This window comes from Lathamus discolor, chromosome 3, assembly GCF_037157495.1.
Source record: "Lathamus discolor isolate bLatDis1 chromosome 3, bLatDis1.hap1, whole genome shotgun sequence".
Lineage (NCBI taxonomy): Eukaryota > Metazoa > Chordata > Aves > Psittaciformes > Psittacidae > Lathamus > Lathamus discolor.
Genome location: NC_088886.1, coordinates 136,785,840 through 137,003,555, shown reverse-complemented (window position 1 = coordinate 137,003,555; position 217,716 = coordinate 136,785,840). Strand labels below are relative to the sequence as shown.

Genomic DNA, 217,716 nt, shown 5'->3' with positions numbered 1-217,716 from the left:
CTCTTCTGCAGGCAAGTGAGAGATGCTCTGCCAGGCTAGGGAGAGGGGGGAAAGCTGGGGGGGTTGGTGGGTACCATGGGGTAGGATAGGGCACCCCCAGGTCCAGGCTGACACAGCCCACCCTCCCCTCAGTGTGAAAACAGGGGACACAGCTTGCTTGCTCGCTGGTCACGGCTCCTTTCCTTAGCAGACACGAGGGCTGGGCATCCTGCCAGGATTCACAGCCTTTGAGCCTTCCTCTGCTCGGGAAAAATGCAACATCGTCCCCTAAATGTTCTTCTGGGCACTGGGAGCCGGGGGTCTGCAGGATGCTGGGGTGGGAGCAGCCCCTTCTGCTGCAGGAACGGGCCTGGGCCCTGACTGCTCACCCAGACCCAGGCAGGGACCCAGATACACCTTGGTAAAGAGGGCAGAGGTCCTGTGGAAGCACCCAGGTCCCTGAGCTCATCTCTGGGAGAGCAGCAGAGAACCACGGGGAAACGGGGCCATGTAAAGCTGCCTCAGGGCTTGGTAAAGCCAACACCAGCGTAGGGGAGGGATAGAGAACAAGGAGGCAGGCAGAAGACAGAAGGAGGGATGTGAGCTGGGGCACAAGGGGTGCTGCACCCTGAGGTGCAGCCCAGGCTGTGTGTTCCTTGAAGGTTCCTTGAACCCTTGTGGTTCCTGGGACCACCCATCCATCCTCACCATGATGGAAATCACCCACTCACATCAGCCTAGGCGGGAGGCACGTTCCCTAAGTGGCCCATCTGTCACCCTGTCAGCGGCAGCAGCAGCACTTCCATAAAGGACATCTTCATGGGATTAATGCTGCTCCCAAGCAGTGGAACTGCAGCCAGGAATGGCTCTGAGCCAGGGTGAGAGGGGTTGGGAGATGTGTGCGGGGTCATGCTATCCAAGGGGCTCATTTGTCCCCTGCTTAGGCCATCTCAGCCTTGTTGGGAGTAACTGGGGAAGGGGGCAAGTCTGGGATGCTCCAGTATTGCCCGGAGCACTGGATGCAGAGTCCCGCTGCCAGCAGAGCTGTGCCAGGCCGCCACCAGCATTGTCCAGACCCTGGCTGGACCAAGCAGAAAACCCCAGGCTCAACACAAAACCCAAGACAATCCCCAAATGCTCCCATCCACAGAAGCAAGAAGAGCCTGGAACGGAGGCAGGAGCCCTGAGGTCTGCATCCCAACAGGCTGGGGTAGAAGGATGCAGAGCGCTCTCCCCAACACAGGAGCCCTGCAAGCCCTCTGCAAACATCCTGCTGCAGCTGCTACAGGGGGACAGGGAGAGGGAAAGATGCGATTTAACACTTCATTAGGTAGCTACAAGGCATCGATCTGCCCTACCAGCCTGCATGTTGTCTAATTGCGTATCTCCGTTCTTATTAATTCTATTGGAAAAGCAGGGAGCAAGACTCAGGAGTCTGATCCTATCTTTAGGAAATTTCAAACAGAGATGTAATTACCAACTACTCTAAATCATGGGGCTTTATCCACTGTTAACAGTATTTTAAAGCCATGGTCATCAATAGCAAGTCCTCAGGATGCACTCTCAACAGATGCCATTAATCTTATTTTGACTGCAATCGCCTGGTGCCTCTGGGCTCAGATTTACACTTGGCAGTAAGGGACAGCTCTGTTTCTCCAGCAAAGCAGGCCCCTGGGCAGCCTCACACTGGGACATGGGATGCAGCATGGGATGCTTCTAGAACCAGCCCCAGTGGGCAGAGACCGGAGCCTCTTAGCCCAGCATCACCCTTGCAAAAATGCCAGCGAGCAGCAGTGTTAGATGGGGGTGAGCAGCTCGGCACCAGGTCTTTTCCCCACCCAGGTCCCACACAGCCCCCAGGCCGGAGGAGGGATGCTCGTGGCCATGCAAGCAGCTGCAGGGAGCTCCAGGCAGGGCAAACGGCCTCACTGAGGTGCAAACCACAGTATTTACTACATCCACAAAGGAAATGGAGCTGGGTGGCAGGAGACTTGGACAAGCCCCATGCAGCCCAGTGGTCCTGAGGGAGGACACAGGAACAGCAGAGCGGCAGGTCCTTCTGGGGAGGACACGCATAGGGGAGGACTGCTCCCATCTCCATTAACCCACCCTGCAGAGACACAAGAAGGTGGGAGCCACTGTGAGACTCAGACCTGGGGGGGAATTTCAGCTGCAGAAAACCTTGCAGATCTAAGGAGGAACAGATGCCTGCAAGCTGCTAGGAGAGCCGTGCAAGTGGGAATGCTGCAGGGGAAAGGGAACCTCCTTTGTCAAATACAAACCAGCAGGTGGGAGAAATCTGGATGCACAGGAGGGAGACTTCACATCACTCTGCGTGTCCCTGAAAGCCGGTCACCTGCCTCTGCCAATGCCTCCAGCAAGGAGGCATGGCCACACTGCTGCGGGGCCTGCGGGGGCTCTGTGCCCACCCTGACTGTTTCTCTGCTTCTTTTGTGTGAAGAAAAGCACTTGGTTTAGAAAGCAAAGACTGCTCTGGAGCACACTTGGACTCCGGAGGTACCCTGAGTCTCACAAACCCTCCCAGTACTATAAAGCATCTCTCGTAAACGTTGTGTGCTCAGTGCCTGTGGGATCAGCTTTTATTTAAAGAGGAACCAGATATTATTTCCATCCTTAACTTGCACCACACCGGATGCCACACCAGGGGCCCTTTCAGCAGCTCAGGTCTGCTATGAATACAGGTGTGCACCCCTGTCAGGAGCGAGTTTGTGCTGCGGACATGGGTCTTGCTCTGCCCAAGCTCACCTCCATGGGAGTGGATGTCCATGCTGCGACCCTGGTGTCAGCACATTGCTCTTTGGTCTCCATCCCATCCCACTGGCCTGGCAATGACCATAAACAGGATGAAAGCAGGGGACAGCATGGTGCAGACCGATGCTGCTGGAGCATCACTTGCCACAGGCTGGGGGAGCAACTGGCTTGGAGCTGCTGGGCAGGGAACAGCCACAGCTGCCATAGTACAGCTCACCCAGTACACTGCGGGGAGGGCGCTGGTTGAACCCTGGAGCAGGGGAGCTCCAGCTAATTAGTCATTAATTACTTCAGAGAGGAAACGAGCAAAAGCCAACCTGTGCATACCTGTGGCACAGTGACCCGTGGGCCCCGGGACCTGGCCAGGCTGCACATCACTGAGGAATAGTTGAGGGTTCACCCATCAAGCAGAGCTGAAGAACCAGCCCAGCCCAGTGTGTGTCCATCTCCCTGCAGCCTCTCCAGCCCCTCCATGCCCTCACAGGACTCCCGGGAGCTCCTCGGCTCTGGCAGCAGCCTGGCAGGGCTCTGGGCTGCGCTGCAGTGAGCGGTGAGCCCGGCTCATTTAATCTATTCAATTGGATTCAATTTCCAGCCGCATGATTCAATTAGCCCTGGGGGGACAGCACAGGAGAGCAGGGGCTGTGGAGAATGGCCTGGCCTTGGCTCCAGCACGGAGGCACAGCAGCTGCTCCCGCAACAGGAGCAAATCAAGCAAGTCCCCCAAGGGTGCTGCTTGTCCCATTCATTTGGGGTCACTCTTCTGCTTGATCAGTGTCCCCCTGAGCTCACCCACACTGGGCTGCAGTGGGGACCAGGGCTCTGGCTGGCACAAAGGACTCTCAGCAGCCCTAGGGAATGCCAGGTCCCACAAGCCTTGCAACAAGCCCTTCTCCAGCCTCCTGGCCCAGACTTTCATTCATCATTTCCTTTTCTGCCCACCCTCCCGCTGAGAGAATCAGCAAAGGCATGAATTAATTTCCAGCAGGGGAAAAGCACATCTTATCCTGGACCCTTTGGATGTCTGCAGCTCCCAACGCTGGGCTTTACCCCTTTCCTCTCAGGTTACTGCAATGGCTCATCTGCCAAAAAAACCCCATCACCTCCACAGGAACCAACTTCCAACCAGTACATCCCTGCTCATCCCAACAAGTACCAAACAAGGAAACAGCCCAGAAAACAGGAGATGAGAATAAATATCCAGGAGGCATTGGTGCTGACACCGAGATGGAGAGCTGCTTGCGAGTGCCAAGAGCCAGCTGTAAATCTTCCTGCAGACTGCTGGCTGTGCAGCAGCCCCAGCACACACGATGGCAGCCGTGACTTGGCAGGGCACTGGCATCTCCCTCTGCCTGGCGGGAGGAAGCATGGGGAGGCAGATGGAGCATGCTGGGCCTGACCCCCCGCACAAGTGCTGTGTTGATAGCTCTCCCCAGGACACCAAGCTTCTTTTCCTGATACCCACCGTGCAACAGCCTGGCAGGATCCTAGAGCTGGAGAAGAGCATCGATACTTCAGGCAGGCAGAGAAAAGTGCCCCAACAGGAACCAGGACATGCGCATGTGGAGGGCAGCTCAACCCTAGAGACATATCCTCCACGTCACATGGATGGGATGACAGCACGTAACAGCCATGCTTAGCAAGGGGATGAAGAGGCTTACAAACCAGAGTAGGGTGAGGTTACACCTTACTTTGTGTACATGATACCCAGGGGTACTACCTGCTTCGGACACCCCAAACCATCACATGGAGCTGACACCCCCCTACCAGCCTCCCTTCAGTACTCTGTGCCTCTTCTGACAAGCTACAACCCAGGCAGGGGAAACTCAGTTCCTGTGAAGCAGCCTCTTCTCAAGTCTGCTTGAAAAATGGGACCTGCAAGAGCTGAGGAAAAAGATACCCAAAATCACAGTGGCACTTACAAATCAATTTTCAGTGACTCCCCCCAAAGTTTCGCTCAAACTCAATTTTTCTCCTGCAGAATTTGGTCATTATTTTGTAAAATATTTGTCTCCTGGCAGCAGCTGCCTAATTTAAAGGCAGCAATCTCATCTCTCCCCACACTCCCCAAGCCTCAAAACCAGCTCTTCCAATAATAGACTGAGTTATGAATTAGATAGAATAAAATACACTCAACTGCTCAGATCAGATATGGGAAAGTTTGGGGCCACCAGTCACATCCTGAGGCTGAATGTTAAAGTTAAATGACTTTCTGCCTAGTTCAAACTGGCTCCCAGACACAAGCACCAGTACGGTGTTAAACAAAACAGGGAAATCTGCAGCAGAATCTGTGAGCAAGAGCTGATGACACCAGCAGGAGAGAGCATCACATTGTGCACAGGAAGATCTCTGCATCCCTTGCTCATGGACTCTCAGCCTTGTCTGCTTTCCCTACCGGCAGCCCCAGAGGCATGCTGACTGCTGCTGGTACCTGCAGCCTGGATCAAGGAGGGGGCACTGCTGAGTGCACCGCAACCCGACTGTGCAGGAAGAGCCCGAGGGCAAGTGACTGCCTTGCTGCAGCCACATGTCACCAAATGGTGACAGGGCCACCCCCGTAACACCCCGTCCCCTCTGTGAAGGACAAACGCTGCACACTCTGGATAGGCAGGGCTCTGCTATTTATTGAGCTCTAGGTTTGTATGTACATCCACTTACAGTGCTTGGTTCGGTGACAGCGTCACAAGAGGATGTGTGTCAGTGTCTTCCCCAGCTCAGCCTTGGGTGAGGGCTGACCCCATGAGAGCAGCTTCCAGTCATGGCCTGGGATTCTCAGGTCATCCTAGCAAGGGCACCCTGGGGGGGATGAGATCTTCTATAGCTGAGCCCAGAGCAAAAAGCTGAAAATCCCAGAGGTTGCGGAGGCAGAGGCAGACTCATTCCCAACTCTGTCACATATCTGCTGAGCCTCAGCCTAATGGGATAGGCAAAAAGGAGGCACATGGACAGCTGGGTGGACAGCAGCGATGTTGGGGCTGCACCTCAGGGAAGCAACTCAAGCCTCCTTTAGATGAAATTCCCTGTCCCCAGAGGCAAGATCATCTAGCAAGGGCTCCCCACATCTACAGACGAGTGCCATGTGCTGCAAGCCATCGCTGTTGTTTCTTTATTGGAGAAGCTGACTCCTTCTCTGTGCCCTGTCCTGTTCTCAAGCCAAGTGATTTTATGGAGTCTGCTTGCTTGCCCAAGCCCTGTCCCTTTGGTATGTACACATTTCTACACACTTGCATGGCAGAAAGCAAATTAAGTGTCTGGCTTAGCTGATAAAAACCAGACAATTCCCTGCTGAGGCAAAGTATCTCCTGTCAGGAGAAGCTGGTGCTCCCAAGGAAAACATACTGTCTTCACCGGGTGCTGCGCTCAGCGGGTGGCCAAGGACACAGCTTTCGGTTTCCCATGCTCATGGCAGGTAGAGATGAAACATGAATGCAATTAACACGTTAGCATGAAGAAGCCTTGCCTAAAAATGGTAGTAAATGAGCATGACGTTCACACTGCTCACACTAACCTAACAAGGCTAAGTGGGACTAGGCACTTCTTTTGCAAACAAAACTCTATTATCTAGGGAAAAACAAAAGTGGATCTGGGATGTAAGTAACTTCTCTGCTTCTGTCTACCAAGTCAGGCCAGATCCTAACATCACTGCTGGGAGCTGAAAATGCAGGAGCAGGGAATGGGTGTTTATGCTGCGTATTCCTGAGTTGGCAGCCAGACACAGCACTCAGAACAGGCTCCGCTGGCCCTGGGCACCTCTGAAACACTGGCTCTGGAGCAGAAAGGCCTGCCTGGGCCCCAGAGCATCATGCCAGAGCTCTTCCTTAGGAAGTCCTCAGCAGACTGTTGCTGAAAGTTGCTTGGTGAAGACAGGAGGGCAAGCGAGAAAATGAAGAAACTTCTTCTCCAGCTGCATTTTAATCGTGTGCTACACACAAGGGAAAAATGGGGACTTCTTAGTTCATGAAGGTCACCAGGCACTCGCAAACATGTGCAAGGCAGACGGTCCAGTGAGGAAGGGAAGGATTGTCACAATGCAGTCTCTGATGGGCAGTAAGGAGAGTGGGGAGAGGGAGTCAGCCTGTCCTCTGCCCCTTGAAAATGGAATATCCCAAAATGTCCCTCAGCCTTAGAAAACAGCAGAGATGAACTGGGCTACTGGAAGCAACAGCGACCCCAAGCAGAGCTGGTCTCCGGTTACAACAGGACCCTGTAAACCAACAGCCTTGGAGGCAAAATTTCTCCTTCTCCAATAATCCAATGGCTTAGTTCAAGTGACACCATAAGGAACCAGCAATAAGCAGGGCCTGCTCCTTGGGGAAACTGTTTTATACCCCAAAGCCATTCCCAGTGGGCTTTGATGTGCATTGCAGGAGGGCAGGCTAACTCAGGCTGACAGAAAAGAACAGCCCTCACCTGGGATCAGGAAGCTTTCCCCATAGAGCAGGCAAGTGATCTCAATGCAGAACTGTCTCACACAGCTGGACTGACTGGCTTTATTATTTTGGTTGTGAGCTCTCCCCAGCTCTGCTACAAAGCTTTCCAGTGCATCTTCCCTGAGGCTGTGGAGGGAATCCCTATTGCTACGTCACAGGAATGGCTGCCCATTCCCATTGCACCTTATAGAATTGCTTCCTCCTCCTCCTCAACATGCCCATCACTCTCTTCAGCCCCGTCCTGTTGAAACGTATGCCTTTGGGAACAAACACACAGCAGCAAGGCTCTCCCCTAAAAGAAATGCAGTCCCTTCTGCAGGCGCAAGGCAAGGGGCGACTGGCTGCAGATCTGTAGCGTCCCTGCCCAAACAGGCCCATCTCTGGTCAGCCCCGCGCAGTGGCAGCGTCCCCACTTCAAGAGATCGTAGAGAACTCCTTCAGCAGCAGTTCCTGGCTCAGCGTGTTGAAAGCCAGGTTCTTCCTCACGTTGATGCTGATGGACCGAACCTGGCAGAGACAAAACGAGATGTTTTAGCCAAGGGATTCCTCCTGGCTCCCCACAAGCATGGCAACTTTGATGCTGTTGACCTCTAGGTTCAGCATGAAACTGTTCTGCATGCTGTTACAGCCCCAGAGAACTTGCTGCATCCAACTCCCACTGCAACTCCAGCTTAGTAAGAAATCCCTGAGGATCCTGGAATAACAGAAATGCCTATAATGACATCCCAGCAAATTCCAAATGAGAGAGGGATGGGAGAGGATGCTCTGTTTGGATACATAAGCAATGATAGCTTCCTGCTGTGGGGCAAAGCGATGGGGAAAGTGAGCATTTCCAGGTTGCAGCTGGAAGAGCATTTTCTACCAGAGCCCACTGGTTCTGCTCCAGAACCTGCAGATCCAAAGATACAGAGTCAAGGAAAGGACAGAGGCCATGCTACGATGCTGTAAACACAAATTACCACCAAGGCTGGCAGAAACCCATGGGTCCAGGGCCAGCTGTATTTTGTGCTGAGTGCCTTACACTTGAAGCTGGCTCACTGGCTGTCTCTGAATAAGTGACAACTTTATCTCTCAGTGATGCCCAGACTTCTGGTCACCTGCAGAGTCTGTGAAGAGCAGCTGGACAGCCCTGTTGTGCAGCAGCTTCCCTTCCCTTCCCCCGTCATGCCTGCAGACTCACTGGCTGAACACACAGGCCCCAGACCGGGCTCAGTCCCAGCGGCACTCGGCAACAAGAAGACAAAGTCAAACATCATCTGTGTCAGCGACTGTGTGCAGCAGTGACAGAAAGCAAAACTGACACAAGCTCATCCAAACAACGGGATTACAGTTCCCAGAGACTTGGAGCCTGTGATAATAAGGTTGTTGCTGACCTGGTTAGTGTTTTGTGCTTTTCAAAAGCACTGAGGGATGAATTATATAGAAGCAGAATGAGGAATCCAACAGTGGGGGCTGGGAAGCAAGTTAGCACTTGCTGCACTGGTGAGAAAAAAAGAGGGAAGGTTAGAAAGCTCCCCAAAAGACAGGAATTGTACGAGTGGGAAGGAAATCAAGACATGAAAGGTTAACAGGGATACCTGTGAAATGAACCCCAGTGAACCCCACTGCACAGACCTCAGCAGCTCAAGCAAGCCAGCAAAGATGTCTACACTTAAAGAACACTTAAGTTTCACGGTGTCTCCAGAAACAACAAACTCTCCTTCATCAGGATGCTTGGCAGAGACCCCATGTGTCTTTGTTTCCCTGGAGCACCCTCACCTCTCTTCTCTAGACGTCTTTTGACTTACTCCATACTGACATAGTTTGGGATCACGTCTTGTAGGATAACCCACTTTAACATAGATTATAGCAAGTTGTCTCCAGAACACTGGTTTGCACTGGACCGTCTCCCTCTCAGGAAACAGGAGCCCCACTAGCAGGATTTGGTCTCAGTCCTACTGAATGCTCTCCACTCCAGTGCTCAGCAATCCAGCTCCAGAAGGGAACAACATGGCTAAACAGATGAGAGACCTCTGCCCTAGGGAGTGTGACTGCCTGTAGAAAAGGGGCAGATGCTACGTGCAGTGTAAGCCAGCATTGTTATTCTATGAGCATTTCTATGGGCCCCAGCAACAGAAAGGACAAGCAGAAATGAGCTCCTGGCCTTATGAACGGCTGCCAGGGACCAGGCACCAGCGGTAGAAGATGCCCAACTTGTCTATACATCAAGGTGTCCTACATGGCAGCAGTCTCTACAAGTCCAGAAAGGGAGGCTGGAGTGGCGCATGATGAAAACATAGGACTTAGTGAAATTGTAGCCGTGGGCTAGACAGAGCACCAGAAATTAAGCTTGTTTAGTTTGCAAAGAGACAGTTTAGGAAGAACAGAGCAAACACTCTCCAATATGTAAAATGAGGTCAGAAAGAGAACAGTGAGTAATATTTTTCTGGCTCCCTAGGGACGGGGCAAGAAACACTCAAGACAAAGAAGATTTACACTGGAAAAGAGGAAATACTTTTAAACCTATGGGCTGTGAAGCAGTTGAGTAGATCACCTGGGGAGCTGTTTTCACTTGAAGACAGCTTCAGGTTTCAGGAGGAGCTTAGACACAAACTTTGGTCAAGAGCAGTCTAGTTGGCTTCAATTTGCTTTAACACAAGCTGGGGGAACACTTCTACCAATCTCTGCCCAGCATTACCTCTGCTGTGAGAAAGCAACAGCTCTGAACCAACCAGCTTAAAAGGTAAGAATAGCACAAATTAGAGTTAAATCAAGTTATCTCTGGCACCAGGGCTCAGGTCAGGAAGCCAGAGCTCATCTCCCTTTTGGGATTGGAAGACCAGACAGCGACACAGGGAGGTGTCAGCTTGTAACAAGGATAAACTTCAGAAGCTTCCTGCAGTCTGGCTGAGCTGCTCCATCCATGAGGCTACACCCCAGGACTCCTCCTAGCTCCTGGTGCAGAGGGCAGCCCAGGCCTGGCTGCCAGCCTGGAAGCTACCAGAACCCTCTAGAGTGGCTTACACAAGCAGACAAAAACAGCCTTGGAAAGTAAGCTCAGAGCTTTGACAGCCATTCTGCAAGGAAGTAAAAGCAGAGCACGTGTACTCTCTTGCTTCTGCATGGAGCACGCCGGAGCACAGTAGTGGCAGGAGAGCCTTTAGAATTGCTTTCTCCCTAGTAGGAGCTTCGATCACATTTAACACACAAACTTGGCAGAAATGGGAAATGCACGAAGTGCTGACGTCACCTAAAGAACAACAAGCAAATGAAAGAATGGATGTAGTGGTAGCATTAACCATGTGAGGAAAACAGTATTCAGTTCTAGTTTCATGTCATTATAGCTGGACGGGAGCAACACTGTACAGACACTCTTACTTCACAGCAAGTCCCATCAATTAAACCTGTTTCAAATCAACAAGCAGCTCTTAAGAAATTTGTACAATGGGAGGAAGGTTTACACTGACTACTACATCTAATTAGAAGTCAAATTAGTGTAATTTCCCCTGCAGAAATCAACCCCTAATCAGGCTATTTTGAGACTCTGCTGACACCCATCCAACTGCAAAGACAGTGAATGTTTTAGAAAGATGCTGAATCTCTTTCCACACATTCCTCCAGCTGCAATGTGAGGGTCCAAAAGCTCACATCCAAACCATTCATTCTATCAAAGCAGTACAGACCTCAAATGCCATCCCTGAGGGTTCAAAGGAAAAGAAATAAAGTGTTAGAAAACTTCCTAACTTCCTTCCTTTAGCCCCTCAAAGGCAGCACAACAGGCCAGAAAACCCAGTTGATAAAACACTCCACACATCACCTTCCACTACAATGTGGCTGCAGTATCACAGGCCTTTGAAAGCTTCTTTGAAAAGGGAATGTGAGAAGAAAGCAGAGTTTTCTTTGGGATTAGCAAGAAAGAGCAGCACTGAGGCAAAGCCAGAGAAGCGAAGCAGTGCATTAGCAGAGGATGTCAAAGGAGTGAGAACGAGGTTTTTAAGCATAAAGGAGTCAAGAGAATGGCTTGGGGAAGTTTCTGCTCACCCACTTAATGGGAGCACAGAGAGATGAAAAGGCAGCCGAAAAGGAAAATGGCTCCTGCGTGTCATTCCCCACCAAGAAGGATTTGCTTTAATGCAATCACACAGACACAGGTAATAAAAGCAGTCAGAATCTGGAAGCAATTATTTGCAAACAGATCCTGTTCAGGAAGACCTGATGGGACCAGCATGAGTTTGGAAACCATGCTGGAAACCTGTAGTTCACCACCAGACCTGCTCTTTTTGCAGAGCCTGTGAAGAAAACTGCAGCAGCTTCACTCTGACACCTCCACGAAATCCTGCGAACCTCAGCTGTTAAACACAATGCATTGGGCAGGGGGATATTATCCAACATCAGACCAGCAATAGAAGACAAAGTAAAGATTAAAAAGCCTTGCAAAAAGGAAGTCAACTACACGGTTTGAAGAGGATATAGAGAGGACAGGGCAGACTAGGTCCTTTTAGATGAGTTGTTCAAACAATTAATAGAGCCATCAGTTACTGTGCACCTAGAGGAAAAAACAGCATGGAGGACAGAAGGCCATCTGGGTTTGTTGAAGACAAATCATAGCATATCAGGTTGATTTCCTGCTGCGTTGGGGGAACAGCTTAATGGAATGCAGGGGATTTTCTATAGCTGTGAGTAAAGAACATTTAATAGGGTCCCAATTCTCAGGGCATCTAGAGAAATGTGGATTAAACAGATTCACAACTGGGTCAAATCAGCACATTTAGACAGTAATTATTCAGGCTTTCATATGCTCTTGAGGAGAGGGTCTCAGGGGTATCTGAATGGGCAATATTCAGAAGGGAGGTGAGGAGGGGTTGGTTAATCTAAACAGATTCTTAAATGATACATAATTGGGATTTTGGGAAAAAAAAACCTAAATAAATCATTGGGCTAGGAAGAAAATAATTTTAGCTGAAGTGTTTTGTAGCTGTGATGATCTTACGACTGAGAATGTCATTTTAATCAATTGGCATGATCAGCCTGAGCTTCTGCTAGGCCAAGTGGAAAGTGGGGCATGCAGGAAGCAAAGCAGTCATGTGGCTGGGGAAGGAGATGCTGGCTGAGGAGGGCAGGAGCCCTTGGGATGGAACAGATGACAACAGAAACACGAACATGTGTTATTTCCAGGGTAACAGTAACGGGGGAAGCCTGTGTCACAGGAAGGCTATGGCCAAATTTCTTTGCATGCATTCCAGATATGGTATCAAACAGCAGGCCAGAGAGATAAAAACAAGCACAAGAGCACAGAAAAATGGCATGAAAGTGATTGCAAGTGTTTTTGCTTGCATTCTACCCAATGGCAGTGCTGAAATGACCCAAAACATTAAAAAGCATTCTGTAGAAGGAAGCAAAACCAATTCAGGCATCCTTGCTCTGGAGCAGAGTAGACAGAGGGAGGCATAACATTCCCAAACTCATGCAGACTCGTGACAGAGTGGGCAGGCATCAATTACTCATCAATCAGCAAGGTCAGAGATAGGAGAGAGAATCAGCTCTCAAACTGGTGAAGAAAGCTGCCAGAGCTGGAGATCTCTCCCTTTGCTGAAGCCATAATGATTCAAAAGTGAAGAAAACCAGGCTCCCCTCAGATACCAGCCACTACAAAAGCTGCCTCCCTGGTGATGCAGCTCTTGGACAAGAAAGTTGTGTCAGGGTAATCTGGAGCAGGCTGAGCAAGCTGGTTTGCTAAAGAATATAACTACCAACCCAAACTATTCAGATTCAATTTTGTCTTCACTATATTATTTTTTGGGGGCTTCCTACCATCAGTCTTCTCCTCTGGCAAAGGAGACAGTTGTAGGGAATGCCTTTGCTTTCTTTGCTTGGGAACCCTATTTTGTGAGTGATGAAGAAAAGCAATGAGCAGGCTTATGTTTCACCAGCATCGTATATTCTGCTCAGTCCCATACTTTGTGGTCCCCCTAACAAAATCAAAAAGGTGAAGTTGCTTTGTGTGATAAACCCAAGGTGGGAGCTGTTAGCTTCTCCACCATGCAAATTTACCACCACAATGCACAGTGGATCTCCATGGCAGAAGGACAAAGACTGACTGACTGGTTGCTGGCCTGAGCAGTCTGAGGGTTCCTCCCCAGCCATGTATGGTGGGAAAGGGAGCTGCAGGGCACTTCCAAACCTGTTGAGACATGCAGTGCCTGTTCAGATCCTATTCCTGTTCCATCTTTGGAGGCAGCCCAATGGAGTAACAGGGCTGCCACTGCGTAGGCTGTAAGCAAAGGCTTTGGAAAGGGGTTGTTGACTCTGGAGAACCAAGGCATCTTACCAGCTCTTTGAAGAATGCAGCCTCTTTATGCTGCTCTGAGTAGCGCTCGTACTGGTCCAGTCCGTCCTGCAGTTTCAGGGTCAGTGTGTCATAGTTGGACCGCACCACTTCCAAAACCTGCCAGAGACAGCCAAATACAGCACAGAAGTCAGCATCCACAGACACCTCAGCATAGGAGGAGCAAGGCTGAGGTAGATCACAGCTCTGGCACATGTATCTGCAACACACATGGCTTTAACAGCCAATATTTAGCTCATGGCTAACAACACAGAGGCGGGCGCTAAAGTCTTCCTAATGCCAGTAAGGAACAGCTCTCAAATTCACAGAACTTCTCCATTCATGAGAACAGTGGATGAGCCTGTATCTGTAACAGCAGCAGTTTTCCAGATACTATTATGTCACAAAGAGAAATAGACATGATCTCATTAAACTAAGAAGCTAATTACCATTTGGACACCCAAATGTAACACAGCAGGCACCATGCAAACACAGGTTTGCCTGACCCCATGGTCTTTCCAGAGCTAGTTTTGCCAGCAAACCCTCCTCTGGCTTTCTCATCACCATTCCACAATCTGCTAAACCACCAGCTTCTACAGCTGTTCAGGTCAGCTTCCACACAGAGCATTGCGCTTCTCTCCTAATAGAAACAAGCTTCTGACAGGCACCAAGATAAGACCATCCATGGTACAGACTCTGGTCTTGGAAACAGATGGAGACAGAAATCCTGGCCTTCCTCCTGCCCAGGAGGTATTTTATTATCTACTTTCACTGCAACCAAAGCACTCCAGCTTCTATTACTGCCTTACTCTGCTCCCAGCACTGGGATATACTTGCAAATTCATAGTTACACATCTCTGTCCTATTGAACTATTTATTTTCCTAACTCAGGAGACCAAAAGGGACTCCCAAAACACCTTTTAGTTTCAAAGCATTGCATGGACAAACACATTTCTCACAGCATTTGTGAGATGGTAAGTCATGATAATCTTCCTACCAGGAACCACACAGCTGAGCATTCCTGGGTAAAACATATGCTTGAAACAATTCTCTTAAACACATGAACTTATTTCTGTTACCATTGCTCTGAGAGCTAAACACAATCTCAGCATTTGAGGCTTGCATTATGGTAGCTTCTGCTCATGAAAAGCCTCAGCCAGGACTACATAGTGTAATGTGCAAAGGAAGAGGACACTGCTCCAAGGCATCTCAACTCAGAAAAGATCCTAAGAAAAGCACTGCAGAGGATTTATTCTGGTCACTGTTGTGACCAGAATAATAAGGAACCCTTTGACTTCTCTTGTCCTCCCAACAATGTAAACACTACCCTCAACTGCCCTTTTAGGCAGCTGGCAGCTCCTGCCTTTTACAGATCCTTGAGCTGTGTCCTTATATCCTTTATTCTGAGAAACCAAGAGCTTCTTAGGGCTCCTTCAAAAGCTTGTTTCCCCCAAACTTTGTGGTAAACAGACACACTCATCCAAATGTTTAGAAGAAGCAGAAGCCACATCAGCATCATCCACATTAGGACTGGGAATAGAAAAGGGTTCCAGAAGTGGGTCCCAGGCGAGATGGTCACACAGTCTCTTTGCAGCCCAGCTCTCCTCCAGCATTGCAGAGGAGAGCTAGAGCTAAGAATCAGCATTTTGCAATGTTATTTAAGAACAGCCTGTCAGCGTCCTGCTGTTCCAAGAGCATGCAGCTTCCTCTCCAGGACTCATTTCCTAATGCTGTTTGTCAGCTCCACTGGCAGAGAGGAGGAACCCCCTGCAATGACAGCCATCTCCAAATTCTTGTTCCTCCATGCAGAAGCTGGGAGAAGTCTCACAGAGCCAAGAGCAATGATGAAAGCAAGCTGCCTGGGTACAGGAATAATTTACTTTGGGATGCAATTACCCACTAGGGATGGAGAGCAACGGTATAATGCACCTTCTCCTGAGCCTTAAAGAATCTAGCAGCATGCATGAACCTCCTGCCAATCTGAGGAAGCCAAACTGACCAAGATTAATAAAATGCAGGGGAGAAACCTTGTTTGAAAGGTGAGGAGTAGAACAGCTGGCTTCATCAGTAGCTCAGAATAGAGACATTTTACCCAGGGCTACTGTAACTCCCTAGGAACCTTCTCTTGGGCTCCTCTTCACTCCTCTGCGCCCCTATATGTACAGCCATGTGTAGTGCTGTACCGGTGTGCCCAGACAATGGATGCACACGTGCTTCTCAGCAAAGAATCGGGATTCCTCCTTGCTAACCCCCAGTACAGATCTCTGCAGGTACTCAACAGAGGCATCCTCAAACCACAGAGAGCATCAGTAAACCCTGAGAGCAGCAGCAAGCTCTGTAAGCAGTCCTTCTGTGTAACCTTAGAAAGGCAGCTACGAACTCAGTTTGATAATCTAGGAGGAGGATGAGGAAGGAAAAAGAGGCCCCAAAGTCTCCACTGTGTTACCCGCTACTTATCATAGTCTCTGCAGTGAACTTCAGCTTATCCCTTTAGCTATGTATTTTCATTGGCTTTCACTCCTTATCTTCTTTAATTATGAAGTAGAACTTAAAAAGAAAGGGTAAGTTAAAAATAAACAGCTTCTCTTCACTGCCTGATAATTTCCCTTTTTTGCTGCTGCTAAGAACAAATGCTACGTGGGATCTGAGAGAAACCCACTCACAGATCATTTCACTTCATACTTTATAATGGATAGGAACTGTTACTGAGATTAGGACCTGCCAACCTTGAGCCGATTTCATCTGCTCTTTAAGATGCAGCTGCAAGACAGAGGAGAGGTTAAAGAGCAGCAGAAGGTATCCAGAGCATCTAACAGGAAGGTTTGAAAAGCATCAGTTTTCTACATAGATGACAAAAAATTCGCATCCTCTGTGTAACAGAAGATTGTGTGTGTTTGCATCCTTCACCCTTCTTACACACTGCTGTGACTTGCTCAGGAAAACTACTGCAGGAAGAATGCCCTTTTGCATTAAACAAAGGAGATCTTTATCTGCACCTTTCTGTCAGACACAAAAGAACTAGAAGAATTTAATTTTGAGATTAAAGCCTTTCTCCTTCAAGGTCTTCTCCGACTTGGTCTTCATACAGGTCTCCATGGGAGATTAGAAAACAAATTCTAAGACGGTGAAGAAAGAGTACCTTTAAAAAAGGGACTTTCAGCTGGACTGGTCCACACAGATTTTAATTGTCACTCTTCTTTTTGTTTGTTTTTAAATCTCACGAGGAGATGAAAGAATATTGCTTTTAGTGTCAGGCAAGGATAGAGCAAAACGGACTGTAGATGATTTCCAAGGAGCTTGATGTGACACTCCTCAGACTGCAAGAACAAACATGCAGGGAAAACTATAGAAAAAAAAAAAAAGCTTTACTGTATCTTCACAGTTGAAAAAAACTAAATGAAAAGTAGTCACAACCTAAAGCTCTTTTTGTAGGTTACGTTAGAGGGATCAGAGCCTTAAAAAAGCAGTATGATAGAAGTGAGTGACTCAGACATGGCCAATAGAAGAAAAGCGAAGGCTGCTGAATTCCTTTCCTGCAGTTAACCGTCTCAGCCCTAGAGGCTACAATTCACTCCTTTACTCCACTGCAACAGACTAGAACTCAGTGGAGCTGCACCACTGTAATTTAAAGGTAATTTGCCATAAAATTAACCCCCTGCCCCACCACTCATTCACTCAGTGCTTTCCAGAAGTTCCAGAGAAACATTATGAATTCAGGTCCCTGCTTACATGTCCCCAAACAAACCTTTCAGGAGCTGCTCTGAACAGCAAGTGCTCTCTATGGCACTTGAATTCCAGCTTCCTCCGGCAGCTACAACTGCCCATGCCCCATAACTCTCCTTCCCCAGTAACACCAACAACTTGTGAGTAGAGGCATCCCTGTGTAACATCACAGGGACATGGCTGCCAGTGGAGGGGGTGATGTGGGGCTCATCTCTCTACAGCATCCCACCCATGCCATGCCATGCCGCTGCACCCAGAGGAACACGATTATTCCACAGTTTTTGGCTCATTACTTTGCTGCATCCACCAGCTTGTCACTCCTTCACAAACTGGATGGACAACCTCTGAAGGGTCAGTGGACTCTTGTGGACACAAGTTCTGAAATCAGGTCCTCCAAAACCAATAGCCCCAAAATTCTGTGCCTTCTAAACAGACCATGTTTTGCTGTATCACTCTATACACAGCCTCCTTCCTTACTGCACTGGAACTGTTCCCTCTGACTGACCCTCAACAGGAGCTGACTTGCTGCACTCCCCCAGGAGAGACCGGATCTTCTAGAAGAGCCTGTCCTTGGGAAACACGGGGATTACATGCAGCAGGCTCCGATCCCCATCCTGCCCAGGAGAATATAGCCACTGAGAGCAGAAAAGCCAGAGAGGGAGCTGCACCAGCAATGAAATCTAATGGGCAACATGCAGAACTACGGCCCATCTATCTGGCAGATATGGAACACTTAATTGCTTAGTAACTTTTCAACCTGCAAAATCTTTCATCATCTGCAACTGCAGCCTGTGCCTTACTAGAACATAAAATTAGAGCGTGCCACCAATTCACACAGCAAAGGACCTGGTGGTGGGTAGGTTCTGGGAAGCATGAATGGGTAGTGACACAAAAATAACAGAAAACCAGGAGCAAGAAGAAAGCGAGGTCTCTACACTGTCTTTTTAATCAATGCAGGAAAGGACAAGAATGCAGTCAGCATCACTGGTACCGCGCTAGAGTCTCTCCATGCCCGTAAGACAGTCATTAGCTACCATGACACAGAAGCAGTTGGAAAAGAACTGACTGAATGATTTCACATCAAGCAAAAGGAAAAAAGCCCACACCCAGCAAACCCCAGGTTAAAATGCACTTGCCTCCCACACCAGCACCCTGCGGCTCACAAGGCTGGGACGGGTAGGCTTTCCAGGTCCGACCTAGCAAGCCCTCACTGGATGGAAAAGCCAGGCACTTCAGTCCCAGCTGTCCCATGCTGGAGGATGGAGCAGCCAGTCCATGGCACATGTGATGCCAGCCCTCTACCAGCACTACTGCATGGACACAGTATAGAGGCAAAGGGCAGTCAGGGACAGAAAAACATGGCCTCTGTCCTCTCTGCAGAGATGGTGGCATGCCTGTCAGTGCCCGTGTACCACACAGGGCACTATGGCAGTCCCACCCCTGAAACCTAGGCAAAGCCCAAGATATGTGGGTTTAGTTTGGACTTGAGTTTTTACAATGAGGGTGGTGAGGCACTGGAACTGGTTTCCCAGAGAGGTTGTGAATGCCCCATTGTTGGAAATACTCAAGGCCAGGTTGGACGAGGCTCTGAGCAACCTGATCTAGTTAAAGATGTCCCTGTTTGTTGCAGGGGGGTTGGATTAGATGGCCTTTAAAGGTCCCTTCCAACCCAAACTATTCTATGACCCTATACCTCACAAGCAAACCCAGCAGTCTTTCCCCTCCACTCAGAGGATGGAGGCGACAGAAGAGACATTAGGGTTTCTGTATTCTAGTAGAAGCCTGACATTCATTTTACACTGGAGTCCTCAAACTGGCTTGTTTACTGCAGGTTTAGTACAAATCTTCCCTTTCTTCTCCACCCCTAATCTCCAGAAGCAACTCACTCCCTCAGTGTTTCTTCTAGGGAACTCAGCTGAATAGCAACACTTCTCATTGTAATGAAAAGGCCGCTGCTACCTGGACTACAAAGAGGCTATTGCCTCTCTGTAATAAAGTGCAAGATAACCGATATAAATTTTACAGTACTATCTTCTAATTAATATGGATTATTTATTTTGTCTAAATGGCATCACACTTCTCAGAGCAACTTAAAAGTTGCTGACATAGGCTGGAATCTTTGCTGGATTTAATCCCCAGAAGTTCCAAAGACAAACGCATAACTAAATAATTAGAAGTTCAATAAAAACACACACTTCCCAACAGACTCTGCCCTGACCAGTCTGCAGGAGCCAAGTTCAGAGAGGATACACTACAACTGCCAGTGCTACACACTGGCTTCAAGAAAAGCACCCACACTAGGACAAGTAGCAGCAACACTACCTTACCTTCGCCACTCTCACGGAGCTAAATGTAGTGTTGATGTTTCAACACCATCTCTCACCCTCAAGCTGATCAAGCCATCAGTATTAATTCCATGTTCATGAATGCTAAGAGGAAGAGGAGGAGGATGTTCCTATGACAGTCTAAAAACTGAGATTCCCAGGATATGCTGTGCATACTGCACTTATCTATGGATCCAGAGGATGCAGAGTGGGTCTGGTGCACATGGTGGGAAAGACAAAGATCTGGGCTTACAACACAAGAGTAGTGACACCACATAAATGCAGAATATGCAGCATGTTGTCATTCCTGCTCCAGTGCCCCCAGTATCCTGCATCAAGCAGCTGCTGTTCGTACTACATGCAGGTGAAGGACCTATGGCCCTCTCTTGCTGCGGGATGAGAGCGTGAGCTGCTCAGACTAAGCCTGTAAAGCAGCCCCCACCAGCTCACACAACTGTCGCTCTCAGAGTAGGAAGCAGCATCCTGTCTGCCTTGAGGGCAGGAAAATTTCCTGGAGAGAGGATTTTTCCAACAGTAAAAAGCTCAGCTAGTTCAGAAGATTAAGTTAAAGCAACCAAGGCCAAATTTCTCTTCTGAGGTATGAAAAAAGACTGCACTGATGCAGAATGCATCACAGGAGGTCTGTTCAGGTCACAGCAGGGAGAAAGGCCAGTAGAGGTGGGCACAGCTGCTCATGAGCCCCAGGATGGCACTGGGCCATGAATACGTGCTCTAGTCCTGACTGTGGAGAAACAAAAGCTGGTGGGACTCTCTTATTCAGTGCCTGGTGCTGAACACAAGGACAAGGCTGAGCAGATCACAGCAATGACGAGTGAGCCAGGAGATAGGGAGAGCAGGTGCCTCACCCTGCTTTCCACTGCTAAGGCAAGTGCAGGGGTCCCTTGCACACAGTTCCCACCACGTTACTCAGAGACTCAACAGTGCTTTCCAGTCTTCCTCTACTCAGCTCACTGAGCATTAGCCAGGACACACAGTGTCTAGGAGCCCAGGACTGAACAGTCTTTGCTCATCAGTTTGTCCTTCATCCTTGCTAGGCACTCCTGTGTTCACTGCACTACCCTGTGCCCAGCCAAACACAAGGAAACACTAACTCTCCACATCCCAAATCCTTCCTGAGGATTGCTTTTATGTGTTTGCTCTTGAATTGTATTGAAATCCAGGCCTTGCCAATTCTCTACAAAAGGCAAAAAGTTTTGATCATACATAAAAATTATTATTATTTTACTTAGCAACAGCAACACCCCCTTTTCCTCACCTCACACACAGCCATTCTGTTGGGCTCAGATGATACACAGTAGCTCAGATGTTTGTTCAATGATCTCACAGAGATCTGTGATCTTTAAAGGAACATGCCTACAGAGTTGACAGTTCCTACCCATGGAGTGGGAGGGTTTGGTTAGTCTTTCTCCTCTGCCCACAGGTGCCTCTTCTGAACATAAGTGATTTATAAGCTCACTCAGAAAATTACTGTCATTCTCTGAACTCTGCTAGCAGAAATGGCATCCTGGTTTGGGACAAGAGCTACCTGCTCCAGAAATGTTTCAAACCTACAATCCATTAGAAGCATAAGGTGTTCAATTCTATTTAATAGTGGGAAGACACTCACTGATCCAACCCACTCATCTGGAAATCACACAAAAACATGCCAAAGCCAAAACTGTTACCCAAGTCCATCCAGAAGCAGCTGTAAATGGCACAATGGGCCAGGCCTTCACAAGATTCAACTATCACTTCAAGAAGCAGAAAGACTGCTAGAAAGGACAAAGGCAAGTAATGAGACAGACATATGGCCACAGAGACCAGCTATGTGCTCAGTTTGCAGGGGACTTGAATTTGTAAGAGGTATAGACAAATAGGAGATATTCATGTGATTGATAACCCTTGACCCTTTTGGTCCTCTCAGTACAAAAAAGATGTGACAGGCTGGAAAGAGTCCAGAGAAGGGCCACAGAGATATCAAGAAGTGGGAAGCCTGCCATAGGAGTAAAGGCTGAGAGAACTGGGTTTGTTCAGCCTAGAGAAAAGAAGTCTCAGGGAAGACCTCATCACGATGTTCAGGTAGAGGGTGGCTTACAAAGAAGATAGATAGTTCCATTTTACAAGGAACCACACAAAGAAGACGAGAAGTGACAGGCACAAGTTACTCCAAAGGAGATTCCAACTGGACACGAGGAAAATTTTTCATGAGAACAGCCAGTGGAATAATCTCTTCGGGGAACTGGTGAACTGGACACTTAAGATTTGGTGGGACAGGGTGCTGGGACATCTCATCTAGGTCATGCTTTGCCTAGAAAGGTTGGACCAGATGGTCCTTGAGGTCCCTTCTGTGATTCTTTGACAACCCTGTGAAGTCATCACTAGAGCTAGGGAATCCTGTGCTAGGAGCATGACAACTTCTGAGCTCTAGGAGTCAGGGAGCTGAAAGTCTGCTCACCTCAACAGAAAGCCTATGCCATGAATAGTTTTACTACAGAGTAATTTCAAGAAGTCATGTCCACACAAATGACAAGTCCCATACATCTTAAATGCACTTTGCTCAACCCGTTTGGATTTGGCACATAGGGAGCAAAACCACACTTAATCCTCACACTCCCTTTTCTCAGGACCAATCCCTGTTTCTGTTTCAAAGATGGTCAGTGCGTTTATACTGATGTGCATATCCCACCTGGCACAAAGAACCTGGCACTCCGTGGGACCCTGAGTGCTATTTCCCAGGCTGCAGGGACAGGCTCTCAAGAGGAAATATAGGAGACGAGGCAATTCTGCGTCATTCAAAGGAGGAAAATGAATTCTGTGGGGTTTTGCCAACAGAATGAACATCCATGTACTGCATAACGCTGGCACTTCCAAAGCCCTGGCAGGGGAAAACAAGTCAAAAGATAATGAAACAAATTCTCTTTAAAATTATCAATTAATAAATAAGCACCATCCAGAGCAGATTTTTAGAACTGGATGGGAGATCTGCCAGCAACTGAATGAGGTCCACTAAGCTTGCCCGGTGTTCAGTTTTGTGAGGAAGGCAGGCAGCACAGGAAGGCCAGGATGATGGCAGGAGCATAAAACCCTGAGATAGATAGATTTGCTATTTTGGAGTTACAGCCCATTTTGGAGTTGTGAACCCTTATCTCCAGCTGGTGGCATTTATGAAAACATTTCTCACTGCTAGGTACGTAAAAGCACTTGCAATTCTGCCAAGCCTTGAAATGCACAGCAGATAGCTATGGACTGGACCGTTAATTTTTTTATTTCCCCATTGTGCTCACAATTAACTTAAGTGCTGAAATATGATGGGCTGCTCCAGGAGAAGCTTTTTATCTACCAGCTGCATTCTAGCACAGCAGTAAATCAGCTGCTGTCACCAGAACACCAGACAAGAGGACAGGAGCATCCTTATGCTCACTGTGCACATCACCTGTTCAGCCTAAATGGCTAACTAGCATTCAGCAAATGAATGCTGTGATTTGTGTACAACCTTTGGTGCAATTCTCCATTTACAGAAGACCCTGTCCTTCTGAACACAGAAGGAAAAAACAATCAGCAGCAGCTCTCCAGCATCAGCTAACTGAACAATGTAAGACCAGCAACCCTGGTGCCCAAAACAAGATAAAAGAGTTAAAAGGCATGAGCTTCTGGCTCCAGCTGAACTGAGAAGCCAGGACATATAAAGCTGTCACAGAAACCAAAGGCAGCTGCAGGAGCCTAAGAACTAATAACTGAAATTTTTAAGAAAATGTTTGAAATAAAATGTTTCTAGGGCCAGCTGCCAGAAAGCATCCTGGCAAACATTGAAACTCAAATACACAGCTTTCAGTTCAGAATGCACTGATGAAGTGACAACAGGATACTGATGTACACCAGAGGAAACTCATTCCTAGAAAAGAAATTCAAATCTGCCCAGAAGACAGCTCAGGAATAAGGCTGTCTAGACTATGGAGTAAGACATGCAACAAAACTCTTTCCGTTCAATCAAACCCTGACAGAAACAAGTGGACTGTTCCAGTCTGAAGAAAGCAAAACCTAATTGTGCCCAGGCGAAAACGCGGAGATCTGTAGAGAATCCAAGAGAGCTTGTGCTCTTCACAGATTTCTGGATATAATGATTAAGACTAATTTAGGAAAAACCCAAACTAAAACATGCAAAACCCACAAAAAAGCCAAACTCACCAGGACTCCAACTGGAATATCAAGATGAATTAAAGGACAACACAGACATTCCAGAAAGCTATGGAGCTCACCACACATTTGATTCCCCCCCGCCTTGTTCTTTTACAGCGACTTAGAAAGCAAACAGCCCCTAGCTCACGACTTTTCTAATGATCAGAAATCTTGTTAAACGCGGTTTGCACAACATGAATAAATTTAATTAAAGGAAGTAGCAAAAGTAACAGCAATATGCTAAAAAACCTGGCCACAAACCAAGTGATGCTATATATTTAAAGTAAGTCAAAACAATATAGGACATGCCAGAGAAACACCCAGCCAGGGCTGGGGGAGGAAGGTATGCATTTGGGGAGGCAGAGCTTAGAAAGCTCAGTTCCGTAGCTCCCACTCATATTTAAGCAATTAAATAGTGCCAATAGAAGATCAGCTATTAATTGTACTGTGGAAGTGATAAAAGGCAATAATTCAGTGGCCTAAGGAGATGCAACAAAGCTGAGAAAGAGGAAATCCAGAGCTCACCTAACTGACCACATGTGGAAAATGAACTCAAGTCTATTTTATGATAGGGAAAACAAGAACTTTTGAATACAAGCAAAAAGTCTGCACAGCCAAGAAATCAGACAAGCAAACAACTGTTTGACTACCTCTACTATTTTGTAGTTCTGAAATAAGGGCACTGAAATCGATATACAAGATTTACAACACGCATTGTCACAGACTTAAACAGTGACAACACAGTACTTCTGCTTTATTTCTGTTCTCTCTCTAATAATTTCTAATTCTCTATTTGTCTTTCTGACTACTGCTGAGCCTTGAGCCAACATTTCTGGGCTTATCACAGTGACTTCAGGAGACCCTTCCTGCATGGCAATATCTAGCAGACTTTCCTAGAGCTTAATAACTCTAAGAGATTAATAAATTCAACCTGCAAAAATGTCTTCTAAAGATACAGTCCAAAAGAAATAGAACATCTATCGCCAGTTGGTTAGCTACAAACAGCTATAGCTACAAATGGCTAGAAAAACTGTAGTAGCTCTACGTTAGCTAATAAGTAAAGGTGGGCAGTGCTTGGAAGTTTGTGTGACTCAGCCCATATAAGGGTTCTAGCTATTAAGGCTTTTAGAAATCTGGAGTTGGAACAGACAGCTATAAGTTGCTGGATGATCCTTATAAACAGAAAATCCTGTAGTGAAAAGGGACCCTCAGTTGCAAAATGGCTGCTCTAAGGCTGCAAATCCAAAAGCGGTGTAAGTCAATCTAAGTGCAGATCATCTAAACTGCAACACAGTCTGGAGTTCCTCCTTCAAAGGCACTTACTGCAAAAGTGTGCAACACTGAAGTTTCTTCATTCTGGACACAGCAATAAGGATTCTGGTGATTGGGTACAGTACTGACATCAGGAGCAACCGAGAAGGTAAGAAGGACCAGTGTCCCTTAGATACTAAGAATGTAGCTGTGCAAGTTAAATTTGTAAGAATTACAACAGTTATGAAATTTCTACCAAGACAATAGGATCAGATCTGTTCCTAAGTGACTCCTCACAAACCCCAGACACACTTTTGGATCCTACTCTAATCTGCATTGCACAGCTGGAGGAAAGAAAAGGACAAAGTCTGTGATGAGGGCAGAAATAAGAGAACCCAAAAATTTCTGATACAACATGTTGAAGGAGTGAAGCTTATTAACATTTTAATTTGCTAAATTATCCCCTTTTGTGCTGTTGGAATGTGTCATTCTTTGTGAACTCCATCTGGGAAATGACCAGAGTTGAAACAAAATGAGACAGTTTATGCTTGGAAGCATTCATGGCCAACATCAAAACTATCTTTTGCCTGTACAAACAGAGCTGCTTAAAGTTGACTGCTAAGTTAATTCAAAAGGAACATTTAAATGGCTATTGGGACAGCTGGAAATACAGAGGCTACTATCCAAGATAATCACTAGCAAGAGCAGGCCTGACGAGATGCTAAACATTGTGGGCCAAGGCACTTCTTGACTGAAATGGAGATGTACAGGATAGCCGGCCAACAGTCAGCAAGGTGAATCCGAGAGGGAGCAGAGACTTGGGCATGGACCACACACAGAAAACAGGTCAGAGGTTTTTGAGAAACCAAATGGTTTGACACTTACCACTGCCCTTCTCAGGGAAAGAAGTCCCTGTGCATTTTCTGAAATAAACAGAGGCACCAAAAGTTGCTGACACTCTGTTACCTCTAGCTGTTTCTCCTTATACCTATGAGAAGTAATCAGGGCCCAAGATAACAGCTACAACTCCCAAGAAAGATTCCTGCCAAGGTTAAGTGGCATCTTCCTATCCAAAGATATTTTTTGAGGTCAAAAAGGGCTTGTGTATCTGGGAACTTAAGTGTTTCCCTCTGCAATGTTTGTTTCTGCTTATATCCTTAAAGCATCAGACCTACCACCTCTTCAGCATCAGCTATCTCACAATTCAGATGCTCCCAGCAACGACCCCAAAACATGACAGGAGACAAGACCCTTTAGAATGTATGGCTGAGAAGAGACTGAAAAGAGGCATTTTACCTCTGTAAGAGTGACACTGTTATCTCCATAGAGATAACAGATGCTGGATGGGCAGGAAGGACGTGACACCAAGTGCAGGTTTATTGCTAATGGGCCAGATAAGATTATCATGTTAGCTGTTTGCCTGCAATTGACAACCAAGCTAAAAACTTGTGCTGGCACTGGACCCCTTTTCTCCAAAGTATGAGGAAAAGAAAACTTAGCTGATATTCCAAAGCGGTTTTAGTTGTTGGATCTTCAAGTTGAGCTAATCAGTATGTAGAGTAGCAAGCTGGAGAACTACTTGTCCAGAACACCTGCCTTCTGAATCAAAAACATGTATCCTTTGCTGTCACAGCTCTAAACTGAACCTGATGTCTATAGAGATGGGATGTATTTGTACATACAGCACTACCAGAGACACTGGCAAAGACCTCATCACTCTCTTGGGATAAGGAGTCAATCATCAAGGCTTCTGCTTTCTCCCTGAAGTTCTCTTTTGTCATATTCCCTGATAAGTACCTGCAGGATCTATAATGGAAATATCACCTCCACAGTAATTTGTACAGTGCTTGGAGGACACCATTGTTCTACAGCCTAAAAATCCCTGTGTGAGGATTTAGTGCTCCCAAGGGCCTCTTGGACATCAAATGTTTTCAAAGCTATTAGCTCTGATGGGTTTTTGAAGAAGGCTCAGAGAAGCCACTTGCTCAGTGTTTCTCATCAGAAAAGGTAGCTCTGACCTGGTAAAATAAAAATTACTGAGAAGGAGGAGGAGGAAGAAAGCCCACACAGCCCACAGGTTCTCTGCAAGCACGGAAATGAGATTTGATTTACTCCGTGATCAATTTCAGCTTGAATTCCTACTGCATAAATTCAGCTTGGCTGCGCAATGTCCCCATTAGAGACTGTCCAAAGCAATAAGAGGTGATCCACAGAATGATCTTTGAAGCAGAAGGTTCAAAGCCTCGGTGAGGTGGGGTTTTTTTAGGATGTTTTTGCATGTGCAACCCACAAAGCTGTGTCTTCCAAGAAGTCAGAGGAAGACAATATAAAAAAGCAATTAGATACAGTGCATACACAGCTCCTCATTGTTGCCAATTAATCAATTCATTTATTTAGTCCACTGGTTAAATTTCCTCTTACTACACAGCAGAGAACAACTCCGGGTCCATGTTTTCTATCATTCACAGGGATTAGATGATGAGCAGAAGTCACCCACTAAAAGGACTTAAGGGCTTCAGTTCAGGGATTAATAACTCAGCTGCTTTTTCTCCAGATCTTAAACCCACTGATTTTTACTGCATCAGATGGCAGTTTTACTTGCACAACCTTTTTTGTTTTTTTAATGGGAATCTTCAACTCTGCTCTTCCAAAAATGCTGCTGCATTTCCCTTTTGATATTATTTTCATGTCTGAATTTTTAAGTGTATTTAAAGAGGATTTCATGCTTGTTTAGCACATTCCTTGAGAAACCGTACCTTATACTAATACGCACAAGTTCAAGCTCTACTTGACTTTTCCTGACTAACCAGACACATCAGTTGAGCAGTCCCATCAGGAATTCAACACCACTAGAAGGCAGTTTGGGTGGGAGCTTTGGACCAGGTCTTTCTGCATTTCCACTCAGTCTCATATTTCAGAGAAGCTCTACAAAGTCTGGAGTTTGCATGCATTTGATCATTTACTAACACCTTTAAAGTGGGATAAACCATAGGGGTCCACTCTCACCCTGGGCTAAAACAGAGTAATTTAGTACTGCACTTATCCTGCGAGAAACCAAGTGACACAAGTCGAAGGGGGGCACATCTCTGTGTTACTCTGCAGACTCTGGTCTTACAGTTCTGAGAATCATTCACAAGGGGGAGTTTCAGTGGAACAGTGCTATGGTTTAACCCAAATTCTTCTGCCACCTTGGGCTGTATGAATTAAAAGCCAAAAGCAAGCCTACAGGCTGAAAAACTCAGGTGTTTTAAAGTTTTGGGGTTTATTGTAAGTCTATAGTAGCCTGAACTGGCCTGACTCAAGACTATATTTCTTCTATATGCCTTTAAGGACTGACCTGTGACTGTGCCTAGAGCTTTTGCTAGGTGCATTTTAAAAACAGTAATAAGTAGAGCTGTTCACTTGGTTTACTGCTTCCAGACTAAAGCTGCCAACTACAATCAGCTCAGAGAGAACAGGAAAGCAGGGCTGGCAGCAGGCACAGGATACATCACAGTAGCAAGCAAAGGTTGTGCACTACGAAAGGTGTCATGGTTCTTCCACCTCATGTCTCTAAAACATGTCAAGGGCACTAATTAAGAGGGTACCCGAGGCACACAAAGGCTATGAAGAAAGATGTCCCTAGTGCCCTGTTAAGGCCCTATCCCAAGATGACTACTGAGGCCTTAGGAGCCTGCTGAACTCCCAGACATGTCTCCAAAACTGTCTAATATTCAGAAAGAATTCAGAGATCACAAGAGCTCTGCAGAACTCAGAAAAGCAGACAGGAAATAAAAATGACCTACTTTACATTCTTCTGTCACATGTTGAAAGTGACAGGATTGTAAAATGCCTGAAGAGGCACATGTAAAGGAATCCTCCAAATATGTGTGCTGTCAGCAGTGTGACGGCACACAGCCCTACCTCCCCAACAGCAGAAACAAGGGCAGGGAAAAGCTCACATCAAATATTGTGTCAGAACAACAATTCAATATCCAGAGAGAAGGGAACATACAGTAGGAGCTATACGGAGTAAGAGATACCTGCAATGAATGCCACTCACCATTACCCCAGCAGGCATTAAAACCTCTGCCAGGGAGGGCACCCAGCATTGGAATAAGCTGTGATCTTAAGTATTTTGTAGATATTTCTGTAGCATCTGTTTTTGTCTTAGTAACAAGAAGCAGGGCAGAAGAACCTGCAGCAGTTTGTGAACATCTGGGTACAACTGTGTACCTTTTAACCCACAACCCTGTTGAGGACTGGAAAGTAAGGGGGGGGGGAATTAGGAGTGCACAGGCAGGTGAATTTTTCCTCCCTTTTCTTAAAGGGGATGCTAGCAAAATAAAATCCTCCTACTTCTCAGATTTGACTCCTGAGATTTCTGCATCATTCTTTTTTAAAACAAAGATCAAGGTCAAACCAACTGGCCATTTTTCTTCAAGCATCTTAACCTGACCTTTTCCAAACTCATCAAAGAAAAAGCTCTCCCTGACAGAGATAAGCTGAGGGTACAAATTTACGACCTCGTGTACAAAAAGCATGGCAGCTTCAATCCAGGTTTCCCAATAGAACACTTACCTCCATCTTCAAACTACGCTTCACTCAAGTGAAGGGTTTCTGGGTGAGGATGAGAGACCAGGCTACGGCTCAAGCTAATAATGTAGCTCACAAGACCATAAGTTTCTCACTTAACTTAATGACTTCCTGATGAGCAACTGGGACAGGAGTGGTCAGTGACCGACTGCGTTATGCCAGAATATCTGGGATGACATTAACTGCCCAGCTCCAATATCACTGAGTCCTAGTTCTGAAACATCAACATACTAGATAGTGACAGACACACTTTAGGACTCAAGCAGTCCTGGAATATTATCCCTTCGGGCACCACTGAGGGTGGAAAGCTCAGCAAGAACTGGATGATGTGGGGAACTGTCATCAGCCAGAGAAATTAAGTTCAGATCATATTAATATTCTCCCCTGCAAAAAGTGTGTCATGCTCATGTATCTGTGAAGTAGGCTGAAATGAGGCATTATAGTACCTTTATTTTTATTCTTCTGAGAAAGGTAGTTTAGCCCAGCAACAGACCTAAGTTTCCTTTCTATGCCTAGAAAGCGACTTGTAGGTGGTACTGTAACTAAATAGGTCCACCACTTAAAATAGAAAAGCACATCTTTATAGTTGAGGTGAGAACTAAGAGTCTGTAGTGAGATGCTTCCATCAAGTCACTGGTTTTCAGGACCCTTAACAACAGGGTAGAAAATTCCCAGAAAAGCAGCCTGGATGCAAAAGAAACCCAAACAAACACCACCTCAGACAATCAGGAAGTCTAAGTTCCAGCATGACTACCTTGGCTCCCTCACAAATCCACATTTCTGTTTCCATCAGCTAGAATATTGCTCCTGCATTTCAAGATGTTCAACAAAAAAAGAGTAGTTCTTCTGAACAAAACACAGCCTTAGAAAGCCTATACTGTAGCTCACAGCTACCTTTTTTCAGAATTGAAAGGGACAAAACACACCTGCAGATACTGCCACAAGATGCTCCATCTAGATCCACATCTATGCTACGTATGTAACGTAAAATGACTGATAAACCTAAGGGTGACAGTGACAGCTATCATTTTATGCAAGCTGGACAAGTGCCTGACTCCAGCAAACACCAACATGACAAAGCTTAGCGAAGGCTAGTGTCTAGGTTTGGGGAAGGGTGTATTTATTTCTAGTGCAGAAGAGGACTGGAAAAGGAGACTCAGTCGTTAGCCAGCTGAGCACACTCTTCCTTTAAACACGTGGAAGGAGAACTGCTGCAGAATGAGACACATCTTGAGGGGTCATCTGTGTGACCTCTATATTCACATACAGATTGATGCATCCTGGGTTTGGAACATTAATTTTCACAGAACTAGAAGGCTGCAAAGCACAGTGCAATGCCGAAGTGCAAAGACTGGTGTCCTGCTTGCAAGAAGAGCAATGGTTTGATTCACAGATGTACTGAAGATACGCAACCAAAGTAGAGTTGATAGCAGCAGCCAAAGAAAAATTCTCACAGTATCACCACTATACTATTGTTTCAGGCTTTCCACTGAATTAACACACTCATAGGGCTCCACGGCTGCTTAGTTTGATCTGCAAAAGATAATACAGACCTTCCTAAAGACAAAGCATCCCAAGAACAAGCTAGCCACATCACGCCAGCTCCCCAGTGCAAAATCTCATTGCCAGAAAGCTACAGTGTCCTTCTTTGTCATCACATTTCTCTGGAAGGAGCTGTCATTGTCTGAGATGCAAACAGTCCATTAGTAGGACTGATTTGTGACAAGTGGGAGAAGCATCCGTAAGAACTTCTCCATCTCTGTGACTTCTACATAGGACCCCAATCCAGCATTTTCTGAGAAGTCATGAAGTGCAAGAGTAAGATTTCAACAGGACCGCGTGTGTTTTTACATCCAACTCAAAAACAAATGCAGGCTGCTGAGGAAAATACACTTGGGAAACCATGATGGGTTTTGTGCACAAATAAGCCCTAAGCACAATATTTCATTAGTGCGATTCTGCACACAGTAGGACTTAGTGGAAAGTATCCAACTAGGAGGCTAAGGCATATGGCAGGGTCTACTGGAAACAACATTATTAGATGCCAGTCTGCAATAAACTACCCCATTCTCTAAATGTTAAGGAGGTTTTCCATCCTTCTTTCTTATTGTCAGATGTCATCCTAACTAACCTGTGCTTTCATGGAAGAGAGAATCTTCCTAGTTTAAACTAACGTTGGTGAAACCGTGACACACCAGTTAACAGTGATGGAAGCAATGGTTGCTGGGTCATACCAGCTTATTTCAGAAATCCCACGTACTTTCAGACAATAGTCCACAACAACTAATCAGCTTCTTGTCTGGGAGCCTGGAATATACTTTCCCTGGTAGCAATTAGTGGTTATTGATGGAGAACATAAATCTGTGGCTTAGAAAAAGCGAAAGAGGAACTCCTACAAACAAGTGCTCAGGTGAAAGCAAACACAGGGCTATGAATTAATATCATTCCACAGGCCTACACTCATGCCAGCTATGAAGCAGATGCTGCTGCTGAAACAGCATGTGCTGCTAGCAATACTTAGCTCCCCAGGAGCTTATTTGTCCCTTAACTGAGCCATGAGGGAATCCAAGCGCCCTCTGACTAAGGCAGTGGAATTGATTTATAGCCCCAGGCATCTGGCTGATGCAGAACCACCTTCCTCAGTTCCAACTCTCTGAACATCCATCCTCCCCTCTTGCTGCCTTTGAATGACACACCTTAGCTCCCTGAGCAATCCCACTGCCTGCCTGAGATCTCCCATCAAGACAGGAAGAGTGACATACATCAGAGATGCTGCCTTCTCTATTAAAAGATTTGCCTTTGAGCTCTGTACTGCGGACAAGGAATTTGAATTTATTGTCTTAACAACAAATGCCAAGGGCTAGAGAACCAAAAAACCAAATCTTCCAGCTGAGTGGAGTTCTGTCCAGGTGTGGCACCTTTCATCTCAGCAGCACTTACTGTCTTGCTCTGGGAGGCTTAGAGACCGCAAAGCTCAATTGGCTTCCCACTTTAAAATCAGAGCAATGACCCAATTTGTCACTTTTGGAAAACAACTGCAGCTCCAGCTAGAGGATCTAGAGAAGGAAGACAGAAAAACATCATCTGCTACAGCAGGATACTACCAGACAGAAGGAACAGTAGCAGTCTCTGAAGGCAGGAGTTTTATCCTAAAGAAGCCCCAGAGGGAGTGTGGCTGTCACTCACTACACAGCCCATCCCCTTATGCAAGAGGAGAATTTGAATCTAGGAATGCCTACTTGCAGACGCATCACAGCAGGCTATAGCCTGCCTGCTTTTAGGACTCCCAGGCAGAGAGCTTAGCTTATTGAGCATAAGGAAGCTTAGGGTGGAGCTCAGGACTGGAGCAACAAAGTACAGTGCTATAAATCCAGCCTTACAGAGGACGATGAAAGAAGCCTGCACGGTATCTACATGCATTATGCACCCGGCAACAGCTAGTGTTTATTGCTCTTGTTCCACAAGGGATTAAAAATCCCCTCTCAATCTGAAGTTTTACAAAATGCAGATTGAATTGTGCGTTCACACAAGCCAGCCATTGGCAGCTCCTCCTTTAATTGTAGATGTGCAAAGTTGTAATTTAATCTTTATAAAAGCAGACTGTTTTGATCCCTCAGTTGCAATCCTCTGAAGAGTCTTCCCAGCCCCATGCAGGCGCTTAGCAGTGATAGGAATCTGTAACACTGCTTTGCACTTCCACAGCAGCTTTCCCCAGCAGATCACACAGCATTTCAAATGCTGCCTGGCTCCCCAAGGGCTCCACACCAGCTGCCCTCAAGGAAACACAGCCAGCTAGGAAGCACTTCAGACCCCAGCCTCCAGCCCCTTCTTCTACCTACTCACAGCCCCTTCTTCTAGCTACTCACAGCCCCTTTTCCAGGTTTAGTTAAGTACCACACATATGACAAATCTGCCAGGCATATGAGAAGTGTTTTGTGAAATACTTTTTGTGTATATTGTGAAAAATACTGGACAAGTGTCCAGTGTCCTGGAACAAACAAGGATAAGCACTGGAACTGGAACACCACCAGCCTCTCTCCACTGTACGAACTGGGAGCTTAGTACAAAGTTAAACCTATGGCTCTTGCTCAGCATGCTCCCAGTTGTGAATCAGGCTGGACTCCTAAGTCACTTCCCCAACTGTTGCCTCTGTAGCCCCAGCACAGAAACTTACCTAGCTGCAGGAGACTCCAGCCAGTTGCAGCCAGCAGCAAGTAGCAGCTCTGGAAGGCAGCTCTTCCAAACCAAATCCCTAGCATTCAGTGGTCACCTGCATTAGAGCAGTGTTCAGGTCCTTATCAGTCCCTGCGGTACTAGCAATAGCCAGACAATGATGTGAAAACAGCCATGAGAGTTGAAAGCAAGCCTTACTTTGAAGGTTAATAGACTTATTTTGTTACCAGTTTGTACTTAAAGGCAGTCCTTAATCTACCCAAGAGGACTTGCCCAGGTAGAAGGAGATGATCCTGCCCCTCTACTCTGCTCTCGTGAAACCTCACTTGGAGTATTGTGTGCAGTTCTGGTGTCCTCAACATCAAAAGGACATGGAACTGTTGGAACAAGACCAGAGGAGGGCCACGAGGATGATCAAGGGACTGGAGCACCTCCCGTATGAAGACAGGCTGAGGAAGTTGGGGCTGTTCAGCCTGGAGAAGAGAAGGCTGCATGGAGACCTCATAGCAGCCTTCCAGTATCTGAAGGGGGGCTATAGGGATGCTGGGGAGGAACTCTTCATTAGGGACTGTAGTGACAGGACAAGGGCTAACAGGTTAAAACTTAAACAGGGGAAGTTTAGATTGGATATAAGGAGGAAGTTCTTTACTGTGAGGGTGTTGAGGCACTGGAATGGGTTGCCCAGGGAGGTTGTGAGTGCTCCATCCCTGGCGGTGTTCAAGGCCAGGTTGGATGAAGCCTTGTGTGGGATGGTTTAGTGTGAGCTGTCCCTGCCCACGGCAGGGGGGTTGGAACTAGATGATCTTAAGGTCCTTTCCAACCCAAACTATTCTATGATTCTATGACTGCTCACAGAACTGGTAAGAAGCAAGACATGCCTTAGCACTTGCAATGAACAAAGGGTGGAAAGACTCCTCTGCTCCAGGAGCAGTTAAGGTGATCCAGAGTTATAATGCCTCTGAGATGTACACACCAACAAACTGCCACTAATGGTACTGGGCAGTCACCTTCATGTCAAGCCTGAAAGAAGCAAATTGAAGGGTTTCTCCCATTTCTCATTGGGGTTTATGAGACTGAATTAGGAATAGGGTTACATCTCTCCAGCAACAGGTATTTTTAAAAACAAAGCCCTTCTTCTGTCCCTCTAATGGCCTACCGCATGTTATACCCCCTCCTCCAGTGATGCACAGTTTAGTGTATTCTGCATGTTAATGAAAGGCACTACACAGCACAAAATCACTGCTCCAAAGCTCCCCTCCAGCTTCAAAGCTCCTTCCAGCATGGCTGATCAGTCCTTGAAGGCTCTTCAGACCCATTCAATCCAACAAACTGCATAAAGCACTCTGAGGCATTAGTAAATTGCAGGGATATTTCCCTGGTAAACAACAACAGCAGCAAAATATCTAAACCAGAGAATGCCCCCATCAGATAGGCAAAACAGCAGCTTGCTGACTCCAGAAGTCTTTTTATATAGATCCTTTTAAACCTGGAATTCCAATTTCACCTGGGGCAGCTCAGCTCTGTGTAGTTAAACGATACAATCTGTTTCAGACCATTAATCATGAGTAGGTGTCTGTAATGAGACCATGAAACCCAACATCCCTGCCTCATTTGCAAAGATATGATGACTTTAAATTAGGGCTTTGCCTTGGCGACCCCTTAGCTGGAGTCTCACATTCCTACTACTGTGCGCAACAGGGCACTAGGAAGCTTGATACTTTCTATCCCACAGCTCGCTACAGAAGCCAAGCAGCATCATGCCAAAACCATTTGAAAGTGTTTCCGGAGCCCTCACAACAGGTTGCATTAATGTAAGAGATTGGGGGAATTTATTGTGCTAGCAAGTAGCACTGATGGTACTTAGCATTTTAAAAAATACCCAACACAAAAGCCAAAAGGCTTTTAACTCTTAACACCACTGCCTGCAGTGCTGAAAAACAGCAAAGCATTTGGTATCTGCCAATGAATTTGCTGCTAGTTATGGAAATCAGAACAAGTTGAATAAACCATGACATCAGTGACTCAGAATACTTTAGGACATCTAAAACCAACGGCACCCTTTTGTGACTTTCTGTGCAAGTCACTGATAGAGCCTCCCTGAGCTGCACTTTGGGTTAGACCTTCAAAGCCTCACCAGGTAACAAAAAGCCATGTGGGCAGAAAGGAACGTTCAGCATTTGAGCTATGACCTCAAGGAAAAGATGACTTTATGAGATTGCCTGACCAAACTGGACTGCAGCTACCAGCAGCACTGGGTTAATGGTTGGACTTGATCTTAGACGTCTTTTCCAACCTGAACGATCCTGTAATTCTACCCAAGTTATAAAGGTATTGCAATGTGGAACAACCCAAGTATTACACTCATCTGTCATTTAATTTCAAAAGTGATACAATTGTCCTGTTTTTCCATCACAGCCTGTTCTGGCTCCCAGCACTTTTCATCTGCAGTTACCAGACTAACACCCACAGTATAGGTGTTCACAGTGGGTTGCCACACCGAATTTAATGCCACCTGCGAACCAGAGGTACCAGTGTCCCCATTGTGGCTAGGAAGAAAGAGGGGCTTCTATCAGAAAAAGCGCATAGATGTTCCTGACTAGCATCATCAGTCCTATGTGTCTGCTATCTCAATTTTAAGGCCCTTAGAGATGAAATCAGAGAGAGAACAAGCGCCAAAGAGAAAATGAATCAAATGAGACCTTAGTGAGCCATTTTGCTAACTGGCACAAGACTTGCTTGGCATGCAAGGCTCCACAAGACATTACTGCTCAGAGATTTCATTAATAGTGGGCTCCTCTCACTTTAGCCTCTCTAGAGTAATTGTGCTATATCACCATTAGGCAGAGAGCTGCCTTCTTACAAATAGCTGCTCTTTCACATCCAGAAAAGGCAGATGTGGGACCCCATCCAGATCACTCATGCTCTGTGTTTTCAGCCTTTTTGTTTGTCTGTGTTTGCCCTCCTGGAGCAGCTCTTGTGTTGCTGTTTTCTCATTGCCTTAACTCTGTTCTCTGCAACTGCTTCTGCTAGAAAAGATGTGGGGAACTTCTCAGATCAGATATGGTACAGAGAAAGTCTACTGCCCCAAATGCATTAAGTACAAGGCAGTCCAGTCATCTGGAGAGTGCAGATAAGCCCATGAATTCATTTCACAGAAGGCTATTTTGCCCTTTGACTTCAAACAGACCAAAACTTATTTGAAGACATGGGAATAATCACTTGCATGAGAAGAGCTAAAACTACATTGGCAGCTAACAGCCAACCCTATCTTTTTAACTATGAAGCATCTTTCAACTCCTTAAAGGATAGGCAGGCATGTGCCAAACATGTTGAGAGGGAGAATACCAGAAAAACACAAATCAAGACTGAAGTCAGATTTAACAAATTAGCAAGTGAGGGAAGATGCCAATAACTGGCTAAGACATTTACTGTTTCATAGTGAAGGATCTACAGCAAGGTCAAAAGAGCTAACAACTAGGAAGGATGAGTTTGCCTTGGCAAGTAGACTCTTTGCAGAATGTCACTGGCAAGGATCCCATGGTGTTGACAGACTGACATGGCTCATCATCAAATCCCTAGCATTTGCTTGTCCCTGGGAATCTCCCACTCTTTGCTCAAGAAAATATGGAAGGAAAAAGGTCTCTTCCCAGTATTCTTGATCTGAACACTGGATAAACCTCACAACAGTAAGCAAGGCAGTTCCATGAAGTCTACAAATACACCTGCCTAGAGCACAGATCCGTATATTGAAACTGTGGTTCCTGGAGATCTTTAGTGCTGAAGATGTACAAACACCTTCAGTGGTAATAACAGTCTATCCTTAAAACAATCCCATGTCCATAATTTTCAAGGGCCTACAAATCCCCTCAGCATCTAATGATGTTAACACTAATGCTTATAAATAAAGAAGCTTATAAATAAAGAAGCAAAAAGCATTGAAATGTCAGACTGAGAATGATAATAAACGGACATTAGTTATGAACAAGGTAATAAAGCCCTCAATAGGATTAGGAAAAGAAAAACAGCACAATCTCTTTCAACTGATTACTTTGCTACTTTTAAGGATATTAAAAATACAAAAAGAAAGTAATAATAATAATAACAATAAAAACATTCCTCTAACACAGGAACAGAATGCCAGGGCAGTCAGGAGGCAGCATAGGAAGTTTGACACAGGCTCAAGAGTGTGCCAAGCTGAGTAGGTTCAAGTGAATTAGAAGCAACTCAGAACAGCTGGAAATTCCCCTTCAGATGGAGCTATGTCAAAGCCATGCCTGCCTGTTTAATAGGAGACCCTCCAATAACACAGAGGCGTATGAGCAGCCATACAACAATCTGGAAGGAAAGCTTCATCAAAAGGGAAGTTTGATCCTCAGAATTATAAAAACAAATGTTTCCAGTAAAGAAATACCAGTGTACTGATATGGTTGAAATAACGCGAAGAAGAGAATGGTCCCAAATGTAGTATTTGTGTGTGGATACACAATTTAAATGTCAGCATTAAATATTTCAATGTGGTATACTTAAAAAAACAACCAGGGCTGTAACGGAGGGTGAATTTTGTGTAGAAAATATTTATGGAGAGAAGGGGAATTAAGTGAACATATATATAAAAACCAATGGCATAGCTGGAAGGAAAAAAGAGACTGCAGCAGCCAAAAGGTAAACTTGACTCCCTACTCCATGCTGAACAGCTAACACAGAATAAAACCAACAAATTCCATTACCCCACAAAAGCCATACACTGGCCTCGATCTTAGCCATTTACCATTACCCCTCATGTACTTACCCTATGGGACAGCTACTGACAGAAGGGAAACCACAGTCCAGCACTCAGACCTCAGCTCAATGACATAACTGAAAGTGGAAGCAAGAAGTCTCCTCCTTGTGCAGTAAATTTCAGAGCACTGACTAAACACCCTCACTGAGAGTCCCTCACCACAGTGACATCTCCCTTATTTCTCTGCAGTTCACCAGGGCCTATTATTGCTTTGTTTTGTTTGATGTTCTCCCTATGTTGAGAGAAAGCATGAAGAGGGAAAAGAAAAAAGAGAAATCTAACTGTCTTTCAAGCTTTCTAATCATCTTCCTCAAAATGCTCCATGCATCAGCACTGATTTCATTATCTGCCTGCTGCTAGAGATTTTATTTAAATAATAACACACAGAGAAGAAAGGATTTAACCTGACCCCCTTGAACTGCTGGGGGATGAATACTACACAGAGCTGACAATGAAAAGCCTGTTTCCTTTCTGAGACTAACCTAAGGACTATGCAAATTCCCCTCTATCCAAGCCCCTAAGGTTTTAAATTGGGCTATCAAAAGCTTTTTCCTTTTTTAGGGGCCTGGGTTGAGGCAATCAGTGTATCATCAATCAATGAGGACTGATAAAATGAACCATCACAAAGCATAGCTGTGGGTAGAATGACTTGCAGAGGCAGAACAATACAGAAAAAATGAGTAAATTAATACCAGTGTTCTTCTATTCAGCTACATCAAGAAGAGAATGAAAAACAGTAGGGTCCACATTTTTCCCCACTGTAGCATTCAACCTGAGACTTTGGGTTATTACATATTACAGCTCAAGTAGGATAATAAGCGAAAAGGTTAGTGGGAAGCATGGAAGGGTATCATTAAGTAATGAGTAAAAATATCAGGAAAAGAAAGAAAAGAAAGAAAAAAAAGAATTCCAGAGCACGATATAGTCAGGACCTTTTAACAGGCACAAGTGTGGGATCCCATCCAGTCGAAGGAGCAATCCAAGATAATTCAAATGACGTCTGTCCTAGACTGTGTACACAATTTTTCCCACAGAAGGAGTTGTGTCTGGGATGTTTCCCACGGCTCGCATGGTATCTCTGGATTTTGACCATCACAGGTTCCTGCAGAGTCATTTACCTCTCTAAGAGTGATTAACATATGATCCTGATATTTTATTTTGGGAAATAGGCCATCTCTTCCCTTCCGGAGACCACAGACAGCAGCCTATTTCCAAAAAGCCACATTTACACATTTATGCAATGCAAGCAGGACGCAAAGAGAGCAAACCAGGCCAAATTAAGAAAGGGAAACCTAACCCCATCACTCTCTTTATTAAAAACCTTCTCTTTTCAAAATCTAAACCAACTGAATTCAATTATCCTAGAACATTTCTACCAACTGTTGCCCGAGTTCTAATTCCCTGATATCACAGAAAACCAAGCCACACCCAACAGTTCTACAATAACTAAAATCACTGCCAAACTCTTCCTGCCCCATTCTAAACACCAGCATCCTCACAGTTCCCAACCACACTTCCTGACAATACCGCATATTTTCATCATTCATAACCATCCTTCTGCATTTGCTGGACCAAGATGGCTGCATGTGACGGTAAAATTGGCTAAAGCAAGCCTCTCTTCTCTTCCTCTAACTACATTTAAACAAGGAACACAAGAATCCTGCCTTCACTCCTTATACTGCTGCCACATCATTAGTCCCAGTGGGCACAAGGTAGCTCTAGTCGACTGTATTCCAGAGGTCAACATGAAAAAAGGTCACCGCATGCCCAGCTTACCTGATCCTCAGAGAGCTGAGATATGTGATTCACGGCAGCGTAAGACTCTATCTTCGGGTTGAAGTGGTTGATGATGGCTCTGAAACAATGGAAGGAAAATTTCAGAGGTCTTGGGAACAGTGCAAGGATGCAGCAGAAATTCCCCACCAGCTTGAGTCAGTGCACATAGAACCACAGTCCTGCAAGAAGTCATTCCTCCCTCTTCACACCGTATCACCTGCTCTGCGGAAGGCAAGCTCCCTGCTGAGAGGCTAATACAGATTCAGTCACAGGCTGACACAAAATTGCAACCAGGGGCACTGCCCTCTGAATGAGTGCTTTCATCCCAACAGATACTGAGCTGTGCTCACTGCTCTGGCAGAGGGAATCACTGCCTGGCTGGGAACAGGCTGCAAATTGTTCAGCGTTCCAGCAAAGTACAGCAAACCTGGCCATTGCTGTCCCATCTTGCTCAGGAACTGCATCTCCTCATCCCTTCCAAAAATCACTGTCACCTGACATTTTGCTCTGTGGAATTTTGTTTTTGATGCATTGTAGGTGATGGTTTATTGCTTTGGATCTCCACTACGTTTAAAATGTAGCTGGCTCTTACTTGTAGTCATCCATCACTGCAGCCATTACTTTGACTTCCCATAAAAACTTTAGCCCTCAGCCCCAATTTAGAGCACTTGAGATAACTTATGTCAGTGTCCCAAACACAGCAGCAAACACTGATCACTCCTACTTCTCTTCCTCATGCTTCCACCAATACTCCCCTTCTAGGTGGATCCAGATGCAGGTGTGTGAAATCTAAAATTGAAAGTAATAACTGGAAAAAGCAAATCAAACTGCAGCTGGAATATTTCCTCAGCCTCTTCTCTGCTTGCCAGGTGCAGATGGGAAGACAAACAGCAAGACAGTAACAACTCCCTGGGCTAGAGTTTGCAACTGGTCTAGTTGGGATATTACTCATGAGACCTACTGCTGAGGTAAATGCTCATCATGGGAACAGCCCATGTCAGTGCTCAGCACAGATGTGCGCTGACTGTGCCTAGAGAACACTTCCTTAGCCAAATTGCAGCACAGCAGCAGTCAGGGCTTTCACTCTCATATTCATCAGCATGAAAATTCCCTCCAGCTCTCTCTGTTGCACTCTAATGGGTTCCCTCCTCCCCATACTTCCCCCTGCAGAAGGGCTTTCAGCTGCTTTTTCCAGACCTCATCACAGCTAAGAGCTGGTGCCTGAGTCCAGGAATAAGTGATATTCAGTAGCGCCAATCAGAGGAAAGAAAACCTTCCTGGAAGCATCCTTATTTCTTTAAATACACAGATAAAGAAAAAACAAACAAAAAACCTAAACCCGAAACCCCCACCAAACCTAAACAGAATCTGCAGATTCACTGCAACATTCCCAGCCACAAACCTCATCAACACACCAGATGCAGTCCACGCACAGGGCATTCATTCTAGCAACTGCTCCTGCAGCATCACTATGTAACTCAGCACACTGGGGCTTCTGCGGTCTCGCCAGCCTTGACAGTTACATCAGTAAAGCAAATTCAGCAGGACCCCTGCCAAACTTCCCATACCACTCCTGCCTCTAGAGGAGGGCAAGCCAGAAGGTAGAGACATGCCCAGGCTCTCCCATTTCAATCCAACCAGAGAAGCAGCTCCTATGAGTCACAATCACACTCTCCATTACCCAGGCTCTTGAACACTGTGGCTTTCAAGTTGCATGTTTCATGCCTGGCTGGAGTTATATTTATGCTCCTACAGGACGCACTGCAAGCTATTGAAAGAAAAGGGAACACAGACTTACAACAACTTAACTTCTGGCTTGACAGAAGGTTTGGCAGCTCAGAGGGGTTCAGTGCACTCACATGGTTCCAACATTTACCAGGGAACAGATTTAGCATTTATTTGTATCCACTGCTGTGAAGCACTTCAACACGGGCTGCCTGCTCACAAGCCCCTGCTCGGATCTGAGCTAGTGGAGCGGCACCTGCAATCACAGCTGGGATTCACCCGGGGAAAGCAAAACCAGCAACCAGCTGCCACTGCAGTAAGAATCAACAGACATTAAGGAAGAGAAAGAATTCAAGTCTCCTTCCTCATTTCCCTAAAGGCAAATGGACAACTCCTCAGTGCCTAGAGGAGGAAGTTCAGCTGTTTAATTTGTTTCAAGATGGCTTTTTCACTATGAAGCATTCATTCCCAACCTGGCTTTTTGCAGAGCTGCTCTGAACCTGTAGGCAGCCTGGGGCAGAAGGGCACAAAGAGTTCAGATTCAATCCTGGCTCTGTGTAACCAGATTCTTACTGGCCAGCAAGGACACACTCTGCACATGGTACAACCCTTCCCCATATATCTGCTACGAGAAATCCTAACCCTACCCCACCTAAGCTGCTGTGCAATAGCAGCACCTTTCTGCACCAACTCCTCCGATATGCCCCTGCTATTTTTCCATCTATCAAAATCCATCTTGTCCCTGGGGTATACTTTTAAGCAACTGGTCTCCTGGGCTACTGAGTAACAGCTGGAATTTCACTTTGTAAAGCTGCGACTCCACAGGCATTTGATCCTAGAGACAAGGGGACGGGAGCTTTTAAGCACAGTCTCCCCCTTATGGACAATATAATAGCGGCTTTGCCATCATTTGTTCACACTCCAGCATGCAATAGATGTGCCTTGGCAATGTTTTATTTTAATACTGTGATTGCCTTGATTATTGGGATATCAGCCAGTACCTGTGTGGAGGGGGAAGGCAGCAGTTAGAGCACTTGGAAAAGCCTTGTGATGTGCCATGCTCTACTGAGATCTTCATATCAATCATAAGAAAACAAAACAAACCCAACCTTGTGTTTGGTATTCATGAAGCACTAGCACCTTCCATGCCTTTGTAAAGCAAGGAGATAGCAAAGCAGCAACTGAAAGATAAAACACCGCAGCTCCCCAACTGGCCTTAGATAGCGTGTACACCTCCATATCTCCACACCTCAAAGTCCCTCTCTGGGGCTAGCTGCCATTTGTCATACAAATTTTCTGGGCATTTTGGGGACTGAGAGATGCTTGGAGAGATTTCACTTCAGCAACACTGCCTCCTCTGACAGATCTGAGGTTCAGCAGTCAGCTGACAAGAGGAGACTGTCACCAGACAAGGGGAGGATGCTGAACAGGCAGAAGGTGAAACAGTGGTTCAGGAATTAAAGAACTGGCTCCCAGTGGCTTGTCTTGAGGTTAATGCTTTGTGCTCTGAGGCAGACAAAAGCAATTCCCATATTCTTTATCCAGAGTCATTTACACACCAGCGATACCAGTGCTCTCAGAAAAACACATCTCCCATCACTTCTTCAGACTACCTACACACCATGATGCCAGAAGCCATGTAGAGACACATATGAATGAAGCTCTCTATCCTCCTTAGGATGAATCACCTTAGGACACTTTCATTTATGTATTTGTTGCATATTTACTGCATTCATTTATTTCTTTGTGAAGAAGAGAATGATTGCAGGAAAAATAGGAACTGTTCCATTCTGATTTAGGAACCAAAGTGCCAATAAATCATTTATTTGTACTAGCTGTATTAATCAGGTTATTATGCAGTGAAAGTGGGTTCCACTGAAACAGGTATTGTACAAACACAGAGTTGCAGAAGGGCTTTGCCCAGAGAGCTGATGATCTCAAGTGCAAGAGAATGAGGAAAGCTCAGAAAAGTGCAGAGGCAACAGAAAATCTAACAGTGCTGTTACTGAGTGTCATGAAAGACTTCAGTTAAAGATAAACCAAGGATAGGAAAAACACAGAGAAAGAATACTGCAGGAAGATGTACAGAGATGGGAAAAAGGAGACAGAAGGGCAGATAGGATCGAGAAAAACAGGTGAAAAGACTGCAGGACAGAGATGTTCACAGCAACAGCACCTGATCCCAGGGCAGTCTGTCCTCTGCAAACTGGAAATCTCTGACCGGTGGAAGTTTCTACTCTGTCTGTTCTTGAGGCTGCAACAATTGGGCAGTACTGAACTGACTGTTATTAGCCCTTTCTTCCTCAGAAACATGTGGGCTGGAAGGTAAGAAGTGGGGAATCTCTATGTGGACCCTATTAGGCTTTTTTTTCTCCCCCCCAAAATGGAAACATCCCGCTGCAGCTCTCATCTTCAGTTGTGGAGAGAGAAGGTACACCTAGAGGCGAGTTGCATTTCCCCCGTCACCATCCTCACTGCAACTGGGCTTGCTTCTGCAGTGGCTCTCCAGCCAGTAGGTGATGTTTAAAAAGCTTTTTCTATAGTCTTTTAAAGCTGCGTGGAGTTACTCCTTGACAAACAGAAACAACCAGTGATGTCCTTCAGAGAAGCCAAAGAACTGATAAGGCAGAGCCTGCTGACAGGAAAGGGCTCCTATGAAAACTGGTATGGCATGCACGGTAATACACGACAACCAATCCCTCAATTTAATTTGCCACTAGTAGTAACATCATATGTGAGAAATGAAACGCACGAGCAACACTGAGCTACTAGTCCCTTAATTATGAGCATCTTCCAGCCCACATGTACCCACTGTGGCAAGAAACACCACCCTGCCCACCTTAACCTCACAGCTGGTCTGGGTCCTGTGTGCAGGGAAACCGAAATCATTATGCTCAGGCAGGCAGCACTTCTTCAGCACGTTTTCTCTGACCTCCAAACTCTCCCCATTAAGATATTGCAGATGAGCTGTCTAATATCCACCCTTGCTTGACAGCAGCAACACTTCCAGAGTCCCACGAGACAACACTGTCCTCTTCTCCTGAGAAGTGAAATGAAGCACTCTGGAGGTGCTGAAAGTAGGCTAAAGGAAGAACCAGAAGGCTCTGAAGCTTATTATAGAGATGGGGATGCTGAGCAATCATTTATTGCATGAACCTGGTATTTGCACCTCTTTACAGGTGCAGCATGCAATGCCTGGCATATAATATTCTTACGGATGCCCAAACAGTTCTTGTACAATAAAAGCAGCACCCCAAGCTCACTTCTTCCTACACCCTGTTACGGTGGAACAGAGAAGCAGCAACACTTGGCTGGTATTTACACCTCGATAGAAAATTAAGGAAATAGAAACTGAGGCTGACCTTATATCCACTACTGGATTCAGTTCATCTTCTGAACTGAATGCTCATGCCAGCACAGTGCACTGGGCAACAGTGAGTACATCTCTGCCTTTATCAAGTAATGCTGAGTGGCAAAAGGCAGCCAGTTCACTTTTGCTCTGCAATAAAAACTGACAGTATCTGAGGCGGACAAATACTCCAGGCACACTCTAAGCTTCTAGTACCATGATGAAGGCTACGAACAGGCAGAAGCAGTAAAGGACATAGTTGTCTTTTGTCACACTCCACTTTACAAAGCTGCTTTACTACAAAAAGGAGAAAAGAGACCTGAGATATAGTGGTTATTGTTCAGGAACAGGAATCAGTAAGTGACCAGTTTCTCTGATCTGCTACAGCAGTTCCCTCTCCCTCTCACATGCCTTAGCTTCTGCCTTTATAAAATGGGAATAAGAACAATCACTCCCACAAAGTGTTTTAAACCAACAAGGCAAGAAGAGCTCAAGTGTTTTACTATGTGGTATGTTGGAAACTGCTCAAGCACAAGGCAGCAAGTAAATTACACATAATACAGAGACCAAAATGGACACAAATCACCTATCCTTTTCCCCTCATTCATGCCATCACAATAGCGATGGCCTGTGTAAAACTCACAGCCATAAACCAGCCTTCTCACAGCAAGCTGTGTCTCAGCAAGCTGCAGTTTGGGGCAAGGATCCTGCTGGCATTGCTCTCTTACGCACTCCCACCCCTCAAGATAATAAAACTCCATCTGTTCAGTGCCTGCAACAATTAGATTGAGTTACTCCACATGTACAGCCCCACCTGGCAGGAGATGAGAGGGTTTAGAGTATTTTATCATGTCCATGAGGCACTGCTATGAAGTACACATACGTGCATACCTAAGCTGTGCGTATCAAAAGCAAGTAAACCCCCTGGAACGGGGCACTAAATTCTGCCTTCTACTGCAGTTTAACTCCATTCTGTTAAATTTCTTCTGCTCCTACACCTTAATGAGCACTGACATTAAGCTGAAAGTCCACAACTCACTGCGGGATGCATATTCCAGACACAATAATAAACCGCAACAGAGAATCCAAAATAAAAGGATATTTCAGTCAAAAGCACTTGCTTTACAGCTCACCGAAAATCCCAGAGTCAGCACTGCTGCAGTTGCACAGAAGAAATAAGCTCGCTACACCTGTTCAATGCTGCCATACTTAAGCCTATTGATTGTGATGACAGGCTTCATGGCAGAGAGAGATACACGGTCTATTTATTTAATAAGGAGAGGACAAAAGAGTGCACATGCGCTAACTGAGCTTCTTGCAGTTCTTGACATTGTTTTACCAAGCCCCATCCTGCAAGGGCAGAAGCAGAGGACGTGCTTTCTGACCCATCTTGCAGCTCTGCAGTGCACCTCTCCATCGCACTGTTTTTTGGATACTAAGCTGGTATCATCATGGCTTTAGGATATGCTGATTTTCTCACAGTTCATGTCCATACATTTAAGCCAAACAAATCAAATACCTCCACCCTCACACCTAAATGACTTGTATTTGGCTTCTTAACTGAGGAAGTCCTCATGGGTGAGCAGTTAAGTCTTTCAGGATAGTTGTACAACTTCAACGGGCACTACAACTCGGGGAATTTATCGACTCACCTATCACCATCCATCACTGGAAACAAGTCTGAAAGGATTTCTATTCCCTTTTCACAGTAAGCAGGCTTCAAAATTTGTAAGTGTATATAACCAATGGGACTGCTAGTTTAACTGATATGAATGACAAAGTAGAAAATACTGCCTAGGCACTGGGAGTGAAAACATCTATTGAAGCACAGGGCACCAACCTGATCCGAGTTCCTGCTCTTCTGCCAATCTGCCATTGACTGTTCTACAACAAAGCTGTGATTTCATAAGGACTTCATTTCTTGTCTTGATCATGTAATTTATGAGAGATCAAATGATGGGTTTTATGGCATACTTCATCGCTCTGAAACACCTGGCTACTAGCGATGAGAGTATGGTGAGAGTACTTTCCCCAAAGTCAAAGCATTAAAAAGCCAGTCATCCATTACTCCTCAGTTCCAGAGAGCAGCAGTTAACTAATACTTGCTTCTCTCTAACTACGAGCAGAACTGTTTGTAGGTGCTGTTTGACAGAATACAGAAACATTCCAGATATAAAGTCTGCTCTCTGGGCTTGGCCTGCTGGGCACTAAAACCTGCAACTCAATCTACCACGTTCAAGATCTGAGAGCTGACCATGATACAGCAGTGTATGGGATTTCAGGGACAACGTGCTTCCACAGCTGTATTGCCAGTCTTGAAATTTCAAGCAACTTCTAAAATGAGAAGCCCTCCTCGGAGGTTTCTTCATAGTGCTTTTAGAAGGTGTCTATTGCCCTAGGGCTGTGGTCATACCTCAATAACTGCACAGACCCATAACTAAGAATTTTAATATGGAACCATATTTTCCAGAGTCTAAACGACCTCTCCTGCAGCACATGCTCCCCAGTTGTCTTACCTCATATATATTCATTTGTCCAGACAAGTTCTTCAGATGTGCCAAACAGAAAATGTAGTCCACAGACCAAACAGGCTGTGGTTCTTTCAGTACCTCAGCACCCTTTGATGCAAACAGCAGGACGCTCTCTAGTACCTACTCTCTAGTAGCCAGGAGTTTTAGCACAATGAAATGTGTCATAAAACACTGCCTCAACACCAAATACAGCACTTCAGCTACAACTGCTTTTAATTCCTCCATGTACAAGGCAACCCGCTCCACAAAACAAACAACAAGGGATGAGGAAACAGCAAATCCAGAAGGTGAGAAAACAAGGAGGAGAAAATAAAAATTTAAAGGGGGGGGAAGCATTTGGCAGTGGTTTACCAGAGAGGTTTGCAGATCCACCCTCTCTAGTTAGGACCTGAAGTAAGGAGCTTCCGGCAAGTATTTATTCGCTGCAAGCATTGTAAGTGGATCATTTACCACTGCTTCACAATTCACATTATGGACTGCCATCCAAATCTCCTGAGACACAAGACATTGCAAAACCTCAAACAGGACCAAAACCTGAAATATTTTAGATTATTTTTATGCCCATTAGTATCTTAATTACCATTTTATCATAGAATGTTTTAGGAAAGCGGGAAGTCTAGCTTATTGGATACTGCATTTAGTGCAGAATGCCATAGGGACTGCACACACCAGCTTCCAAACATACCAAGCAAAGAGAGAAATTTAAGAAGTTTATAAACCAATATCCCCCTGGGACCTTTTAAAGCTCTCTGAGAAAGGCAGTGAGTACAGCTGCTAGTCTAATTAACTTAGAACGCCTGCTATCAAACCCACGTTATCTATAGTGTGCAGAAACTACTCTTGTTACCCCATTTTGTGCCGGTATTGCATGATGCCCTGAACATCCTGTTTACAGATTGTGGCAGCATGACAGAAACCTCTCTCTTTAGGTCACAGCAACCTTATTTTACCAACTCACAGCAAAACCTGTGCCTGTGACAAAAATTCCAGAGTGAAGGAAAGCACTGAAGCATGGGTATTTGTCTAGATTGAACAAGTTACAACAATATACTCTAGTAGTGAAGTAGATAGATATTAAATGACAGTAACAGAAAGGGGGAAGAAACACTGCCTAAGCAAGAGTCAACTATGGTCAAACCTACTTCACAAAGGAAATGAAGTTGAGTCCCACAATGGTATTTAATTAATTACATCAAATGTCAGCTATGGCTGTACCTGCACAGCCATGTAAACCTAAAAGAGTTTACAATCTTAACCTTGCAGACACCACCAGCTACCACGCCAAACATAACACACTATTTACAGTCCAATCTTCTGAAAAGACAAGATGCTGCAAACTTCTCAATATTTTCTCATCAGATAGGTGCAAATGAGAATCACACTTGTTGAGAAATGCCTGACAGAAGCGCCTAAAGCAACATCTTGCCTTCATAATCCGGGACCAAGACTAAAGCATGGACTCTGATGACAGCCACACACACACACACCAAGTGAATACCACATCCTCAACAAAGATGTCATCACACATCATTTGGGACAAGGTGAAGTTGGGTTTCAACGCCAAGGAAAGCTGTAGAGCCAAACAGCACTACAGCTGAATGAATGTTATGCTACTGATTTCATGTCTGAAAGGCGGGAGGATTGGTAGTTAAGATACTGTTTTTTCTGAGACAGGGTGCCTGATTTTATAGCCCAGTGGAGAGCTTCACTTCACCATACGCTATTTCATGCATACCCATCTTCTTTCCTGTTTACCTTCCTTAACCAGACCTGCCTCCCTGAAAAGCAAGATCCCTCCATACCAGTATCTCCAGATCTCACAAATGTCTACTCTCTGTTAAGATCTCTACTCTCAGTACCTAAGAAGCAAGAGATTTATCAGAGCTGAACCGAGTTACTGACAACAGGCAGGTGTTAAATCCATTGTGACTGCACAGTAAAATGCCAAACCCTAAGCCAGCCTGTGAGCATACACTCGTAGTTCATCAGACAACATTGAGGACAAAAGGAGAACTGAGGTCAACTCATCACAGCCACACTGACAAGTGGCAACTTTTTTAATCACCTGCCCACACCAAGGGTTTTCAGAATCACTTCAGTGGTGTTGAGGTGGTTTTGGGTTTTACACAAAATTTTGCACAACCTTATTCTGCACTAAATTTCATGCAGATGTTGACAGAACCCATTCAGCCGAATTGGCCATGGAAGGACAGATTTTGGGGGACAGACTCTCCCACATCACACAGAGAAGGAGAAGATTATTTTCTTTCAAAATGCCCAACTCCTCTCTCGCCCATAATCACACCTGACGTATATCTGCGCTCACCTCTCCCTCAAAGCTTTGGTTTTGTAATTTATACCCACGTTTATTTTTTCTTCTCTGTTCTTTGTATGGGTGTCACTGAAAGGAAGGCCAGTGAAATGCATTTATTTCAAAAGTGAAGTATGGTTCTCTAGCCTAAGAAACAGGTGAGCACCAAACATTTCAAAGTTAATTGCTGATGTTTTCCTATCAATCAAGTTAAAGAAAAAGCCCAACTCCTACAGTGTTCTGTTACTGATGGGTTTTATGCTTTAAAATTTTTGGAGTGTTTTTCAAGGATCTTGCTAAAAAACATAATGTGAACGAAAAAAAAAAAGCCACATTTTTTAATCAGCTACATGCGACATAAAACAGGTGGCAGAGGATCTGCAAGCAGTAAGGAGGCCTGGGCTTTTCTCTATGAAGAAGAGGGCTAAAGATTTGCCTCTCCCTTTTCCTTACAATAGCCAATACACACCTACACACTGGAGAGGTACATCAGTTTTAACAGGGCAGTAACTCTGGACAGTTCAAGCTGACTTCTTTGCAAATCTTAAGCTGCACAACTCTTAAATCAGCATCTCCAATTAAACCTTCCAGACCTTGGCCCAACCTCCATAGGCCAACTTCCAACCCAGACTGTTTTATCACCTCCTTTCCTTTTCAACAGAAACCATCCATGTATTCAGTTGTTGCTACAAGGTTTGCAGACACTCCACAGATGAGAAAGACCAGACAACTTCCCAAGTTCAGCAACCACAGGGCCACACTACAAAATCTTACTCATAATGAAATGAAAATACAGGAAAAAACAAGCAATCTTGATGCAAAGAGCCAAGCATGTTGTAGCTATCTGCAAAATAACTAATACCAAAAAGAAAGTCACACTTGGTTGCATTAATTTCTACAAGCTCTCTTTGATTCATACTGGCTCTAGCAAAACAACCGAAGCATTAATAGGCTGCTGAAATCTTGAATTGTCATTTTACTATTACACTTTCATTGGCAAAAATGCAGTGCTGATTACTTCAAATATTTTATTTTTCCTCAGCTCCTTTTAGCTCTTCCATTCAAAGACTGAAGGCAACACTTCTTCCCTGGTCACTGTAGCAGGCTGATTCCTGTTCCTGCTTCACTGCACCACTCTTCAGTCTGCATGCAAGGGGCCAGGATTTTTTCCTGGTGATGCTTGTGAATGAGCATTAGCAATATCGTCTCAGCACTAGAAACCTTTGAGATAACAGTGCTGCCATATGCCATGAAGGGAAAGCTGCTTGATTTAATCATTTTGGGAAATAGGGAGGAACAGGCATATCTTACCAAAAAAGGCATTCAGGACATACACAGGTCACTATTACAAAGTTTTAAACTGCCAATAATTCTGTGAACAATGCTGCACATTCCCCCACATTTACAGAGGAGAAAAATCTGCATGGCTTCTGTTACCTTGGCCAGCATTCACCCTGAGCATATGCATAATTACTTACTATTGATAAGCACACGCTCAGAAATTTCTGATGATTTAACAAACATCAAACACTGCTCCAGCCCAACCGATACAGCATTTATTGCCAAGTAAAACACTGTAAAAATCTTGCTCCAAAATCTCTAGTCAAACTTGCAGCAAAAGAACATGTTAGTGCAACATAAAGCAATCAGGCTGCTTACTGTTCACCTACCAAACCCCATGCTCCCTTCACCCACACTGCACTTAAGTCATCGTTTTTCTAACTCTATTTAAAAAGCATTCTTTGCCACCAGCTTGCCAGTGCTGTGTAAGCTTGTATGGCAAAATTTCTTTGTATGTTACAAGATTCCTAAAGGAATTAAACTGTGCAAGTCATTAGAGAACTTTGATTACTAATTTAAATAACAGGTCAAATGATTATAGGACTATCAAAGGGATTAACTGCCGCTTCAACAGCTGTGGTGGGTTGACACTGGCTGAACACTAGGTGCCCATCAAAGCCACTCATGCACCCCCCTCCGCAGCTGGACAGGGAAAGGAAAATAAAACGAAAGGCTCATGGGTCGAGATAAGGACAGGGAGAGATCACTCAGCTATTACCATCATGGACTCAACTTGGGGAAACAGTTTATTACCAATGAAAACAGAGAAGGATAATGAGAAATAAAACCAAACTCATCTCCCCCCTCTCCCCTTCTTCCTGGGCTTAACTTTACTCCCAAGTTCTCTACCTCAACAGGGAATAGGGGTTTTGGGCAGTTCATCATACTTTTCTGCTGCTTTTTTCTCCTCATGGGAGGACTCCTCACACTTCCCCTGCTCCAGCACGGGGTCCCTCCCACAGCAGACAGTCCCCCATTAAACTTCTCCAGTGTGAGTCCTTCCCACAGTCTGCAGCTCTTCACAAACTGCTGCCACGTGGGTACCTCCCACAGGTGCATCCTTCAGGAACAGACTGCTCCAGCGTGGGCCCCTTCCATGGGTTGCATCCTTCAGGAACAGACTGCTCCAGCGTGGGTCCCTTCCATGGGGTGCATCCTTCAGGAACAGACTGCTCCAGTGTGGGTCCCCCATGGGGTCACAAGTCCTGCAGCAAACCTCCTCCAGCACGGTCTCCTCTCTCCACGGGGCCACAGGTCCTGCCAGGAGCTGCTCCAGCGTGGGCTTCCCACAGGGTCACAGCCTCCTTCGGGCATCCCCCTGCCCTGGCGTGGGGTTCAACCTGGGCTGCAGCTGGAATCTGCTCCACCACGGACCTCCATGGGCTGCAGGGGCACAGCTGCCTCACCATGGGCTGCAGAAGAACCTCTGCTCTGGCTCCTGGAACACCTCCCTCCTCTGATTCTGCACTGACCTTGGGGTCTGCAGGGCTGCTTCTCTCACATGTTCCAACTCCTCTCTCCAGCTTCCATTGCACAGTTTCCCCCCACTTCTTAAATATGTTATCCCAGAGGTGCTACACACCAGACACATTAGGTGCTCAGGACTAATGGTTCACCTCCCCCTTCTAGCAGGAATCCTCTTGCCATGGCACAGGAAGCTCAGCTCGAGAGCTATGGATCTCTAAGCCTCCAGATGCTGCATCCCTGCATTTGGAGAAGACGTACAACTGCTGTGTACAAAAATGTCACTGCAAGTTCAATGTGGCCATAGGCCCCTGGCAGGAAGGCCAGAGAGGCTGACAGCAGGTCTAAATTTGGGGGGTAATATCCTAAGCTGGCACGCCTTTTGATTGCTCAGTGTTCATCATTCTGTATTAATGAGAGCAAATATACTTGCCCTGACCTTTGCTTCCCATAATCGTAAGAAAGCCTGAAAAATTAATATTCAGGGAACTTCTAAGGCTTCATTCTGCATGGTGATGAACAGGGAGAGACAGCAAGAAACAACCTCTTGCTTTAACACAAGTCATGCAGGAGAGCAGGACTAAACAGGGTGCTTAACCTCCTGAACAGCAATGGCAGATCTCTTGAGTATCAACAAACCTGAACGACTTACTGACCCAAAACATCTCTGCCATTATTCAACAGGCAGAATTAAGAGGTGGCATGAAGAGAGCAACAACAGACCTGTAGCCTTACAGATTCTCTGCAGTTTCAAGCTAATGAAACCTCCAAAACAGGCTGTACTGGGCTTTAGATACTCCTTCAGATCAGCTCTTCATGACCCAGTAATAGAGCTACATCAAGTATTGACAGCCTTTCCTGTTTCCTTAAATGGTTTTTAACATATCAATTATACCATCACTTTTAAGTGGTTTTAGCCATTTCAGGGAAAATGCAGTCAGTCACTTTGCTGCTTAAGGTCACGTCCTCTTCCAGTTCTAGCAGGAGTTAGGATTCACCACAGTGCGCTGCACTGGGGCAGAGTTTGGCACAGTTTACTCTCCCCTGGTGGTGGGCATCGGTAAGATTCAGATTCAGTTCCTGCCTTACCTTGCATTGCTATAGGCAGTGCCAGTCGTGTTCAATGCAGTGGCTGTACGCATGGAGTTGGGGGCCTCTTAGGAGTAACTTAGGCTGTAGACCCTGAAGTTGATAAGCAGGACCTGTTCTGTCAAAGGATGTCTTGGCATCCTGGCCTAAAGACTCAAGCATCCTCAAGACAACAGTGTTTAAGAATGTTGTGAGAATGAAGACCTTGGGCCCACTGTAGAAGAGGATCTGGTTTGAGACCATCTTAAAAATCTGAATGTGCACAAGTCCGTGGGACCCGATGGAATCCATCTGCGGGTCCTGAAGGAGCTGGCGAATGAAGTTGCTAAGCCACTGGCCATCATATTTGAAAAATCATGGCAGTCAGGTGAAGTTCCCGACGACTGGAAAAAGGGAAATATAACCCCCATTTTCAAGAAGGGGAAAATGGAAGACCCGGGGAATTACAGACCAGTCAGTCTCACCTCAGTGTCTGGCAAAATCTTGGAGCACATTCTCCTGGAAGGCATACTAAGGCACATGAAAAACAACAAGGTGCTTGGTGACAGCCAGAAATCCTGCCTGATCAGTTTGGTGGCCTTCTATGATGGGGCTACAGAACTGATGGACAGGGGTAGAGCAGTTGACGTCATCTGTCTGGACTTGTGCAAAGCATTTGACACTGTCCCACACAACATCCTTCTCTCTAAATTGGAGAGACATCAATTTGATGGATGAACCACTCGGTGGATAAAGAACTGGCTGGATGGCTGCACACATAAGAGTTGTGGTCAATGGCTCAATGTCCGGCTGGAGACCAGTAACGAGTGGTGCCCCTCAGGGATTGGTGTTGGGACCGGTCTTGTTCAGCATCTTTGTCGCTGACATGGACAGTGGGATTGAGTGCGCCCTCAGCAAGTTTGACAATGACACCAAGCTGTGTGGTCGGGTTGATATGCTGCAGGGAAGGGATGCCATCCAGAGGGACCTTGACACGCTTGTAAGGTGGGCTGATGCCAACCTTACGAAGTTCAGCCATGACAAGTGCAAGGTCCTGCACCTGGGTCGGAGCAATTCCAGGCACAGCTACAGACTGGGCAAAGAAGAGATTCAGAGCAGCCCTGCAGAGAAGGACTTGGGGGTGCTGGTCAATGAGAAAATGAACATGAGCCAGCTTCAGTGTGCACTCGCAGCCCAGAAAGCCAACCGTATCCTGGGCTGCATCAAAAGGAGCGTGACCAGCAGGTCGAAAGAGGTGATCCTGCCCCTCTACTCTGCTCTTGTGAGACCTCACCTGGAGTATTGAGTACAGTTCTGGTGTCCTCAACATAAAAAGGACATGGAACTGCTGGAACAAGTCCAGAGGAGAGCCAGGAGGATGATCGGGGGACTGGAGCACCTCCCGTATGAAGACAGGCTGAGGAAGTTGGGGCTGTTCAGCCTGGAGAAGAGAAGGCTGCATGAAGACCTCAGAGCAGCCTTCCAGTATCTGAAGGGGGCCTATAGGGATGCTGGGGAGGAACTCTTCATTAGGGAATGTAGTGACAGGACAAGGGGTAACAGGTTAAAACTTAAACAGGGGAAGTTTAAATTGGATATAAGGAGGAAGTTCTTTCCTGTGAGGGTGTTGAGGCACTGGAATCAGTTGCCCAGGGAGGTTGTGAATGCTCCATCCCTGGCGGTGTTCAGGTTGGATGAAGCCTTGTGTGGGATGGTTTAGTGTGAAGTGTCCTTGCCCATGGCAGGGGGTTGGAACTAGGTGATCTTAAGGTCCTTTCAAACCCTAACTATTCTATGATTCTAAGAACACAAATGCTACAATAACAATAATGTATACACATAATAAAAAGAGGGACTTTGCTGAAATAAACAGGGTATTTAATTTCTTGGGTTTGAGGCCAATCCCCAGGATGATTTATTGCTCAGGTCCATTAATTCCACAAACAAAAATGGAAGGCTGAGCAAAACTCATTCAGTAAGAACTTATTTTGTAAGAAACCGACTTAAACAGACCCTCTGAAGCACAGTAGCTTTCTTTTGCTGTTACAACTTAGTATAAAATTCTTGCCATTCTGAAGCAATGGGCAAAATCCCTGTTCCCCTATGAAAACTGAAACATGTATGGCTGAAAATATAAATCACAAACATGACATTTCTATGAGGAGGTTAAGTTAGCAAGTGATTTCTCTACATTTCCTTGCAGCACAGCTCCTCCAGCCTAGCCCACACTGACTGAGCAATGCCATCATGGTAACTGCAAACTGTAGAAAAATGGGAATCTTGCAGCCCACTGACATCTGCTTGAATCTCACCTCTGTCCTGTGGTCTTAACAGCAACAACTCAAAGTCACAGGAGAGTCCTTCTGTTTATTTGCTGCACAGATAAATTTCAGTAGGTCTATTGCTGGTGTACAGAAGAAGAATTCTCTCAATGCAAAAACACAAACTGAAGCATAGGAATCCAGAGTGAATTTGTTAAGTTTTAAATGCAAACCAAGATACTTGATCCCGTCTAAGAGATTCACAAAATACAAGTCAGTAGATCAGCTTATCCAAACTCCTGTGTATCACAGGATGTTGCATTTTTTGCCATTATCCTTGCACTATGTAGTCCCATGCCAGTAGCTAGACTGTGTTTTACAAAGGTATTCTGGTCAGATACCAAGGGGAAAAAAAACAGATCCCTTCTGTCATTTATTACAATGGTTAATTACCTATTAAAAATGGGTACCTAATTTGCAGTTTCTATTTGGTTTCAGTGTCTAGCCTTAGGTTACTTTTCTGCTTTGGCATTCTGTCTTCTCAAAGACGCTCTAACACTCTAAAGAGCATACCTCAGGTTTTGTTTCAAAGAGATTAAGATAGTGAGATCTTGAAAGCATTTTTACTGGCCTCTCATAACTGAGGCTTCTCTGTTATTCCTCCAGTCTTTCAATGTACTTTTTGAAGCAGACACTAGACAAAATTGCAAAATGTATATGATCATAAAATCACTTTCCTGCTCCTGATAATATTTCAAGGGTCAAACAAACCTTTTTAGCTGAACATTTCATGAGGGATCTAGAGTAAAGCTGCCAATCATTACTTCTTGAGTCACTGCTTTTCAAGATACTGCCCCCTTTTGCAGGCTGGCACTTGCTTTTTCATGAACTGCACAGCCTGATGGGTTAAAAAGCAATTCAGATCACACTGCCTTATTTACGCCACGATTTAACCTTTTGTCAGTCTTCCAGTAACTTGCAAAATTTATTGGAAATTATTATGCTCTTTCTGATCACTGAAAAAAACCCTTAATACATAGCACTATTTTCATATTCATCACCTAAGGAAGTGCAACCTCAACATCTTTGCCTTCTGCGGATGCTCCAAGATAAGCGCATCACATATTCTTGGGCTTTACAGCGTTGTTATTGATGCACACTGATAGCTCCAAAAGAAACAACATGAGATTCGTGTGTCCACAGAACTTCAGTAATCTCTGCTATAAAATTAACACACAAAGGTTCTTAAATCCCCCTTCTCTCTTCTGTCTCCAAGTTTTTCAGATGAGCTATACGTATGCTTGTCAGCAAAAAATATTTGGAGAACCAACTGGGAAAATTTAAAGCCAAGTCTGACCTGAAATAATCTCAATTACTTCTGACATCTGCCCCTGCGCTAATGCTCCAGAGCTCTCCAAGTTCTTCTAGGTACCTGGAGTTCCTTTGGTAATGAATGCTCACATATGACCCCAAATTCCTAGAAACTCTTTGCCAATGAGTAACCTGATTCATATGGCTTGTCTGCTTTCGCCAAGACAAAGTACTTGACACTGAACAACTTGAAGCAGAATTACTGTAGTCTGGAATGTGCTATTTGATCACATCAGCAGTTTTGGGGACATCAGTGCAGAAATGTGACAAGAAGACAAGTCTCAGCTCTGAAAGTAGGCTCTATCCATGTCTCCTCTCAATTAACAATGCTAACAGCATGTAAACACATTCTTCATCTTGCAACTGTGATAACTAACAAGTAACTGCCAGGGAAACATTGATTAGGATGTATTTATGAGCATACAAACACATTCCCTCTCCTCTGCAGGAGCCACTATCCATCAGTTGGTCTCTTCAATGCAGAGAAGAACCCAAGCTGCAGACTTGACCACATGACCACTTTGAAGAAAAATCAGTCTTGATATGCTGGATATTTCTTATGGAACAATCTAACAAATACCACATCTTTCTATTTTCTTTACACATAACTGACATAAAAAAAGGAGCAAAAATCCAATTAAATTTCTAAAAACAGGTCACCTCTAAAACTCCCATATACTTTCTACAAGACTGCCAAAGAGTTCTCATACAGATCTGGATGTAGTCCAAGCTGAAATACACTTTGGCACCCTAAAGCCAATGGAATCTCAAAAGGACAAATTATTCATCAATGTCCCCTACTAAAATGCATTCTGCAATGTTGCTAGCACAAAATGGCTGTTTGCTATAAGTGGGCAAAATGATTTATTAGTGTATATATACATATAGCCTCTGAAGCACTGCAGTCCTTCTGACAGAGAGGCATACAAATGAGAGGATTATGCAGATAAATCATGGGCACAGAACTGGATTTTACTGTACTTCCACTGTTTGTATATATATGATTTACAACTAGTTTCAAATGAAGTTCAGTAATATTTTAACATTAAAAGTTCTTGGTTTAGGTATTTGAAAGTGGTAATCAACTTTCTATCTTCTTACTCCTGTATATTGACTAATATGTTAAAGCTAGAATAAGACAATTTACTTTTTGCTTCACAGCTACTGAGAAACTCCTATCCATTATTAGATTAGCTCAGTTCACCTCAGACCAAAATGATTTCCGGGATGTTCCTACAGCACATTTCATCTAGTACATCTGCATTATTTATGGCATTTACACAAGGAAAATTGAAGGCTTTTATAAACTAAGACACAAATCAATACAAGCTCTCAGCAGATGGGGCCTTAGTAGGGTTCCACCACAGCATTGTTCCACACCAAGCAAACTCTTTCAACGGAATAACTGGTAACACAGAAGGAAAGCTTTGCACAGCCAGTCAAGAATTAAAGATACCCTCGACACCAAACCATTCAGTAAGTACTGTACCTGCCTCATTCAGAGGCTAAACAGGGCTAGGTCTGCAATGCAATAGGTTGCCTAAAACACTTCACAACATCAGACTGCAAGCAATACGATAGCTTTGTTTCATTTCCCTCCCCAAGAGAAGATAAAAAGACTGTAACACAGATGGCTTTCCCTGTCAGAGGCACCATGGCCTGGGGAAGAAACGGATGAGAGGCAAATTCAGTTTGGCACTCAGTCAGGTCAGCAGTGTGCTCCAAAGGAGACATTTCTCAGCTTCCATTGCATTGGTGTTTGTTGTAGGAGCACAAACATTGGATGGAACTGGCCTGCAAGACCAGCACTGGGCAGGAGAATCAGCAGCAGCCACAAAGCCTTAGTTCCTCAGTGAGGGAAAGACCCTTGCCACCTCCATTCAGATATAGCCCACAGCTGGGCCAGCATGGGGTGGCAAATGACAGACAGATACATGGCTTCACATCTGCCTGTTTCCAGATTATACTCTTTGAATTCACCTTGGCTGGTCTTCACAAAGAACAGATCATTATTTGAGGCATTTAAGCAGAAATCTGTGGGAGATTAGGATAGATCCATTTGCTCTCCTAACCCATCTAACCTGTGCAGTGAGTATTCCTGATAGGTTGGGTTTTTTATTTAGTGAAATCAAAGTTTTTCTTCAGAGATTTCAGCAAAAGACCCTTTTAAACATCTATTTAGAGAGCAGTACTTGGGGATCTGCAGCAACCAGAAGGAAAAAGGAACGAATGATAAATTACCCAACATAAAACTTCCTTTAGAACAGTAATCTACAACAGAAAAAACAGATTATGTCCCTGTTCAATTCCTTGCTCTACAAAGGCTCAGCAAAGGATTTGTCCCCTTAACCAAATAAAAAACCCTAGGGCCTTTAATTTTTCATTTGTTTAAATCTAAGAAGTCTCAAAAGGTCCCACCAACTCAGCCTTCTTTAGCTGACAAACAAGAGGCTACTGAATTTATAAAGACTGTTATATTTGGATCAGGGCTAACAAGAAAGAAAAAAGGATAGAAAACCCTGCTAGCCTTAATTAAAATCATGCCTTGCTCAGCTGGCATGGGTTTTACTTTTATGAGATTTATGAGTTCATGATCCTGACAGCTCTCCATGAGTTCTTTCTGGAGAAAAAAGGAACAGTGAAGATAAATGACTGAAATCCTAAAGTAAAATCATGAGGGAAGAAGAATTTTCCATGGCTAAATATTCTATTCTCCACCAGTGCTTCAAAAATTACACGCTTCTCTGCCACTTCCAGAACAGAGCAAAAGGCTGCTAAGACTGGAGACCAGCTCATAGGAAAGTACAGTCTCCTTCCTTAGAGTCTTCTAAATTACCACAGATACACAAGCAGCAGGAGAAAGCCACAGAAAGGCTCGGAGGCCTTCCCTTCTGTATACAAAGCTGATGTGGGTTAAAATGTAGTTAAGGGACGCCCTCACATAACAACGAACCCTTACAGACAGCTAACATGGGAATTCAGCCTTCTTAACTTGAACGTAGTGACAGATTTAACAAATCTGTATAACCTGGATGGGTGATTGCAAGTGAAATGTAATTCTTCAGTCTTGAAAGCGGAGGGATGGGGATGCTGGCATGTTGCCTTACCCTTGGTAAAAGCTTTGAAATAAATAGCTGATTCCTGAGAAGCTGCTGACAGATAAAAATTATGTAAACATTAAAAAGTGCCATACTGAGCCAGGTAGCAAAGGTCAGCTCATTGTCTAGAAATGGGAGCTCAGGTAACTGCATAAAAGCAGACAAGAATAAAACAATACTCCCCCAGAAAGAACTCTTACATCCAGCCCCATGCAGCTCAAGATGATATATGAGGCAGAGGCGATACCTGTACGATCAGTAACCCATGATGGAGTTTTCTTCCATTAATTTGTATAATCATTGCTTTAAATCTGCATAACCTTTCAGGTATTCCACATCTTAAGTGAGTTTTGCATGAGGCAGTATCTCTTTGGTTTGAGCTTATCAGATCTTCTGATGCACCGCCATCTTGTAGTTTCTCTTCATCTTTGCTATGACATTTAATGTTTAATTTAATATGTATTATCTCTACCATCTCTCTTCCACCCTGAAAACTCGTGTTACAAAGAACATTTATATACGTGACATCTGTTTCCATACCTTTAGTCATTCTTGCTGCCCCTTTCTGAAACCTTACTAGTTCTGCTACACCTTTCTGAATTTTTAAGCTCCGGATACACAGTAAATGAAAGACTTGCCTTGCCTTTGAGAATCAATTCCTATAGAAGATAATACATTATTTACTGAGGGAGAAGGATTGAGCTGAGAAGCAAATAAACAAAATGATAGAGCTGGGTAAGAGAGAAGCTCCACTTTAGACCCAGAGACTTAAACACCACAAGTAATAGTTTAGTTGGTGCATACTAAATATTTCATCTAGAGTGGTAGAGCAGCATATCAGTAAAGAAAATAAAGAAAATAAAGAAAATCAACAGCTTTACAACAGAGCCACTGTAATGTTGCTGTGGGAACATTAAATTATATGAAAATCCCAGGCTGAGTACTGCAGAAGGCTGTGGGTTATTTAGTGCATACATGTGGGGGGTACTTACGCAAGTAGTTGGGTCCCTAACTGATGAAGGGAGAATGAACTATTATCCTAAAGGATGAAGCAAGTTTTATAAACAGAACTTAAACCAGTTTTTCCTTAAATTTTCCTTAAATTATTTACTCTTGACCTCCTCTGATAATTTTAGCCTGTCACCACAATTCTGGTGCTGTTCAGCTTCTTGTGTTTCCATTTTGTAGGTTTTCAGAAAGAGTCTTGGGTATGGTCAATGAGTAAAGAGACAGCCTCTGAGAACGAGGAAAGCATACATGGTTCTTCCCTCCAAATCTGTCCTGAATCAGCACAGAGAATACTACATAGTTTTCTGTGTGCTATATAGCTATATATATGTGTATATATATATATATATATATATGTATAGCTACGCTATAGCTTTGATTTTCCAGGCGAGTCAAAAAGCAACCATTCTTCCCACTCAGTGAGCTTCACATTTTTCAAAATAAGCAGAAAGCTGAGATTTGGTACCTGTACAAATTCCTGTCTGGGTAAATTTGTCTCCACAGCTTCATTCCTCGCCCTAGACTGCCACATGGTGAACCTGTGCACAGTTAGTATAGTTCCTGTATTTCAGCACCACACCAAAGAAAACAGAAGACTCTCAGAATTTAACCTCTACAGTGAGTGGTATGTCTACAAAGGAAACCCAGACTGTATCTGGAAAAAGGACAGTAAGATTATAAAACAGTGGTCAAAAGAAAAATACAAGCATCCTTCCTGAGGCTAGGAGAAAGCCTCCTGTGCTAAACAATTTAATAATTAAATTGAAGAAGAAAATACCACTGTAATTAACAAAGAACCAGCGTGGCCTAGCTAATCTCATCATGCAGAGATCGAATAAAGTAGCATGCATTTTATGAAGCAATTTAATCTGGCAAGCAATTAATCCTAAGAGCACTAAGTCAAACGAATAGATTTCCCTTTAAGGAGATCACATTCATCATCTGTAATGTATTCTAAACTGCAATTTGTTAGCCAACCCCTGAATTTTACAGAAGGCACTTACTGTCTTCTGTTAGCAGAAAAGCGATCCCTGACTGACAGGAGGGAGTGCCATCAGCCTTTTTGAACCGGCTAGCCTATTAACACTAACAGGTTCCGCATCACTGGTGTGGGAAGCAAATAATTTGCAACAAGCAGCTAGGAGTGTTTACAAGCCTTATACTTAGGAAAACACTACAACAGGATTTACATGAGCCATGTCCTAATCCACTGACCAACCTGATCCGACTCATCTCTGTAATGTCCTGGGGCTGATAACATTATTGATGCGGGAATTTAAAATTAATAAATAAAATACAAATCAACCCTTGCTCATTGAAAACCTCAGCAGACATCTCTTACCTGGGTTCCTCCTGGTGCAAGTCTGGGATTCTGTCTTTCTACATCCTCTCATATTCTCAGCTACAAGATAATCCTTCCCTGACTAGTTTTAAATGCAATGAGATCAGTTTAAATTGCATCATACGATCTACAGTATGATATATAACTACTGTATATACTAACATATCACAAGACTACCCCAGTCCCTCAGTGCTTTTAATGTTAGAAATACTTTCACTTCCAACTTTTATTTATTCATGATACCCCACTCCCCGCCCATTTGTTCACATTACAAACTGCCCCTTAACTTCAAAAGCTGTTCTACATCATTTCTGTTTCCCACTACATTAGTAGTAACCTTTAGTTTTCACATTGCTGGACTGAGCAAAGCATACACCAAGTGTCCTTTAGAAAGAAGTAGTGATTGCTGTTGCTTGTACCTGCACTCGTCCCCATCTGAGTTTAACTTCCTAGAAGATGAATTTGAAGGCCTCCTCTCTTCCTAGGTAAAGCTCTCTGTCGAGTATTTTCCTGTCTTACTGTGTAGAGGGCATTATTGTTCTTCTGCTTGATTGGACAGTTTGAATCATGAAGATTAGTAGGCTGAAAGCAATCAAAGCTCACACCTTGTAGGTGTCCTTGAGCCCAAACTGGCTCCCCTCCAAACACAACACATGCTTTAAAAAAATAAAAAAGTGTTATCAAACATCTAAGCCTTAATAGGGCCCACTCAACTTTACCAAAGGAGTAAAACCACACAAACCACACAAAATTCACTCATGTGAGGCTACGGGCTGTGTGTGAAAAAAACTTGCTAGAGACATACAGCTTCCGCCAGTGCCTTCCTGCCCCACTGCCAGAGTAATGACAGCATGAGACCTATGCCTCGCTGCTTTCAGTCCTCTTCTGCCCTGACGATTTCCCTTTTGGTCCATGGAATATAGCCCTGGATGGCAGGGGGGCCCAAGACTGTTGGTTGATATTCAAGGATCACCTGCTACAAGCTCAGGAGTGCTGCATCCCAACTAGAAGGAAGTGCGGCAAAAGGGCCAGGAGACCTCCTTGGATGGATAAGGAGCTGCTGAGAAAAATTCAAAGGAAAAAAGAGGCTTATAAAAAATGGAAGCAAGGACAGGCGGCCTGGGTAGAGTACAGGGATGTTGTCTGGGAAGCTAGGGACCAGGTTAGGAAGGCTAAGGCCCAGTTAGAATTAAACCTAGCCAGGGAGGTTAAGGATAACAGGAAGGGATTCTACAGGTACGTAGCAAACAAAAAACAGACTAGGGACAACATAGGCCCCCTGAGGAAGCTTTCGGGAGAACTGGCTACACAGGATTTGGAGAAGGCTGAGGTTCTGAATGACTTCTTTGCCTCGGTCTTCACTGGCAAAGGCTCTGACTGCACCACCCAGGTCTTAGAAGGTAGATGCAGGGACTGTGAGAATGAAGACCTTGGGCCCACTGCAGGAGAGGATCTGTTCGAGACCATCTTAAAAATCTGAATGTGCACAAGTCCATGGGACCTGATGGAATCCATCCGCGGGTCCTGAAGGAGCTGGCGAATGAAGTTGCTAAGCCACTGGCCATCATATTTGAAAAATCATGGCAGTCAGGTGAAGTTCCCAACAACTGGAAAAAGGGAAATATAACCCCCATTTTCAAGAAGGGGAAAATGGAAGACCCGGGGAATTACAGACCAGTCAGTCTCACCTCTGTGTCTGGCAAAATCTTGGAGCACATTCTCCTGGAAGGCATGCTAAGGCACATGAAAAACAGCAAGGTGCTTGGTGACAGCCAGCATGGCTTCACTAAGGGGAAATCCTGCCTGACCAATTTGGTGGCCTTCTATGATGGGGCTACAGAACTGATGGACAGGGGTAAAGCAGTTGATGTCATCTGTCTGGACTTGTGCAAAGCGTTTGACACTGTCCCACACAACATCCTTCTCTCTAAATTGGAGAGACATCAATTTGATGGATGGACCACTCGGTGGATAAAGAACTGGCTGGACGGCCGCACACATAAGAGTTGTGGTCAATGGCACGAGGTCCGGCTGGAGACCAGTAACGAGTGGTGTCCCTCAGGGATCGGTGTTGGGACCGGTCTTGTTTAACGTCTTCATCGCTGACATGGACAGTGGGATTGAGTGCGCCCTCAGCAAGTTTGACAATGACACCAAGCTGTGTGGTCCGGTTAATATGCTGGAGGGAAGGGATGCCATCCAGAGGGACCTTGACACGCTTGTAAGGTGGACTGATGCCAACCTTATGAAGTTCAACCATGACAAGTGCAAGGTCCTACACCTGGGTCGGAGCAATCCCAGGCACAGCTACAGACTGGGCAAAGAAGAGATTCAGAGCAGCCCTGCAGAGAAGGACTTGGGGGTGCTGGTCAATGAGAAAATGAACATGAGCCAGCTTCAGTGTGCACTCGCAGCCCAGAAAGCCAACCGTATCCTGGGCTGCATCAAAAGGAGCGTGACCAGCAGGTCGAAGGAGGTGATCCTGCCCCTCTACTCTGCTCTTGTGAGACCTCACCTGGAGTATTGAGTACAGTTCTGGTGTCCTCAACATAAAAAGGACATGGAACTGCTGGAACAAGTCCAGAGCAGGGCCACGAGGATGATCAGGGGACTGGAGCACCTCCCGTATGAAGACAGGCTGAGGAAGTTGGGGCTGTTCAGCCTGGAGAAGAGAAGGCTGTGTGGAGACCTCATAGCAGCCTTCCAGTACCTGAAGGGGGCCTATAGGGATGCTGGGGAGGGACTTCTTGTCAGGGACTGTAGTGACAGGACAAGGGGTAACGGGTTAAAACTTAAACAGGGGAAGTTTAGATTGGATATAAGGAGGAAGTTCTTTCCTGTTAGGGTGGTGAGACACTGGAATCAGTTGCCCAGGGAGGTTGTGAGTGCTCCATCCCTGGCGGTGTTCAAGGCCAGGTTGGATGAAGCCTTGTGTGGGATGGTTTAGTTTGAGGTGTCCTTGCCCATGGCAGGGGGGTAGGAACTAGATGATCTTGAGGTCCTTTCCAACCCAAACTATTCTATGATTCTATGAAATAGTCGTGGAGATAAAGTGCAATTAATATATATGTGTGTATATATATATATATAAGCTACATTCCAGACTAAGTTCAGTTAGTACCATCTCATCCTCAAAGCAGTTAAAACAAAGCTCATAAACTCATATTAAAATGATGACGAGAAAATATTGCTTTATTGCACTGTCAAATAAAAGCATGGGGAAAACTTATAAAAGCAAAATTAATCAAAATACAGATTTCAGTACTCCAGAGGAAAGAGAGCGAATATAAAAAAACAGCAAAAAAACACACAGCTAAAAAGATGGCTACACTGGGGAAAAACTCCTCATGGCTAAGCCTTTAAACTTCTCTGACCTGAACCTAAGTGCACAATACTGTTTCCTGATGCCTATACAGCATCATACTTACAATTAGACTGATAACATATTAAAATGACAGCAAGTGCAGGCACAATTCATTTAACAATTAATCTACCCTAGCTATCATTTTCACTTGTCATTAACTGCCTCTTAAATGCCCTCAATTTCAAATAACCATAGACTCTTCTTCAAAACACACACGCAGGGGAATATGCCATTATAGGCATTACTCAAAGAAGTGCTTTCTGTCCCCATCATCAACCACAGCATTAATCATACTGAGAATAGTTTCTTCTCACAAATGACTGAGTTGTATAGTTGGATCTCATCAGCAGGATTCAATTTACTGGTAAGTTCATAGACAGCAGACAATACAGAGCATCTGCAGCAACACACACTGCGAGTCCCCTAGTTTTTAGCCTTTACTGATACGTCAGAGAAATAAAAGAGACTCCAAGCATCACAAGCTCTCACTGATTTAAGTAAGTGCTCTACTCAACACCCTTAGTTGGAGCCAGAGTTAACATAAAGCACAGTGCACTCAAAGAAAACAAGCTTCCTTGCTTCTTTTATGATTTGACCATGCAGTGAAGAGACTGTTCTCTAAAATCAAACGAGTTAGGTTGGAAAGGATCTGTGGTGGTTATGTGGTCCAATTTCATTCTCAGCATAAGGACAGTTAGGCCACTTTCCTCATGGCTGTGTTCAGGCAAGACTTGAGTAACTCAAAGGATGGGGACTGCACAACCTCCCTGAGCAATCTCTTCCAGTATTGGATCACCCATGGTGAGAAGAATTTGGGAAGAACCCTTCTTACTGCAATCCTACCTACTTTATTTTCCAGACAAACTCAAGATCTTGGAGCAGACTTTTTCTGTGGCTCTTCATTTCTGACAGAAGTTTATGCATGGAAGTCACCAAACAAAGAAAAATCAGTGCTATCCAGTGAGAACTGCACAGTCTGATCCTTCAACAAGGCTCAAAATATCACACAAGGGCTAGCCTCAAAGCAACCACAGCTTTCAAACGGTAATGAACAAAGGAATCAAGAACAACATATGGCAGACCTACTGCTTTCCAAGTTTTGAAGGGAATGTCTGCCTCACAGAAGCTCATCTCAAACGTCCATAAAAAAATTAATGTCAAGTTCAGATTCCAAAGCAAACGGTGTTGCAAAATTATAAGGACATTAAATAATTACAAGAAAGCGTAAGTAGAAGCAATTAACCTTTGATCATGTACACTGCCCTGCTTAACAGGCTCCCTGTTAAGCTTTTTCAGACACCACAAGAAGGACATAATATTAAGTATATCACATTCACACTCCTCTGTCAGCAGCAAGAGCTTTACATTAATTAACACAACACAACCTTCTGGAAGAAGGAGCCAGTTTAAAATTCCTCATCCAAAGTGTGGGCAACATCACAAATCTGTTCAGAATAAAAGGCACTTATCCTGCCTTAAAAGCAGTTACCAGCGACATTTTCTATAGTGGATAGAAGCATTTTTTCACAGTAACCAAAGTCACCATTGAAATTCAGTGTTCTCAAGTTTGAAATCACCCTTCCCTTGGCCACAAAGTTTGCATTACTTCCCATCCTACACAGACTCAAAAACTTTCCATAATCCAACTATTGAGAAGAAAAATGTCACTGTAATTAACACACAAAGCGATGACCTATTAATAACCTGAAGCAGCAAAACGAAAAGCACTTAGGCTTTCAAAGTCTAGCAAAGTCAGGCAAAAGGACTGCCAAGAAGCTTTTAAGGTCATCCCACTTTTGGCCACCCTCTAAATAACACACATTTGAAACCACGCTTTTGTGTCCTATCAAACAGGACTCCGCAGCGCGATGCCTTCAGTCAGCAATCTCCTACACAAGGCTCCCTGACGAGTAGCACCCAAGTTCTCATTTTTGGGCTCATGGCAGTATTGTCTCAAGCCTGGTGCCCAAACTGAATCTTTAGGCAATGGTTATGTTGATATTTCTCTTAACAGCATGAACAGTTTGCAAAAACCACTAATACCAGCAACAAGCAGGAGAGCATGTGCTTAAGCCCCTGCAAAGAGTTAAATCAGTGACAACTGGCGACAGTGGACATAAACTGGTGTAACAGGTCAATGCTGCTGAGAGAGACTGTCGTTTTGTCCAGAGCTGCCTGCTAGCACCACCACTTGTATATCTGTATGCAATGAAGGCTCAAGAACTGACCAAGGCTAAACCACACTGTTTCATTCTTTTTTCTCCTTCCTAGATGGTTTTATCCTGGGCCAGGCCCCCCATATCCTTCTTTCTATGCAGATGCACAATGCAGGGTGCTTCCCATGGAAGTGATGCCAGGAATGAATGGCAGGTGAATCCTCCTGCTCGGCAACACTATCAGTTTATACCAGCTCCAAGCGATCACAGAAGCACAGGCTGAGGAAGCACAGCAGGGCAGTTTTGCCAGAGTAACATCCTTCAACTAAATCCTTACCAGCATGATATCAGAATCCGATACCCATCACAGATGAATTCTTCATAAGATCTCTGTTACCTTAATCTGGCTGGCTTTGGTTGCTGAGAAGTGGGCAAGCACATGGGCATTTCTGACTGCCAATCCTTCCCAGTTAGCATCCCCTTCAGACAGGCAACAGAAATCTGACTTCAAAGCTAAGGGAGAAACAGATGCTTCAGAAACATTACATCATCACTTTCTGTATAACTCTCCTAGGTACGAGAGTTAGACAAAAAATTAGAGACTAAAAAAGGTAATAACAAAAGATTCCATTTTGGGATTTCCAAACAGCCAATTTAATTCGGACCACCTGAAGCTCTGATGTATCTCATGGTCTCAATCAGGACACACAGGTACCAAAAAAGCCCAAAATATTTTCACGTTTGAAAGGAAAAAAATAAAACAGAAATCACAACTCACTCAACCTTCCTTTTTTTCTCCAGGCAGCAGTTTACTTTCACCTCAGCCTTGGCTATAACCACCTGGTATTTACTGATGGCTGTGAAGTTAGCCCCTGTGCCGGTAGGACAAGACAACCTCTCGGCCTTTGGTGGGAAGAGCTCCTAAAAGACAAGCATCTTAACTCTGAAAGCTACGATGTGCATTTCTTCTAATGACTGAAGTTTTACAAACAAGATTCCCTCCTCTCACAGCTCCCAGGGAACTGAGCTCCAGATTATGGCGCAATCTTCAGACAGACTGCAGTTTTGCAGTCATGCTAACAATGTATTATCCTCACTTTCAGTTCAAGATAAGGTAGGTACTTCATTACCTTAATGAGCAGATGTACTTAATGAGCATGTACTTTGTCAATTTTGTCCTAAAGGAAGAATTAAAAGAATAAGGCATTTACATTTCCAGAGCAAACCCAAATTTTAGGCCCCCCACTAGTGTAAGATAATACAAAATACATGTTACTGGATTTTGAAAAGCTTTCTTTTTAAATACACATCCCACAGCCCAGACTTTCAGAGGGAATAATAACACTGGCTGCTGCTGTGAGTAACAGATTTCTTTTAAACAAAAAGAGCAAAACAGCATTACACTACATCATTTTTCAAGGGATAAAGGTGTTATTTAAGCTCACAATAATTTCTACATTGTTTGGGTTATGAAGAAAGCTGCTTAATGTTCTCTCCCCATTAAAGCAAATCTTGACAGCTAGATTTGAGACCAGTGGAGATCAGAGTCCCTTATATTTACCCAAAGAATAAAACCAGCACTGGCAAAATTTTGACAAGCTATAAGGAGGTGTTTCAAACTGTGCTTACAATTCTGTCCCTGTAGGGCCAGTTCTTGGGGCCAAGAGTATCTGGTTGCTTCCTGGCTGCATTAGAGCTACCAACAAAGATGCTGACTGTAAGGTTGAAATCTATGAATTAGAAATGAACTCAGGCCAGCCACAGCACCAGAGAAATAATGAAGATTGTTCTTGTAAACAGGATGAAACAATACAACCATCCAACGCGAGAAACCAGCAGACCTGTGTGGATATTGTGCTGCAACAAAACCCCCAAAATGTTTACAAGACTTCATCCTAGCTTTGCAGCCATTGCTTTAATGTATTACTGAGCTCACACATAACCTGTCTGTGCCCAGCAAGGGGATTTAAGAACAAACTATCTGTGAATGAGTCAAAAAAAAAAACAACCTTCTGACAAATAAACACTATATCCACTTCTGAAATCAACAAAAACCACTCCCAGTGCTAACATATATTCTCCACTATTTTTATGTTTCTACAGAGGAAGGTTATTTGGCAAGCAAAACGAGAAAGAATTTCTTGCCTGGTGCCACACTTCTTCACAGCAGGCAGTGCAAAGTCACTCACATAAATCAAACAGGAGACCATAATCACACCAAGAAGTCTCTTCCACTTTTCTCCTCTGCTGACTGTTTTCCCAAAGCTCCAGACCCTGAATTTCCTAACACAAAAGCTGAATCTATATGCCAAACATTATACCTCCAAAGCTGAATACACAGCTTCCACAAAAAATTGCTAGCAGCTTAACTAACTCCATTTTGTAAGCCCCCATGAATCCAGTAAATGAGATTTGCAGACAGGAATTCCCCTGTTCACAGGGTGGCTGCACTCAATACAGAGTAGATGAAATGTGGGTTGCAATGCCGCAGTAATGGAGGTAACATTTCGCAGCAAACTTTGCCAAGTAGCCTACAGATCCTTGCTAACTTTCCAAAACTTTCTGATCTTAAGGAAGAAATGTTTCCAACAAAATGGCCAGTAAGACAAAGGTTCACAAGTGTGAACAAGGGTAAACAGCAGTGAGACGTTCACCTTACAAGAACCACATGAAAACACTAGCTGAACTTAGGATGAGACTACCAAACAGGGGCTGCGCTGCAGAAGTTTCCTTTCCACCCAGGAAACAATCCTCCCTTGAACAGATGCTTCACCTTACACAGCAGCAGAAATACAAAAGCATATCATTCTGCAAGTTCCCTCTTAAAAGGCCAACATGTTGACTTTGTAACATGAAGACAGGAGATGAAAGCAGCCGATACAATTGCAGACATTGGAAAGAAGCTGAGAAAGTCAGCTAAGCAAGGCTGCCACCCTGGGAATGAATCACTTCAAGTTCATTCCCATCCTATTCCAAAAATCGTTACTTGCTTTGAGGGCGAAATTTTAGAGAGAAAGTGATCCCTGCAGGTGGCTTTCAAGTGCGTTAAAGAAAGCAAGCTGTGACTATGGCACCTAGAGGCATTCGCCATAGAGCTTTGCTCAAAATCGGTATTGGCTGTATAAGCCTTAGGTCACTACAAAAAAAACCCCAAACAAACAAACAAAAAACCAAACAAGAAATCAATCCTTCTACAAACGTACTGGGAAAAAAATAATAAATCATTAAACAGGCTTGACATTGTCAGAGTCCCTTCTCAGGCTGCAGGGCTTGAAATGGAAGTTACTGGCAGAAAGAAGGAAGGTGACCTGGAATGCACCTGACTTGCTGAACCACACTGCAGTGTTGGTGGAATTGGTCCATACAATGCCACTCGACTACAGATTTGCTCTTTGGATGTGGGCCAGGGGCAGAGACAACATTTAATTAAACTACTGATGAATGAAAAAGAATGAAAGAAAATTACAGCAGAATGAAATTGGCTACGGCTCTGTACAAGAAACACACCAAGATGAATCAGCTAGTAAATAAAGAGCAATAACTGAAAACTAACACTGCAGTCTCAAGAAGAAATCAGATCATGTAGAAGAAATGAAATGCTGAAGTTATATGACTAGAGAAAGACCCTAAACATTAATAAAACACTGGGAGCATGGGTAAAGTGCCATGGGAAAATGAAACAACGCACTCTGAGATAGGAGTGCTTCTTCCTTTCTTTTTTATTCTTCTGTTAATATGCTGCTAGTCACAAAGGCCTGGAAGAGAGGACTTTCCCTTTCAATCCACCTGCTTCCTCTGTTCAGGTGCCAGCTAATGCCAGAATCTGTTCACATCAAAATCTGTTGCTCCTAGCAAATGAACTTTCCCTACCAGAATACTGCAAAGGTCAAGTGAAAAAACAAGCAGTGGTAGCAGACGAATGCTGAGCAACCAAGCTCCACTATATAACCACAGTGGTATTTCAGGAACTGTTGTGCTGTGCCACAGTCCCTATGTAACAGAAAAGCATGCAACAATAAACACGTGAAAAGACAAGAAGACTCTATTAAATTTGCTTCTTCAGTGAAGAATAAAGTGATTACTGGTCACTAGAAAAGATCCAAAACCAAGCCAGAATCCACATCTAGAATCCACTTTCAGTTTTTCAACATCATAATTTTTTCAGACTACCACCTGAAAACTGTGATGAACTAATTCTTCAGACAGCCTTTGTAAAGCCTGGAAGTTTTCTTACAGTGTTTTAGTAACAATTTGATCCTTAATCTTGACATCATGTTAGGATTTTAAAGTACCAATAAAATACATTTATGAATTTCTCATTGGTTTTGTCATTTTTTTTTAATTAAAAGAAAAATAATAATTGTCGACTGTCTTGTACTAGCCTGTGATCTGAGCTCAGTCAGACTGATTAGCAGTGACAGCATGTCAGAGGTCATTACCATTAAACACACCTCGGTGAACAACCAAATGGAGTCGTTATTTCACCAGTGGTAGCCCTCACAAGTAGGTTTAAGAACTCCAGGTAACCTACATGGCCTCAGCACCCTCTGCACTCAGCACTGGCTGGCCCAAGCCAAGCAGTTCTGCATGATCCTGCACTGTCCATCAGTCCCAGGGTTATGTACACACCCAGGGTAACACTGCTGACAGGAGCAACGCTTGGGCATTCTTAGCCAACACTTGTGATTTATCTCAGAGAAGTTGAAAGCAAGCAAGTGGTAGGGGCTTTTTTTCCAGCTTGGAAATTATGGCTTTTAGCCATACATTATTGTATTGTCGATAATTCATTATTGTATCGTATTGTAGCCATACATATTGTATTTTCAAAGGCAAGATGTTTGTGTGTGTGCTTTATATAAATCTTTTTTGTAAGTATATACATGATTATGTATATGTATTTTTATATATTTATATATATGGATATACACACAGATATCCATATTTTATACATACGCACATAGATTTTCTTGACCATTTATTTTCATAAACAGGCTTTTTCATTCTCTTACTCATATTGGCAAGAAACATGCACGTGTGTCCATTATGTCTGTATGGAGAGGGAGAGGGTAGGAGGAAAGTATGTGTGCATGTATATACATATAAATACATATTTTGTACACAGTCTCAGCTGACTGTATCGCCTCTTCTCTATACAGAAACCCTTATCTACCATCAGGTGCCCTTGCTGCTTAAATGCCACAGCTACCCATTAACACAGGACGAGGTCAGCAGCATTTAGCTTTTCTTTCCCCGTGAACAGATGCTAAACTCCTTGCAGTAAAGCAGAACAATGCTGAAGGTACTATGTGGACTGCTTGCAACCGCTCACTTTCTGAATGAAGCCTCCTCTTTAGTCAAGGTTTTCAGTAAGTACAGTTCTATGGAATGCTGGTAATTTATCTTGAGCTATAGCTTCAGAGCGGGGACAACAGGCATCCCTCAACGAACTAGCACAGTCCAATTTGGCCTTCTTTCACCTAAGTGAAATCGTAAATGTTCCTTCAGTGTGCTCCTGCCCAGGCTGGCAGCAACCACAGCCATTTTATACACATCCATGTGATGCTTTAAATTCTCCTCCCAAATCCCCAATCTATCCTTTACAACCCCAAAAGCAGCCTTGGGAGAAGCAGCACCTCCTGTACAACCGGAGTATCACACAGGGTGGTTCATGTGGAACAAAAGTAGCTTCAAAACAGACGAGTGAATGAAAGCACCCAAGCAATGATTGCAGTGTATGCTACAACTGCACATAAAACACCTTCAAAAAGAAGAAAATCCTATGACCTAGTTCCATACCCAAAACTTACTCTCTACTTGTGAAAAAGTGTTTCAGAGAGAAAAACAGAATTACTTTAAAAATTATGATGGGACTGAATTTCAGACAATGAGGAAATTCAGTCTATTAATCATTGAGTTAATCTATTTATTCACCTTGAAAAAATCCTGATCAAGAGAAAGTCTATTAAAAGAATACAGGGATTCAGCTGCCACCTTCCTCACTGTGTGAGCAATCAGAAGATGTCCCTTTGAACCCTGTGTTAATGAAATTCTCATTAAATGCAAACCTGCACAATTTTATCTTGAAGAGGCTCGTTAGCTCGAAAAAATTACTTGCCTCAAAATGTGCTTATTTCCTCATAGGTGAGAAGGTGAATTTTCAAACCACTAACTGCTGCAGCTTCTATTTCAACCCCATCAGTGCTGCAGCTGCATCTTGCAGTCCATCATGTCTCAATTATTTACATAAACCACAGATACAAATCCATAGACAGACATTATAATCACTATTATGGGACAGGACAGCAATAGGGATCACTCATTCCGATACAGTATGGAAGATTTCAACTAGATGAGGTTATTATTATTCTGTCTTCTTCAAATTTTTATTTTCTTTAGGTTGGACAGAAATTATGAATCATCTGTAAAAAGGAGATGTATGGAGAGAAGGTAGGAATAGCCTTCCTGTCTCACAATACTCAAAAAGAACATTAGTGACTGCTCTTTTCACTGGAGTAAGGTCTAGAAAAAAATCAGATAATCAGCAACAACCAAAACTCCATCAGACTGCCTAGTGGAGAATACAGTCCAACTGACAAGTACGGTTCACAGGTTAACAGGATACACAAAATGGGATCTCTTTCTGCAGCTGAGTTTAAACAAAGAAGTGTCAAAGATTCTCTAGGTATTACTCATCCTGACTCTATTAAAGCAATTAACCAGATGACCTTGCCAATCCAGCAGCACGGGGTACAAGCAGGATTGTTTTATGTGTCTACAGTTACTCCTATAAAACAAATGCATTGCAGCCCTGAAAAGTTGTTTACAACTCACCACTCCTCCTCAAGCGAAAATACATGTAAGACTGTATGCTAGGATTTAAGACACTTGTTAAAGCTTTCTACATGCATGCACACAGAGATGCTTTTACATTTATAATCTTTTCTACCAAAAGCCTTAGGATAATGAACTGACAGCTTTTATCTATTTAAGTAGCTGTTGGAATGAGATGAAGGTACAAACCAAAGTGTGACTTTGCACAGCACTGTTACCAGAAAAAAGCAGGTAATCCTTGCTCATAACAACTTATCAGAATGATAGAACAAGCTGAGGGAAAAATGCAACAAAGTGAATTTCTCTAAACTCATCCCCTTCATGGCAAAGGCATCTGAATAAGAAATAGTCCAGTAAGACCACTCTAAGGAGAAACCAAAGGGGCATAAACAGACAATGGGGAGCTAAGCCAGGTTCATCCTTATCAACGGATAAAAAAATTACATCTAACAATAATACTGTCATTCATTAATATACTGTGTTTCTCTAATAAAGTCTTCAGCCCTAAATGGTTCATTCTTCTCAAACATCTTCTCTCCCTTTTCTCTTTGGTGATTGGGACTTGCAACATCTCCATGACTCTCTGCAACAGAGCCACAAGCATGTGCGCACAAGGCTCCAGCTTGTCCTCCTGGTCCAACACCAGAAGAAAACATGTGGCCCTAGTGTCAAGTCCTCCTACAGACATTGCTGGAGAAGTGGAGTAGCCAACAGACAAGGTCAAAATGGTCTTTCCAAACAGACTGCAGAAAACTTCAGACTCTGGAAAGCTCGAGGCATTCCTTGAAGAATTAACCTCTTGTCCTTCTGCTGCACGATCTGCAGCTTTCAAATGTCTAAATCCAGTCTTTAGGCCAAAATGGAGTATTGTCACATTATCACAGGCCTTTCATTACAGCTATTTTCACTGTAGGGAATGAATCTTTAGGAAGTTCCAAAGCATGCTGTTGCAAAAAAAAGTAGTAGTCACCATTTTGAAACATCACGCTGTGGATCACCTTCACAAAAGCACAGTACTTTTGGATCTGTCCAGCTTTCAACAACTGGCTGCTCCAAAATCTATTCAGTTAAAGAACCCTTCAAATGTAATATTTTTACCATGAGTAGAAAACAAACTGGTAGAGGAAATTCAAAACACCTACACACTCTCCCTTCCCCCCCCTTTTTTTGAGGGAGAGAGGAGGTAAATCAAACAGATTAGCTTCTCTGAACACCAATCCCTCTCTAAGCCTTGAATCATCTCTAATTTAAACCTCTCCCAATTTCACTAAATGAAAAGCAGTCACTCATGAAAACTTCTTAGGCTAGTGAAAGATGACACGAAATTTCAATGCACATGAGCAGTTGGATGGAGCAGGGGAAAGCTACCGGAAGTCTAGAAGAGAAACGTATTAGAGGCTTCACTGGTTCCAGACGGCACCATGCATGATACAGGCTGTCCAGAGACAGGTATCGCAAACTCTTGGTTGCACAAACCAGAGGTGAGCACAAGCACAAGCACTTTTATTTTTCCTCCCTTCCCAGTTTAGAGATCTCTCCTGGGTATACAGAGAATTCCCAAGGTAGGCACTTTGTGTCACATTAAATGACATTAATTTGGCAACAGCTATCTGTTCTGCTGCTTCACTCCAAATGCATTATCTGCCCACAGGCATCCATTTATGTCTGTTTACAAAAAATAGTAAGAAGGATAGTAGCAAAATAAATCTTCCGGAACCATATGTGACGTTACTAAGCTTACAGACTTACTAAGGGAACCTTTAAGGTGGTTTATAGACAGGTAAGATGTATATCAACTTGAAAGGTGCCCTCAGACAGTTTGTCCTACACAATCTCTTTTGTAGTGAGGATAATGACAAATACTAGCAATGCAGAATACTGAGCTACTCGGTATAGTGTAGACCAAGTGCCTGGGGTGACCAGGGAAATTATGGACAGATAAATACTTGTATCTTTTACGGTTTGTTTACAAGCCAAACAATGAATTTTCTCTTTCAAAATTCTTCTGTTTTCCAATCCATCAGATCCAGGAACCTCCTGCCCAGTACCCAGCTGCTCCATAAGCAAAACCAAGAAATAATGGCTGTCATGAAGGAATAAAGCACAAAAGCACCCCCAGATATTCCTTAGTCTTACAAGTAGAACATAAATTCTGCCCTTAAGCAGGAGGAAGAGGTTTAAGAGAGTACTGAAATGTCCTTAAATAATCAGTTTTAAACACACGCACAAATTTTGCAATGTTAAAAGAGGCCTTGAATCTGCTTATTACAGCTGGCTTATAGTCCCCTTCATAGCTTCATAGAATTGCAACAGAATCACGCAACAGAAATCCACAATTGCTCTGCCAGCACAGCATTGTTCCCTACTATACAACTTCTCCCAAGAATGCTGTGAGGATTAGTTCATTACAGCTTGTACCATGCTTTGAAAGCACTCAGTCTAAAGAAGAGCCAAGAGAATTATTAGAGAGAGGACAATCAAACTCTGGTGATCCTCTCTTTATCCCAGTGGGCCCTGTATGGAGCAGCAATTTAGCCCAACAAAGGGAACAAATTCAAAACTAAATTCAGTACAACAAATGTGAAAGTGTCACGATAAGAACGCAGTCACGCAGGACACAAAAATCTTTAAAATGGTTATTAACTTCCAGTCCTTACCGAATATTGACTAATGCGTGAGTCACCTTGCTTGCAGGCTCTTTCCATTGACCAGCATTGGTAGACAGCCTTAGAACTGAAAGGAAAAGACAATTAACAGTGCTGCCACAGAACTGGCATTTTTCTAATCCAAAATGTCAAAAAATCGCTTTAGCGAGACGACAGTCTGGGAAGCACATCAGAACAAAGGTCATCTTTGAAATCATCTGTGATCCAGGGCTGGAGTGCCCTTCAGTGCCCTTCTGAAAGGTAAGGAGCACAGAAGACGTGAGCAGAACAAAAAAATGGCTGGCAGACAGGAAGCAGAGGGAATAGAAGAGCTTAAGTCCTCCTAACTGCTTTTATCACCACATATTAAAGTTCATTTTCCCCAGAAACGGGGCAGCATCCCAGGTCAAGACCTTTCATTCCACACACCACCACTCTCCTCCAGCTCCTACTATATATGCAAGGTTCCATCTGAGCTGGACTACATCCTGCAATTTAAACCCACCCAGCAGTGATGGATTCTCTACCTCCCCATTTATGTGGAAATGAAGAGAGGAATTACACACCAGCCTAGGGAAAAAACACTCCCTGTAGGAACAAGGGTGTTCTGCAGCACAGATGGTCTCTAACAGACTTTGGAGCAGATCTGAAAACATTCTGCAACAAGAACTTCTAGGGAATCCAATTCTTTTCTGCCAGAGTACCAAAAATATTTATTTAGGTCAGAATATGTAGTGTTTCTATGGTGGCAGTTACCTGCACATCTCATTGCAAGTACCAAAACAGTAACAGAGCCTGTAGCAAATGTTTGGTTAATTTCCATACTGGCGAAATAGAGAGAATTTTCTATTAATTTGTATACAGAGGGTTTTCTGGTGGTTACATTCCACAAGGAAGGTTCACCCTCGACTTAGACATGAAGGAAAAGCACATCACCCAAATTTAGCACCATCTAGAAACACAGATGCTACAAGTGAATTCATAAGCAGAGTGGCTGCATACTCATGCCTATTATCACATGAGAGAAGCCTTCAATCCTGCAGATCTGGATAAAGTTCAGATTCAGGACAAGAAAAATAAATTAATAAACCCCAAAGCAATTAGATTTCATCTTCACTTCTAACTCTGAAAGTTTCAACCACATTAACAGGGAAGTTGAAGGACAGAGTAGCCTTCTCATTTGTGCTACCGAATGTCCCAAGGCTAAGAGACAGAAGGGTGACTGTAGTCCCTGTGAGATGGGATTCACAAGTAAAGGGAAGCTGTCAGGACTCCTAGTTAAACTGTGGCTTTCATTAACTTGAAACAGTGCTACCTTCTCACTTCCTAGTGCTACCATTACATGTCATCTACAGGAAAAAAAAACAATGATGTCAGCTCTGGGTAACATTAGTTTGTCAAACAGTAGGTATTGCACTTGAATATCTGAAGTAATGTATTCAGAGAGGGTTTCCATTAATTCAAAGGGGTTTGCTTGGTGTAGTAGGATGAAAAAATTCATGTAAGAAATGAACTGTTTCAACAGGTCAGATGTGCCTATTGCAACCCAACTAAGCATTTGAGTGTGTTACTCTTCCGTCCCACTTTCCTTCAGCTTCCACACAGGACAGATTTGAAAAATTACTAGCTAGTAAAAGCACCTCATTTTACTAGCTGCAATTCCTGGGAGTAGGAAACGGGTTAGCAAAAAATTTTTCATGCTCTGAGGGCACAGAAATAGCCAAGTGATCCCTTATATAATGGATGAAAACAGTAGAAAGTTGGTACAAAAAGGCAGTTCATTTTTGTTTGCAGTTGCAGGGAGTATTCAGCTAATTTTATTTAGGTGATGACAGTTCTCCCCCATGTCAGAAGAGGGCTGTGGCCAAATGTCTCCCTCCCACTGCCTTTTAACTCCCCTTATATACTTATATTAACTCCTGCTGTTCACTGGGTGATCACACTGAGAAAGGAGCAGGGGGTGAAGAAAGGTCCTTCTAGAAGAAAGCAAATAAAACCTATAGCTGTCTTTGCTTCAGAACTTCAAGCACGCAGGCAGCTACACCAGTGCTATTGCAGGCTCCGTACCAGTGCTGCTGCAGGCTCCTGTGTGTACATTGCCTGATTGTGCCTCCATGCATTACTTGCTCTCCTTTTTGTTCCTCTTTTCCCTGCTGAGCATCACTTGGTGGCATTCCAGCATGCCTCTCTCTTTGAAGGACAGCAGCTTCTCCCTGTTTTGCCAATAGGCACATTCTTGAGTCCAGTGATTCGCTTGTCATTACAAACAGGTTTGTGAGGGCTGTTTTCTTGGTTTGTTTTGGCAATGAGTGTAGGAGATGTGATTTGTCTAGCGCAGCAAGCTTCTTGCTGTAAGTTTCTCAAATTCTCTTCCAAATTCTTGTTTGCACTGAGTTTCTCAGTGCTGGCTGGTTCTGCAGCGTGTACCTGCATTCTGACTTGAAACTGTTGAATGCAACAGATGTAAACCATGCGAAGATGTGTGAAATACCACATTCCCAGTTGTGCCAACAAACTTTTATTTCCAACCACAGTAAGTAGCTGTTAGAGAAGCAATGAGTTTGTTCCCTTTTCTTTTTTCTAAAAAAAAAAAATACACCTTTAACAAGTTTATCCCCCTCTCAATTCTTAATTTACCAAACACATCCTAGTACACAAAACATGTCCACTGCCAAGACATATGAGTAGTAGGTTGATAAAAAACACGTGACACGATCATCCCTCTACCACCACCCTCACTTCCAGTCAACAGTAGTCCTCACCAGTCAGGAGGTACTCACCCATAGAATAAAGGTTGTCAAAATTCTGATGCATCCGAATGATTTCGTAATACAGCTCATCATAGCTGCTGGGAGTGGGAAGAAAGGTGTCTCCGTAAGTGATGAACATGTTGAACAGGTTCACAACCTATACAATGAAGTGAAAAGAAGTTACAACAGGAATATTTACTCAAAATCTATTCTGCAACAAAACCAATTCAAACTACATCCGAAACCATTAAAGAAATACCTCTCAGTTGCATTGCACAGTATTACATCACTTCATTGTTTTATGTATTATTTTCATTATTATGGAGAAGAGACAGAAAAGAAACTTAAATATTATTGTATCTGGGGCCAGGAAAGCACTCTAATGGCCACAGAACAAGAACAAATACTACCTATCTGGAAAATTAAACTAAGCCTGTCCTCACATAGGCTTGTTCATTTCAATGAGCAGACCCTACAGTGAGTCCAAACACTGCCTTCCCAAACATCGAGTGAAACCAACCACGATGATACTCATCCACTTTGTGGTCTTGTTCTGATATGTCTTTCCTAGCCCAGAAATCCTGGATTCTTTCCTAAGAGTCATTCAAAATTAAGTTGTTTACAATAAAAATATTTGCGTTGCCTGTACTCACCATAAGGGCAAGGGTGAAGATGTTGTGCTTGGCCAGCAGCACAGTCTCATTAGACATGAGGAACTTCAACAAGTTGATCAAAGCTAGGAGAAAATTATATGTATTTTTTAAATAAAATTAAAAGCAAAATCATTCTCAGCAAGTCACCTAAATATAGATCTATCTTCATTATCTAGAATAAACCAACCTAAATGCCAGCTGCTCACCTCTCAGAAATACATCAATTTAGCATGGCATTTTTTATTTGTTTGTTTGGGGTTTGTCCTGGCTAAAATACTGTGCTGGACAGGTAAGTGACAGCTATTTCACTGTCCCACATTTATTCTCCTTCACTGACTTCCCAATCAAATCTGCTCAGGCTCAGGGTAAGTCTGTTGTTAGCTTAGACAGTTCAGGGGAGATTTTTCTATCTGCTAGATCCTGAAGTGAGCTTTGGGGTTGGAGACTCCAACTGTCTCATTTCTGCTTCATACATCACCAGCATGATGTACGCACAGTCAGCCCCAAACTGTCACTCTTGTTGATACATGCAGTTAAAAAAACCCAAAGTAACAAGAAAAAAAACCCCCAAACAACCCACAGCATAGCTCTTCTGTAGCTCTGTGTCAATGCTGCTGCAATGTTACAAGGAAGGATGTAGCACTTTATTGTGTCAGTTATCTAGGGCTATGCAGTAGAGATTACAGATCTGGTTCACACTTGTTTAAAAAACAAATATAGCTGTAGCTGCTCAAAATCAGTTAGCAATAGTGGGAATTAACAAAAAGGCTGGCTAAAAGAGCTTTAATCAAACAGATTTTACACAATTGTTTTCCGTCCACTTGATAAAATGGGAAGTTCTTTATCTTGTTTTCACTAGTTCTTGAAAATTTCGAAGAAGGAAAGCTATTTTCTTCTGCATTACTCAGGGCTGCTCTCTGCATTACTCTTCAGCTGCTCAGCACTGAAAGCTGATGCCTGCCTAACAGACTCTTAATGTACTCTGCTCTGAAGTCAACAGATGTCAAGACTTAAAACATCTGAATTAGGTGGCCTGCAAAGTCAAGCTGGAACGCAGACTTTTTTTAAAAGGCTCTTAATTACCTAGTAATTGTTACCTGCATCTAACAGAGTAGCGCCAGGTATTACTCCAGTCTCTTATAACTAGAACTTGTAAATCCATCCTTCCCCCCACCGTTGCACAGCTGTTACGCACTACACAGTAACCCCTGAGAAAACCAGCTCCAGTTTGGGAGAACCCCACAGAATACAGAGAACAGACCATTCATCTACATTCCTATAAAATAAGAAGAGATAAAGCGCAGGGAACAGGAATTAAGTAAGGGCAAAGTTTAGATACACACACCACCTCCCCCCCTTTCAGGATTACAAAATGTTCACAAAAGGTAAAACCAAGCAACCTACAGTAAAAAGGCAGATGTGAAGAGCCTGGTAAGATCTGGAAGGAAACAAAATTGTCAGATTCTGAATACAGCCCTGCAACCACTACCTTCTAATGCTAGAAGTTCACCAGGAGTGTCAAAAGTTTATATATGTCCCCCAAAAGGGAAGCCTATAGCCCTAGTGTGGGTATTTACTCATCGCAGACAGAAGTTACTTCAGTTTCATCTACCAGATGGTGGCTTGATGCTGAACTGCAAACCAGAATGAACAAAAAGTTCTCTGTAAACTCCAGACACACAAGTCATCTTTCAGAGCTATTCCAGGATTTAACAATCATCAGCAGCATCTCTCCCTTCCATGGCAGCAGCCCCCCCTCACGAAGCAAATATATTAACACCTCTTCAATCCAGCCACAGAGCTCCCCATATCATCATCACTTCATCACCACACTGAAACTCCTGGGACCAAAAGCAGAGAGTGGATTCCACAGTAATCCAGCTCTGGAAATACTCTGTCAGATATTTTCCTGTAAACCAGCCATTTCAAAACAAAGAAGTAGCAGGTACAGACAGGCTCTCCACCGGAGCAGAGATCCAGCTAAAAACACGTTGCCAAGGTAACCAAGCCTCCACAGCAAAAAAGTAGTCTCCCGCAGTCAGTGCCTTGGACTGGAGACAGCTATCCTGCATCTCTGCCACAGCAGCTTATTGGCCGTCTCTCTATTTTACAGTTATAAGCATGGGTTTACCTCTTTCCCAGCCACGAAATCCCACACAGCCACATCTCGTGACCAGGCATTGCTGTCCAAAATACAGCAGTTGGGGCTTCTGAGCGCAGAGCGGCAGAGCTCTGGATTTCCTCTAACAAGTGGTATGATGTCCATAGCTTCTCAGTCTCCCCCCAGAACCCTGCTGAAAGGCCTTTGCCTGCAGGTGATCACACAGCATAATGAGAAACTGCTGAACATCCAAACACAGTGAACGTGAAAGCTGCCTGTGATGGAGAGACACTGTTTTTAAAAGAACGAGCATTACCATTGTCTGTCCAGAGCATGAGCACTCCTTGACTGCCAGAGACAAGTACTCTACAACTGCCCACCGCAGTATTTCTCAGATACCATTCTGAACTGTAGAGCACTTGCAATGTTCTAGGCTGGTGATGACACTTAAGGAGAACTTTTGTTCTGTTCCACCCCAACAACAGCTCTTATGTTTGTTCCAATTGTTGTGATGAATTTGCTCATGTTTAATTTTCCTATTCCAGTTAGAAAGGCAGCACAAGATTACCACTGCTTGAAATGAATCGCATCGTGTCATAGCCCACTCACAGCTAATCTAGGCTGTTCCTTCCCTAAGAGATAGGAAGGAGAAGGACACGCTTCATATGAAGAAACAGCTCAGTGCTGGGCTCAAAGATGGTCAGAAGAGCCACAGGTTTAGTCACTGCGTGCACTGCACAGGCAAATTTATCCAACTGTTTGGAAACCACACATTCCTAAAAAATTTGCAGTGCTCCTAATTAGGAAAAACTGTGGAAAATGAACCCTTAAATTAATGGCTACCTGTATCTCTAATTTGCTTGTAAGGCAGACAACATACTGAAAATGAGGACAGCTATGCCCTGGAGTTTTCAGGATTGACAACTTTTACATCCAGCTTCAAATGCCCAGCACCCTTCAGTGACAACTACACTCACAAACCTTTCCAGCAAAGGTCCAACCGGCTGAATGCTCTTCTGCCCCGAGCTCCAACAAAGCACTGCTACTACTATTCCTGAGCAACCTGAAACCCAAGCCAAATGTGTCACTTCTTCCCTGCTGCAACTGACTGTTCACCTCTCATATCCAATCTGCAGGCTGCCCTCTCACAGAAGCCAGGAAATGATCCATGTTTTTTCCCAATAGAAGAGCAGCTCAGTCACTCGGCTGCACAAGCAAACTGTGGCCCTTGTTTGGGCTCAGACGTGTTATCCCAATTATTTGTGCTCCAGGATTTAACAGTGATGGATGTTTTGGGCATGAAATACCCAAAACCAGAACAGCACCATTTTTGCAGTAGCCTCTAGAATCTTTGTTTGGTGTTTTGTTTTTTTTAACTGAAGTTATCCTTGTCATCCCTTCCCAGGACACAGTGACCCTGCTATGATGAGTCTTGAAACATCCACAATACTATAGTGTCACTAGAACTTCTTTAGCAACAAAATCAGGAGGCTGTAACTAAACTAAACTAGTAGCCATCAGTATCTGAATGCAAGCTCCTAATTTTGTGACCTGAGCTGAGCACACTGGCTGTGCCTCTTAAATCATGAGAACACAGCCTTGAACACCTACATTTATAGCCTCAAAACCAAGTAGAAAAGTATGTTGAGTGGACACTTATGCTGGGCATGAAGCCGTATGATTTGCTGTTTGTGAGTGGTGTAAAGCATACAGGTTGGTTTTTAGGCAATTTTCTCTCCCAAGGATTATTATAGCCAAAGGATGAAAAGCGACATCACCAGCTTTTAGATACCCTCCCTGCTTTTAAAACTGAAATGACTGCAGTGAAAGAAGCTCTTAGCTCCTCTGCCACACAGCTGTTTTTGAGGGCAGACATTTTCCTTTATCAGCTCCTGCGGCCAGCCTGCGTGCTGAGGAGCAACAGTATCCCTGCTCAGTTATTTGCTACCCTTCTTCAAGGCAATCCTCTGTGATAAGACTGTGGGCAGCCAACATCTCTTCTTCTCCCAGGAAGGAAGTAATTCCTGCTACAGATGCCCTTCTCTCTCTCCTTCTGTTCCTCCTCCCATAGCAGATTTACCTTCTCTCCCTGTAAGCCTCATTTCAAACAGAAGTATATTCAGCCCCAGCACATTTGGGATTTGAACAGTTTCTGTTCTATTTAGTGTCTCAGTGTTCACTGTATGCATCACGTGTAATGCAACAGGAGCACGGAGGTAGGTTAAGTAGAGGAAAGGGGGGAAAGAAAAGAAGCAGTACCATCCCTTAGGCAAGTCAGAATGTAGCACAAACTCTGCCAAGAGCATCAGAAGGCTCTGATGTGTTATTGCACAACAGAGCAGAAGAGAACAGCCCTGAGACACACATCAATGAAAGCTTGGATTGGCTGAGCACAGTATGGAGGCCTCTGTCACTGCATCAGCTGCACTTACAGGTCAAATATCTTCTAATGGTGCATATAATGGCCCTCAACCAGGGAGCAAAGAAGAAAAAGAGATGTGAGGGCTCCTCATCTGCAGTATAGCATCAGTTAACAGGATCCTGCACTCTACTAAAATCCTGCCATTTTGTACTCTCCAACTCTCAGGGCACACTGGGAAGAGCAGCGTTTTTTCTCATTGCCTCTGGAAGTTACCATTGCACCAACAGTGTATTCTGTGTTCTCCTTTTAGTACTTCAACTGGCAACCCCCTTAAGAGGATCCTCACTGACATGGTTTAAACCCAGTCAGCCACACAGTTTCTACTCCCCCACCCTCTTTCTTTCCTTCCCCTCCCCTTCCCCACTCCAGGAGGGACGGGGAGGAGAATTGAAAGAATGTAACTCCCACGGGTTGAGATAAGAACAGTCCAATAACTACCATATAACACAAACCACTGCTGCCACCACCAATGATAATAATGATAAGGGAAATAACAAGGGAAGAGAATACGATACCACCCACCGAAATGAGCCTGACCGAGAAGAGAGCGTGCCTTTCCGGGTAACACCCAGTTACATCCCCAGGCATGACATGCTGTGGTATGGAATACCTCTTTGGTCAGTTTGGGTCAGGTGCCCTGTCTCTGCTTCCTCCCGGCCTCCCCTCCTCCCTGGCAGAGCATGAGACTCACAAAGTCCTTGGTCAGAGTAAACATTACTGAGCAACAACTGAAAACATCGGTGTTATCAGCTCTGTTCCCAGGCTGAAAGTCAAAACACAGCACTGCACCAGCTAGTAAGAGAGAAAAATTGACTGCTACTGCTGAACCCAGGACACTCACTCACATGGGAATATAGGGCAGCTGATGATACCATTTGGGTAACACTTCAATGCTGCACAGGAATCTTCCACCTAGGAGTGCTGCTACAGCACAGTAACCACCCTGGACCTCTTACAGCTATCCTGTTCACATACACATACTCTCAAGCCAAGGTCCATACCACTCTACCACATGGTTAGCCAGATCTGGTAAGGATTAATGCACTAGACTGTAACGGAAAACAAACTGGATTCAACTCCTCAGGAAGCAGCACTTTGGTCTGTCTGTGCTTCAACTCCTCCTACACAAAAGGGTAAACAGCACCATCCTATCTGCAACAGCACTGAAAGCATATATATAGCAACAGGAACCAAAGGCCCACCTACACTCAGGATTCTGTTTCTAACTGGTCAACACCAAATACCTGTTAAAAAGTAATGGTCAAAACAATGCTTTCTCGTCACGCTCTTCCAGATTCCAAAATTCAGCATGACCCCCTTTTACACAAGGGAAACTACAGCACAGACTGTGGAAATAACACTCTCGCAACATGACAATACCATAACCACAGACCAGTCCACTCTCCTATTCCAGACTGGAAGTCAGAAGGGCTAAGCTAGGATAAGCATATACCCCACTGTGCTGTTATGAGGAAAGACTCCGGAAGAGAGTAAACACCTGTAATAAACGTGATAAATGCTATACCTGAAGATAAACTCAGAAGTAGGGATACAAAAAGCTCAAATACAATGTACTGAGATGACCTGAGTGGTAAGAGGGTGCAGATATGGCCATGTTCAGCACTGGCAGACACTCAGCAGAACAGTGATCAAAACAAACTCAGCAGGAGATGAATATCTACAGATAGGGTTTGACAGAAAAAAGCAACAGAGGTAGCTTTCAGATAGAGCAGTAGGAATATGAAGCGTGTCCAAGAAATAGCTATACTGCTATTACAAACTAATGCACCAGAACTCCCTGCGGCACAAACTATCCCAGCATCCTTGGACAAGTGAATCAATTACTCAGGGACAGCACTTGCAGCTTCCCGTCAATCAGCCAAAGTGCTAGGAAACAAAACTGCTGCACCCTTGCTGCAGTCCCCTCCCAGGGGAGCAGGGGAAGCAATAAAAGCTCTGTCAACATCACTAGTCAACCTGCTTCAGCTTCTTCCCTCTGCTCTGACAGGGAGGGAGCACCCTACTCATAGTTGTAATGATTCACTTGTCTGGACAGCTCCACTATCCGCTGCCTCCCTGCTTGCTGCCACAGGCACTGCCGAACTCCTGCTCCCAGCCACTAAAACTCCGTGGCAGACAGAAGCCAGCAATTGGCAGGCTCCCCATCACCAGCATCTCGTCACTCCCAACAGTTGTTCCCTCTTCTCCCCATGACTCTGAGTATAAGCATGAAGCAGCCTGTATTCTTAATGAGAAACAACAGCTTGCTAGAGGGCTGGAGCACATGCTGGCATAACCCAACGCTTCCAGGATCAGTCGAGTAGGCCACTTCACTTCCAATCCTTTACTTTCTTTACATGCTCCCCATCCCTGGTACTCGCTGTTCCAGCCTAACAGCAGCCAATGGTGTGAAAATTGCAAGCTTAATGGAAATGCTGATTGCTGATGCCAGAGCAGTGCTGCTTGATAGCAATCCAGCAAGCAGTGAGAAACCAAATTTTCCAAATTCAGCTAAAGCTCAAATGAACAATATGCTTTTTTCCTTAAAAAGCATAAATAAAAAATAAAAAACCATACACCCACAAGCTTAATTCCCCTTTAGAGGAAAAGGAGTACTCAGTTTAATTCTATTCTGTCTGACAGTGCAGGTTCACACTGTTGATTAAATAGTAGTCTTGGGAGTTAAGGTTGCACATTTTTGCACTCAGTTTTAAAACAAAAAAGGAGAATTTCAAGAAAGAGCAGAAATATTGTGTGAAAACAAGGAAAGGCAGCAAAGTATGGGATGCAAGAGGGCTGCTTCTTGAAAACAAAAAGGGGTCAGGGCTAAATCACTGCATTCTGCGTCACTGCATGAATGCTGCAACCCCTCTGTGCAAAGGAATGGCTGTGAACAGCTCTGGATGTAGCATTTCTGTCACCAGTAGAACTGTTTCCCACGAGAAATTACCACACGATATCCACTAGGACATCATGATCTGCAAAATGGGCTTAGGGAACCACAATCACACTCTCCCGTGTTAGCTAGTTTTATTTAAGAAGCAATCTGCATGACAGAGCAACATATCCAGATGAGACCAGCCAGGCTGAGAGGCAGGATGACCAAAAGGTTACTAGACTTTTGGCCATCTGAGCAAGGCTCTGTTGATGAATCCCCATTCTGATCCTACCAGTTGATCAGTAACAACCACAAATCTTGTATTACTCTTTTTCTCTCCATGGCCAACAAGAGTCAAACTCTTCATCATTAGTATTAAAATAAAGGGAAGGTAACTAGAATGAAGTAATAGAACCCTAAGAAAGATTTAAGTAAAAGTAGATGCTTCCTAAAAATGCCCCATGCGGGGAATTTAGAACATCCTCTTTCACAAGAAAGCCAGAGGTTTTGCATTTCTTACACTATCTTCTATAGGAAACTCAGGTCATTTTGCCATATGGCTGTGCGCTCTTACCACAAAGTGTTTTAGCTTTGTCTGAAGGAAGTAATGTGGAAAGGTTAACATGAAATTGGACCATCAGTTGAGAATGGCACCAGAAGCCTACAAGCAGATGTTTGTAGTCTTCCTTCTGAGCTTCACACGTCTTCTGCCTGTAAGTAAGCTGTAGAAGATGGGACTGGGGTTTTCTTCAGGTTAACATGGAGTGCTACCAGAAGTACAAATTAAATAAATTGATGAATACCACCCAACAATGCTCTTTACAACTACAAACAAAATTCACTTTATAAAATTATCTTTCCATTTCAAACTTTTCCTAAACTCACTGAAATAGCTAACAGGACTAACAGTTGCACTCCTGTACCAAGCTTATGTCAACAGAGTACCACATGTCCAACCAAGCACCAGCATTCCTATGAGTAAAGCAAATGGGCAACTCTAAGTGCTGCCAGCTCCCACTACCTATTCCATGGCACATAAGTTTCAGCCTTTAGTTTTGCGTGAGAAACTATATTCTTTCCAATAGCTTTTCAGTAATATTCTACCTCCTCAGAAACTTCACAGGAGTCAACAAGCACAAGTGCTTGTGAATCCATTGAGCTTCCTACTAAACAGCTGGCTGATGTTCTCTATTTTCTTTCAATTTGCAAGATAAGGAATACTAAAGGACCTCACTGTTTTTTGCAATCCTAGAGCTAAGCAGCTCTGCCCTCAGGGTGGTAATATGAGACCTGTGAGTCCTGTCTATGTCCTTCTTAGCAAAGAAGGAAGTCATAAGCACAGCTGAAACAGTCAAAATGCCATTCTGAGAAGAAAGTATGTTTTCCTCTTTCAAGCATACAATATATCAGAAGCACTGGGAAAAGGGAAAATATCCAAGATACACACCTGAGCTAGCCACTGGCTCTCATTCCTCAATTTCCCACACCAAAGAATGATCCTAGGAAGGCATTCAAGCAAGAAAATAAGAAAAGGATATTTAGTTCTATCCCTGAGAGTTAAAAATGCTGACTAGCTCCCTTTCTAGATGATGTAATGATTTCTAACCCAAATTTTCTATTCAGTAACACCTCCCAGCCTCCCCAACACTCTAATCCCATACCTCATCCTACCTAGTCCCTCCTATACTCAGGGCCTCCTATTCCTCCCAACACACTATTCACCTCCAATTCCTCTTAGGCTCTACATCCTCCCAGATCGAGATCCCCTATGACTCCAAAGACCTACCCATCCCATCAACTCAGAACTCCCATTCCCATCGCAAGCTGCTCAGCAGCTCACCTTTAACCAGCTTGGAGACTGCTATTGCTACGTCTTCCCTCAGTTCCTGGTGCTCCCAATGAACTACCACTGGGATGTGCAGAGGGAGCCCATCCTTCCCACTTCCAGCCTCATTCCTCAGTGAGTTGGCATCTTCCTTAAAACACCAGCATCACCTTGTACTCAAACAACTCATGAGATCCCAAATCTCCAGCAAGGCATATGGCACATGGCTGGGAGCCATTAGTCACGTGGAGATTCCAGTGTGCAGTTTTGAAAAGTTGGGCCAGCCTCCCACTGTCAAAAGGCATTGAGAAATGAGAGGATAAAAGCAGCAGTAAAACCTGCATTAGGTAGAATGAGTTGACCTACAAAGGTGTTGAAACTCTAGCATTTGTTCTATAGTTCTCTTTACAGTTTATAAGCAGTGCAGTGAAATCAGAAAGCATTTCTGCTGGATGGTATTTGAAAGGCCAAGTCTCACATAACGACTTTTTTTCTTCCCAAAACAGGAAGTTCAAGTAAAACCCTTTAACAGAGACAAACAGATGTTCTTTGTACTCACCCTAGATTTCAATTCCTACTATACACAAGCTCCTGTTCTTCCTACCCTTTCCCTACACATGACCTTTATTAGTTACCTTTGAAGATGATGTGCTGAAGTGACTGCTTTCTTAAACTTGCGACATCCTTCACAGCTGAAAGCCATTTCTTTCTTCATTACTATATGAAAGAATTTTTACTGCATAGAAATTACCACAGCAGCCTTATCTCTACCATCAGCTGGAACATGACTGCTTTCTCTGAACTCTTAAGACTTCAGAAGCATACAGAAGACAGTGTTGCTGGATCTTGAACCTTGGCATTTCTTAAAGCCATAAGTCATTCTGCAAGTTTATAAGAAGGTCAAATTTTAGGTCTTTGATTCTCGTCTCTAAAATCTTTAAGTCGTTTTTCTAACTGGCCAAGCAGCCCTACAGTCTTTCAAACTCTCACTGCATCTCATGATCAGGCATTTTATCAGCGAGCTAAACTGTCTGGTATACCAGTATATGCATGAATCCTGCCTTCACAAGAGCTGCAAGAAGACAAGCTTCCCTTGCCAGGTAGCTGCTGCAGAATGCGACAGTGACAGCGGGATTAGAGATGAAGGGGAGGCGCAACATCATCTGATTCCCAGTCTGTTCAGCAACACAAATCAGAAGGCTGAAGCAGACCTGATCAACAGCTGGAGAATCAGAAATGCTGGAGGTAATATACTATCAGTAATCAATATTTCAGCCACAGAAATAACAAAGCAATCGACTAAACAATACCACCTCAAATATGCACTATGTAAGGGCAAGTGCGTTATACATACTGAAAGTGCGGGGTTTTCCACAGGTCCCTCCCCCCCAAGTATTACTTCTTTATTTTACCATCTTCCACAGAAGAACATTTCACCTCTTTAGCATTCACCCAAAAGGATTCTGAAAGTAATATTATCTTCATGTTATAAATACAGAAACTGACAGAAAGCTCCAAGGAGTCTACAAGAAGGAAAAACCTGTGTTTTGTCCAGTAGCATTGCAAAAGTCTTTGTTAATAATCCTACAATAGAGAAAAATGAGCTTCTTGATAGTGCTACACATTCGAAGCACCTTTAGCAGTTCATTCAGCATCTGCTAGATTAACTAAGCTACAAGATAAGAAACTGTAGCCCACAATAATTTGGAAACAGATCTTCAACGCTTGCTAATGGCAAAGCTCGTTTTTCATCCTACCTTGCATTCAATTGCCCTAATAAATAGCTATTTCACCATTATTCATTATGATACGTAAGATTTCTCACTCTTGCTATTGTAAGTCTATATTAGAATTGCTTTTCTGTTTCTTTAAATATGGCTTTTGCTTAAAGCAAACCATAGCAACTGCAAAGAAGTTACCTGCACCCCCTAAGCTCTGAGTGAATTGCTCAAGCATTACTAATTTTGAGGTGGGAGGAGTTGAAGAAATGAGGTCTTTTTATATAAAAAGCTTAAATGACTCATGAAAACTCTTTTGGCATAGCTTATACATGCTTGATGACAACAAAAACATATATAGCACCTTCCATCACTCAAGGGATGTACAAACTAGTTAGAGTTCAACAAGTATAACCCAAACCCCACCTTTATGGCCAGCAAAATCAAATTCATTTTTCATATGAAAAGGGGAGAAGTTAATGAAAACATTGGTAGTAACATGCTATTTCTGAGAGCAGGGAACTGCTTGAACAGGATCAGTCCCTGACCCCTGAGGGGCACCACTTGCTACCCATCTCCAGCTGGACATTGAGCCATAGACTGCAACTCTCTGCATGCAGCCATTCAGACAATTCCTTATCCACTGGGTGTCCAGCCATCAAATTGATGTCCCTCTAGTTTAGAGACAAGAATGTCAAGCAGGACAGTGTCGAATGCTTTGCACAAGTCCAGGGAGATGATATCAACTGCTCTACCCCATCCATCAGTTCCATAGCCCCATCATAGAAGGCCACCAAATTCGTCAGGCAGGATTTCCCCTTAGTGAAGCCATGCTAGCTGTCACCAAGCACCTCATTTTCATGTGCCTTAGCATGCTTTCCAAGACAACCTGCTCCATGATCCTGCCAGGAACAGAGGTGAGACTGACTGGCGTGTAGTTTCCCAGGTCTTCCATTTTCCCCTTCCTGAAAATCGGGGCTATATTTCCCTTTTTCCAGTTGTCAGGAACTTCACCTGACTGCCATGATTTTTCAAATATGATGGCCAGTGGCTTAGCAACTTCATTCACCAGCTTCTTCAATCATAGAATGGTTTGGGTTGGAAAGGACCTTAAGATAGACCATTTGGTTCCAAACCGCCTGCCATGGGAATCCTCACCTTAGAGGCTCTGTCCAGCCTGGCCTTTAACACTGCCAGGGATGGAGCATTTACCACTTCTTTGGACAACCTGTTCCGGTACCTCACCACCCTCACAGAAACTTCTTCCTTATATCTAACCTGAACTTCCCCTGTTGAAATTTAAACCCATTACCCCTTGTCAAACATGAGAGAATTAACCTAATAAAGAAGCTAAGGCTGGATCACAACCAAAACTCAGCAACAATATTGCTCTCTCAAGCTCAGATGACATAACCAAAAAACTATGAAGTATTTCCAGACTGCACAAGCAGCCTGATATGTGTCCTGAGAGATGCCAAACACCCGGCTTCACTGCTTTTCTCTGCAATCACTGCACCCTAAAACCAAAAAGGAAAATGCAGACACTTTCTCAAAGTGCTGCTGACCATCCATAGTGAAGACAAAGCACCCACAAAGGAAGAGCAGCTATCCACCATATGACACACGAGTGGCTTTCCTTAATTAGAAACTAGCTAACATTAGAATCAGCAAGTGAACAGTAGGCTTTACACACTGCTACTGCTTCCACCTACAGCCTTTATCTCAGTTCCTTCATACCCTATACTGTCTACCTACCCCACAGTATTCCCTTTGTCTTCTCCTACTCTATTTTCTGCCTGAAACAACTTTCCTCCTCTTACATGCCAGATACAATTCTCTTGCTTTCTTGCAATACTTTCTCACACCAGTTCCCTCCAACTCAGCTCTGTTGGGGGGCTTCCATTGCTATTATCCATGCTGCACAACGGGGACATTGCTTCAGTCATCACACACCTTGTCATTCAAGAAGACAAGCGTGGGCTTGAAGACTTTCTGTAAAGCATGCCTGATGGTGCAACTTGGTATCTCAGACCTTACAGTGAATAGCTGCTCCCTTTTAGCTGTTCATCAGCAGTGATAACTAATTCTTCAATCCCAAATAAAAGCCTGAAGGGGAATATGCTCACATTAAGGACAGAAATTAATTCAGAAGTTCCCATGCTCTGGTTTGGAATTGCCTGTCAGATAGATCAAGACCAGAAAAATAGCCTTTTTTCACATCAAAGGCAGCAGCATTCTGGGTAATCAAAGAGCAGCCTTAACAGGGATGAGTTAATTATGAAATACATCTCAAGACAGAGCCAGCAACTAGCATTTAGTCTGCCATATAGAGCACTCCAGAAGTACACACACCTGGAGCAACCAGGATGTGCCCTTTTACAGGTGCACGTACCATACAACCCAGGGCCTTCCAGCCTGCATGAGTCACCTACACCTACTGAAGAATTTCTCTGATCATCTCAACATCCTACAAGAAAAAATAAAAACTTGAAGCATTCTTCCTGTAATTTATTCCTGCTTGAGAGGATCTCCCTAAACACACAAATCTATCGTAAGCATGGAGCTCTTCAGCTACATCAGGGGTGCAGACATTCCAGGTCCTTCACAGAAACCTGACCAATCCAAGTGGGTTTTACTTTACTGCTTTGCTTTCGAAGCATATGCAGTATTTAATACTACAGAGGCAGTTTGTGTTTCTCAGGCACTGTACAAACACCAGCTAATTAGAAACAGCTAACAAGACTATCCCAAGATACTGAATCTCAGTGTGCAGCAAGGATTTGTGTTTTCTCCCCCCTAAAACAGGAAAAAAGATCAGGATTGAAAGATGCTGAAGAGCACACTCTCTGAACTGTGGAAGAGTATCTTCAAGCAAAAGACATTATATTTGAGACTTCAAACCACCAGGTCAGAAAGAGCCAGCTCAGCCAGCCCAAAGATGAATGGATAAAGTTCACTGGTAACTGGTAAGAAGGTATCACACATGCCACCAAATGCAATTTCTATTCACAACAGACTTCGACATTGTACATGCTTGTCTCCTGAACCAGCACTACACTGCAGCCATGCCTCTAGGGGCTCTATTCTAAACAAAACAAATGAAAAGAGATCGTTAATCCCTTAATTAGGGGCACCCACTTCACCTTCTACAGGAATAACTTCAAAAGCCTCAATGGGCCACATGTCACCCAAGGTGAAAATGTAATAAGTGAAAGTGACTCAGATTGTTGGTTCATTTCTCCGCACCTACACCCAACTGTGCAAAGGTACTGAAGGGAAGTACTCAGTGTTAATTGAGAACACCTTCACAAACCACTCATCACTGCCTGTTTCAAAAGTCATCCTCTCTCAGATTTCTGATGGGAGTTGCATTACACTAGCCAAGTCACTGATTCTAGGTCACAAGCACAGCTCCAGGAATACAAAATTAGGAGCATGATCCCTTGAATTTTCATAAACCTTCTTTTAAGCCACAACAGCTAGGGGATTAACTGTACTTTCCCAGCTCAGCTGCTTCAGTGCTTGCAGGATAAGAACAGAAGCACACACCCCATCCACAGAAGCAGCTTGTTAGGTGTCATCATCCATTCTGCTACTCTCTTCCTCTGACCTCCCACACAACAATTGCCTCATAGAACAGTCCTACAAAGCTACGTCCACTAGATTATGAGTCAAACCCCATAATACTTATCTATTTCTGGATACCAATAGCACAAACCAGATTATCTACAACCAAAGCAAAGGTCAGAGTTAAAAGCTTCTCCTCCTTCCCACTGATATTTCTAGGTAGCTCTCTTCAGAAGGAGCTGCACACGCTATTCTATGTGCATCCATCTCTTACAGTAAGTACAAAAACCAGAAAGATCCACCCCCCTTTACTCAAGAGCCTACCTGCTTTCAACTTACAAATATCTCAGAGAGAAACACTACTGCATAAACATTACTCCATTTCTCCAATCAGGTGAAGAGGGATTCAGGTAATGAAACAGGAAACAAAGACATTTGGATACCATGGTGATCATGGCCAGACAAGAAAGTAAATTAGCTACCATTATGATAATAACCTGGCTTTCCAAAAGAGGTAATTTGCATGTAGCAACTAAGAAGCAAAATAAAGATGCTTTAACAGAATTGCTGCTTGCTGTTCAACCCTGTAGCAATGGAACAAGGAGTTACAGTGACCAAACAGCCGCCCTCTCTGGAATTTTCACATTTGGCAGTCTCTGCAGATGTGAAATACCTGACCAGAGCTCCCTCCAAGTGTAATGAAGCCTCACTCTGCATTTCTTCTGGTAGCACAGCAGCTTGTGCACAATCTGAATGCACCGCCTGGAAGAGAGAGGGCAAAGAATTAATTCTACTGCATTTCCCAGCAATTCTACATTGAAGCTGAAAACGTCTGAAATCAGCAGCAGGGAAATAGACAAACTCAAAGCCTATCAGAGGAGCATGGGGCTCATGGTTTTGGGCAACTAAACAGAAGTGACACCCACAAGGAAGAACCAGACAAGATGAGAGAAAGAAGCTTATTAAGCCAGTTCAAGCTCAATGTGGTTGGACCAACTACAAATGCAAGTTTCTTGTTTATATTTAATGAATACTTTCCACTCATTGATGCCTCTACCTGAGGGACTCATAAGCCCCACAAAAGAAGTTACTTAACTTGCAGGCTCCATACGTATGAGGTCCTGCACTCAGATTTTGTAAAATCTGGACACGGTGGAGCTTCTCGGTTTCTTTAGTCCAAATGATGAGGCTAAAGGAAACGACAAACTGCAGGATTTTTAGTTTGGCCATGGTATCCAATTTAATTATATTAAAAAAACAAAAAAAAAAAGAGAGAGAGGGAAAGATTTCTGTCAAATTTTCCAGTCTCCTTAAACAAGTAAGTGAAGTATGAGCTTCGGAATGACCAAGCAATACACCCACATGCTCTGAAATCTCCCAATGTACAGCTACTATACTTGTGAAGACTCAAAATCCTGTAGGTCTCTAAAGCATCCAGTGTTCGTACAAACTCTCAAGTGCACATTCTTCACAAATAACATCAGAACTAAATATACAATATAATGAGTAACTTCTCTAGCAGAGGCTATCATTAAAGACAAGACAGAAAATATATACAAATTTGAATTTGTAGGACCAAACTATTTTTAGTTACTGACATTTCGAAAAAACAGAAGGAAGACTTTAAAAAGAAAAAATCCCTTTTTTGTCCAAATCCTTATTTCTCAAAACATTATCTCATTAATGTCAACATGTCAGTGAAGAGACACCACTGAAAGACACTACACAGACAAATACAGAGAAATTGAATTTTAAAATATTTACATGGAAGTTATTCAAAATTGGGGTGAAGAGTTCAAGATAAGCCTTTCAAAAGTCATAAGAAATAATATGCAGAAGGTACACCTCATTCTTTTCAGACCGTTAGATGATCCCAAAAATACCATGATGGGGTAAGGAAACTAACTTTAGACAAATGAAGGTAAACATTTATAATGTCTGAGCATCGCATTAAGTGCGGCATTTCAAATTGTATTCTCATAAATTCAACCAAGAAAAAGGAGCAAATCAGCTAGGATACAGACAGCTTCAGATCAGGAACAGCAATCGCGCTGGGGGAGACCTGCTATTTCTGATGTTACTGGTACCAGCCAGTGCCAGTACCTTTCCACTTTTGTATTTGTCTGGCTGCAAGACTAAAACTGGCCTCTACAAAAAAGCCCCACAACTACTTGTGGTACTTAACAGAGAGAATCAGGCAATGGCTAAAACCTTTATTTATAATTATAGTAGCCGTTAATGCAAAACACTCTGCAGACATAACACAGCATTGAAACCTCATGGTTGTATACAGTACCAAATGGCTTTCTGAGTGAAATCAAGGCATGGAAGTAAAGGTATGAGAAGGGGCATAACAGTCCTAGTACCCCTGGCTAAAGAGCCAGAGCAGCAGCTACCAGACCATAGACTCCCAGAGCACACTGCTTTAGTTATGAAACTGCTTTTATGGAATTATCCATCCCAGTGGGGTGTCTCTGTTTTTGGCTTTGTGCTGAGGATTCATAATGGACATAATGGACACAAAGCACCCTTGGTCAAAGCAACCTTAGATTTCTCTTTTAAATATTAATATGCCCTCCCTTAAGCAGCTTCATACTGTCACCTTTTAAATGTACTGCAGAGAAGTATGACACTATTTGTGCATTCAGAACACCCACTTTGCCTGCAATAACTGTGTCTGCTATGGGATGGTTTCAGCAGCAGTGTAGTGAAAGGACTGCACAAACATGCCAAAATGAATGGATACAGATGTCCACTGATGGTTGCTGCTGCTCATTATTTTTACTCTCATGGGGTTTCTAGATGTGACCTTACTTTTGAGCCCAAGCATTTTTCATCTTCCTTGTGAAATTCCAATGCGCTACACCCATCTATAGCTAATTCTGTAATTGTCATTAAAAAAACCTCAAACATTTCTCATGAACCCGTAATTGAATTGAACAACCCTTGCAAAGGCACTGCAGCTGCAAGGTTATTTGGGCAAAATCAGAACATACTGAAAAGCTACCTTAAGGGAAAACAGCCTATGTATCTTTATCTCTTCTACAGAATATAGTACTGGTTCAAGCCTTGGGGAAATTCAGTACTGTACAAACAGTCAGGGAAAAGCCAATGATCAGTCTAAATCCTATTTCTGCCCTCCAGGCTAAAGCAGAACAAAGCATTCTAGGGGCCTCATGGGACACATGGAGTACTTACGTATAGCCCTGTCCTCTTCTCTCCCTTTCCCCATTGCTAAATTTTACCCCTTGCTGCCTAGCAAGCTATTTCAGGCTTAAACCTCTCTCCCACTCTCCAGATTGCCTTCCAGGCCTCACATCAGTCAATACTTGGGGTTTTCAAAACTGCCTTTTCAGTTTCTAGACCAAGATTCATTTTCTGGGAAGTGGAGACTCTTGCAATGACTGTGCATTATGAAAGTTCTTTCAGACTGAAAACCTCTTTGTGTTTGATCAAGTAAATCAGGAAATCGGTCTGAAAGGTGGAAACACATTTTGCTTTCAATTTTCTGGCACACAGAGCATTTTAGAAGAAAAGTTGCTACAAGAGTTCATGCTCCCACCATCAGCCACAGAGTGTTGCTTCAGCCAAAAGATTGCTCTATGACTAGAATTCTACCCAAATTCAAACTTCAAATGAAATCACAATGAGTCACCCCACAGACACTTACACATAGAGATCCATAGGAAATTCTTTCATCATGTGTGTTACGATGAATTCCACCATCAAATCTGACAGGAAAGAAAATGATAAGGTAAGCACTGAGCTAGCTACAGTTAACTTCTAGTAGACAACAGGGAAGTCAAACTACCCCATCTATGTACCTCTACCAGACAACAGTTCCGCTTAGATGAAAGAAATGTCACTTGTTTGTTTTGAAGAGCATTAGACATCCTTTAGAATTAAAAAAAAAACCCAACCACTGGAAACTGAGGGTACATAATGTAACTCGCTTTCAGGCACTGCTTCCCCATAAGCTTTCCCCCACTATTAGTCAAAGAATACACCATCAATTCTGATGCTTAGAATTGCTCCTATATTTCAAGCCATGCCACAAATGGAAAATTCCATTGAGAAGCACATTTTAGAAAACTGTCTTTACCAGAAATAACGCACAACTTACAGGTTTACTCAAAGAGAAGGCATTGTAGAGAACACCTATTTTTTCCCTAAAATAAACTCTGAAGCAAGTAAACCTAGTCTGACCTCAACATGGGCTAAATGTCTGCTTAAAGCTCACTCAAGAGAAAAAACTAAAAAAAATAAGGGAGAATGTCTGCCACGTCTTAGAACTCCCAGTGTGAGGCTAAGAGACAAGGAATAGAGAAACACAATTAAAGGGATAAGTTACTATGGTTCATCTAATAACTGCTAACTGAACATGAATGTGTTCTCTGCCCAACACAGCTTCAATGTCACATGTTTAACCTGTGCTAGTGGCAGCAACTGGGAGATGTCACCTCCTAGGGCACTAATAGCCCAGCAATATGACTCAATAGTGACTAAAAGTAGCGTAAGGAAAGAGCACATGAAGTATAGAAAGATTCTTCATGCAGTTGTTGTGTCCTGGCTTCAACAAGCACCTGTTTGAAAATGCTGGAGTCTGAGACTGCTTCCAAATCATCAGGCTTAAGGGTCATCAGGGATCCAGGCTCCATCCATTTCTGCACCCATTTATGCTTCGGGCCTCCACAGCAGTGAGTATCCCAATTTAATCATATGCTGCATGAAAACCTTTCCATTGTGCCTCCATCTCCACAGGCAAAACCAGCCCTAGCTATGAACATTCCTATCAGACTTCTGCTCAGAAAAGACCACATGCCCAGAAAACACATTCACAAATGTGTCCTTTCCAGGGATTTACCCTCATCATATCATCTACAAAGTACTTGTGACTAACTGTTGCCATGATCACCTAAAACACTGAATATATTAGTCAACATCCTGGGCTGCATCAAAAGGAGAATGACCAGCAGGTCAAAGGAGGTGATCCTGCCCCTCTACTCTGCTCTCATGAGACCTCACTTGGAGTATTGTGTGCAGTTCTGGGGTCCTCAACACAAAAAGGACATGGAACTGTTGGAACAAGTCCAGAGGAGGGCCACGAGGATGATCAGGGGACTGGAGCACCTCCCATATGAAGACAGACTGAGAAAGTTAGGGCTGTTCAGCCTGAAGAAGAGAAGGCTGCGTGGAGACCTCATAACAGCCTTCCAGTATCTGAAGGGGGCATATAAGGATGCTGGGGAGGGACTCTTCATTAGGGAGTGTAGTGACAGGACAAGGGGTAATAGGCTAAAACTTACATAGGGGAAGTTTAGATTGGATATAAGGAGGAAGTTCTTTACTGTAAGGGTGGTGAGGCACTGGAATGGGTTGCGCTAGGAATCTGCGAATGCTCCACTCCTGGCAGTGTTCAAGGCCAGGTTGGACAGAGCCTTGGGTGACATGGTTTAGTTTGAGGTGTTCCTGCCCATGGCAGGGGAGCTGGAACTAGATGATCTTAAGGTCCTTTCCAACCCTAAATGTTCTACAATTCTATGATTCTAACAGCCCTCCATATTGTTACTAATTCAGGTAAAAGGGGTCAAGAAGCTTATGCAAAACTTACTGTAAATATATATAGGATTTCTTGCTACAGAGCAGTAATAGATTTAATTTCTCTGTGAGGAGCCACATATAAAGAGGGACAGTCCACTGCTGGAAGTATCTCTAGTATGGAGCTGCCGTTCTTTTAAGTCAATCCACCTCTCCCCTTGATCCACAAATCTCGTATTTCCATTGCAGAATAAAAGGTGCTTCAGGAAGCGCAAACACATGCTCTAACAATACTCACCAAGCACTGCACATACCAGCGGGCGACAGGGCAGGTTTTTATCTGCTGCTTTCTTTCTATGTCTCATTGGCTTCAAACACACAAAGGAGAAGAATTCAGTAGAAGCCTGAAGTGACATTCTGTGTATTACTGTATCTTTTGTGCACATAGTACCATCAGCACAGGCTTCCCTTTGCCTTTTTTTGCCAAATGCTTTTTCATCTATATTAATCCTACAAGCCATGGCTGGAGCAAAATTGTGCCATGTTTTTCAGCATGCTGACTACTGGGTTTTTGTTTCTCCAGCTGCATAACTGAAGGGCACTGTTATATCATGGGGAGGGGTGGGAGTGGTGGAAGAAGAAACACCACCACACACAAAAAAATGTCAGCACACAGAAATTCCTCCCCCTTGGTTAACACAGTGATTTACTCCTGACCCAGAAGTCTGATCTGCATTTTTATCAGCATGTGTAGTACTAAATGGCTTTGGTCTTTATTGTAACAGGCCAGAAAGGCTAACTGAAGGGCAAGTTTGTAGTTAAGTGGAAATAACTAGCATCCGTGCAGTATGCTCACTATAAAGCAAGATGCTTCTTTCTGTCCTGAACAAGGGATACTTTCAAGTGCTGCTGCACTGTCAGATGAGCTGGAACTTGCCAGTATCACAAAGACATCAAGTTAGGATAACCATTGAAATTACTCGTAACTACAGAGCTTCATGAGACAGGTAAAGATACTTCCTCCACAGACACCCATAAGAAAAAGCTCTGGGGAAAAAAAAAATCTTAATCCTTGAAGGTGAATCACCCCACCCAGGATGAAGCATAAGCCAAATCTGAGCACTCGGTGTAGCTCCAGCTGGCAATTATCATATCACATAAGGGCTAATGCTTGCTGAAGATTCAGGCAGAACATTCTCTCTGACACAGATCTCCTTAGAGACCCCATACACAGCTCCTCCCTAGCCACACAGGCCCCTGAATTCACCGACAGGGAAACCAGCTCTTTGTTCTTTGAAGTCATGAAACATTCTGAGAGTAACTTCAAAAATCATTCCCCAACTACTGCATTTCTCACCAGTATTTTCACATGCTTTAGCAATCTAGGTTAGAAATCTCTGACATAGTTTTCAACATACAGGGACTAAAATCCTCTGTGTTCTCACCACAAAGAGAAAATAGACCATCTGGAGGAAAAAACTCACCATCCTGTGTAGGTTTACTCGAAAATTCATGTTGTCATCATGGAGAAAAGCATTAGCATACTGATCCTATTGAAAAATAGCAAGAAAAGGGAGGAGATATGAATAGCCAACCAAGTGCCCAACACCTCCCACTTGCCTCTCAAGTCACATGTGTTTCAGTGCAAGACTCCCAACATAGAGCTATAAGGTTACTAAGCCAGCTGTCACCTCCTCTAGTCCTCACCCATGTCTCCAATCACACAAAAGTGAAACCCTCCTGATCCTAATTCCACTCTAACTGAAGTCTGCACTACTGCTTGTTTTGCTAACAATTTATTTTCTGCTCTCCTCCTTTGCTCATACAAACTCTGGACTGCACACACCACAGTGGCAAGAGTTTAACAAGTGCTGTATAATTCATGAGTTGGATTTCCATGCAGGTTCCTATGACTGCATGGATGAAGGTTTATACTGGCTTTTTGATGGACCCATCATGCCAGAAGTTCCTGCACTACTAGCAGGTAGGTTTATCATCTGCACTACCCCCCAGGCAAAGCTCATTCCAGGACCAGCTCTAAATCAAAGTAATTCCTCCAGATAACGCACAGCCAGGTTTGGTAATAAATATACCCTCCCTTTACTAGCAGAACCAAAACATGTTCTTGCTCTGCAGAAACAGAATCTTATATTACCTATATGTCCACCTGAAGAACTCAAGTACCAAAACAATTTAATTATAAATATTTGAAATGCAGATGATTAACTTCCAGGCTGCACCCTGGAGAAACATTACTTCAAAATCTTTACCTTGGCTATCAGCATTGCTGCTTTTTATTCTTTGTTAAGAATGAAAGTTCTGTACTTGCAAGCAAAATGCAAATGCCACACAAACTCAATCAGCATTCAGGGCATCAATCATTCCATTAGTACACACTTCCCATGAGACAGGGCCACATTCAGACAGGACTACTGAAGTAGCTCTGCAATATTGCTTTCTCACCCTATTACCAGATTTGCTACTTGTCTTGCTTGTAGGGACCTACAGTCATAGAGCTTTCTTTCAGACTCATATCCTTCTTAAACAGATGGAATATGGCATTGCCCATGCTTAGCATGAAGAGCACAGAGCTGAAAGCCATTAGCACATTGCTCATCTAAAAGCCACACCACAGCATCATTCAACAGCTGAAAGAGAAAAGGCTTAGGTTCACTCTTTTCTCTCTTCATCTCTGGGAGTTCAGTAACCCAAATAAAATTCACTTGAAAGTTGGCTCATGTTAACAGTAATGCATCAGGTTTATCAGCCAAATGTTAAGTGCCTGAGGTCCTCACTACCCAGTACCACTGCAGATCTTCAGCTCCTGCTCAACAGGAGCAGGGGATGTGCATGCAGATAGAGCCCTCTTACCATCTGCTGAATGCTTTCAATCAAGAAACCTACCTCTGCTATGCACGTCAGGATAATCAGACACAGCTTGCCACTGTGTAGCCGGTGCTCATCTGCAAAGAAGAAAACACAAGTCCTCCATGAGCCACACAAGCTTAGCAATGCTGTAGAGCGACACTGCAGCAAGAGAAAAGCCCAGCCTTGGAGATTTTTTATACTCGTGCTTCCTCCATGATAGCTAGTAGTGCAACTACTCTCATTAAGCACTCACCCTCTAACCTGACCACTAAATCCCACCAATTTGTCACCAGTCTGTGCAAAGTTTCTGATTTGAACCCCAACAGCACTTTAACTATCAAGCGGGGCTTTCTGTCTCATTCAGCTTTACTTCCACAGATACCCTAAATACTGGAGTTAGTCCCTGTCTTTCTGTCACAGCAGGGACGTACTTTTCCCTCTCTTAGCCAAGACACAGAAAGAAAAAAATCACCATTGCTATAGGTTATGAAACAAGCAGCAAAAGTCCTGGTAGAGGCACAGCATGGTATAGCAGAACAACTCCTAACATGCTCAAAGTCCTGAGCTTTAACCCCAGTACTGAGACACCTCCTTTCCCATGTGCAAAACCTTGACAGAAGGAAGTCTGCAAAGACTTAGCATTTTAAGCCAAAGGAGTTCCACCCTGATCGTTTCTTCATAACTTGTTATTCATCTTACAGCTTCAAGCAACTTTTGCCCTGAATGACAACTGGAGGGCTGAAAGGCTCACAAACAGAGACGGACTAAGGCAGAAGAATGCCATTTTTGCCTGGATTATTTAAAACTCTTCCTTCTTGATTTTAACCTTGAAATATCAAAAAGATACCTACTGTCAGAGTAACTTGGGATGGAAGAAACCTCTGGTGCAACCTGTGCTCAAAGCAGCAACAGCTAGTATCAGGTTGTTCAACGCACTGTCCAATCAAACTCATTTAAAAATCTTTGTTCTAAAAAACAAACAAGTCGCACCACACACACCTCAAAACACAAAAAGGAGGTAGCAACCACAACAACATACAACCAAATTCTGAGGAAGCTTAAAACTGCACATTCCTGAGACCTCCAACAGCTTCACTAAAGGGTAAGACTACCAAACATGCCATCCCAGACACGTGCCTTAGAGTCAAACTGGGAGGAGACAGAAATCAGAAACAGCTAGACCACTCTCCCATAAATCAAAAGACATCATCAGCCAAACTCCTTGCCTCTTTGCAGGTCACTTTCATAGACACTTTGCTAGTTAAGAGTATGTACAGTAATCTACAAAAATAGATGGAATGAGCTGTTCTGTCTAGTTTGATGCCTCTTTGGTTTTCTTTTCTATGCTGCTGAGGGACAGATGTTTACTAACAAGATGTGCCCTGAAGTGTACTGATTTCATCTTGCTGCACTAAGTAAGATGAAGAGGGATTTTGGAATGGGAGAATTAAAAGTCTCTTCTACATTTCCTTACCTCAGCTAAAATGTTTAACTGAAAAGTTTTGTACTCCAGCAAAGCAGGAGTAATGGCCTCAAAGAACTCTGATACACTGGAGTCTTGTTATTTTCCTTTTGTAAGGCCTCCCTGTATATTTTTGTACCACTTCTCTCTCTGGGGATCATACTGTAAAGGCTTCTGTTTCACAACAGGTACTCTGCCTTTAGCCAATGTGTTATGATCGTGCCATTTTTAGCAGTTATGGGGCAGCTGTGCAGGCAGTTACTCACACAGACACTTCATACTTTCACAGCATCTTTCATTAAAGGAACAAAGCATATGACTTCCTATGGGGAGGTATATCAATATGAACCCTGTTTTACAGATGGGAATAAATGATGCAGAGTTTTTGCTTCTCCCAAAGCAGCTGCCTCTGACTGACACAAGAGAGAAAACAAGAGGAGGATCTGGCAAACACTATCTATTAAATTATGCTGAGACAGGACCAGAACTGTCTAGTCCTGGATATGGAACAAACCAGTCTCCCCTCTAAGCGTTCCCACCTGTATCAAGACACATGGAGTAAACTAGAGTTATTCATCCTTCTTCTCTTGTTACTATATTGGTGTGACACAGAGTCACAGAATCATGTAGGTGCGAAGTGACCCTTAAGATCATGGAGTCCAACCGTTAACCTAACGGTGCCAAGTCCACCACTAAACCATGTCCCTAAGTGCCATGTCTATACATCTTTAAAATACCTCCAGGGATGGTAACTCAACCACTTCCCTGGGCAGCCTATTTCATGTTTGGTCTTGCACAAGAATTAAAAGAGGTTTGGCAGGACCCCATTTATCATCAAAATACAAAGACAGGAATATACCCATTTGAGACCCAAACCCACTGGGTTGGAAGGCACACTTTTTCTGAATGCTCAGTCCATGAAGCTCACTGTCTCATTACTACCATGGCAGGAAGGAGATTAAGTACATCAGCCACATGAATTTCAGATGTTTTACAAACTAGAACCAAAGCAAAGAAAGAAACATCAATTCCTGTCTCACACGAGAATAAACTCGTCTCTCACTGGCTTGTTTAGTAAAGAACTTCCTCTATTAAATTTCACTCCATCTGAAACTAATCCCGTTTGGCAGTTCCTGAGGCCCAATGGAGACCCTCCATATTACAGTGACTAATAAGTGCAGAAGTTAAACTGAAAAACATTGTTTCACTAGAGACTTGGATCAGCAAGAGAGACCCTGGGAAAAGCAAATGAGAACAATTAGGGTTCTGGTAAGCCCTCCTCATGTGTGCAATCTATAAAAAATGACTGAGCAAAGACTGATGTGCTTTAGCTTAAAGACAAAAGCAAGAGGAAACATGAAAGCAGACTTCAAATACATGAGGGCTGACACAAAGGAGAAAGAAATAAACCATTCTCGATACCTATCTTGGAGAAGATAACTAGTAAGTAATTTAAATCACAGCGAAGTATTAGAGAGCACACGAAGCTTTCTCACAATAAGAGTAGTTAAGCACTAGAAAGGGTAGTTTAAAAATGATGTGCCACTTTCAGAGTGTCTTCATGCAATGTTAGCAACATTTTGAAAAAAGATATTAGGTAAACCTGATTCTGCCTTGGTTTTGTGGGGTGCACTAAATATTTTCAGTAATTCCTTTTCGGTCCCAATTTGAACTATTCACGTTTACTTAATTAGCTTGCATACTGAACAAGACCACAACAGCCAGGTACAATTTCACTGCAAGTTAGTAGGTACAAGGAAACTCTCCAGCCTGCTCTCTTATTCAGTGCCAAGTGTTCATGAAGTTCAGTAATCCATGTTTCATAGCTCTGCAGCTACCTTCCTATTTTTGTTCAGCTGTTACATCTCAGTTAGCAGCAGCAGTCTGTAATAGGCTGAAATACGGTACAAAGATCACTTGTTATGTTCACACTACGGTCTTGCCCATACAACCACTGGGCAAAACAGCACTCTTGGGTACCTTGAGCAGGAGATGTAGCAATAGTTCAACTCCAGCAAGCTGAAATTAACTCCCACAAAACTATCAGGAGAAACAAAAAGCACAATATGGAAATATATATTCTCAAGCAAATTACTGTCTGTACAGAGTAAGTTACTGGTGTCTTCTTTATAATCAAAGAGCTACCTCTTTAACCAGCAAGTATCAAAGGAAATATTTCCTCCCAGTGCTGAGCTTTGCCTCCCCTGTCAGCTTCTAAATGTTCTTAAAAATACTTCCCCTCTCTGACAGACAGCTCGGAATCAGATATGCTCACACCTCCTTCACAGGGACAGGCTTGGTTATTAGGTACTATTATTACATTCTTTCCAAATTTGACTTCTCTCCTACCAGCATTAGGTCTCTCCTTGTCTCCTAACTCTATCTTGCAATAAGAAATCATTTAATTTTCTCAAAAGGTGGAATCTTCAGTCCTCTAAAGGGACTCTAGTAAATGTCTATTTATGGAGTGACTAGACATGTTCTTATACCCTCTTGACTTCAAGAAGCACCGCTTGCTGCATCCAACAGAATGTATTTACCTTTTGTGTCCTGCATCACAATCGAGCTGTACTTCAAGAAGGTTATCAGCAGGTTGCTGGTTTGCACATCAGCATCCAAAGGCAGCTCTGCAGAGCTTATAACTGGAACAAAGCAGATAACACATGTTTACCCTCCACAAACACAAGAGACAACTATACAGAGAACCAAGGCACAGACACAGATCTCTGATAGGATCAGCTTATTTACAGTCACCTGACCTCCTCCTCCTTCATGACCACCCAGCAAAGACTTTGGTTTGAAGACAGGTACCATTCCCTCAGAGACCATTTCTCCCACTCTAAGTACAGGTTGTGGTACCCAACAAAGTAGTACCCTTCTCTGTCCTCCCCTTCCCACTTCCCCAAGGGAGATCAGCTTGCTAATTTAGCACTCATCAACATTCCCAACCTAGGGAGCTCAAGATATTCACACCAATATCCAATTAATTCTTATAACCAACACATGTTAACATTCACACCATTCTCAGTTTGGCAAGAAATACACCCAGCAAAGACCCTTTTCAGTTTCAGCAATTTTGGAATTTCGGTTCAAAAAGGTCCACATCAATTCTATTCTTCCCTCCCAACAACAGCCTCTCTCTCTTGCAGAAGCAACACACAAGACACTAATCGAATAGCTACTGCATAACCGAAGTGGTAGAAAAGAGAGGTAGAAAAAGCAACCTTATAAAAAAAAAAAAAAAAAAGGGCAGCAAAAGCAATCATAGATTGCACTAGAGAAATCACAACACAGCAGGGAGCAGCAGAAACATACCCGCAGCAGAACAGCAGCTCATTGGCATTTCTCTGGGACACACTCCCTCCTACCACCAGCTGTAATTTTGACACCTTAACACTGGACATCATCTGCCTTAGACTTTACAAGAAGCTGTCTCAATTACTCAGCTAATTGCACAACATGCCTCCTGCTCACTCCCCATGTACCATCTGAAGCCCTGAGTTTATGAGCTGTCAGACCTCCAGCATGTGACCGAGCCACATTTTTACTGATGACTGAGCCTGAGCTGTGTGCAAGGGCCATTCTCAGCCTTCCCATTCAGAAAGGCTTTATAAGAAATACTGGAAGATGACAAAAATGCAGCATGCATTTAACTGAAGATCCTGCCAGGTAAATCTCATATCCTTTAAGATAAATTAGCTCAGACAATATAAAGACAGAAAAGAACCCCAAACAAGACCAAACTGAGCTACTTCAGGAGGACTTCAGTAAAGCATTTAATACAGCTCTGTATGAAAAAATTAGAGAGAAGCAGATACATGGGAACCAGTACAGAAATTTAAAGTACATCAAAGATCTAGCAAAGGAGAAACAATTGGAGAAATTATTAGTCTGGGAAAAAAGGTATTACTTGAATTTCTTAGGTATTAGTTTAGGGAATAATTTTCTTTTTTGTGAGAGACCTAGGCACAAGAAACAGTCGCTTGCTAATGAATCTCCTAATAACAGAAAGTGGCAGACACCTAAACACAGAAAACATCAGACTGCACATAAAGAACAGGATAAAACCAAAGACCATACAATAAATACAAGATGAAATTCAGTAACACAAGCTATAAAGGTCAGGAATTCAGGAGGTTATTTCCATGGGAAGCTGAAAGCTCGTCAGCTGCAAATGGAATGCTGTGATACCATAGCACACTATCAGATCATGAGATGACGACTACCAACACCAAGAGTGTGGTACTACCACATATCCGGAAACGCATTTCCAGCTGAGACAGGAACACTGTAATGCCCAGAGAAGGTGGTGGTGAGGCCTTGTCTCAAACACTGTGCGTAATTATGCTGATCCCATGTTTAAGGAGGATGAACTCATACTTGAGCAACTTTAGAAAAAGCCTATTAAGTTGATTAGAGGAAAAGCATGCCCTTCTATGCAAAATACACAGGCAAGTAGTCCCATGTTTGAAAGAGCTGTGTTCCAAAGCCAGATTAAAACATGATAAATGGGTATAAACTGACATGAAATGCAGGATGGAAAGTTGAAGATTTTTAACCAAGGAACAAGATTTGAAACTGCCTCCCAACAGAAATTATTGTGGAACAAATTTAACAAATAGAAATCAATTTCGAGCATTCTAAGATGATGTGCCTGCAAGCACAAGGCACTAGATTCAAAGAGTCAAGATCTTTTGCAGCTCTACATGTCTGTTCTGACCTGACAACAACACCACTGCTGTGGCTGCCCAGAAGCTCAAACTTGCAGGTTTTCAAGTGCAAGAGGTCAGAGGTGGCTTGAATTACAATTGCCAGATGGCTCTCTCTCTCTCTTCTCAAGCTATAAAGATAGCCCAAAATTAAGCACCTTTGCACTGGAAACCGATCTGCAGACCACTAGGACATCTTAATAACTAAATTATCTCTTTTCCATCTATCCTCAGGAATGTTCAAGGCTTTTCTTACTCTTCAGGAAAGAAAAAGGTATTTATGATGAAATGGGACCTTGCAAGAAGTAAGGAATTACTCACATCTGAGTTTTGTATGTCTAGCTTTGGGACTCTGAGGGAAAGAGATCTGCTCCTGTATGCAAGTGTACTTTGGTTCAGAGACAAGTCTGCTTTAACAAACAACACCCTTCCTTAATGCAAGCCTTATATCTCATAACCATGTAATCAGCCAAGTAAGGCTTATTTACCCCTGGAAGTGGGGCAAGCATAGGCACAGAAGGATGAAGGAGGCAACAGTAAAATAGAGATTCTTTAAACTGAGCACTGAGAGGCTCAGAGCACAGCAGAGGTTCTCATGGAGCTCAGAATTATACAATCACCTTGAATACAAAATTGTAGCCCTTAGAAACAACAGGCCAAATAGATCAGTGTAATCTAGCTGTTCAAATCACATCAAAGAAATCATAACAGGGCTTTTACCTCCTAAAGGCTGCACATCCCCAAGTGTGAGCAATTTTAGTCCATTCAATCTTGAAGCTCTGAGGCTCCTGACACATTGCCCAAACTGTTGGCAAAGTCTATGCAATAAGACTGGAAGCTTTTTCACCCCCAATATTATGAATAGCTCAAAGATGTAGCTACAAGTCTGAAAAACTTATTTATAGCCCCAGTGGGTCCTTCTGGAACTGTTACAATGAATGCAGTGAATGAATATTTAACAACAGTAAGCAAACTGACATTTAGATAACTATGGTGACAGGCACGCTTGATTTACATATTATGGATCAACAGTTTCTAGCAAAAGTCTCTTTTTTTTTTTTTAAATAAAAAGCACTGACTCTGAAGAACACATCACTGCTTGTCCTGGTTCATGCTACAGACCTTCATTTGCTTAAACGCACATGTTAGAACTTTAAAAGGTCTTAATTCACAACATAGGCTAACAGCCAGAGACATTTCAAACCAGAGTAAGAACCCATTTTTAATCCCAGACAGCATTAAAAGCACCTGAAACCCATAGATGGATTTTTCACGTTGCTCTAAGTTGAAAATAGCTCAACTATGCTGTTTTATTTTTTAATGCAGGAAAAAAAAAACAACAAAACAATCTTCTCATTCCAAAGCCAAAAAGCCTCTTGCTAATTTTCAGCCAGAGGCTAATTCTACAGCTGAGTTGCAAGACCTTAGAAAAAGAGGAAAATTCTGACATACCTTTAAAATTACAGCAAGACTAAAGCACCACCAAACTAAATCAATCCAAGGTCTTAAAAACAAAACCCCAAAATTACCACAGAGTAGGGATCAGCAAGGTGACAGCAAATAGAAATAAAGAATGCTCCCCATTGTAATTACTGCATCCTAAGACCAGCTCCTCTCTTAAACGTAATAACCTTACAAGCAGCAAGAAGCCTCAAGCTTTATGAGATTGCTGCCTCTGCTGAAAGCAGGATGGAGTTTTTGTTTTGCTTTTGTTTTTTGGCAAATTAAGAAAAGAGAGTATGAGCAAGCTGTAGATGTAGGTAAGCATAAATTCTGTCAGTTGTATAATATGGTGTGTGGGTGGATACATTTGCAATGAACAGAAGCCCACAAAATGCCCATCCCTTTACATTTTACGCTACATGCACAGGGATAGTTGAGACATGGGAGGCTTTTTAACTGAAGTTTTTGATATTCATGGTAACCAGAGAGAATTCATCCACAAGGAGGATCATCCTTAACTAGGATATCAAATAACCTGAATAGCTGATATAACTGAGTAACCCAGGTTGCTTTTCCCCAATTTCTGAACTGTGCGCTATTCAAACAGACTCTGTGCCTTCATTAAACACTTTCTTCAGATCTAGAGGATACCATTAAGGTACATGACAACAGTAATTTGATTTCCTCCATTAAAGTAGGCTATATCTGTCTATACCTTAAACAAAAGGAGTTTCTTTTTAGACGATTTCAAAATGTATTTATGTGGACACATAACACCTCATTTAGAAGAAAGATCTCAGGGCAAGCAGTCATTTACAAAGCCTATCAGAGAAAAGGCAACAAGAGAGAGGAATACCTCCACATGCCCAGGCTGGATTGAAATCCCACTTAATTCAAAGCTAGGGACAAGGGCATTAATGACAAGCAGGAATCCACTGTGATTCTATGTAAATCTGTTCCAATGACAAATAATCCCAGACAAAGAACCAGACGCTAGAAATATTCGTAAGTAATAGCCTACATAGAAAAACTAACGGGCTGGGTGTATCTTCACGCAGATACTGACTGGGTCAGTACTGTTTTCAGAAGGAATATCAGCATAATTTCATTGAACAATACACAAGGCAAAACAGAAATAAGTTTGAGTCATAATCTTGCTCAAGTTTAGTAAGGCGAGTTGCTCCAGGAGGAGACCACCAAGTCACATCTGCTCCAGACTGACCTTATTAGTTGTCATCTTTCAGAAAACGCTTTGCTAGTTATTTTACAGTTTTTAATTGTTATTCCCCAGGAGATCATGATGCTTCTTACCATCTGAAGAAGGTGGGGTGGTTCCAAGTGGAGTAACAGGTGTTGCTGGAATTGGGCTTGCTGGTGTTGTCATCAGCCCCATTTCAGGATGGCTCTAAGAGAAAACACAAATGCCCAGACATACGCAGGTCAATAGCTTCCCTAGGCACCAGCCATACAGATCACTGCTTGTACTGATCACTACTTGTACTGCTTCATGCTCTGGCACAAGAGGCATGACTAATGAACTCCCAAGAAACTTCAACCTCTCCTCCAAAATACAAAGCTATGCTTCCTTACCTTGGACATCCAACAATTAAACTGTACATCAATTTATATACTCCACAAAACAGAAATACATCAAAGTGATGGCTGTCCCCGGTGTAGAATGGGAAGAGGCATGCAGAAGCCTGCACTGTTTATCGGGCTTCTGTTTTCCCCCAGAACAACTTAAGGGTGTGCATTTGAAATCTTCCCCCCAAGATCTTTTTATGAAAGCAAATTCTCCTCGCTCTTGCCCTCCACCTGTTCATATTCAAAGATGATGGCAATTTATTACTTTCCTGTCTCACAGTGCCCAGGCACTGCAGGAAAAGAGTGCGTAACATAAATAACACTATCATTATTGATCTTCTCGGCTTCCATCAGTCAGTTACTCTCCCCATTTCATCTTTGCTAATAGTTGCCTGCCTAATTACTGCTTTGACTTTACTCTTTGCAAGCTTCCAGATCTATCCACACTGGTGAGACTACAGGCAATCTGCCATCCTATTTTAAGTCTGCCTGCCAAGCAAAGTGTCCATTTCATAGGGCAAGTTTTACATAAATGTATCATCCGCCTTAATATATCATCACGATTTCAAAGTAAAAGAAAAGGATACAGAACTGCTGATCTGATGTTAGTTCCATAGGATTTTTCACAAGTGGATCTCCTCCACATTGTCTTTGAATATCTCATTTTATAACCAAATATAAATGCATGTATTTTAACGGAAGCACAGACACACATGCTACAATTCAAAGACAATTTTAAATCAGTACACATACTCTTTAAACTTTAAAATACAATTTTCCATGGAAAATCTTACATAAAATAGGTTTGCTTACGCACATTTTGCTGTGGTGTTTACCTTTCTTCTCCCCAAACACCAACCATCAGTTGAAAGATACTAGTGCCACCTAGCAGCAAAAACTGAGGACCAACAAGCTGGTAAGTATACCAAAACCTTACCACCAGGCATGAACACAACTGTATCCCTGCTCTTCCTATGTGCCCACACGGCAGCAGGGCACAGTCATTCATTCACTCCCCAGCAATGGACACCAACTTAGACAAAAATATTCATCAGTTTTTATGAGGTTTTTTCAAAGGACAGCATGACCTACCTTGCCCTCTCTTAAATGAGGGATTACAGATAACTCACCGAAGAGCATCAGGCCTCCATTTCAATTAAACACACTCATCAGTGGCTGCTTCATCTATGCCTTTCACAAATAACTAATTTATCCTTTCATTTCTAATTTAAGAGCTTTTACACTGGCTGCTCTTTCCCTCCCTGCTCTTTTCCCTGCCAAAGGCCTTTCCTCCCTCAGGGATATCTTGATCACATATTATGCAGAACTGAAAGAGCAGAAATCTCTCACAAGTGCTAAAAATAAAGAACCTGGGAAAAAAGAGACAAGGAACCTCTGCAAATTAACCACCCATGGAACAGCAGCTTTCCTCAGAGGCAGTAGAACTGCCTATCGGACCTCTTCCATCTCCACTAGTGTCAGGAGTCCCCAAAGGTCTCCTCCATCATGCCACGTTGTCTAGCCTGTGATGTATGGCTGCACTCAGAGGACCTGAAATAACTGGGGAAAGGTGTTAGCTGTTTTGTTGATGCCATTTTTCTCACAGATTACCATCAGTACTTACAAACCAAGACAAAAAGCCTAAACCTGAAAGGTTTTCTAAACACATCAGGCAATCCTTCAGGGGGAAAAATGGCTCATTCCAACATGAGCTTTGCCCTCAAAACTTGACTCATTTTCTGGCAAGGGAGGAAGCATTTCCTAAAATTGTAATAAACCCAGATCCTGGCCTGCTTCCGATCTTCCTACTCATCTACACTTATGATAAGTATGCAGGGGAGGGAGGGGGCAAGAAAACTTATCTTTTCACCAATTCCATTTCTGAGACTCTAATTTCAAAGGCACGCACTTGCAAAGAAATGGACAAACATCACACTGAAACTCACTTGTGCCAGAACTGTGATGAAATTCCGGTTTAAGTGAACAGCTTCATAGAGGGCCAGAAGGATGGCTTCATTTGTTCTGTGGGAAAGACAGACAAAAGCACAGTGAGTTAAGGCTAATACCAGATAAGAATCCCAAGAGCAAAGGTTTCCAGGAGCACAACCCACATGAAAGAAGAAATTATTTTTTTCAACTATTTAAAACTCTGCCTCTGCAACCCAGTCGTTCTGATTATTGGTAGTACTTAGTAATCCATAAAAATAGCTATTTTTAGAGCTCAACTACGGTTTTTCCCTTCCTGCTGGAGGCATCCCTCGTTGCTCAGTGTTTTCCCTTTAAAGCCCTTTATTTTAAGGGCAGAGGGCCATACAGATACAACAAACTCTCATATTTATCTCTTCCCCCCTTGATTTAGAAAAGATTTTGTTGGGGACAAGAGTGCACAAACCACCACTTCCCATCTGCCACGTCCAACATGCCTCCTAAAATCCACAGGTTTGTCAAAGGGTTTTTTAATACACTTCACTAAAAACAATTCAGCTGTGGCTCCTTCTGCTGCACCCTTCTCACTTAAGTAAGAATCCACTATTTGCAGGGGTGTGGTACCATTTTAGTTACAAGAGAAATTGTCCCTCTAGTTTGCTCTGCTGTATTAGAACAGCTCCACGAGTGGACAATGTTGACCGGTGTAGTGAGTTACCATTCATCGTGTAACTGACATCTGCGCACTTACTGGACTGAGATCTTCTCATCAGCATCTGCTATGAACATACTGCCCACCTATGGAAAGAAAGAGTATTGCATAGAAGGAATTCGTGAAAGCTGTTAGACGAGAAGACGCGGATTTAAAACTAAATCGGAAGTGCCCCACAAGAGGTGTTGTCATCCAAGGCACACATGCAACTTACTTTCTAATAATGGTAAAATACAAATGGGAAACAGGATGAACATTTTATTTCACACTACTGTCACAGAACAACGCTTCACCTCTCAAATCACAAGGGGCGGGGGGGAGAGGGGGAGAGAATGGGGAAGAAAAACTGTATTTTGAATCCCAACTCAGATTAGTCTGTGATTCTGCAAGAGGACAACAGAGATTATTTCCTATCTGCCTGCCCCAAAGTGGCAGCGGTTTTACCAGTGTCACTCCTGACAGTTGTCAACAGGAAATTTTGCTGTCAGATCTCAGACTACAGCAAAGCTAAACTGAACAAGGAAAACAGTGGATACTCTTAACAAGGAAGAAATTCACAACTGCCTTTGGAGGGTACCTCTCTGAAAATGTAGACACTGCCCACGGCAGAATCCAAACTTACTTCACTGCTATGGTGGACCCAGGCTTGAGAAACAAAGCAGTAAAGAAAAAGATATCCAAAGCTAGTGATAGACCAGAATTCACCACAAAAATATTCGGCTTCTCTGGTATAGAGTACACCAGCAGGGCAGCAACTAGCTTTTAAAAATAAGTAGCTGTTTAAAAGTGCCCAACAACTGACTGCGATTTTTTTAAGTAAAGTCAACTAGAATGAAGAAGATGAAAGAAAACCATTTCAGTTATCAATGTGTCCTGAGTTTACCAGGAGCCGTTTTGCTCCTTCTTAGTACCTGGTGCAAGCTCTGTGTTTTGACTTCCAGCCTGGGCAGAGAGCTGATAACACCAATTGGTTTTAATTGTTGCTAAGTAATGTTTATTCTGGCCAAGGACTCTGTGAGTCTCATGCTCTGCCGGGGACGAGGGAGGCCGGGAGGAAGCAGAGACAGGACACCTGACCCAAACTAGCCAAAGAGGTGTTCCATACCACAGCACGTCATGCCCGGAGAGTTACCCGGAAGGGCAGGCTCTCTCTCTTCGGGGGTGTCGAACTCGTTCGGCGGTGGTATCGTATTCTCTTGTTATTTTCTCTTATCAATATTATCATTGGCGGTAGCAGCAGTGATTTGTGTTATACCTTAGTTACTGGGCTGTTCTTATCTCAACCCGTGGGAGTTACATTCTCCTGATTCTCCTCCCCATCCCTCCGGGAGTGGGGAGGGTCAGGGGCGGGGGGGTGAGTGGACGACCTGTGTGGATTGGTTTAAACCACAACACAATGCCAGAATAGAGATCTCTTCCTTTGAAAGAGCTCTCCCAGCCAGACAACACCACACTTCTCAGACAGCCATTTCAGCTGTATTTGGTTTGGACTGGACCAATGCATCTCCTCCTCCAGAACCCACACCCCAAGCTCAGCTTTTGGAAACACCCTCCTGCTGAACTTCTGTGAAGGCACCCATTTTAGGAATAGGAAAACACTGCTTCATTGCTTACCATATTAGTTAGGGCTGAGAAGAAACCACTCTGGTGTTCCTCTTCTTTGTCTTTGTATTGCCTGAACAAAAAGGAGTAAGGGTGAAGCCTCAGGGTTAGAAATTGAACTAGGCATTTTTCTCTAACACCCTATGATACAGTCTTATCTGATAAGGATATAGGATGGAGAAGGCTTCAGTATTCACAAGCCCTTTTCAGGAAGTCATAAAAGAGATGCAAAGGGTATTAAAATATTTGTAAAATGTGTAAAGTTTAAGTGGGGCTACTGAAACACGAGACTGAACAATGCCTGTGCTGTTACAGAGGATACATCCACTGAAGGAAAAAGACCAAGTGACTTAAGAAATTTTGTCCTAGACTGGCAAAACAGTAATGAACCACATGAACATGCACAATCAGTAACCACACAACAATTTCACTTCAGTCATCATCCACTACAGACTAAAACAGAGTCAACCACCCTATGGCCAGCAGAAAACATGAGGACCATTATGGTTCATGACATCATGCTGCCTGATCCCACATTCCTGAAGTAAAGGGACTGGAACTGGAGTAAGTGAAGTCAACAAATCGGTTGGGTACCTCAGCTTTAAGCTAAGTTGCTTCACTTGGCATTCAAATAGACTAGCAAAGCTCACATGGCCATTTATTGTGTCTTTCCTACAGGAATCTGATCACACACAATGCAACAAGCAAAGAAAACACCTCTGATTTTTTGGGGAAAGGGGAAAGAAAGAGCTAAGCAAAACAGGCCATAGTCTGAGACAGCTTTTGTCAGAATGAAGCAAGTTGGGTGGGTGAGGCTTTTTCTGCTTTACTCCAATAATTTACTCTGTTAAATACATTTACATGGATTTGCTGATCTTGCAAGTCATCCCCATAACAGCGACCCTTCAAAGGAATTAAAATATTTTGCTGGATACTTTGAGAAACTACCGCACCAAAAAAAAAAAAAAATTAAAAACAAACTAACAAAAAAAAGCAGCCTTGGGCTGCTCAGGTAAAATTGCTTTAAGTTTCCAAATTTTTATGAACCACTTTCTTCTTAGGAAAGCTTACACATTTTGTGCTGTTGCTTATGAAACACAGTCTGGGAACATGCTACCCCAACTGTTGACTTTCTGCTCTTTCTTCAGAAGCAGTTAATGCTTTCCACCATTTGCAAAAGCATACATCCCCTAATCATCTCTGATCTGGCATGTGGATAACCCTGGATACATGTGTTTGGTTTAGATTGTGTTTCAGTTACATCAATTTTCTAATGGACAAGCACTCAGCAAATAACTTACTTTTTCACCTGGGACTAAGATTTTGCTCAAGGTTCATCCAGAGGTAAAATCCATGATAGCAAAAGCATACAATAGTTATCTTCCCCTACAGCAAGGTCTCTCCTGAAGCACATCAGCCCAGCTGGTACAGATGCATTTACACTTGCAATGACAGCAACAACTGAGCTGAAATACATCAAAACATAAGACTACTCCCTGCCTCTCCAGGTGCATCAGGGCTGTCAGGTGATAAGTGCTTTTAACACAAACGTAGTGCAAGTACCATGTACTGAAAAAACAGAGACAGCAAGGTTTTACCTGTTATATTCTGATAAAGCTTGGGCAATTACAAGTCCCATTCCCTAAAAAAAACAAAAGAAGTGTTAAAAAAAGTCTTCACATTACAAGTATCAATGCAGAAAATCACACACTGAACACACTTAGCAGTGTCCCCTCCAAGATAACCTACCATGCTATGAAGGATTTCCCCTGAAGCTGTTTGAACTATTAAGACATGCTATGATATGACAAAGTACCATCCAAAAATCAAGACACCAAAATTTAAAGTTGAATATCTAAGTTCAACAGAGAACATTTACTCTTCTTGTATCTCCAGACAGGGCTTACTCACTCAAGAAGCCTCAATAAAGAAGCAAGAACTTCTGAAGGAAGCTGGTGTCAGAGGAAAGACATCCAAAAGTCTAAAGCAAAGGCCATAAACACTAGTAACCATTTAACTTCTCGCAGACAGCCTCCACCACCCCACAGCTCCTGACCATCCTTTCTGTCAAGCTCATTTAATTAACCGAGAAAAATTGTTCTCGCCCTTTGGTTAGCATGGAGTTTGCTTTTTACTTGGTGCCTAAAGAAGAGTTTTAAAGTCCAGACCTCACAGAGTTCATAGCACGCTGCCACTTTCTATCCAGGTCTGGATACAAAACTTAGTGGCTACCCAAAATACACTGATGACTCCTGACTCAAGCACCAGCTTACACTGAGCTACAAGAATTGGCTTGTGGGCTTGTGTGGAAATGAGATCTCCTTTGGAATAAGCTATCTTGTACCTCTTTGGCACATGACAGCAAATAGTGTATAGATAGTTCGTAAATGTATAATAGATTAATTTCAGCATATTCCTTGCTAGCTAGATTTTTAACCACCCCCACCATTTAACTGATGATCAAAATGTTTGAATCATGAGCTGCCTAACCTATTGCAAGAGTGAAGAATCCCACTATACTGGTGTTCTTTATAGTAGCATTATTCCTAGACCTTCTTTCTACCAGACACTATGACTGCATTCATTACACTAACACCAGCAGCACAGAGGAATCAAGTCAAATACTCACATTGAGTGTGGCCTCATCATCTACAATGGAGAGCTTCACAATGTAGGGATTCACTGACTGCTCAGGGTAGGTGGAGAAAGAAGAAAGAAAGTTGGTTTTAAGTGTAGCCTTCAGGAAAAAAAAATACAATTATCTATCCAAGTTTACCCAACCACCTGGAAAGACTCTCTCTCCTGTCCCACAAAGCAGAATACACATAAAGAAACAGGAGTCACACACGAGGGATGCTATGCCTGGGACACCTCTTTATTGGTCCAGTCAGGCAGTCTCCTGATTTTATTGAGAGGGAGTTTCTGCTCCTCCACTAGCTCATCTGTCAGCTTGAAAGTGGAGCAGCTGTCCTTCAAGGTTGTTATCTGTGACACACACACCGTTAAGCAGCAGTAACAAGCAGTGAAGCTGGGACTGAACATTAGCGTTCTGATATCTCTCTCTGCAACACCTTGCAAAGATTGCTTAAAGGAAAGAGGACCCAGGAAGGCATGACTATGTTGTACTCATCTGCTGCCAGGGTTCGAACTCACCACTTCAACAGTTTACACAACTGAGAGCTACAAGCCTCTGGAAAATACAAATTCCTTCAACTTAACCGAACAAAACACACAGGCTCCATCTATAAAGATAAGTCCTGATAATTTAGGAAGCATTTTAAATTAGCAATTTGCATTTGTTTTTCCTGGTTTATATGAATCAGTGCCAAATCAAAAATGTCTATTTGGAACCAGGACAGAGAAAAGGCTCTATCTATGCAGTAAGTCCAAACTGGATGGCAAGAATAAAACACAAAGCATGTATCAGATGCCCTACAAGTTGCATAGTTACCTGACTGATTTGCCCAGGGCTTGAAAGCAAGTTACAAGTAAGGCTCATCAGGAAACACCACGCTCTCAATTATTTGGTGCTTTGGAAGGATCAGGCTTTCTTTTCGGTTCAGAAAAGAAACGGATGAGAACAGACCAAAGCTCAGGCAGTCTGTCAGCCTGCCTCCAGCAGCACACAGCCCTGTCTGCTGCCTGAGAAAACGAAAACTAACATAGAACCCATCTGTGCATGAAGCATGCAAAGATGTTTCCCTGAGGCTGGAATAGAGGCTCCTATTGAGGAATAATATATGGTCATAGAATCATAGAATGGTGAGGATTGTAAAGGAGCTTAACATCATCTAGTTCCAACCCCACTGCCATGGGCAGGGACACCTCACCCTCTCCGTACAGCCATGCTCCCCTTCAGAAATTAAATACAGTCAGTGTCAGTAAAGCACACACAAGCTTCACAAATTTTTAATCAGAAACAGATTAAAATCTATCCTTGTAAATATGTCATAGTTTTGCTAGTTTCTTTTGCTCACCTTATACAACAAAGAGGAACTTCACACCACAGCTCACGCACAGAAGAAAGGCCAGTCTGTGACTCACAACCAATAAAAGTGATGGACTCATTTCCAGACAATGAGCAGCACGTATATAACAGATTGGAGGCTGCAGGGTTATCCAAAATCCCAGATGTGGAGAATAAGCAAACTGGGAGACACTACATTGACCAGCACTACAAGGCTGACCCAAGGCCTAGTCATACAATCCATCCTACACGCAACCTATGATCAACTCTTCACACTCCCACTGCCCATGACTTTCCAAGATGCATGCTCCATGCCTCCTGCCTCTTGGCAGCAAGATGTCATCAGTGCACAGTTGACAAGGGTCATGAAGCTGGCCTAGACTGCTAGAGATCTCTGCCCTCTATCTTTTCAGTTGCCATTTCCGTATCTGTAGAAGTTTGTTTAATAATTCCTGTCTGAAGTATTCCATTCCCCTGACACATCCTATGCCTCCTCTAGGCTTCCCTAATTCCTTAAGCAGCAGGCAGATGACTAACCACTGCAATTCACACACTGTATTACTCTACATGGGACAAGGCGATTTCTAGTGCCTTTCAGTGTGCAAGTCTGTACTGGTGTGATGAGAATATTTCCTGTGTTGCCCACAGGGTGTGTGGTCTGCTCCTGCCCTCCCCTCAAGGGCAAACAGTTCCAGTTATCTTCTACAAGCATTAGTCTGCAAATCTACAATGAACATCAGCAACCTGCAAGTTGTACAAGCACCCCTAAGTCCGTCCCATACTTCCTGCCGCCTACTTCCCTATCCTAATCCTGCTGATTCAGAGTTCACTTCCCCTCTCACTGGGAATTACAGCAAAAGTTGCAAAGGTCTGAATTACACCCATCGCTCTGCAACATGCAGAAACATGCAACAGCCTTGAAAAGTGGTTGACAAGCATTTTGAAAACTTTAAATGAGTCAATGCAGAGGTTACACAAATGTAAAAGTAATGTCTGCCTCCATGTGCCTCCAGGAAGAACTCAAACACGATTCTCAGCTCTTCAGAGAACACAGGTCCTTCCCTATCACTGACAGCAGATAACGAACAATATAGCATTAAGGTCTTATTCTCAGTAATGAGGTACAGACACAAACCCCTACAACCTGGGAACAGTCAAGATGTCCTCCACAGACTACCCACCATTATCCCATAGAAATGAAGGTGGAAGCTGTGGGGAGATCGTTACCAGGTAATTTTAAAGCAATCCCCAGGTGAGACATGCCATGCAAAGTGAGTATTATATGAGGCAGCACACAGGTCTGGCAGAGGGAATGAGATCTCCTCCATGCCCCCAAATGTATCTCTGCCTCCAACACAAACCTATGGGAATCAAATGTTTTTGATAGGAAAAGAAAGCAGGAAAAAAAAACACCCAAAACCCAAGCTAACCACGTATAATTCCTAGTTAGATGCTTAACTTATCTTCACACATCTGTAACACAAAGGAAGGTCAGAGTCCACTCAAGACTCAAGACTTTTCTATGAAGGCTCATTAAGGATGATTCAGCAGCTTTGCTGTCAGCCCTTCTGAGGCCACCTCCTCTGCAGGCAGGCCATCCTGCAGGGAATTGGAGCTTGAATAATTATGCTTTTTATTAAAGTGATTCATTTAAAACAATTCAAGCTCGGGGCGGGGGGGGGGGGGCGTGTAAATATATAAAAAAGATGCATTTTCTGACTCTTCAAAGCTGAGAAGTGTCTCTTCAGCACCTGTGGTCAACCATACCAAGGAGATAAGTAACCATACATGAAGGACTGTCAGATACACTATACACTGTCAAACACACTATATGCTGTCAGACAAGCACACACAGGGAAAATCCCCTGTTTTGACTAATTCCTTCCAGCTCCGCCTAGCAAAAGGCACAAGCTAGCAGGCTGAACATGAGGCAAAGACATTTCCACCTAGATGTTAAAGGAATCTAACTATTTAAGAGTCACTACCTGATTTTATGTTATACCTTGCTATTCTAGCAGCCACCCCTTAAAACACCGAGAAAATGATCAAATAGTCTTCCTCACAGCATTTTCTCTGGCAGACTTTTGGGTATGCTTAGCTTCACCATTTTCATGACATAGCCAATTATTTAGTTACTCTTCCATGCTTCTCTCACATAGCATCAAGGTAAAAATATTTTCCCTGAAATCAGGACTAGGATTAAAAAAAAGGCATAAAATATAGATGAAGACTTGAATAATTATACACTTGGAATGTAATACAGGAATATGTACGGGGGCCTATAAGGATACTGGGGAAGGACTCTTCATCAGGGACTGTAGTGACAGGACTAGGGGTAATGGGTTAAAACTTAAACAGAGGAAGTTTAGATTGGATATAAGGAGGAAGTTATTTACTGTAAGGGCACTGAGGCACTGGAATGGGTTGCCCAGGGAAGTTGTGAATGCTCCATCCCTGGCGGTGTTCAAGGCCAGGTTGGGCAGAGCCTTGGGTGACGTAGAATCATTGAATAGTTTGGGCTGGAAAGGACTTTAAGATCATCTAGTTCCAACCCCCCTGCCATGGGCAGGGACACCTCACACTAAATCGTGTCACCCAAGGCTTGATTCAACCTGGCCTTGAACACCACCAGGGATAGAGAATTCACAACTTCTTTGGTCAACCCATTCCAGTGCCTCACCACCCTTACAGTAAAGAACTTCCTCCTTATATCCAATCTAAACTTCCCCTGTTTAAGTTTTAACCCGTTACCCCCTTGTCCTGTCACTACAGTCCCTGACGAAGAGTCCCTCCCCAGCATCCCTATAGGCCCCCTTCAGATACTGGAAGGCTGCTATTAGGTCCCCATGCAGCCTTCTCTTCTCCAGGCTGAACAGCCCCAACTTCCTCAGCCTGTCTTCATACGGGAGGTGCTCCAGTCCCCTGATCATCCTCATGGCCCTCCTCTGGACTTGTTCCAACAGTTCCATGTCCTTTTTATGTTGAGGACACCAGAACTGCACACAATACTCCAGGTGAGGTCTCACAAGAGCAGTGAGGTGTCCCTATACTATGTTCTAATATTTTAACTATTAAGTATTCCTTTAAATATTCCATGTGAAGACATGTAAATCATTTTTACTCCTAGAACAGGAGTTAATGAGCAAGCCAAGATCTCGGCTACACTGGTAATGAAAATGTGGACAGATATTCCCCAGGGAATTTGAGAGGATACTACAAAATATCCCAAAATATGAGAGAACATCCTGATAAAAAACACACTGGTATTCACATTAAAGACAGAGACAAACTCATAGCCAACTAATGAATTTTCAGCCTCAGTAGATATTCTTAAGCAGCTGGAAACACAGTTTAGCAACCAACATAGTCCAGAACAAAAGAGAACCTATCAACTGCAGCAGTTAACTAAAAAGAGAACTCCAAAGGATTTAAGGCATGAAAGTAAGCTACAACACACTGACAACCAGGGAACCACCAAACTGACTCTAAGGGCCAAGGAAGAGCAACCGAAAGTAGCAACCTTACTTAAGGACAAAGATTATGACTGCATTACTACAGTCTTTGCTTGTAGCATTGCTTACAAAGGACAGTGTCAGGCAGCTGTCATACAAAACCTTTCTTCACGTTGCTTTCAACCTTGCCAGATGAACTACTCAAGCTAAAATTCCCCTTGCTACACATCTGCCTCACATCAGATTGTACTTTTTAGACATCGGCACAATTTCTTTTGGGTGCCCAGTTTGAAGACATCTAGGACAACGTTCTCCAAAGCACTCAACCCCAACTCAATACTCTGCAGAAAGCTACTGCAAAGAGCAGAGCACAGGTCTTACATACTCGCAGCACTCTACCTTACTAAGGACATGAACTACAGTACACAGGAATCCACAGCTCAGGGACTGGACTACACATCTCTCCACCCTTTGACCAGAAGGTTGCAATCAGACCTCTGATCTTTCCAGTCTGCTCTCATCAGTAATCTTACCCATATCATTCCCAACAGTTTTCCCTCATGGCCATATACCAAAACCAAACTGCATGCTCCTGTCCCAGGCTACCACAGCACAGATTGCTGAACACAATCTGTAATTCATTATTCTGACAACATTCACAGGAATGAGAAATTAACAGGGATTACTTGACTCTAAGCGTAGCTCCTGTCTTTGCCTGCTCTCTAGGTCTATTCATACTTCATAAAACAACAACTATTATAAAACCAGGTGGGTTTTGGAGCCTGCCCCCTCCCATTAATTCTGTTGAGGAAAGGGTATTCCATGACCTTCCCATTTTTTTGCCAATCTAAAGATATTAAGATATTCCTAATTATGAAAAAAAAAAAAATTAGACTGATCATTAAAGGATCATGCTTCATGCAAAGAAAACCCAACAAGTGCTTTTTTGACACCTGATAAGTTTCTTTTTCAAGGTGATGAAAAGAGAAAAAAATTGGAGTTAACACAACCAGTTTAGGAAAAGGAAGATGAATAAAGTTTCTCAGAGAGGAACCAGTCAAAGAGACAGAAACATATTTCTCTTGGAAATACTAGCTGTGATGCTTCAGTTCATTCTTTGGTAACAGCTTCTCCAGGTCTTCTGGGGATCTGTGCTCTTTCAGTCTGCTAGTCAAGTTCTGAATCACAAATTCAATCTGAAGCCAAAGATGACTGACAACCAGATTTACTTTGGAGAGTGTGTATAATCACACAGGCACACACACAAGGGCAAACAGACAAGTTTGGCACAACAGTAACTCTTCCAAAAGGACCTTACTCAGAACTTTTTCCTGAAGGAAATGCAAATCTCCTACATAGTTTCTTTTATGCTTGCACAAAACAAGCTGTATATCATACACATTTGATTATACACATAGAGACAGATACAGTTAGCATAATGTGATTGCACTGCAAAACTTCTGTAGCTCTGTGCTGGATACCCTGATAAATATTATAGCATGTACTGCTAAAAACTGAACTGTAAGCTGCCTTAATAATGCAGAGGTGTGTGTATAACAGAGAGAAGTGATGTTTCTGTTATGCAAAAGAATACCTACCTCATATTTTCTGTAGTTAACCAGCAAGGCAAGAAGGACAACAGCATCATAGCCATGTTCCCTGCGACTAAGTGGGCTGGACAGGATCTGGAATAAATAATCACACTGCTCTGTACAGGCCTGCCTCAAGAAGCTTTCAGTGACTCTCAGTACATGGCCGTGAAATGTATAGCTAAGAGCAAATTATGCCTTAATGAAAGCGGATATTTAATGTTGCTTCCAGTAAGTTCTGCACACAGAAAAGCTTATTTATCACAGAGAGAATTTACATAGGCTTTCTAGGTATATAGGGCAAATACATTTCTTAACAGCACTGGACAGTACCTCAGCACATCACCAACATTACCTGTGCAAGTTTTCTGTGTTCCACTTCTAAGAAGTATAATTTATCAAAGAGTTAGAAAAAACCTCAATATATCCAGAATGGCTTTTGAAACAGAGTTCCTCTGATACAGGATTTCTCTGTGAACTTAGCCCAGAAATCTGTTCCGCTTCTAGTTATGCCTCAAGTGAAAATACTTTAAATGCTCAGTCGTGACTAAAAACAGCAGAGTAAGGAGAGACAGCATTAAAAAAAAAATAAATAAAATCCATAACTGAGCTATGAATGGAAGCAACACATAGTGCCAGCCAGCTATGCTGCACTGAAAAGGCAAATATATCACTGGAACCTCTCACTACAGAATAAAAGCCCCTGCAGTAGAAGGAAGAAGCCTTACCTGTAAAATAGCTTCAAATATGCTGTTAATCATAACATACTCCAGGATGGTGTTCTGGCTGATGTTATCTGTCACCTGAATACAAACACAACTTTTAAAATCTCACCCAAAGCCTTCCATGATGCTGTAGCTGCCTCTGGCACACACCAGGAACAGGTTTTGCTACCAGACAGACACATTTATCCCGAATCTCACACTTAGTCAGCAAGTCAAGGTGTGACTAGCAGTAGAGCTAGACATGAAGTAAAGGAAATCTGTCCTGCCTCCCACCCCTCTGGCAAGAATCATGACCCACTTACTAAGAGCTCCCCCTTTCCTCTACAGATTGCTATTTTACACAGCTGCACAACTGCTACACAGGAGGCAGAGAATGAAAAAACATGATGCATATGCTCCACTGAGCACTTCCTCATCATGAACGGGGCAGTGAAGACCCTCCCCACACTCAATTATCTCTTATCCCAGCCAAAATAGTTCACAGTTGACCATATCCAAGAGATGATGAGTGGCCATTTGTTCCAGCTTCCCCATTCTTCATCTCTTCACCACACTTGTTTACTCCACACTTCCTGTCTTTCCCTCAACCCCTCTCCTCTGCTCCCTTCCCCTTTATCTAAGACTTACTAAATATCCTCTTCCCTAGAAAAAAAATCCCTGTGAATCAAACTGACACCTCATGCTGTGTCTCCCCTTTTGACCCAGTTGGCACCTATCTTATGAGTTGAAAACAATTTGCTAATCTGTATTGGCATCATGTTAGAGCAACGATGTATATTCTGCGCTGACCCATGTTCTCATTCACAATTTCTTTCCCCTTCATAAGCTTCACACTGCAGCATTCTGTTCAAGTTTTGAGGCAGTTCCATCCCTCAAGATGTGGCTTCATAACCTTCTAAGTTATTATACAGCTAGTATTTATTTACCGTCACTAAGCAGAGAAGTAGCTTCAGACACAAGCTTTTGAGGCTTTCAGAACCTTCGGCACAGAGGAGTGAGTCCAAGCTCTCCATCAGATTCTAAAGAAGAAGAGTCACATTATTTAAAAGTAATGTTTAAAATTACTTGAAATGTTTGTTATAAAAAGCTTTTGGGGAGATTCAAATACAAGAGCACCAATATAAAGCCATGTTATCCCAGGATCAATAATTAAGCCACTCCTCCTGTTGCACAAGCCGTAGTCACACTGCTGGTTCTCAAAACTGCTTTGTGTTCACTACATTTTAATGACTATAGGCATAACATCATGATCATTTTCCAAGAGTTTTCTCTAGATGCCTGAAAGATTTTTGTATACATATAACAATTGTATTCACAACGTAATTGAGTTCTACAGATATCATCTTCCTTTCTGCTTGCAAGATCGTAATACCAGTGCTTTCTTTTTTCAATATTCCGTTTTATTTACAGACACCATGAGATTTTTTTGTAAGCAGCACACCTCCAATTTAATAGCACACATATTAGTTACAATTAAAACTAGATATCATATAGCTGTTTAACAGATACTAAATTGGTTTCTAAATACTAAGTCACAGGTAGTACAGTTATTCTTAAAGGAAAAATGTTGTTTTGGCAGGTAAGTTACTACTTAATATTTCCCCAAATGTACTACTATTTGTAGAGAGATTAAATATTACTACTCTTTGTCAAGATGAAAGACACAACAGGAATTCAGCTTTATCAGCAATTACTTTGTCATTTCCCAAACAGAATCACAGAATCACAGAATCACAGAATCCCAAGGGTTGGAAGGGACCTAAAAAGATCATCTAGTCCAACCCCCCTGCAAGAGCAGGGTAACCTACAGTACATCACACAGGAACTTGTCCAGGCGGGCCTTGAATATCTCCAGTGTAGGAGACTCCACAACCCCCCTGGGCAACCTGTTCCAGTGCTCTGTCACTCTTACAGTAAAGAAGTTCTTCCTGATGTTAACGTGGAACCCTCAGCATCTTTACAGAGAAGAAGATCAAGTAAGTTTAAAATGGTACATGCGCTGATGGAAATGTGAAATGGAACACAGGATATGACTATCAGCCAAAAATTAAGAACAAGGTAAGAGGTTCAATACTAGGTACTAATGGCCTGTAACAGCCTTTTATGGCCTTAAGATTTCTTAACCACAGTGACCGTACAGACTGGAACTAAAGGAAAAGTGTTCTGTTATGTTAGTAACAAACATGGGGATCCCAAGTGTCCTTTTGCAGTAGCAGGTAAAGAACTTCAGGCTGGCTGTTTTTAATAACTGGCTGGACTATTTCCCCCAATAGCTGTACCTTGGTAGACACGCCTGTTTATAACTCACTGCCCCTGCAACATGGCTGCTGTGCAAATGGTTTCTCTACATTGCCAAGGCCTCACCTTCATACACAGCTCTGCCTTATCGAAACCCACAAGCATGTTGATGATGTCAAACCCAGAAGTGGATTTGTTCTTCTGATGGACACCCCGAATTAATGCACACAATGTCTGCAAAAAGGGAAGAACAAACAGAGGGTTACACATAATGCAACACCTGCAACTCAAGACTAAAACCCACCCTTAGACCTAGCACTGGCAAACCTTTAGTCACCATAGCCATTCTCAAGAAAAGATTGCTTAAGTTTTGGTTTCAGAATCACTTTCCACACAAATGCAGTCTGATTAAGGGAACACCCTCCCAACTCAAGCTCAGGATATGTTATCTGGTTCCTATTTACACTTACACAGCAAGATTGTAGACTCGAGACCTGGCCTACCTTTTGCCAAGAGCTCAAATACAAGTTTGGGAATGCAGGGCCAGTTAGACTGTCTATGTAGCTAGAGCTACAATATTTAATAGCATCCTTTCAAACTACTACTACTAATAATAATAATAACACGAAGCAAGATTTTATGTCAGGGGTGTAAATGCTCTGGTTTAAATCAGCTTTCCCCAGCTTACTGCCTGTCCAGTATCTCCTACAGGTGACTTCTCCATGAAATACATATCCTGTACTCCTACAGGTGAGAGAAGCTGAGACAAATGCATTCACCAAACTGTAAGAATCAGTCTGTGAACTAACTACATTAAACATCAGACTGAGGGGAGTATCCCACACAAGACGCAGGGTGACATAGCTTTGGTAAGGAGCAATCTGTAGGAAAATTACTATTAATTCTGTGTGACAATTCTTCACATCTTCCAATTAGGAACTACCCAACAGGGAAGGTGCGCTGTATGAATTTCACACTAACTTCTCCAGAGCTTTATTTCATTTTTGACCCGTATGGTTATTCAAAAAGGAAGCTGAAATGAGGGAGAACAGGCAAAAGTAGAATACAGACAAAGCTACAGAGTACTCTTGAGCCCCCAGACTGGCAGCCTGTAGTGAACAAGCCCCTCTTGTCCTCCCATTGCCACCTGCTTGATCCTGCATCACCACATCCTCTTGAATTCTAAAACAAGCTATTGTTCTTCAAAGACTAGAGACGATGAATGTTTGTAACCCCCACCAACAGTAAGTGGCAACTGCTCTGTAGATATCATTTCTCCTTAGAAGCAAAGAAATTAACACAAGATGTTTGATACCAGCAGCGAATATATTGCCTCATCAGAAGCAGAAGAGAGTATGCCCTATCTCTCAGCATGGTACCTGTAACGCATTGACCACTCTGATTGGGTGCTCCTCACCCAGTGCCTGGATGCAGTGCTGAAACAAGCAGTTGATGTTATCTTTTATCTTCATTAACTCTTCCCCATCGAGAGCCTCCAGCTTGCCTTCTAGATATTCCAAGTTGACCTGTCAAGTTAAGAATCAGTTCAGGAATGTTACACAACCACTGACACCTTAGAAATGCAAGTTCTTGCACTGACAGCCTGCCACTTCATAGGCAAAACAGCAGCAGCAAATCAGGGGATGCTCAGTTCCAGTTACCTTCATAAGAAACAGCTCCTCCCAAAACCTAGGGTTGCATTTACTGGGGTCCTCTGTCTGAAAGAAAAAGGAACACCCATGAGAACAAACAAGAAGAAACCTTTCAGGCAAAATTTAAAGAAAATCATTATCATGAGTAGCTCAGAGTCAGCATCATCCCATTGGATAACAAAGTGTTCTCACATATAGTATTCTGTCTACACAGATTCCCAGAAACAGAAGCAACTCTCAATTGGGATGCCTCTGTTTATCTTCTGGATTATTTTTTTGAGAATACTTGAAAAGCCATTACTTCCTGCAGATCACAAATGGTCCTGGTAGACAACAGGACAAGGTGACATTAAGGAAGAGAGCAAAACACAGAGCTCTGCATCACAGTGGGAAAGCCTGAAGCCTATAGGACAAGGAGTAATGGGTTTCAACTTAAACAAGGGAAGTTCAGGTTAAATATAAGGAAGTTCTTTACTGTGAGGGTGGTGAGGCACTGAAACAGATTGCCCAAAGAAGTGGTAAATGCTCTATCCCTGCCAGTGTTCAAGGCCAAGTTGGACAGAGCCTTGGGCAACATGGTCTAGGGTGAGGCATCCCTGCCCACGGCAGGGGGGCTGGAACTAGATGATCTTAAGATCCTTTCCAATTCAAACCATTCTGTGATTCTATACACCTATACTGTGCAACCCTTACCTTGGGAAAAGAATCCACCATACACAACCTTCAGCATAAACTAAACCAAGAAAATTTAACACAACATTTCTTCTTTAGAAAGAAGATAAGCTCAGGTCCTTACCGTGAAAATCTCATCGTACATCAACACAACTTTCTCCTTCAACGGCTTCTTGGAGGCTGAAGATTTCCGGAGCAGCCCACCTTTCTTCTCTGTTTGGGCCATGCTGTATACCCTGAAGGCAAAAATAGACAAAAGGCTAAGGAATCTTGAACTTTTCTTCAAGGCATAGCTGGTCTGCCTCTAACATAAAAGGCTTTTTCACTGCACCGAAACACTAAAGGTCTCTCACAAGCTGAAAGTTGGGGTTTTTATATCTATAGCAGATAAGAAATCAAAGGTCCCACCTAGTCCTATATCCCATTTCAAAGAAACATGCAAAAGTGCAGACACAGGCAGATACAGAATAAGCTCCTTATGGATAAGTTTCCTTAATTCTTTTCTGCTAGAAGCTGATTCATGATCCAGACTGATGCAGTTTACATCTAGAAAAGTATGCCTTTTTCAATCTTATTGCATGAACTGTTATAACTTGTTATCCATTGGATACACAGTCCTGGCCAAGACTCAAGGACATCTTGTGACAAAAAGCTCCTGAAACTGTTTGAAAAAGTCTTCTCTTATCTGTTTAATTTGCTGCCTACCAAAGCACTCCAAATTCTGCTTTTGCACTCTGAGGCGCCATCCAACACTAGGAAACATTTGGCTGCAAAGCCTCTCTAAAGCATTCCTGCCACCCCTACTCATCCCTACCTCTGCACCTTGGCATCCCTCAGCTGTACCAGCTGCTCTGCAAATCAAGCCAGAGAAGAACCCCAGCCTCAAAGGCATCCCATGTGGTTCAGTCTGGGAAGGAGGATGGAGGAACATAAAAAAGCTTTGCAGGGATTTATTTATTTTTTAAACTAGATGAATTTCCTGATCCATTTGATGGCAGAGGGTTTTCTAGAAACACAAACAGATCTTACTAAAGTTAATCGGTGTCTCATGTTCACTGGCTATCCTATTAAAGGAAGAAAAAGTGGTACCTCTATTACAAAACGAGCTGTTACAAAAAGTAACAGCCATGGCTCTGCAGTTCTGAACCTTCTGTGACAGTCAACCCATTGCAGGGGCTGAGAGTCAGAACATGTGATTTGCCCTGTACTCTCAACCTCACGTCTGATGCTACACAGCACATCACCACTCTGACCTTGCAAGTATTTATTTGCAATCCCATTTTTCTGGCAAGCATCACAGCTTTAGCACTGCTTTAACCTCCTTTATCATTGCAGCGCTGTCAGAGGTACTTAGCAGAAAGAAAATGCCATCCCTTCTCATATCCCTGAGCTCCCAACCTTCCTCCCATACCTCCAAAGGTAATTACACACATGGCAGCAGCATACCTCAGGCAGAGGCTTGACTGAAGTCATGCTCCAGAAAAACATGGGCAGACTCTTGTGGCAGCTGCACTCAGCCATGCTAAATTATGCATAGAGAGTCAAGTTCACTGCAGCATATGACCCCAGAGCTTTAGGAGCTGTCAGCCATGGAGGCAGCTTTGGATTTAGCCTCCATCCCAGATTGCCTGAACCCCTTCCACAACCACAGCATGTTTAGATGTCTCTCCCTCAAAAAGCAAGTACGAGTAACTACTGAATACCACTAATTCAAGATCTCTTCCACATTCTTTCCACTGGAGACAGCTTTCGAAGGTCTTAAGCTACAGCTATGTTCTCAACTAGGACTCTCAGCTCCCAGAGGCAGTTTACTCAGACACCCACATCGCTTGAGCCATAAATCTCAATTCTAAGTGGCAGGAAAACATCTTTGGGCCTGGAGAAACAATGCTGTTGCAAAAGACCCTACCCCAGGTGTGAAGGGAAGGAGCTTTGCCCGGATGGAAAAGCAAAGACTAGGAAAGAAAGCAGCAGATCTCACACCTGAAAAGCTGTGATTTATAGAGAAAGGTGGAAAGGTCTTCTGTCTTCCCACCAGAATGGGAATATGCACAGCTGGCTGGCTAAGGGATAGTGTGTGTGCTTGAGGCTGTGATGGAAACAGCCCCAAGACACACTGACAGAAGAAAGTTTAGCAACTACTGCAACATAACCTTTGGTAAATACAGAAATTATTTCTGTAGCCTGTAGGTCTGTATATCCAATTAAGATAGAAAAAGATTTCAGTCCACCAAATGAAAAAGAAAACATTATTCAATCATCTTGATAGCTTCTCTTTTACAGACGTTGCATTATTTTTAAACTGTCATGGGAAACAAGACATTATTCTAATTAGAAACATAATTGGAAACAGAGAGGAATCTATTAAAACCCAAATCAAGAATGATGTCACTTTTAGCCTACCAATACAAATCTTACCCCAGACTGCACAAAACCATCTCCCAACTAGAACTGTAAGTTTCTGAACCTAAAGCAGCTGCCAGCTCCAGCATACAAACACTTCCATCACCATGCTTCTAATTGAATTACAGCTAACGAATAACAATGTCAAAACTAATAAACTCTCAGTGCTTCTAGGTCAGCGTTCTCACATCAAACATGCACATGAATGGGAGAGGATCAATACACTCTGCTTGGTGCCTGGACTTTGAGAGCTGCATTTTAACACTTTTCCTACATTTCCAGAAAGACAGAAAAATCTAAATCCCACAAGACACAAAGGCTTGATGCTGGGTGAGCATCAGAGGGATTGCACGATTATGTGAAATTCCTCGTCTCTGTCAAAATGGGACTTGGGATTCATTTTCTCTCAACGAAAGCTGCACAGAGCACGCACAAAGCAGACTGCTAGAGGCAAGGATTAAATAATGTTCTTGTTTATAATTTGCTGTTCTACAAATGAGCTTATGGAGGAGCAAGGGGAGAAAAGTAAAAGTCGCTTTTCATGCCAATGCTTTATTAGGCCGCACTTGTTTCATGACCTACGATGATCAGGCTGTACAAATGGCTTTTTCTTTTCACTGTAGGCAATGACATTTTCTAGATGTCAAAGACAGAAACAGGAAACTGCATTTTGCTAATGAGGACCTTCTAGGCAGCTGCAGAAAAAAACAGTTAAATGCACAAAACATAAGTTGTAGAGATGTCAAATTATCAGGACCTGTGACAGCTTATGAAAACAAGGACGCTGAACATAGTTAACAATTATCCTTTAAACACATCAGATTTTAAAAGCATCCGTGCGTTTTCCACATTTGAGGTTCAAATGGGTAATTTGTTCTGTCAATGGGTCAGTCCCATTAACACTTGCTGCTAAACTAATCCTGCTGTAGGCACTGATTGCACAGGAGAACTACCCCTCAGGGCTAACAGAAGCACACACCCCTGGATTCTTAGAACAGTAAGTACTTTGCTGTGCAGCAGAAGATCCGAGACTCTCCATCTGGAACTAAAAGAAACCTCAACAGAGCATGAGTCTTGGCAACTCAAAGGCAAGAAGATAAAAGCCGTGACAGCCAAAAGTTCAGGCAGACTCTTGCTTTATCTATTATCAACCCCAGGATCAGCTGATCCAATCAGGAAGAAAGTGATGAGCACATCCAACCATCCACCTCTTATCCATCTCACCCCTAACCTCATGGCAGAGATTCCAGCCAAACATGTGATATTCTGATGAACACATCTCTGTTAGCCTCTCATTAGAATATCCACGGAAAAAAATGAACCTGACATTCTGAGTCTGAGGTTTACTCAGATTTCTGCACACTGAAAACTGTGGCTGCTCCACACTGACACTCAGCTCCTGTACAGACTCATTATTCCTTGGATCATTGTACACCTGCAAAAATACTGTACACTTAACACACACCTACACTACAGGGATATCAGGATTCAAAACTTGTTACTTCTGTAATCTTGCATGCATCCCATCAAGCACTGCATTTTGCTTGGAATTGCCTCAGGTTGGACCCCTCAGAAAAATACACTGTAGTACTTCTTGGCTAAATAAAAAGCAAACAAACATTACATAAAACGGCATTTTCACATATTGACTTACTTGGCAAACCATTAATTTCCTCTCTGGAAAAGATAGTGTCAACAATGTGATCTATATTAGCTGGTTAATGTCAAAGCCCTGGACCTCAATCTATGAAGACCCTGAATAAGAACTGAGATACTTTTGCTTTTAGAATCCCATAACCCTTGACTTGCCACTGCTACTAATATTGGACTCACTTGCTTAAATATTTCAAGTAATTGTCACCACCACCAATTTCATGCAATTGGGAACCAGCGTGATCACGCTTTGCCTTTCAAGGATTTTTGTGGGTGTATCACTCAAGTCGAAAGGGAAGTTGTTCAAAAATTATCTCAATCATGCAAGAGACAGGGATTAACCCTACCTAAAAATTAACCTACAGCTTCTAAAACCAACATGTTATAAGCCAAGTAGCACTTAATCCACATGATGTGTGTGCAGAGTTGATATTGGACCTGAGCAACAGGCAATTAAAACATGGGTTCCAGCACTCATCCATCCCTGGAAGCAACAATCTGCACCCAGCACAAGGCATATGCAGTGCCTTGACCCAGTTCAAGTTCCAGTGTTAAAACCCCCAGGATCACCCAGCAGCACTCTGGGCAGACTGCTAGTGAAAACAGAGAGAGGAGGAACACATTGGGCTAGATTTTGTCGTGGCTTTAGCAACTGTCATAACCAAATACCTGCTATAAGCCCTTTTTCAGCTTCTTCTCCACCAAGTCTTGTGTCGGTGGTTACAGTTTGTGCTAATACGTCCACACTGCTTATACGTTTCATCCATTCTTTACAACCTTATTTGTATATTGTCCATTGGAATGAAAACTGCTCAGGCTGTACTTTCCTTTACATCTTACAACAAGGTGTCCAACCCGCCAACAAGAGAAAGAATAACACTCACAGCACACAAGCATGGGATCCATCAGGCAGAATTTCCAGGTGCCTTCATGCAGTATGCAATGAGAAATAATATTCTGTGGGTGTGCTGTGCTGATGACAAAAACCCACATAGATCCCACTTCTTTTTCTGCAGTACCAAGCAACAAAATCTCCAGGAACATCCCAGCATTTGAGTTTTTACTATCAAGTCTATCCATCCCACTCAGAGCAGCAGCGGTGTGTGCTTCTACATGGTACAATCTGAAATTACACCAAAACTGACCTATTTCCCCCCCTGAAAAAAACAAAGGAAAAGCAGCTTCCTAATGCTAGATACAGGCACTGATTACCTCTCACTATACCTGCTTTAGCAATGATATAAAAGATTAACATCAAAGCCACATTTTTAACACTCCATCCGTAACTGCCTTTCATTTCTATCTGTGCAGTTAAAATAACATCGAATCCATCAACTTTATGCCATCAACTAGTTAAGTTTCTTCCTGTCAAGTCCATCTAGACCAGCATCACGTGCTTCCACCTCCATCTGTTCATGCCATTTTTCCCAAATTAATTTTTTTTCATTTAATCACGCTTCCTTTCCATATTCCTGGCTCCAATGCCCAGCTTTCTTGTGTCAGAAAGTCTCTCTGCATTTTCACTTTTCAAGCCCTTCAAAGCCCACCCCACCTAGTTTACCATTAAGTATTTCACACTGCCTCTATACTCCCACCTAAAAGCTCACGCCACTCCTAGACCTTTTTAGATGTCTTCCTTCTGAAAAAAACATTCTTCCCATAGCCTTCCCCTGCCCCTTTTCCCATAGCTTCAGCTGTTGGTGTGGATCCAACGCCCATGCTGAATACAGCACAGCTTCATGACCTTGCGCTTCTGAAGAAGCTGCTACGTTCTAAGAAGCTGCACAGTAAAGCCATGCCAAGATAAGAAATGTATCACTACTGAGAGGTAATGCTCTTGAGATATGGACCATTAGCAGCACAAGTACTCAGGAGGAAAAATACAAACATCAAAAGGTGCAAATAAAACCAGGAAAAAAAAAACAAAACCAACACCTCCTTCTCCCTTTAAAAATCCAGCAGGGAGCTAGAACATTGCAACCCAGCAACTCTGAGCAGCAGGGGCCAATCCTTCCCCTCCTGATGGGTGTCTCACGGCTGGCTGGTGCATTAGCAATGCTGGTGAGCTGATGAATGCTTAGCCTCGCAGCTCATTAAAGCCTCACTGCTTCTTTTGTGCATGCTAGCCAGTAACTCTGTAACATTTTCACGCTGGATATTCCCTGCCTGCAGAGTCCCTCCGCACACCGCAAAAGGCGCCCTAAATGACACAGAGGATAAAGTTATTATTATTGTCAAACCAAACTGATGACCTTTTTTTTTCCCCTCTCCGATATTCCTCTTAAACATTTCTGTCACACTTCCTGCTGGAGCTCAGCCAGCTGGTGAGCTGCAATCACCGCATATTGCAATGATCCAAATTATCTTGTCACTTTGCATATTCCACCCACCTGCTCGGCCCTAACTGCCTCTCATCACACATTCAGGCTGCAGCCCCTGCTTCAGAGCAAACTTTCTTACAGCGACATACGCAACAGGGTTCTGACTGAGGCTGCGAGCTCGCCCATGTAGCAAGCTGCCTCTGCCTTCAGCATGACAGACGTAAATTTGCACTCCATTACTGTTGTTTACTCCGCTTTGCTTTGCCAATACAAGCACTTGCAGGGCCGTGAGGTAAACCAGATAATTAGAATGATTAATGATCAAACACTATGCCCTGCTCACGCTTTTTCTAGAAAGAGTTATCTTGAGCCCAGCCCACCTCAGCAGCCGGCACAGCCGACGGCCGGGGCGACTCCAGTCCAGCTGCGAAGCCTCCCCGGGCCGGGTCGCCCGCAGTGCAGGCACCCGGGGGCACTTACCGGGGCAGCGCAGCGGTAACGAGCTGTTACTGTGAGCAGCAGCACCGCGGGCAGGCGGGGAAAGGAGCGGCAGCTTCTGCAGCAACAGACTCGTGCAGTCACAGGATCGGCTAGGTTGGAAAAGACCTTTAAGAGCATCAAGTCCAGCCATTATCCCAGCACTGCCAAAGTGCACCACTAAACCATAGCACTGAGGGCCTCGCCTACACGGTTTGTGAGCACTGCCGGGGACGGTGACTCCACCACCGCCCTGGGCAGCCTCTCTGTGAAGAAGTTTTACCTAATATCCAGCCTAAACCTCCCCTCGAGCAGCTTGAGGCCGTTACCTCTTGTCCTATCACTGGCTGCCTGGGAGAAGAAACTGACCCCCACCTCATCACAACCTCCTTCCAGGCAGTTGTAGAGAGTTGTAGAGGTAAGGTCCCCCCTGAGCCTTCTGCAGTCAAAACACCCGCTGTTCCCTCAGCCGCTCCTCATCAGACTTGCTCTCCAGACCCTGCCACAGCTTCCCGCACGGCCGCGGTTTGCAGGAGCCGGGCAGGGCAGGGTGGGCAGCGAGGGGGGTGGCACAGCCCGCGGCCACCCGCCCGCCACAGGGGCCGTGGCAGAGCAGCTCCCCTCCTCGGGCACCGGCTGCCCCAAGCCCAGGGGACGGCTCCCCAGAGAGCTGGGCCTGCGGGGCACCCCGCCGCGGCCAGCAGCGGGCTCCACGGGACACGGTGCCCGGCGAGGCCCCTGGGGCAGACGCAGACACCATCCCACCACCCCCTCCGGACAGACGGAGCCCGCAGGCCCGGAGCTCCCGCAGCCCCGGGGAAGCTGCTCCGGAGGGGCGGCGGGGGCGTGGCCTGGCCCCGCGAGGGTGGGGGCCGCGGCCCCCCCATCCCCAGCACTCACCTGCAGGCGAGCCTCTCCCTTCCACACGGCGCAGGCGCCGCCGGCCGCCCCGCGCATGCGCTGCCAGAGGGCCCGCGACGCGCGGTCCTAGCGCCGCTAGCCTTCGGGGCGGGTTGGGGCGCTGTGAGCGCCGCTTCCTCGGGCGGCCCCGGTTTCCCGGCAGCCGCAGGCGGGGGCAAGGGCGGTGGCGTGGAGGCGCTTCCCCGGGCCGAATGGACCTCGCTTGTCCGTGTGGAGACTGACACACACCCCCCTTACAGAAAATGCCCTCTCTCTCTCTGAGGCCGCTCCCGGGCCGCGGCCCCGCCGCCCTCCCCGCACCCTCGACGGAAGTAGGCGAAGGGTGGCCCGGGCCGGCGCGGCGCTGCTCCGCCCGGAAGCTCACCACCTCCTCGTGATTGCGCAGCGCAGGCCCTAGCCCAGCCCCGGTGCAGGGGTGGCCCGTCCCCGGCAGGCAGCCGCTGCGGCAGGTAGGCCCCGCGGGGTCCCGGCGGGACGGGGCGGTCCCGCGGGTGCCTGGGGAGGCGGGCAGCGGGGGGTCCCTTCGGGAGGACGAGGGGTCGGGGGAGCTAAGGGCGCAGCAGGGACCCCCGGGGTTTGGGGGCTGGTGCCCGCAGAACAGGCTCGCTGCGGGAAGGAGGGTGCCCGGGGGGGGGTGGTGGCTCCGGGGAGAGCCTGGGGAATGCGGTGCAGTCGGGGTGGTCTGGGAGGGGGCTCGGTGGCAGCAGAGCTCCGGGCTCCTGCTAGCACTGGTGCATGTTCTTGGTGACCAGGGCGGCCGCCCCGAGATGAAGGGAGCCGGGATGCTGCGGCAGGTCTCCGACTTCAGTGACTTCAGCCGAGGCCACTGGCTGCAGGAGCTGCTGTGCCAGGGAGATGAGCCCAGACATATCCAGTCCAGCCCCGATGGGCAGCACCTTTTAGTCCTGCAGAAGAGCCGGCCGCCCCCCCTGCCCCGGGTAATGGCCTTCCAGCGCCACTGCATCAGTGGAGCCGATCTGGAGAGGAACTGGCAGCCGCCCCAGCCAGCCCTTGTGGGACTGCTCTTTCTGCAGAGCCCTTTGATACTGGGCTCCTGGGTACTGGCCATCGTGTGGGAGCATGGACGAACAGAGGTCTGGCACTTTGTGGTGGCTGTGGGCTGGCAGCTGCTGCAAACGCTGGAGCTCTGCCAGGGTGTTCGGGCACGAATCGTCTCTGTGTGCAGCCAGGGAGCCAGCTTGGTGTGGTGTGAGGAGAGGCCTCCCCTGGATACCCACTCAGACATGAGCAAGTGTGCCTTCAGGTTCTGCATCTGCACCCGAGCTCTGGAGGTGGGGGAGCAAGGCGTGCGGTTGGGCACCGTAGGGATAGTCCTGCACAACAGCCCTGAATATCAGGTCCTGGCCTCCCCCCAGCACATCTTCCTGGTGCCTGCCACTGCCACCTTTGCCACCACTTCCAAATTCCTCCTCATCTGGCATCCAGAGAAGGCAAAGCTCACCATTACAGCCCCTTCTGCAGGCTTCATCCACACAAAGGTGCTGCATTCCAGCAGCAAGTCAGACTTCAGGAAGCTCCTGCTTGCTTCTGTGGGTCTTCTCTCAGGTTTGGCACCTCTGGACATTCACACCTCCACTGTTTCCAGCAGTGGGGGTCTGGTGCTGGTGAGCACAAAGGGTTCTGTGACCATGGTGGAGCCAGATGGGACACAGAGACATATCTTTGACCTAGAGGGGTGTCCCCTGGCCCAAGGAAGTCATGTCCAGCTGAAGACCTTTGGCAGCATCCTGGCCTGTGTGCTCGCTGGGGTCCTGTATCTGGTGGACCAGAACACTGGAAGACTCATAGAAAAGAAAATCCTGAGCATGAAAGAAGTGCATTTCCTGGAGTCCCCGGGAGAGGAGGATAACATCCAGCTCCTTACTCAAACTGGCATCTACAGCTTTAGCTTCTCGAAATCTGAGGACAGCAGCAGACCTGAGCCGTGCCTGGTGGAGATGGTGTTTGAGGAAGCCTGCAGATACTACCAAAGGAGAAGCCTCAGCACATCCAAGCTGACAGTGGAGAAGTTGAAAAAAGATGGTGTGTTCCAGGCTCCTGTGGCTCTTGCCACCATCCTGCAGCACAGCCTCCACCAGAAGCAGAAGCCAGCCCGAGGTCTTCAAGACACTTATGCCAAGCTGTTGAGCACAATGAGCCTGGAGCTGCAGAGCTTCATGAGCCTGGAGGTCCTGAAGACCTGCGTGGTGTGTGCCCAAGAGAGTGAAGTGGAAAGCTACTGCAGTGAACTGGTGGAGCAGGAGGTCAGCCGTGTTCTGCACTCTGAGGTGGACAAGGACAACTTGGCCTACCTGAATTCCATTTTTACCTCCTTCCCCAAGGCTGCCTGGAAGGCCACAAAGAGCTGCCTGCAGCTGCAGCAGAATGGGGATGGCCTCTTGGTAGCCAGGGCCACCCCAGAGGTGTGGAAGAAGGTCCTGGGAGGGCCGCAGCAGGAGGAGGTGGGTCAGAATGGAGTGGTCCCGCTCTTTGAGCTCATCTGTGCTTCCTTCCTGAGGTTCAAACCCAAATGGCTGGCCAGTTTTGTGGAGCTGACCCAGCAGTATGTTAGCATCTCTTGGGCATACAGCAGCAAGGACAGCCCAGAGGGCCGGGTGCCACTGTACAAGAGAGCATTGGGAGTACTGGCCAAGAACAAGCACAGCGTGGCAGATGATGAGATGGAGCTTGAACTGCTGCTCTGCAGCAAGAGGCCTAAGGCTGTGCTGCAGGCTCTGCACCTTCTCATCCGAATGAAGCGGTGGCAGCGGGTGGTGGAGGTGGCAGAGAAGTTCTCCAAGTTCAGCCCTTTGCTTAACAAGGAGATATTCACCACGCTGCTGGCAGAGTTTGCCCAGCACAGGGAGCTGGACCCGTATCTGGACTCACTGTGGCCACTCTGCCCCGCTGAGCTCACTGCCTCGGACATCCTCACAGTGGTCCTACAGCACCTCCCTCACTCCCAGGAGGACCCAGTGCCCTTCTCCAGCGAGGGGAACCAGCTGACTGTAGGCTTGCTCAAGCCACTGCTGCAAAGGGTTGTGCAGCATCCGTGCGTCCAAGACGAGATGTACCTGGATGCTTTGCAGAGCTCCACCTTCCCCCCTCCTACCCCACCCCGAGAGCACAAGATCCCCTCAAAAGCAGCCGATGATGATGCCCCTCAGCCATCCATGCCAAGGACTTCCTCCCCCTCAGCACTGTTACAAGGTGACAGTTTGTGAAGGGGGAAAGCACAACTGGATCCCAAGCCTTCGGTGCACAAGGAGAGGAAAGCTTCATCCTCCTAAGGAAGTCCTGCCCTGTCTGGCAGTACAGAAGCCTGCTCCTGTGGCAGCATCTCAAAGAGTGTGTTGGATGGCTGGGGTTAGGGGATCTCCTCTGAAGCCAGGGCAGGCTTTTTGGCTGTTTCTAGCAAGTGCAATTGCGTGTGCCCCAGTGGAGGAGCAAATGCCGGGTGCATTTGCAGATGAAAGCACTGGCTGCACTACAGGACTACAGAACTGCTCCCTGCCCAAAGCACTTTGTTTTCAATTTGCCTGGCTCCTTTATAACTTCACTGATCCTCTAGGAATGGTGGGCAGGGATGCACACAGTCTTTCCTCCCCCTGCAATTCTCTATTCGGTGGGTTTCGTGGTGGCCCCAAACTGCCTGTGGGAAACTGGGCATGTTTCTTACAGTGAGATCACCAAGTGCTGCTGCGTTGGGCTCAGTCAGGTGCCTGAATGCTGGTGTGGTACAGCTCCGTGGTACTGGGGGTCCCAGCACAGGCACTGGCAGCTGCAGCACTTTGCATGCTATCTGGCTGCAATTCCCCTGGGATCAATCCTGTAGCTGTGACTGATTGCAGCTACTTAGCTGAAGAGAGCAGCCTAATTCCCTTATCTCACTATCCCAGGCGGTACCCAAACTCTCTTAGCTGAGAAGCTGGCAGCAGTCTGTATGAGCCTGGAGCTGGCCCTGCCTCTCCCTTTCCTTTGTGGAAGCTTAGATTATGCTGCAGGACACTCGGGCCCTCTGTTCCCATCTCTACCTTTGCCCTTTGCACACAAAAGGGGCTTTGTCAGGGTTGTCTGGCTCATATTGTGCCTCTGTTTGCAAAGTCAGTGTAACTTGAGAGCAGTTGTGCAGGAAGATCCAGGTTCCAGCCTCTCTCCGGTGTTCACTGCCCGGCCCCCTCCTTCAGGAGAGAGACCCTGGCTGTGGCTTTGCCCCTGCATTCCAGGCTGTGGTGTGAAGGAGCTGTCTCTTACGTTTCCTCATCAGAGCAGGGCTAAGGGTGGAAGACAGACTCCTTTTGAAAATAAAGGTTTCTGAAGCAGCCCTGGAGTGGTGGTGGATGTTTAAGATGTGCAGCCTCAGGAGGAGGGCGGTTTTATTCTGCTTCTGATGAAAAATGGCCAAGTTCAACTCACCACTGGTACGTGCTGGGCTCAGAGATCAAGCTGTGTGCCCAGACAGTCCGTTCCCTCTGTGGAAGTCAGCTCATGACTGTGAAACCATGGAAGCAGGCGTCTACACAGGCAGGCAGGAATGTGTGTGCCACAGAAAAGGGCCATGTGGGCAGTGCATGGCTGTGGCTGGGCCCAAGATAGAGTTGAGGAAGGGAGAATTTTTTTCTCAAGGGCTGTAACTTGTCCTTTAGTTCCTGGCTGGAAAACCAGGATCTGGGAGCACCAGGCTGGCCCCCATAGGAGCCTGCTGCCTGAGGCACGCAGTGGCAGAGCTGCCTGGTTTGTCAAATTGCTATGAAGACACAGCAGGGCCTCCCCCAAACAAGGGCTCAGCTACAGAAAGTCCCTGGGATGGAAGAAGTCTGGCAAAGGGGAAGAGGAACTGCTGCAACTGTTCTCTAGAGGCTGGCTGGCTGTTGAGGAGACCTTCCCTATGGCAGGCCTTGTGCTGTGGCTGCGGGGGCCGCGAGTTTTCTTCCCACACAAGGGAAGTGGATTCTGGCAGCTGCAGCTCACATGAAGAGGAAGCCTGGACTGAAAGGAAAGCCTGCAGCAGCCACTGTGGGCAAGTTGCAATGAGCTGTCCTCACCTCTTGCATGAGCACTGCTGTTTCCAAGGCTACTCAGGAGGAGGATGGACCCCTGCCCCTCAGAGCTAGGGCTCCAGGGACTGGGATGGTGCCCTGGGGCAGCACTGTGTGAGGAGCTGCTGAGGTAATTTGGGGGCGGATTCTCATTGCCAGGGCTTGGTTTGGGTGCAGATGGCCATGGTGACACAACAAGGAGGGTCAAGCTCCCTGCCTTCCAGCAGTAGGTCTGCAGAGAAAAGGCCATAGCAGGAGATGGAGCAGAAGAGAGGAGCAGGAAGGGAGCCATGCCTACAAAGCCAGAGAGCAGAAACCGAAGCCACCAGCAGTCTTGCACAGGCTGGTGTCCCTGAGGCACAGCAAGGGAAGAGGAAGCAGGGAACGCTGTACAGTGGGGACAGGTCAGAGCCTGGGGACAGAGACCTCCATACGTGGTCTCTAGATCAGCAGAAAGCAGTTGCAGTTCATGAGGCTGAGGGTTCAGGGTGGGGAATAGCAAAGGCAGACCAAGAAACAAAACTGAGCTAAATGCTTTCCAAGGGCTGCTGGGAAATCCCACCAGAAAGTGCAGGCATCCATGTGGGGAGCAGGGGCAGAACCACCCCACAGGACAGATTCATCAGGGTGATAGGAAGCATAGGTCTCCCTGCGGTCAGGATGGGTGCTGGGGGCAGATAGCAGGAGGTAAGGCCAGTGCAGCTTCAGATAAGGCCTGGAGGAAAAAAGCAGTGATTAGAAGATCTGAGGGCAAATGGAACAAGCGATAAAGCAGATACACACAGTGGATGGTGAGCTGCCAGTTCAGCCCTGTTGCTCTGCTCCAGAGAGACTTGGACTTTGCAACAAAGGAAATGAGGCAAGCTGCTCACATACATCCCCTGGGCATGTCCCGGCTTTCAGGATGGTCCCTGTGCTTGCGCCAAGGAGCCGCACAGGCAACACCATAGGTGCAAAACAAGTTGCCCTTGGCTTATCTCTTGTCACTGTGCATGCAGTTCTTGGCAGGCCCCTCTGTGCTGTGCAGCAGCGTGGGACATGCAGGGGTGGACACTGGAAGTCACTGTGCTACCATACCCAGTATTGGGATGGAGGTGCAGGCTGCAGGCACCCCATAAACTTACCAGAAACCCACAGTGATACATAGCAGAGTTGCTGGAGGGTGCTGGGGACAGCATGGAGTATGGCTCATGGACAGGAGGCTCTTGGTGCAGCTTTTCCCAGGGAAGGATGTAGCACCCACCCAGCTATGGGTGCAGAGGGCTGCCCAGTGAAGGGAACATCACCCAGTACCGGTGATGCTGAGCAGTGGTCCTGCATCAACCCATGGGCTGGATGAGGACTCCAAGAGCTGGCTGCAGGCAGAGCATGCGTGCAGCAGCAGGAGCCTTCTAGTCCCAGGCCAGCAGTGGAGAACCCTCTCTGCCCCTACCCATGCATCCTTCATCAGAGCTGGACACGAAGTGCACAGCTGGATGTGAAGAGCACGGCCCCATGGCTGCAGTGCACACAGACGCCCTGTTTATTGTTTGACACCAAAACAATCACAGCCTTGGAGCCAAGCTCCCTGCAAAAATAAACACATTTTTGAGCAGGGGGCCTGGTGAGCAGGTTCCCGCTGGCCAGCACCGGAGGCTGCGGTGGCACGGATGGGACAAGCTGCTCTGAGCCCCCAGGGTCCAGTGGAGGGGGGAAAGGCCCGCGTGGGGCAGTGCAAGAGGCAGCCCTCCTCCCATGTGCGACAGGGCATGGTCGCATAACGGGAACTGGGGGTTTCCACTGGGGTCCCACCCTGTTCCCCAGCGCTCGGAAGGCGGCGCAGCAGCTGGAGGAGCAGCGTCCATCTCCACCGCAGCCGTGCTGCGGGCAGCACTAATGCCTTGTGGCCGGCCGGGGGATTGTGTAGAAGTTGAACGTGGGAGGCCTGCGAAACCAAGGTCACCTGTGTTACCTCCAGCCACAGAGGGGAGCCAGGGTGCGCTGGGATGGCCAAATGCCATCCCACTCCTGGCACCTGCACCCACAGGGAAGACGGTACGGAGACTCCCACACACCCCACCAGCATGGCGGAGGCTGGGAAGAGCAGCACCCTCAAACTTGGGATGGGGGAAGATGATGGGAGCACCCCAGAACAGGTCCCACCTTCCCAGTCCTGCCCTGATACCAGCACCCTCCTTGGCCTGCACTCACCTGTTCCCCTCTGTGCCCTGTCTCCCTCATGCCACAGGACTTGCCCCCCACCCCACGCAGGCACTGCCACTGCTACTTACATCTCCACAGCTTCATTCCTGGAGGGGAGAAAAAAGAGGGGATGGTGTCAGTGGGGCAAGAAGATGCCTCCTGGCACAGCCCAGCATCTCTCAGTGGGACAAGGTCTCCCTCAGAGCACACAGGGAGGACATGGGTTGCAGGGTGCTGTGGTCCCCTCCATCCTGCCTGCCCCATCTCGATGGACACAGAGCAGGGGCTCCTACAGGCCCCGAAAGCATGGGTGCCCCCAGAGCCCCACTGCCTGCTCCCTGGCAGGCAGCATGGGGCCCCACGCTCACCAGCTCAGGGGCACACAGCGCCCCAGTGCCACGATTTCAGTTCCCCCATTTCCAGGCACCGAGCCCACGTCTCCAACCAGCTCAGCTGCTGGCTGCAGGGGAAGTGGAAGACAGCGGGGCCACCGGCCGGGCCACCAGGCACGCTGCCGGCAGGGCCCAGCATGCATCACCCCTGTGTCACCATGCACAGCCCGGGCACGGGTCCTGGGACAGGGGGGCATGGAGCGAGGAGGAGTGGGGCAGGCAGGGAGGAAGGGTGGCAGGGGCCACACTGGCCATGAGGGTGCTGCAAACCCTGGCACCCCTGCACAGGGCTGTCGGGGTGGGGGGCACAGGGAGCCCCCAGCAACCGGCTGCACTGCAGGGCCTCGGCAGCTGGAAATCCACCTGGAAGCCCCTCGCTACCCCCAGGGGCTGGAGCTGCACTGGCAGTGGGGCTGCTGGTCAGAGCCCTTGGAGAGAGGGGAAGGGCCCCTGAAGGCTGGGGGGCAGCCCCAGGGCACCGGTGGCCATGGGTAGATGAGCAAGCACTGCTCCCTCGTGGCAACAGCACCAGCCGTGCAGCGCGCTGTGTTCCGTGCTGTGTTCCCGTTCAGAGCCCCCCCAAACCATGGCGCAAAGCAGAGCGAGTCAGTGGCGGACCCACGAGCCAGGCTGGGAGCTGCAGCCGTGCCATGCAAGCCAGGCTCCTTCTCTGAAGGGGCTTGCACGCACTTTGGGCTGCCCAAAGAGGAGCTGCAGAGCCAGGCTCTTCTCCAAAACATCTCCATCCTCAGAGGCTGAAGGTCCCAAGCCACTTGCCCCCAGCCTGTGTTACTTTAGGACCAGCCCCACAGGCTGCCGTGAGGCACACAAAGGGGTGGTTTGTGCTGTGCAGGGGGGACTCCAGGCTCAATGTGATCACAGTGGGTGGGTGACTCCTCACCTGTAGACATCGGCGATGCTCATACGGCGGTAAAACTTGGCAAGTCTGACAGCCAGGATGATGCTGGGCAGCAGGAAGAAGGTGCACCAGCCCAGGCTGAACCAGAAGGCATTCTGGGTGCAGGGGGAGAGCCATCAGGGCCCAGACAGTGACTGGAAGAGCCTCTCCCACCCCCCCCTAAAGACCACCTATCCATCCCTTCTGACAGCCTGCCCTTTGCTCTTATCCATAGCAATCCCCACTGGGAAGATGCCAAGCCCTGCTTGCTAAGACAGAGACAGGAACTCCTCATCCTGTGCATGATGGGACCTCATTGCCACTCTACACACATGTGCCACCCCACACACGCCGCTGCCCCACTCACCAGAGAGTCCAGGATGTAGTCGCAGGTGATGGCCTCTATGTTGTCCAGGGTCTGAGCTATGGTCTTGCAACGTGCAACGTCTTCCTTCAGCTGCGGACAGGACATGTAAGTGTCCCCAGAACCCTGCAGCCTGTCCTCCCCTTCCCTCCACCCCAACAAGGAAGGCTCAACTCACCCCGCTCTTGGCCCAGGAGATGTAGGTCTCAAAGAAGTCCAACAGCTCCTCCAGGAAGGCCCACGTCTCCTGGGAGAGGGGCAAGCAGAGAGTGGAGGTGCTGCACCCCCAGCCCAGCCAGTGCCCCCTCTGTGTCAGGATCAGGGCTGCCAAACCACCTCAACCCAGCAGTGATCGGGCTGCAAGCCTTGCCCCAGCCCCTTCCCTGGAGGGCTCTATGGGCAAGAGGCACCCAGAGAAGGGTGCAGGGACCCCCAGAGAAGCCGACAGGGCAGGATGAACAGCCAGATGTTGTCTGGCATCCCTGAGCAGAGGGAGGGCCTGATGTGGGGCTCCAGTCACAACGCCACAGGGTAGCCCCTGCAGCGGGGCAAGGTGAGCTCACGTTCTTAATGATGTTCATGGTCTCCCTTTCCAGGAACTCCTGGGCTTTGCTGGTTTCATTCAGCGCAGTGTTTGTCTGTGCCTGGCGTGAAAGGTGCACTCAGTAACGTGATGGGGAAGCGGGGTCCTCTCATCTCTCCCTGTCTGGCAGCAGTCACCAGTGCCCTAGACTGCAGGTTTGCCCCACCATCTCCAATGTGGAACCTCAAGGGTGCTATGCAGGGTGCCCTGGATTGGGGTGTGCTCAGGAGGCCCCCTTATGCAGCTTACCTTGAGCTTGGAAGCCCTGCTCTGCACCAAGTGGATGTTCTCCTTCAGGCTTTGCTGTGGAAGGAGAGAGGGGGGAGTCAGAGCAGGACCCCACAGCTCAGCTGAGACCATGCCAGCAGGCTCCAAGCTCTCTGGGAGCACAAGCCAGAACCCCCAGGATCTTCCCCATCTGGGCATCACTCACCAGCTCCCCAGAGAAGCTCATCTGCATCTCCTTATCCAGCTCCCTCAACTTGAGAGCGTCAGCCTTCAGGTCCTCTCTCGCTTGCAAGCCCTGCAGGAGCTGCAGTCAGTGGTACCCCTAGCATGGAGTCCTCGCCCCACCACAGCCGTCTGATGTGGGGCCAGGCTGGAGTTTTCTGGTACCCAGCTCAGTACCCAGACATGTCTGCAGAGCCTGTCCCACACAGCCAGTGGCTTTGGGGACAGGGTGGCCACGGTCCCAAGGTGCTGTGGTCTCTCACCTCTGTGTCTCCCAGCTTCTCCAGCTCTGCAGCCAGATCCAGGAGGCTTCCCTGCGTCACACTCTGATCCAGCTGGAAAAGGCAGAGACAGAGCCATAAGAATGGGGCTCAGGGTGGGGCAGGGCAGACTGGGGGCAGGGCAGGCTGGAGCCAGGGCCTCCCGCATGAAGGAGGTGCCCCAAGGGGTGACATAGATGGCAAGAGACACCCTGGGAGCCCCAGTGGGAGCCCCACAGCAGCGAAGGGGGGGGCTCAATGGAACCCCCCAACACACATGTGGACCCCCCATCCCAACACCAGGGTGCTCCCAGCCCACCTGCTCCAGGGTGAGGGTGAAGTCGGGGGGCTGCCCGGCCTGGCTGGCACTTGTCAGTGAGTCTCTCTGGCTCTGGCTGAGCAGGGAGATGGGGTCCAGGGTGATGTTCATCTTCTCGAAGGCTGTGGAGATCTCTCCTGTGTACTGCCGGAGGAGGGGAGCCGTGATGGGCACAGTGTTGGCCCCGCACTGTATCCCTGCTCCCAGCCCCACACCTGCAGCTCTGCCCCCCAGACCCTGGCACCCCACACTCACCTGGCTGATGTTCAAGAGCTCATCCAAGGACACGCTCTGGTCCAAGTGCAGCATTTGCCACAAGGCAGCATCTTGCTGGCACTGCCTGCAGGATGGGGATATGGGGATGAAAACAGGGCAGGCAAGGGCCATCAGGAGCATGTCCTCACCCAGGCAGGGCAAGCTGCCCCCATCCCAGGGAGCATCTGAGGGTGCTGAGCAGTTGTACCCCTCCCCAAAGACACAGCGACAGGACTGGGACCCACCTATAGATCTCTGAGAAGTTTGTTGTGCCATCCTGCTGGCCCAGCAGCTCTGACAGGTTGAAGCCAGGGATCAGGCCAGGGGTGTCCAGGATCTGAAAGGAGGGAAAAGATGGAAAAACTAGGTATGGTGGAGGGCAGGACACTGCGAGGAGCATCCCAAACCACACAGCAATGCCTCCACTGCACCAGCGGCCCTCGGAAAGGCAGCAGTGCGTCTGGGCAAGGGTATCTCACATGGAGAGCTCACCTGGAAGAGCTGCTGGCTGCGCCAGGACTCACAGACAAGCATGTAGGTGTTCCCCCCCAGCACGAAGGTGATCACCACCAGCAGCATCAGCACCCAGGAGAAGATGAAGCTGAAGCCAACCCCTCTGCCAGGACAGACACTGTCAGCACCCAAGGCCACATGCCCCAGTGTTGATGCTCTCCATTGCTAACAGAGCCTGGAGCCTACTCACCCCTTGCCCCACTGCAATACCAGGAAGCATCACCATTCCCATAAGCACATGTCGCCCTGCCTTTGGCCCCAGGAGCACAGCCAGGCTGTAGCCTGGGGCTCAGACCCGGGCATAGCTTTGCAAGCCACCTGCAGAGCTGCAGGACCCCACACACTTGCCAGGTCCCTGCTGGCGATGGTTGGATGAGCTCTGCTTGAGCTCCTTCCACCAGCACCGTGTTTTACCCTTGCTTTTACCACCTGCACTGTGAGTTACCGCCAAGCCACAGTAACCTGATGATTTAACAGCTTGAGCATCCCCCGGCCAGCCCTGTCCACCCATGCCACTGCTCCCACATGTCCCCACCAGCCAAGGGAGCCTCACGCCATGAAGAAGTTCCCGCCGGCATTGGAAAGGCTGCTGCGCTGGGTGGGCAGCACGTTTTCCTTCAGCCCCAGGGGCCCCAGCACCAGGCCAACAGCGTTGCAGAGGACCACCAGCAGCACCATGCAGCACAGGAGGACACACACACTCCACCTGGGGCAGAGGAGGGCAGGCGTTAGACAGCAGGATGTGGGACTGAGAGCAGTGCCCAGCATCCCCCCTGCTAGGGGAGAGCAAAGCCCCCAGGCATCCCCATCAGGGAAGGGGAATGGGTGACTGCAAGGCACAGCTCCAGCCACCTGCACCAAGCAAGCCTCCACCTCCAGAAGCTGCAGGATGCAGAGCCTGAGCCTGTCTGGACAAGGGAGCCAGGGGATGGCAGCATCCCCTTGCCTACCTGAGCCCATCCAAGGCAATGGTCGGTTCTCTGTACTCGTTCAGCATTGATGTGGCATTGCCCACAAAGGCCCCAACACTCTCCTCCACATCCTCGAGTGGCAACTGGTCCTGCAACTGCTCCTTCAAGCTCCTGATCTCCTGCCTGATGAGGCCCAGCTCCTCCTGGGTCTCTGCAGGGGATGAGAACAGGTTGGTGCTGCAAGCTGCTGCCAGAGCCCGGGGCGGTGGAGAGCCAGAGAGGATGGGAAGGGGGCAGTCGTGGCCAAAGACAGCATCAGCATGATGGCACTTGGGGACAGCCAGGGCTGCAGGCAGCAGAGCCGCAGCAGGGGAGGACTCCAGACAGGGATGGGGTGAGAAGGGAAAAGAGAGCCCTGGAGAGGGGTAATTCAGCACACGGGGCACAAAGCCCTGCTTACTTGTCACCACATCCTGGGACTCCTCTTGCACCTTGTTGGTGATCGTGTTCAGTGTGTCATTAACCTGCGGGGGGGGGCACAGCATACAGCTCGCATGCCTGCCTCCAGCCCAGGGCTGAGCAGCACATCCCCTCCATCCCCAGACCCCAGTGGCACAGGACAGGCAGGCTCCCCCAGCGCCCATCCACCACCCAGGGGTGGTGGCAGAGCAGGCAGGCTCTGGACAAGGCAGGCCTCCAGCCAGCCCTTCCCTCTTCTGACAGCAAGTTACTGCCATCAGGCTCTTCCCAAGCCACCCCCTTGCAGCGCAGCCCCAGCAGCCCCCAGGCACAGGGGGACCCCTTACCCTCTCCAAGTCAAGTGCTATGTCGGAGCCAGACACATTACCCAGTGCCTCCAGCTGCTGCGCCACACTGGGGATCTGTGGGGAGGAGCCTGTGGTGAGGGGGCTGCGGGGGGGCAGGAGGGACCCTCACCCCACACGCTGCCCCTCCTCACTGTGCTGAAGTTGGTGCTGAAGGCCAGGCTGTGCAGGGACACGCTGCTGCAGGGCTGGCCGCAGCGCTGCAGGGTCTGGTTGAGCCCATCCCGCAGCATGGCCAGCCGCTCGCTGTAGTTGCTCTGCAGAGCTTCGAGGTGCAAGCGAGTGCTGGCAATACTGTTGAAGGCATCCTGCAGTGTCTTCATCTCTAGGGGGACAGCACAGAGCTCATCCTGCCAGTCCTCATCCAGCTGAGCCTCGGGGGCCCAACAAAAAATGCGACATAGGGGCACCCCCAAAGTCCCAGTGTTTGCCCCAGGCTGCAGCTGGGAGACCAGATGGAGCCCCCCAACACGCCTCCCTGGGAGCCTTACCCAAACATGCACCTACCCCATCTCTCAGCCCTGGCATCTCCCCCAAGTCCCTTCCAACAGATTGGGCCATTACCTTGCAAGAGGCCCTGGAGGGATCCCAGAGCCCCGTCCGTGCCACTCCTGATACTCGATGTGATCATGCCACCCAGGTTGAGCCCAGTGTCTGCAGAGATGGGAGGGTGTCAATGGTGGGGTCTCACGGCTTGCAGGAGATCTGTTTAAAACACTCCCCCCATGTGGGACACCATCGCATTCGCACCCCACAGAGAGGGGCAGAGGGGACACCACCACCATGCCCCTACCTCCATCACCCTCCCCAGAGAGGAGCGTGGATAGGAAAAAGCAGCATTTGGAGCAGAGCAGGAGTCCAGAGAAGCCCCCACACCCCAAACCCATCCCCATGAGAGCCAGCCCAGCAGCCCGCAGAGACAGCAAGCATCTGCAAGGGCACCCATGGACTACCCCCAGCCACTGCATGGCAGCTCGCCGTGGGTGCATTGGGGATGCTCCAAGCCCTCACCCTGGAGGCTGCGGTTGGCGTGGCTCAGCGGCACGTCGCTGCTGTCGATGATATAATTGATTTGCTGCGGGAACAGAGATGGGCTGTCAGTGAGCACCCTTCCCCGGGGGGGCTCTTTGGGCTGCTGTCCTCCCCTTCAGCCCTTTGCCCCCCATCCGCCACTCCAGCCAGGGAACGGGGCCCATGCGTGCCTGGGGGATGGAGGCCACATAGATGTGAACGTTGTTGAGGGTGGTGTTGACGTTGGGGAAGGTGCCGCACACAGCCTGGGAGAAGCGAGTGTTGCTGATGAAGGCGCAAACATCACCAGCCCTACGAGGGAAGGGTGGCAGGGTCAGCGTGTGGGGAGCTCAGCCCCTGAATTCACCCACACTGACCCCAGGCTGCAGGGTCCACTGAGCCCGGCTTCCAGAGCATCCCTGCACGCAGCCAAGGGACCAGAGGGGGGGCACACGGGAAAGTGAGGCACAGGGGCGCAGCCTGGTGCGGGGCGCGCCGGCAGTTCCCACAGCAAGGCTGTCGGGACCCGCAGCCCCCGCGGGCCTGCTCCCCACTGCTGCCGCTTCCTCTCCTTTGTCCCGCCGTGCTGGGATTTGCTCCGGGGAACAATGGCAGCTTCCTGACACGGCCGCCAAGCGCCGGCGTTTCCACCCGCCCCTGGGTCCCATCCGGAGCCTCCCGGGCAGCGCACTCACAAGAGGAGAGCGGAGACCAGCAGGACCGAGGCGCAGAGCGCCCGGCGCCGGCAGCCCGTCCGCCGGCCCTGCTTCTGGTACATGCGGCCCCCGCAGTTCCCGCAGCAGCGGCAGCAGCAGAAGCAGCATCCCACCAGCGGCACGAGGAGGATGAAGAGCAGCCCGATGGCTACGCAGACCAGGAAGCCCAGCTCGTACAGCAGCAGCTGGCAGGGGAAGAGAGGCAGTGGCCATGAAGGCTTCCCAACTCTGAGGGTCCCATCCGGAGCCCCAGGATGGGTCCCTCCAAAGGGTTGCACATCTCCCCTTGCTGCCGGCCATCGCCCAGGGCTCAGTCTCAGAGCATCACCCACCAGCATCCCCCAGCCCGTGGTGCTCTGGGCTGCTGGCTCCCTGCTCACCTCCTCAACTTGCTCCCTGGTGGTTTCCTCACTGTCTGACTGCCCAAAACCTGTGATGAGTTCTGGGAAAAAGGAGTGGAGAGGACAGTGAGCAGGCGCTGGGCCCGGAGGTGCTCTCTAGGAGGGCCCCAATACCCTGCTCTGCACAGAGAGGGGCCCCCAGCATCGGGCATGACCTCCAGTGCTGCAGCTCAGAGTGGCTGTGAGGGCATGGCATGTTTCTCCCTTCCAGCTGCCCCTCAGCCTTGTGTCGCACAGCCTTTTGCATCCAGAAGCACTGCCCAGCACCCAGATTCACAGGGGGCCCCAGAGCAAGGGGGCTCTCATTGCAGGAGGATGCTCCAATAGCCACATTGGCTGCTCTTGAGATGCTCTCTTGCAGCCCATCCTATGCAGTGCGAGGGTGGTGTGAATGCTGGGGCAAAGTCCCCCCACGATGCTGCCTCCTGATCCCTGCCCCTGTCCCATGGCCTCATTACAAGCTGTGCCGGCCCATGGTGTGATTGTGCCCTGCTGTCTGCGTGCCACTAACAAGGCCACAAAGCCATTGCGTTGTTTGCCAGCCCCATGTTTGCCTGCAAGTTGCTGGCAAGCAGGGCTGGGCCTGGAGGAGGAAGCACAATTGCCAGCAGCCAGGGTGGCAAAACCGCCTGCAAGGCAGCACTTGCCCCAGGGCATCAAGCGGCCACAGGGTCCTGGCATCACCCAATTGGACCTGCCACCACTTTGGGACAGAGACGTGCCAGCCCCACATCTGCTTGCAGGAGGAGGAGGGAGGACGCTGGCAAGCTGGGTGGTGTGCAGTGTGGGCACTGGCACTGGGACACGCTGCTCTTGGTGGCCCCAGGCTGGGTCGTGCGTAAGTACACCTTATCACCTGCAAGCACAGAGGGCTGCAAGGCAGGCAAGGGTGCTGCAAACTTACGGATACCACAGGGGTTTCTCTGCAGCTTCTGCCCGGCATGAAGATACCTGGAGGGAGGATGGGGCAGGACTCTGCAGGGTGTCATTGCCCCCAAAGACTCCTCTGGGCCCCATCTGAGACTGCCCACAGTTGTGATGGGGCACAGGCAGGACATAGCTGGCAGTCGTCAGGAGTCCCCCTCCATTTCCCCCCACCATACCCCTCTTAACCCAGCGCCCCAGCATTTAAATGCTGGATGGGCAGTCCCAGTGCAGGAGGGCTCAGGCTCACCCAGGATCCCGCAGCTCCAAGCAGCACCCCCACCCCAGTACCAGCCCCCCATCCCCACGCACCCACCTATGGGCAAGGCGTTGGGCTGCACCATCCGCAGGAATCCATGGACCATCCACACCAGGCCCGGGGTGCTGCTCCCCGGCGCCTCGGGGCCGGGGCCATACAGAGGCTGCGGGATGTTCCCCATCAGCTCCATCGCGGCAGCTCCGGTGGGCACCTGGGCACAGAGCGGGGCTGTCGGCGGGGCTGGGTGCGGGCTCCCCGCCTGCCCTACCTCCTGCCTCCGAGCAGGAAATGTGGGCAGAGAAAAACAAGGCACCTGCCGGGTCCTGCCCGGAAGGAAAGAGCCGCGGGACGGCACCGAGCAGAGGTGGGGATCCTGACCGCAGCGGGGCGGGGGAGCGGGCAGGAGATGCCCAACAGAGCGGCTGTGGGGGATGAAGGAGGGACCAAGCACTTACCCCGTCCTCCGACACCTCTGCCTCGGGGCCCGGCCGCACAGCGCCAGCGCCCGCGTTTTATGGCTTGTTTAAGGTTCAGCTTCTTGCGATGCCGGCATCGCCCCACCCTGCCTCTGCCACTGTCACCTCCTGGCACACGGCCACCCCAGGCTGCCTCTGTACCCGGGTCAGGGTCAGCGCCGACCTGCCCCAGCACAGGCGAGGGGGCAGCCCCGTCCCGCAGAGCTGCCCTGCCCTTTCTGGTTTCCTCCTCTTGGTTTCCTTACCCGCAGCGACCCCGAGAGCGGGCATCCCGCCTGCTCCACCTCAGCACCAGCTGCATCCTCTCAGGATGGGTGCACTGCGCGGGCCACAGCTTCAGCACGAACCAGCCACAGAACCAGGGTTCGCATTGAAAGCTTCCCAAACGGGGCGCTGCGGCAAACCCAGCGTTTTCCGCACGCACCCCGAGCCCGCGAGTGCGGGACAGCCTCAGGAGCCACTCACGGGGTTTCCCCTCCAAGGCTGGAGCTCTGCCCGGCTCCATCCCCCTCCCTGCCCACCGAGGGGGCTCCACGCCGCGGGACCCACGCGTGGCTCTGCCCCTGGGGCCGCCCGTGGTCCTTCACCCCCGCCCCTCCGCCGCGGCAGGGAGGGGGGTCCCGGCGGTCGCTCCCGGTCGTGCCACGGACGCACCCGGTGGGCGCGGGGCAGGAGCCCCGGGGGTCGCGCTCCGGCTGGCGGCAGCGGCAGGAGCTCCCCTGCACGGCTCAGCCCCGCACCGGCACCGCGGGACGGCGGCCGCGGCAGGGGTGGGCAGGGCTGGACGGGGCCGCCCCTTCCGCCACGGCCCCCCGGGGTCTGCCCGTGGCTTGCGGCCGCCCGGGACCCCTCCTTTGGCGGAGGGGAACCCCCCGCACCCGGCCCCCGCCTGCCCCATCCCACCCTGACACCCGGCTCCGGGGCGGGCAGAGCCCATTGCCCCCAGGCCCCCCACCCCGTGCCCAGGTGATGCTCCCGCTCTGCCCAACAGACCCAGCTCTGGCTCCACACTGCCAGACCCGTGCCGGCTCCTCCAGCAGACCACCCTGCCACAGCCCCCATGCCCGGAGCCCCCCACGCCGCCCACTTTGCCCCCATGTCAGCCTTCAGCTGTGCCCCACACCTCCCTGGGGCAGCCAGTGCCCCCCAGCATGGCCCTTGGTCCCTGCATGGGGCACCATGTGCTTTTGAACGGGCCCAGCAGGAGGTCTGCAGGAGCCCTATGCCCTCTGTGCTGTGCTGTGATTTAAACCAGGCTCCCTGGCACCCCGGTACCGGTGGTTTGCTGGCTGCCACCTCCCCAGTTCCTGTTTCATGTTCCCTGGCACGAGCAGGAGTCTCTGCTCTCCATGACCTTGGGCGAAGGTGGCACAGGGAGGCAGCTCTGCCTCAGGGTTCCCTCCTGGCCTGACCAGTGGTGGGTGCCAGGGCACTGTGTGCGACCCTCCAGCTCAGTGCTGGCACCAGGGCAGGACAGGGGAGGACACAGAAGGAAGGGAAAAACCAGAGCAGGAAGTAGCTCGTTTTTCACAGCACTGGGGCTGATGGAGGAGGGAGGTTTCGGGGTTTCGTGGCCAACCTTGGCCCTCCCAGCTCAGCCCTCAATCCCAAAGCGTTGCTTCAGGGCTCTCCACCAGCAGAGCTGGGTACGAGGGACCCTGCGTGGGACGGGGACTGATGCCCTGGGTGCTGTGCTTCTGCATATCCACGTGTCCCCAGCTCCCCACGGCTGTGTGAGGGCAGGATCTGGCCAGGCCCCTGCGGGATCCTTTGTGGATGGAACAATCTGCTTCCGCAGGGCATCGCTCCCCTTCAGCCCAGGGAGCCCCACGGAGGCTGCCAGAGCTCGGTGCGTGTCAGGAGGGGGGACACCAACACCTCACCCTGGTGCCACCACGCCATGGGCTCAGCCACGAGCCTGCCCAGCCACGAGCTCCCACCCCGGCACATGTATCCTGCAACCCCCTGGCCCCCACCCTGTCAGGGGGAAGGACCGCAAGGTGGCATCCCATGGTGCGGGGGTCATCGCTGCCCTGGCTCCTGAGACATGGAACCATCTTCCTGCCTCCCCATCAGCCTGATTGTAAGAGCCTGGTTTCCCCGATGTTCCTTTTTCCTCCCCGATTACTGCCAGATCTGCCCCTACCCCACCATTACCCACAGCCCCATTTGCACATTTGGCCACATTTAGATGAAACACCCCCAGTTTTAGCCCACTGTGTCCCCAGCGCCCCCACTGGGGACAAGACCCAGCTGCCCCCCACCCAGTAGGGACGGCAAAAAGCCACCTCTGGGGTCAGCTGTCTGCCTTGGTCCGGGGGAACTGGGGTCCAGCACCTTGCCCCCAGTGCTAGCACAGAGGCACCCAGCTTCTGGATTATTGGGGTACCCCCTATGGCGGCTGCTGCTGTCCCTCCTTCTCTGGGGGGGGGGTCACCTGCCCCTCCTTTGCCCCCCCCCCCCCCCCAGGACACCTCCATGCTGCTCTGCTGCTGCTTCCATTCCCACAGCAGGTCCCAGCAGACATGCCCATCACCTCGGCATCCTGGCAGGCCCGGAGCTGCTTGTTTGCTCTGGCCCGGGGACAGAGCTGTTTCCCAGCAGCCCCAGGCTCTGTCCTTGCTGGGGTTTCTGCTCTCCACCACGGCATGGCAGGGAGCCGGCCGGAGCCTGGCTGGGAACCAGGAGCCCAAGGAGAGCCAGCATCATCCTGGGAGCACAGAAAGGCCCCTGCCAGGGCACAGGGGACACAGGGGGTTGCCTCGCTTGCATCAGCCGGGTCCCATGCTCAGGAATAAGCGCTCCGGACAGCCTCAAACCGAAAAGTCATTTTATTGGTACCATACATGACTCATAAATGGCACAAACTATGGAGGGGAGGAGGAAAAAAACCCAAAACAAAACGAAAAAGAAACAAAAAGGCATTTCAGTGTGCCCGGGGGGGGGGGGGGTGCAGCGAGGGGCCTGCACCCTCCACAGAGCCTGGCAGCGAGAATCGTACCTTAACTGCAAACCAGAGCCCCCCTCCCCACCACGCCGGGCTCCCACCCTGGAGCCACCCCCCTGCAAAGGGGATGTGGGGCTGAGCCCTCCCCCTCCAGGCTGCCCCCAGAGGGGCCCGGGAGCTGATGCTCTCCGGGCATCTGGGCCTGAGAGCAGCCCAGGGCTGAGCCAAGGGGCTCCCATCTCATGCCCGCCCCCAGGGACAGCAGAAGGAGGGGGGGCACAGCGCATCCCCCCCCCAACTCGGCCACCCCCTGCAGTCCCAGCCACGAGCGGGCAAGACACAGGGTGCAACCACGGCCCCACGGGGCAGCGGGACACGAGCTGTGAGATCTGGGGGGGGGGCTGGTGGCGAGAGCGGGGTGCACCCCCCGACCCCCCCACCCCGCAGGGCTGCTCCGCCGGCCCCGGGTCCCTTACACACACACAGACACACGCGAACCTCTCGCACACGCACCCTTGCACACACACACGCCCCCCCCCCCAGCCACCCCCACCGCAGCGCTCGCTGCAACCCCACCTCGGGCGGGGGCCCAATCCCCGGCTACCCCCTCCGAGGCTGCTGGAGTGAGCTGGTGAGCACAGCCGCCCCCCCCCGGCACCTCCTGTCTTCTCCTTGGAAGAAGCCTTGGAAGGGATTATATTTTTTTTTTCCTTTTTTTTTTTTTCTTTTCTTTTTTTTTTTTTTTAAACCAAAAAAAACCCCAAAAATTATTATTATTTTTCTCATCGTTTCCCCTAACATCGATGGAGGCACCTGCTCTAGTGATAACACATTGAAAGAACAGTATCGTACACACTGTCTACAGCGCGGAAATGTACAAGCACGAGGTACACGAACCCGAGGGGGGGGGAGCGGGGACAACAGCACACAAGATTTACATTGAGGAAGGGGAGCGGGGGGGGCTGCCCCCCCCGGCCCCTGGAGGGATTTAGAAAGGAAGTCTGCAAAGTCTCTCCTTGGTTTGAAGCTCTCCGAACTGGATATAAAACGAGACTCCCAAGAGAAGAAGCCTGTACAAAAGTCAGGACAGGGTGGGAGGGCTCACGGCGGGGAGGGGGAACCGGAGAGCGGGCTGGGGGGGGGGGGGGGGGCTTTTCCCATTATTTTTTTTTTCCTTTTTTTTTTTTTAAACTTACAATTTTAATAATATTATTTTTTTTCTTTTTCTTAAAAAAAGACAAAAGAAGGAGGTACCAGGGGCTGCAAAGGGGCCCCGGGCGGACTCCCCCAGGGCAGGGGGGACACAGGGGCAGGGAGCGACGGCAGAGGTGTGGGTCTTCTGTGACCCCATCCAGCTCCATCAAGCCCCCCCCACCACACACTTCTCGTATCCAGAGTCCCCCCCGGCCCTGCTGCGCTCTTGCCCCTGGGAGCGAGGGGAAGGGGAGGGTGCAGGAAAGCAGGGATCGCGACAGGCCCTTATCCTCAACACCACCCCAGCGCAGCAGGATCCGACCCCAGATGGAGGAAGCTCCGTGGCAGAGCTGGCGGCACAGGGAAGGCTTTCCATCACTGGACACCCTCCACCAGCCCCACGTTGGGCTGGGGATGCGCAACCCCGCTGCAGGCGGCTGCCCAGCAAACCCCGGCCATAGGACCCAGGGGGAAAGAGGAAGAGGAGGGTACCTGGGCTGTGCCAGACCCCAATACACTGCATCAGCACGCTGCTGGCTTCCCGGTCATGCCAGCTGCTGCCAACACCTCCCTCCAAATTCCAGCTGGCAGGGGCTGGGCACATCGGGGGGCAGGGATGAGAAGCTCTCCAGGGAAGAAGCAGGGAGGAAGAGGGAGAAGAGGGAATAACGCAGCTACAGCCCCGGAAACCCACCCCTGCCCTGGGGTCCGGCGGGGAGGCAGGCGTGGGGGGAGCGGGGAGGCGGTGGGGGCAGAGGGCTGGGGGCTGCTCGCCTGGCCGTGCGCCCGCCAATCTGCCCCCAGTACCTCGCCGCTTCCCAGTTACTCTCCGTTGCAAATGTACAGGTAGATCGGTTAGGACTGAGTCCACGGGGCGGCGGGGGGGCCGTTACTGCGACGCCTGCGACGTGGGGTTCTCTGACTTGCTCTCCTGGCTGGAGGGCGGTTTGCTGTTCCAGGGGCTGTTGGCCCCCAGCGCCGGCGAGTTGTTGAAGCTGTCCTCGTCGTCGATGCCGTTGGCAGCGTCGAACTGCGTGTTCTCCAGCCGGGTGATGAGCCGCTCGTCCTCGTCCCCAAACTCCCCCCCCATCAGCGTGGGCTCGCCTACCACCATCACATCCTGAAAGGGGAGACGGTCCCGAAACATAATCGAGGTGGGGGGAGCCCGGGCCGCCACACCCCCCCCAAACACCGCCGTCCCTTTCCCCAGCCATGAGGCCACCTCCTCATCTCCATCGTAGGACCTGAGGCTTGGGCACTGCATGGGGCAGCACATCCTCACCCCCTTGCAGGGGAGCGAAGCAGCTCAGGGAAGGCAGCTGGGACACCTTCTCCTTCTCCCAACCACCCAGAGAGAGCTGGGGGTGCTTGTACAGGCAGTTCCCAGGGGTCTGGCCCTAGACACCCCCAGGGGCTGGGGCAGGGAGCCCTCCCCTCCACCCCAGGGAAGGAAGAGAGAATGGAAACGGGATGCTTACAGGTACCTGACTGGACAGGGCAAAGGTGCTGGCTGGGCTCTTCTTCTTGCTGTTGCTGTTGTTGGTGTTTCCCCCACCGGAGCTCATGGTGCTGCCCCCCGACATCTTCCTTTTCCGGCGCTTGCTTGGCTGCTGCCGTGCTGGCTCCGCTGGTGGAGGAGAGAGGCATGGTCAGTCCCGATGGGAAGGAGTCAGTGCCCTCCAGCCCCCTGTCTGCAGTGACATGCCTCCCAGGGCAGCATCACCACCCTCCTCCCTGCTGTAGCTTCACCGTCCCCCCAGCACAGGGACAGGAGGGGCAGCAGGCTGCCTGGCTCACCGCCCCCAGCCTCACAAGATGAGGCCAGGGATGGGCTCTGGGGCTGGGAAAAGCCTGTGCCAAGGACAGGGCCTGATCAGACAGCCCTGGAGACCCGCAGGCAGCAGGGCAGGCAGCGTGAGACCCACCAGGCGGAGCGACCATCCGCTGCCACTTCTGGAAGAGGCAAGTCTTGAGGCAGTCCCGGGGACTGAGACTGTAGGTCTTGTGCCGTGACATGAGCTCCTGCATTGGTTCTAGGATTACACAGAGCTGCAGGGAGCAGACAGACAAGGGGGTTAGATCATGATGCTCCAGGCCCCAGCAGACCCACTGCCCCACAGCTCTCTGCAGCCCATCCACACGATCCCTCCTGCAGAGCCTGCGCCATTGCCCCCCCGCACCCCAGGGCAGCCAGGCATCGGGCACCTTGGAGCACGAGAGATGGCCTCCCTAGGTCTACCGCAGACCAGGAGGAGGCCTGCATCCCTCCCTTTTCCTGCACACTTACTCGGAGGTAGTTGAGTGTGGAGTTTGAGAGCCCACAGCGGGTGATGTTCTTGGATAACTGGTCCAGCATCTGGGGGTCCTGTGCCTAGGAGTGAGAGATACAGACGGCTCAGCTGCATCCGGGCTGGCGATGGCCCTCCTGTGCCCCGGCCTGTGACGGGGGTTAGGGCTTAGGTCCCCCAGCCTGCGCAGCAGCCCTGTATCACTCATGCCTCAGGGGAGCTCCAGAGTGATACTCACATGCATGGCAAGGATGCTGCGAGGGATGAGCTCTCGATGCTGGCGGATGCTGAAATGCCATGTCTTTATCCTCATCATGTCATCGAACATGAACTCTAGGTAGAGCCGCCCCTCCACACACACCTGGGCAGAGAGCAGGGTCAGGCACAGGCTGCTCCCACTTCCCCAAGCCCACATCCCCTGGGAACCCACTCTGCACACTGGGGACCCCTCCTGGTGGCTTCTCCCCGCCTGCCACGAGACCTGGCACAAGCCAAACCCAGAAGCCCACACAGAACTGTGGCCACCACGAGGGCACCCTGGACCGAGCCATGAGGGGCAGGAGAATCCATGGGCACAGCCAGTACCTGGGTGAACATGGGCTTGCCATGCTGCGTGACCATGGTGCACTGGTCACAGTCCAGCGAGACGAAGTTGTTGTGGAAGGACTCCTTGGGGTGCTTGAGCACGTAGTAGAGCTCTGTGGCCCCCCCTTCAAAGATGCTGCGGAAGTAACGGGGAATCAGAGTCCGGCCAATCGCTGGAGTGGGAGAAGGAGGAAACTATGGTCAGTAAATCTGGATCACGCAGATGTGCCCTGGGGCTGTGTGTGTAAAGCATCCCCCACGCCTGCTGGCTGAAGGCAGCTGAGCTCTAACACCCTGCTCACATCCCCCTGTGCAGCACAACTACTGTGCCTCCTGCCAGAGGGGCAATAATGCCCTGGGGAAGGAGGACTCAGTCTGGTACTCACTGTATCTCTTTGGTCCATCCTCCAAGCAGAAAGTGATTGTTAACATGGCGTCATCCTCAAAGAACTCCGTGGTAAAGGCATCCCACCACAGATTGTCACATTCCTGGGGATGGCAGATAGATGCTAGGTTATGGGGAGGAGAGGCAGACAGACCAACAGAGACCTTTTGGATGCCTAGCACAGCAGCCACATGCTCAGCCCCCGGAAGGCCGCATATCCTGGCTGATGGATATGGGGATGATGAGCCCTGTCCCACAGCCAAGTGAGGGACAAGGCACTTGGGGACCTGCACAGCAGGACAGGACCCCACTGCCAAGGGGATTTCTGCTAGAGCCCAGGCAGCTTGGGAGGGCAGGCAGGGCACAGGACCCCATCCCCAAAACACACCCGGGAGCATCCTCCCGCCCTGGCCACCCCTCACCGCCCAGCTCCTCACCTCTGTCCAGTTCTGCAGCCGCTTGTTGAGCTCAAATATCCTGTAGTCAGTCTGGTTCCCGTACGGCGTGTGCCTCCTGCCCAGAGAGCAGAGCAGTCGGGGGGGAGGCAGCCACAGGGTGGGGAAGGGTCCTGCGCACACGGCGGAGGGACACACAGCCCCCCCAGGGCCGGGCAGAGCCAGGGCATCCCCTCCCAAACCCCAGCCAGCAGAGCGCTGGCCCTATAAGGCATCCCCACCATGGGCACAAGCTCCCCTGCCAGCGGGGTCCCTGCCAGCCCTCTGTGCTTACCCGATTCCAGGCTCCAGGTACGTCGGTGGGTACATAGGAGTAGGCCTGTGGGGGGAAAGAGATGCAGGCAGGTCAGTGCTGGGGGGAACTCCCTCCTTGCCCCCCACAGCTCCCCCTTCCCTGCCTATAGCAGCAGGTGTTGGCTTCACTGGAGGCGAGACCCCACACATGGTGCAGGCTGTGGTCTGGCTGCTGGCATCAGACAGCCCCTGGGGTGACCTGCACCCCTGAAACCGGGCTCTGGCTGGTGTTCCTCCGCTCCTGGTATGAGGCCTGTGGCTCTCAAGGGCCATGCCCAGCTCCTCTGCAGCTGGGGCTGGTGCCAGGCAGGACAGGGGTTGGAGAAGGGGCTGTTTTGGCAGGAGCTGAGAACGCTCCTGTCCTGACTCATGCCAGGGGCTTGGCCTGACGAGGGGCTTGCTTGGTCCCACGGAGCTCAGGGACCGGGGGGCTCTCTTCATCCCAAATATCATCATTTCTCCCCCCATTCCCACCTGTGCCTGCTCCAATCCCCTCTCCCCTTGTGTTACCTCAGCTCCTGCGCTGCACTCTGTATGCTACCCGACAGAGACACCCTAGGGTGCAGGCTGCAGACCCCTCCCCAGGCCCCGGCTCACCCCACATCTCGATCCAGCATGGTGCCCGGGTGGAAAGGGGGAAAGGCGTTGCCGTTCGGGGGCTCCTTTGGCGAGTACAGCTTGAACGACTTAGAGGAACAGCCTGGAGAGAAAGAAGGGACATGGGTCAACTGGGGGCACCCTGTGAGGAGACACCCTGCTGTGAGGAGGAGGAAGGATGCAGGACCAGCCAAGCCTCCATCAGTACAGCCCCATCCCGCTTCTGCTTCCCCCCGATGCCAGCCCAGCCCCTTCACCCCACACACAGGTCCAGGTCTTGCCCATGCAGGATTGGACCCACAGGATCAGGACTGAGCTCTCAGGATCAGCAGCCAGAGGGGTCCAGCACCATCCCAGGGATCTTCCACTGGTGCCCAGAGTTCGCCAGTTCTTAGCTGGCCCGGCTTTGGGGATGGTGCCTGAGGAAGGCAGCCCCTGACAAGGTAGGGGGAATGAAGACACTGGCTGGGCCCTATCCTTCTATCCTCCCCCAGCCCCCCTCCCATGCTGCTCCTAATCCCACCGACCCGACCCTGGAATCACACGGGATCTTTTTGCTGACCTTTCTATCGTCATGGTGACGGGTGAATAATCGCCCGGAGGGACGCACGGCTGGTCCCCAGGCAGCCACCATCTGCCGCTTGCTCGGGCAGGCGGCGGCCGCCCGGCTCTGGGAGGACGTAGAGATCCCACCACACACCAGCCCTGAGCAAACCACCCCAAACCCCGGTTGTGCCCCCCAGCACTGGGGCAAAGAACAAGGAACCCATGGAGGACCACGTGGTGCGATGGGGCACACAACACGTGCAAGTCAGCACCCATCTCTGAAAGAAACCTGGGACCCCCCCGGCCTGCCAAAGGGAGACAAGGATCCCACGGGATGCACCTGCCTGGGCAGCCCCATCCAGGCTCCCGAGGGGCTCCCATGCTCAGCAGCCCCCTCCTGCTGCCGGGGCAGGTTTTGGGGAGCGGCGGCTGCATCTCCCCTCCCTGCAGGAGCCCCGGCACACCCCGCGGCTGGCAGGACCCAGCACGCTGCGGCGGGCGCTGCCGCGGCACGCAGCTCCCCCCCGGCACAGCCGGGCAGACGGGCTGACCTGGATGGGGCGCAGCGGCGGGCGGCGCGCCAGGCGGCTCCGGCTCCACCGGCTCAGCCAGCACCGCCGCGCACGGGCACGTCTGCCCATGCCACGCCGCAGGCGCAGAGCACAAAGCAGGCCGCGCCAGGCTGCTGGATGGGGACACGGAGGGATCCCCATCGGCTGCCCTTGCGCCCGCAGCCCTGGCCTGGGCAATTCCCAACACCCACAAGCTGCCAGTGCTGCAGAAAGCGAGCCCACTGGTGGAGAGAAGCGTCCAGGAGGCACCGCTGCCCAACCGCGCATCACCGCACAGCCAAGTTGCAGGGAAGAGCACAAGGACAAGACTGGAGCAACCACCTGGCTGCCATGGATGAAGAAGAGGAGCAAAGACTATCAGGGTTAAGGAAAGCAGTGCCAACAGCTCCAGGACCCAAGATGTCCAGCTTGGTGCAGCCTGTTAACTAACACAGGAGCCCAAATGACCAGGGCGTCACCATCAACACTGCTGAGCCACTTGTGACCCCAAGCCTGCAGTCACAGCAATCACGGACAAGCAAGAGACAGTCAAAAATAGAGGGAGTCACCTCCTCAGCATTCAATCCAACTTGCAACAGAGGAAATATTCATTTCATTCCTTGATCCTTGTCTTCCTGGGGCCCTGGTGCCTTCCCGCTGTGTTTCTCTGCAGCAGCCAAACCCAGCCTCTCCCCACCAGGACACACCGGTCCCTGGGGGCTCACTGCTCCTGCTCCTCGCTCCTGCCCGCCCGCAGCGGGGAAAAGTGGGGCACGGCACCATTTCTCATTTAGCTGCTAACAACGCCAGCCCCTTGCTCTTACCCAGCGCTCTCACAGATAAACATTTCTTTAACAGGGAGCTCGGTGCTGGTGTAAGGGAATTTGTGCTTTCTGCTTTACCCCTGTCACCTTGTGCCCAATGGAAATGACAGCTCAGCTGGGACTGCACGAGAAGCACAGCACTGCCACCTCCTCTGTGCTGCTGCTGAAGAACACGATGTCAAAGTGTGCTTGATTCACAGGAAACTTCCCAAAAGCGCGTGTCTTCTGTTGGAAATGAACCGATTCCATAGGCAGAGAGAGCAGTGGCTGGAGAAGGAGCTGCGCTGCCCGTTTGCTGGTCACCATGTCTTCTGAGGGGGGAGAAAAAACTCGGACCCAGCAGGTCTCGTTCTTCAATGCTTTGTTTTTATTCACCAGTGAGAGATGGAAGGAAAAAGCCCTCAGTTTCTTGCTGTCCTCAGTCCGTCTTGCTCCTTGGGGTGCAGGAAGGTCTCATGAGGCGGTGAGACACGGGGCACACATCACTTTCCATCTGTTCTGCTTCTCGTGCTCTTCCCTAGCCCCCTGCTCCTGGAGGTGGGACAGTAGGTGAGCCAGCCTGCTGCTCCAGCCCAAGCATCCATTTCCATCCTGGACCTTCCCAAGCAGGTTAATATGGACACAACCTGCTTTTGGGGCTTCACTGAGTGACCTATCTCAGGATCTAGAGGAGTGGAGAGGAGCCTGTTATGTGACCTCAGCATCCTGACCAAGCATTATTTTTAACACAGCATAAAATATGCTACAGGATTCAGTGGTTTTAAGTGAGGCTAACAATAGCCTTAGGATTGATACAGGCTGCCCGGATCCTACGCTCACTGTACACACACTACACACGTTACATGAAAGTAACACAGTTAATATATAGCAGCAGCAGCATCACCACCAACTTTTACCCACACAGGGGTCACGCTGCCTGGTCTGGGAGATCCTTCCACCACCTCCTCTCCCCTTCAGGCTCCCCAGCTCCCTGCAAGCCCCATCCCACCAGGTGCCATGATCCAGACCCAACAATGCGGCCCTTTCCCAGCCAAGCCCAGCGCTTGGCCCCAGCTGATGTCCCCCATGCCCCTGCTGCCTCCTGCTTCAAGCACAGAAGACCCAGGCAGGACCCAGGCAGGCTCAGGGCAAGCAGGGATGCCACTTGGCATCCGGGTGCGCGATGCCCCTGTAGCCCCCAAGCTGATGGGAGCAGCTTCCTTTGCCTATCCCCAGGCGCTCACCCAGCTCCACAAAAACACGTGCATGGTCGGCAAGGCAAAAAATGAGGCTGATGCTGCAGCTGGTGAGCTACCAGCCCAGACAGGCCCGAGCAGACAGCACAGTGCCCGTGGCTCCTCCTCAGCAGGGAGACGGGAGAAGGGAACCCCACAGAGGGATGCCCCAGCTAAGCATCCTCTGAGGCCAGGTCCTCGGCTGGGGGCAGGATGGAGCTGGTCAGCCCTGCACAGGGCTGCCAGGAGAACCGGGGCAAGGAAGCAGCTCTGCATAGGTGCATGCATGGGAAGGGAAGGCAGCGCTCTGCCTATGACTCATGTACAGCCCGGCACTGCCCAGCCCTCTACCTGCCTTCCCCTCCACTTCCCTGCAGGAAGCTCTCCCGGTGCACCGCCCAGTGGGTTCGCTGGAGCAGGAACAGGTAAAACCCTAACCAAGCCCCCAGAGCTGGTTCGGAGTCAAGAGCACCGCGGGCACCCTGCAGAGCCACCACAGCCAGAAGAGACCAGGCACTGCGAGCGGAGCTGCCTGCCCAGGCAGGGGACATGCAGGGCCTTCCCTGGTGCCTGGCAGGGAGAACAGAGGGCAATGCAGGCAGGACTGCACTCCACTCACTCTGCCTCACCAGCAAGGAGCTGCTGAGGACCAAAGCATAGGAATGAGTGCCTGCATCACACCCCTATACCTGTGGCTGCCAGCAGGAATCGGTGCTCCCCATCCCAGAGAGGCGCAATCCCTGGCTGGGCACCAAGCACACTGTGCTAGCAGCAACACTCAGCAATGAGGCAGGGGCTCCAGAGGCTAAAAAAGCCCTAAATACGATACAGATAAATGAAGAAGCGGGGCTTGAAAGAGGCCGCAGGGTTGCGGCTCAGCCGGGAGCATCCTGCTCCTCCCAGCAGCCCAAAGGACGTGAAGAAGAGAGGCCAGCCTTCGCTAGAGGCTGTGGATGCTTCCCGGCATGCACCGTGCCTGCTTCCTGGCTGCCTAACGAGGCTTTAAAGTGTAAATAGCGGCATTGTTTTGCAGGGCTGCCTCGCCGGGGTGTGGAAGCCCTGATAGCTGCAAGAAATCCATCTTCCCAGCCCAGCCCCGCTGGTAGGGCTGCCGCCGGTGCAGGGCAGTTCATGTGGCTTTGCCCAGGGATGGTGCCTGTTGTCCAGGAAACTGGCAGGGCTATGGGGCAAACATAGAGAAGCATCCAGAGCAATGGGGCAGGCAGAAGCACATGGAGCAGTCCGTGGTCTGCCCCACAAAGCTGCCTTCATCTCTTCTTTCTCCTCTGCTTTCAGGAAGGGTTGGAGTGAGGCTAGTCGCAAAGCCCAATGTCGTTGTTAGGCTGGAACCCAGGCAGCACACACCGAGGCATGGCACAAGCCATCATCAGTGACAATCTCACCTTGCAGCAACCCCATTTGCTTTGAAAACGCAGAACCGACCCAGCAGAAGCTCCCAGGACACCAGGATTTCCAGGGAACAAGAGACACTGCTCCTGGAAGAGACCATGGGATGATGCCATGGACCCAGTTGCATTTAGAGACCGAACCGAGCCAGCACACCACTCATTCCTGACCTGCATGGAGGCAAAACCTGCAGCACCACCCACCCTGCTGCACGCAGGGAGTACCCTCTCACTCTTCTCAAGCCACGCATCTGAGCCAGCCACAGAGCTGATCCTGACCACAGGCAGCCTCCCTGCCTGCACCACGTGGCCATGCACGGTGTCCCCTGTGTGCGGGGCAGCAGGGGGGGATGCGTGTCCCAGCTCCAGGTCGCACCACGGAACTGCACACCACGGTGAACATCAGTGATGAACACTACACTATCAGAAAGCACCAGATGAGGAGAGTGTGGTCTGGGATATGGATTTCTGGGTCAAGGCTCAGAGCAGCCCCACAGCCTCAGGTGTGCCAGAGCCCAGGGTCTCCGGGAAAGGCCTCCTATGGAGCTGGGTACTCAGTGGGGTCCCCTGGGGACCCCCACTGCCCTGCGGTAATCCCAGGGATGGCAGGAGTCTCCCCTTTCCTGTTTCGGCCCTCCGATGATTCAGACACGTGGATGGGGTTTTCTCCAGGAGGGAAAACGGGAGAAGAGCACGCCCTGCCAATGGCAAAACAGCCTGAAAATTGAATCACGTCCAAGGCTGCAAGCCCCAGATGCAATCCCACAGATAACCCAGTTTCAGCTCCACTACTATCAACTTACCACGAGGCAGTCATTTCCTGCGACTCTCGGGGAAATATCCCACTGTCCCTAATTACCTCTTTCGGCTCGCCGCCTCAAAGACGGTCCACAATCAAACAGTGCCGGTTTCAGCCTCAGGAATGCACCTTTCACAGTCTGGCCACCTTCCCTCTCACTCAGACCCCTGCACCTTGGGCCCCTGCCACCCTGCAGGGCTCCTGCAGTGATCAGTCTCCATCCCTCCCACAGCACACACTGGGGCGACATCAGCAACAAACAATATGGTGTGGGAACCACGGGGATGGAAAAAAACCAACCCTTTTTAGCATCCCATAAAAAACTCCTGGCAAACTGGGATTTTCATCTTCAAAGTTTCTTTAGGCTCTGCAGCAGGAAGGGAAATCTCACAGGCACGGCCAACCGCTGCGATGGCCCTGCAGAGCCTGCAACCAGCATCTCTGCTCCTGCTCCCGGCTCCTCGCCTGCCATGCACATCATGGAGCAAAACCACACGGCGCTGCGGGACTGCTGCTTGGGGCAGGATCTGCCCGGGAGGGCCGGAGCCGAGGCAGGGCAGCAAGAGGCTGAGCTCTGTCCTCCTGTCGGCAAAGGGGGATCCCCGGGTAGATCCTGGGCCCCAAGCACCGCTGCCTCGGAAGGCCGGAGGCTGTCAGCCCCCACGTGGCGCACGGAGATTCACGATCCCGGGATGCAGTGCTCCACCTCGCTCCTCGCCACTGCCGACGGCGCCGAGTGCTGCACGCTGGGACGCGTAGTCTCTGGAGACGGCAGCGGGGCCGCCGACAGCCGCCTCGCTCCATGTTGCGTCCTAGGTGGAGCCCCGCAGCCCTGGCAGGCAGCCAGCGGCCCGCTCCGAGGGGGAAAAACGCTGGATAACTCCTGCTGCGAAATGGGATGCGGTGGGAGCTGGCGCCTCGCAGCTGCCCGCACCAGGGCGGCGTGTGCCCGGGGGCAAACCTCGACGCTGGGGTGCAGCGCTTGCCCCAAGGTCCGGACCGCTCGTGGATGGGAGAGACGGTGTGAGCACGGTGGGAACCTGCTCGCTGCAGCTTGCAAAGTGCGTCCATCGCTTCTTCAGGCTGTCAGGGCAAGCCTCTGCCCCCCCTGCTCAGCCTGAACTTCTCTCTCTATAGGACTTGAGTCAAGAGGCGATACGGCAGCGGCTGAGCGAGACACGGGGCAGGCTCTGGCAGCACTGGGGACAGAGCAAACACTTGTGGTTGCTGGACTCACCGTGCCACTGTGCTGGCAGCACATGCTGCCACTGGCACTGGGGCTTTGGATGACCAGTGAGGGATGGAGCCAAAAGCCCAGGGAGCGAAGGGACAATCACACCTGTCTGGTGCTCCCAAGGCATGAGCAGCCCAACCTGCGCTCCCGGCCCCAGCAGCGCGGTACAAACCATCTCCACCATGGCAGCACATCCCCAGGGAAACCCTCTCTGCTGGGCATCCCCTGTTGTAACACCAGTCTGCCCAAAACAGCAACCAGTGGGTCAGCAAACCCCAGCGCAGCAACCACTGCAACCCATGAACACACACGGCGCAAACAAGGGCGGAAGCACCCCATGCCCGGGTCGCTCAGAGCACGGGAGGTTCCTAAGGGAGAGGGCCAGAAGAGCTGCAGCGTTCTGCCACCACGCAGGACCTGTGCTTGCTAGGCTGACCCCAAGCTCAGGCGGTGCAGAGCGGCAGGTACGCGGCAGGCTGGCACGCTGGGAGAGACCACTCTGGGACAAGCGCTGCTGCCACCCCGCCAGGCAGGGGACAGCCTGCCCATATCCCACTCCCTCTGCTCCCCCAACACAAGGGGCTGTCACTGCTCTTCAGACAGAAGTGGAAAGAGGCTCTAAGTCCCCAGCCTGGGGCACCTTTGCTCCTAGCAAACTCCTGTGGGTTTTCACTGGCCTGTTCCTATTTTACATGGGGTGTGACCTGCTGCAGGCAAGGGGAAAAGTCCCCACCAGACACCAGGCAAAAACCTGCACCACCAAACCCTCCAACGCCAGCCTTCCCCCCTGGCATCACAGCTTCCCTCTTATTCAAGCAGCACAACCTGCATGTGGCTCTGCTCGGCGCTTCCCTCCCCAGTCATTAAGGCACTCTTGGATCACAGACCTGGGATTTCTACAAAATCAGGAGAGCAAAGACCACGTCTGGCTCTCCTTCAGTGAAAACCACAGTTCTCTCACAACGAGAACACTCCAAAACCTGATGCTTTAAAGAAGGAATAAGGACACCGAAATTTACCCATACTTAAAACGGAAGCCACAAGAGCCGATGCCTGGCGGACACTGGAGGAGTCACTGCTAAGGTGCTAAGACAAGGTGCTATCAATAGCATGGGGAAGAGACTGGGAAGACCTCAGGGAGAGGTGCCTGCTCCCACCCTGCTGGGCACCCACGAGCTGGCTTAGCCCCTCCTGGTGAAAAGGAAGCAGCAGGGGGGTTGTGATATGGGGGGGGTGTGCACTGCGCTGGGCACCATGGCTCCTGAGCCTACTGCTCGCACCTCGCCCAGGGGCTGGCTACCACCTCTTGTTCGGGCTCCTGCTGCAGCACCAGTCTTGGCAGGAGCTGCTCCGCAGGCTCCTGTCGCGGCGCCTGGCCCCTGCCAGCCCAGGCTGCAGCGAGGGGACCAGAGCTGCCTGAGCTGAGGAAGCCCAGGCGGCACTGCCGAAGTGCCCTTATTGCCCACCCCAGGCAGGTGGGCTGGATGGGACCCACGGAGGTCAGAGCCAGGCCAGCCACCAGAGATCAGGACAGCCCATCACAGCATGCTGTGCTGGGGGGGTTCAGGGGAACACCCCCCACATAAGACAGCCCTGTGCACCCCCGGCACACTGATCCCCAAACTGGAGCTGCAGCACTGAGTCTCCCCAGCCCCGAGGATACTGCACCCACCCCCAGCCCAGGCCCTGCTCCATCTGCCCTGGGCCCAGCCAGTGCTTTGTCTGCCAGGGAGGATGAGCCCCTCTGCCCACAGCCCCGGAGCCTGGACCCCCGCAGAGGGCAGCTCCTGCGAGAAGTTGTGTGGCCACCCCGTGTTTGCACCCTCAGGACCTCCGATTCCCCTCGAGGCACCCGTGAGAGGCTGGCAGGACCCTCCAAGATGCAAGCAAGGATGAAGTTGCAGCGGGCAGTGAGGGGAGGCCAGCGCGCAGCCCCTGGAACTGGGCACTGGCACTGACAGCACCCACGGGGGAGCCGGGAGGGTGCGGGCAGCTGTCAGGGGGCTCGGGCAGGGGATGGAGCCCGGGGAAGAACAAAGAGAGCTGCGGGCTGGGATGGAGCAGGGCACGGAGGGGCATGGGAGCTGCCGGCAGCACCCCGCGGGGCCGGGGATGCCTCTGTGAAAGCCGAGAGCTGGGGGATGGAGCGAGGAGACAGGCGGGGAGGGGGGAACAAGCAGGGGAGCTGGTGGGGAGGGGATGAGCGGGGAAGGGTCAGGGATGCACAGGGGAGCTGGGGGAGAGGAGAGGGACGGGGGAGCTGTGTAGGGATGGGGAGAGCAGCGGGGAGGCAGCGAGGAGCTGCGGACAGGGATGGAGCCGGAGCGGGGGCGAAGGGGCGGGCCCCGGGCAGGCAGCGGCGCGGGCGGGCAGGGGGCTCCGGGGCCGCACCGGGGCCGTGCGGGGAGCGGCGGCGCGGTGCGGCCGCGCACAACTTCGCAGGCGCGGGGGCGGCGCGGGCGGGACCCCGGCCCTCCCCTCCCTCCCGTCCGCACCGAGCGGGGCCGCCACCGGAGGGGGGGGGGGGGGTCGGGACCGGGAAACTTCCGCGGGGGGGGGGGGGGGGGCGGGGTGACTCACGGCGCGGCGGCGGGCGGGGGTCCGGTGCGGCGCGGGCGGCGGGCGGGCGGGCGCTGGGCCGCCGCGGGGGCGGGGCGGGCGGGGCGCGGGGCGGGGCGGGGGCGCTTCCTTTGTCTGCGCCGCGGCCGGGACCACAATGGCTGCGGCGGCGGAGACCGAGCCCGCTCCCCCCGCAGCGCTCCGCGGCCCCGCGGACCGGAGGGGGGAGCCCCGGAGAGCGGCACCCCCGGGATGGGGGATGCAGGAGCCGGGTCCCGCCGGGGAAGGTTTCCTTCCCCCGGCAAAGTTTGGATAAAAAGACACCTTCTCCCGAGTTTGGTTTGGGTTTGCTTTGAAGTTTCCCTGGGTCTGCTGTGGGTTTTTTCCCTGTGAAACTTGTCTCCCTTTTCTCCCAGTTTCTGTCGAGGAAAAATAAAATACAAGCGTTTCATCGGGGAGGGGGTATTCAGTGTAAAACGTGATGGTCTGCAACTGCCAACAGACCCAAAGGGCTTCCTTCCCTGACAAAACTCCAACCTCTTCCAACCAGGACTGTTAACAAAAAATGGAAATGTACGATTTTTTCTTTTTTTTTTTTTTAATACTCCATTATGCCATTTCCATTGAAAACCATCCCATTTTCCCCATTCCCCCCTTGTCCCACACCTGCCTCTCCCAAGCTTGCACCTCCTGCTCTTGCACATCAGCCTGGCACAGACCTCCACTCGCAACGCAGCAGCAGGGGCGAGGGACAGCGCCCCAGAGTCCAGCCTGGCCCACACCAGAGCCTCAACAGCCCCAGCTCTGGGTGGGAGCACCAGGCTCAGCACACGAGGCTGTCACAGGCACACAGACACACACGGGTGCATCCCTCCCCGCACACACTGACAGGCCGCATGCACTCGCACATCTCCCAAACGCCTCTTGGCACACCCCAGCCGCGTGTGCACCCCCCCCCCCGGGCACAGGCACCTTCCCACACCCCATCCCCTCCCCGAACAGCAGCTGTGGGATAACACAGGCACAACCGGTCGGGTCCCACCAAGCACACTTGTCCCCCTGACAGTGCAGAAAACCTCAGTCGGGAGGTTTTTGGGGTGTTCTGTGTCTGTGCAACCCCAAGGCCCTGCACCCGAGGACTGGGGGCAGCCTCCTGATCCCCAACCGGGTGTGCTGCTGGCTGGGACCAGCTCTGCAGCAGCATCCCCCTGTTCCTGTCCCTCACACTGAGTGAGGCTCCATTCCCATGCTGGTCCCCATCACATCAGCATGCCTGATTTCCACTTGCAGGCTGACTTGCAGTGAGCAGCGCTTCGCAGGAGCACGTGGATAAACAGAGCAGAGCTCTTTGTAAAACCCTGGTAAACGGAGAGAAAAACTTCCTGTAAACCCAAAAGCCTCGGGGATACCCTGCTCCACGAAAGGTACGTGTAGCTGGAGGTACCCACATTGCCGGCGCTGCAGGATCAGGACATGGGGAATGCTGTGAATGCCCTGACATGCTGCCCATCACCCTGCCAGCCTGTTATCTGCATGTCAGCAGGTGAGATGCAGCAGGCTGCTACCCGCCATCCACCGTCAGGCCAATAAACCACGCTGACTGTAACACCAGTGACAGCTACGGCATGGCGCAGCCCTCCTGGTCAAGACAGGCTATTAAACACAGCCCGCCCATATCCCATTCCCACTCCAGGGCTCAAGGATGCACGAGGCACAGCCATCCACCAGTGCCCAACGCCACGCCATTACTGCAAAACACTCCAAAAAGGGGTGGTTTGCCCCTGTACCAGCACCAATGCCATGGTCAAGGGGACCAGTGAGAAGCCCCCACTGGTTCCAGCCTGGCACATCCACAGCAAACATGCCCCAAGCCATTTATCCCGGGGCTCAGCAGCCCTCTGGGACTGCTCACGTGTCCCTGCTCGGCTCTGACGACAGCGCTGGACTGGTCCACGTGGCTGCAGCAGCCCCAGCTGTTTATGGTTATAGCCGAGTTAATAATTAAATAGATGCTGGATGGAGAGCAGAAGGGCTGGGATGCAGCTGGGAAGCGTGTGTGGCAGCAACGGTGGCGGGGGGAGCCCCTTCCTCGCGATGTGCTTGCGGGGGGAGCAGGAGGTGATTCCAGCTTCCTGGGTTTTTTGTGATGGGGCACTACATCCCCTGGATCCCAGCCCACACTCTCCCCCTCACGAGGGCCTCACGCCTGCCTGGGTTCCCCAAAGCCCAGCCCTGTTTCAACACCCAGCGCAGGTCTCAGCCAGGGAACTGGCAGCAACTTGGGAGCAGGAGCGAGCAGAGGGATGCACCCTGGCCACGCGGATGAGAAGAGCCCGGTGGGCACCACGGCAGTCAGGGAAGCCCAGGTCTCTGTGATCCCCGCGGCTGGGGCTCGTTGTGCCCACAGAGCAGTGTGAGGGATCCCATGCGAGCAGGGCGGCAGAGGCAGGGCACGCTCACACTGACACCCGGCAGGAGCAGTGCAGGGATGTCGACACATGCTTACATAAAAAATCACAACAATAAAAGCCTGCTGGCTCTGCAAACAGCACAGCCCGCACAGGGGCACACACTGGCCTGGCACTGCAGACCTCCTGCAACTGTCCGAATAGCAGCAAGAGTGGGGCACCGTCACACGCACACAGATGCAGCCGGCAGTGATGCACACACCCCAGGGCCCCCTTTCAGGAGTACAACAGCCACACGCCCCCATCCCAATCCTACCACCTTTCAAAGAGAAATATGCTTTGCCTCCCTGTTTCTCAAAGAGGGGCTTCTCCCCCCCCTTAAGCTAGGTATGCAAAGATCAAGGGGGGCCTGGGCCAGGAGGGGCCCCTTTTTTTTTGGCTGGAGAAGGCATGGCTCCATCTTTCCTAGCTCCATCTTTCCCAGGAGACAGGCCTGGGGGAGGCTGGAAACTCAACGGTGAGTCATGCTGGGCAGGCAGCAGATCCTGGGGGCTCCTGGGATTAACCCTTCAAAACCAGAACCGCTTCCAGACACCCAGAGGCCCATGGAAAGCCCAGGGGCTGGCAAGAAAAGACGGCTGCCAGGCCGAGGTGCGAAGTTATGGGGTCTCATCTTGAGCATCGCACAGGGGATGGAGATAAGTACACAAGCACTGGACAAGCAGCAACCAAGTGACCATCCCCTCCAAATGGAGGGGGTGGAGAAAGATTACAGAGGGTGCAGGACCCCAAAGCACATAGGGTTCATATGGAGTGTCCACCCTCACATCACCCCTTGCTCTGGCACGATGGGCTGGCCACATGCTCTGAGGGGAAGGCACAGTCCATAAACAAGCTTTGGCAGGTCCTGCTAGCAAGGGCTTTCCGCACAGCACCAGGGAAATGCCCTTCAGCGTTCCCGTGCCGTCCCTGAGACACTGAAACGTTTGTCCTGCAAGAGCTTGCCCTGCATGGCCACTGCATGGCCACCCGCAGCAGCGAGCCCTGGCCCCTTTGGCAGCAGCCCAGGGCCAGCCTGCCAGAGCTGCAGGGTTTTAAGGCTCCTCCAGAGGCTCCAGGTGGATTCGCTCATGTTACAGGAATGGTTCATTTTACAGCCCCTTTCCTGGCCTGGGATCCCACGGTGGGGAGGGGGTGACATGGAGCATGGCTGTGCAGCCCCAGCATCCTGCATCTGCTTGCTGTCCCCAGAGAAGACCTGCAGCCCCTCCAAGGCACAGGCACTGCTGCTCAAAGGGAAGCTAAGGCACAGTTCTTGACATGCAGCCCCGCAGAGCACCCCAGTCCCTGGTCTGCTGCTCCCCCTCCATCCCCTCCACAGAGACCTGCACAGCTGGGAGCTCCCCCCCCAGACTCCCAGGGATAAGCACAGAGCTGGTATCCCCCACACATCACCATGCCCTCCTGTGTTGGAATCCCTCCAGGAGTAGGCAGGGGACATCACCCAGAGGCAAGGCCACATGCAGGTGACTCAATGCAGGTAAGTCTCCATCAACAGAGCCCACCCCCCCTGCACTCCTCACGCAGTGCTGCCGAGCGCTCCGGAGCAGCTCTCCGAATATAGCAGCATCAAATAGCTCTATCAATAATGCATCGCTTCTGCTTCCTCTCGCGGCCGTGTTTTCGTTGCTAACATGCGTGTCCTTCCTGTTAGCGGCCGCCTCCTCCCCACCAGCTAGGCCAGGCAGGGACACGGCTGCCTAGGGAACAACAATGGTCCAACTTCCACCAGGAGTGGACATGCAGCCCCATCCACCCAGCTCAGGGGCAGCCCAGGGTTAGGGGGGGACCAAAGCATACCCTGGCAGCAGGCACAGAGCCTCGGCACGCTGCGGCGGCCCAGAGGATTTGGCAAGGGCCACTGAGCTGGGAGGCGCACGACAGCATCTCCCTGGCCTCAGTGGTGAAATGCCCCTCCTCAAGGATTCCTGGCAGCCTGGTATGCCCCGTGCCGAGGCAGCACCCCACTCCCGACCCCAGTCACTGCTGCCCCTCGTCGGGCTCCTCCAGCAGCTCTGTGCTGCCATCCCCGGCAGGCAGAGAGCCCTGGCTGCCTTGCTGCTGCCTGCCCCTGCCCGCGGCTGCCCCAGGCTCACCCCGGGCCGGTCGGTGCAGGCAGGTCGGGGTGCCCGGGCCTGCCCCGTGCCCGGCAGAGCTGTGTGCATGCCATGCGGTGTGCTGCCATCTCCTTCCACAGCCACGGAGGCAGCGCAAGAGCTTGCTCCCAGCGCCATGGGGAGGGAGGGTGGGCAGGGGTAGCCCCGACCCTCGAGGGGAGCCCCCTGAGCGGCCCTGGCTGGAGGAGCATGCACGGGGGGGAGCAGAGGGTGGCACAAACGGCTGCTGCAGAGCAGGAGGGTGCAGAGCTGCCCCTGCCGCGGGGGGCTGACACCCCACAGCCCTTGCCCACTGTGTCCCCAGCGTGGCCGGTGCCCCAGCCCGGCTCCACAAGCCTGGCTGCGCCCCCAGCACCAGCCCCTCGGTGTGCAGAAGAGGGGATGGGGCTGACGCTCCCGCGGAAAGCAGGGCTCTGTCCCTGTCCCCCCGGCTCATGCCTGTGACCCCCACACTGTGGGGCCATCCTGGGGCAAGGCACTGCCACCCTGGTGCAGAGGGGACCTCTGGGACATGCCTGTGGAGCCTGCAAAGCCAGGGTCAGAGTGAGACTCTGCAAAGGGGGAGGGAGCTACACCCCACAGGGCCCCCCCAGGAAAGGAGCTAAAGAGGGGTGTGGACAGGGCGTTATCAGCCGCCGCACGGGCAGGGTGGGATCAGGGACGGGCAGGGGTTGATGCCTGCAACAGGAGAGATTATGCCCTGGGTCTAACGTCTGCCCCCATCAGCGACCTGCCTGAGAGGGAAGGGCAGCAGAAGCTGGGGGGGGGGGCTGGTGTGACAGCTCCATGGGAACCCCTCCTGACACCCAGCAGCACCCCTGTGCAAGGCAGACATCCCACGTTGCAGCGAACCTCCCAAAACCCTGCCAGCATCACCCCTGCTGTGGCCACCCCATCCCTGCCTAGCAGAACCCCCAGGACAGAGGCCAGGGGTCCTGGGTGGGTGGCTGCCATTATCCCTGCTCCAGGAGGGCCCCAGCAGGACCCTGGCAGCCCTGCCAGCTCCCCAGCACCCTACCCCTGGCACCAGCAGGAAACCACAGCCTCAGCCTGCAGGCAGGCCGATAACGGTCACCAGCCCCATCCCGCCCGCACCCACCGCCGCCCAGGGACGGGGCACCCAGCCCGGCTGCCCCAGGGCACAAGGTAAAGAGCTGCACCCACACGGTGCACATGGCAGCCCCACAGGACCCGCGTCATCCTGCACGGAGCTGGGGGCTCTCACAGGCTGTGCCAGCCATGCACAGGATGCACGTCCTGCCCCTGCACAGGGCACATCCTGCCCCAGGATGCACCAGCAGCCGTGGAGCATGGGCACACGTGCTGCCAGCGCGCTCCTGGCACGGCACACAGCCCCGCACCTTGCGTGTGCAAGCAACACGGATGTGGCTGGGGAATCCCACAGCACAGGGCAGGAGGAGAAGGTGGCAGGAGTGAGCGGAACACACGGGGGATGGGCAGGAGGTACCTGCCCTGACTGGGGGCGTGCAGCCCCTGCATTGCTGGTTACAAGCACTGCTTGCCCCGGGGGTGTCACCCTGCTGTCCCACGTGCACCCACTGCTCAAGGGAGCAGCTTTCACAGCAGCGCTGTGTTGAGCAGACAGCACCATTTCTGGAGTAAAATCAGAGCCTGGCACCGGCACCTGGTGCTGAGCCCACCACTAACCCATCCACATTTCCCTCGGCAAAGCGGAGCCGGCAGCAGGGTGAGCTCACACTGACCCCAGGGAGTGCTGCCATGTGCTCAGCCTCAAGCCAGTGCCCGAAACCCTGAGGAACACTTTGTCAAGCACCAGGTAGCCACAACCCCATCCTGACTTTGCCAGGTACAGGCAAGCAACGTGACACACGTGGCATCTCCTGGGCAGCCACTTTCCTGCACAGAGGGGAGCGGGGTGGGTGGCACGGTCTACCCAAGCATCACCAGCAACATGAAGAAAGCCTGGGCAAAAGCACATGGACATGCAGGATGAGGCCTTGGGACCCGCTCACAGCACACCCATGTGCACCCCAAGGTGCCAGGCAGCCCCAGGGGCTCTTTCAGAGCCAGAGCCCACAGGCACTGGGGCTGCCTGACCCCCCTGCCACAGTGCTGAGCCCGCCGTCCCTCTCCCAGTGCATCTGTCACAGGAGGCATGTGGCACAGCTCGGCCTCGTGACGGCGGGGGATGCACAGCGCCAGCCCCGCACAAGGGAGGGAAAATGGCAAAGGGCTGTCCCCTGGCCGGGCACATCCATCCTGGGACCTGAAACGCGTGGGTCGGGAAGTCCTCCCTCCTGCCCGCGGGCTGCGCAGGCAGGCTCCCCGTGAGGCGGCCCAGGGAAGGTGCTGACCTCTGGAACATCGCTTCCCTGCCATGAAGCCAAAGCAGGAGGCAGCCCTGCGGGGGGAGCAGGGCTCCACTCCCCTCCTCCCCCGCTCTGCACCGACCCCGACCCTACAGGGGGACAAATAATGATCATAATAAAAAGGATTACAAAAGACAGCGTGGTGCACGCTGGGAGAGCAGCGCCCCGGGGGCCAGGACCCCGCCGGGGTCTGGATGCCAAGGCCTGCCCACTGCAAAGGGCTGAACGCAGCAGCCAGCCCTGCTCCTGGCACCCCAGGCACCCCAGTACCACTGCTGTGCCTCCTCCACGCAGCCTGGCACGCTCTCCTTGCTCACAGCTCCATCTCCGGGGTGGGGGCCGAAGCCCCCCAGTCTCCATTGACCCCAACAGCTCCCCTTCACCCTCAGGCACAAGAACCACAGCAGGCTCGCGGCAAAGCAGCACCTCCCTGCCCCAAAGCTCTTGCAGAACGGGGTGAGGGATGCGAGAGGAGCTGCAGCGGGGCAGGATGCACCCCTGGCACGGCAGGGACCGTGCCACCCGCCTGCGAGGGCACAGTTTCTAAGGGGGCACGGCCGAGACCCAGCTCCCAGGCAGGAAACTCCTCCAAGTTAATGCAGCCCCAGAGCAGGCCGGGCAGCGGCTCATTAAATGCTGCTGGCTGGCGGGAGGCCAGCGGCAGAGCTTGTTTTCTCCGTATTCCGATAAACAGTCCGGGGAGGGGAAGGGGGAGGGGGGCGCGGGCTCTGGATGTGCCACCCAGCCCCGGCGGGCGGCGGGGGGAGCGGCGGGGGCACTCCCGAGGGCACGCACATCACACGCACCCGCGCGTCCTCCAGCGCCGGGGGACACGGATGCGACGACAGCACCACACGAAGCCATCCGCAGGGATGCTCCCAGCTGCGGGGTCACCCCTCGGCCCCCTCCCCGTCACTGCGTGGAGGGAGGACCCCCCTCTTTGCGCCCACCAACATGGCGATGACATTCCCGGTGGCACGGGGCCAGCTCCCGCGGGGATGCGATGGGCCCTGCCGTTGGACGCAGCCACTCTGCCTTCGCCTCTGCCCAGGGGGGACGCCGAGGCTGGGGGTGCGGGGAGGGGGGTCCCGGCCCCGGGGTGCGGGGTGCCCGCCGTGCGGGTGCTGTGGCTGCTCGGCCTGGCTCGCAGGGAGGTTCACGTGACTTTCTGCTTGAGGAAGCAGCGCTCTGGCAGCTTCCAGTGGGAGATGGAGGAGGAGGATGGGGGAAGGGGCCGCCTGCCTTCATGGAAACACGGCGGAGAGGCGCAGGCAGCGCAGGGGAGGGGGGGCCGCCGCGCAGGGGCACCCCCTTGCCCACGCCGGGGATGTGGCTGCAAACCCCTCGGTGGAGGCAGCGCTGGGGGATGCGCAGGGACCACGGGCTGTCACTGCATCCCGCTGCCCCCCAGCATGGGGGTCCCAGCCTGGCAGGAGGCTCTCAGGATCACCAGGCACTGGAACACTGTCAAAGGAGCTGGGATGAGAGGCGTCCCTGCTGTTCCCCCGTAGGGACCCCAAGTGCTGGCTGCCCAGGAAGAGCAGAACCCCTTCCCTGGGGCCTTCCACTGGGAGCTGGTGCTGGAGAAGGCTCCAGCAGCCCTGCAGGACCCCTGCCCTGACTTGCCCCCAGCACAGCAACATCCTGCACACAGCAGCAGGCGATGCAGCCGGCACAGCGGCCTCAAACCTGCCCCAGGCCTCAGGCACCAGGGTGAGCATCCCTACGGCGGTACCCTTGACCGGTGCTGAGACCTCACCAACTCGTCACACCCCCAGGGTACCCCAGTAGCCCTGCCAGCCCATGGGGGCCAGGGAGACTCCCCAGCACAGCCATGAGGGGGGCACCCACACCTACCAGCAGCATGCCCAAGCCCCTCCAAGGACCCTGTGCCTCACACCCACATGGGGAGAGGGGCACCCCACAGAGCTATTGCCCTGGCCATGGGGGTCTAAGGTTACACGGTTACCCCACACATTGCCAACTGCATACGTGCCCAGTGTCCCCGCAGCACCCTGCCTGCAGGGTCCCGGCCCTGGGGTTACTGGGTGCTGGGCACCCATGGTGTGGGGGCACCAGCACACATGCTGTTGGGTCCCAGCCCCGTGAGCAGAGCTCAGCATCCACACTAAGGGGACTCCAGGACCCATGTGCTGGAGTCTCAGCCCTGCAGCCAGACCCCAGCACCCTGCGGATTTCAGCCCTTAGCGCCGGACCGGAGCAGCCATACCATGGGCACCACATCCCTGTGGCTGCACGCAGTGGCTACACCACAGTGCCGGGACCCCAGCCCCCACACCCCGCTGACCCCTGATCTACAGCCGGACCCCAGCCCCGAACCACAGCACCCGCGCCGAGTTGTTTCCTGCCCCACAGCCAGCTCCCAGCAGCTATGCCTCGGGGACCCAGCCCCACAGCCAAACACCAGCATTAACGCAGCGGGGACCCCAGCCCCATAGCCAGACTCCAGTCCCCGTTCTTCGGGAGCCCAGCCCCGCAGCCAAATCCCAGCGCCACGGTGCCCCAAGCCCCACCGCCAGACCCCAACGCCACCGGGGCTCCCGCCCCGTAACGGGCCCCCGGCAGCCCCCGCGGCGCGGCACTCACCAGGGCATGCACAGCCCACTGACATCTTCACATGCCTGGCCCGGCCGGGGGTCGCTGCGCGCTGCCCGGGCCGCGGGGGTCTCGCATGAGCGGCGCGCCGCGGGTTCCGGCGGGCAGCCCCGCGCGGCCGCGGGCACGGCCAGGGGCGGGCGCGCCGCGGACCGGCGGCAGCGGGGGCGGGCGGGGCGGGGGCCGCGGCGGACGGAGCGGGAGCGGGGGCGGCTGCGCCGGCGGCGGGCGGGCGGGCGCGCCTCTGCGCATGCGCGAGACGTACCGTTCTTCCCCCTCCCTACACACACCCTCCCTTTCGCCCGGCGGGCGCGGGCGCGCTGCGTGCGTGCGCGCTCCCCACAGCGGCCCGGTGCCGCGCACGCGCGAGCGCGCACCTCGCTCCCCCCCCCCCCCCCCCCCCCCCCTTCCCGTTTTCTCTCTCTCCCCGCGTCACCCTGAGGACGCGCGGGCGCCGCCATGTCAGGCACCGGCGGCCGCCCTCAAAGCCCGGTCCTCGTCCTTCCGCCCCGCCAGGCGCTGTGGCACTGCAGGGGAAGGGGGAGGCACAGAGGCCCCTCAGCACGGAGGAGGCGCCCGCACCTTGGCGCTTCCCCCCGGTGTGCGGCCGCCGCAGGAGGAAGGGCACCGCAGCGGGGAGCGCAGCCCCCGAGCCCCGCGGCTCGGGGTGAGGGCGCCGCGGGCTGGGTAACCGGCGGGGCTGGCCCTCGCCGGGAGGTGGCGGGCGGATCAGCCTCCCGCCCCGCCGGGCTCCCCCGCTCCCGCCCCGGGGAGCTCGGCGCCTCTCCCCGGGGCCCTGCAGAGGCCCCGGGCTGCAGCTCCCGGCAGCGCGCCAGCAGCAAGCCCAGGCCCGGCCGCTCTTTGCTGAGGCGGGGAAGGAGCCAGGGAGGTGGTGGAGGGCCAAGTGCAGGGGCAGTGATGGACGCACCGTGCGAGCCCAGAGCCTCACATCCGGATCCCAGGGCAGCCGGTGGCTGTCTCCACCCGGGAGGCCAGGGGACGTGACAGGGAGCGTTCGGCATGGCTGTTCACCGGGAGTGTGCACGGAGCTGGTACCAGCCCCTCAGCCCGGGCACCGTGGGGCTGGAGGAGGGTGAGTGGTAGGGAAGGGGCCAGGCAGGCCGGAGCCGGGGGCAGGCTGGAAGGAGGGTTTGCAGCACGTGGTGGCACAGCTGGGGAGGTCGTGGCTGGTGTTTGCTGTGTGCAGATGGCAGGGGTTGCTGGGGTCTGCGCTGCACCGGGGGCAATATCACCATCTCCCTCCACCTTCCCAGGATGAGGGCCAGAGAGATGCCAGCGCAGGAGCAGCCCCACCTGCCCCATGAGCACCGCCACTCCCAAGAGGAGCCCCGTGCAGCTCTGCAGGACCCTGCATGCCTGCAGCAGGAGCAGAGCCTGGTGTGGCCCCAGCAGCCCCATCTGTGGAGGTGGGTGCTGACCCTCTGCTCCCCTGCCAAGATCCAGCCCCACGGTGCGAGCAGTGTCCTGGCAGAACAGACTGCCTGGGGAGCCTGGGCCCCTTCTCCCTGCTGAACCAGCCCATCTGCTCCTTCCCCGGGTGGGACTCACATTCCTCTGCACTGAGTGTCCTTTAAGCATCACACGGGTTAGAGCTGTCCTTTGCAGGCTGTTTCCATTAGCCTGGAGCAAGCCGTGTGTGTTAGGGGCAGCATCAGGATGGGCTATTCACAGGTCTACCTCACCAGGGATACAATTAACACCCGTGCAGAGAGGGGATCTGCAGAGCTGGGATGCAACATGCGCATTTCCCTTTCTGCCTGTTTGTTTTGCCTTGTAAACCAACACGAGTGCCTGGTGCTGCCCCTGGGCCGGGAGGGCACCCCCGCTGCGAGTCCAGCTGCGGCAGGGAGGTGCATGTAGTTTTCTTTCTGCTCACACCCCAGGGATGCCATGTGCAGGACTCACAGCAGGCTCCATGAGGAACAGGCCTCACAGTGCTGCAGGGTCCTGCCACACGCAGGCAGAGCAATTAGGCAGGTCACTGCATGCCCTGGATGTGCTCCAGGGAGAGGACATGGAAGGAGAGGACAGTTTGGAGCAGGAGGAGGAAAGGAGGTTCTGAGGGCAACATCACTCCGCATCCCTGTCAGCAGGACCCCAAGTGCTGGGTCATAGGTTTTACCAAAGTGACTTGTTCCTTGCTTTAGACTTGCTGAGCTCAGAATTACCTTTCAGAAAGGCAACACTCCTGGGGTGCAGATGGAGCCCAGAGCGCTTCTGAAGCTTCCCTACTTCTTCTGCACTGCCAGTGGCAAGCATGGCCCAAGGAGCCTGTTGGTACAACCAACTCAGCCTCCTGTGCCCATCTTCCAGGGGTGTGCTCAGACCCCTCTTTACCAACTCGCGTGCAGGACTCAGCGGGTGCTCTCACACGCAGGTCCACAGCCCTGGAGCAGGACCCACCTGCCTGGCTGCTGCTCAGCCAGAGCTTTGGCCAGACACAGGTTCCAGTGAGAAGCGTGGTAGGTGCTAGGGGCTTGTTAAAGGAGATGGGGAGCAGCTCCCCTGGGTGAAAGCCTGTTTGTTGCTAGGGAAGCAGGAGGTGACGTGGGACGCACTATTGCAGATGAAAGTCCCTTGTGGCAGGGGTGGAAGGAAGGAGAGCAGCAGGATGAGCTCTGTGTGTCAGACGTGCCATGGCTCAGTGACCAGGCATGCAAGACTGAACAAAGCAGCTCTATCCTGCGGATCCCCAAGGGAATCTGACCTAGGGAGGTCCATGCCCCCAGGGACGGGGTAATTAGCCCAGCCCCTCCCCCAGGCAAATCCTGCACTGCCAAGCTCCTACCTGCATGTCTGAGCTGCACTTGTGCTGCTGTAAGCACATCCCTGCACCCCAGGAGATGATCTTGCTGTCTAGGAGCCAAAGGAAAAGTTGCAGGAGGTGACAGCACCCACAGGGATTCTTGGCAAAGGGTCCCAGAGCAGAGACAGGTCAAGAGCTGGGGACAGCAGCACTCCCTGCCCCTCCTGGGGGAGCTGGCACAGACTACAGTTGTGTTAGAGAATCACAAAATGCTTTGTGTTGGAAGGGGCCTTAAAGCTCGTCTGGTTCCAACCCCTTGCCATGGACGGGGACACCTTCCACTAGATCAGGTTGCTCTAAGCCCCGTGAACCTGGCCTTGCACACTGCCAGGGATGGGGCAAATGAACCAAGCTTTTCCTCCCATCTCTCACGTCCTCCAGGCGATTTTTCTGCGTGCCAGCCCCATAGAGCAGCACAAGCCCAAACACGGGCTTCTGCCTGGTACTCAGCCCTGCCTGGCGGCTGTGCCTGGAGGCTGCGGGGCAGCTCGCAGTGCCAATCCTTCCTTTCCACCGTAGAGTTCCTCTCCTTCCCCCTTGCCCGCCACACGTGCGTGCCCCCCAGCCAGCCCCACGCCGGGGCTGGCTCACTGAGGCGCTGCCCGCGCTGCTGCGAGGGGCACAGACGGGCACGGCTCCCGCAGGGTCGCCGCGCCCACGTGTGCGGCAGAGTCCGCCGGCGCCGCGGGAAAAAGCGCCGCAGCCCCGCCCCGCTTGGGCGCTTCCCGCCAATGACGCCCGCTCAGCCCCGCCCACCGCGCGCAGCGGGGCGCGGCCGACCCTGCTTGCCCTCGCCCGCTGCAGACATGGCGGCGAAGCCGGAGGGCCTGCCCGCTCTCAAGATGGCCGCTCGCAGCCCCCCCCGCGGCCGCGCTCGCCGTGCAGGTGAGCGGCAGCGCTGCGGCGCGCAGCCGGCCGCGCAGGGGTGCGCTCCCGGCATGCCCCGCGCGGGGGCGGGGCGCGGTGGCTGCCGGGAGCTGTAGTGCGGGGAGGGGGGCGGTCACGTGCCGCGCCCGGCAGTGGCCGCGCTGGGAGCGGAGGCGCCAAGATGGCGGCGCTGCGGGGCGGAGCGGTGCCCACCGTGGCCGCGGCCGGGATCGGCGGTGCCGCGGCCGGGGCCGCTCCCCGGGGGCTGGCGGGCGGCGGAGCCCCGCGAGAGCCGCCCCTCCGCGCCGGCAGCTCCCCGCAGGTAAGCGGCGGCGGGGCGAGCCGGGCCGCGCTGTGACACGTGGAGGGAGGCCGGGGCGGCTCCCGCGGCGGCACCACGTGTGCCGGCAGCGGGCCTGCCGTGCCGGCCGCGGGCAGGGGCCCCTGCGCGGGACCGGGGCGCCCCTTCGGTAGGCGGGGTGGGGGCCCGGTGCTCTCCTGCCGGGGGGGGGGGTGGTGGCGGCGACACCGGCGCGAGGAGCCCCCGGGGCGGGGGGGCCGCTGCCCGGGGCTGGGACACGCTGGGTCGGGCGGTCCCGGTGCCCCCCTGCGGGCGGTGATGCCCGGTCCGTGGGGCTGGGGGCTGCCGGCAGGGTCCGTCCCCCTCGTCGCGGCCCCTGCATCCTTTCGCCGCGCTCCGCCACCTGCGGCCGCGGCAGAGGGAGCGCGGGCTGGGACGCGGGTACCCGCCGGTTTCGGTGGCTGGGCGCGGGTGGAGGACGTGGCGTGCTCCGCGCTGCGGGAGCTTCCCCGAGCTGCTCCGGGAGCTTATCCCGGGGGAGGCGTATCCCGCTCCCGGGCAGGTCTGGGCCGCGGTGCAGCCACCCGTTCGCCGCGTCCCCGCCACCGCCGGTGGCGCCGGTCCCGGTAGGGCTCTGCTGGTGCCGGTCCGGCGCGCTGGGTGCGGGACAGGGAGCGCGGGGGTGCAGCACCTCTGGCCGGGGCCGGGGGCGCTGGCGCTGTGCGTTCGCTGGGATTTCGGGGCCCCCCACGCTGCGGGGGCTGCGGGGACACCCTCCGAGCCCATGGAAGGGGAGGCTGAGATCGCCCTGTGTCTCCCCAGCGCTGCTGGAGCGCTCTGCTTTTGGGTAATGGGGATGTGCTCCTGCTTGGCGCTTCCCAGAAGCACCTGAGGAATCCGTGAGCATCCTCTGCCGGTGCCGTGCTGGCTCGGTGTCCCCCCCTGCTCCCCCCGTGGCCTTGCCGGCAGCCGGGGGCAGGTGAGAGGCTCCCTGGCTGCCTGCCTGCTGGCAGGGCGTACCCGCGGCACGCCGGGTGCACGTGTTGTGTGTCACCAGCACGGCTCGGATGGGGCCCACGGTGGCCTCATTTGTGCCTCCTGGGTATCCCGGCAGCGAGTGCCGCGTCCCCTGCTCCTGCCGGCTGCTGCCGGAGCTGGTGGCCATGCTCAGGCTGTCTCCATGTCAGGTTGTTGGCTCACATCCCAGCTCCCCGTGTGCCTGGAGCTCGCTCTGAGGCTGCCGGCATCCTCCCTTCTCCCTGGCAGTGCTGGCTGCTTGGGCACAGCGTGGCTTGTGACCAAGCCCGTCCTTGAGCATCCCTGTGACCCCTGGTGCGCTGATGAGCGTAGAGGAAGCGCGGGGAGCTGGGAGCGCACAGAGGGTGTCCCCTGCTCCGAGCTATGGGGGGACAGGGGTCTGTTCTGTTCCCATCTGGCAGGGAGCAGAGCAGGCAGGGAGGCAGGAGCAGGCTGGGCTGGTTCGTGCCCCCACCCCGACGCACAGGCAGCGAGGACTGAAGAAGGTGCCCGGCCCCAGGTGGATCAAAGGGAGTCCTAGGGGAATGCAGCCTGGTTCAGCGGTGACTCACGGCTGTGGGACTCCTCATTGCGAGGCGCTGAGTCAGGGGAGTCGAGGAGGGCTTCAGGGATGGCCCCGGCTGCAGGCAGGAGCCACGGGGAGAGGCCATGGGAGTGGGAGGGTTGTGCTTCCCTCCTTCCAAATGGCCAGCGCCGGTCACGGCTGGAAACCTCTCATTAGGCACTGCCTTTGGGGAGAGCCAGCCCCATGGCAGGGCCGTGCAGTCCCGGGATCATCCCATGGATCCCCACAGGGGTGAGCCGGCCCCGCGTCCCTTGGCTGCTGGTGCTCCATGAGAGCTTTCCTGCTGGCTGCTCCTCTGCCTGCCGGTCAGCGCTGACTCAGGGCCGCGCGCCGGCGCTTGGCAGTGCTGCATGTGCTTCCCTGCTCCTCCCAGTATCTCCGGGAGGATTGGCCGGGAATCGCAGCCAGGCTGCACTGTAGAGAGCTGCCAGCGGGGCTCCGCGCTGGGCTCTGACCCGCAGCCAGCGTGGCCAAGGGAGGGGACTGGGGATGCTTGGGTGGTAACGCTGCTCCAGAGACTGGTGTGCACCGTGCGTGGAGCAGTGCCCCAGTGCTGCTGGTGGGCTCTGCTGTGCCACGAGAGCCCGGGGAGAGGGTGGCCCGGGATGCTGAGCCCCATACCAGGGGGGTATGCCTTGCAGGCTCCTGCTCTTTGGGGCTGCCGTGTCGTCACGCAGTAACAGGCTGCGGGGATGTGGGCTGAGGGGCATTGCTCTGGCGGTCCTGGCTGTGATTCCCAGCCTGGTCCTGGGGTGCCTGTGCTCCATGGTCACAGAGGGCTCCTGGCTGTGCCATGCCCAGAGGTGCCCGCTCTGACTGATGGGGCAGGTCTCTGAAGAGCCCTGGGGACGGGGGGTTTGGGCATGTGGCTTTGGTGCTGCCATGTTTGAGGATACTTCTGTTTAGTGAAACATCTGCATTATCGGATGCGCATCCCCCAGGGAAGAGCCAGATTCTCTCTGTGATGCTTCAGGAGGAGGACAGCTCGCTGCCTGCTCTGGGAGGGAAGTGTGCGTTCCCAGGGCTCTGTCCTTGCACCCTTATCTTCCCCGAGTGCCTTATCTCTCCCTAAGCCCATCCACAAACAGGAATTCACGTCCTGTCTCGTGCCAGCGATGTGTCTGTGCTGCCGCTCGGCTCCTGGCAGAGGCTGCGTCCGGTGGCTCTGCTCACCTGGGGGCTGCAGCCTCTGCCCTTGCACCAGCGTCTCGCTTTGCCTGGCTGCTCTGCGGCGCTGAGCTGCGTGGGGTGCAGGACAGAGACCTTCCTGCAGTTAACCCAGCACTGCCTGAACACCCCTGGAGCCGGCCGGGGGACTGGGTAGGACGTGGGGCTGGGACTTTGAAGGAAGAAGAGCAACGGAGCCGGTTTGGGCCCTGTGCCCTGTAGCCTGCAGCAGAGGTGCTGGGCAGGGCCCGGGCAGCGGCAGCCGCCTGCGTCCCTCGTGCTGACTCCTGCACTTTTGTTGCGAATGTCGCAATGGGTTTGGGCTTATCTGAAGCGCTGACAGCCGGAGTCGGGAGCGTGTGACAGCCAGGGGGGTGCGGGGGCCTCTTCCCGTCCAGCACGAGCCGTGTGTGGTGTTGGGCACAGCCTGGAATTGCTGGGGCTTTAGCGATCTGTCTTTGCCAGTCATTTTGGTGTGAAACCATTCCAGGGAATTGGAAGGGTCTGGAGCTGAAAGCGGGGGGTGGGCTGGCCTGAGCCTCTCCTGAAGAGCAAAAGGGAAAGGTCCCCTGTGCCATCTTCTGTCCCACCAGCCTCCCCTGTGGGTTTGGGGGTGCAGCAGTGAGCTCAGGCGCTGTTTGCAGCACAGGCTGCTGGGAGCCTGTGTGTGCTGCAGGGATCAGTGCTGGTGGAGGTGCCTTGCACTGTGTTTACTTGGCTTCGCGCTCCTCAACAGTGCTTTTCCCTTGAGGAGGATGACCTGAACTTGACATCGCTGGATGCAGAAACCATCTTGGAGGCTGAAGAGATCCTGGGGACGATGCAGAACTATCTCGACTCCTCTGTGATCTCCATCATCGAGGACCTGTCTCTGAGCGAGGTGGGAGCAAGCACATGGGCACGGCAAGTGGTGGCTGGGCTGGCTCTGGCTGTGGCATGGGTGAGGGTGGTGGCAGTGTCCCCTATGGCCAGGTCCTGTGGCTGTGCCCCTCTGCCCTCTGAGACTGCCCCTCTTGCAGCAGAGCAAGGCCTGCCTGGATGCGCAGAACGAGCTGTCTCTGCTGACTGCCATCACTGAGATCCTGGACAGCACGGACGATGAGACCCTGTCCCCCTTCGACACCATCATGGATGCAGAGCTGCTGACCTCACCTCGGGAGCGGGAGAATCCCTCAGTGAGTTGTGGGGCAGAGCCATCCTGACCCAGAATGGGTGGGGAGGTGCTCAGGTACAGCTCTGCCAGGTCCTGAGGTGATAGGACTGGTCCCCAGTGCCCTGGGATGGTCCTTCTGACCAGCAATGTGAGAGAAGGGCTGAGCCAGCCCTGGACACCCCTGAGGTTCCAGTGTGGGCTTGGGGTCCATGTCTTCACCTTGGGTCTTGGTGTAGAGGCAGAGATGTGCCAGAGGCTTTGGCGAGCAGCATGTACCCCTCTGTTTGACCAGCTAGGGCTGTGCATGCCATGGGTGAAATAGGGCTGGCTTTGCTCCCAGGCTCTGTGGGGTGACGTTTGGGGCCGCTGTGGGGCCGGGGGTGGCCTGTCCCTCCGGCAGCAGAAATGCGCTGCTTCCTCATCCTCTGTCTGCTCTCCAGTTTCAGAAGTTTCTCAGCTTGTCCCGTCCATCGCTGGAGTGTGAGAGCTCTGCCCTAGAGCAGTCCAAGGCTCTCCGGCCTCTCGGCGGCGGCAGCAGCAGCATCTCTGTGGTTGGGAAGGTGAGCAGCTCTGCGGGGGGGGTGAAGGATTGGTGTTGGGATGGTGCTGGGGTCCTGCTGCTAACCCCAGCCCTTCCTGCCTGGCACAGGAGTCCTCTCCCAGAAGTGGTGCTTTTGCAAGGCACCAGTGGCAGTGGGAGCAGGGCTGCTGTGGGACTGGGGATGCTGTGGATGCCCTTGTAGGGGTAGCAGGTTTCCAGCTCTATTGTGTCTTACTGGGAGGGTGAGATGTGTTCCATCTTTTTGCCTGCCTAGGGGCTTTGCTGCAGATGTGCAGCACACCCACAATTAGCTGTGCTTGGGGGGGCTCTGATGAAAGCCCAGAAGCTGACTCTGCTTCCCTTTCCTAGACTGACACAGACCTGGCTTGGGACCGTGTCACTCGTGGCCTTGAGGACCCAAAGAAGCAACTCTGCAGCACCCCATGGGTGGAGAGGAAGGGGCCCCGGCCCCGGGCCCGAGAGCAGCCGCTGCCGCAGCGCAGCGATGGGGAGGAAGAGGAGGAGGAGGCTGCCTTGAGCCCGGAGCTAGACCACAGCATGAAGGTTGGGGAGTTCCGTGTGAGCGGGGCTGCGGCAGCGCTGGAGGAGCGTGAAGACCCCTGCATCATCAACACGGGCGATGTGTCCCTGAGCGAGCTGGTGAAGTCCATGCACCCGTACTGCCTGCCCACCTTCACCGTGTGCCTGGACCCCGAGACTGAGCCCGTGGCCAAGGAGCTCCTGAGTGGTCCCGTCTTGCTGGAAATCGTGCCTGGTGAGGGGGAGAGCGTGGAGATCCCTGTGGTGCTGCAGCCGTTGGCTCCCAGCTTCCCCACCCTGGAGCCCCAGCTCCTGGGAGCAGAGGGGGGCACCAGGGAGTCAATCCCAGAGGATCGAGAGGGGCTTCCAGGAGCTCCAGCCCAGGAAAATGGGATGGAGGAGAAGAAGGAGAAACTGCCTGGGAAGGATCCATCCTGCACCATCCCAGAGAGCACATCCCCACCACAGGAAGCAGCACCCAGAGCCCAGAGCCTCAAGAGCAGCTCCTGGCACAGCGCAGAGGCCCCAGCAGGCAGCAAACGCAAGGGCTCCGAGAAGGGACGTGGCCGGGAGAGAGCAAGGAAGAGCCGCAAAAAGAAAGCGGAGGCCGGCGAGAGCGAGCGGGCCAGGCCGGGCAGGGACTGCGTCGCCCATCGGCTGCGCTCAGCCGGCGCTGGGCACCCCCCGGAGCAGCCGCCCTCCGGCCGGCGTCGCACAGCGTGTCCCTCGGTCCAGGTCTCGGACTTCCTGGCGCAGCAGCTGGAGCGAGCCCGGAAAGAGGGGCAGATGGAGCTGCGTGCCCAGCAGGCACCGCGGCCCCGGGGCAGGCCCCGGAGCACACCGAGGGCCTCCCCTCTTGAGAGAGCACGGTGGGAGCTGCACAAGGAGCCAGGGCCAGAGACGGTGAGCGTGGACCCAGGGAAGGCTGAGACCGTGGTGCCTCTGGAGAAGGCTGAGACCGTGGTGCCTCTGGAGAAGGCTGCACCAAGCATGGAGGGGTGTCCGGCAGCCACATGTCCCAGCCCCACAGACCAGGCTGGAGGCAGTGGAGATACGCAGCCGGCTGCTGGGCAGGGCAGTGGGGTCTCAGAAGCTGCCTCCCCACTCCTGGAGCAAGGTGTGGGGCTGGAGCCCCCCCAGAGCCAGTCAGCACCGGAGACAAGCGAGAGCCTGCCCAAAGAAGCCAAGCCCAAGGCCCTGAGCCTGCGGGAATACCGCATCCGCATGCTGCACCGCCAGCCCAGCCCGGGCAGCAAGGACAGCAATAAGCAAGCGGCCAGCAAATGGCCCAGCGTCCCTGAGCCTCCGACAGAGCTGGCAGAGATCCCCTGCCTGCTGTCACCCCTGCGCCCCACCACCGAGGTGGCCAGCGCTCAGAAGAGCCCAGAGAAACCCGGCAGCCCCGCTGCTGTCCCTTCTCCTGCCAGCAAAGCTCCTGCTGCTCTGGCTTCGGCTCCAGCACCCGCCACGGCTCCAGCACCCGCCACGGCTCCAGCACCCGCCACGGCTCCAGCACCCACCACGGCTCCAGCACCCCCATCAACACCAATGCCTTTTGTTGCACCAAATGTGCCCCCAGCTGCTGGGGTGGCCCCTGCTGGGATGCCACCAGCCTCTGCCAGTGCTTATGCCCTTTACCCCCCACCAGTGCCTTCCTGGCCCTGCTTCAGCCCGCAGCCCATGGGCTGCCATGGTTTGCCCCCACCACCCAGCGCTGGCTCCTCCAGCACTTTTCACATGGTGCCTGGCCTCCCGCCTCCAGCCATGGCCTGGCCCCCACCGACCATGCCACCCCCTCCGCCGTTTGGTCCCAGTGGCCCCTATGGCCCCGTGGGGTGGCCACCACCATCCTACTGGCCAGGAATCCCTGTGCCACCACCGCTGGTGCCTCCCCTGGCATACGGTGACCCTGTGGCAGCACTGCAAGGTGCTGCTGCCTTCCCGGCTGGCGGCACCCTGCACAGGCAGCCTCCTGCCACCCCTGTGCTCGGTGGCCCAGAGCCACCGGTGTTCCCTGCCCAGCCGCCTCCCACCCCAGCCAGTGAGGTGGGCACTGCTGGTGGCCCGGCCAGGCCAGTGACCAGCAGGGTGTCGGACCCCAGGAGGCAGGCACGGCTGGCAGGGGAGAGCTCGCTTCTCAAGGCTGCTCCGGCCTCTGCCCAGCCCCTGGCTGCCCCATCAGCTGCTGCTGCCCAGCCCAGCAGGGTCCCTCCTGCAGAGCCAGCCCAGCACGCAGCAGACCCCCCAGCTGTCCCCATCCAGCCTATGGAGGAGCCCCAGGCTGCACCTGCCTCCGAGGTCCTAAAGGCTCCCCCGGCTGCTAATTGTTGCCCTGCAGAGGGGTCCCGTGCTGCTGGAGAGTGCCCTGGTACCCAGGCCACGGAGGAGGCTGCAGCACCAGGAAAAGGAGCAGTGGGGAAGGAACCAGAGCCTAAGGCAGCTGATGGGCAGGAGCTGCCCAGCAAAAAATCCACCTCCCAGGCCGTGGCACCACCATCAAAAGCAGGTCCACCAAAAGAGAGCAGCCTGCCCACCAAGGCACCCGCTGCACGGCCATGGAGGCACCAGCCGCTCCTCAGCACAGTACAGCCCAGCAACAGCAGCAAGGACATCGTGCAAGCCTTCATCAGTGAGATCGGTGAGTGTGGGGCTGCAGGGTGCTGGGCTGAGCATCTCGAGCCTGCAGGGCTGCAGTGCTGCCAGCAGCAGGACCAGTTCCTGGCACTTCTGAGGACAAGGGTGGCAAAGCTGTGCCTGCAGGCTTGCAGTCTTTCCCAGCACACTGGAACAGGCATCTGCATCTGGGGAATGTTGCCTCCAGTGGATGATCTGGGCTGGCTCTGCCCAAACTGGTTCGTCCTGGAGTGTTCCTGTCCTTGCTGCAGGGGACACAGAGCTGCTGCAGGCTGTGCAGCTGTTTCTTCCCAATGCACACCCAGCACTCGAGGCTGATGCAGGGGGAGGATGGGGCTGGGATGCCTCCCTGTGGTGCCAGGGGGTTTTGCCTGATTTGACTTAGGGTGTTCTCTCCCTGGCCCAGGAATCGAAGCCACTGACCTGTCCAGCCTGCTGGAGCAGTTCGAGAAGTCTGAAGGTGCGAATGCAGCATCCATCCCCATGGGGCTCCCTCCATGCCATGCTGGTCTCCCTGCGCTGCCTGTGCGCCCTGTGGTGGGGAGGGGTGCTGGTGTTACCCTGCCTGGGTGCCTTGTCCTAGGGGTGTTTCTGCCCGTGTCTCTGTCTCCTTGGTCTGTGAAAGCATCCATGGGTCCCCAGGGTGGTGAATGTGGTGGTGAAGAGCCTGGGAAGGAAAGGGGACGTGCAGCTCCTCTCTGCAGGGAGCTGAGGTGCTGTGAAACCTCTCCCTGTCTGTGCCTGGGGTGCTCTGTGTCCCCTGGTGTGCAGGGCCTGTCCCCTGCCCTCCAGCCCCTCACCACCCTCACCCACCCGCTCTCTTTCCAGCCAAGAAGGAGGAGGCTCCTGTGCAGCCCCCTGAGGACCAGCAGCCAGCTGGGAGCTCCGGGTGAGTACCAGCAACTTAGCATCCAGTGCCCCAGTGTGGAGCCTGGCAGAAGGCTGAGCCCTGCCTTTGGTGAGGTATAGGAGAGCTCTTGGTCCTGTTAGGGTCTGAACTGCGCCAGGGTCTGTATCCACCATCCCAGGAGGGGCTGAGCTCCTTGCAGGGCTGGGGGCCAGAGCTGCATTGAGGGGCAGATGTTGGGGGAAGCAGATGGGCATAACCAAACTGGGGAAGTTTCATCCTTGCAGCTCTTTCAGATCCTTTGTCCCCTGGGCCCAGACAGTGGGGGACATCCCAGGCATGGGGACTGGGGATGGGCTTTGCCTGCTGCATTTGACAAAGCTCCTTTCCTCTCCTCAGCCCTGAGACCCAGCAGGACAAGAAGCTCCCAGACAGCCTGCAGGCCTCTGAGCTGGCCAATGTGGCAGGTAACACTCGGGGTGAGACAGGGAGCCTGGGCTCTTGAGGGGCTGGGGGTACCCCAGGGCTTGAGAGGAACTGGGCCAGGAGGGAGCCCCAGCTGGGTGAGTTGCAGCAAGGGACTGCTCTTGAAAGCCCTTTGGTGCTCTCGCAGGCCTCACGCCACCAGCGACACCTCCCCACCAGCTCTGGAAGCCCTTGCCTGCTGTCTCGCTGCTGGCCAAGGCCAAGTCACCCGGGTCTGCAGCCCAGGAAGGGCCGCAGAAGACGGCCAAGCTGATAAAAGCCAAGCCGCTGCTCCCAAGCAAGCTCCAGGGGAAGAGCCTGGCGCCGGCCGTCGCCAGCTCAACCCCCAGCCATGTCTGCTCGGGAGACCATGACTACTGCATCCCCAGCACGGCGCGGCCGGAGAGCAGCAGCAGCCTTGGCACACAGCCTCCTGCTGAGGGCGGCTCCCGCTGGAACGTCAAACACCACCGGGACATCACTATCAAACCCATCTCCTCCTTAACCAAACGGACGCTGGAGCAGCCCAAGCCCACCCTGCCAGCCCCCAGCACCACCGTGGGGCCCAGCCCGGAGCCGCTGGGCACAGCCTGCCAACCCCCCCTGGATTATCGGACTAGCGTCCCCAGCAAGGCCACTGACGGGGGCAGCAGCCCCCCCACCTCAGTGCTCCTGTCTCCAGCTGCATCCCCCTGCCGGGACCAGGAGGTGCGGACTTCCAGTGCCCAGCCCAGCCATGCTGCTGCCAAGAGGTCCCTGCGCTGCTACCGGAGAGCCCGGGACTCGCCCAGCCCCTCTGCCAGTGGCTGGAGGGCTGGCCGGAGCCGTGCCAGCCGCTCTTTCAGCTCCAGTTCAGATGGAGCTAGTGAGTCCTCTTCTTCGTCTTCATCCTCATCCTCCCGATCCCGGTCACGGTCGTTCTCCCCACCACCCAAGCGATGGCGAAGGTAAGCAGTGAAGCATCTGCCTGCTTGCTCTTTGGGCAGTTGTCTGGTGGCAGGTCTTTTGTGAGGGTGCCCAGACACCTCCTTATGGACCTGTTTGATGGCTGCATTTGATCTTGATGTCCTTGTGGCCCTTCTGAAGGGGTGCCTGGCTCGCAGACACTGGGAGAGCTGCTGTGACTGTGGGGAGTGTCTGATGAGCCCCATGGCTGACCAGGCTTCCTTACTCCTGGAGCTCCTTGGCTGCACCTTGGCTTTTCAATGCTTTTTCTGGGATATTATTACAGGTGTTGGTGTTTGTGCTGTGGAGCTGGTGCAGCCCTAGGTGTAGAAATGAGAGGAGCCACAGTGGAGCCCTCCAGGGAGCTGCTGGAGGCATGCAAAGGAAAACCTGTCTGGCTTGGCTGCCTCAGGGGCTCTCTGTGCTCCTTATGGTGGTGGCTGTGTAGGAAAGTGGGGCAGCTCAGTCTCTGCGGGATGCGTTTCTTCTGGAGTCCTTGTGCACCTGAGTGATGCACGGTCTGTCCCAGCTGGCATGGGAGGTGCTGGAGATGGAGAGGATCCCTCATCCACCCTCCCCTGGCTGCTCAGCCAGTTCTGGAGATATCTCGGGTCATTGGGCACTTAGGGCTTGTCCAGCCACCGGCGGCCAATAGATGTGGAGGCTGGAGCTGGGAAGAGCACCTATATAGTGCCATGTCACAGGGATGTGCAGCTCAGGGACTTGCCCTGCCTGGCTTAGCTGTCCAGCAAATGCGGCTGGCTCTGTGCTGGGAAGTGTCTCCATGGACCGTGCCATCCTGAAACTGCTGTCCTCCGGGAGAGTATGTGGCAGTACCAGGCAACACACCCTGCTTGGGGCCTGGGTTTCCCTATGGCGGAGACCACCCATCTCCAGCATGTTTGGAGAGGGAACCTGCTGCTGCCTGGAGGCAGCACAGCTTGACTCCAGAGGAGTTTCAGCCTTGCTGCTCATACTCTTTGCCTGGCCCTGTCAGAGAAACTCTTGCAGGCAGAAGGCTGTGATCACAGAAGCCAGCCCTGTACCAGTGCATGCTACAGCCCTGGGTATGGCTGGAGGCACATACAGCCTCCATTTGCATGGCTGTTGAGTGCAAGATGGATGCAGTGGCTCCAGTGTCATCCCATGCCTCAGCATGGCAGCCCTGGCCCCTCCTGGGTCCTTGTCCAGTTGCAGCCATATGCTGCATGATTTCCCCATGACTATTTCTTGCTCTTCAGAAGCTGTGCCTGTTGTGAGCCTGCTCCCTTGTCACTGTGGTGTTTGGAGCCAAGTGGAGCAGCATCTCTCTAGTGTCATTGCTGCCCCAGCTAACTTAGGCAGAGGCTTCCACAGCCCAGCTCACCCTGGGGCTGGGTCCTGTGTGAGTAGGGTGCTGCATACCGTGGAGAGAATAGAGGTATTTTTCTTCCCTGTGGTGTACTGGGCACGGGGAGGCTCAGCCCTGAGCTGTGTCTCTCCTTCCCTCAGGTACCGCTCAAGATGTTCCCACAGCTCTTCTTCCCGCTCCAGCTGTGGGTCATGTGGCAGGTCCCGGGACAGGTCCTCATCCTCATCATCAGCATCCTCCTACTCATCCAGGTCCACGTCTCGCAGCCAGTCCCGCTCCCCCTCGCCCCGCAGGAGGAGTAACAGGCGGAGAAGGTGAGCATTGACTACCCTGCAGGTGTGTGAGCTGCCCCCAGCCCATCTCCCTGCCTCTGGTGTCCTGGGCAGGGGTGGACCCACTCCTTCACCATCTCCTGTGTGTCTGGGATCCCTCTCTTCTGCACTCTGTAGCTCATGTGTCCATTTTCTGCCCTGCCAGATACAGTTATGATGCACAGGACCACTACCAAAGGCAGAGGATCCTCGAGAAGGAACGTGCAATAGTGAGTGCTGGAGGGCTGGGAAGCTGGGGATGGAGATTCGAGTGTTCCCAGCCCTGCCATCGCTTCAGAAAGCTGTGTGGTTGCAGCCTTGCAGGCAGCATTGCTGAGAGGCTCTGGCCAGGGCATGGTGTGATGGGTGGCGATGCAGGGGAGGGTGCTTTGTTCAGGAGATCCTCCTCACTGGGAGGGCTCACTTGGAGATGCCGAGTCCCCCTGTTCCCATCTCACGGGACTGCGCATCCCTGCCCGCAGGAGGAGCGACGAGTTGTGTTTATTGGCAAGATCCCCAGCAGGATGACCCGGTCAGAGCTGCAGCACCGCTTCTCTGTGTTCGGGGACATCGAGGAGTGCACCCTGCACTTCCGTTCCGAGGGGTAAGAGCTGCAGGGACATGGGGCAGCCGCTTCTCCAGGGTGGCTCCTCTCATCCCTTTTTCCGTTCCTCAAGGGGATGGTGCAGAGCAAGGAGGGACATACTGTGCTGCTGTTGATCTCCTCTTTCTTTGGCTCCAGGGACAACTATGGCTTTGTCACCTACCGCTATGCTGAGGAAGCCTTTGCTGCCATCGAGAGTGGGCACAAGCTGCGGCGCCCAGATGAGCAGCCCTTCGACCTGTGCTTTGGTGGCCGCCGGCAGTTCTGCAGGAGGAACTATGCCGACTTGGGTGAGTCCTGCAGCCCCCAAGTTGGGGGATGGCACTTCCAGTCCTTTCTGTCCTAGAGGTGTGGGGATCTCCATCCTTGAGGTCAGTCAGGCTTGGCTGGGCGGGACCACATCCAGGGGTAGTCTTGCGCACAGGGAGTTTGGGCAGGGGCTCCCCGTCCTAACCAGGCCCAGTCCTCCATCATCAGCCCATCTCTGGGTTTAGAGTTTGGTACATGAAGCCAGATGTGAAGGAGTTGCTGTGGGTATGGCTAGAACTGTGCCAGTGTCCCTGTGGCTCAAAGCAGCCTCTCCCCATATCTTCCAGACTCAAACCGGGAGGATTTTGACCCAGCCCCTGTCAAGAGCAAGTTTGACTCCCTGGACTTCGACACGCTGCTGCGGCAGGCACAGCGCAGCCTGCGGAGGTAGCAGCCGGCGAGGCGGAAAACCCGCACCCACTTTTATACTCAAACACAAAAGACAAAAAAGTATGGAGAGAGAGAGAGAGAGAGGGTTTTTAAGAAAAAGAAAAAGCTAAAAAAGAAATTTGTTTTATAAGCAGTATTTAAGGAGGACGGGTCATTTGCCTTTGACCACAGGGCCCAGGTGAGTGGCAGCCCCCAGCCACTTTGAGGCTTGCCTCAGCCATGTAATAAATGTGGATGCCCAAACAGTAGTGCTGCCTTGTCATCTCCTTTGTGTGAGCCATTCCTAGGTGTGGGCTTGGGGCTGTACCCCCTCTGGATGTAGGGTCTCACCCCGTGAGAGGTATCACAGGTTGGGGACTAGGTGCAGGAGTGGGATGTCTGCAAAAGGGGACAGGACCGGGGTTTCTGTGGGGTCTGTGGCCTGGCACGCGGTGAGTGCCTCTGAGGACAGGCAGCACAGATCCCTCTGACCGTCTTGGGCTCTGCTGGGGTGAGGGCTCCACTGGGGCACGCAGCTGGGCTTTGGGGCCACATGCACATCCCGTGGTGGCCACGGAGGGGCAGTGCAAGATCCTCCACCGCCGCTCTCTACCTGGGGGTACAGGGGGCTCAAGCCCTTGGCTGGAGCACAGGCAGGGGTCTGCCTGTGCTGAGGGCAGTGTGCACAACTATAATGTCTGCCTACCCTTTCGAGCCTGCTCCTTGGTTTTGCTCCAGCTCGACAGGAGAGGGATGTCTGACACCTCTAGGTGTCCCCCGAGGGAGAGTTACAGGTGTCCACAGTGGGCAGAGCACAGTGGGATGGTGCTTGGCAGAGAAAGGATGGACAGGGACAGGGAGGGATGCGGGATGCCTGTAGAGGCCCCACAGTGTGCTGCAGCTCACAATGAAGGGCAATCCCAGGCAGTACCCAAGGGAGCATGCTTGGACCTGCTGCCAAGCATCTTCCCTGCACCTTGCCCTGAGCCAGCAATGCAGGGCCCTGCACCCTGCTCTTGTCCGGGCAGCCAGAGAAAGCTGTGCCTTGGGCTGTGGATCTTCAGCACTGCTGAGCTGGCCGTGCTGGCTGGCATCAAGACTGTGTTGAGCACATTGGTTTCAGGACAAGGACAGGCTTGTGCAGGTTGCAGTGCTGCCAGGTTGGGCCCCCTCTCAGCACACCCTGGGGTGGGGGAGCCTGCAGCCATCCAGCTGGGCTCTACAGAACTGGGAGAGCGTGGAAGGAAGGGGATGGACCCCCAAAGGGCTCCTTGCAGTGCTCTCGCAGACCCTCTGCTTGATGGAGGCAAGTAGGAGAGCGGGGAGGGAAACAGCAACAAACTCGGGTGGGATGTCCAGCAAGGGTGACGCAGTGTGGGGGCTCAGCCAAGCTGATACTGCTGCTGGGGTCATGCTCAGACGTCTGAGGCTCTTTGTTCGTGTGCTGCAGCAATCTGGTGGTCCGGGATTAGTGCAGTGGCTGGAGCCCACTTGTGCCCTCTCTGCTCCCCTGGTTGGAAAGAGATGCTCCTGCTCCTGTCTGTACACTGGGTTTCTTGTGCTGCTCTACAGCTCGGTCCCGGGAGCTTCCACAGTACCCATGTGCAGTAAGGCTGCCAGTGGGGTGAGTCCTGGGACCAGCTCCCACCTCGCCCTCTTTCTGGACTTTGCACAAGGGAGGGTCCAAGGAGGTGGCTGCAGGCAAAGGCAGGATGTGGGGGGAAGCAGGCAGGGGGCTGTTAATCAGTAATACAGCTCTTCCCAGGGATGTGCGCTTAGCAGGAGCAGAATGAGAGCTAGAGCCTGGCAGGGACTCGCAGAGGATGTGAGTGTCCCTTTTGGGATTCCATACAAACCCCTCTTGGAGCAGCTCCTCTCCTGCCCAGGGCAGCTGGGCTGACGAGCATCTCCCCCGTCTGGGCTGCCACAGTAGTGCATAAGGATGTGTGGATCCAGGCGAGGGTGTTGCAGAGGGAGTGCCTGTTCAACCAGCTGTGGAAACCCCGGTGGGCTGATGCAGGTCTGAGGAAAGGCTCTGTGCCCAAGAGCTGGGCTGGTTTCTCCAACCGCCTTAGGTAGTCTGAAAGTTTCCTCACAGTCTTTCCTCTGCTGCAGCTGTGGAGGCAGGCAGGGACTGGGGGTGTCACAGGGAATCTGGAGCTAGGCATTGGGTATGTCTCCTGGCGGAACAACCCATGGGGATGTGCTACACCATGGACCTGAAGTCTGTGCATTTGGGCAGCCCTATGAGCATATGGGGTGTCACCTGAAATGGCTGCAGCACAAACGAGGCTGCGTGCTTGTGTTCCTGGGGCTTGGCTGCACACGGTCCCTTCTCACTCCTGTGGGTGAGGAAAGGCAGGCGCTGTGAAAGCGTTTGTGTTGCCAAAAGAATTAACACCCTGCTGTCGTGCCCTGTAAATCTTTCAAGTGTTACAGGCTGGCTTTATGCCCCCGTGTTACAGTTTAATGGTTTCCGTTGGCAATAACCTGGCCCTGTGTTCTGGGGTTATGGACTTCAACTCTGTTGCAGAGGGTGTGAGGGTTGCAGAAAGGTGTTTTCCTGTCACCCAACCAGCAGCAAAGGCACCATTGCTAAAAGGAAGCAGGAGAATGCGAAGCGGTGCACAGCTCTCTGGAAGTGTGGGTGCTGGCAGGAGCTGTCTGGAGAGGATCAGAGGACAGCAGCACTTTGGACCACTTCCCTTGCTCAGCTGTACGGCTGGCAGGCACGGCTACAGCTGCACACAGGCGCATCGCCTGAGCTCTAGCACAGGTGGGATGTGCCTGCCTTTGGCTCGTGTTGGAGCTGTGTGTGTGTGGATGGCCCCCAGTTCTGCGTGCCTCCCTGCTGCCAGCCAGACCACCCTGCACTGCACATAGCCCAGTCTGGGAGCTTGGGCCTGGACCTCCCAAGGCAGAGCCATGCCTTGGCTCTCCTCTGTGCACACCCATAGGTAAGTCCTGCTGGTGGCTGCATTGCTGTCCCAGAATAGATCCCCTTCACTTCACAGTTGCTGTTTGGAAGAGGCTGTGGTGCAGCTCACGCACAGCTTTTGCCCTCTGGCATCAGCGGTACCTGTGGGGTTTCTCCTTTCAGAGGCACATCAGAGGTGAGCGGCAGAGCTGGGACTTTCTAGGGACCCCAGCCCCTGGGGGGGGGTGTCTCTCAGAAGCACATCTGCTTCACTCAAGGCACACAGTGCATGTAGGACAGTCAATATTCCTCCTACAGGTTGCAGCGTCCTTTGGCATCTTCATACATGCCTGTATGAGTGGCTCTGCTCTGAGCTGCAGCAGCCCATGGCTGGGGATTACACAGGGGTGTTTTCTGAGAGGTCACTAAGTGGATCTGGGGTTTTCACAATATTTTTCTTCAAGGCACTCTCAGCCTTTCACCTTCTCTTTCTGCTGCAGACTTCACTCTCTTGTGGTTATCCCTAACACTTCCTGAACCAGGAACCTGAACCCTGCCACCTGCACACTTCTGCTGGAACAAAATTCCAAGGGACTGGTGCTGATTTCACACCTTCCTCTTCCCTTTTGTTTCTCATTCCCTCTTGTATTAGTAGGTCCTGAATGTGATCTCCAAGCTAGAAAGCAGCCAGAGGGGCATCCACAGTGGTCTTGTATTGTGGGCAAAACCTGGAAGATGAGGGGCCTGTTTTCTGTGCATCAGCTGGTTTGGACCCCATGTGCAAAATGCAGTAGGGCAGCAGGAGACTCTGGCATCGGCATTCCTTGCACATCTGCCTGGGGCTGGAGTCTCTACAGCCCTTTTCCCTGTTGCTTTGCAGAGTTCAATGTTTCCTCAGCAGCAGCAAGGCCCCTTATCTTCAGGAAAGGTTATTCCAGGACCTTGGAGTTAGATGCTGGCAGGTGCTGAGCACCCACATTGCCATGGGGTGGGTTTGCTTTTCACATGTAGGATGTTCACATTTAAGATCCAGCTTAAGAGGTTCAGTGTGCTCATCCTGAAAGCTGATGGGACCCCTGTGGGAAGAGGTGCCAGGCACAAACCTGTCTGTGTGATGCTCCTTCCTTGGGACCATAAGCCCTTGAGATTCAGACTGATCCTACACATCCAAGAGGTCCTGACTCAGAGTAGAGACTGCTTCTGATTCGTGTCTGTGCCTCCCCAGCCCAGGCTCCTTGCACTGAGAGCCTCACAGGGGTACTTCAGCTGCAGAGAGGGGCCATGGGAGTTTGGTGCTGGGATCACTGGAAATGTGGGCTCAGAGTTGATCCTGAGGGTTGAGAAAGATGCTCTTCTCCCTATGGCTCGCAAGAGCCTGCAGGTTTGGGGTTCTCTCACTCTCACACCTTCTCTGCTGTCTTACACATGCTCTGTCCCAAATTCCTGCCTGCCTGCAGGCAAGCCCTTGAGATTAGCCAGTAGTGGTGCATGTTTTAAGTCTGTGCTTGTACAGCTGACAGCCTGGGTTAATTCCCGTGTTCCCTCTGGCAGCTGCTTTTGTGGTTATGGTGTGTACTTGTGTTCACACTGGGGCAGTCCTCCAGGGTCACACTACAGTTAAAGGTCCTGCAGTTGAGGGTAAAGGTGCAACAATTGTTCTGCTGATACCTCTAAGCCAGACACCTGCTCCACTCGTCCCACAAACTAGGCACTGCAAATGCTTCCTGCCTCCTCTCAGCAAAAAAACTGCAGCTATAACATGCCACAGGGAGCAAGTAGGAAGATTAAGGGACCATCAGGTCTGCAGCCTGGTGACAGCAGAGAATCTGGGGTGAAAAAAATGTATAGCATCTAGAAAATAGGTGTGAAGTTAGAGAAGTGCAAAAACACCCCAACCAAACCCCAAAATAAACCCCACCAAACAAAGCCACACAAAAATGCAACTGTAATTTTTCTATCAATCCAGGAAAATTCCCTCCCTAATATGGCAATAGCATTAAGCCTAATGGGTGAGCAGGCCTCTGGGACTATAACACTCGGAGTGCCAATGCATGGGGCCCGAGCTTGTCTTCAGTGCTCTGGAAGAAGGACAACCTCAGTACCTTCAGAAGGAAATGAAGGGGGAAATTGTTTAATCTTCATCTTCAATGTGACCAGCAGAAACCTGGAAGCCCGGAGCTGAAGCAGCGCCTCCTCCAAACCTTAGCACTGCTGACTCCTTGGCCAGCCAGGAGCTGTATCCCAGGCTGAGCTGCCTGTGTCCAGGGCTCCTCCTCCATTTAGAAGTTTATGGAGGGAGTTCTACTAAACTGTATGTTTAATTGATCTGGGTTTCTCAGCTCCATTACCCTTCTTGGAAGGTTGGTCCAGAACCTTTTTCACCAAACTTAATCATTATTTTGTGTCATTATTGTATATCTTACAAATTTTCTTAACATTTTCTTTTTAATGATTTTCTTGCAGTCTTTCATCAGAAATACATTTTCTCTTCTCAGCTTCTGCCTGGCCAGAACAAGCCAAATTCTTCTAGCTGGTCTTCATCAGCTGGTGTTTGTTTGTCTCTGTATCCAAATACTTTTTCTCTGTGCAGTGGAAATTTATCCTTCCTGGATGCAGAGCTACAAGGATATTCTGAAAGAAGTCTCACAATGCCTTGCGCAATGGCAGTAATGTTTCTGTCTCTGCTAAAAATAGCTTGCATCCTAGCATCATGCCATTCCTTTTTCACAGAAGCATCATGCTGCTGCTTCACATTCATTCTGTAGTGCAGTAAAGTCTTTTTATTCCTTCAGTGCCTCCATTTTATCAGTTTATGGCAAATGTCCTTTCTGCTGGTCCCTAAGTGTTTAAGTTTTACCTTTCTGCTGTAATATTTCACCGTACTTCCCCCATCCCTTGACAAGGTCAAGGTCCCCTTCTTTTTCCTCTATGACAAACTACTTCTCTCAGCACTTGAAATCCCTCCCAACTCTGTGCTGCCTCCGCATTTTGGGAGCTGGCATTTGGCTCCTCTGAAATTACCAACAGATTACTAACCTGAATTTATTCCCAAGGTACGTGGTTAATATCCTTCCTGCAGCCTGGCCACGCTTGGTTTTGGTGCAGCTTGGGCAATCCCTCCTGTATGGACTCATCTTCACCTTTAGCAGCAGTTTCTCCTGGTTCGTAGTACGCCATCCTCAAGTCTGAATCAAGTGCCTTAGACTAAAGCTGCCAGCCTCATCTGGGTGTAATTTCTATTGCCCTCTTCCTGTTCCTTTAGGTGTCTCATCATTCCCTCTGTTCCCCTAATCACCTTTACTGAAACAGAGTAAAACCGACTTCTGGAGTTTGACTGCAGCTGGCTCGAGTCTCTTCTTCCCCTGCACCTCTCCTTGCTGGCTCTGCCTGCTCTGGTGCCTGCTCCTTGCTGCAGGTCTGCTGCCTGGCTGATAGAGCACTCTCCCCATTCACTGGAATCATGTCTGAAATAATGCTGTGGGTTACATTGCAAGGAATCCATAAGGAAATTTGCTTTCTGTCTTGTCAGAGCCCTGAGCCCTGCTGTTCTGGCACTGTTTATTGCCTGGCATTCACTGGGAAATTACAGGCTATGGTTGCACTATTTCTAGTCTTCATTCTTCTGGTAGCCTTAAAGACAATACAGTTTATGCTCAACACTGTTTCTGTAGCCAACCCCTGAGAATACCTGAGCAGGACCCTCTTTACTACCCTTTCTCACACCTTCTCAGGACATATCCATGTCATCCCCTTTCATGTCCTTACAACGACCTGTTTTACTAGCAGTGCTTCACAACTTCCTGCTCTCCTGGTGCTCCCAGCTAGCTTCCATGCATGTTTATCTCTGTGGCTTCACTTCAGGCAGCACGCTGTGCCCCCACCAAGCATCCTGATGCATTGGGGTGCACCATCCTCTGGCTCATCATGTTGTCAGTATGCCAAGACTGGGATGTGACCACATCAAACAGCACAACTTGTGGGGAAGCCCACAGAATCAGTGGCCACAGGCTGTGCACAATCTTAGAAGGAGAAAAACTTGTACCAGGAATGAATGAGGGAGATATAAGACATGTTTCTAGGTTAACCTCAGAAGATTCTGGTTAGGTGACAGCTGAGCCTTAGGAAGTAACACTGCTAGGACAAATTGATTTAACACTTCCCAGCTTAATTCAAGGGAAGCCCACAAGTCCATGTGAAAACACCAGGCAAGGTAAATTGAGGATGGCTGGAAGGTTTAGTCAGTGGGTGAGTTACAAGGTTGTGAAATCGTGTATGATATCAGTATTGTGTACAAGCTCTCTTTCCAGGTGAACTAGTGAGTACTGGAAACTGCATCTTTAAATAGCTTATTTTTAGAGGCAGGGAGTATGTAGAGAACCAGCAGAAAACACACTTTCTGTTACCTAGAGACAGTTGGAACATGTTCCTAAGTAAAAAAGCTCTCCTTCAAGTACCTGGGGGCAAAGGGATTCCCAAATACTGCTTGTTTGCTAGAGCAATGCTGGACTGCCTACCAGCCCTAAGCCGTGCAACCCAAGAGTGGACATGCTTGGTTGTGTCATTCAAATGGCCTGATAAGGCTAACCAGCAAAATGTCTGCAGTCCATCAAAGGTCTCCTGAAGTGCACATGGGACATTTATGGTGTTGTACAATGAAAATGTGCAAACTGGGCAGTAACTGTGTATCAGAACTTCCAAGACCTGGGATTGCACTTAGCATGTAGACAAAGCATGTAATTGGTTAAAGAAATTCACATTTAGTGTACAGAAGAAGATCATAACCTTTGATGAAACACATGGTACAATTCACAAGGAACTAGTTCAGACTATGCTTGGGTTTTTGTAGGCTTTGAAGCCTGCCTGATGGACACTTAGACAACACCATGGTCCATTTTCACCAGTGGATAAGAGTGCTACCTACAATTTTTTATGAGTGAAGAGACCTGCAGAGTATATCTGCTCATGAATTGTAGCTGCCACTAGAGGAAAATGAATAAGTCAGAGTCCTCCAGATGCTGGTGGAGGCAGACTCCAGAGAAGCCAATGCTATTAATGGCCTGGATAAAAGGAATAGGTCAGAGCAGGACAGGGTCTCTGGAGTGCCAATAGCAACCACAAGACAGGTGACAGCAGCCAACACCAGTTACTGCTATGGACAGCTGTTCTCCTAATCCCCATCTCTATTAACATCTCTAAACATCTCCATCTGAAAGCAAGGGTAGTGAAGCAGTAACTCCTCCCAGAACCTAAAGCTGGGCTCAGTTTTGTCTTTGTTGCCTCTCTTGTGCGGTGCTTTGACTAGCGGCTAATTCCTCAGACCTTGGTGCTTCTCATTTGACTATTCGCTTCAGAGCCGTCTATTAACGAAATGTCTGTAAGTTAACAGGACTGAAATCCAGTCTGAAACCATCAGTCACCACCCTATTATTGCTGCAGTATTTCCTTCAGCCTGCTGGGAGGCACATAATGGAGTGAGACAATAACGAGGCTGGACCCAAACTTCAGTAGAAATTATACATATACCATTGCTGTTAAACCACAGCTGCTCTGGAGGCGGTGCAGGATATTCAATACATAGCAAAAAAAAACATTTGGATGTGCACAACTGCCTTTGGTGACAGTAGCATCTAGTCAAGGCCATTTCTGTTGACTGTTCTTCCCTTAAAGCTTGCTGGTAGGCCCCTGAGTCCCTGTAGGCTTCCTCCTATTGTGTAGAACATGTTTTTATTAGTAATCTTCATGGGTTTGGAAAGCTTCTGTTCAAGAACTATTTGGCTGGCCTGGATGTGTTGGGTTGTCTTTTTGGCGTTTGGTTTTTAATTTAGCTTGGCAGAGTTTGGGATTTTCTATATTTTTTTATTTGGCCAGAACTTATAACTTTTGAAGGATGTCTTTTTACTTCTAGATGTCTCCTTTGCTCACTGCTTAACTGTGCCAGACTTAAAGATTTTTGTTTGGTTGTTAATATATTTCAAGTGATGGTGTATTTAAAGCTTTAAATACAGGGTCTCAATGTCATTGTAAACATTTTGTCCTTTCATCAGCTTCTTTAAAATTCTTCTGAATTACTTTCCTGACTTATATACTTATTCCCTTTCAAAGGAGAATATACCCACCTCCCCTTTAAGTTACATTGCACCACAGTGTACTTTTTTGCTGCTATTTCCTCTCCTGCAGTAATATTGGATCTGAGCACATCGTGTTTGTTATGACAAAGCAACTATTCACTATTACATTTCAAACTCCTATGTACTCTATGTACTACTAGCGACTAAATCTAGAGTTCGTCTTCCACTTGGCTCCTCTAAGTGGTCATTCTAAGAACTATTCATTTATCAGGGCTAAAAATACAGTCTTTGCATCATTCTTTGACATGGTATCTACCTGGTCTGTATGGGCGTAATAAGTATCTCCCATTATCATTATGTTTTTTCCCCTGAAAACCTCTTAAAGTCCTCCAGCAGTTTTTCATTCCACTATTCTAATCAGGTGGTTAATAGTATATGCTCAGTATTACTTAGAAACATGTCCATATATAATGGTCTCTAGTAGTTTAAACAACATCCCAGGCTTCTTCACCACCACCCCACCCCAGTCCTCCTTCCTTTGTTCCCTCTTCTTTGTTCCTTCTTCTTGGTTCCTTCTTTAAGGAACCTGGATAAATCCTGTTCTAGGAGCCTGAATCATTTTCTGTGGCTTCACATCTTGAGCTGCTGCTCTGGCAATCATCTTACTGAAATGAGACGAGATCTTACGTTGGCTTGCATTTCTTTCTTGTTGTTGTTGCTTTTTAAAAATAAAATGCACATGTTCAATGTCTAGCTCTGGGCTCTGCTCCATGAAAATGTCTTCCTTCACCAGCTCCTTTTTCAGTTTGCTGAATGTACATTTGTAGCTGAAAAGAAAACTTCTATCACCTTGGAGAAGGGCAGAGAGATTTTCTAGCTCCATGAGCTCCTACCATCTTCTGTAACAGCAAGAAGCATTTTACAATCACTGCTGATTCAGGTCACCTTACTGTGTATCACATTCAGCCTTTTATACCCCCACTGGAGTTCTTGCCAGGGTGATGGCAATTCCTTAATATCCTCAATATCTATTCAGAAACTGGCACTACATTTGCACTTTTCACTTCTTCATTACCTAGGCCATCTTTAGCAGAAGGTTGTACACTGCATCAAACAATTTAGTGGTTTCACATCTGAAAGGCTTTGAAGTCCTTGGGCAAGTGCTATCACAATTAGTCATTTGTTGCTGAGCCTCCAGCACCTCCCTCACACCTTCATAGTGACCACAAACACATTTAACATTGAGCACAGTATGAACATGGCTGTGAGTGCAAGACATCAATGTCTGAAGGTATCCTTGAGTTCTGCCTTTATTGCTTTATCATATCAGGTTTGGAGCTCTTTCATGAGCAACTTTAAATTCTCAAACTCTCTGCAACCTTTGTTCTGGGGACACTGTACCTGTCAGGTTGCTGGGGGTTTATAAGGTGCACCTGCCTGTTCCCCTTGCTTCTCTCTAGTACTTAGGATGCAGTAAGCCTTCCTCTGAGTTACCTGCATGCTTGGTTGACTTCATGTTTTGTTGTTTCCTGTTTCTGTCCCATTTATGGTTTTGGCCAAGCTCCTTAATGACCCAGACCCTGTTGTCTGCTAATTACCCTGCTAAGAGCTTTAGAACTATACTGAGGTTGCCACCATTCTTGCAAATTTGACTGAATCTAACCAAAGTTGGTTAAGTTCCTGCAAATTCCCTGACAATCAGCTGTGGCACAGAGTTGATCCTCTCTCCTCAAGTGGGGAAAAACAGAACTCAGTGGTTATCTGTTCTTCAGCAGCAAAATGGCTCATCTCTCACACACGTGCATGACCAGCCTCATGTGAATGGAAGCATCATGCAGAGGAGATATGCTTAGTATGTGCAAGGGACAGTGGCACTGAAGAAAAGCACACAGAACAGAACCGAGTCTACTTTCCTCTGGATCATGCAGGGTGCCAAACGCAGCCACAGCGACAACTGAAGGAAAAGATATCTTGCAAATTCATGCTTTGCTTTGCTAAGGGAAGATGCAAAATTCTATGGACACATGCAGGGTAGAAGAATATTTAGTGTTGTATTTATCAAGAGCCCTCATCTGGAGGGTTTTGTACGTATGGATTTGGATTTGGAGGGCATCTGTTATCTTCCTACAATACACCCATTCTTGATTTTTTGGGGGGGTTGTTGGTTTTGGGGTTTTGTTTACTTGCTTGTTTTTAAACAAATCCTGAGACTTTTGCAACTACAGCATTATATACATTCAGCCTCTGATAAAGTAAAAAAAAATATGTCAAGTCGTGTTTGCTGCAGACAGCTTGGCTGTTCCAGCTTTATGCTGATTTCAGGGGAATGTTTGCTCATCCTCTTGAAACAGTTACAAGTTGACCTAGTGTTCACCTTGCTGCATGCACCCTTACTTTTATTACAAAGGTGATCTTTTCTAGTCCATTTATTCAACACTCTAGCTTTCCTGTTCCTTTAATGGGGATGAACTCACTGCTGTAAACCCCAGATTATTACTGTCCACCTTCCAAATCTATTGCTTTCTGTTTACATTAATATTACAATTACTAACAACACATTATCTTGTGCACTGAAATCCATCCTAAACTTAATGAATATCTCACTTTCAGGCTGATTGTCCATCTCTAGTGAAGCTTTTATTGCATGTGACAATAAAACCCTCTGAGATAGGGGCCTAATTTCTCCCCCCTTCCTTCATCCATCCTGCACCCGCTCCATGGTGGTTTGCAGACAACTGCCCAGCAGTGACAATCACAGTGGTTCCTGTCCCATGCTACCTGTGGACCATGGTGTGCATGGCTCTGTGCTGTCCTCAACTTGACAGCCTCTCCTCTGCCATTCTCATCTGTTGCAGGACATACAGTTGTACCCACAGTGTCAAGCTTTGCATAGATGGTGTGACTCCTGCACACAGCACATGCTGAATGCCTTGTCAAAGGTTCATTTTGCGTCTCTTCCCATTGACTTGGGTAGACATTCCAAACTGCAGTGTTGGCCTGTGATCAGTCAGTTTTCTCTGTTAGGTTGTATTTCAGAGTAGGACGGAGTACAGAGGTTTGCATGAGCTCCTCCCCACAATGGAGGGGAGGGACAAGCATTTAGTCTTGGTTTGCATTATGTTAACTTTGTAATCCAAAGTTTGCTTCAGAGATCAATCCTGTCCTGGCGAGAAAACTGAGAAGATAATATCTCTTTCTCGTTACTATAAATCATTTAACAAAGGCAATTTATTGGAATTAAACCACATTCCTCAGAAGAAGGCATGTTTCTCCTTAACCTTCAGTGAGGTCTCATCTGTTGCTCTACTTGACGGGATGTAGTCTGTGTTTCATTCTGTTTGCTTCTGTTTGGCTGGGGGCTCCCCAACAGATTGGGTCACTTGCTTCTTCATTTGAATTTTTCCAGTGTGTGGATAGAAGCACAGTTTGTGTGATATGGTAAATATATGTTGCTGATGACTGGCAGGGGGTTACTAAATTGAATTTGTGCTTTTTTTCTCACTAGTCTTTGTTCATACTTGTGATTCAGTGCTGCCCGCCTGAGGCTGAGGTTCCTCATATTTTTGCTGGGCAGATTTCTTTCCCACCTTTCCCTGCTTCCCACACCACCCCTCCACAGCAGGAGCTATGCCTAATCTGGTCTCTCCCTCAAGCATGGGAGGTGCTGTCTTAGGGACGAATCACAGCCTCCTTGTCTAGGGCCCACAACAAAGGCTGACTGAACCTGGAGAAGCTGCAACACCCCTGTCTCTGGGGGGACCCATCGCTGACCTGTCAGCGTGCCTGCACCTGGCAGTGTGCTGCTGCCTGTAGCAGATCTACAGAAGAATGTTTTGCTTGCATATCCACTTTACAAAGAGGATAGTCTGAGGCTGGCAGTGCTAGCTGCACTCTACGGAATCTTTAGGGCTGGAAGGGACCTCTGGAGATCACCCAGTCCAACCCCTCTCCCAGGCAGGGCCACCTAGAGCAGGTTACACAGGAACGTGTCCAAGCAGGTTTTGAATATATTCAAAGAGGGAGACTCCACAAACCCCCTGGGCAGCCTGTTCAGTGCTCTGCCACCTTCAGCATGACAAGTTCTTCATGTTGACGTGAAACTCCCTGTATTTTAGTTTATGGCCTTTGGTCCTAATCCTGCTGCTGGGCACCACTGAAACAGTCTGGCACCATTCTCCTGGTACCCGCCTTTGAGATATTTATGTGCATTCATGATATCCCCCCTCAATCTCCTCTAAACAGGTACAGCTCCCGCAGTCTCTCCTCATTAGAAATGCTCTAGATTTCACTGCAGCCGGCCCATTCTTTTCAAACATCTGCTGTGCTGCTGGGGAAGGTGCCACATTCAGAATGGGGCTGCCTCAAGTGCCCGCCACACAGGAACCAATCTCTTGTAAATAAGCAATTTACAGTCCATCCCCTTTTCCCATTTTTGTGTATTCGTACTGCAGGACCAGAGGGGCAGGCAGTTTATGGGATGAAGAGGAAAATCATGCTTCCATTGAATCCCATAAAGGCCATGTGGATTGATGGAGCTGGGGCCATCTTTTATTCCTTCTGCTTCCCTGCCTCTGGCATTTCTGGGGCTGTAACGATACTGGGTGTGCGTGAGCCCACAGGTTACTGCTCCAATGTCTCTCTGAGTATTTTCTGTTCCTATGACAAAACGGATGTTGGAGAGACTTGCTGTAGAATTTGCCTTGAAAGACTTACCTCTGAGATGCCAGGTCCTGCTCGGTGTTAAGTGAAATTGTCTGCAGCTCATTAACATCAAAGCATTTTCTTCACTGGTCTGGGCAGCTTGGTAGTAACTAGCAGATGAAGCAGTGAACAGCTATGCTCTCCACTAAGCTTTGCCTGCAAACAATTAACATCAAAGGGGAGCCACTGTGAAACAGGGAAAAAACAATGCTCCTGCTGCAGTAAGTCTCATGGCAGGTGAGGAAGTGGGGGAAGGCTGAAGCTCTGTCCCAGCTAGAGAATTTGTGCAGAGACTTTGCAGGAGGGAGCAGAGGGGTGGCTGCTGGGGCCTGCTGATGGTGTTGGCCAAGGGAATGGTAGATCCACTTTGGTTTCAACAAAGCTGTCCCATCATGCTGATGGCAGCATGGTGCAAGCTCTGGTGTATCAGACCAATCCAGCCTAATTCTGGGATCAAGTCAGCTCTGCTGTCGCTTTGGTATGTTTGTGATTGCTTACTTAGCTGCTGCTCTTGATGTGTTTCCTGAGGCCAGTCCCTCTGTTTTTTACACCCTTCTTCTTGATCCATCTGAACACAAAAGTTTTGGATAGTGATTCCAGATGTTGCTGCCTCTTTTAAATGGACCTTGACCTTCTGTTTGTCCTTCCTCACAGGGGGCCTGTGGAACTGAAATGTTTTTAGATGGCAGGTCCATTCCCTTCCTCTAGCTCTCAAGCACTTTCTCCTGCTTTATGTACTGGATCCTCTGGTTCATGCTTTCCTCATCCTCTTCTTCTTTGCTTTGGCGATGTGTAAGAAACCCAAGTCATTGATATTTATCATGCTAACAGTCTGTGATAAGCCCTGGGGGCCAGCAGGGGTTGGAAAATGAATTAATTCTCATATGTATCCAGTTAGAGATGAGAAGCTTTTTGTGAAGTGCTGCATCAGCAAAGAATAGAAACTTGGGGCTATCTCAAAGACTTCACTATCTAAACATCAGTATAGGAACAGAGGAGCGCAAAAAAAAGAGAACAACAGAACTGGAACTCTCATTAATAAGTGCTGGGGGTCAAGATTGAAGATAGTATAACCACAGTGCGATGTGCCAGCCAGCACATGCTTCCTGCCAGCTCTGCTGTGGGAGTGCTAACCTCCAGCTACAGGGCAGATGATAGAAGCTGCAGGGTGCAACCAGAAAAGTTAAAGCTATCAAGGTTCATAAGTCAAAGTTGTAGGATGTGACTTTCAGGAAAGGCACTTTCTCCAGAAGGCAGATGTGCTTTGTGGAAAAGAAAAGCATACCTAATTCTGTTCATGCTTGCTCAAGAAAAAAGTATGTTCGAAACCAATCAGCTGAAGGACTGCTAATACCATTTGGGCAATAGTTAAACTGCCACAGAAGAAGCAACTATGGGAATTTATCTCATCCACCCTAGAAGAAGGAGGGACACACGGAAGCTGTGCACAGAGTTGGGTTAGGGGAAGGTGGGGGAGAAAAGATGCTTCAAAGGGCACTTCAGCACTGCCTGATTGTAAGTGGAGTAGGGAACAGAGTCACTGCTGTGCTAGGAGTGGGTCTGCAGCCACTAGGGAAGAGGAGTCTGGGGGGAAGCTTCCTGAAGGTAGTTAGCAGTAGCAAGAAACCTCCTCTGAATTGGAGACTGATAAATTTAAGACTAGCACCGAATGACCCAGTTCTCCATCACAGCAGGGATGCAAACTGAGTGCAGAAGAAACAAGAGGATAGTAACAGCGTGATGGCCAATATCTCTGCTGCCTGCAAGCTCACCACCACCAAATTTATTCTCTAGGCATCAGAGCAAGAGAAGAATCTTGCAAGGAAGAATTTGCAGGAAGGCTCTCATGAAGACCACAGTGGGCAGGCACTAGTCCTGGTGTATCTGGACTGTTAAGTTGCAAGGTCAGCAACCACTAGCCACTCCAGCAGCTTGTCCACCTGATGTTGTAGCTACCATGCAGACCACAGACAGAAGTTCCCTGCAGAGCCTAGAGCATTCCAGCAGCAATCCTTTTGTTCCGGTCATCTACCTCTCAGGGAAAAAGTACTGCTTCTGTGGTTAGTACAGTGCCTAACAAACTTTTGAACTGATTGTAGCAAGAGGCGTGCATTTGAGTGGAAAGAAGATACCCTGCTGCCAACACAGGGATTCTGGAAATGGAGACACATAGACTCTAGTGGCTCATCATGCTGAAAAAGGAGTGGAAAGAAGAGCAGTATATCACCAGCAACTGGAGTGAGGTGCAGTTAAGGGGATCATTCCTGAGAAGAGGTGCCCAAAGGGCTTTCTCACTGTTTGTAGCAGAGATATTCCACATAGGTCATGTTTTGTGTCTTTACACCATTAATGGCTTTTAAATCAGGACTGGAATTCCCTGGTCAGTAAACCTGTCTGTTCCACTCATGAACCCAAGCTTCACATTGCCCTCTTCTCAGTGAAGCTGCATGTTTAAATGGGCTTTTGCTTCTTGCTACTCTGGTTGCTGTCTGCTCTGGGAAGTTCTACCTCCTACAGTTAAAAACCGTCCTCTGACTTTCCCCATGATGGCATTAGCAGCCCATTAATAACCTGTCCTTCTGCTTCCATTTGGCTTCAGATAGCTCTGTCCCTTCCTTGGAATTCACACCCCCTGGGACTTCTCCAGTACACAGGCAGAGCAAGTACACCTCCATTTACTTTCCTTTTGATGGACTAGCCAAAGTGAACTGACCTGGTCTCCTTTTGTGGGACAGGCTCATTGCTCTTCTACCTCCATGCACGAAGAGCCAGTTGTGTGCCTTTGGAGTTCCCTTTGAATAGGGCAGCTGGCTTACTGCAGCTGCAACTGCACCTGAATGGTGGCTTAAACACTCCTCTGTCTCCACAGGAAACATCTTATCTGGGATATCCTGCTACCACATCTGCACACTGCTAGCTCTGACCTCTCTGCCTTTCAAACGCCCTAATAATGTGTGTCTTGGCAAGATGACGGTAATGGCTCCGGCGGTTAGGGATGGGGAGTGAAGGTCACAACTCCCGGGCTTCACTCTAG

General features: G+C 49.4%; 5 protein-coding genes across 20 annotated transcripts; 2 read left to right on the top strand and 3 right to left on the bottom strand.

Moving 5' to 3' along the window:
• Window positions 1-5,355: 5,355 nt before the first annotated feature.
• Window positions 5,356-140,292, bottom strand: ARMH3 (armadillo like helical domain containing 3). 3 transcript variants are annotated; one of them, XM_065672088.1, is made up of 27 exons: window positions 139,936-140,292; window positions 139,039-139,148; window positions 132,306-132,417; window positions 131,519-131,575; window positions 131,237-131,383; window positions 129,984-130,091; window positions 128,546-128,638; window positions 127,623-127,697; window positions 126,904-126,990; window positions 120,516-120,572; window positions 119,485-119,528; window positions 117,899-117,959; window positions 116,324-116,370; window positions 115,593-115,668; window positions 113,374-113,467; window positions 108,451-108,552; window positions 104,485-104,543; window positions 103,065-103,130; window positions 101,879-101,948; window positions 99,713-99,773; window positions 96,716-96,804; window positions 81,532-81,614; window positions 80,909-81,035; window positions 78,141-78,216; window positions 40,264-40,342; window positions 13,489-13,605; window positions 5,356-7,688 (listed from the first exon to the last, which is right to left on the bottom strand). In XM_065672088.1, exons 3-27 carry the CDS (start codon window positions 132,405-132,407, stop codon window positions 7,596-7,598), a joined length of 2,070 nt encoding a protein of 689 aa, XP_065528160.1. In that variant the 5' UTR covers window positions 132,408-132,417; window positions 139,039-139,148; window positions 139,936-140,292; the 3' UTR covers window positions 5,356-7,595. The 3 variants fall into 3 exon arrangements, with proteins under 3 accessions (XP_065528160.1, XP_065528159.1, XP_065528158.1); XM_065672087.1 differs by lacking the exon at window positions 139,039-139,148; XM_065672086.1 differs by lacking the exons at window positions 139,039-139,148; window positions 139,936-140,292 and adding an exon at window positions 139,411-139,673.
• HPS6 (HPS6 biogenesis of lysosomal organelles complex 2 subunit 3) lies at window positions 139,977-144,278 on the top strand. The gene is made up of 2 exons (XM_065672082.1): window positions 139,977-140,405; window positions 140,709-144,278. The coding sequence occupies exon 2, from the start codon at window positions 140,724-140,726 to the stop codon at window positions 143,178-143,180; it is 2,457 nt and encodes an 818-aa protein (XP_065528154.1). The 5' UTR covers window positions 139,977-140,405; window positions 140,709-140,723; the 3' UTR covers window positions 143,181-144,278.
• Window positions 144,279-146,500: 2,222 nt separating this feature from the next.
• LOC136010619 (prominin-1-A-like) lies at window positions 146,501-157,454 on the bottom strand. Of its 2 annotated transcripts, none has more exons than XM_065672085.1 (25): window positions 157,387-157,454; window positions 156,314-156,467; window positions 155,053-155,114; window positions 154,652-154,857; window positions 154,148-154,268; window positions 153,957-154,020; window positions 153,510-153,599; window positions 153,080-153,270; window positions 152,928-153,002; window positions 152,582-152,645; window positions 152,161-152,332; window positions 151,764-151,916; window positions 151,190-151,313; window positions 150,943-151,034; window positions 150,698-150,782; window positions 150,443-150,586; window positions 150,127-150,198; window positions 149,847-149,936; window positions 149,663-149,716; window positions 149,394-149,474; window positions 149,009-149,077; window positions 148,834-148,923; window positions 148,470-148,582; window positions 147,266-147,283; window positions 146,501-146,919 (listed from the first exon to the last, which is right to left on the bottom strand). In XM_065672085.1, exons 2-25 carry the CDS (start codon window positions 156,444-156,446, stop codon window positions 146,868-146,870), a joined length of 2,415 nt encoding a protein of 804 aa, XP_065528157.1. In that variant the 5' UTR covers window positions 156,447-156,467; window positions 157,387-157,454; the 3' UTR covers window positions 146,501-146,867. The 2 variants fall into 2 exon arrangements, with proteins under 2 accessions (XP_065528157.1, XP_065528156.1); XM_065672084.1 differs by lacking the exon at window positions 157,387-157,454 and adding an exon at window positions 156,712-157,098.
• Window positions 157,455-159,547: 2,093 nt separating this feature from the next.
• On the bottom strand, window positions 159,548-184,291 carry LDB1 (LIM domain binding 1). 2 transcript variants are annotated; one of them, XM_065672080.1, is made up of 11 exons: window positions 184,154-184,291; window positions 165,478-165,580; window positions 164,861-164,905; window positions 164,569-164,644; window positions 164,133-164,235; window positions 163,747-163,919; window positions 163,400-163,522; window positions 163,161-163,244; window positions 162,799-162,922; window positions 162,352-162,500; window positions 159,548-161,993 (listed from the first exon to the last, which is right to left on the bottom strand). In XM_065672080.1, exons 1-11 carry the CDS (start codon window positions 184,176-184,178, stop codon window positions 161,763-161,765), a joined length of 1,236 nt encoding a protein of 411 aa, XP_065528152.1. In that variant the 5' UTR covers window positions 184,179-184,291; the 3' UTR covers window positions 159,548-161,762. The 2 variants fall into 2 exon arrangements, with proteins under 2 accessions (XP_065528152.1, XP_065528153.1); XM_065672081.1 differs by having other exon boundaries at window positions 162,358-162,500.
• A 628-nt stretch (window positions 184,292-184,919) lies between these two features.
• PPRC1 (PPARG related coactivator 1) lies at window positions 184,920-201,265 on the top strand. Of its 12 annotated transcripts, none has more exons than XM_065672066.1 (15): window positions 184,920-185,255; window positions 185,437-185,589; window positions 191,679-191,807; window positions 191,947-192,102; window positions 192,521-192,640; window positions 192,991-195,799; window positions 196,202-196,255; window positions 196,624-196,684; window positions 197,042-197,109; window positions 197,256-198,054; window positions 199,544-199,717; window positions 199,881-199,944; window positions 200,197-200,318; window positions 200,457-200,608; window positions 200,915-201,265. In XM_065672066.1, exons 2-15 carry the CDS (start codon window positions 185,536-185,538, stop codon window positions 201,016-201,018), a joined length of 4,866 nt encoding a protein of 1,621 aa, XP_065528138.1. In that variant the 5' UTR covers window positions 184,920-185,255; window positions 185,437-185,535; the 3' UTR covers window positions 201,019-201,265. The 12 variants fall into 12 exon arrangements, with proteins under 12 accessions (XP_065528138.1, XP_065528137.1, XP_065528145.1 ...); XM_065672065.1 differs by having other exon boundaries at window positions 191,664-191,807; XM_065672073.1 differs by lacking the exons at window positions 184,920-185,255; window positions 185,437-185,589 and adding an exon at window positions 187,733-187,874.
• The last annotated feature ends 16,451 nt before the right edge of the window (window positions 201,266-217,716 follow it).

Coding starts and splice junctions, on each gene's coding strand:
- ARMH3 (XM_065672086.1), bottom strand. Junction 127,698..128,545: donor TACTTCTCTGCTTAGTGACG/GTAAATAAATAC, acceptor GTTTGTATTCAG/GTGACAGATAACATCAGCCA. Junction 96,805..99,712: donor TTTCCTATGGATCTCTATGT/GTAAGTGTCTGT, acceptor TCTCTCTTCCAG/GCGGTGCATTCAGATTGTGC.
- HPS6 (XM_065672082.1), top strand. CDS start 140,724: ATGAAGGGAGCCGGGATGCTGCGGCAGGTCTCCGACTTCAGTGACTTC.
- LOC136010619 (XM_065672085.1), bottom strand. CDS start 156,446: ATGGAGCTGATGGGGAACATCCCGCAGCCTCTGTATGGCCCCGGCCCC. Junction 152,646..152,927: donor TAGCACTTGACTTGGAGAGG/GTAAGGGGTCCC, acceptor CCCCCCCCGCAG/GTTAATGACACACTGAACAC. Junction 150,587..150,697: donor AGCTCTTGAACATCAGCCAG/GTGAGTGTGGGG, acceptor CTCCTCCGGCAG/TACACAGGAGAGATCTCCAC.
- LDB1 (XM_065672080.1), bottom strand. CDS start 184,178: ATGTCAGTGGGCTGTGCATGCCCTG. Junction 163,920..164,132: donor GGATGGACCAAAGAGATACA/GTGAGTACCAGA, acceptor CTCCCACTCCAG/CGATTGGCCGGACTCTGATT. Junction 162,501..162,798: donor GCGGATGGTCGCTCCGCCTG/GTGGGTCTCACG, acceptor CTCCTCCACCAG/CGGAGCCAGCACGGCAGCAG.
- PPRC1 (XM_065672062.1), top strand. CDS start 188,038: ATGGCGGCGCTGCGGGGCGGAGCGGTGCCCACCGTGGCCGCGGCCGGG. Junction 196,256..196,623: donor GCAGTTCGAGAAGTCTGAAG/GTGCGAATGCAG, acceptor CTCTCTTTCCAG/CCAAGAAGGAGGAGGCTCCT. Junction 200,609..200,914: donor GAGGAACTATGCCGACTTGG/GTGAGTCCTGCA, acceptor CATATCTTCCAG/ACTCAAACCGGGAGGATTTT.